The sequence below is a fragment of the Chlorocebus sabaeus genome, chromosome 11 (assembly GCF_047675955.1).
Source record: "Chlorocebus sabaeus isolate Y175 chromosome 11, mChlSab1.0.hap1, whole genome shotgun sequence".
NCBI classification, from domain to species: domain Eukaryota; kingdom Metazoa; phylum Chordata; class Mammalia; order Primates; family Cercopithecidae; genus Chlorocebus; species Chlorocebus sabaeus.
In genome coordinates this window covers 31,949,798-32,238,155 of record NC_132914.1, presented here as the reverse complement: position 1 = coordinate 32,238,155, position 288,358 = coordinate 31,949,798, and the positions used below count along the sequence as shown (strand labels likewise).

At 41.8% G+C, this 288,358-nt stretch overlaps 1 protein-coding gene, 1 long non-coding RNA gene, 3 other non-coding genes and 2 pseudogenes across 14 annotated transcripts; 3 read left to right on the top strand and 4 right to left on the bottom strand.

Moving 5' to 3' along the window:
* Positions 1 to 65,784: 65,784 nt before the first annotated feature.
* On the top strand, positions 65,785 to 65,894 carry LOC119621332 (U5 spliceosomal RNA; annotated as a pseudogene).
* A 2,773-nt stretch (positions 65,895 to 68,667) lies between these two features.
* Positions 68,668 to 270,127, top strand: DENND5B (DENN domain containing 5B). 10 transcript variants are annotated; one of them, XM_037990157.2, is made up of 22 exons: positions 68,687 to 69,115; positions 155,878 to 155,943; positions 159,687 to 159,796; positions 176,132 to 176,798; positions 193,395 to 193,582; positions 200,686 to 201,222; positions 204,767 to 204,998; positions 209,311 to 209,461; positions 220,322 to 220,415; positions 226,963 to 227,094; positions 228,694 to 228,846; positions 229,701 to 229,779; positions 237,700 to 237,781; positions 239,590 to 239,718; positions 243,782 to 243,903; positions 250,057 to 250,202; positions 253,266 to 253,384; positions 254,679 to 254,866; positions 259,660 to 259,742; positions 259,963 to 260,089; positions 263,145 to 263,319; positions 264,851 to 270,127. In XM_037990157.2, the coding sequence occupies exons 1-22, from the start codon at positions 68,989 to 68,991 to the stop codon at positions 265,032 to 265,034; spliced, it is 3,891 nt and encodes a 1,296-aa protein (XP_037846085.1). In that variant the 5' UTR covers positions 68,687 to 68,988; the 3' UTR covers positions 265,035 to 270,127. The 10 variants fall into 10 exon arrangements, with proteins under 10 accessions (XP_037846091.1, XP_037846085.1, XP_072876705.1 ...); XM_037990162.2 differs by having other exon boundaries at positions 68,745 to 69,115; positions 176,132 to 176,267; XM_073020602.1 differs by lacking the exon at positions 68,687 to 69,115 and adding an exon at positions 135,110 to 135,425.
* LOC140712846 (large ribosomal subunit protein uL30m pseudogene) lies at positions 177,775 to 179,923 on the bottom strand (annotated as a pseudogene).
* LOC119621328 (small nucleolar RNA U13) lies at positions 202,894 to 202,997 on the bottom strand. Its single transcript, XR_005237878.1, has one exon. It is a non-coding gene; the product is annotated as a small nucleolar RNA U13 (small nucleolar RNA).
* On the bottom strand, positions 256,539 to 256,646 carry LOC119621314 (U6 spliceosomal RNA). The gene has a single exon (XR_005237865.1). It is a non-coding gene; the product is annotated as a U6 spliceosomal RNA (small nuclear RNA).
* Positions 270,128 to 280,373: 10,246 nt separating the features above from the next.
* LOC140712845 (uncharacterized) lies at positions 280,374 to 286,829 on the top strand. Its single transcript, XR_012094651.1, has 2 exons — positions 280,374 to 281,239; positions 286,519 to 286,829. It is a non-coding gene; the product is annotated as an uncharacterized lncRNA (long non-coding RNA).
* Positions 283,953 to 284,054, bottom strand: LOC119621323 (U6 spliceosomal RNA). Its single transcript, XR_005237874.1, has one exon. It is a non-coding gene; the product is annotated as a U6 spliceosomal RNA (small nuclear RNA).
* Positions 286,830 to 288,358: the final 1,529 nt, after the last annotated feature.

Genomic DNA, 288,358 nt, shown 5'->3' with positions numbered 1-288,358 from the left:
AATACAAAAATTAGCCAGGCATGGTGGCACGCGCCTGTAATCCCCGCTGTTCCAGAGGCTGAGGCTAAAGAATTGCTTGAACCTGGGTTGCCTCACTGCAACCCGGGAGGTGGAAGTTGCAGTGAGCCGAGATTGTGCGGTTGCACTCCAGCCTAGGGGACAGAGCAAGGCTCCATCTCAAAAAAGAGAAAAGGAAAAAAAAAAAGGAAGGCATCTTTCTCAAAGGAATTTTTATGGCTTCCTCAAGGTAGGAATGGACATGTCAGTGGGGAGGGCAAAGCAACTCCATCCTGGATGCTAATCCGTGTTAGTTTCTGATTAACCCCAGTTCCAGGAAGTCTTCTAAGACTTCCAGTTTATCTGTTGTTCTTTGTGTAAGAGCACATACTGACTGTAAATCCTGCCCTTAGGTCAAGCGGCCTTGATGTTATCCTACTTCAGTTGTTCTCCACGTCCCTCCTGAATCACTCCTCTCCTGGGGTATATGAGCCCCGGGTTTGAGGAGTAATGGTGCAGGGATCCACCATCTTGTCTCACTGCTTCCTGAGATACAGACATGGCTTCTGTTCTAAGTCCCTAGTAAACGTTTCTTCCTAGGAAACTGGATGTGTCAGCCTCTTTCTTCGGCCTCTCAGCTTCCTCGGCTGCAGGTTTGCATAGATCCTGCCCACTGTGAAACAGTCAGCTAGCTCTTCCTGCAATGACAGTCTCTCAAGTACCCTCACCTTGAAATAATCAGTATGCCAAACTGGCATATTTGGGGGTGGCGTGTCCTTAACTCTTTCGTTGCAAAGGTCTTTGAACTAACCTTCTTATCCCTCCTTGCTTCCTTTGGTCAATTCTCAACAGAAAAGCCAGATTCTTTAAAAAAAAAAAAAAAAAGTCAGATAATTTCAATCTTGCATTCAAAACCCTCTAGTAGTGTTACTGGAAAGGGATCACAATTCAGATCCCAAGAGAGGGTTCTTGGATTTCATGCAAGAAAGAAATCAGGGCAAGTCCGTAAAATGAAAGCAGGTTTAAGAAAGTAATGGCTACTCCAAAGACAAAGTAGCCCCAAGGACTGCTGGTTGCCCATTTTTTTATGGTTATTTATTGATGATACATGCTAAACAAGGTGTGGATTATTTATGCCTCCCCTTTGAGACTATATAGGGGAACTTCCTGATGTTGCCACGGCATTTGTAAACTGTCATGGCGCTGGTGGGAGTGTAGCAGTGAGGACAACTGGAGATCACTCTCGTTGCCATCTTGGTTTTGGTGGGTTTTGGTTGGCTTCCTTACTGCAACCTGTTTGATCAGCAAGGTCTTTATAGTGACCTCCTATCTCATTCTGTGACTAAGAATACCTTAATTTACTGGAAATGTAGCCTAGCAAGTTACAGCCTCAGGTTAACCAGCCCCTGTTCGAGATGGAGTTGCTGTGGTTCAAAGGCCTCTGACAGCAGGGCTGAGTGCAGTGGCTTACACCTGGAATCCCAGAACCTTGGGAGGCCAAGGTGGGTGGATTGCTTGAGCTCAGGAGTTCAAGACCAGCCTGTCCAACATGGAGAGTCCCCGTCTCTACTAAAAATACAAAAATTAGCTGAGCGTGGTGACACACACCTGTAATCCCAGCTACATGGGGTGCTGAGGTGGGAGGATTGTTTGAGCCCAGGAGTTTGAAGCTGCAGTGAGCTGAGATTTCACCACTGCATTCCAGCCTGGCAATAAAGCGAGATCCTGTCTCAAAAAAAAAAAAAAAAAAAAAAAAAAAGTCGGGGGATGGGGACCAGCGTGATGGATCATGCCTGTAATCCCAGCACTTTGGGAGGCGGGTGGATCTCTTGAAGCCAGGAGTTTGAGACCAAACTGGCCAACATGGCAGAACCCCACCTGTACTAAAAATACATAAATCAGCTGGGCGTGGTGGTATGTGCCTGTAATCCCAGCTACTCGGGGGGCTGAGGCAGCAGAATCGCTTGAACTTGGGAGGTGGAGGTTGCAGTAAGCCGAGATCATGCCATTGTACTTCGCTACGGAGAGAGATTCTGTCTCCAAAAAAAGAAAAGAAAAGAAAAGAAAAAGAACATACACATTTATCCATTAAGTTCTTCGTCTTTCATGGGTGCCCCAAAACAATTACAATAGAAACACCAAAGATCTCTGATCACAGATCACCAGAACATATGTAATATTAGGTTGGTGCAAAAGTAATTGTGGTTTTGACCATTACTTTTAATAATAATGAAAACATTTGAATACTGTGAGGATTACCAAAATGTGACACAGAAACACGAAGTAAGCACACTCTGTTTGAAAAAAAAAAAATGGCACCAATAGACTAGTCCAACACAGGGGTACCACAAACATTCAATTTGTAAAAGTCACAGTATCCGTGAGGCACAGTAAAGCCAAGCGCAGTGAAAGGAGGGGTGCCTGTGAGTGGAATCATACCATACGTAGTCCTTTGTGACTAACTCTTTCATGGAGTATAATGTTTTCTTCATTCATGTTGTAGAATGAATAAGTACAGTCAGGCCTCTGTATCCGTAGGTTCCACATCCATAGATTTCAACCAAACCGCACATTGAAAAAATTGGGAAGGCCGGGCGCGGTGGCTCACGCCTGTAATCCCAGCACTTTGGGAGGCCGAGGCGGGCGGATCACAAGGTCAGGAGATCGAGACCATGGTGAAACCCCGTCTCTACTAAAAATAGAAAAAATTAGCTGGGCGCAGTGGCGGGCGCCTGTAGTCCCAGCTACTCGGGAGGCTGAGGCAGGAGAATGGCGTGAACCCGGGAGGCGGAGCTTGCAGTGAGCCGAGATTGCGCCACTGCACTCCAGCCTGGGCGACAGAGCGAGACTCCGTCTCAAAAAAAAAAAAAAAAAAAAAGAAAAAGAAAAAATTGGGAAAAAACTTTTGTGTCTGTACTGAACAGCATGTATAGACTTTTTTTCTTGTCATTATTTCCTAAACAATATAATACAACAACTATCTCCAGCCTGGGCAACACAGTGAAACCCCGTCTCTACTAAAATACAAAAAATTAGCAGGGCGTGGTGGTGGGCACCTGTAATCCCCGCTACTTGGGAGGCTAAGGCAGAATAATTGCTTGAACCTGAGAGGCAGAGGTTGCAGTGAGCCAATTTCACGCCATTGCATTCCAGCCTGAGTGACAAAGCGAGACTCTGTCTCCAAAAAAGCCACAACTATTGGCCGGGCGTGGTGACTCACGCCTGTAATCCCAGCACTTTGGGAGGCTGAGACAGGTGGATCACGAGGTCAGGAGTTCAGGACCAGCCTGACCAACATGGTGAAACCCGTCTCTACAAAAAATACAAAAATTAGTTGAGCATGGTGGTGCATGCCTGTAATCCCAGTTACTCAGGAGGCTGAGGCAGGAAAATCACAATCTCTTGCAGTCAGCTGAGATCGTGCCACTACACTCCAGCCTGGGCAAAAGAGTGAGACTCCGTCTCAAAAAAAAAAAAAAAAGAGTGAGACTCCATCTCAAAACAAAACAAAACAATACACTATTTACATCATATTCAACATTATAGATAACCTAGAGATGATTTAAAGTAATATACAAATACTACATCATTTTATATAAGGAACCTAAGCATCCATGAATTTTGGTATCCTCAGGGGTCCTGAAACCAATCCCCTGTGGATACTGAGGGACAATTGTACAACATTCCTTTTGTGGCTAAATAACATTCCATTATGTGAATACTCAGTACTACATTGTGTTTCTCCATTCACCAGTTGATAAACATTAAGGTGGTTTACACTTTTTGGCTATTATGAGTAATGCCACTCTGAACACTAATGTACACATTTATGTGGCGACATATGCTTTCAATTCACTTGGATATATACCTAGGAATGGAAGTGCTGGGTCATATAGTAACTCTATGCTCAAATTATTTAGGAATTGCCAGACTTCTGCAAAGTGACTGCACAATTTTACATTCTCACCAGCAATTTATGAAACTTCCAATTTCTCCACATTCTTGTCAACACTTGTTTTTTTTTTTCTTTTCTTTTCTTTTGAGATGGAGTCTCGCTCTGTCACCAAGGCTGGAATGCAATGGCGCGATCTCGGCTGACTGCAACCTCTGCCTCCCAGGTTCAGGTGATTCTCCTGTCCCAGCCTCCCGAGTAGCTGGGATTACAGGCACCTGCCACCACACCTGGCTAATTTTTGTATTTTTAGTAGAGATGGGGTTTTGCCATGTTGACCAGGCTGGTCTCAAATTCCTGACCTCAGGTGATCCACCAGCCTCAGTCCCACAAAGTGCTGGGATTACAGGTATGAGCCACCGCGCCCGGCCCCTAAATTACCTCTTTAAGCTTCAATATAAGTCTAGAATGTAGGTATACTATTATGACCTCTGTTTTAGAGGTAAAGAAGTGAAGTCACAGGAAGGTTCAGTAACTCGCCTGAGGGCTCATAAATAGCTGGCAGTAGAGTTGGGATGACACACTCAGGTTGTCTGGTTCCAGAGCTTCACTTAAACACAGGACGTAGTCTCGGTAATGAGAAAGAGGAAGCTATTTCAAGCACAGACCCAAAGGCAGGGATTTGCAAGTTCATTGCATAAAAAATAAACTGCCCAGTCTGACTAGGGAAGAGCACTCACCAGAGCCAGGTTGCAGGAGACAAAATGAGGATAGGGCGAGGCAGGCTGGTGGAGGGCCTGGGCTGTCAGGCCTAGAGACTTGGATTCCATTAGGAATGTTAATTGGGAGTCATGGTTGGAGTGTGGTCAAGGGAACAACAAAACAAAAACAGCAGCTCAGTGGCTGTCAACATGTTAATGGCCTTTGAAAATAAAGTACACAAACAAGGAGTGGCAGAAAGGCGAAAGGAAAGCTTTCACATCACCAAGCTCAAACTACTCTGTATTATAATTACACAATATAAAAAGATGAAGGGGCCGGGCGTGGAGGATCATGCCTATAATCTCAGCACAAGATCCTTTGGGAGGCCAAGGTGGGAGGACTGCTTGAGGTCAGGAGTTTGAAACCAGCCTGGGCAACATAACGAGGCTTTGTGACAAAAAATACGAAAATTCCAGCCTGGGCAACATAATGAAACCTGGTCTCCACAAAAATGATAAGAACTAGCTGAGGATGGTGGTGCACACCTGTCATCCCAGCTACTCAGGAGGCTGAGGCAGGAGGATCACTTTCATCCAGGAGGTTGAGGCTACAGTTAGCCATGTTCAAGCCACTGCACTTTAGCTTAAAGAACAGAGCAAGATGCTGTCTCTAAAAAAACAAAACAAAACAAAAAAAGGCTGGGCGAGGTGGCTCACACCTGTAATCCCAGCACTTTGGGAGGACAGGGTGGGCGGACCACATGATGTCAGGAGTTCGAGACTAGCCTGGCCAACATGGTGAAACCCCGTCTCTACTAAAAATACAAAAATGAGCTGGGCGCGGTGTCACATGCCTGTAATCCCAGCTACTTGGGAGGTTGAGATTTGAGAATTATTTGAACCCGGGAGGTGGAGGCTGCAGTGAGCCAAGATCGTGCCACTGCACTCCAGGCTGGGTGACATTGCGAGACCCTCGCTAAAACAAAACAAAACAAAAGATGAAAAGATTGTAAGTTATCCTCACCAAACTTCTCTGTCCCCTTCAGACACATTTAGATGTTCACATCTATAATTAGCCATTGTCAATGGTAATGAGATTCTAACAACTTCATATCGCCTGTGTACAGTGTGCTGTGTACAAAGTTTTTAATCTCCACAGCAACCTGTTCAGAAGAGGAAACTGATGCTTGGGCGGGAAGGGGGCATGTTATGTCTCTTTCCTTTTCTCTGGAAAAAAACAACAACAACTTTCATGTCATCCAGGCTAACTCTCTTCAAACATGAATCTTCTCTACAGCATCAGAAGGCCTCTAGGATTCTTCCTATTAAGTCACATCTGCCTCTGAGCAGGGGGACAAGGCAGCATTGCGCAAAGCCTATCTCCACCTCTCTTAGCCCAGTGACCCCAGGAGCTAAAAGAACATCAGAGAAAAATGTCACTAATATCTCAAAGACACTGAGTGCTGCTTAGAGTTGCAGTGGCAAAAATTTTTATCCATGTAAAAATGTAGTCCAAGAAAGTTTAGCTTGTTTTCCCCTGCTGTTCTCCAGCCTATTTCTACCTAATTATTTTTTCAGGTGCCAAAAGTACAGGCAGGGAATTTGGGGGAAAGTAAAATAGTATTTATTGAGTGCAACTCTATGGCAGGCTCTTTATTCGCATGATCTCATTTAATTCCCTTAACAATCTTGTAAGGTAAAAAGTTATCTAAGCCATGTTATCCCAGTGTTAATGCAATATATGGACACTGAGGCCAAACAGCTTAAGTAACTGGCCTAAATGCACAAAGGCCTGGAAGTGGCAGAACTTGAACTCCCATCCAAGTTCTAAAGACTTCCTTCTATGTCCCCTGCACTCTCTGATAGCCCACATTCTCTTTCCCAGCAGTCTCTAGTTACCAAAATTGCTCTCCAAAAACAAAAACAAAAACAAAAAGCCAGCCACAGTGGCTCACGCCTATAATCCCAGCACTTTGGGAGGCCAAGATGGATGGATCACCTGAGGTCAGCAGTTCAAGACCAGCCTGGCCAAAATGGTGAAACTCTGTCTCTACTAAAAACACAAAAATTAGCTGGGCATGGTGGCATGCCCCTGTAATCCCAGCTACACAGGAGGTTGAGGCAGGAGAATCGCTTGAACCCAGGAGGTGGAGGTTGCAGTGAGCTGAGATCGTGCCACAGCACTCCAGCCTGGGTGACAGAGCAAGACTCCGTTTCAAACAAACAAAAATAAAAAACGAAAATTAGCCCTGCGTGGTGGTGTGCACCTGTAGTCCCAGCTACTCGGGAGGCTGAGGCAGGAGAATTGCTTGAATCCAGGAGGTGGAGGTTGCGGTGAGCTGAGATCATGCCACTGCACTCCAGCCTGGGCAACAGAGTGAGACTCCATCTCAAAAAAAAAAAAAAATTTGTGGGAGAAACAGGAATGAATAAGACTTGGTTCCTACCTTCATGGAGTTTTAATATTAATCTGAGTAGTTTCAAAATATGCCTAATGAGACTCCAAATAAGCCTTATGTTACAGAATGAATTCTGCTAAAGGGCAGAGCATAGTGGCTCTAAAGTCAATCTGTTCCACCACTTACTAGCTCTGTGAGCTTGATTAAGTGCCTTAACCTCTCTGTGCTTTGGTGAATTTGTCTATAAGATGAGATAACAAGGCTGGGCATGGTGGCTCACACCTGTAATGCCAGCACTTTGGGAGGCCAAGGTGGGTGTATTGCTTGAGCTCAAGAGTTCGAGACCAGCCTGGGCAACATGACGAAACCCCATCTCTACTAAAAATACAAAACAAAATAAAATTGAAAAATGAGAGGACAAGAAGTACCTACTTCATAGGCTGTGGTGAGAATTAAATGAGTCAATGCCTATAAACTTCTTAAAGCAAGGCCTGGAACATAGAAAACATTCTATTAATGTTAATAATAATTATTATTTAAACTATCAACAAATATTGTGTCTCTGCATGAGACATAACAACCAAGAGTTTTATAAACTTGGCACAAAGAGACCTCATCTCTTGCTTATTTCGGGAGTTGGAATATATCCTTACACAGAAACATTGTAATGGATGACACTTAGTTTCCAGGCTCTCAAAGGAAAGTTATCTAAGCCATGTTATCACTTGAGACTTGCATGTTTCACAGTTTAAGGATGAATTTAAGACCATTCTATTGTGAAAATAAAATGGCACACTGATAAAAAGAGAACCAGCAGCATTTTATTTATCTTGAAAGTTGATAATTTAAGAAAAACAGGGTAGATTTTAACAGGATGAAGAGGAATATACAAATTTGTGACAAGATGAAAAGAAACATCTGGGCACTTGAAAGGTAGAGGTTGAGACTCAAGTAGTTTCTTAGAAAGTCTTATTTCACCCTGGGACTTCCATGGCTTTTTTCCCCAGCCATTACTAGAAGTGGTTTTGCACCTCCACGCGGTATTAAAAGTGACAGAAGAGGACAAAAGGAAGATATGTATACAGGAGGGAGAAATAAATTATCTGCAGTGGTATTAACCCAGCTTTAAGAAATAAGGGCAGGATGGAGAGTCTTCAGAAGGAAATATAAAATATTCCCAGCAGTGCGGGACCTCTATACCTTCAATGATTGTGTTACCGGAAAAGGGGTCTCTATCCAGACCCCAAGAGAGGGTTCTTGGATCTCAAGCAGGAGGGACTTCAAAATGAGTCACAGAGTGCAGTGAAAGAAGCAACATTATTAGAAACTACACTATTAGAGTAGGGCATCCTCAGAAAGCAAGAGCAGGAACACCTCGACTTTGTTTTTTGTTTTTCTTCTCTAGAGATCTTGTCTATATAAAGGCTAAGCTAAGCTGTGTCCATGTGTGGGTGAGCAGACAGCATGACAGAATGTATGGCTCTACTGATTTAAAGAAAACTGGCCTTGACATTCTAGTGTGTGGATATATCAAAGCATAACTATTATTATCTTGAAAACAGAGATTGTTATGGGTATTGGACATCTGGACTCTCAGCTGTCATAGGAGTGTGTCCTTGTAGGTATCTTTAGGCTGCTTCCTCCACTGTAAACAGCCCTTGAGTGTGGGTCGTGACCAACAGAGAATGGGCTTTGCTATTTCTCAAGATGGAGCTGAACTTAAAATGGTGCTACTCTGGCCCTCCTAGGCTCCTGCTTCCCTAACATTACCCCCACTATTTATGAGGAAACCCTTAATCTTTTTGTTTTGTTTTGTTTTGTTTTTTTGAGACAGGGTCTTGCTCTGCCACCCAGGCTAGAGTGTGGTGGTGGTGCGATCTCAGCTCACTGCAGCCTCCACCTCCCAGGCTCAAGTGATTCTCGTGCCTCAGCCTCCCTAGTATCTGAGTTTACAGGTGTGCGCCACCCAGCTAAGAGAACCCTTAATTTTAAGAGGAGAGGAGGGCAAAGGTCATTCTTCTGTAACTTCTTCCTGCTGATAGTGGACATCGATTGCTGGGACAGGGTCCTTTCATGCACTGAGCCTCTTCAGGGAGCCAGGCGGTTGGTTCCTTGCTTGACCAATGTCCCATTAGTTCCTATAAAGTTAAAATATGAAAGTAGTAAATAGATGGGTAAAGAAGTTGCTGAGCTATTTTCTCTTGCAACCCCACACAAGTACAACAGAAGTAAAAAGCACAGCAACTTACAATAACCAATATTGATATTACAATACCAAGCATGCTGAAAAGAAACGCTTTCCAAGTGCTGGATAGCTAACAAAACCGGCTATTATGGGGCCTTGAGACAGAGAATCAGTGCTGTCATGTGAGTTTCCAAGGAGCTCATAGCCTGGGATACATTATGGGAATACTCAGGAATATAAATACAACATTCAGCTTTGATCAGGGCAGAAGTTCCTCCTTAGGCTGCCGTTAAAATGTTTAAAGCCATACAGTTTGTAGAGCCATTTGTCCTCTTTGGTAAGTCTCTTCAGTCAGAAGGGTGATAGCCTGATGAGTATTATTAAAAGCTACATAGTAGGCTGGGCCTGGTGGCTCACACCTATAATCCCAGCATTTTGGGAGATTGAGGCAGGTGGATCACTTGAGTTCAGGAGTTAGAGACCAGCCTGGCCAACACGGTGAAAACCTGTCTCTACTAAAAAAACAAAAATTGGCTGGGAGTGGTGGCACACGCCTGTTGTCCCAGTGACTTGGGAGGCTAAGGCTAACCTGGGAGGTGAAGTTTGCAGTGAGCCGAGATGGCACCACTGCTCTTCAACCTGGGTGACAGAGCAAGACTCCCTCTCAAAAATAAATAAATAAAAGCTGCAGCTGTGTGTTTTGCCAGGGCTTCTACTTGTAATTCAACATCTATAGACACTGCTTGAGGAGAGAAGACAGCCATAGAATAAAATCACCAAGAAGCTCACTTTTTCTGTCTATGACAAGCCGTCACTCTTTCCCAATTGGTGGGGAGGGAATCTAGATGTGTAAGGACATCTGGGAGATAAGTACAGCCCCAAGTGTATCGTCCAGTCTGACTGTAAGGTGGATACGGTCAATCTTGAGACTCACATGCCCATAACCATCCCCAAGGGGAGGAATGGGCACCCAATCTTAGAGATGTATTTTGCTATCCTATCCACATCTGATCAGTTAAGGGGAGGGTTTGATTGCGTTGTTTGGGTGGCAGCCATCCCATGTTATGTATTTCAGCCTGGAGGCTGCTGTTTTCATACCTCTCAAGGCAAAAAGGTACTTTGCTTGCTACTTGAATTTGGGTAGCCGTTAACCAACTGAACTCATTAAATATGGTGTAGCCTAAAGTGGGGATGTTACTGGAAGGCCGAGGCCGGCGGATTACCTGAGGTCGGGAGTTTGAGACCAGCCAGACCAACATGGAGAAATCCCGTCTCTACTAAAAATACAAAATTAGCCAGGTGTGGTGGCGCATGTCTGTGATCCCAGCTACTCGGGAGGCTGAGGCAGGAGAATCGCTTGAACTGGGGAGGCAGAGGTTGCGGTGAGCCAAGATCACGCCATCGTACCCCAACCTGGGCAACAAGAGCGAAGCTCCGTCTCAAAAAAAAAAAAAAAGTAGGGATGTTAATCATTTGTTTGTGAATTAACTGAAAAAGGCATTTCTTAGTTTCAGTGTAGAAAGAAAAGGAATAATGACTGGTGTCCCTTTGGTACATTGGAAAAGGAAGGTACTCATTTGTAAATTTTTTTTTTTTTTTTTTTTGAGACGGAGTCTGGCTGTGTCCCCCAGACTGCAGTGGTGCGCGATCTCGACTCACTGCAAATTCCACCTCCTGGGTTCCAGGGATTCTCCTGCCTCAGCCTCCAGAGTAGCTGGAATTACAGGCACGTGCCATCATGCCTGGCTAATTTTTGTATTTTTAGTAGAGACGGGGTTTCACCATGTTGGTAAGGCTGGTCTCAAATGCCTGACCTCGTGATCCGCCCACCTCAGCCTCGAAAGTGCTGGGATTACAGGCGTGAGTCACCGCACCTGTCCTAAGGTGCTTATTTCTTACAGACTACTTATAGAAGTGGCTCCAAAGGCTTAAAACAGCCTGTTGAATATGCCAAAGTAAGCCTGAGGTTGATGAAAGAGGTAACTCACGGCTTACCCAACAATGTGTCTGGTTTTGCAGGGGGAGAGAGTTTGTGCCCAATCTGCAAACAAATTAGTTTCTACTCTATAGTAAAAGAGAAGTTTTTGTTTGTTTTTTTTTTTTTAAGATGGAGTCTCGCTCCTGCTTCCCAGGCTGGAGTGCCGTGGCGCAATCTCAGCTCACTGCAACCTCCGCCTCCCAGGTTCAAGCCATTCTCCTGCCTCATCCTCCTGAATAGCTGGGATTACAGGTGTCTGCCACCACACCTGGCTAATTTTTGTATTTTTAGTAGAGACAGGGTTTTACTATGTTGGCCAGGCTGGTCTCTAACTCCTAACCTCAGGTGATCCGCCCCCTTCGGCCTCCCAAAGTACTGGGATTACAGGTGTCTGCCACCACACCTGGCTAATTTTTGTATTTTTAGTAGAGACAGGGTTTTACTATGTTGGCCAGGCTGGTCTCTAACTCCTAACCTCAGGTGATCCGCCCCCTTCGGCCTCCCAAAGTACTGGGATTACAGGGGTGAGCCACCGCACATGGCCTGAGAAGCTGTTGATCCTTTATTGGCCCACAGGAGTATTCCAGAACAGCGGTCCCTGTGTGGGATACCTGTGGCATATAGGTCCAGGAGACACACGTTTAATTCTGGATAAGTGTACCCAACTGCATATTCATATTCACAAAGTGCCTTTTGTACCTGTCTAAAATTAATATATTTTTGCCATTGGTGGCTGTTTTCCTCTGTTAGAAAATCTGCAGTCAAGAAAAGCCTACTGCCTGGCACAGCGGCTCACACCTGTAATCCTAGCACTCTGGGAGGCTGAGGTGGGTGACCTGAGGTCGGAAGTTCAACACCAGCCTGACCAACATAGTGAAACTCCGTCTCTACTAAAAATACAAAAGTTAGCTGGGCCTGGTGGCACAGGCCTGTAGTCCCAGGTACTCGGGAGGCTGAGGCAGGAGAATCACTTGAACCTGGGAGGCAGAGGTTGCAGTGAGCCGAGACTGCACCACTACGCTCCAGCCTGGGTGACGGAGTGAGACTCTGTCTAAAAAAAAGAAAAGAAAAGAAAAGAAGGCAGGAAGAAAGAAAGGGCCTACCATACATTAATTCGAAAGGACTTAGCTGTCAATCTGTCTTTGGGATGGCTCGAACCAGCAATAAGGCTACAGGTAGCAGGGAAAGCCATGACTGTGCCTATGACATTTCCTGACATAGTTTAGCTAAAGTCCTTTTTACAGTTTGATTGGCTCTCTCTGCTTTGCCAGAGGATTGGGGTCTCCATGCAGAATGAAGACAATATTGAATTCTCAGGGCTAAAGATGTGTAATAGGTTATGGCTTGCAGTAAAGGAGGGGCTGTTATCACTTTGGAGACTCTCAGGCAACCAGAACCTAGGGATGACTTCTTTTCTTTTTTTCTTTTTTCTTTTTTTTTTCTGAGATGGAGCCTCACTGCAACACCCAGGCTGGAGTGCAATGGTGCAGTCTCAGCTCACTGCAACCTCTGCTTCCCAGGTTCAAACGATTCTCCTGCCTCAGCCTCCCAAGTAGCTGGGACTACAGGCACATGCCACGAAGCCTGGCTGATTTTTGTATTTTTAGTAGAGACAGGATTTCACCATATTAGCTAAGTTGGTCTCAAACTCCTGACCTCAAGTGATCCACCCCCCTCAGCCTCCCAAAGTGCCGGGATTACAGGCGTGGGCCACCACACCCGGCCAGGATTATTTCTTTAGCAGGCATTTGGAGACATCTAGGGCCTTTTCAGACCCACCTGGAAAAGCCTCAATCCCAACCAGTAAAAGTACCACCAAATACTAACAAATATTTGAATCCCCGACAAGAAGGCATTTGAGAAAAATCTAGTTACCAGTCTTCACCAGGATAAGTTCCTCTATATCGGACAGGTTTGACCAGAAGTGAGGGCAAGGATTGATTACTCGGATTATTTCAGGTACAAATCTCATAAGCCCGAGTCACTTGTTGTATTGTCTTAATAAGACTTTTACCTATAAATAGGCAAGACATCAATGGACACAAAGAGTCTCTCCCCAAGTGAGTAGAATCGTGCAAGTGTTTGACTATTTTCCATTGATTTGCACCTGGTATGAACAACCTATAATTATCATTAACTCACCGGCTGGAAGGATCTTGATCCAAACCGTGGCTTTCAGCCCATTCTTGTTCTTCTTTAGTATGTTCTGGTTCTGCTATTACTGGGGCAGTAGGCACCAACATGCCTATAGGTTCTGCTGGTTCCTTTAATGCAGCAGCCTTGGCTGCCGCACCTGCAAAAGAATTTCCTTTTGTTGTATTAGAGTCCCTCTTTTGATGCCCCCTGCAATGAATTACAGCTACTTCTCTTGGTAGAAGAAAAGTGTCTTAACAGGCTTAGGTTTGACTAAATGATGCTTTATGGGAGAGCCCTTGGTAGTCCGAAGCCCTTGTTCCTTCCAGATAGCAGGGCATGGAGCACTAAAAATGCAAATTTTGAGTCAATGCACATTTTCAGCTTTAAATCCTTCCCTAATTACAGGGTCCTGGTGAGGGTCACTAGTTCTGCCTTTTGAGACAGTAGAAGTTAATAAGGCTCGTGCCTCGATTATCTCACTTTGACTGACTGTAGCATATCCAGCCTTTCTGTTTCCTTGATGCATAAGGCTTCTCCCATCAGCAAACCATTCTGCTTGGGGTTGTGTAAAGGCTCATCTTTTAAATCTGGTCTGCGAGAATAAGCTTGTTCTATAACTTATACACAGGAGAGGATTTAAAGGGTCTGTGGATTCTGGCAAATAAGTTGCAGGGGGTTTTTTGGTTTTGGCTTTTTAAAAAAATTTATTTTTATTTTTATTTTATTTCAACTCCAATATTCAAGCAATATTGGAATTGTAGGGTTTAAAGTCTGGCATATTTTAAGGGTTATGTTTGGAGTGTCCAACAGTAACATTTCATATTTTAATAAGCAGACTCCTGTCATCCTCTGATGTCCTTTAGCCCCCGAATGTGATGCAGGGTCAACACTTCCAGGTGGTGGCTCAGTGTGAGTTTAGTGGTTTCATCTACTGAGAAGGGAGTAGCTGCAATGGCCGTGAGACATCCTGGCCATCCCATGGCCACAGGACCCCATTGCTTAGAAAAATAAGCCACCTGGCCGGATGCAGGGGCTCACGCCTGTAATCCCAGCATTTTGGGAGGCCAAGGCGGGGAGATCACGTGAGGTTGGGAGTTCAAGACCAGCCTGACCAACGTGGAGAAACCCCGTCTCTACTAAAAATACAAAATTAGCCGGGCGTGGTAGCGAGTGCCTCTAGTCTCAGCTACTTGGGAGGCTGAGGCAGGAGAATCTCTTGAACCTGGGAGGCAGAGGTTGCAGTGAGCTGAGATTGTGCCACTGCACTCCAGCCTGGGCAACAGAGCGAGAATCAGTTTCAAAAAAAAGAAAAGGAATGACTTATTAAACTAAATGAGGGGACCCTAAGGCCACAGCAGTGCTTATAGGTAGGGCATTCAGACATTAGTAAAAAGACATGAATAAAGATTAGAGTCCCAGTTGTACAGCTCAAAAGATAGGTAAAATGGCAAGTCTGGGCTCAGCCATCAGCTCCCCTCACAATGCAGTAAGGGCCCGCTATAATGAGTCAAACCAGAGTAAGCAGTTCCCATATCCAATAAGAATCAATCATCTTACCCACCCTATCTAGAGTCACCTAAGATTCCTCCAGCAATACGGTTAATTGTCCGACTGGAGCTGAGGCAGGGGGTCTCAGGCCCTGTCACACCTGGGTCTGCTGGACCATGATAGGTTCAGGGGCCAAAGTCTCCCTCTGGAACCTGGGCCACTTCCTCTTCCAACGGCCCAGCTTCTGACAAGTTAGCACACTCATCTATGTCCAGGGTGCGGTAGTTCGGAAAGTGCTCCTGGGGTTCTTCGCCTGGTGGTACCCTTTGCCAAGCCCACTGATGAGGCAGGTGAACCTGAGTAGGTGGTGCACTCAGTGTGACGGCCAAGAGCTCTGCTTTTTGGGAAGAGCATTTCAACTTATCTGCTTCCTCTGCCTTGTCTCTGTTGTTAAATATTGCAAAGGCCATATCGAAGAACTGACTCACAGGAATCTCAGGCTCCAAAGCAGCTTTCTGCAGTTTCCTACGAATATCAGGAACAGCCTGTGTTATGAAATGAACTCCCAATAGAGTGTCCCTCTCTTGAACCTGGCTCAGTATTAGCACGAAATTTTTTTTTTCTTCTTTTTTTTTTTTTGAGACATGGTCTTGCTCTGTCACCCAGGCTGGAGTGCGTGGCGTGTTCATGACTCACTGCAGCCTCAAGCACTTGGGGAAAAGCGATCCTTCCACCTCAGCCTCCTGAGTAACTAGGACTACAGGCATGCTCCACCACGCCCAGCTAATTTTTGTCTTTTTTACAGAGACAAGAGTTTTGCCCTGTTGTTCAGGCTAGTCTCAAACTCCTGGCCTCAAGTGATCCACCCCCATCAACCTTCCAAAGTGCTGGGATTACTGGTGTGAGCCACTGCACCGAGCCAGTATTAGTATACTTTCTTTTTTTTTTTTTTTTTGAGGTGGAGTTTCACTCTTGTTGCCCAGGCTGGAGTGCAATGGCGCAATCTCGGCTCACTACAACCTCTGCCTCCTGGATTCAAGTGATTCTCCTGCCTCAGTCTCACAAGTAGCTGGGATTACAGGCATGCGCCACCACGCCCTGCTAATTTTTTGTATTTTCAGTAGAGACGAGGTTTCTCCATGTTGGTCCGGCTGGTCTCAAACTCCCGACCTCAGGTGATCCACTCACCTCAGCCTCCCAAAGTGCTGGGATTTACAGGCATGAGCCACCGCCCCCAGCCTAGTATACTTCTTCTAGCCTCTGCCAGCCATCCTTAAAATAGGGCTGGATTTTTGTCTTTACCTTGTGTGATCTCTCTAACTAATTGACAGACTTCTTTACACATTTTCTCACACCTCTATCAAGTAAGTAATGAGTCCTTTTTTGCTAAGTCTTCACATCCCCTCTGATAATTCCTTCCTGCATCCTGCTCGGGTACTGCTGTTTTCTTAGCCCGATATACTTCATGATCTGGGCTATGGTCCATGTGGATCATGGACCCTAGCCATTCCTCAAATTTGTTGTTTTTCTTCTATTGTACAGCAAGTGGACAAAAGAACGCGAAGATCCTGCCATGTTAAAGCATAAGTTTGAACCAATTTCTCAAATTCATCAAGAAATTTACTAGGATCTTCAGAAAATGGACCAAACTTTTCCTTGCATAAAGCCCAATCAGACATAGAGAAGGGCACATGCACCCTGATAGTCCTTCCATCCCCATCAGCCACTTCCCACAGAGGGCAAAGATTAGACTTTCCCAGTGGATATGAGGTGCTACGGTGAGTAGTGCAGGCAGGGCTGGGTTCTTCTGGTAGAGAAGGGCATAAAACAGGGCGGGAAGCATATGGGGGAGGATGACTGGTGTGGACACTGGAAGGACTGGAAGTCTGACTTGGAGTCTCCAATGCACTAGGACTAGGGACATGGATGGCCCCCGCCTCACTGAATAGGGAAAGCCTGTAAAAGGAAACTATCCGAAATGTCTGTCTTTACCTTATCTCATCCGTTCATCAAACATCACAAGACCTACTCTACTAAAAAAAAAAAAAAAAAAAAAAAAAAAAAGGAAAGAAAATAAAGTTGGTTGGATGTGGTGGCACATACCTGTAGCCCCAGATACTTAGGAGGCTGAGGTGGGAGGATCACTTGAGCCCTGGAGGTCAAGGCTGCAGTGAGCATGATTGCACCACTGTACTCCAAGCCTCGGCAACAAAGAGAGATGCTGTCTCAATTAAAAAAAAAAAAGAAAGAAAAGAAAAGAAAGAAAGAAATATGCCTGGGCATAGTGGCTCACACCTATAATCCCAGCACTCTGGGAGGCCAAGGAGGGTGGATTACTTGAGGCCAGGAGTTCACAACCAGCCTGCCCAACACAGTGAAACCCTGTCTCTACTAAAAATACAAAAATTACCCAGGTGTAGTGGTGCACATCTATGATTCCAGCTACTCAGGGGGCTGAGGCAGGAGAATCACTTGAACCTGGGAGGTGGAGGTTGCAGTGAGCCAAGATCACACCACTGCACTCCAGCCTGGGTGACAACGCAAGACTCCATCTGAAAGAAAGAAAGAGAAAGAAAGAAAGAAAGAAAGAAAGAAAGAAAGAAAGAAAGAAAGAAAGAAAGAAAGAAAGAAAGAAAGAAAGAAAGAAAGAAAGAAAGGAAAGAGAGAGAGAGAGAGAGAGAGAGAGGGAGGGAGGGAGGGAGGAGATTGATCTGAAAATTGTGAAATAAAATTAAGAATTATCCATTTTAATTCTCTGGAAATGGAAATCTCTATAACATGTAAACTCACATAGAGTATATAAATCCAACTTTTTCACTTGATTTTCAGAAATACTGTGCATATGTGCAAAAGTAAAGGCATGGTCTAGCTGGGCGCAGTGGCCCATGTCTGTAATCCCAGCACTTTGGGAGGCTGAGGCGGGAGGATCACTTGAAGTCTGGAGTTCAAGACCAGCCTGGCCAATATGGTGAAACCCCGTCTCCATCAAAAATACAAAAATTAGCCGAGCATGGCCGTGGGCGCCTGTAGTCCCACCTACTCTGGAGGCTGAGGCAGGAGAATTGCTTGAACCTGGGAGACGGAGGCTGCAGTGAGCCAAAATGGCCACTGCACTCCAGCCTGGGCGACAGAGCAAGACTCTGTCTCAATCAACCAACCAACCAACCAATCAACCAACCGACCAACCCACCAAAGAGCAAAGGCACGGCTGGGACAAAGCCAGGAAGCACGCCTGGCCAGGTGGCTCCCCACATTGGCCACCAGGGGGCATCATCAGCTCATAACTGTCTGGCTCCGGGCCCCACATATATGTGAGAGAGGAATTTTTATAGTGCGGGTTGAGAAGGAAAAAGCAACCTGCTGTTTAATGTGTTCATTCAATGGGTCTTTTACAAATTACTATTTGTAACCTAGAGCGTGCCAGAGATATAGGACATAATTAGGCTTTTGGTGTTTCACTAACATACTTCGTATAAATGCCTTTTTTTTTTTTTTTTTTTTTGACACACCGCTATACTAAAGAAGAAAATGCTTTTAAATGTAGTCTTGAGGTTGACTCTCACTTCTCCTTTCTCTGAGGGGCCTACAGAACTCTTTCAGTTCTGACGTGGCCCCAGTAGTTTTTTGGTTTTATTTTTCTGAGGTAGGAACTGTCACCCAGGCTGGGGTACAGTGGCACGATCATAGCTCACTGCAGCCTCTGCCTCCCAGGCTCAAGTGATCCTCCCACCACAGCCTCTTGAGTAGCTGGGACTAAAGACATGCGCCATCACACCCAGCTAAGTTTTTTTTTTTTTTAGAGACAGGGTTTCGCTATGTTGTCCAGGCTGGTCTTGAACTTCTGAGCTCAAGCAATGGGCCCACCTGGGCCTCCCAAAGTGCTGGGATTACAGGCGTAAGCCAACTAGTAGGTTTTTGTTTGTTTGTTTGTTTGTTTGTTTGTTTTAAGATAGTGTCTCACCCTGTCACCCAGGCTGGGGTGCAAATGGTTCGATCTTGTCTCACTACAATCTCCACCTCCTGGGTTCAAATGATTCTCCTGCCTCAGCCTCCCTAGTAGCTGGGATTACAGGCGCCTGCCACCACGCCCAGCTATTTTTTTGTACTTTTAGTAGAGACGGGGTTTCACCATATTGGCCAGGCTGGTCTTGAACTCATGACCTCATGATCCACCCACCTCAATCTCCCAAAGTGCTGGGATTACAGGCGTGAGCCACCACGCCTGGCTGCCACCCAGTAGTTTTTATCTGGTGACATCATCTTATCTCTTTGAAGTCTGAAACACCAAATCTAAGTAAGAATCTGAGTTTAGATTTTGCTGTCTTTAAATTAGATAACCTAGCTGGACATGGTGGTTCAAGCCTATGATTCCAGCACTCTGGGACGCCAAAGTGAGAGGATTGCTTGAGTCCAGGAGTTCAAGACCAGCATGGCAACACGAAACCCCTCTCAATAAACAAAATAAAAATAAATAAATAAATACAAATAAATAACTAAATTAGATAAACTGTTGCACTTAATATTTATCTGAGCCAGTGGTATTTATGTCAAGATGGGGTCAGATTCTAGACTAAATCAAACTCTCAGTCAAGAAAATGGCCTCTTGCCCCGTGATGTCCTCTGTCATGTTATGCTGAGGTAAGAAGGCCCTTACCAGATGCAGCCCAACAACTGTGGACTTTCAAACCTCCAGAACTATAAGAAATATGTTTATTTTTAAAATAAATTTAAAAGGCTGTGCATGGTGGCTCATGCCTGTAATCCCAGCATTTCAGGAGGCCGAGGCGGGCGGATCACCTGAGGTTAGGAGTTTGAGACCAGCCTCGTCAACATGGCGAAACCCTGTCTCTCCTAAAAATACAAAAATTAGCCGGGTGTGTTGGCAAGTGCCTGTAATCCCAGCCACTCCGGAGGTTGAGGCAGGAGAATCGCTTGAACCCAGGAGGCGGAGGTTGCAGTGGGCCGGCATGGCTCCACTGTACTCCAGTCTGGGCAGCAAGAGGGAGACTCTGTCTCAAATAAATAAATTAAATTAAAAAATAAGATGGTTGCCATTCAGTCCCACTCGATTCCTGTGACTCCGCTCCCGTGAGGACACAGTGTCTCTACATCGTGGCTGCAGGGCCCTCTTCTCTTACACTAATGCTGTCAAGCAGCTGGCTTTTCCCTTTCAGCATATTTCCTCTTGCTGACAATCTGGATTTTGTTTTTAGCTTTTCACTTTTGTTTTCTTTTTTCTCTCTTCTTCGGTACTGTGCACGGTGATGGAGTCTTACGCTGCCACACTGCCGCAGATTGTTGTACAATGGACAATACATTGCCATTTATTCAGTCATAATGAGCAGATACGGCACAGGGATGTGACGGAGGCATATGGTTTCATGAAAAGAGCTCTTAGGTCATTGAGGTCATTTTAACAGATGGCAGTGGAATCTACCGAACATGGGCTTTCTTTGCTGATGTCTCAGCGAGTCCATTTCCAAGTGTGGAGACACCCTTCTGGTAGTGCCTCATACGCACCACAGTATGAATGGCTGCCTCGTTTGGCAGTCACTCACATGCCTCTCTGTATATCTCACATGGCGTTCCTCCGCAGGTGGATGTGGTTCTCCATGCCAGTGAAGAGTAAAGAAGACACAGCGTGGTACAGGGATAGGATAAACTAGGCTGGGGTAGGAACCCAACCCTGAATGCTCAGTGGCTTAATGCTGTGAAGGTTTGGTTCTCATTTATGCTGATGTTCCTGGTCAGAGGGTTCACCAGAGCAACTCTTCTCTTAAGTAGCAAATTCAGGGATCAGGGCTTCTCCCATCCTGTGCATCTGCCATCTTGAAACCTTTATTTCCAGTCATGCCAATGAAGAGAGGGCCAGCCTGGGAGACTATGAGAGGTCCTTTTTGCAAGGGAGTATAGGGGAATGTAGTTTTCTTCTGCAGGAAAAAATGAAATAGTTTGGCCAATACATAGAATTATCACGTAGAATCTGCCACAATCATTAGTCATCATTTAGTCAACCAAGAAAGTCAAAATAACTTTCTTGGCTGTGTACGATGGCTCACGCCTGTAATCCCAGCACTTTGGGAGGCCAAGGTGAGAGGATTGCTTGAGCCCAGGAGTTTGAGGCCAGCCTGGGCAACATAATGAGACCTCCTCACTACTTAAAAATAAATAAATAAATAAATAACTTCTGTAAATATCAATTTTATTTTTCCATTTCAACTCCAACTTGTTGGATTCTATGAAATTCCTAATAACAGGAAGAAATGAAATAAATGAAATAAAACTTTCATACTCTTTTTTTTTTTTGAGACAGAATCTTGCTCTGTCACACAGGCTGGAGTGCAGTGGCGTAATCTCAGCACACTGCAACCTCCGCCTCCCGGGTTCAAGCAATTCTCCTGCCTCAGACTCCAAGTAGCTGGGATTACAGGCACCTGCCCCAACGTCTGGCTAATTTTTTTGTATTTGTAGTAGAGACGGGGTTTCACCATCTTGGCCAGTCTAGTCTATAACTCCTGACCTCGTGATCCACCTGCCTCGGCTTCCCAAAGTGCTAGAATCACAGGCGTGACCCACAGCTCCCAGCCTATAACTTTCATATTCTGATGACATTAAAAGCATTTTAACCTACATAAGCATTTTAATCTATATAAGATTTCTTGGAATACTTTTTTTCTTTCATCTTTTTTTTTTTTTAGAGACAGGGGTCTCACTATGTTACCAAAGCTGGTCTCAAACTTCCCATGCTCCAGTGATCCTCTAGCTTCAGCCTCCCAAAGTGCTAGGGTTATAAGCATGAGCCACTGTGCTTGGCTAATTTCCAGGAATATTTCTTAACCTTAAGAATATTCTAATTATAGACCATCCTCCATAGATGAAAAACTACTGACCCTACCACCCCCTACCCCACCACTCCCACCTTTAGATTTGAGCCCATGTTATAATTACAACCTGCAGCTGCTTGTAGAGCTGTGCTTCTCCATGGCCGCAAAACCTTAATCCTCCCATACACAACAGAGGGCATTAAACTAGGGCAGTGTTTCCAAACTTTCAGCAGATATTAATCTTTGGGATTCAGAAACAAGAGATCACACCTGCAATCCCAGCACTTTGGGAGGCCAATGTGGGTGGATCACTTGAGGCCAGGAGTTCGAGACAACATAGTGAAACCCCGTCTCTATTAAAAGTACAAAAAACTTAGCTGGGTGTGGTGGCGTGTGCCTGTGGTCCCAGCTACTCAGGAGGCTGCGGTGGAAGAATCACTTGAACCCAGGAGGCAGAGGCTGCAGTGAGCCGAGATCGTGCCATTGTACTCCAGCCTAGGCAACAAAGCAAGACTCCGTCTCAAAACAAACAAACAAACAAACTATATATATATATATATATATAAAAATCATAAATGTATACATTGAGATAAGATACTTTGGATATTATCTCAATCTCATGACTTCTCTAAGATGCTAAGAAGATAGCAGATATTATTTTCTCTCTCTTTTTTTTTGAGATGGAATTTCACTCTTGTTGCCCAAGTTGGAGTGCAATGGCGTGATCTCAGCTCACTGCAACCTCTGCACCGCCCCACCGCCAGGTTCAAGCAATTCTCTTGCCTCAGCCTTCCAAGTAGCTGGGATTACAGGTGCGTGCCACCATGCCTGGCCAATTTTGTATTTTTAGTAGAGATGGGGTTTCTTCATGTTGGTCAGGCTGGTCTCGAATTCCCGACCTTAGGTGACCCGCCTGCCTCAGCCTCCCAAAGTGTTGGGATCACAGGTGTGAGCCACTGTGCCTGGACTTATGTTCTCTATCATTAAATCAGAAAAATTGATACATATAGAAAGTTCAATAAATTTAAGTCTCAACACTTAATAAAGCTGCGCTGGGTGTTTCCTTTTATTCTTTAAACAGATATTTGAGTCCTTAAAATAAAAATTAAAAAAACGTATAGAGACGAGGTCTCACTATGTTGCTCAGGCTGGTCTCAAATTCCTGGAGTCAAGCAATCCTCCCCCTTCAGCCTCCTAAAGTGCTGGAATTATAGGCATAAGCCTGGGCGACAGAGTCAGACTCAGTCTCAAAATCTAATTTTACTGATACACTAAGACAGTTAAATGAAACTTTCAATTTTATTGAAAAACCCACCCCAGTTTGTTGTTGTTGTTTGTTTTGTTTTGTTTTTTGAGATGGAGTTTTGCTTAAAACCAGGCTGGAGTGCAATGGCGCCATCTTGGCTCACTGCAACCTCCGCCTCCCAGGTTCAAGCGATTCTCCTGCCTCAGCCTCCCGAGTAGCTAGGATTACAGGTGCCCACCTCCACACCCGGATGATTTTTTTTTGTAGTTTTAGTAGAGACGGGGTTTCACCATGTTGGCCAGGCTCTTCTCGAACTCCTGACCTCAAGTGATCCACCTGCCTCAGCCTCCAAAGTGCTGGGATTACAGGTGTGAGCCACCGTGCCTGGCCAACCCACTCCAGTTTTTGACAACATGTAAAGGCATAGACTAGATGCAATTGTAACTTCAAGTCTAGCAGCATTTTTTCCTGTTGTGGTTATTACCACAGTGAAGCTTTGCAACAGCCCATGTTCAGCTGCACAAAGTTGCCCAGTGACCATTGTTTCAGCCACGTGGGCCACCACTGAATACCTACATGGCATATGCATGTATTCCAGCCAACTCCTGTGGTAAGCAAACCCAAAAGCAGCGGGGGTGACAGTGAAATTGTCATGGGGAAGCAGTACAGTGTAGCGGTTGAGAGTTTGGGACATTAAACACAGAATTCAAAGTCTGGCTTTGCTTTTTATGAGTACCACAATTTGCACAATTTAGTTACCTTTAATATATAAATGAATTATTTGTGTTATTTAAAAAGTAATGGCAGGTGTGGTGTTGTGTGCTTGTAGTCCCAGCTTCTTGGGAAGGTGAGATGGGAGAATTGCTTAAGCTCAGGAGTTCAAGGACAGCCTGGGCAACACAGCAAGACCTCACCTCTAAAAAAGTTTTTGGGCCCGGCGTGGTGGCTCACGCCTGTAATCCCAACATTTTAGGAGGCTGAGGCAGGTGGATCACCTGAGGTCGGGAGTTCGAGACCAGCCTGGTCAACATGGCAAAACCCTGTCTTTCCTAAAAATACAAAAATTAGTCAAGTATGGTGACAGGTGCCTTAATCCCAGATATTCAGGAGGCTGAGGCAGAAGAATCACTTGCACCCGGGAGGCAGAGCTTGCAGAGAGCCAAGATCGTGTCACTGCACTCCAGTCTGGGTGACAAAGCAAGACTCTCTCACAAAAAAAAAAAAAGGAAAGAAAAAGAAAATCTTAAATAAAAATAAATAAATGTTAAAAAGTAATGTATAGACATAAGTGGCCATTACAGTGCTGTTGGAAAACATCATATCATATACTAAAAATACCTGTCATTTTATTGAATAATACAGGTGTGTTTTCTAAAATAGCCCTCAAATATCTAGAAAGAAACTCAGATCTCATAAAAATCACCTTAATTTTATTATAGGAGATTATTGCTCTAGCAAACTAACTAGAGCAGTGCCATAGAATCCTGCATTAATGGGCTCTAACTGCATTGTCTTAGAAATCTCCAGCACGAGTCCGGGAACGGTGGCTCATGCCTGTAATCCCAACACTTCGGGAGGCCAAGGCAGGCAGATCACCTTAGATCAGGAGTTCAAGACCAGCCTGGCCAACATGGTGAAACCCCATCTCTACTAAAAATACAAAAATCAGCTGGGCATGGTGGCAGGAAGCCTGTAATCCCAGCTACGCAGGAGGCTGAGGCAGGAGAATCACTTGAACCTGAGAGGCAGAGGTTGAAGTGAGCCAAGATTGCACCATTGCACTCCAGCCTAGGCGACAGCAAGACTTTTATTTTTCATTTTTTTCAAAGAAAGAAAGAAAAAAAAAAAAGAAATCTCTAGCATGGAAAATTTGATGAAACCCTGTCTACAAAAACTACAGAAAAAAAAAAAAAATCACTGAACATGGTAGTGGGCACCTGGAATCCCAGCTACTCAGGAGGCTGAGGCAAGAGGATCATTGGAGCCGGGGAGGCAGAGGTTGCAGTGAGCTAAGATTGCGCCATTGCACTCCAGCGTGGGCAACAGAGTGAGACCCTGTCTCCAAAAAAAGAAAGGGAAAGGAAAAGGAGAAAGAAAAAAAAAAGGAAAGCAAAGGAAAGGAATCTCATGTCAAATAATCATGATAGAAGTTAAAGTACATAGTAATGGCATCTATTTTCGTTGCCATGTTGCTGTAGAGAGAAGTTTTTGGTGATCATTGCATTTTTTTTTTCTTTTTTCTTTTTTTTGAGACATGATCTCACTCTGTCACCAGGCTGGAGTGCAGCGGCACCATCTCTCCTCACTGTGGTCCCCACCTCCCTCCCACCTCAGCCTCCCAAGTAGCTGGCATTATAGGCGCACATCAACATGCTTAGCTAATTTTTGTAATTTTTGTAGAGATGTGGTTTTGCCATGTTGCCCAGGCTGGTCTGGAACTCCTGAGCTCAACCAATCTGCTGGTCTCAGTCTCCTAAAGTGCTGAAGTGCTGGGATTACAGGTGTGAGCCACCCGTCCTGGTTATTGTTGTTAGTCTGCTGTAGTCATACTACGTAGATTTGAGTTTCTACTTCATACATTTGTTATGCATTCATGTGACCAAAGAAGTTCTAGAAGTGTGCTGCTATCATTATTTCATCTGGTCCACAGTCTTGAATTGTTACATAGCACATGCCTCTAGAAATAACAAAAGAATGTTACAACAAAAATAAACTTTTGTTTTTTCTTTTTATTGAGACAGAGTCTCGCTCTGTCACCAAGGCTGGAGTGCAGTGGCGTGATCTCGGCTCACTGCCAACCTCTGCCGCCCGGGTTCAAGCGATTCTCATGCCTCAGTCTCCCGAGTAGCTGGGATTACAGGCACCTGCCGCCATGCCTGGCTAATTTTTTTGTGTTTTCAGTAGAGATGTGGTTTCACCATGTTGACCAGGCTGTTTTTGAACTCCTAACCTCAGATGATCCACCTACCTTGGCCTCCCAAAGTGCTGGGATTACAGGCACGAGCCACTGTGCCCGGCCAAAAATAAACTTTTAAAGTTACGATTAACAAGGAAGAATAAATTCTCACATCCCATTGCATAGTAGGGTGGCCGTAGCCAACAATAAGGTGTTGTATATCGCAAAATAGCTAGAGGAAAGGATTTTGTATGTTCCCACCACAAAAAAAATTAATCTTTGAGGTGGTGAATGTACTAGTTACTCTGATTTTGTCATTACACAATGTATACATGTATCACGACATCACATTGTACCCTATAAATATGTACAATTATTACATATGAATTCAAAATAAAAAAATTTTTAAACCATTGTACTACTTGCTATGGACTGAATTGTGTCCCTTCAGAATTTCTCTGTTGAAGCACTAACCACCAGTGTGATGGTATTTGTTTCTGATTTTGTTTTGAGACGGAATCTCGCTCTGTTGCCCAGGCTGGAGTACAGTGGCACGATCTTGGCTCACTGCAACCTCCGCCTCCCAGGTTCAAGCAATTCTCCTACCTCAGCCTCCCGAGTATCTGGGATTACAGGCACCTGCCACCACGCCTGGCTAATTTTTGTATTTTTAGTGGAGATGGGGTTTTACCATGTTGGCTAGGCTGGTCTCAAACTCCTGACCTCAAGTGATCCACCCGCCTCAGTCTCCCAAAGTGCTAGGATTATAGGTCTGAGCCACCACACCCGGCCTCTTTTTTTCTCTACTTTAAAGTTCTGGGGTACATGTGCAGGATGTGCAGGTTGGTTACGTAGGTAAATGTGTGCTATGGTGCTTTCCTGAACAGATCATCCCATCACCTAGGTGTGAAGCCCAGCATCCATGAGCTATTCTCCCTGATGCTCTCTCTCCTCCCACCCCGTGACAGGCCCCAGTTTGTTGTTCCCCCCATGTGTCCATGTGTTCTCATTGTACAGCTCTCACTTATAAGTGAGAATATAGGGTGTTTGGTTTTCTGTTCCTGTGTTAGTTTGCTAAGGATAACAGCTTCCAACTCCATCTATGTCCCTGCAAAGGACATAATCTTGTTCTTTTTTTTTTTTTTACCTCTTTTTTAGAGAAAGTCTTGCTCTGTCTCCCAGGCTGGAGTGTAGCAGTGCGATCATAGCTCATGGCAGCCTCGACTTCCTGGACTATAGCTATCCTCTCACCTCAGCCTCCTGAAGAATAATAATTTAACTGTCTGGACAATTTTATCCTTCACCTCCAGGGCCTAAACAATACAAAAGTAAACTTTGGGAAGAAGAGCTTTGGTGGAGATGCTTCTGTAGTTCTTTCTCCTATTCAGAACCTAAAGGTAGGAACAGGGTCTCTTCTGACCCAGCTGGGAAATTGAGGTGAAGAGAACTAACTTAGGTCTTTTCAGTATGATAAAACATTAGCCCAAAGGAGATAACGCCTTCTCCGTAGAATGGGAGTTGCAGCGGGGGAGTTGGGAGCGTAAAGAAGAAAGAAGGCTGAGTGCGGTGGCTCACGCCTATAATCCCAGCAGTTTGGGAGGCTGAGGCAGGTGGATCACCTGAGGTCAGGAGTTCAAGACCAGCCTGACCAACATGGTGAAACCCCATGTCTACTAAATACAAAAAATTAGCCGGGCATGGTGGCACATGCCTGTAGTCCCAGCTACTTGGGAGGCTGAAGCAGGAGAATATCGAACCTGGGAGGCAGAGATTATAGTGAGCCGAGATTGCACCATTGCACTGCAACCTGGGCAAGAATGAGGCTCCATCGCAAAAAAAAAAAAAAAAAAAAAAAAAAGAAGAAGAAGAAAAAGAAGAAGAAATGCTGGGCAGAAAAGAGGAAGCAATCCCAGGAGTGGCCTTCCCTGAACCAGCTGAAGTAAGAGCATCCTCCATTACAGGACATATCCACGGGGAGACGCACGGAAAAGCATTGAGTTCAGGCACGCAGATGGTGCCAAGCTTGTGTTGAAGCTCACCAGTCCCTTGGTTCACCTGCGCCAGAGTCAGCTTTATGATTTGGGTTTACACACCCTGCGGAACTGTGGTCTAGATAAGAGGCCTTTAGGAGGGGCTCATACTAGGATTTTAGTTTATGTTAGATGACTTGGGGAAGTGTTCAACAGGGTGAGGCCTGCTCTGGACTGGGTGCAGATAGTGGAGGCAATTTGGTGATTGAGTATCTTAATGATTTTTATTTAGGAAGTGGCGGGAACCAAGCCCCACTCAAAACCTCATTGATAAAGAAGCCTCAGCTGCTTACAGTAGCTAGGAAAGGGAGGTGTTTGTCATTTCTGTAGTTCACACGGTGCGTGCACTTGTCTCTGTCTGTGCTGAGGGCATGGGCATGATTCCACACTGGTCTCTTCTTTGTTTCACTCCATTGCATTAGACATTCCTTTTCTGTGAAATGGTCTGTGTTCGGCAGGTGGACATTGTGGGGGAGAAAAACATAATATTTTTTCCTTTTCTTTTTTAGGTTTTCAGTTGAGATACTCTCTTGAAAACAAAAATTAGATTAATGAAAGAAAAACAAGCAGAAATTTATTAATGCATGCAGTACCCATCACACTGGAGAGGCCTCAGTTCAAAAGTATTTCTCTCTCAAGGCAGTGGCTTAGGGGCTTTGCTTAAATCATAGTTTGACAAAGAGCCATAAATCCGACTTAGTGACAAGACAAAAGAGAGGGCAGTTCCAGTCTTTTCAAAGGTAGGAAAAATGTGGTATGATGGTTAATACTGAGTGTCAACTTGCTTGGATTGAATGATACAAACTATTGATCCTGGGTGTATCCGCATAGAGATTAATATTCGAGTCTGGGCTGGGGAAGGCAGATCCACCCTTAATCTGGTGGGCACAATCTAATCAGCTGCCAGTGAATATAAAACAGTCAGAAAAACATGAAGAAGTGAGACAGGCCTAGCATCCCAGCCTACATCTTTCTTCCGTGCTGGATGCCTCCTACCCTTGAACATTGGACTCCAAGTTCTTCATTTTGGGGACTGGAACCGGCTCTCCTTGCTCCTCAGCTTGCAGACAGCCTATTGTGGGACTTTGTGATTGTGTAACTTAATACGTAATAAACTTCCCTTTATCTCTATCTGTCTCTGTATCTATGTATCTATCTATGTATCTACGTATCTATCTATCTATCTATCTATCTATCTATCTATCTATCTATCTATCTATATCTTTCCTATTAGTTCTGTCCTTCTAAGAGAATCCTGACTAATACATGTGGGAAGAGAGTAAAATCTGTTCCCAGTTTCCGCTGGTGCCTGCTGGTGCCTTCTCTTGGCCAAAAAGCAAGTGCTGTCTCCAGTAAGGAAGGATTTACGCCCTGCCATCAGGCACACAGAGGCTGAGGCAGAGCGGTCCCCTGCAGTTCAGTGTCTTCAACTAACAATCCTCAATATTTTGGGGAGAAATATTTTGATTTCCTTCAGTATTCGGCAAGTGGACACCATGCTCTGGCTGTTGGTGCTTGGCTAATTCCCAACTGACAGTTTCTTTTTCACATGCTTCTATCCAGAATATCAGACACCGAAAGGAACATTTCCAAGAAGCCGCCTCTTAGGAAAGCCCATGGCATGGTGATTACAAGCCCAACCATGGCCTCAGACTGACCTGCATTTGCATCCCAGCTCTGTCACTCACTGACTGTGTGACCTTGAGTAATTTAACTGAGAGCCTCTGTTTCCTGTCTTGTAAGACAGGGCTGAGAATAATACTTTCCTCTTATGGAAATTGGGAAAATTAAATGTGATAACAAACATAAAACACATAAAATAGTACCTAGCACATGATAAGCATTTAACTTAGGCTCTCTACCCATATTACTGTTTGTCAGAGGTCACATTCTCTTGGCAAGCCCCAGTGCACTCTGGAAACCCATCCAGGGGGCCAAGGAATCAAACAATATGCAGTTTCTATGAAATTCCTGGCGCTAGGAGCTCAGAAGACGAGATGATGGGTTGTCTTCTATTTCTGGTTTGTCAAATAAAAAGAATTCTGGATGTGGTAAAAGAGAGACCTTTATTCACAGGTTATTGCCAGGGCGTTGTGGGGGTACTCTTGTAGTAGAGGGAGGGGAATGCTGGGACTGGAAGGTCTGTAAACATCTCAAAGGTTGCAAAGGGTTTCTCTATGGTAGGAGGAAACAAGGCTAGGATGAACCAGATGTGGGAAGCAGATGAAAGAGTAACAAATCGAGCAAATTGGAATGTTGGGCCCTCAGGGGCCTCAGGCCACTCTGTTCTCTGAAGGGGATCAGGCCAACGCTAAGCAAAGTTCTGAGGCCCTAAGGAAGGAGAGAAGCCTAACCAAAGTTTGGGTAACACTGAAGCTCTAGTTCTTCAGTGAGGTCAAGCAGTTCAGCCAATCATCTGGGAGGCAAAGAAAGGAAATTTTGAGGGTCTGTGCCTGGTCTTAACATAGATAAAGGAGAAGAGCATCTGTGAGTCTTACTGAAGTGACATCTGGAAGGGTTGGGGGGTGGTCTTTGCAGTAAGCATGAAGGGTGGGATATTTTCCTTCCCTCCCTCCCTCCCTCCCACCCTCCCTGCCTTCCTCCCTTCCTTCCTTCCCTCCCATCCTTTCTTTTTGAGACTGAGTCTTGCTCTGTGGCCAGGCTGGAGTGCAGCGGCATGATCTCGGCTCACTGCAACCTCCGCCTCCCGGGTTCCAGAGATTCTTCCGCCTCAGTCTCCCGAGTAGATGGGAATACAGGCGCCCACCACCACGCCTGGCTAAATTTTTTGTATTTTTGGTAGAGACGGGGTTTCACCATGTTAATCATGGCTGGTCTCGAACTCCTGACCTCAGGTGATCCTCTCACCTCGGCCTCCCAAAGTGCTGGGATTACAGGTGTGAGCCTCTGCGCCCAGCCCGGGTGGGGGATTTCTTAACTTTCACTGTTCACCAGGCCCACAAGGCTCAGGTAAAATTCACCTCTGTCAGGTTACAAATCATGCATTTCCTATTTCTCAAATTGTTGTATTTCAGAGAAAAGAGTGAAATGTAGGCTTTAACACGACCTGAGGCACTTCTGGGTCCTTACATAGAGAGGCAGGACTATGTGGAAGAGGAAACTGGGTAGAGGGGCATATTTGTGACACCCTTGCCAAGCTGCATCGTTTAGAATACAGATGCTTGGGACTGTAGCTTGCGTGGCTCTCTGACCTGCAAGTGATCAATAAGAAATGAAATGTAAAATGGGACAGGTGCGGTGGCTCACGCCTGTAACCCCAGCACTTTGGGAGGCCGAGGCAGCTGGATCACCTGAGGTCAGGAGATCGAGACCAGCCTGGCCAACATGGTGAAACCCCCTCTCTACTGAAAATACAAAATTAGCCGGGCATGGTGGTGCGTGTCTATAATACCAACTGCTAGGAAGACTGAGGCAGGAGAATTGCTTGAACCTGGCGGCGGGGTGGTGCAGAGGGTGCAGTGAGCTGAGATTGCACCATTGCACTCCAGCCTGGGCGACAAGAGCAAAACTCCGTCTCAAAACAAAAACAAAAAAAACATAAAATGAGGCAACATCAGCACAAATGCTGAAACTAGACTTCGTTTCAACCCATATTGGTTGAGCAGCTACTGACGGCCAGCAGCTCTCTTTCCTAGTGCTTTGGCCAATTCCCTGTCTTTGGCTCAGCTTTGAAATGCTGCTCACTGACAGACTTCCGCTTCAGGGTTCTCTCTGCCTCCATGGACGTCTAAGTGTTTTCCTGTGTTGCTTTCTCTGCCTCTCTTGAGAGAATTCAAACATCTTGCTTGCTTGCGTTGCAGGGCTTTCCATGCCAGTTTGCACCTATAACATCTCCTCCTCATTCTTTTCTCTCCTTTTGTAGCCTTTTGTAGTGCAGTGACTTCACTTGAGAGCGGCTCATTCATTCTGCAACAGAGCTGATAAATCTTGGCATTCCTAGCACTTGCAGTATTTCCTAGAAGCCAGCTTGGATCTGGAGTAGATCCTGAGAGACCACCGCAGAGTCCTTAAGCCTGCCCCCACCCTGGGATGAACATCTTTTTTTTTTTTTTTGAGACAGAGTCTCCCTCTTGTCACCCAGGTTGAAGTGCAGTGGCATGATCTAGGCTCACTGCAACGTCTGCCTCCCAGGTTCAAGCAATTCTCCTGCCTCAGCCTCCTGAGTAGCTGGGATTACAGGTGCCTGCTAACCACGCCTGGCTAATTTTTGTAGTTTTAGTAGAGACGGGGTTTCACCATGTTGGCCAGGCTGGTCTCAAACTTCTGACCTCAAGTGATCCACCGGCCTCAGCCTCCCAAAGTGCTGAGATTACAGGCATGAGCCACTGTGCCCAGCTGAACATCTTTATTAAATGCTGCTGCCAGATTCTGGGCAGACAAGCTTTGATTTCCTTTCCCTTTCAAGAGCCAAGGGAATAAAGCTACCAAGTACAAGTTGATGATTTGAACTAATTCTGAAGATTTGTGAAAATGCTCAAAATCCAAGTGGGGAGTGAAGAGCAGTTGCCTGACGACTAAAACTGGGAAATGGGTGATATTTGTCTCACAGTCCCCACTTGCCCCTCCCTGCCCTGCTTCATCTCTTCCCCTCGTTCCTGCCACTTAAGGAGCCCATGCCCTCTCACCTTATTGAAACCAAAACAAACACTGCTGTTCTAAAAGAAAGGATGTGAATCATAGAATCCTTCGATTACTAGGCGGGACTTTAGTGAGCTATCTAATCCAACTCCCTCATTTTGTAAAATACTTGTCACTCCACATTTGGAAATCTAAATCTGGCCCTTTTTCCTTACATCTTGGAAGATTCTAATTATGTATTTTCCTAGAAGTGGAAGAAAAGAAGTCACTTCTCATCTGTTGGTCTCCTTCCTTTTCCTAGAGCCTGCATCTCCAAGTAGAGAAGGGTATTTTGTGGCACCTCAAAAGAGAAGCAATAAAACATTACAAATATCCATGCACCCAGTACCCTGAAGGGTTCCAAAGCCATGTGATATGGTTTGGCCACGTGATACGGTGTGTCCCCACCTAGATCTCACCTGAAGTTGTAATAATCCCCATGTGTCAAGGGCAGGACCAGTTGAAGATAATTGAATCATGGGGATGATTTCCCCCATACTGTTCTCGTAGTAGTGAGTAAGTCTCACAAGATCTGATGGTTTTATAATGGGGAGTTCCCCTGCACAAGGTCTCTTGCCTGCTGCCATGTAAGACCTGACTTTGCTCCTCATTCACCTTCTGCCGTGATTGTGAGGCCTCCCTAGCCATGTAGAACTGTGAGTCAATTAAACTTCTTTCTTTTATAAATTACCAAGTCTCGGGTATGTCTTTATTAGCAGCATGAGAATAGACTAATATACCATGTGAACCATGAGGATAAAGATTCTTAGAGGGGACACACTGGTTAAATAGGGGAGTGGGTGTGGATACAGTATTAGTCAAAGAAGGCTGTGATCTACCTTTTTTTTTTTTTTTTTTTGAGACAGAGGGTTGCTCTGTCACCCGGGTGGGAGTGCAATGGCGTGATCTGGGCTCACTACAACCTCTGCCTCCCAGTTTCAAGCAGTTCTCTTGCCTCAGCCTCCCGAGTAGCTGGGATTACAAGCGCACGCCACCACGACTTTATCTGGAGTACAGGGACTGAAAGTGGGGAACGGAAGTCTCCGCAGAGCAAAATAGGAGTACTCTGAGATGTGGTTGCAAATCAACACACCCCAGCTATATCTGTTTGACTACTATTTATGAGTTTTCAGCAGACATAAACGTGTTAATAGTAGTAGATCAGCTGGGAGCAGTGGCTCACGCCTGTAATCCCAGCACTTCGGGAGGCCGAGGCAGGTGGATCACCTGAGGTCAGGAGTTCAAGACCAGCCTGACCAACATGGTGAAACCCCGTCTCTACTAAAACTACGAAAATTAGCAGGGCGTGGTGGCGGGTGCCTGTAATCCCAGCTGTTTGGGAGACTGAGGCAAGAAAATCACTTGAACCTGGGAGGCGGAGATTGCAGTGAGCCGAGATCTTGCCATTGAACTCCAGCCTGGGCAACAGAAGCGAAACTCTGTCTCAAAGGAAAAAAAAATAAGGTAGATAAATGGAAGGTTTTACTGTGATTATGATTATTTTATCGTCTCTGTGGCAGCTTTTATTTATTTATTTGACATGGGGTCTTATTCTGTTGCTCAGGCTGGAGTGCAGTGGCGCAATCATACCTCACTCGAACTCTTGGGCCCAAGTGATCCCCCTGCCTCTGCCTCCCAAAAAGCTGGATTACAGGCATGAATAACCATGTTCTACCGGTAGCTATTATTTTATTTATTTATTTATTTATTTTGAGACAGAGTCTCGCTCTGTCACCCAGGCAGAGTGCAACCTCAGCTCACTGCAACCTCCACCTCCCAGGTTCAAGCGATTCTCCTGCCTCAGCCTCCTGAACAGCTGGGATTACAGGCGCCCATCACCACGCCTGGCTAATTTTTTTGTATTTGTAGTAGAGGGGGCGTTTCACCATGTTGGGCAGGCTGGTCTCAAACTCCTGACCTCAAGTGATCTGCCTGCCTTGGCCTCCCAAAGTGCTGGGATTACAGACGTGAGCCACCGTGCCCGGCCGAGTAGCATTTACTTTTGTTTGAAGATGAACAGAGCAGAAGATGACAGAGAAGTAGGGAGAACAAGAAAGAAGAAAAACTAGAACTGGTGAAGGTAAGAAAATTAGTGGAGGACTTCCAAAGTAAGGAGTTACCTACCCAGAAAAGAGGCAAAAATGCCCTCTAAAAAGTGGGACAATACGGCACCTTAAATGAAGAAACTGAGAATCAGGGCAGAGAACAGCCTTCTAAGGCTTGCACCCTGAAAAGCACAGACTCTTTAAGGACACTGCAAATTGTATAAACAGAATCAATCCTATTAGAAACTCTTGCCAGTGTGTGGGAAAAGAAAATTTATCTTTTGACCTGTGTTTCAAATACCTTTATATTAGTAACTACTGACAAACTTGATGGCTTCATACAAGTTGAGTATCCCTAATGCAAAATGTTTGGGACCAGAACTGTTTCAGATTTTGGAACATTTGCATATACATAAGGAGATCTGTTGGGAATGGAGCCCAGGTCTAAACATGAAATTCATTTATGTTTCATATACACCTTATGCACATAGACCAAATGTGGTTTTACATAATATTTTATTTTTATCATTTATTTATTTATTTTGAGTCAGGTTCTTGCTCTGTCACTCCAGTTGGAGTGCAGGGGCATGATCTCAGCTCACTGCAACCTCGACTTCCCAGGTTTGAGTGATCCTCCCACCTCAGCCTCCCAAGTAGCCAGGACTAAAGATGTGTGCCATGCCGCCCAGCTAATTTTTTTTTTTTTTTTTTTTTTGAGACAGGGTGTCACTCTGTTGCCCAGGCTGGAGTGCAGTGGCACCATCTTGGCTCACTGAAACCTCCACCTCCCAGATTCAAGCCATTCTCGTGCCTCAGCCTCCCAAGTTGCTGGGATTAAGGTGCACAGCACTATGCCCAGCTCATTTTTGTTTTTCCAGTAGAGACAGGATTTTACCATGTTGGCCAGGCTGGTCTCGAACTCCTGGCCTCAGATGATTCACCCGCCTCAGCCTCCCAAAGTGCTGGGATTACAGGCATGAACCACTGTGCCCAGCCAAATTTTCGTATTATTATTATTATTATTATCTGGTAGAGACAGGGTTTTGCTATGTTGCCCATATTCTATTGGTCAAAGCAGTTACAGGGCCCAGGTTCAAAGGGGAGTGACAAGATCACATTGCAGAAGAGCACTGGGATCAGGAGGACATCATTGTGGCTGCTTTTGGAACGTACAATCTGCCACAAGCTAGAATTTATTTTTTTGTGTTTTTTTTGTTTTTTTTTTTTGAGACAGGATCTCGCTGTGTTGCCCAGGCTGGAGTGCAGTGGCACCACCTCACCTCACAGAAATCTCCGCCTCCCAGGTTCAAGCAATTCTCCTGCCTCAGCCTCCCAAGTAGCTGAGACTACAGGCATTCACCACCACTCCCAGATAATTTTTATATTTTTAGTAGAGACAAGGTTTTGCCATGTTGGCCAGGCTGGTCTCGAACTCCTGACCTCAGGTGATCCACCTGCCTCGGCCTCCCAAAGTGCTGGAATTACAGGTGTGAGCCACCGCGCCTGGCCACAACCTATAATCTTATCCTTATAAATGTATTACGTAGAAATAATCCAAGGAAGATACAAGAACAGAGAAGTTCATCTCAACTTTTATAGGGAAAAAATTTGGAAAAAACCTACATGTCTCCTGATAAATAGCTAAGTAAATTATCACGTACCAACTAACAGGAATATAAAGCTGTAGTAATTAAGACGATTATGAAACAATTTGAACGAAAGTTGCTATAAATGGAGAAAAAGTAAAATTAAGAAGCACATACACTATGATGATAATTATGTAAAGGCTTGTATGCATCTGGACAAAGTCTGGAAGGAAATAAGAAGAAATGGAGATAATTGCATTGAGGTGGTAAGATTATGTATGCCTTAGATTTTCTCCTTTATTGTTATAGCATCACAAAAAATAAAAATGAGAAGAAAAGAAGAGAATTACAATTTCAATAGTCAGTGCTCAATACTTGGTAGGTACATGTACTAAGGGCAGGGAAGGCAAAGAGGACACGCATTACTCTCTAATTCACTCATATTCAGAGAAACTTCCAGGTCAGATGAGCCACAGATATTCTTACTTATAATTAATAACCTGCTTTGACCCCTTATCTTTGGATGCTGATTAACATGGAAGCAATAATTACTATTACTATATTAGTCTTTCAATATTGCTGAGACTACTCATAAGACTAAAAACCCTTTAAAAAGTTCCCACAACACATAAACACAAGGTGATATTTTAATCTTTATCATAATGAATTTATCCAATCCAGAGTTTCTAAAATTGTCAGTGACAATTTGGCCTGGGAATTTATCCTAGAATACTCTGACGAGAACTAGATTAATTCTGGTCTCCCTCTTCACAGTGTTCTGTTTGCCTTGGGACTCATTGTAGGTAAAAAGGGTGTGCAGTCTGGAATAGTCTATGCTTATGAAACTGCAGCAAAATTCCTAGAGTGGCCCTGAATTCAACCCATCTTCCTGGGACTATGACACTCATAGCTGTGGGTGAAACCAACCTTTGAACAGTCATTGCTTTCCAATATTCCCTTAACTTGCTAGTCATTGCATTTTTTTCAAGGCCTCTTTTGAAGAGTTATTAAGGAAGGTAAAAGTGCATAAAGGGCAAAGTCTTAAGAAAGTCTGATTAAATAATTGCAAAAACAATTTTTTTTTTTTTGAAGGAAAGTCTTGCTTTGTTGCCCAGGCTGGAGTGAAGTGGCACGATCTCGGCTCACTACAACTTCCGCCTCCCAGGTTCAAGCGATTCTCCTGCCTCAGCCTCCCAAGTAGCTGGGATTACAGGCACCCGCCACATGCCTGGCTACAAAAACTTTTTTTAAAAAAAGAACATATCATGAGTTGGCATAACTACTAATTATGTTAATGTAGTTAATAACTGGGGAAAACCTGAATGAGGGAAGTGTTTAGATTATATCCTGGTAAATTATTTTGATTTGGTTCAATTGCCTTTTGGGACGTTAAAAAAAGGGAAAGGGCTATCTACTGGTTGCCGAAAAATTACTGATATTCTTAGACTTGTCAAAAGACAAAGTTACAACAAATTTAGTCTAAATATCTCAGTTGGGCCGGGCACGGTGGCTCACGCCTGTAATCCCAGCACTTTGGGAGGCTGAGGTGGGCAAATCACTTGAGGTTAGGAGTTCAATACCAGCCTGGCTAACATGGTAAAATCCCATCTCTACTAAAAATACAAAAATTAGCCAGGCATGGTGGTATACGCCTGTAGTTCTAGCTATTTGGCAGGCTGAGGTGGAAGAATCCCTTAAACCCAGGAGTTGGAGGTTGCAGTGAGCTGAGATTGCGCCGCTGCACTATAGCCTGGGCAACACAATGTGACTCTACCAAAAAAAAAAAAAAAAAAAAAAAAAAAACTCAATTGGCTTCATTTGCAATTCTAGAAACAGGTAACACTTTGTTCCACAAAACAGATGACCAGCTGAGCAGAAGGCATTGGCTTTACAGAGCAAGAAGGAATGAAGAAAGAAGCAGGCTGCGTACAGTGGCTCACACCTGTAATCCCAGCACGTTAGGAGGCCCAGAAGGGTGAATCACTTGAGGTCACAAGTTGAAGACCAGCCTGGGCAACATGCTGAAACCCCATCTCTACTAAAAAATACAAAAATTAGCTGGGTGTGGCGGCCCATGCCTGTAATCCCAGCTACTCGGGAGGCTGAGGTGGAAGGATCATGGTGGAGCCCATGAGGTGGAGGTTGCAGTGAACTGAGATGGCACCACTGTACTCCAGCCTGGACAACAGAGTAAGACTCTGTCTCAGGAAAAAAAAAAAAAAGCAAAGAGTATGTCCATTGTTTCAAATCGACTTTTCTTATAAGATGAGAGAAGGAGACAAAACAATAGAAAAATAACTGATTAGTTAACATCAGGTTTCTTGGGGCTACTTTTTCTGTGTGTGAAAGGATTAAAGCAGAGGGAACTTCATTATCATGACTCTTGAAGATTAACTGACCTGTTTGGGAATTTGGCTCTTGCTCTCTCTCTCGGTTTCCCTTAAGACAGGAATAATATACGGTGGTTGCAAGAGAATAGAAAATTCCAGGCAGCAGTTTCACATGGCTTCCAAAATGAAACTGTTGAAATAGCTCCATAAACTTGGGACTGATAAGACCATGAAAAACAGGGTGTGGGCCAAGCTGACTAAAACCAACCAGACCCAACACAGAGCAGGATTTGACCTAGGTTTCTCCTAGGACCTCATTATTCACTCATTAATAAACACATCACACACTCACCTACACTGTGACAAGAACACTGTATTTGGTGTAAAAATGGGCAGCACCACAGTTCTGAGAAATCTTCACCTTTTTCCAGGAATCTTCATGAATAGTCCACCCCTTGGGTAAAGAAACCCATATAAGAAACCCCAAGCCCCTTTGTGCAACTCTCTCATGAGTATGGCCATGCTCCCCTTTCTTGAGTGTGTATTTTTTACTTTGCAATAAATCTCTGTACTTTCACCATTTTCTGACTCATCCTTGAATGCCTTCTCATCACGGTATCAGGAGCCTGCACACTGGCCTGGGTCGAGTTTTCATCAGTGTTTGGGAACTTCTCCCAGCCCATCAGTCTCACTCTGAAGATCAGATAACAACTTATTTAAGTTTGGTGACAAAACTTTAGCATGGGTGACTCTATTTTGATTTTTGCTTTTGTCTGTTGGAGCCTAGCACAGAAACTTAATCCAAAAAAACAACCTCCTATACTTTTTATTCAATAGAATCAACATTTCAGGTTTTTTTTTTAAACCTGAAATTGGTGTTTCATTTAATAAATGCTTACCTAGTAGTAGTTACTCTTTGGCATTATCCTGTACTTTATAGACATTAACTAATTTAGTTATCAATAACCCACTGAGTAGAAAAAAGAGTTTTTCCTCTGCTCTCACATGGTAACAATCAACACAGAAGAGTTTTGTGAACAAATGTGTAGAAGTTTCTCTCCACCAGCAAGAAATAAAAAAATTAGGTGGAGGGGCAAGGGGGGTGTGCCTGTGGTCCCAGCTAGGATGCTGAAGTGGGATTACCTCTTGAGTCTGAGAGGTTGATAGGCTGTAGTAAGCCTTGATCATGCCACTGCACTCCAGCCTGGGTGACAGAGCAAGACCCTGTCTAAAAAAAAATCTGCAATGGACACTAGCTGGGTGGTGGTGGTGGAGTGGGGAGGGGGGCATATCCTCTAATCCAATCCAATTCTTACACTATCTACTTGGAGATAGTGTCAGATGCCATAGGCTTAGGACTCAGCCCCACTTCCAATGCAATTGCAAGCCCCAGGTTGTTTTGCCTGTGCTTCTGACCTACCAACTATAAATCGGGGTTCCATGGCCCCCTTCTTGGGGGATTTATTTGCTAGAGCTGTTCACAGAGCTCAGGGAAACACATCTACATTTATCAGTTTATTATAAAGAATATTACTGGCAGGTGCCTGTGATCCCAGTTACTCAGGAGGCTGAGGCAGAAGAATTGCTTGAACAGGGAGGCAGAGGTTGCAGTGAGCCAAGATTGCACCACTGCACTCCAGCTTGGGTGACAGAGCAAGGCTCTGTCTAAAAAATAAAAATAAAAAATAAAAAGGCCAGGCGCCATAGCTCATGCCTGTAATCCCAGAACTTTGGGAGGCCAAGGTGGGTGGATCATGAGGTCAAGAGATCAAGACCATTCTGGCCAATATGGTAAAACCCCATCTCTACCAAAAAAAAATACAAAAATTAGCTGGGCATGGTGGCACATGCCTGGTTCAACTCGCCTTGAGCCAGGGAGTTGGAGGTTGCAGTGAGCCAAGATTGTGCCACTGCACTCCAGCTTGGCGATAGAGCAAGACTCTGTCTCAAAAAAAAAAAAAAAAAAAAAATTATAAAGGGTAGTTGAAAGGATGCATAGGGCAAGGTATGGGAAGGGGCACAGAGCTTCCATGCCCTATGTGGGGTGAGGGGCACCCTCCAGGAACCTCCACATGTTCAGCTATCCAGAAGCTCCCCCAATCAGACCTTTGGGGTTTTTATGTCCTTTGGGATTTTTACGGAGGCTTCATTATGTAGGCATGATTGATTAAATCATTGTCCATTAGTGATCAACTTAACCTGCAGCCCCTTCCCCTTCCCAGAAGTTGGATAAGGCTGAAAATCATAACTCTCTAATTTTGTCTTGGTCTTTTATGTGCCCAACCTCCATCCTGAAGCCACCTGGGGGCTGCCAGCCATCAGTCGACTCATTGGGTTACAAAAAGACACTTATCACTTGGGAGATTCCAAAGATTTTATGCCAGGAGATGGGAGGAAGACCAAATAAATATTTCACAGTATCACATCCCTAATGTAGGTCCTATTATCACCATTCTCATTTTGCAGGTGAGGAGACTGAAGCATGAGGAGATTAAGAAACCAAGACCACTGGCTAATAGCAGCCCAGGTAGGACTCAAACCCAGATAGGCAGCCTCCAGAGTCCTGTACTTAACTACTACACTATGCTGTCTGCCTGGTTAAGAGAATAGATCTTTCTTTCTCTCTTTCTTTCTTTCTTTCTTTCTTTCTTTCTTTCTTTCTTTCTTTCTTTCTTTCTTTCTTTCTTTCTTTCTTTCTTTTTTTCTTTCTTTCTTTCTTTCTTCTTTCTTTCCCTCTTTCTTTCTCTCTCTCTCTCTCTTTCTTTCTTTTCTTTCTTTTGACAGTGTCTAATGCTGTCACCCTAGTTGGAGTGCATGGTGATCATAGCTCACTGTAGCCTTGAATTCCTGGGCTCCAGCAATCTTACTGCCTCAGCCTCCAAAGTAGCTGGGACTACAGGCATACGCCACCACACCCGACTAATTTGAAAAAAATTTTTTGTAGAGAAGTGGTCTCCTTTTTTTCTTTTTTGTAGAGATGGGTTTTCTTGTTTTGTTTTTTGTTTTTGTTTTTGTTTTTGTTTTGAGACAGAGTCTTGCTCTGTTGCCTAGGCTGGAGTGCAGTGGCGCAAACTCGGCTCACTGCCAGGTCTGCCTCCCATGTTCACGCCATTCTCTGCCTCAGCCTCCTGAGTAGCTGGGACTACAGGCACACTCCACCACGCCCGGCTAATTTTTTGTAGTTTTAGTAGGGATGGGGTTTCACTGTGTTAGCCAGGATGGTTTTGATCTCCTGACCTCATGATCCACCCGCCTCGGCCTCCCAAAGTGCTGGGATTACAGGCGTGAGCCACCACACCCAGCTAGAGATGGGGTCTTGCCATGTTGCCCAGGCTGGTCTTGAACTCCTGAACTCAAGCAATCTGGCCGCCTCGGCCTCCTAAAGTGCTGGGATTACAGTTGTGAGCCACTGTACCCAACTTGGAAATTTCATTATAATGAGTATATCTACAAAGAGTTTGTGTAACAAAATATTTCCATATCTAAGTGTGTGCTTTTTGATCAAGTTGCTGCAAAGACTCCTACACTCAAAGTAGTTCATGAGCCCTTTCTACTCTAGTTAGTACAGCTCTACATTAGGAAAGATGCTATAATTTGCAATACAGCTGAGCCATTTAGAGTATTTCTTTTCTTCTCAGCTGCCAGATAGTCATACAATAGGTAAAATATACTGAGCCTTGGTATGGTGTGCTTGCCAGTTTCATTGATTACCTCCACCTCCCTTGACCCCATGAAACACTCCTGGTACGCAGGCCCCAGTGTAGCTCTTGAATCTGGGCTGGCCTTGTGACTCTATTAACCAATAAAATATGGCAGAAGTGATGCTGTGCTAGGTCCAAGCTTAAGTATTGGAAAGACTGGTATCTTCCACATTTTGCTCTTGGGAATCCTGACCTGCACTTAAGAAGTCCAACTACCTTGCCGTACAGACCACATGCAGATGCCATGTGAAGAGGGATGTGGAGCGGAGAGCCCAGGCCTGCTCTCCCCAGGGCCAGAGAAGTCAGGGTTTGGGGAGTGGGGGAAGAGAATCTGGTAGGTTGGGGTTGGGAGTACAGTGTAGTAGCTGGTTACCAACCTTTTCAGAAGAATTTTAATATTTTAACATTAAGTGCAACAATAGCAGTACAAACCGGTTGAAAAGTCGTCATGACTTTAGCAAGTAGGCTGTTGAGATATTACTCCTTTTCTGAATTCAGAGAGGTTATTTTCAAAAGCAGAGAAGTTGGATTTCAGTTTCGCTGTTTCTTGTCCTGTAATCAACTTGCTACATTCCTAGTACTTGGATAAAATTAGCCAACCTATCTGTTAAACATGGGAAAGTGGTTTACATGTTCATTTTAGTGTAATTTTAATACAACAAAACGGTTCAAGTATTACATGGAAATAATCTAAAAAATTTAGATTCCTATATAGATCAATCTGAAAACATTTTATATTACTACTAAATATTATCTAAGCTATGTGACTAGAAGTAAGACTTTTTTTTTAATTTTTATTTTAATTTTTTTTTTTGTAGAGATAGGGTCACCCAGGCTGGTCTCGAACTCCAGGGCTCAAGTGATCCTCCCACCTAGGACTCCTAAAGTGCTGGGATTACATGCATGACCCACTGTGTCTGACCAGTAAGACTTTCAATATTACCAACTGTATGTTATGTGATATTAAGGGGTTGGTTTTTTGTAGATGTGACACTGGAATTCTGATTGTGCCTTGAAGAAACAAAAAGAGTTTTATCTCCTAGATATACATACCACAGTATTTTCTGATGGAATGACCTGATGTGGTATCTGACAGTTGATTTTTTTTTTCTTTTTTTTGAGACAGAGTCTTGCTCTGTTGCCCAGGTTGGAGTGCAGTGGGTCCATCTTGGCTCACTGCAACCTCTTCCTCCCAGGTTCAAGTGATTCTTCTGCCTCAGCCTTCTGAGTAGCTGGGATTACAGGCGCCTGCCACCACGCCTGGCTAATTTTTGTATTTTTAGTAGAAACAGGGTTTCACCATATTGGCCAGGCTGGTCTGGAACTCCTGACCTCAAGTGATCTGCCTGCCTTGGGCTCCCAAAACGCTGGGATTACAGGCATGAACCATCGTGCCTGGCCTGACAGTTGATTTTTTAATTTATTTTTCTAATTAAATTTTTTGATTTTTAATTCATTATTTATTTATTTATTTTTGAGACAGAGTCTTGCTCTGTCACCCAGGTTGGAGTGCAGTGGCACGATCTCGGCTCACCGCAAGCTCCTCCTCCCGGGTTCACGCCATTCTCCTGCCTCAGCCTCCCGAGTAGCTGGGACTACAGGCGCCTGCCACCACGCCCGGCTAATTTTTTGTATTTTTAGTAGAGACGGGGTTTCACCGTGTTAGCCAGGATGGTCTCGATCTCCTGACCTCATGATCAGCCCGCTTTGGCCTCCCAAAGTGCTGGGATTACAGGATTGAGCCACCGTGCCCTGCCTATTTTTTATTTATTTATTTATTTATTTATTTATTTATTTATTTATTTATTTATTTATTTTTGGAAACAGAGTTTGTTCTATAGTCCAGGTTGGAATGTAGTGGCACAATCTCGGCTCACTGCAACCTCTGCCTCCTGGGTTCAAGCAATTCTCCTGCCTCAGCCTCCTGAGTAGCTGGGATTACAGGCACACACCACCATGCCTGCTGAATTTTTGTATTTTAGTAGAGACAGGGTTTCACCATGTTGGCCAGACTGGTCTCCAACTCTTGACTTCAAGTGATCCGCCCGCCTCGACCTTCCAAAGTGCTGGGATTACAGATATGAGCCACCGTGCCCTGACCAACAGTTGATTTTAAATAATCTAGTGTGCAGGGGGTGAGAGCAGTGGGGTTGTAAATGAAATAGATTGGCCATATGTTGATAAATGTTGCCATATGTTCATAAATGTTGAATCTGGGTAATAGATACATGGGGGCTCATTATTCTATTCTATTTTGTGTGTGTTTGGAAATTTCTATAACAAAAAGTTTAAGAAAAAAAGCTCAATAGTTATTTGAGGTTTGTTCAAAACAGACATGAGATTGCAATTGTTTTCTACCTTTCACTTGCTTTAGGGTTGCTTTTCTTGAAAGGATTTTGTGAAATTGTATGTTTCAATATGAATATAAAAAGTAGTGTGTATTTAACCATAACCTCTTTTATGGTAGCTTCTGGGTGCCTCCTATACACTTCCAATCTTAGCAACAAGAATAAATAATTCCCTCTAATTTGGCCTCAACACTCAACTGCTGTTACATTAATTGCTACGTTTGTGTAGCTAATGCCTGCCTGTAGCCACTGATAACATTTTAAAATACATTACAAAACAGACAATATTTTAGTGGCTAAATTCAGATATTAACCTTATAAGCTTTCCATTTTTTGGTAACTTTTTAAAAGTTAAACATTTTAAATTCTATTATTGTCTTATTTCTTTATTATAATCTGGCCATATTTTGTCGTAGAGGCATCTCCAGAACTCACTTTTTACCCAACAATGTTGAAAAGGTGGCTCTACCATATTTTAAAATTTCTAGCTATACCTTATATAGTACATATCCCTAAGTAAGATATTCTTCACTCTTTTCACTGGTAATTATAATGGATTCAGTTTATAGATAACTATAATAGATTTGTAGAAAGGGAATTTATAAAAAGGTTTAAGTGGGTATTCTAAGCTTGAATTTTATGTTCTTTTTTTAAATTTTATGTTCTTAATAACTTAAAATTTCAAAACTCATGTCTGAGCGTTGCCTATTATTTTCTCTATTCATTTCTATTTTTCATTTTTATGTATTTTCATTTATTTTTTATTTTTTTGAGATAAAGTCTCACTGTGACACCCAGGCTGGAGTACAGTGGAACAATCATGGCTCACTGCAGCTTTGATCTTCCAGGCTCAAGCAATCCTCCTGTTAGAAGTAAAATGTTTGTTTGTTTGTTTATTTATTTATTTATTTATTTTTGAGATCGAGTCTCGCTCTGTCGCCAGGCTTCTGCCTCCCAGGTTCATGCCATTCTCCTGCCTCAGCCTCCCGAGCAGCTGGGACTACAGGTGTCCACCACCACGCCCGGCTAATTTTTTGTATTTTAGTAGAGATGGGGTTTCACTGTGTTAGCCAGGATGGTCTCGATCTCCTGACCTCGTGATCGACCCACCTCAGCCTCCCAAAGTGCTGGGATTACAGGCGTGAGCCACCGTGCCCGGCCTAGAAGTAAAATGTTTATTTAGAAATAGAATGCTTGTTCCTCGGTACCACAAGGAAAAATCAGCATTTAGACAAAAAGTTCCCTCAGCAAATCAATTTTACTTTCTGCGGAAAGGGTGTTCCTCGCAGACGGAAGAATGGCAAGAGCACACCCGAACAAAGGAGGGAAGCAATTTTTATTCCTTACACAGCTTGTCCCTGCTAATGTGTCCTGTCTTCATTGACTGGTGCTGGACCTCACAATCTAAATTAAACCTGACTGGCTAATAACTTAAAACTTTCCTAAATAGGTAAAAGCAAGGGAGAACAAAGAAAAAGAGGAAGTTGCTTATGAAAGGAAACAAATATCTTGGTCAAAGTACAAAGATATAGAATGTACTCATTCCCTTATATCTAGCAGCTACATAGGATAGGGCTTAACAAAGAGTTATTAGCATAAAGCAAGGAGGCTTGAAGGAAGTTAGTCTTTAAAAGAAACTATTATTTCTAATACTTATGATTTATTCTTTAACAAGATGGGAAACTTTGAAGAGGAACTTTTTACTTTCTACATCTCCCATCTCAGCCTCCGAAGTAGCTGGGACTACAGGCATGTGCCAACAAACCTGGCTAGATTTTGTATTTTTTGTTGAGAAGGGTTCTCACTATGTTGCCCAGGCTGGTCTCAAACTCGCAGCCTCAAGTGATCCTCCCATATCAGCCTCCCAAAGTGCTGGGATTGCAGGCATGAGACCCTGCACCCAATCTCTACTAATTTTTTTTAAATTATACTTTAAGTTCTAGAGTACATATGCACAACATGCAGGTTTGTTACATATGTATACATGTGCCATGTTGGTGTGCCGCACCCATCAACTCATCAGCACCCATCAACTCGTCATTTACATCAGTTATAACTCCCAATGCCAGTCCTCCACCATCCCCCCCTCCATAACAGGCCCTGGTGTGTGATGTTCCCCTTCCCATGTCCAAGTGATCTCATTGTTCAATTCCCACCTATGAGTGAGAACATGCGGTGTTTGGTTTTCTGTTCTTGCAAAAGTTTGCTGAGAATGATGGTTTCCAGCTGCACCCATGTCCCTGCAAAGGACATGAACTCGTCCTTTTTTATGGCTGCATAGTATTCCATGGTGTATATGTGCCACATTTTCTTAATCCAGTCTGTCACTGATGGACATTTGGGTTGATTCTAAGTCCTTGCTATTGTGAATAGTGCCGCAATAAACATATGTGTACATGTGTCTTTATAGCAGCATGATTTATAATCCTTGGGGTATATACCCAGTAATGGCATGGCTGGGTCATATGGTATTTCTAGTTCTAGATCCCTGAGGAATCGCCATACTGTTTTCCACAATGGTTGAACTAGTTTACAATCCCACCAACAGTGTAAAAGTGTTCCTATTTCTCCACATCCTCTCCAGCACCTGTTGTTTCCTGATTTTTTAATGACTCGCCATTCTAACTGGTGTGAGATGGTATCTCATTGTGGTTTTGATTTGCACTTCTCTGATGGCGAGTGATGACGAGCATTTTTCATGTGTCTGTTGGCTGTATGAATGTCTTCTTTTGAGAAATGTCTGTTCATATCCTGTGCCCACTTTTTAATGGGGTTGTTTGTTTTTTTCTTGTAAATTTGTTTGAGTTCTTTGTAGATTCTGGATATTAGCCCTTTGTCAGATGAGTAGATTGCAAAAATTTTCTCCCATTCTGTAGGTTGCCTGTTCACTCTGGTGGTGGTTTCTTCCACTGTGCAGAAGCTCTTTAGTTTAATGAGATCCCATTTGTCAATTTTGGCTTTTGTTGCCATTGCTTTTGGTATTTTAGACATGAAGTCCTTACCCATGCCTATGTCCTGAATGGTATTACCTAGGTTTTCTTCTAGGGTTTTTATGGTATTAGGTCTAACATTTAAGTCTCTAATCCATCTTGAATTAATTTTCATATAAGGAGTAAGGAAAGGATCCAGTTTCAGCTTTCTGCTTATGGCTAGTCAATTTTCCCACATCATTTATTAAATAGGGAATCCTTTCCCCATTTCTTGTTTTTCTCAGGTTTGTCAAAGATCAGATGGCTGTAGATGTGTGGTATTATTTCTGAGGGCTCTGGTCTATATCTCTGTTTTGGTACCAGTACCATGCTGTTCTGGTTACTGTAGCCTTGTAGTATAGTTTGAAGTCAGGTAGCGTGATGCCTCCAGCTTTGTTCTTTTGACTTAGGATTGTCTTGGCAATGCGGGCTCTTTTTTGGTTCCATATGAACTTTAAAGCAGTTTTTTCCAATTCTGTGAAGAAACTCATTGGTAGCTTGATGGGGATGGCATTGAATCTATAAATTACCTTGGGCAGTATGGCCATTTTCACAATATTAATTCTTCCTATCCATGAGCATGGTATGTTCTTCCATTTGTTTGTGTCCTCTTTTATTTCACTGAGTAGTGGTTTGTAGTTCTCCTTGAAGAGTTCCTTTACATCCCTTGTAAGTTGGATTCTAGGTATTTTATTCTCTTTGAAGCAATTGTGAATGGAAGTTCATTCATGATTTGGCTCTCTGTCTGTTACTGGTGTATAAGAATGCTTGTGATTTTTGCACATTAATTTTGTATCCTGAGACTTTGCTGAAGTTGCTTATCAGCTTAAGGAGATTTTGGGCCGAGATGATGGGGTTTTCTAAATATACAATCATGTCATCTGCAAACAGGGACAATTTGACTTCTTTTCCTAACTGAATACGCTTTATTTCTTTCTCTTGCCTGATTGCCCTAGCCAGAACTTCCAAAAATATGTTGAAAAGGAGTGGTGAGAGAGGGCATCCCTGTTTTGTGCCAGTTTTCAAAGGGAATGCTTCCAGTTTTTGCCCATTCAGTATGATATTGGCTGTGGATTTGTCATAAATAGCTCTTATTATTTTGAGATACATTCCATCAATACCGAATTTATTGAGAGTTTTTAGCATGAAGAGCTGTTGAATTTTGTCAAAGGCCTTTTCTGCATCTATTGAGATAATCATGTGGTTTTTGTCTTTGGTTCTGTTTATATGCTGGATTATGTTTATTGATTTGCAAATGTTGAACCAGCCTTGCATCCCAGGGATGAAGCCCACTTGATCATGGTGGATAAGCTTTTTGATGTGCTGCTGGATTCAGTTTGCCAGTATTTTACTGAGGATTTTTGCACCAATGTTCATCAGGGATATTGGTCTAAAATTCTCTTTTTTTGTTGTGTCTCTGCCAGGTTTTGGTATCAGGATGATGTTGGCCTCATAAAATGAGTTAGGGAGGATTCCCTCTTTTTCTATTGATTGGAATAGTTTCAGAAGGAACGGTACCAGCTCCTCCTTGCACCTCTGGTAGAATTCGGCTGTGAATCCGTCTGGTCTTGGACTTTTTTTGGTTGGTAGGCTATTAATTATTGCCTCAATTTCAGAGCCTGCTATTGGTCTATTCGGGGATTCAACTTCTTCCTGGTTTAGTCTTGGGAGAGTGTAAGTGTCCAGGAAATTATCCATTTCTTCTAGGTTTTCTAGTTTATTTGCGTAGAGGTGTTTATAGTATTCTCTGATGGTAGTTTGTATTTCTGTGGGGTCGGTGGTGATATCCCCTTTATCATTTTTTATTGTGTCTATTTGATTCTTCTCTCTTTTCTTCTTTATTAGTCTTTCTAGCGGTCTATCAATTTTGTTGATCTTTTCAAAAAACCAGCTCCTGGATTCATTGATTTTTTTGGAGTGTTTTTTGTGTCTCTATCTCCTTCAGTTCTGCTCTGAGTTATTTCTTGCCTTCTGCTAGCTTTTGAATGTGTTTGCTCTTGCTTCTCTAGTTCTTTTAATTGTGATGTTAGGGTGTCAATTTTAGATCCTTCCAGCTTTTTCTTGTGGGCATTTAGTGCTATAAATTTCCCTCTACACACTGCTTTAAATGTGTCCCAGAGATTCTGGTATGTTGTATCTTTCTTCTCATTGGTTTCAAAGAACATCTTCACTTCTGCCTTCATTTCGTTATGTACCCAGTAGTCATTTAGGAGCAGTTTGTTCAGTTTCCATGTAGTTGAGTGGTTTTGATTGAGTTTCTTAGTCCTGAGTTCTAGTCTGATTGCACTGTGGTCTGAGAGATAGTTTGTTATAATTTCTGTTCTTTTACATTTGCTGAGGAGTGCTTTACTTCCAACTATGTGGTCAATTTTGGAATAAGTGTGATGTGGTGCTGAGAATAACGAATATTCTGTTGATTTGGGGTGGAGAGTTCTGTAGATATCTATTAGGTCCGCTTGGTGCAGAGGTGAGTTTGATTCCTGGATATCCTTGTTAACTTTCTGTCTCATTGATCTGTCTAATGTTGACAGTGGGGTGTTGAAGTCTCCTATTATTATTGTATGGGAGTCTAAGTCTCTTTGTAAGTCTCTAAGGACTTGCTTTATGAATCTGGGTGCTCCTGTATTGGGTGCATATATATTTAGGATAGTTAGCTCTTCCTGTTGAAATGATCCCTTTACCATTATGTAATGGCCTTCTTTGTCTCTTTTGATCTTTGATGGTTTAAAGTCTGTTTTATCAGAGACTAGGATTGCAACCCCTGTGTTTTTTTGTTCTCCATTTGCTTGGTAGATCTTCCTCCATCCTTTTATTTTGAGCCTATGTGTGTGTCTGCATGTGAGATGGGGCTCCTGAACACAGCAAACTGATGGGTCTTGACTCTTTATCCAATTTGCCAGTCTGTGTCTTTTAATTGGACCATTTAGTCCATTTACATTTAAGGTTAATATTGCTATGTGTAAACTTGATCCTGTCATTGTGATATTAGCTGGTTATTTTGCTCGTTAGTTGATGCAGTTTTTTCCTAGCATCGATGGTCTTTACATTTTGGCATGTTTTTGCAATGGATGGTACCGATTGTTCCTTTCCATGTTTAGTGCTTCCTTCAGGGTCTCTTGTAGGGCAGGCCTGGTGGTGACAAAATCTCTAAGCATTTGCTTGTCTGTAAAGGATTTTATTTCTCCTTCACTTATGAAACTTAGTTTGGCTGGATATGAAATTCTGGGTTTAAAATTCTTTTCTTTAAGAATGTTGAATATTGGCCCCCACTCTCTTCTGGCTTGGAGAGTTTCTGCCAAGGGATCTGCTATTAGTCTGATGGGCTTCCCTTTGTGGGTAACCCAACCTTTCTCTCTGGCTGCCCTTAACATTTTTTCCTTCATTTCAACTTTGGTGAATCTTCTCGAGGAGTATCTTTGTGACGTTCTCTGTATTTCCTGAATTTGAATGTTGGCCTGCCTTACTAGGTTGGGGAAGTTCTCCTGGATGATATCCTGAAGAGTGTTTTCCAACTTGGTTCCATTCTCCCCCTCACTTTCAGGCACCCCAATCAGACGTAGATTTGGTCTTTTCACATAATCCCAAAGTTCTTGGAGGCTTTGTTCATTTCTTTTTCCTCTTTTTTCTCTAGACTTCTCTTCTCACTTCATTTCATTCATTTGATCTTCAATCATTGATACTCTTTCTTCCAGTTGATCGAGTTGGTTACTGAAGCTTGTGCATTTGTCACATATTTCTTGTGTCATGGTTTTTATCTCTGTCGGTTCGTTTATGGCCTTCTCTGCATTGATTATGCTAGTTATCCATTCTTCCATTCTTTTTTCAAGATTTTTAGTTTCTTTGCGCTGGTTATGTAGTTCCTCCTTTAGCTCTGAGAAGTTTGATTGACGGAAGCCTTCTTCTCTCAACTCGTCAAAGTCATTCTCCATCCAGCTTTGATCCATTGCTGGCGATGAGCTGTGTTCCTTTGGAGGGGGAGATGACTCTGATTTTTTGAATTTCCAGCTTTTCTGCCCTGCTTTTTTCCCATCTTTGTAGTTTTATCTGCCTTTGGTCTTTGATGATGGTGACAAACTGATGGGGTTTTGGTGTGGGTGTCCTATCTGTTTGTTAGTTTTCCTTCTAACAGTCAGGACCCTCAGCTGTAGGTCTGTTGGAGATTGCTTGAGGTCCACTCCAGACCCTGTTTGCCTGGGTATCAGCAGCGGAGGCTGCAGAAGATAGAATATTGCTGAACAGCGAGTGTTGCCGTCTGATTCTTGCTCTGGAAGCTTCGTCTCAGGGGTGTACCCTGCCGTGTGAGGTGTGAGGTGTTGGTCTGCATCTAGTGGGGGATATCTCCCAGTTATGCTACTCAGGGGTCAGGGACCCACTTGAGCAGGCAGTCTATCTGTTCTCAGATCTCAATTTCTGTGCTGGAAGATCCACTGCTCTCTTCAAAGCTGTCAGACAGGGTCATTTACCTCTGCCGAAGTTTCTGCTGCTTTTTGTTTAGCTATGCCCTGTCCCCAGAGATGGAGTCTACAGAGACAGGCAGGCCCCCTTGAGCTGTGGTGGGCTCCACCCAGTTCGAGCTTCCTGGAGGCTTTGCTTACCTACTTAAGCCTCAGCAATGGCAGGTGCCCCTCTCCCAGTCTCGCTGCTGCCTTGCAGTTAGATCTCAGACTGCTGTGCTAGCAACGAGGCAGGCTCCATGGGCGTGGGACCCTCCCGTCCAGGTGTGGGATATAATCTCCTGGTGTGCCGTTTGCTAAGACCCTTGGTAAGGCACAGTATTAGGGTGGGAGTTACCCGATTTTCCAGGTGTTGTGTGTCTCAGTTTCCCTTGGCTAGGAAAAGGGATTCCCTTCCCCCTTGCGCTTCCCAGGTGAGGCGATGGTTCACCCTGCTTCAGCTCTCGCTGGTCGGGCCGTACCAGCTGACCAGCACTGATTGTCTGGCACTCCCAGTGAGATGAACCCGGTACCTCAGTTGAAAATGCAGAAATCACCCGTCCTCTGTGTCGCTCGTGCTGGGAGCTGGAGGCTGGAGCTGCTCCTATTTGGCCATCTTGCTCCAGGAATCCCAATCTCTACTAATTTTTAAAGGCTAAAATATGCTATTATTTTTGTGATTTTTTTAGTAGTCATTTAAAATTCTTTCTTATTGAATTAATTAAATAATTTTTAGAGATGGAGTATTGCTATGTTGCCCAAGCTGCTCTGAAACTCCTGGCCCCAAGTGATCCTCTGGCCTCAGCCTCCTGAGTTGCTGGGATTACAGGCATGAGCCACCATGCCCAGCTCAGAAATCTATTTCATATCACATGTATAATAATAATTTAATCACAAAGGACTGTACATTTAATAAGGTTTATAAAAGCTAAGGAGATCAAGCAAAGATGTGTGATATGTGTCAAACCTTCAATCCTCTCAGTCTGGTATTTACTAGTGTAAGAAAAACATTAAAATGTATAACTTGAATTATAGTTGACTCTTGAATATTCAACATAGGGGTTGGGGCACCGACCATTCCTCAAGTAGAAAATTTGCATTTAACTTTTGACTCCCCCAGAATTTAGCTACTAATAACCTACTGTAGAGCACAAGCCCTATGGATAATGTAAACAGTCAATTAACATATATTTTGTATGTTATATGTGTTACATATTGTATTCTTACAATAAAGTAAGCTAAGTAAAAGAAAATGTGAAGAAAATCATAAGGAAGAGAAAGTATGTTTACTGTTTATTAAGTGGAAGTGGCTCCTCATGAAGGTCTCCATCCTCATCATCTTCACATTGAGTAGGCTGAGGAGGAGGAACAGGCTGTCTCAGGGGCAGCAAAGGCAGAAGAAAATTGGTATATAAGCAGACCCACACGGTTCAAACCAGTGTTGTTTAGGATCAGCTGTATAATCTACCTTAGAGAAAAGGTTTCATTTTTTTTTTTTTTTTTTGAGACGAAGTTTCCCTCCTGTCACCTAGGCTGGAGTGCAGTGGCATGATCTCAGCTCACTGCAATCTCTGCCTCCTGGGTTGAAGCAATTCTCCTGCCTCAGCCTCCCAAGCAGCTGGGATTACAGGCGCCCACCACCACGCCCGGATAATTTTTGTATTTTTGGTAGAGACAGGGTTTCACCACGTTGGCCAGGCTGGTCTTGAACTCCTGACCTCAGGTGATCTGCCTGCCTCAGCCTCCCAAAGTGCTGGGATTACAGGCATGAACCACTGTGCCCAGCCTTTTTTTTTTCTTTTTGAGATGGGGTTTTGCTGTGTTATGAGGCTGAATTTGAACTCCTGGCCTCAAGGGATCCTCCCACGTCAGCCTTCTGAGTAGCTGGGACTACAGGTGCCTGCAAAATTTCACTTTTGAAAAATATGGGGCAAGTTCAGTGGCTCACATCTGCCGTCTGTAATTCCAGGACTTTGGTAGGTAGAGGTAGAAGGATTGTCTGAGCCCAGGAGTTGGAGACCAGCCTGGACAATATGGTGAGGCCCTGTCTCTACTTAATACATTCTTTAAAATTGAAAATAGAAAAAGAAAAATACGGCCGGACAAGGTGACTCATGCCTGTAATTCCAGCACTTTGGAAGGCCGAAGCTGGCAGAGCACCTGAGGTCTAGAGTTTGAGACCAGTCTGGCTAACACGGTGAAACCTCGTCTCTACTAAAAATACAAAAAATATTAGCTGGGCATGGTGGCGCACGCCTGTAGTCCCAGTGCACTCCAGACTGGGCAACAGAGGGAGACTCCATCTCAAAAAAAAGAAAAAAAAGTAAAAGAAAAATATGATTGCCCCAATTTAAATTGAGATTAGAGGTAATGCATATGTCAGCTAGATTTAGTCATTATACCATGTATATATACTTCAAAGTATTATGTTATACACAGTAAATACATACAATTTTATGTTAATTTAAAAAATAAAAAAAAAATTTAAACTGAGATTACCCTTTTTGTGTTGGGCCATTTATTTACTAATCAACCTGTTTGAGGAGCTTGATGATTTTTTCAGCTTATATAGACAACAATTTTGCTGAGTGATAGAGAGTTTCCTTATATTTTAAGGACAGAGAAGCTAAACACAGGGACATAAAGTTTTTTTATCCATCGTAAACTCTAAAGGGGAGTATAAATCTAAAGTGGTTGATTCATGCTCCTGGCTTTTCGCTACTAGATAACTCTCTCTCCTACTCTTAGGTAATAACATGCATAGCCAAAATTAAGCCTCTTATGTTGCCTTGGATTCTGTTACTTTAAATAGGCACTCACCAGATTATAATTTTGGCTTGTTTGGAGATTGCTGGAGTCTGATACTAATTTTTTTCCTTCCCCTCCACAAAATTACAATGGGCAAGCTAGAAGTCAGGAACAATTATTCCAACAGTACAATTAAATGGGCTTTTCTCCTGGCATTTTTCTTGCCATCTTTAATCATTGTTTAAGTCTGAAGTTAAAGGAAATAGTCATAGGAGAAGAATTCTTTAGAGAGAGAGAGGAGAGTCAGTCCATAGTTTTCCTCAAACAGAATAGATACTTTACAAAACATTTTCCAAAAACTATTATGTAAGCTAACATTGCTCGTTAGAAATGATGCCTGTGGAAAGGATATAGACTTAGAGGATGATGTTTGCTTAGAAGGGAGCTAAGGCAAATAAACATCTTGAAGTTTCTAAGATTTCAAGCCTAATTCAATAATGGGATTATGGCTAAATTGCTAAACTTAAAATAATTGCCTTATGAACAGTCATATTGATTATGACTAAAAAGCATGGAGGATTTGTGTTCTATTTTTAGAGTAGATATACGATCTTTGTTGGGGAGGCTGAGGGATGCATTTAATCAATCAATTTTCTGAAAGTATAAACTGTGTGATGTATGGATGTGAGGTGAGGGAAAACAGTTCCCTATCTCCGGAAGCTCTTAGCTGCACAAGTAGGGAAGAAAACAATGCTATTGTCTGAATGTTTGTGTCTTCCCAAATTCACATGTTGAAATCCTAACCCCCAATGTGAGGCGTTAGGAGGTAGGGCCTTTGGGAGATGATTAGGTCATGAAGGCAGGCACCGTATCAGTGGGATTAGTGCCTTTATAAAAGAGACCCCAAGAGAACTAGTTCTTTTCTTTTACTACCTGAGGACACAGTGAGAAGGTGCCATCTATCATCCAGGAAACTAGCCTTCACCAGACAGTGAATTTGCTGGCACCTTGGACTACCCAGCCTCCAGACTGCAGTAAATAAATTTCTATCGCTTATAAGCCACTCAGTTTATGGCATTTTGTCATAGCACGCCAAACAGACTAAAGCAATTACAATACTAAAAGAATAACATTGCAGTACTAAAAGGTGTGGGACTAGTTACAAGTGCCTCTGAATTCAAAGTGGGAAAGAATAGACAAGTGAGATTTCTGTGATTTAAAAGAGGTGTTAGAAATTGTATGTAAAGGCCAGGCTCCATAGCTCATGCCTGTAATCCCAACACTTTACAAGGCTGAGGTGGGCAGATCACTTAAGTCCAGGAGTTCCAGACCAATGTGAGCAACAGAGCGAAACTCAGTCTCTATCAAAAAAAAAAGAAGAAGAAGAAAATTAGCCCGGTGTGTTTGTGTTGGCACATGCCTGTGATCCAGCTACTTGGGAGGCTGAGTGGGAGGACCACTTGAACCTGCAGTGAGCCATGATTGCGCCACTGGACTCTAGCCTAGATGACGGAGCGAGACCTAATCTCAAAATAATAATAATAATAATAAAAGAACAAGATAAATTGTATGTAGCAGGGCGTGGTGGCAGGCATCCGTAATCCTAGCTATGTGGGAGGCTGGAGGCAGGAGAATCACTTGAACTCGGGAGGTGGAAGTTGCAGTGAGCGGAGATCGCACCACTACACTCCAGCCTGGGTGACAGAGCGAGACTTCGTCTCAAAAAAAAAAAAGGAAAAAGAAAAAGAGAGTGAGAGAGAAAAAAAGAGACTGAGAGAGAAAAAAAAGAGTGAGAGAGAAAAATCACATGTGAAGTCTGGAACAGAGAACTCAGGTTCAAAATCTGGCATGTGGCCAGGGTTTAAAGATGCTGAATCCAGGCTGGGTGTGGTGGTTCACGCCTGTAATTCCAGCACTTTGGTAGGCCGAGGCGGGTGGATCACCTGAGGTCAGGAATTTGAGACCAGCCTCAACATAGAGAAACCCTGTCTCTACTAAAAATACAAAATTAGCCGGGCATGGAGGTGCATGCCTGTAATCCCAGCTACTCGTGAGGCTGAGGCAGGAGAATTGCTTGAACCTGGGGGCAGAGATTGCGGTGAGCCGAGATGGTGCCATTGCACTGTAGCTTGGGCAACAAGAGCCAAACTCTGTCTCAAAAAAAAAAGATGCTGGATCCAAAATATACTCAGATCAAGACGGATAGTTTTATTCTGTTGGCTACCAAATGGAGTGTTTTCAACCTTAAGGTTTTTAGATGGACTTGAGAAAGATTACAAATTTGTAACATAAAATCAAGTTCATCACTGAGTAGCCAAATTTTTTTGATGATTGAAAATTATGCATACTTTGTTTCATTTCTCTTTTTTTATTTTTATTTTTTAGAGACAAAGTCTCTGCTCTGTCACTCAGGCTGGAGTGCAGTGGTGCGATCATAGCTCACTTCCACCTGCAACTCCAGGGCTCAAGCAACCCTCCCACCTCAGCCTCCCAAGTAGCTAGGGTTATAAGCACATGCCATCACACCTGGCTAATCCTTTCAATTTCACAGTTATTTATACTCTTAGACTTTTGAATGTATATATGTGCAGCATTATATATCTCTAGGATTTTATTCATTGATATATCCTTGGAACATTACCTGGCATATAGTAGGCATTATAAGAATTGTTGAGTAATTAATGAATGTTCATGCATCCATGTATGTATATGCATATATGTGTAGTTATTCAACTTAGTCTCACTAGTCATTATAATAGTTACAAATTTGAGTGATTTATATAAGAATAGCCATGATTCGCAATGCTGATCATCTTTTCTCACAGAAACATACATGGACTTAACAAAGAAAGGTTTTGAATTACAAAAAGCAATAGATGCCTGTTGTCAATTTTTTAACAATATAGAAATATGAAAAATAAAAAATGGAAGCTGTTCACATGTTTTCATGCACAAACATGTATACAGATGTATATACTTTATTTTTAACACAAAAATAGGAACTGTGTATTTTTCTTTTCTTGCTTTTTTTTTTTTTTTTGAGATGGAGTCTCACTGTCTTGCCCAGGCTGGAGTACAGTCTCATGATCTTGGCTCACTGCAACCTCCACCTCACAGATTCGAGTGATTCTCCTGACTCAGCCTCCCGAGTAGCTGGGACTATAGGCGCGTACCACCAAGCCTGGCTAATTTTTTGTATTTTTAGTGGAGATGGTGTTTCACCATGTTGGCCAGGCTGATCTTGAACTCCTGACTCAAGTGATCCACCCACCTCGGCCTCCCAAATTGCTGGGATTACAAGTGTGAGCTACCACTATTCTTGCCTTTTATATTCAGCCATATATTAGATATTTTTTCCATCACTATAACCTCATTCTTAGCATGCATTGTATTAGATATGCCAGAATCTATTTAACCACTTCCTTTTTTGTCTTCTTTATTTTTATTTAAAAAATTGTTTATACTTTTTACTTTTTAATAGAGGCAGGTTTTCATCATGTTGCCCAGACTGGTCTTGAACTCCTGGGCTCAAAGGAACCTCCTGCCTCCCAAAGTGCTGGGATTACAGATGTGAGCCACCACACCCAGCTACTTCCTATTTCCTATTAGTAGAAATAAGATCGTTTCCACTTTTTAAATATAATGAGCAATGTTTCAGAGGACGTTGTTGTACACATATCCTTTACTTGCATATTTCTGTAGGAGAAATTTTGAGATGCAGAATTGATGAATCAGAGGGTATGAGTATTCTAAATTTTGATAGAGAATCTGCATTTTAATTGCTATTCATATACTCTTGATTTCGGTTTGATGAGAAGGAACCCAGCCAACCCAGGAAAATACCTTCTGCAGAAGGCCGCTAAGATTTCTTCCTCATCTTGGGCCGGCTGTGGTGGCTTATGCCTGTAATCCTAGCACTTTGGGAGGCTGAGGTGGGTGGATCATGAGGTCAGGAGTTTAAGACCAACCTGGCCAATATGGTGAAACCTCGTCTCTACTAAAAATATGAAAATTAGCTCTGTGTGGTGGCGGACGCCTGTAATCCCAGCTACTCGGGAGGCTGAGGCGGAGAATTGCTTTAACCCGGGAGGCGGAGGTTGCAGTGAGCTGAGATTGCACCACTGCACTCCAGTCTGGGTGACATAGTGAGACTCTCCTTCTCAAAAATAAATAAATAAATAAATAAGATTTCTTCCTCATCTTATGGACTGATTTCCAGGAGACCCTACCTTAGCTGCCTGAAGCTCTAGTGCAGATCACTGTCACATCCTTAAGAAGAGCTAGTTCTGGGACTTTTTCTAGAATATGGAATTATATATTTCTTTCCTTTTAGATTTGTAAGATTTTTTTTAACTGGACAGGATCTTAGAGACCATTCCCCTTATTTTGAGAGTAAACTTTCGGTTGAAAGTTAAAGAAAATAACTCAAACTGGCTGAAACAATAAAAGGAATGCATTGGCTCACATTAACTGACAAATTCCGGATATTGAGTAGGCTTCCTGTATGATTTGAGCCAGATTTATAATATAATCGCTTTTCAGTGATATTCTTGGCTCTGCTCCATTCCATATATTGGCTTCATCCTTTGCCTGGCTTTCCTTGTAAGGCTACTGATAATTTTGGGACTGTGTATATCCTACCCAAGGTGAGAAGATGTTCCTTTCTCCAACTATCAAACAAAAGTTCTGAACCTCATCCTAATTAGAACAGCTTAGGATAATTGTTCATCCCTGAGTCAGTAACTCTTACAAGGAGCATAGGTTCACAAAGACTCACCCTAGAGCTAGGTGTAAGCCCAATCCTATCTGAACGCTACACAATGAAGGAGGAGGAGATGGATTCTGATTAAACAGTCACTTACTAGGGAGGAACTTTCTTTCCTCTTGCGTCACATTTCCATGTAGAGGGACTTCTGCTACAGTAACACTGTTGGCCCCCACTTCACCCCTCCCCTGCCTGCTAGGTTAGCAAAGTAGTCATGGTCTTCATTTCTCCATTGGATGGCGCTAATCTTATTAAAGGTAGCGAGCATTGGAGAGTCTTCCATTTTCTTTCCACTGGGGCCTTACATGGGACAGCGATACTGAACTAAATGTAGATGCTCTACAGAGTCAAATATCCCCTTCGGTGGCCTGAGCCAGGGTTTGGTTAGCAGGAAGAAAAGATGGGAAGGATGGAAAGTAATGTAGTAAACCTTCTTGGCCACAGACCTGCTCTTTCTTTGGATCAGTTTTAGCTTTTTTTTTTTTTTCCGGACAGAGTCCTCTCTGTCACGCCAGGCTGGAGTGCAGTGGTGCTATCTCCACTCACCACAATCTCCGCCTCCCAGATTCAAGCGATTCTCCTGCCTCAGCCTCCCGAGTAGCTGGGATTACAGGCGTTCACCATTGCGCCCAGCTAATTTTTGTATTTTCAGTAGAGACGGGGTTTCACCATGTTGGCCAGGGTGGTCTTGAACTCCTGACCTCAGGTGATCTGCCCACCTTAGCCTCCCAAAGTGCTGGGATTACAGGTGTGAGCCACCGCACCCCAGCCAGCTTTAGCATTAACAGAGGCTACATTTAATAATAGAACCTGTTCTCCACCTGTTGGCATCCTATATCTTATTTTGCAATTGGTTCCAATCTTAGGGAAGAAAGATGAAGATGTTGATTGACCTTTTAAAACCCAAACCCTGCTGGGTGTGGTGGCTCAAGCCTATAATCCCAGCACTTTGGGAGGCTGAAGTGGTAGCACTGCTTGAGCCCAAGAGTTTGAGACTAGCCTGGGCAATATAGCGAGACTTCGTCTCTGTTTTAAAAACAAAAACAAAAACAAAAACAAACCCAATACTACCCTATTTCAGCTTCTGGTCTCTTTAGAGCTTTTCCTTCCCATAGATGAAGACACTGATGTTGATTTTCAGGCCTATCCCTGCCCCGTTTTCGGCTTCAAATGTGTTCTGCTTGGACCTTCTACCAAGTCCCGTCCCTGTCTTTTGTATTTAGACTTCGTCATTGTACTTAGGTCATTAGAATTGAGTTTCTACCTTATATGCAAGTATCTCTCTCCAGGAGCCCTCAGTCATAGCATCTTGGGTTCTGCTCTGGTAGCCTACCTAGGTCTCCAGTTCCTTTTTCAGGCTGGGCCCTTGCAGGTTCCCCTCTATATTAATTTCCCAGGGCTGCTGCAACCAATTACCACAAACTTGGTGGTTTTAATAACAGAAATTAATTTTCTCACAGTTTTAGATGCCACAGGCTAAAACCAAGGTGTCAGGAGGGCTGATGCCTTCTGGGGGCCCCCAGGGAGAATCCATTCCAACCCTCTCTTCTAGCTGGTGGTGTCTGCTGGCAACACGTGGCACTCCTTAGCTCGTGACAACAACACTCCAAGGTCTGTCTCTGTCTTCACATGATCTTTGCATCTGTGTGTCTCAATATCTCAAATCTCCCTTTTCTTATAAGGACGCCAGTCATTGGGTTTAGGGCCCACTCAGCTATACTTGCACTGCATTAAGGATCTCAGGATGAGATCCTCAATTACATCTGCAAATATTTTATTTCTGAATAAGATCACATTCACAGGTATAGGGATTAGGACTTGGACACACTTTTTTGGGGCCACAATTCAATCCACTATATCCCCTTCACTTCTTATTCCAACTGGACAGAACCCATGATTCCTTGATAGACTTCCTGAAGCTGCTTGCCTGGAATTTTATATTATTTTATTTTGTTTTTTGGAGGCAGAGTCTCACTCTGTCTCCCAGGCTGGAGCACACTGGTGCAATCTCGGCTCACTGCAACCTCCACCTCCTGGGTTCAAGCGATTCTCCTACCTCAGTCTTCCAAGTAGCTGGGATCATAGGTGTGCACCACCACACCTGGATACTTTTTGTATTTTTTGTATTTTGTATTTTTAGTTTCCCCATGTTGGCCAGGCTGGCCTTGAACTCCTGGCCTCAGCTGATCCACCTGCCTTGGCCTCCCAAAGTGCTGGGATTACAGGTGTAAGCTGCTGTGCCCCGCCTTGCTTGCCTGGATTTCTGAATGCCAGACGCCTTGGATGCTCCTTTCTGTCACCATTTGCAACAACTAAATCTTAGGGCCCCTTTTGCTGACTGTGTAGATGCCGTCTAGAGATTGTGGCCCACTTTGGATGCTAAGTTTGACTGCCACATTGAACTTCTCTTGTCAACACAGCACCGGCTCAGTGCCCCCAACCCCTCTATACCCCTCTCAGAATTTATCATATCTCATTGAGCGGGCCTGGAACTAGGTCTGCATATCTCCATTGGCTCTATCTGATTAAAGTGATCACGACCTGTTGTATTCTGAAATGCGTAAGAAGTGCTAGACCTCTTGGACTGATTTTCATGACTGGGCGTGGTGGCTCATGCCTGTAATCCCAGCACTTTGGGAGGCCAAGGCAGGAGGATCATTTGAGTTTAGGAGTTCGAGACTAGCCTGGGCAATGTATGGAGACCCCATCTCTATTAAAAATAAAAATAAAAAATTGGCCAGGCGGGATGGCTCACGCCTGTAATCCCAGCACTTTGGGAGGCTGAGGCGGGCATAGCACTTGAGCCTAGGAGACCAGCCTGGCCAACATGGTAAAACCCCAGCTTTATAAAAAATACAAACATTAGCGGAGTGTGATAGCTTGTGCCTGTGGTTCCTGTACTCAGGGGGCTGAGAGGTGGGAGGATCATTTGTGCCCAGGAGGTGGAGACTGCAGTGAGCTGTGATCGTGCCACTGAACTCCAGACTAGGTGGCAGAGTGAGATCTTGCCTCAAAAAATAAAATAAAAGAAAGAAAGAATTAGCTGGGCATGGTGGCATGTGCCTGCAGCTGCAGCTCCTAGGGAGGCTGAGATGAGAGGATCACTTAAGCCTGGAAGATGGAGGCTGCAGTGAGCTATAATCACACCACTGCACTTTGCCCACAATCTCTCACACTCCTCCTTTCCAACCTGGGCCCCTCAGAATGCGTCCTGCAAAGAAGGGTGGCGAGAAGAATTACAGTTCTGCCATCAATGAGCTGGTGACCAGAGAATATACCATCAACATTCACAAGTGCATTCATGGAGCTGTCTTCAAGAAGTGTGCCCCTCAGGCACTCAACGAGATCTGGAAATTTGCCATCAAGGACATGGGAACTGCAGATGTGCACACTGATACCAGGCTTAACAAAGCTGTCTTGACCAAAGGATTAAGGAATGTCCCATACGGCATCCCTATGCAGTTGTCCAGAAAACGTAATGAGAATGAAGATTCACCAAACAAGCTTTCAAAAATCTACAGTCAATGTGGATGAGAACTAACTGCTGATCATCAAATATATCAAATAAAATTATAAAACTTCCTTCTAAAACAAAAAAATCATACCACTGCACTCCAGCCTGGGCAACAGAGAGAGACCCTGTCTCAAAAAAAAAAAAAATGAAAATAATGAGACAGAGTACGTTAAAATGTCTAGCTCAGTGCCTGGCACACAGAAGCAATGACTTACATATATTGAATACTTTCTACATGCTAGGGACCGTGATAAGCACTCTACATGTATTATCTCCTTCAAACTTCACAATCACTTAATATTGATCCACACTGGACAAATAAGGAAATTAAAGCTAGAGTAACATTAAGCAGATTGTCTTATAGATACTAAAAGAAGTGAGATTGGAACCTAGGTAGTGAGAGTCTGGAGGTTGTCCCCTTCATCGGCACACCAAACCACTGCAAAACATACTGGTTGAAAAAAAGCAAAATCGAATAAAATTTTTGTAAGAATTTGGATCAGTCCTTGTCAATCAACTAAAATGAGTAGAATTTTAGGAAATGTAAAGTTTTGAAACTTTACAAAATTTTTTGAAAATGAGTAGGATGCAATAAAAACTGGACATAAATCTTTCGGCTCTTTTTTGTTTGTAAATAGGTTTGTGAGTACAATTTATTTATTTATTTGTTTGTTTGTTTGTTTATTTGACAGGGTCTTGCTCTGTTGCCCAGGCTGGAGGGCAGTGGTGCAAACTCAGCTCATCAAAACCTTCATCTCCTGGGTTCAAGCGATCTTCCCACCTCAGTCTCCTAAGTAGCTGGGACCAGAAGCATGCATCACCGTGCCCAGCTAAGAGGTACAATTTCTATATATCAAAATGTATTTGCTGTAAGAGCACATTGGGTTTTGACAAATACATCCATCTGTGAAAGCACTACCACAATCAAGATATAACATTTTCCCATTGCTCCAGAAAGTTCCCTCCTGCCCTTTTGCAGTCAATTTCCCACCACATCCCACCTCTGGCCCTAGGCAACCACTGATCTGCTTCCTGTCCAGTCTAGAATTTCCTATGGGTAGAGTGATACACTATGGACTCCTCCGTGCCTGGCATCTTTTGCTTAGCATATTTTTGACAGCCATGCACCCTGTTGCATGTATCAGCGGTTCATTCCTCTTTACTACTAAGTGCTGTTCCCTTGTATGAGGATACCAATTTAATTCTGCATTCATCTGGTGATGGACATTTGGCTTATGGATCAGTCAGGAGATAGAAACCAGTAATTTGAACAGGAAAATGTATTATAATTGTTAGCTAGTAAAAAGTGGTTAACAACAACAAGGGGTAAAAGAGGGTTCTAAGGTGGCTCAAACCTGTAATCCCAGCACTTTGGGAGACTGAGGCAGGTGGATCGCTTGAGCCTAAGGGTTGGAGACCAGCCTTGGCAACAGGGTGAAACCCTGTCTCTACCAAAAATACAAAACACTAGCTGGGTGTGGTGGCACATGCCTGTGGGTGGTCCCAGCTATTCAGGAGGCTGAGGTGGGAGGATCGCTTGAGCCAGGGAGGTGGAGGAAGCAGTGAGCCGAGATTGTGCCACTGCCCTCCAGCCTGGGTGAGTGACCCGCCCACCTCCCAGAAACAGAGGGCTGTAAGGGATCGAGAAGCAGCAAGTACAGTGAGGGAGAGTGGACTCTCCAAAATATTTACATTGTGTTAAGGAGAGGAGAGGTTATTTTTCTCTTTTGATGCTATGACAATCCTTGTCAACACCATTCTTCACCACCACACTCCAGCCACATACAAACAAACTAAGAAAGAAGGCATTGATTGCTAATGTAACTATTTAGAGCCCAAAACATTCGTTGGACCACATTGTACTAGTAGTCAGTCACCATGTGCCACTAGCTTAGCAGTGCTATCAATCTCTAATTCCTCCACTTTCACAGACCATGGCAGGACTCAGCTATCCCAAGCATGCCATGCAGTCCATTTGAGGCTTTACCAGTAAGTCCTTTGGAGACAGCAGATCATTGCTCAGATTTTTGTTCACTGAGCTAATTTACTTCTCTGTCATTATTTTAGAGGACAATCTGCATACAATGATACATAGCTAATTCTTGAGTATCCTTTAAACTTCATTTCATTGTAGCTTAATGCAGAATATACTCACACAGTGTCATCCTGAAGTGACAATTAGAAAAGTATACGGATATTTTCAAATTAGTGTTTAGTTTTGTAATGTGTGACTATTCTCTTAAAAGGTTTAGGAAAGATTTTAGGAATTCTATTTTTATGAGATTAGTATATTTTAATTGCCCACATTGTTTGTTGGTGATTCAATTTTTTTCACCTTAAAAATATTAATGTGGGGCTTACAAGCTCATAAATCAGTTACTGTTCAAATTTTTTAAAAAGCCGGCCAGGCGCGGTGGCTCACGCCTGTAATCCCAGCACTTTGGGAGGCCGAGGCGGGCGGATCACAAGGTCAGGAGATCGAGACCACGGTGAAACCCCATCTCTACTAAAAATACAAAAAATTAGCCAGGCGCTGTGGCGGGTGCCTGTAGTCCCAGCTGGTCGGGAGGCTGAGGCAGGAGAATGGCGTGAACCCGGGAGGGGGAGCTTGCAGTGAGCCGAGATTGCACCACTGCACTCCAGCCTGGGAGACAGAGCGAGACTCCATCTCAAAAAAAAACAAAACAAAACAAACAAACAAACAAAAAACTGACGTGCCTTGGCTAGTGCAAACAGTAAAACAGTTTTTTAACTGTGTTTGTTTGATTAGCTTGGAATCTAACAAACATTCTGTAAGAAGTCACTACCAAGGATAGGAGAAACAGATAGCCTGGCACTTCCTTCCTTACTAATGAAATGTTACGCATTTCAGTACTTTCTACGCAAGGAAAACCAATATTGTATAAGAGTAATTAAAGTGTTCACAATTAGGTTCATACTCTGGTTTCTCTTCAGATCGTATACATCTTTTGTCTTTTACTAAAGATTTCCGTGGAAAGGAACAATTCTGAGTTTCTGACTAAGTTTTGTTTTGTTTTGAGACGGAGTCTTGCTCTGTTGCCCAGGCTGGAGTGCAGTGGTGTGATCTTGGCTCACTGCAACCTCCGCCTCTCGGGTTCAAGCCATTCTTCTGCCTCAGCCTCCCAAGTAGCTGGGACTACAGGCACTCACCACCATGCCAGGCTAATTTTTGTATTTTTAGTAGAAACAGGGTTTCACCATGTTGGCCAGTCTGGTCTTGAACTCCTGACCTCAGGTGATCTGCCCCCCTCGGCCTCCCAAAGCGTTGGGATTACAGGCGTGAGCCACTGTGCCCGGCCTGACCAAGTTTTTGAGGCCTTGCATATGTGGCACTTATTTTTATTTATTTATTTTTAATTTTTATTTATTTATTTTTTATTTTTTTATTAATATTTTTTGAGACAGAGTCTTACTCTGTCACCCAGGCTGGAGTGCAGTGGCATGATCTCAGCTCACTGCAACCTCTGCCTCCAGGGTTCAAGTGATTCTCGTGCCTCAGCCTCCCAAGTAGCTGGGATTACAGGCATGCACCACCACACCTGGCTAATTTTTGTATTTTTAGTAGAGACAGGGTTTCACCATGTTGGCCAGTCTGGTCTTGAACTCCCGACCTCATGTGATCCACCCGCCTCGGCCTCCCAAAGTGCTGGGATTACAGGTGTGAGCCACCATGCCTGGCCCAGGGCTTATTTTTTAAAAAATGTTACAGATATTAAAGTTTGTATATTTTCCTAGTAGCATCAACAACCTGTTATTACCTAGATAACCACCCTTCTTTCATCACTCAAATATAAATTGAGGGGCTATATAGGACCAGAGTTCTGCTACATACCAGAAAAGCGAAGAACTACAGAGTCCAACTCTTGCTCTGTGGAGTTTATAGCACAGCTAAGAAGACACAGAAAAGTCATTACAAGTGTTTTTGAGGAAGTACAGGGTGCAATAGGACCTAAAGGTCAATTACCTAGACTGTGGCTCACCCTGATTTCTTGATTCTTCTTGTATTTTCTTTTCTTTTTTTGGGTGGGGGGAGGTGCGGGGGACAGAGTCTTGCTCTGTCGCCCAGGCTGGAGTGTGGTGGTGTGATCTCTGCTCACTGCAACCTCCGCCTACCAGGTTCAAGTGACTCTCCTGCTTCAGCCTCCCGAGTAGCTGGGACTACAGGCGCCCGCCACCACACCTGGCTAATTTTTTGTATTTTTAGTAGACACGGGGCTTCACCATCTTGGCCAGGCTCCTCTCGAGTTCCTGATCTCAAGTGAGCCTCTCGCCTTGGCCTCCGAAAGAGCTGGGATTACAGGTTTGAGCCACTGCACCCGGCCTCATTTTATTTTTATAGAGACAGGGTCTCACTATGTTGCCCAGGCTGGTCTTGAATTCCCGAACTCAAGTGCTCCTCCTGCCTCGGTCTCTCAAAGTGCTGGGATTACAGGCCTGAGCCAACGTGGCCAGCCTCTTCCATTTCAAAATTGAAAAAAGAAAGTGAAGATATAAGCTACATTAAACGATGGTATGCATGCACATTTATCTTCCAGGAAGAATATTATTCAGTCAAATAATCGAGGTTCTCTCAGGCAACCTCTCTGGAAGGTTTGCTTGTGTGTCTGGTGGTAGATACCCCAAATTCTCAAAGAAGAAAGCAGGGAGTGGTGTGGAAGGGGGTGCCATGTGGAGATGAATTGGATTCAGTTTTCTATCTTTTAAGTTTTATTTTTACTTCCATGGCTGGGCACAGTGGCTCATGCCTGTAATCCTAGCACTTTGGGAGGCCAAGGCGGGAGAATCGCTTGAGCCCAGGAGTTTGAGAGCAGCCTGGGTAATATAGTGAGACTCCATCTCTTAAAAACATTATTTTTTTAAATAAATAAATTTTATCTTCACTTAGGTGGAGACAGAGTCTCCCTATATTGCCCAGGCTGGTCTTGAACTCCTGGTCTCATGGGATCTTCCCACCTGGGCTTCCCAAACTGTTGGGACTACAGGCGTGAGCCACTGAGCTCAGTGAGTTTCCTTTCAAAGGAAAAAGAAGTGGTTGTTGAGCTCCTTCCGAAGGGGCAAAAGACAGAGCTGAGCAGGGCAAGAAAGCCGTGCCCTTGGGGGGAGCAGAATTCAGGGTCTAATTCCTGTTGCTTTAGCCTCCGATTGCTACCTGCCGGGAGAGCCGATAACATCGCATAGGTACAGGGCTGCGGAACTGGAGCGCCTTGGCTATTTACACTGACCTGGAAAATGTCAGGATAAATGACAGAAGGCGGGGGTTGGTGACTGCACTCCTTCTAGAAGTCTCAACGCTTTGTGGGTATTGAGTTGTGTTTTTCCCCCTTACCGTTGACTTATCACTAAGTCACTGAGGAAGGATGGCCTGTAAATCGGAAGGGAGGGACTTAAAGTGAGACAGGCACCCCCCACACAGGTCACAGTTTAAAAGAAGATGGTTCAGACCGTTATGCGAAATGATCTCAGAGTGGCTGTTCACCTTCCCCAAAGCTGCATTAAAAAAAATTAGGATGGGTGACATCCCCCTTAGAAGACAGACCCCCCACACTGAGACTAGCCCTCTTATCGGCTGGCCAGGGCGAGGAGGGGTGTGTGCAGGCTCGCCCTCGATGCCGCAGCCGGGGCAGGTGGGCATGAATGCGGCCCCACGCCAGGATCGGCCTTCGAGCCCGCTGGGCGCGCGCGCACGGTAGAAGCGCGCGCCTCCGCCCCTCGCGAGCGCGCCCCCCACCCCTCACCGTTGCACGCGCCGAGCCCCTGTGCCCCCGCCTGCCCCGCGCTCCCACAGCCCGAGCGCCGCTCAGCTGACCCGCGGGCGCCAGACGCGGCGGCTCTCAGCTCGCGAGCGCAGCTGCGGCGGCGCGGACCTCTCAGGCCGACACTCCCCCCGCGCCCCTCCCCCACCTGGCCGGGCTCCGGACCCGCCGCGCGCGAGCCCGCGGCCGCTTCCCCCGCGCCGAGCGAGGAGGCAGGCTGCGGCGGCGAGAGGCGGCTGCGCGGCCATGGGCGCGCCAGTGTCGCCCTAGGGCGGGCGCAGATACCACAGCCGGAGCGGTGGAGGCAGCCTCCACAGAAAGCCTTCCCGGGCGGCGGCGGCGGCCACTAGAGCAGCGCGGCCGGGATGAGCGGGAGCGGCGCGGCGCCCGGCCCGGGCTCGGGCTCCTCCCCGGCCGCCTGCCGCTTCGCGCACTACTTCGTGCTGTGCGGGATCGACGCGGACAGCGGGCTGGAGCCTGACGAGCTGGCGGGTAAGGCTAGGGCTTGGGTTCCCTCGGGCGGCGCTGGGTTCCCTCTGGGGCGCGGGGGACGCTGCGGGGACGCGCGGGAGGCGGGGTGCGGGCTCCAGACAAAGTCAGCTCCCAGCGGCGTCCCCCCGCCTCTCTCTGGCCGAACGGGCGCTCGGGCGCGATTTAATGACATTGTTATTTATTCCGCGTGCGGGCTGTGCGGCTGCGCCCAGCCGGGCTTTCGCCTCTGGGCGCTGGGTTATTAATAACGGGCGCGGGGGTGGCCCCAAGGGCACGGTCCCCGCCTGGTGCGTCGGCCCCTTCGCCCGCAGCCGCACGCAGAGGCGGCCAGTGACTCACTGGGCGCGCGGGTTGCCCCCCGGCCGCCGTGCCTGCCTCCCACCCGCCGGCCTCCTAGCCCCGGCCGCGAAGTTTCGGCCCCGCACGTGACGCCGCTCTCGGGCCTCTTGGGGGAGGGGGAGTCGGACTCAGCTCGGCTGCCGCGGGGGTAGAGTCCGCGGAGGCGCCGGTGGCCGTGCGGTGCGGGCGCAGGGCGGGGGCAGGTCGGACTTCATCCTGGACTCTGCCCTCTGCGCCGCCTCCCGCTCTGCGGTGCCGGCCAAGTCACCTTTTGGAATCCTGTGGATTTGGCCGCGTCTGGGAGCTGACGGGGACCTTTGGACGCTCGGGATCCAGCACCGCGCTTTGTTGACACTGCCTACAGTGTTCCCGAGTTTAAACTCACTTGGGTGCACCGTGTGTTAGTGCCTGGTTTTCCCGGAGGGGTACCGGTCCCTCTGCTTGATTCATTTGATGGCGCAGTGCGGGGCTGTGTTGGGGAAAAGATGCAGGGAAAAGGGGCCGTTAAAGGGCAATGGGGGGGCGGCGGAGTGCGCAGTGTCGAGAGGAGGCCGGGGATAAACGACTGATTTCATTTTTCACCCCTGTTCCTTTCCGCTTGCCTCCGCGGGATCTGAATCTTGATATGTTGTTGTCGTTAAATGGGTGAGAGAAGTGACATCTACCGCCTGAACTTTGTGTCAGTGTTAAAGACTTAGGTCATAGCCTTTCAGAACAACTTCCTTAGGACAGATAATTATTGATTGCACCAACGTAAATTTTTCGCTTTTCCTTTGATGGGGATAGATACTGGGAAGAATATATTAAATAATAAACAATAGTAAACAAAACTGTTAAGCCTTAAAATACAGTCCCCATCAACCCACGTCTTGGCTATCTTTTTCTTAACTCAGCTTCACCCAAAACATTTTCTTTTTTTCATATTCTTTGGAGGTAGAAACACAAAACATTTTCAACAAAAACTATAAGTCTAGTTTTAAATTTTGGAGAACTAATAGAATACCAGGTTTTTCTGTATGTGTAATTATGTAATCACATTGTTTCTTCAACTAAGATTTCATGTACATCTTAAGAATGGCTTTGTCAAAGGATATGAAGAAAAAATGTCTGCAGAGAGATTAGGGGAGATTCTTCTCAAACTTGGTGAAGGAATATTCTTATTTTTCTAGACTCCTTTCTTCCCTAAAGATCCTAAACATTTGTGGCACCAGGGTCACTTGGAGGCCTTCTGTCAGTGATGACTGATGAAAGGAAAAAAGCCTGTATTTTTTCTTCTGCATTTGCTTCCTGAAGCTAAAACAGTACCTTTTAGGTGTGACCTAGGACTCTTTAGGCACAGTGAGAATGACGTTAACAATACCATCAGACTTTAATGCATTTTTAAGAAACAAACTCTGATGTCTCTTTTTGCAAAACTGTGAGTGTGGGTGATTGGGATTTCTGCTTCTCATAATATTTAATGTATTCAGGTAATAATGTATTTTGCCTGGTAATATTTCGGTATCATTCATCCAACAGTTTTGAAAGCGTCTATCTGTAGTCGGTTTTTTAGGCACTGGGGACAGCTGTGAGGAAAGCAGTCAGAAATCCCTGCCATCATGGAGCATACGTTCTAGTGTAAAGAGATAATGAAAATACAATAATCTCTCCGTAACCATGGGTGATGGATTCTAGAGTGTCCCCCACACCAAAATCATCAGATGCTCAACTCTCTTATAATAAAATGGTGTAGCATTTGTATATAACCTATGAATATTTTCCTGTACACTTTGTCATCTCTAGATTACTTATAATACCTATTAACGTTGTAATGTTATGTAAATAGTTGTTATACTGTGTTGTTTAGGAAATGATGACAAGAAAAAAAGTCTGTGCATGTTCACTACAGATGCAGCTATTGTAGGCCTAACTACATTTTCAGTCTGTGCTTGGTTGAATCTGTGGATGCGGAGTCCACATGAAGTGCTGACTGTATATAGTTCTCCAGATGTTAATAAGTGCTATGAGGAAAAATAAAGCAGGGGAGTAGATTTAGGGACATGCCAGCAGAGTGGTGGGATGGTGGGGTTGTGATTTTAAATAAGATGGTTTAGGGAAGTCCTCACAGGGAGGGTGACATTTGAACAGAGCCTTGAAGGAGGTGAGGAAGCAGGCCAGATGGATCACCTGGGGGCACAGCATTGCAGGCAGAAGAAACAGCAAGTGCGAAGACCCTGAGTGGGACAGTCCCTAGTTTGTGCTGGTAACAGCAAGGAGTCCAGTATCCCGGTTACTCCGGAGACTGAGGCAGGAGGATCACTTGAACCCAGGAGGTGGAGGTTGCAGTGAACTGAGATTGTGCCAGTGCACTCCAGCCTGGGCAACAGAGGGAGACTCTGTCTCAAAAAAAAAAAAGGTGTTTGTGGTGAGAGATGTTGTTGGCTTGGTGAAGTGGCAGGAAGGACTCAGATTCTAGATAGATGTTGAAGGTTGACCCAATGAGATTTGCTGATGATTTGTATGAATATGTATGAATTCTATGAATATGGTAGTCATATTCAAAGAAAGTGATCAAAGATGACTCCAAGATTTTTGGACTGAACAGTTGTAAGCTTCTCTCCTGAAATAGGAAGACTGGTGGAGAATCAGCCTGGAAATCAGTTCAGTTTTGGATGTGTTAAGTTTGAGGTGTCCATTAGGTGTTCAAATGGAGATGTCACATAGACAAGACATCTCTTGGGGGAAGATCTGGACTGTAGGTATCAATGTAACGCCATGAAATTAGATGAAATTACTTGAGGGTTGAGTATAGATAGAAAAGAGAGGAGGACGCTCAAATGGTTGAGCACTGGGGCCATTCTAGCATGCATAGGTGGGGAGAATGAGGAGGAGACAACTGAGGAGATTGAGGAGTATGGATAGTGACATGGCAGGAAAACAGAAGAATGTCGTATCATGTTCTCAACTAAGAATTTTCTTGACTATTTCTGTAGAGCAACATTTGGGGATCATGAAACTGTGTTAGGCAAATGAGCCAGAAGGTGGTTTCTGTTTTGCTGCATTAATTTCAAAGTTAGTGATAGTTAAGTTTCTATTTTGCCTTGCTGGAGCTGATCTGTCTTTATCACACTTTCTTAGCAAGTTGTCACCCTGCCTCTAGAAGGTCTTAATTGACTTCTATTAAACATAAATTCTACCAGTTTGCTTCATAGACTTTCTTAACATATGCATGTTCCTAGAATTCACACTGCAGGTGGTGGGACATTGAAATCAAATTAAAGACAGTAACAGTTAAATAGACTAAGACCTTATAATAAAACTTATCAAGGCTTCAAATAGTTTTTAGACACTCCTAGTAAAACCCAGCTTAAACAGCAATGGAAAAGACTTCTTTCATCTCAAATACATAGATCTCTTAATAGCTGAAAATAATTTAGCTATATACATAAAAATATATTTTAAAATGGAGGACTTAGAAACTTTATGGTGATGTCCACATGTATATACTGATATACTCATATTACCTGTTGTCCTTTCTGTACCACATCTGAGTTGTGCTTCTCCTACTCATTGTATATTTTCAAGAGGCACTTTGTCCATAAACAAAATATCCTTTGGGAGAAATGTTTAAATTTCCTTTAAATATTAAAGATAAGGAAAAAGTTTCAAAGCAGAATTCTTTATTGCATATAGAAGAAAGGAGGTATAAATGGAGGTAAATCATGCAGTTAGTTGATGTCAGAGAAGGCAGACATCATTTTGAAATCTTATTTTATAGCTCTTATTTCCTTTAAAACCTGGCTATAGGAATACACATGGCTTAATTTACAGCTATCTTTTGAGCAATGGGAAAATGAAGGACATGATAAGGCCTTTATTAAGTAACATAAATATACAGGCCCTCTAAGAGAGCAGGGACTTTGTCTCTTTCATAGTGTCTTATATACAGTACACAGTGTTTAATAAGGGAATGAATATAAGTTTACATATGAGTCTATAAATTATGTGATGACCAGAATATTCTTAAAGTGTTCCCTTGGTAGTCTGGATTCAGCCCTCCTAGTAGTTGTTGAAGTCTGATAGATGAGCTCTCTGCCATAGAGCTTTGTTTAGATCTTTTCCTTGGTGTTTCTCTGCAGCTATTTTTAGCTTTGGTTGTGTTGGGTGTGGTTTTCAAAAGAGCGTAGAGACAGTGGAGACCATGATCTGAATTCAAATAAGTATAAAATTTAGTCGAGACTGACAGAATATCATGTCACATTAGTTCTTGAAGGGACCGTAAACATATTTACGGTAAAGAAACTGAGGCTCAGAGATTAAGGGCCCTCTCAGATTACATTTGATCAGCAGTAGACACCTGACTAGTGCCTGGTGGTTCCAGTGCACTATGCTCCATAGTTATTCTATTTAAGCTCAGAAAAAAGATGAGCTTGACTCATTCAACAAGCATTTCAGGATTGCCCTTATTCCAGACTGAATGTCATAGTCAAGACTGTGCTGAAGTGTGTCTTTTAAAAACAGCGGCCGGGTGTATAGGCTTAGGTGGAATAGAAGCTACCCTGATCCAAATACCATTGGTACTGTGTCAGTTGTTAGCTTTGTTGACTTCCTAGGCTCACAGTAGATTCCTGGGAGTTTGGAAGGTCTGCCCTGGGTAGCTCGGGGGCTGGGGAGGGAGTAGTACAGGGATCAGCCTTCATTTTAATGAGGCCAAAGAAGATTCAAGATCTGGTTGCTGTGTGCTAGTTTTGACTCTTTGTCCCCAAACCTCATGTTGAAATTTGATTCCTAAAGTTGGAAGTGGGGCTTATTGGGAGATCTTTGGGTTATAGGGGCAGATGCCTCGTTGATGGCTTGGTGCCCTCCTGGAAGTAATGAGTGAGTTCTCCCTCTATGAGTTCCCAGAAGAGCTAGTTGTTAAAAAGAGTCTGGCACCCCTCCCTTACCCTCTGTTTTCCTCTCTCTTGCTATGTGATCGCTAATCGCTTAGCCTTCTGCCATGAGAGGAAGCAGCCTGAAGCCATCACCAGAAGCAGATGCTGGTGCCATGCCTTTGGCGTAGTAGAACCGCAAACTATTTCTTTTTTCTCTCTTTCTCTCTCTCTCTCTCTTTCTTTCTTTCTTTTTTTTTTTTTTTTTTTTCTGGGAGAGGGGAGGGGCGGGAGTGGGGGACAGAGCCTCTGCTGTTACCCAGGCTGGAGTGCAGTGGTGCAATCTTGGCTCATTGCAGTCTCAATCTCCTTGGGCTCAAGCAGTCCTTCACCTCAGTATCCCTAGTAGCTGGGAACACAGGCGTGTGCCACCATACCTGGCTAATTTTTGTATTTTTTGTAGAGGTGGGGTTTTGCCATCTGTACAAAGATGTTGCCCAGGCTAATCTCAAACTCCTGAGCTCAAGCAGTCCGCCCCTCCTTGGCCTCCCAAAGTGCTGGGATTATAGGCAGTGAGCCACCATGCCTGGCTGAGCTATTTCTTTATAGACTACCCAGCCTCAGGTATTTCTTTAAATAGCAACACGAAAACACACTAAGACACTGTGGTATAATGATCACTCAGTTTTGGAAATCTACTGGAAATGAAACTCTTTATAGTGAAATTGGCCCAAAAGTGAGTGACGCTAAATTCTTTATGATAACCCCAAGGCTCAGGCTTGTGGCACATTTTGTTAATGCAGGACACACCAGCATAGACAACTGGGAAGACAAGAGAGGGGAAGAGGGTGAGACAAATAGTGTCTTTGTGGGAGGAGAGAAAGGGAAAGAAAAGAGGACAGGGAGAGAGAAAGGAACCTGAAGGAGTACAAGTTCTGTTTGCTGCTAAGGTGTTAAGACAGACTGTCCTGAAATTCCTGTGCACATCCTTTTCCTTGTATTTCCACTGTTGGTCACAGATACTTTCAGAGTAATAAAAGTAAATATCTAGAATACAATGCTTTGTTAGTCATGATTTCCGTAAAGCTTCATGTGGAGAAAACATTTTCCTCTTCTATAATTTACTGAATGGTGGAGATGGTTCTATACAGGACGCTTTAGGAAACGTGTACCATAAGCCTGATCCTTAGCATTTTTGTTTAATAATGACCTAAATTTTGTTTTTGGTAAAACCATAACTAACTATTATATTTTGGATTATTTAATGTTAAATGCTTACAGTGTGTTAGATTCTGGACTACATACATAAGTGATGGCCTCTGTTCTGTAAGAATCTATGATGAAATAGTAATAGTAAAATAGCTAACGTATTTATAGTGCTTTCCACATGCCAGACACTGTGCTAAACTCTTGTTGTTGTTTGTTTGTTTGTTTGTTTGTTTTTGAGACACAGTCTTGCTCTGTTGCTCAGGCTGGAGTGCAGTGGTGTGATCTCAGTTCACTGCAACCTCCGCCTCCCAGGTTTAAGCAATTCTTGTGCCTCAACCTCCCGAGTAGCTGGGACTACAAGTGCATGACACCATGCCTGGCTAATTTTTGTATTTTTTGGTAGAGACGGGGTTTCATCATGTTGGCCAGATTGGTCTTGAACTCCTGACCTCAGGTGATCTGCTTGCCTTGGCCTCCCAAAGTGCTAGGATTACAGACGTGGGCTACCGCACCCAGCCAGTGTGCTAAATTCTTCGTAGTCATTACCTTATTCAGTCCAGACAACAACAGGAAATAGGCATTGTTTTTTCTTTTTTTTTTTTTTTTTTGAGACAGAGTCTCACTCTGTCAACCAGGCTGGAGTACAGTGACGCGATCTCGGCTCACTGCAAGCTCTGCTGCCGGGGTTCACGCCACTCTCCTGCCTCAGTGTCCTGCGTAGCTGGGACTACAGGCACCCACCACCACGCCTGGCTAATTTTTTTGTGTGTTTTAGTAGAGACGGAGTTTCACCATGTTAGCCAGGATGGTCTCGATCTCCTGACCTCGTGATCCGCCCACCTCGGCCTCCCAAAGTGCTGGGATTACAGGCGTGAGCCGCCGTGCCCGGCCCATCTCTCTTTTTTTTTTTTTTTTTTTTTTTTTTTTTTTTTTTTTTAAAAAGGCTGAGTCTCACTCTGTTGCCCAGGCTGGAGTGCAGTGGTGTGATCTCTGTTCACTGCAACCTCTGCCTCCCAGGTTCAAACGATTCTCCTGCCTTAGCCTCCTGAGTAGCTGGGATTACAGGCACGCACCACCACGCCTGGCTACTTTTTGTACTTTTAGTAGAGATGGGGTTTCACCATGTTGGTCAGGCTGGTCTAAAACTCCTGACCTTGTGGTCCGCCCACCTTGGCCTCCCAAAGTGCTGGGATTACAGGTGTGAGCCACTGCACCCGGCCTGTTTTCTCTTTTGTACACAGGAGGAAACTGAGTCTAGAGAATTTAAGTACTTTACTCCAGTTCATATAATAAGAAAGAAGCCTAGATTGAAGGTCTGCCTGATGTAATTCATCCATACCCATAACCACTGTATTTGTTGTCTTCCTAGTAACATATGCTGTATCATACAGATTGTAAAATCTACCAGTATACAGATCCCAAATGGGTAACCTTATCATCAGATGAAATTATTTTTTTATTCCTCTATATGGTAAAGATACTAAAGGCGACACTACTGGGCCTTTATGACGTTTATGACCTGACCTAGCTTGTTTCTTCTTTGGTTAGCACTAGTAATTCTCTTGCATGCATTTCTTCATTCATTCATGAGGGAGTTAGAAGAGTATATATTTAATGATATTTTTGCTTTTGTCAATGAATATTTTTAAAGATAAGGTGTTACTATATAAAGGCTTTTACCATGAAATTTTAACTTTTTAAAAAAACTCTTGCTCTTTTTACTGGGTTTTATTATTTCTTAGCATAAATAATTTGTTATTAGGTGAGTTTATAGTTTTTTAAAGGAATGTATGAATGCTTGTGAAACCATAGCTGGCAGGGCAGTGAGTACAGCAATTAGAGCTGGATGCACAGTCAGAAGCTGAGATTCCAGTCCTGGCCTGTCACTTATGACAGCTGCAGGCATCAGTGTTCTTGTCTGTCTTGAAAAGGGTTAAATGAGATGAATGATTTCTAACTACCACCCTTGGGGCCTGAAATTGTTTTTGAGTAAAAAAACTTAGTTTATCCGTAAAAAAAAAAAAAAAAATCCTAAATGTCATAGAACAAGAGGACCAGTACATACCACATGTATAGTCAGTCCTCCGTGTGTGGGTCCCACATCTGTGGGTTTGACCGTCATCAGATTGAAAATACAGTGTTCCAAAAAAATAAAAACCAAAAATGGTGGTTGCATTTGTACTGAACATGTACAAGTTTTTTGTACTTGCTATTGTTCCTTAAACAATACAGCATAACAACCATTTACATGGAATTTGCATCGTATTAAGTATTGTAACTAACCTGGAGATTATTTGAAGTGTACGGGAGAATGTGCGTGTGTTATCTGTATATACTACACCATTTTATGTAAGGGGCTCAAGCATCTTGGGAGTCTTGAAAACAATCCCGCACAGATACTGAAGGATAACTGTACCACATGAGGAGCAATTAAGGAATTACAAAATCAGCCATCAGGAAAGGGAGAAAATCAGTTAGTTTATACTGTTCTCTTTCCAGGAAAGCTACTTTTTTTTTTTTTTTTTTTTTTTTTTTTTTTTTTTTTGAGACAGTTTCGCTCTTATTGCCCAGGCTGGAGTGCAATGATGCAATCTCGGCTCACCGCAGCCTCCGCCTCCCAGGTTCAAGTGATTCTCCTGCCTCAGCTTCCCGAGTAGCTGGGATTACAGGCATGTGCCACCACGCCCCACTAATTTTTGTATTTTTAGTAGAGATGGAGGTTTCACCATGTTGTTCAGGCTGGTCTCGATCTCCCGACCTCAGGTGATCTGCCTGCCTCTGCCTCCCAAAGTGCTGGGATTACAGGTGTGAGCCATTGTGCCTGGCCGAAAGCTACAATTTTTAAGAAGAATTTTGAAATCTTAATGTCAATTAATGGACTCCCAATTATTATCTTCATGGACTTTTAAGGACCCAGGGTTCCTGTTTGAAATTACCATGCTAATCTCTAGATTATTACTGTAGTATGGATGACACTGCCAGTTCCCAAATAATAGTCAGTGAGATCTTAGAATAATATTTTTCTACTTAAAATTCTCTAATAACTTCCTTTGTATTTAGAATAAGGTTCAAACTTGTAGATATTTGTTTATAACAAAAAATATTACATTTATTTGTTTATTTATAACAAGAGTGAGAGAGGATCTTGCTCTGTTGCCCAGGCTGCAGTGCAGTACTGCGATCACAGCTCACTGCAGCCTCAACCTCCTAGGCTCAAGTGATCCTCCTACCTCAGCCTCCCAAGTAGCTGGGACTATAGGTGTACACCACCATGCCTGACTAATTAAAACAATCTTTTTTTGTAGAGATGGGATCTGTGTTGCCCAGGGTGGTCTTGAACTCCTGGGATCAAGGGATCTGCCCATCTTGGCCTCTCAAAGTGCTGGGATTACCACTATGCCTGGCCTATGTGTGGGTTTTAAAAATCGCTAAAATGGGCCAGGTGCAGTGGCTTACCCCTGTAATCCCAGCACTTTGGGTGGCCAAGATGGGTGGATCACTTGAGGTCAGGAGTTTGTGAGCATGCTCACCAAGGTGGCGGAACTCCATCTCTGCTAGAAATACAAAAATTAGCTGGACGTGGTGGTGTTTGCCAGTAATCCCAACTACTCGGGAGGCTGAGGCACGAGAATCGCTTGAATCCAAGATGTCAAGGTTGCAGTGAGCTGAGATTGCGCTACCACACTCCAGCCTGGGTAACAGAATGAGACCCTGTCTTAAAAATTAAAAATAAAATAAAATAAATAAAAACCCTAAAATGGAAGCTAGAGTTTCCTTAAAAATGAGAAAATTGAGATTGATGAAAAAGCAAGAGAATGGGTAAATGACTTTTTAAAAAAGGTATCTAACGACTTTGTGAAGAGCTAACTACAAAATATATTAGCCCCTTCCTTCCCTCTTTAAATAAAATACGGTAAATAAAATTAACCTTTTTTTTTTTTTTTTTTTTTTTAACCAGTTATATGCAAGCAAGCATGCAGGTACCAACAAGGCTTTGATTTTTTTTAAGCAAACATGTCTTATTTATTTATAAACCAGTGTCAAGTGTTGAGCACATAAACGATGGATAGTGTTTATGAAATTTCAGAAAGTGGTTGTACTAAAGAGCACTTGTAGCTTCAGTTGTGGTTTTAAAGGAATATCTTAGGAAACTGCATATACAGATTTGTTCTTCATGGCACCTACATCAGCTTTGGGCACAGTCAGCCAGTACAGTTCTCTTTGTTTCTATAAAGTTTAATCCTATGTATGGGATTAAATGGGACTGTCTTTCCCCATTACTTTCTCTCTCTCTCTCTTTCTCTTTTTCCTTCCTTCCTTCCTTCCTTCCTTCCTTCCTTCCTTCCTTCCTTCCTATCTTCCTCTCTGTCCCTTCCCTTCCCTTTCCCCTTCCCCTTCCCCTTCCCCCTTCCCCTTCCCCTTCCCCTTCCCCCTTCCCCTTCCCCTTCCCCCTTCCCCTTCCCCTTCCCCCTTCCCCTTCCCCTTCCCCCTTCCCCTTCCCCCTTCCCCTTCCCCTTCCCCCTTCCCCTTCCCCCTTCCCCTTCCCCTTCCCCCTTCCCCTTCCCCTTCCCCCTTCCCCTTCCCCCTTCCCCTTCCCCTTCCCCCTTCCCCTTCCCCTTCCCCCTTCCCCTTCCCTTTCCCCCTTCCCCTTCCCCCTTCCCCTTCCCCTTCCTCTTCCCCTTCCCTTCCCCTTCCCTCTTTCTCCTTTTTTCTTTCGCAGAATCTCGCTCTGTCTCAAAACAACAACAATAGCAACCCAGGCTGGAGTGCTGTGGCGCGATCTCGCCTCACTGCAGTATCTGCCTCCTGAATTCAGGTGATTCTCCTGCCTCAGCCTCCCAAGTAGCTGGGACTACAGGCACTCACCACCACGCCTGGCTAATTTTTGTATTTTTAGTAGAGAAGGGGTTTCACCTTGTTGGCCAGGCTGGCTTCAGACTTCTGACCTCAGGTGATTCATACCCCTCAGCTACCCAAAGTGCTGGGATTACAGGCGTGAGCCACTGCTCCTGGCCTCCATTACTTTTCAAACAAAATGCGGGGATGGCTGGTTGAGTGTGACGAGGTAAGAACTGAGAATTCTAGGAATGAAAGTGTTAGTATTTTATCTGCTGCTGAGACAGCACATCCTGAGGATAGAAGAGGCTGGAGGATTGGCTTTCTCAGATGTTCTGCACCTTTTCCGAGAATCTATGACTTTACTAACTTTATTTGAAATTAAATATTGTAACTGTTTTTACTAACATGGGTTTCTTGGGTTACTTTTTATTTTTCTGATAAAAACTGGTGTATATCACTGCAGAAAGCTAATTTTGAAATAATACTTTTTTTAAATGACTTTCAAAGATATGTGCTAGCATTATTAAGTCAGAAATAATCCCAGGAAGTCACCCTTATACTATGAAGCTATGAAAATAGCTAACATTTATGAAGCATGAACTGTGGTTGGTGATTTGTAAACACTAATTCTCACAATGACTTGAAAGTACTACTTTTCTCATTTGGTAGATGAGAAGGGTGACATTCAGTGAGTTGCCCAAAGACAGGAAAGGCCGTAGCTCGGATTCCATCCCAGGCTGTCTGGCTGCAAACTAGCCCTTTTTCCTATGCCCTGCTGCCCCTTCAGACCAGCTGTCCTCAACTGCTGGTTGGTGACACATTAATGGGCCTACCATTCATGAGCTAGGTCACAAGTAATTACTAACAATAGCAGACATACTGAGGTTACGATATATATTTTAAAATAAGTGGAATGGATTCAAGTTCTTCCCTCTAATGGTATCATTTTTATTCAGTTCCATTCCTATGTGCTTTTATTGGATGGGAGAGAAAGGTGGCATTGTATGCATCAAACCAGTAATTGTACATAGCCCCATACATAATGGGAAATCTATTTTATGCTACTGGTAAGCTACTGTTACTGATGAGTTATGAATAGTTTCCACATATTAATAAAGCCTTTAGGAATATCACTGCAGAAGTAGTCAGTTTGTTTGCTTTACTTTCCTCTAGAAAACTATTTTGTGCATTATCTGAGGATACCCTTGGGAATGTGTTTCTCAACACTTTTGCTGAGCTGGATTGTTTCTACAGTGTGACAGTATTTTGGAAAGAGCATTTATAGATTACAATAAAAAAAGATCCAAAAGGTGATGTGTGCTAAAAACAAACAAACAAAAACGTGATGGAATTAATAATGTTAGGGTTGGAGTTTTTTGTTTTTTTTTTTTTGAGACAAGCAATCCTCCCACTTCAGCCTCTTGAGTAGCTGGGACTACAGGCACATGTCACCATGCCTGGTTAACTTTTTTCTTTTTTTCTTTTTTTTGAGACAGTCTTGCTCTGTCACCCAGGCTGGAGTGCAGTGGCATGATCTTGACTCACTGCAACCTCCGCCTCTTGTGTTCAAGTAATTCTCGTGCCTCAGCCTCCCAAGTAGCTGAGATTACAGGCATGTACCACCATGCCCTGCTATGTGCCTGGTTAATTTTTAAGTTTTTTGTAGACATGGGGTCACACTGTGTTGCAAAGGCTGTCTTGAACTCCTGGACTCAAGCAATCCTGCCTGGACCTCCCAAAGTGCTGGAATTACAGGTGTGAGCCACCACATCCAGCCTGAAACTGGGAAATTTCTTATATCTCACACCTTTTCAGGTTTAGTACCTTTTATTTCCAGTATCCCTTCAGTTTTCTTCCTCTTCCTTCTCTTGTGGTCCTTTGAGAAAACAAGGACAATCTGCTAGTCTAACGGTATTCTTTCTAGATAGTAAATTTATATCAATTTTTTATTGCTGTAGATCAGGACTAAAATAGCAAAAAGGAATTGCTTCCTTTGGGCAGAGATGTGAATTGTTTTTGAAGGGGTAGTGGGTAGTCACAGTCTACTCTTACGTAATTCCCTGATGTAGAAGTCCTCCTTTGTCACAAGAATCAGCACCAACATATCAACTGGAATTCCATGAGAATGAGATACTAACTTTAATAAGAATACATTGAGCAGTAGGAATTTATGGCTGGTTATAGGTTTAAAGCTTGTAGATGATTTACTTTTAGAACCACAGTGTTTTTTATTTTTAGTTAAGTTATCCTCAACTTCAACTCTAACTTTTAAGGAAATGTAAATGGCCGGGGTAATAAGATAACAGATTGTTTAAAACTATTTCCTATCTCCTGTCTCAAGTGTATGCTTTTTCTTAATAAATAAACTTTTGTCAGGATTTCAAAATATTCTGGCTCAGCTCCAGGAAAATGAACTTTCACACTAGACTTCACTTGTTTTGTGCCATTGTTCACTAGAACAATGACTGTGATTTCAGTTAATTAAAACACAGGCATTGGTACTTGAGGTGGCTATGCGAAAATAGGTTATTTTGTTTGGTTATTCTCACTCCTGTCTGGCAGTGCTTCATTTTTTTATTGGCAGCTCTAGCTACAATCTGATTTTAATTAAATACATGAAAGCTGTGTGTACTAGAATGTAAAATCTTGTATATTCTTCAGAGCGAAGAACTGACAGGACTCGTTTACAGTGAACCACTTGTAAATCATCTTGTTTTTAGTGGATGGGGCCAATAGGGAAATAATTAAAGTATTGAGTGTATGGAGAAGATAGAAGTTGGTAGAAAACAAAAACGTAAGAACCATACTGTTGATTCCAAAATTCCGAAATCTGTCCACCTCCCTTTTATTTTTTTATTTTTTATTTTGCGACAGAGTTTTGCTCTGTCGCCCAGATTGGAGTGCAGTGGCGCAGTCTTGGCTTACTGCATCTTACACCTCCCAAGTTCAAACGCTTCTTCTGCCTCAGCCTCCCGAGTAGCTGGGACTACGGGCACACACCAGCATGCCCGGCTAACTTTTGTATTTTTAGTAGACAGGGTTTTGCCGTATTGCCCAGGTTGGTCTCGAACTCCTGACTTAAAGAGCTCCAGCCGCCTTGGCCTCTCAAAGTGCTGGGATTACAGGTATGAGCCACCGTGCCTGGCCACCCCCCTTTTAATTTTTTTTTTATTATTGCTTTTTAGAGACAGGGTCTCACTCTGTCACCCATGCTGGAGTGCGGTGGTGCGATCACGGCTCACTGCAGCCTCTATCTCCAGGGCTCAAGTGGTTCTCCTGCCTCAGTCTTCCGAGTAGCTGGGACCACAGGCACATGCCACCACACCTGGCTAATTTTTTAAAATTTTTTTGTAGAGATAAGATCTCACTGTGTTGTCCAGGCTGGTCTCAAATGGTCCTTGCCTCAAATGGTTCTTCCACCTTGGCCTCCCAGTGTTGGGATTTCAGGCATGAGCCACTGTGCCTTTTTTTTTTTTTTTTTTAAGAGGTGGAGTCTCCCTGTGTTGCCCAGACCGGAGCTCAGTGGCTATTAACAGGCCATCATAGCTCACTTCAGCCTCCTGGGATAGCTGGGACTAATGGCGTGCACCACAGTGCCTGGCCAAAATTCTCTTTAAGTTATCTCATTGATACCTCTATCACCCTCTCTGCCACTTAGAACACAAAATTTGTGGTTAGAGTAGGAGAAGTAGTAGAAGGATAACCAGCAAATGCCCTAGACCCCAGAGCTTCTGTAGATTTAATTGCCCATTGAAGAGTCATGGAGTCATTATAAGAGTCTCCTGCACAAGTGTTGAGCCTGCTTAATGAACGTTGAGCAAAATTACATTCACTTTTCCCTGGAATGAAATCTCTAAGCAAGAGTAAAAATTTAGCTTTTTCTGAATGTGAACTTAAGGCCGTGAAGTAGACATACCTTGTTGAATCATTATGCGGCAGAGGCCCAGATATGAAATGTCTGTTGACATGTATGCACATTCAGTATTTATTTCAGTGCCTTATTGAACTCTGTTGAATAGATCAGGTGACAGCTTTTATCTGAACATCAGTTTTTGAGGGACAGTTGAAGCACTGGCATATGTGTGTGAGCAAGAGATTGGTGTTTTGTTTCAAATGTAGAAGAGGTAACTTAAATTTTTTGCTCTTAAAAGTACATTATTTCATAATCAAATTTGCCTTGGGACTTAACGTATAAATTGTCGTATTATTTTAGTAACACAATTGAATATTTTTTTAATGTCTCTGAACAAATGAGATATAGTTTTCTTTCAAGTGTGGGAACTATCTTGTACCCTGTTCCCTGACCTCTGCCTTTTGACCCTGTCGCTTTGTGATGGGATTATAGATAGGCCTTGGAGCTTTTCTCCAGTCAGCTCAGGTTCCCTTACACAGCAACATATAAAGCTTTAAGCTTCTTTAAAAGATGCTCTTAGAATTAAAGAGAACACTCAGATTTAATTGGCATGAGTTTCGTAAATATTTTTTCTTTAAAAAGTCTTTTTCTTCCTTAATGTTTTCCTGTCCCCCAAATCTATTTAATTATGTTTTCTAAAATGGTTTATTTCGGGAGAGGCTAACCATTAGAGCTTTCTAGGATAAGAAAATCCAAGAGAGATTCAACTCTTTATTCCCTATTTGTTGTCTCTGGGTATGTGAAGTTAAAATCTGGATTCAGAGGGTGTCAAACAAGAGCGGGAGATTATTTTCAGAGAGAATCAGTGCTTTAACCTTCTTATAATAGACACTTTTTAGATACTTTTTCAGATGCCTAAAATAGAGTAGGAAGAGAAACAAGGGCAGAGAAAAGGAGACTGATTTCACTGGCTTTGTGTTAATAACTCATGTGAGTTTTTTTTGAGAAAGAGTAAAATTAGTGACAAAAATAAGGGCTTGGGGATTTTATATTTATTTTGTTATCGTTTTACATCCTATCTTCAAGATTATCCCGAAAATTAAGCATTTGCTCTGTTTCAGACATTTTTAATAGGAATTTCTGAGGAATGTCTGTTTTACACACCATCAGAAAGATTTATAACAATGAAGCTGTAGGACTGTGGTTTATGTGGCGCGTTCTTGCTACTCAACAATAAATAAGGATAAATAAAATGATTGGTTTGAAATAACAAAAGGCAGTATGTGCTTTTTTTTTTTTTTTGAAACAGAGTTTCTCTCTTGCTGCCCAGGCTGTAGTGCAATGGCGTGATCTCGGCTCACCACAACCTCCGCCTCCCGGGTTCAAGTGATTCTCCTGCCTCAGCCTCCCAAGTAGCTGGGATTACAGGCATGCGCCAACCACACCTGGCTAATGTTGTATTTTTAGTCGAGATGGGGTTTTTCCATGTTGGTCAGGCTGGTCTCGAATTCCCGACCTCATGTGATCCATCCACATTAGCCTCCCAAAGTGCTGGGATTACAGGCGTGAGCCACTGCATCCAGCCTGGCAATATGTGCTTTTAAAAAATTACAGCTTTTGGCTTGGCATGGTGGCTCTTGCATGTAATCCCAGCACTTTAGGAGGCCAAGGCAGGCAGATCACCTGAGGTCAGGAGTTCGAGACCAGCCTAGCCCACATGGTGAAACCTTGTCTCTACTAAAAATACAAAAAAACTTAGCCGGGCATGGTGGCTTGCCAGCTACTCGGGAGGCTGAGGCAGGAGAATTGCTTGAACCCGAGAGGTGGAGGTTGCGGTGAGCCGAGAATATGCTATTGCACTCCAGCCTGGGTAACAAGAGTGAAACTCCATCTCAAAAAACAAAACAAAACAAAAAAAGATTGTGGCTTTTAAATTATTTTTCTAAAAAAGAGTGAATGGATAAAATGGAGTTTTCTAATTCAGGTGTTTACTTTGAGAGCTAGAAATTAAATCATAGTTCTTGCAACTTTTTTTTTTTTTTTAAAAAAACCCAAATCCTTTCTACAATCAGTAAAGTGAAATGTGAAAAGAAAGAGTAGCTTTGAATCTCAGTTTAATGCTAAAATAATCTATTAAAATTCTTTTTTTCTATTATGGAAAGGGGAAAACACTAGTGATAAATAAGATGGGAAGACAGGAAGAAGCTAGTTAGCAGAAGAGGCAACTCAGTGACAAGATAAACTCTTGATCTCTATCTTACTGATCCGATTTGTGTGTTGTCACGTAGAATGGAAATATGTTTATATGGTATAAGAATCCTCTTATGGAAAAATCTGGTTGTCTCCCTGCAGGTTGCTAAGAAAGAGTGATATTTCAGGGAGGCTGAGTCTTGAAGCAGTGACGGATCTGACCCTTGTCCTTCACAACTCCCCTTCCTGTCTCCCATAGTAAGGGCTAGGTAAACATTTCATGATCAGTGCTGGCACTTGCAGCTGAGAACGCAGAGATTGCCTGCAGTTTCACCTTTCATGCAGCAGAATAATAACAGGGACAATCTTTTGATTGTCTTATTATATTTTGGCTGTTGGTGCTTTTAAAATTCCCAGTTTGTGTTGCTCTAAGGTAGGCAACATTTCTCACCCTTTCTGTAAATGACTTTCCTGCCAAAACCTACCTGTGAGTTTCAAATGTTTAAACCAATCAACCAAATAACAAAGACCTTAAGATAACCTAAGAAGGGAGTTACAGTAATTGGAAAACCTTCTGCAAGGACAAATGTGCATTTCTCATTTTCTTTAAACCTATCAATTTACTGAAAATGAATATGATTTTTGTTAGTAATGACAGTGTCAAAAAAATTACCAAAATCTTTTTGAGTAAATGAAACCAAACTCCTAAAAAAGAAAACTTTTTTTTTTTTTTAAATAGAGAGAATTTTGGTTGGGCGCAGTGGCTCACACCTGTAATCCCAGCATTTTGGGAGGCCAAGGCGGGCGGATCTTGAGGTCAGGAGATCGAGATCATCCTGGCTAACACAGTGAAACCCTGTCTTTACTAAAAATACAAAAATTAGCCGGGTGTGGTGGCGGGCGCCTGTAGTCCCAGCTACTCTGGAGGCTGAGGCAGGAGAATGGTGTGAACCTGGGAGGTGGAGCTTGCAGTGAGCTGAGATCCCGCCACTGCACTCCAGCCTGGGAGACAGAGCGAGACTCCGTCTCAAAAAAAAAAAAAAAAGAATTTTGATTAGTTCTTATCCAGAGAGATATTGCTTATAATTTTTTCTCTTGGTTTTATTTTTTTATTTTTTTTGAGACGGAGTATTGCTCTGTCGCCTAGGCTGGAGTGCAGTATCGTGATCTCAGCTCACTGCAACCTCCACCTCCCGGGTTCCAGCGATTCTTCTGCCTCAGCCTCCTGAGTAGCTGGGATTACAGGTGCCCACCACCATGCCCAGCTAATTTTTTGTATTTTTAGTAGAGATGAGGTTTCATTGTGTTAACCAGGATGGTTTCGATCTCCTGACCTCGTGATCTGCCCGCCTCGGCCTCCCAAAGTGTTGGGATTACAGGCCTGAGCCACCACGCCCAGCCATTTTTTGGTTATCTTTTAGAATGAGTTGAATTGAGATGAATTTTAGTTGTTCCTAAGTACTGTGTACTGTGACTGGTGTTGGCTATTATTATTTTTTTGAGACAGAGTCTCACTCTGTTGCCCAGGCTGGAATGCAGTGACACAGTCATGGCTCACTGCAACCTCTGCCTCCTGGGCTCAAGCGATCCTACTGCCTCAGCCTCCTGAGTAGCTGGGATCACAGGCATGTACCACCACACTCAGCTAATTTTTTTGTGTATTTTTAATAGAGATGGAGTTCACCACATTGGCCAGGGTAGTCTCAAACTCCTGGCCTCAAGTGATCTGCCTGCCTCCGGCTCCCAAAGTGCTGGGATTATAGGCATGAGCCACGGCTCCCAGCTGGCACTGGCTCTTTAAAATTTTGGGGGGATAATATAACACAGTCACAAAATAATGTAAGAGAGCAAATTGTGGAGAAGAAGGTCTATTTATGCCCAGCTCATTGCTCCTACTTTTTGTTTCCAGAGCCAGATGTATATGTTACACACATAAAAGAGGTATGTGGGCCAGGTGCAGTGGCTCATACCTTTAATCCCAGCACTTTGGGAGGCAGGTGAATTGCTTGAGCTCAGGAGTTCGAGACCAGCCTGAGCAGTGTGGTGAAACTCTGTCTCTACCAAAAATACAGAAAATTAGCTGGGTGTGGCAGTATGCACCTGTGGTCCCAGCTACTTGGTAGGCTGAGGTGGAAGATGGCCTGAGCCCAGAAGGCGGAGATTTCAGTGAGCCAAGATTTCACCACTGTACTCCAGCCTGGGTGACACAGTAAGACACTCGTCTCAAAAAAAAAAAAAAAAAAATGTTGCTGGGTGTGGTGGCATGTATGTACCTGTAACCCCAGCTACCTGGGAGGCTAAGGTGGGAGGATTGCTTGAGCCCAGGAGTTTAAGACCAGTCTGAGCAACATACCAGACCCTTGTCTCAAAAAAAAAAGAGGTATATAGATTAGCCCACTTCAACATTTTATGAAGTGGTGGGAGATGACTTGGGTAAAGAGATTGAATCAGCCTTTGGAGTTCTCTATCAGTTAGAATGCTTGTGGTTTATAGGTCAAAGAGGAAATAAAGGAATTTGGCTGGTTCACAAAATTTAAAAGGAGTTTTTGGGGTCCATGTGTTCAGAGTGTAATTTGAATGTGGCTCCAGCTCCATTTCACTGCAGCTGTTTAGGCGCAACCTTTACACAGTGTTGACTTCTCTTCAGGTGGCTTCTCTCGGAGTGGTTAAGTGGCAGCAGAAGTTAAGTTTGTATTTGCACATCACACCTTCCTTAGAAGAGAATTTAACTTTCCTCCTCTAGCCTTCACTCCTGTCAGGAAACAAAAATATGGGTGTTTACTGTGGCCTGTCCTTTAACAAATCAGTGTGGCAAGTAAAATGGGATTAAACTGATTGCTGAGACTAATTTGGGATGAAAACTACATAGCTAGTTCACAGTAGAAGAGGGAGGGAGGTGGCTGCTGGGAAGCATTCCCAATACAAGTTGAGCGTCCCTTATCCAAAATATTTGAGACCAAAAGTATTTAGGATTTTGTATTTTTTCAGATTTTGGAATATTTGCATATACATAATGAGATTTCTTAAGGATGGTACCTAAGTCTAAACATGAAATTCACTTACATTTCATATGTACCTTTTTCATGTAGCCTGAAGGTAATTTTGTACAGTATTTTAAATGATTTTGTGTACCCATCACTTTAGTTCAGGTGTAGAATTTTCCACTTGTGGTGTCATATTGGCAGTCAAGAAATTTCAGATTTTGGAGCACTTCATATTTCTGGATTAGGGATGCTCAACCTGTTCTCTACTTGTTGAATGCTAGATGAGCACCCTGTGAAAGACAGAAAAGAGGCCAGTTGTGGTGGCTCACACCTGTAATCCCAGTACTTCGGAAGGCGGAGGCGGGAGGATGGCTTGGCTTGAGCCCAGGAGTTCATGACTGGCCTGGTCAACAAAGCAAGACCTTGTCCCTACAAAACAACAGCAAACAACCCCCCCAAAACAGAAAAGAGCCACTGAGAGGTGACTTCTTGTTGTTGTTGTTGTTTAAAGAGGTGGAATCTTGCTTTGTTGCCTAGGCTGGAATGCCGTGGTGAGGCCATAGCTCACTGCAGCCTTTATCTCCTGGGCTCAAGCAGTTCTCGCACCTCAGCCTCCCAAGTAGCTGGGACTGCAGGTATGTATCACCCAAAAGGTTTTGAACAAAGGAATGGCTTGCTCAAAACTATAGCCTTAGGAATATCACTCTGGGTGGAGGATATAGAATGGAATTAAACTGGGATGAGATTTGAAGTGGGGAAACCAATTAGGAGGTTTTTTTTTTTTTTTTTTTAGACACAGTCTCACTCAGTTGCCCAGGCTGGAGTGCAGTGGCGCGATCTTGGCTCACTGCAACCTCTCAGGAGGCTATTACTATAAGACAAATTAGAAGGAAAGGGTCTAAATCAGAATAGTAGTGGTGGGAGTAAAGAAGATGGGGAATGGATGGGAAAGATAGGATGCACAAGTAAATTGAATTTGGCAACTACTTTTTTTTTTTTTTTGAGACAAGGTGTTGCTCTGGCACACAAGCTAGAGTGCAGTGGTGCTATCACAGCTCACTGCAGCCTCCATTTCCTGGGCTCAAGTGATCCTCCCACCTCAGCTTTCCAAATAGCTGGGACTACAGGCATGTACCACCACACCCAGCTAATGAATTTGGCAACTTTATTGTATGTTGGGTTTGTCAACCTAAATAACAAATAGAGACAGGCTGTCTAAAAGAAAATTATTTTTATTTGGAAATAAGGTGTTGCAATAGGAATATGCATATGCCCACCTCAGCCTCCCAAAGTGCTGGGATTACAGGCGTAAGCCACCATGCCTGGCCGAGTTTTGTTTTTAAGAGAGGTTCTCACTATGTTTCCCTGCCTGGAATGCAGTAGTTGTTCACAGACATGATTACAGCACACTATAGCCTCGAACTCCTGGGCTCAGGCAATCCTCCTGCATCAGTCTCTTGAGTAGCTGGAACTACAGGTGTGCACCACCATGACTGGCTTCAAATTATATTTTTTTATTTTTTTGAGACAAGAGTTTCACTTCTGTCACCTAGGCTGGAGTGTAGTGGTGTGATCTCAGCTCACTGCCATCTCCACCTTCTGGGTTCAAGCGATCCTTCCACCCTAGTCTGCAAGTCCCAGTAGTTGGGACTACAGGTGCATGCCACCATGCCCAGCTAATTTTTATATTTTTTTTTTCTAGAGATGGGGCTTTACCATGTTGCCCAGGCTGGTCTTGAACTCCTGGGTTCAAGCAATCTACCTGCTTTAGGCTCCCAAAGTGCTGGGATTACAGGCATGAACCTCTGTGCCCAGCCACTATTTTTTAGTTTTTAGAGCCAATCAAATACAGTCCCTAGTTTGCAGTTGGCAATCATGTTTAGAGACGTTAAATGACTTACTTAAGTTTGCATTGCTAGTGGCAGAATTAGAACCACAGCACAGATTCTTCTGGGTCCAAATCTAGGCCCCTTTAACTAAAGAGAACAGTCTCAGAAACTTAAATCATTCTCATGTGTAAAAGAGCCCACCTTTTTAATCTGATAGAGAACAGGGCATTTATATACTTAAAGGGAACATTAATAAACCTATTATGTGTTAACCTAAATCACATTCTAAATGAAAACAGGACTAACTTTGAGCCTTTTATGCATGAAAATTACAGATTTTATTGGTTGCGCATCTGTTTTAGGAGTATACTATCTACATGTAAGTGACCAGAGGTATCCACATAAGCAAGATGTATAAATTGCTTAACAGGACTCAACAACGTAAGTGTAAAAGGATTCAATAGATATACTCCTTTCTTTTCTTTCTTTCTTTCTTTTTTTTTGTGAGACGGTCTCAGCTCACTGCAACGTCCGCCTCCTGGGCTCAAGCATCTTTCTATCCTAGTCTCCCAAGTTGTTGAGACTACAGGTGTGTGCCTGCACACCTAGCTGGCTTTTTAATTTTTTTTGTGGAGACAGAGTTTTGCCATGTTGCCCAGACTGGTCTCTAGTGAGCCACCTGCCTTAGCCTCTGAAAGTGCTGGGATTACCGGCAATAGATGCAGTAGTTGAATTGGCAAGGTTGTGAATATCAGGAACCAAGAATCATTGATAGTCATCATGAGGCTGATTGCCACATTGGTTAATCTGTTAGGATCTATAATCTTCAGCAATGGTTTTAAGTACAGCATACTAAAGCAATAGTAGTGTGCAGGATTTTGATGCCATCTCCGCTGAAGGAAATAATACAATCTGCTATCTTTAGAATTGCAGTGTGGCATGGGCTGGTTGTGGTGGCTCACACCTGTAATCTAGCAATTAGGGAGGCAGAGGTGGGAGGATCGCTTAAGGCTAGGAGTGTGAGATCAGCCTGGGCAACATGGCAAAACCCTGTCTCTAAAAAAATGCAAAAATTAGCCAAGGGAGGTGATGCCTACCTGTAGTCCCAGCTACTCTGGAGACTGAGGTGGGAGGGTCACTTGAGCCTGGAGGTTGCAGTGAGCAGAGATCTCGCCACAGCACTCCAGACTGGGTGACAGAGCCAGACCCTGTCTCAAAATAATAATAATAATCACAATGAAAAGAGAAGGGTGGTAGTGGAAGGGAACTGAAAAGTGCTTGGTAAATTATGTAAGGAAGCATTAGGCTTTGGTCAGAAATTTTGTCGTTAGCCAGCTAGCTGCAAGTGCACCCATCTGGCACACTTTTTCATTCTTCTGAAATATTCATGGGCTCTAACAGTTCTTACCTTGTTTGCACTAGATCCTCACATACTCTTACCTTCTGGCCACCAATCTGTAGTTGCAGTGGGTTGCCCTTGTTTTGTTTCTTGTTGCTGAGGATGTAATCAATAAAGAGTAGATACTCAAGGTAAAGTTTGTGGATACTCAAATTCACTTACAAATAATGGCCAAAGTAATCACTACATTTTATTATGCTTTAATTTGTATATATAATATTTTATCTCTGAATTATGAATCTATTCTAGTCATTAAACAGTAACATTCATTTTCTTTTCTTTTTTGAGCTGGAGACTTGCTCTGTTGCCCAGGCTGGAGTGCAGTGGTGTGATCCTGGCTCATTGCAACCTCTGCCCCCGCAGGCTCAAGCAGTTCTCCTGCCTCAGTCTCCCTAGTAGCTGGGATTACAGGCATGTGCTACCACACTTAGGTGATTTTTATATTTTTAGTAGAGATGGCGTTTCGCCACATTGGCTAGGCTCGTCTTGAACTCCTGACTTCAAGTGATCCACTCACCTCAGCCTCCCAAAGTGCTGGGATTACAGGCATGAGCCACCACAACCGGCCCATTTTCATTAAAGAAACTTTTTTTATTTACAGCATATGATTAAAAGTCAACTTAAATTTTTTTATTTGCAAAAGGCATTTATTTGCATGTTTCTTATTAGTTTCCAAGAGATCTCTTGAAATCATTTAGGATGTAGATCAAGAGAGATAGTAAATAATCCTTTTATTTTTAAACTGATACTAGGTTTATCTAGGATTCAAAAATGTTTCTAAAAATTGGTCTTACAAACTCCTCTTAAAGTTCCTAAGACTGCTTTTTGTACTGAATAGTAACTTGAGTTCACTTAGGTATTCCTGCTTCCATTTTAGGAAGAAACTTTGGTGCTTTGTCTTCACAGTTAAAGTATGATCTTCTTACATTAACTCTGTGCTTTACACAGGAATGGAATCCTCAGTTTTTATTTTTGTTTTTACCCCCAAAGGAGGTTAGCAGTTGGAGTTCATAAAAAAATGCTGAGATTTTACCTAGTTGAGTGATAGATTTAGAATTTGGAAAGAGTAGGATCAGTCTTTCCATTTTTATAAATTAACACTGTGATGGTAGTGTTGAAAAAGATGGGCTGTTTGTGTTATAAATTTGTATGGTACGGATTTTCATGTTTAAGTCCAATCTTCCTTTGGCTTCTCTTCTTTTAGCTTTGACTCCATTGTCTGCTTTGGCCTTGCAAGGTGAAAAAACATGGCCCCAGGGTCAGTGCTTCCGAGAAACCTAGCTTTGGTGGTCAGTAGAACTCGTTTGCCACCTTTTAACAAAGAGTTTGTAGACCTTGCAGGTCTCCATCTGTCTCACCAAGCTAGGTGCAGTTAATGTACAGAAAGTTTACTTAGGGGCAGAGGAAGCCTTATCTACATAAGATTTTAGAATTTGTATAAAAAAAAAAAAAAAAGGAAAACAGTTTATAGATAAATACTTAAAATAGTGTTTTGTTTTGTACAAGTCACCTGATTTTGTTCCCATGTGTTAGGATGAAATGTGTTAGGAAAAAATGAGTTGGACAGAATTAGAAGTCTTGTCACTGAAGTAATTAAAGTTATTACAGAGCAGCTTTTTTAGAGTAGAAAGGAAGAAGCTAGAAATCAGTTATCAGTTGCTTTCATTGTCTATTATTTCCTTTCATTTTATTTTTCTTACAAAACTGCTATCATTACACAGATCATATACAACTACAAGCCTTTTATTTCATTTTATTTATTATTATTAGTTTTTAAGACAGAGTTTCGCTTTTGTTGCCCAGGCTGGAGCGCAATGATATGATCTTGGCTTACCACAACCTCCACCTACTGGGTTCAACTGATTCTCCTGCCTTAGCCTCCCTAGTAGCTGGGATTACAGGTGCCTGCCACTACCCCTGGCTAATTTTGTATTTTTATTAGAGATGTGGTTTCTCCATGTTGGTCAGGCTGGTCTCGAACTCCTGACCTCAGGTGATCCGCCTGCCTCAGCGTCCCAAAGTGGTGGGATTACAGGTGTGAGCCACTGTGCCTGGCCCTTTTATTTATTGTAATTTAAATTTGTCCTTTAGAAAGCAATTCTGTAGTATAGAATGTGTGTACTCTTTACCTGTGGGTACATAAATTGCCATTTTTATTTATTAGACTTTTGGGTGGTAATGAGGTAGAGCTGGCCAGATAGTATTAATATTATTTCTAAGCATATCTTTCTGACTTCTAGACTTGAAGCTACTTGAGAGAAACAGTTTAGCATAATAGTTTATCATCTCTAAAACAGGGAAGTATTTAATTTATAAAGTTGCTGAGTTGATGAATGAGATAATATACAGAATCTGGGGTACCTGGGAAGTACCCAATTAATGTAACCTGTTATTTATATTTGTAATCCCTCAGCATCTACTACAGTGCTTGCACTTAATAGATACTGCAACTTTGTTGAATGAACGATATGGCTTAAACTTAAAGGGAAAGTTCCAGAATATGTAGCCATTGTCAACATGATTGATAAATCTATTACAAAGAGAAAAAATTCTCATGTGTTTGATATTTATACCTCATTTTGACTGTAGTTACTACACTCTTAATGCCATACTGGCTCCTGTCACAGGCCTGACAAATAGTAGACGCTCAATACATGTTTGAATAAATTATTGATTTTTTATTCTCCCTGGAAATGGCAAGGTTTTCTGTTTGTCATTTTATGTTATGCTAAACAGGTTTGAGTTTTTGGAATCCTTTTTACTATAAATTGAGGTGGTTAGATGTTGGCTAATCAGGTTTCAAAATGCGTATACATATTTTTAATGTAAGCATCAAGTCTCAAGTAAGCCCCTTTTCCTAGAGATGAACTGTTGCAGGCATGTGGAGAATAAATTGTTGTTGTTATTATTGTTATTATTATTTGAGACAGAGTCTCACTGTGTTGCCCAGGCTGTTCTTGAACTTTCGGGCTCAGGTGATCCTTCCTCCTCAGCCTCTCAAGTAGCTGGAATTATAGGTGTGTGCAACCATGCTTGGCTTAAGAAATTATTGTTAAATTTATTTGCGTATGCTATGCTTAAGCTGGGATATATTTTCTTGCTGTTTCTCTTTTGTGATGTATGGATAAGGAAATACTTTGCTGTGCTTTAAAGTGTGGGCTTTTCCCCCTTGAGACGCATATATGAGTATGTTGCAGCTGTGTATCTGTGACTCAGACAGATCCTGAGTATAGATCCTTTTTGGTAACTGATCTCCTCATTTCTTCATCCCTTACATACAGAATTCTCTTTTTAAATCCCTGAACGTAATTGGGATCTTGACAAAGGTTCCAGCTAATCTCCTATTCTATTTCCTCATGAGAATACTCCCTCTGATCTTAGTACTTTCTTCTACAGTCTGTGCTAGGTGAGATGAATTCACTAAGCATAGTTTACTCTCTCTTTTTGGTAGTAAAGGAGCTGATTGCAATATTAAACAAGGTGTTCGGGGTAGCCCTCACTGAGAGGTGATCTTTGAACAAAGACTCCCAGCACTTTGGGAGGCCGAGACGGGCGGATCACGAGGTCAGGAGATCGAGACTATCCTGGCTAACACGGTGCAACCCCGTCTCTACTAAAAATTACAAAAAACTAGCTGGGCGAGGTGGCGGGTGCCTGTAGTCCCAGCTACTCGGGAGGCTGAGGCAGGAGAATGGCGTGAACCTGGGAGGCGGAGCTTGCAGTGAGCTGAGATCCGGCCACTGCACTCCAGCCCGGGCGACAGCGCGAGACTCCGTCTCAAAAAAAAAAAAAAAAAAGAAAGTAAGGGAGTTGGCCAAGTAGATATTTGGGAAAAGTATCCCAAAGAAAACATCAAGCGGTCACCTGGTGAGTTCAAGTAACCCTAAAGAGTCTGGAGGAGTGAACAAGAGGAACAAATAATAGAAGGGGAGGCCTTCTATGATGGGGCCTTATGTTGTTGGAAGGACTTTGGTTTTTACTCTAAGAGAGCTGGGCAGCCATTGCCCGATTTGAACAGGGTAGAGAGACCTCTGACTTAGTTTTAAAAGGATCATCCTGGCAGCTAGCTGTATTAAGACTAAATTGTATGTGTGTATCGGGGAGGTTCAAGGGTAGAAGCTGGAAGATCTGTTGGGAAGCCTGCGGTAATTTAAGTAAGAGATGATGGTGGTGGCTCAGGCCACGTAGTGGCAGTGGAGGTAGTGAGATGTAGTCAATTTCTGCACATATTTGGAAGATTGAAACAGTAGGATTTTGTTATCAAAAGGTGGGGTGTGAGAGAAAGGGGATGAATCAAAGATGACTCTAAACGTTTTAAACTTCAGTAAGTTGAAGAAAAAAGGAATTACCATCAACTTAACTGAGAATACCATAGTATGGGTTGCTTAGGTTGGAGGAGGGTTGGCACAGCTCAGGAATTCATTTTTGGACATTCTGAATTTGAGACGCCTATAAGATATTCTGATCAAGTAGGCAGTTAGATGTATGAGTCTGGAGTTAAGAGAGAAGACTGAGCTGGAATTATACATTATGGAGGCAAAGTATTTAAATCCTTGAGTTTAAGTTTAGATAAGATCACCAAGGGAGAGAATGTGGGTAGAGAAGAGGAAGCGGGCCAAGGATTGTTCATGGATACTCTTAACAGTAAGATTGGATCAGTAAGCACATTTACAACATTTTAGGGGAAAAATTACTAAGTATTTTTTGAAGATATGGAGACTAGAACAGTAAAGAAGGAAGGCAGCAGCAGCACTAAGAGTAACTCTTTTTTCTTCCCTTTTTTCCTTCCCTTGTAAAATGCCTAAAAAATTTCCATGTGGTGATAGACTCAAGGTCAGAGTGAACACACAGCGAACCCTTTTCTTGGTGGATTAATGCCTTGATTCTATTTCTTTCACTGTTTTCTTTTTTAAAATTTCTTCTTTCACTAGTTTATTGAAGTTCTTAAATCCATGATTAAACTTCAAGTGTATAATTGCTAAACAGATATTAATAAGTGCTGTCAGATTCTTGCATTTCCATTACACTTTCATTAAGCTGAACAGTGTAGGCAAATCATTCCTAATGTTAATAAAAATTAATGATGTAAATTCTGAAAATCATCAGCTGTTGAACATAATAGGATTTTAACATTTTTCTTGTGTTTTTACTCTTTGTCTGGAGATAACTCCAAATTATTTGTGTTTCACCTACTTTACATGGTTAAGCAGTACATGGTAATGAATGATAAACACCTGGTCTAGTTGATGGAAAATCTTTGTCAATACTTTGAATTAGATTAATTCTGGACTGTAATATGGCATAGGAGATGGTGTCTTCCTCTATTCTTTTATTCTGTGTTTCTAGTTTGTAAGATTGTCTTTGAGCTTGATTTGTTGAGGAAAAATAACTTAGGGAGGGTAACTTAATTTGCCTTGAGTTCATTGTTTCCTCTACTAATGTAAAGATTCAACTAAAATAGACCAAAGACTGACTGTTTTCCGTTACTCTACAGTGAGGATTTTCTATCAATACTAGGATGGTAGAGAGCTTTTCATTTTTCATCTGGAGTTAGAACTTACATTACAAGTGACGTATTTACCAGTGAATTAAGGTGTATTTGATTGTATGATCTATATTTGAAGGAACAAGTATATTTTCTTTTCTTTCAGCTAATTTTCTTTTCTTACTACAAAAAGATAATACTTCCAGGTGCTGAATAGATGACAGTCAGGAGTCTTCAGTCATTCCTAGAGAGGAGATGAAATGGTGTTAGTTGCATTTGTTAGTAAAAATCCATTATCTGGCTATATTCCTGAGGAACCACAGAATTTCAAATGCTAAAATAAACTTTCATTTGCTAAATGGATGCATAGTTAATTCTTAGTCATGAGATTGATTCATGTTTGGGTTCTACTACTGTAATTAAGCCAGTCCTTTAGAAGGAGGCAAGCAAAGGGGAGTTGATTCAGTGTTGTGTAAAGTGTTTATCCATCAGTATGAGTATTTTTCATCTTTTATTCATGGAGTAATAGATTCAAAGAAGTTTTAATGAAGTGCCCAATTTTATTTGCATTGGTCAGAATAAACTTTGTAAATAAGTTTGTGATACCTTGGTACAAACTAAAAGGCTAGGAATGAAGTTATTTGGGTCTTATGCCTGAAGTTTAGGAGTTCCAGGAAAATTTTTCTATTGAGCCTTGGAGGTCTATATGTTTCTGTAGATCAAATAGGTGAGAACCATTTCTCTTATTGTGCTGTTCTTTTACTTGCACTGTGATAATCTTTGATGGAACAACTGAGAACTCATGACATTGTGGAGAGTCACCAGTGCTATTGCCTCTTGCTTCAAGCCCAGGAAAAAGAAAACAAGGGAGTTGGGGGGTGGGTTCTGATTCATATATGTATAGGGAAATTAAGACCACCATCTTTGAGGAATCGCTGAAAAGAACAATAAAACTCTCTGGTCTTTGATACACCTCTACATTATTTTAGAAAGGGCTCAGTGTCTTAGTATCTCTACTAGTGCTATTATCAAGATAGTGAACTTCTAAGACTAGTCTATGCAATTACTTTCGTTTGGGGTTGGTAGACTTTTTTTCTAAGAGGCAGGATCTCTGTTGCCCAGGCTTTAGTGCAGTGGTGAGATCATAGCTCACTGTAGCTACATCCTTATTTACAGATTCTCTTACTATAGATTCTGAGGTTGTTTTGAATTTTTTTTATTTTAAGCAGCATTGAGGAGAACATCCTAGTGGGAAAATCTTTGCACACATTTTTAATGAGTCCTTTAGGTCACATTTCTAAGGAAACTGCTGGGTCAAGAGGCATGTATTTTTTTTTTTAATCATATTGCCAGTTTACTCATCTGCTAGTATTCTTGAAGGAATATCATCAGTTGGGCAGTATTTTTACACTTCAATGTGTATTTTGTTAGGCAAACCTCACTGAAAGACCTAAAATCACTCTATTCTATATACACTAGGTTTCTTTTCTTGTTTTCTATTTTTATTTTTTATTTAAAATAGAATAGAGATGGGGTCTTGCTATGTTGCTAAGGCTGGTCTTGAACAACCGACCTCAAGCCTACTAAACTGTAGATTTCTTAATATTGTTCTGCAAAGCCTCTGAAATTCCCACATGTCATAAAGTTCTCTTTTGAAAATTAAGAATGGCGTTTTAGCCGGGCACGGTGGCTCACACTTGTAATCCCAGCACTTTGGGAGGCCAAGGCAAGTAGATCAGCTGAGGTTGAGAGTTCAAGACCAGCCTGACCAACAATGTGAAACCTTATATCTACTAAAAATACAAAAATTAGCTGGGCATGGTGGCAGGCGCCTTTAGTCCCAGCTACTTGGGAGGCTGAGACAGGAAAATTATTTGAACCCAGGAGGCAGAGGTTGCAGTGAGCCAAGATCGTGCTGCTGCACTCCAGCCTGGGTGACAGAGCGAGACTCTGTCTTAAAAAAAGAAAAAAGAAAAAATGGCCTTTTGTGATTCCTCAGAGATCTAGAACCAGAAATACCATTTGACCCAGCAATCCCATTACTGGGTATATATCCAAAGGAATATAAATCATCCTGTTACAAAGATGCATGCTTGCGTATGTTCATGGAAGCACTATCTGCAGTAGCAAAGACATAGAATCAATCCAAATGCCCATCAACGATAGACTGGTTAAAGGAAGTGTGGTACACATATACTACGGAATACTATGCAGCCATAAAAAAGGAATGAGATCATGTCCTTTGCAGGGACATGGATGGAGCTGGAAGCCATTATCCTCAGCAAACTAATGCAGGAACAGAAAACCAAACACTGCATATTCTCACTTCCAAATGGGAGCTGAACAGTGAAAACACATGGACACATGGAGGGGAACAACACACATTGGGATCTGTTGGGGTTGGGATGGTGGAGAGAGCATTAAGAAAAATATAGCTCGTGCGTACTGGGCTTAATACCTAGGTGATGGGTTGATAGGTGCAGCAAACCACCATGGCACACATTTACCTATGTAATAAACCTGCACATCCTGCACCTGTACTCCGGAACTTAAAAATAAAAATTAAAAAAAAAAGAAATAGTCACATAAAAAAAAAAAGAATGACCTTTTATGGAAACTCATAGGACCCAAGAAAGTAATAATTTTCTAAAGAATAGAAAATTAGAGCCATATAGATATCATAATTAAAATAATATTTGTTTCAGAATAATTTTAAAAATTGTAACCTTAAGTTTTATGCACATTTTTTTTAAAATCAGGATTCCTTTTCTTAGAATTAAGGAAAAAGTCAGTGCCTTTTTACGATAACAAGAAGATGTGGTTATCATTGCTGATAGGGGCAGATGCTACATTTTATCTCTCATTTCTAAACTTTCTTACTAAAGTCAGAATTTAAAAATGAACTTGGCCAGGCATGGTGGCTCATGCCTGTAATCCCAGCACTTTGGGAGGTCCCCTAGGAAGGATCACCTGAAGCCAGGAGTTCAAGAACAGTGTGTACAACAAAGTGAGACTTCGTGTCTGTAAAAAAAATTTTAAAGAATTAGCCAGGCATAGTGGCAGGTACCTGTAGTCCCAGCTACCCAGGAGGCTAAGGCAAGAGGATCACTTGAGCTCAGGAGTTCAAGACTGCTGTGAGCTATGATCGTGCCACTGCTTTCCAGCTCGGGTTGACAAAGTAAGACCCAGTCTCTAAAGGAAAAAAACCCTTGGCTTTCGGTACTGTTTATTGATGCTATGCTCAAAGGACCCCCTTTTCAGCTGTACCCAATAATGTATTCTCTGCATATGGGGACTGTAGTTCTGACCTTAGAGAAATACATAGCCATTAATTAATTAAATTGGTCTTCTTGAAAGGACACTTGCTGAAAGGTCTGTCCTTTTACCCAAAGGAGGAAGAGGTTTGATTAATTTACAGATTATGTTCTGGTGTATAACACAACATTTGAGAAAATGTTAGGTTCTCATGAGTTAAAAGTTATTTTTTTATTGTTGTTTGACAAAATGGAGTATGATCTAACGTTTATTTGTTTATTGATCTAGAGTCATAAATCCAAGAGGTCTTGTGATGTAGTCAAGTTTTTAAAGTGGCAGTATGTCTTGTGAGGAAAACAGCCTGGTCTTAGAATCAGATACTCCGGGTTCTGCTTCTGGTGAGAGAGTCGCTTAACTCTTAAATTATTATTCTTCTTCTTTTTTTTTTCCTTTTTTTTTTTTTTTGAGACAGATGTTGCCCAAGCTGCTGTGCAGTAGAGCGATCACAGCTCACTGCAGCCTTGACCTCCTCGGCTCAGGTGATCCTCTACTTCGGCCTTCTGAATAGCTGGGTCTACAGGTATATGCTGCCATGTCTGGCTGATTTTTAAAACTTTGTTTGTAGAGGTAGGGTTTCACTTTGTTGCCCAGGCTGGTCTTGAACTTCTGGCCTCAAGTGATCTTCTTGCCTCAGCCTCCCAAAGCACTGGGATTACAAGTGTGTGCCATTGTGTCTGGCTGGATTTTAATTTGAACTATATTAGATGTTAAGTTTAGTGTCTTAATATTTTTAACATCTTAAGTTTTAAGCAAGAGAAGACAAGTACCTTTAAAACTTTTTAGAGGCTGGGTGGGGTGGCTCACGCCTTTAATCCCAGCACTTTGGGAAGTCGAGGTGGATGGATCATCTGAGGTCAGGAGTTTGAGACCAGCCTGGCCAACATGGTGAAACCCCGCCTCTACTAAAAATACAAAAAATTAGCCAGGCTTGGTGGCAGGCACCTGTAATCCCAGCTACTTGGGAGGCTGAGGCAGGAGAATTGCTTGAACCCGGAGGTGGAGGTTGCTGTGAGCCAAGATCGTGCCTTTGCATTCCAGCCTAGGCAACAAGAGCAAAACTCCATCTCAAAAAACAGAACAAAACAAAACAAACTTTTTAGTTTGAGGCCGGGCACGGTGGCTCACGCCTGTAATCCCAGCATTTTGGGAGGCTGAGGCGAGTGGATCACTAGGTAAGAAGTTCAAGACCAGCCTGACCAATAACCAGTATGGTGAAACCCCATCTCTACTAAAAATACAGAAATTAGCTGGGCCTGGTGACATGCGCCTGTAGTCCCAGCTACTAGGGAGGCTGAGGCAGGAGAATCGCTTGAACCCAGGAGGCAGAGGTTGCAATGAGCCAAGATTGTGCCACTGTACTCCAGCCTGGGTGACTGAGACTCTGTCTCAAAAACAAAACAAAACAAAATAAAAACCTTTTTAGTTTGCTAGCCAAAAATTTTCATCTAATCATGTCTAAGATTTGTTTTAAAATACTTCCAACTCCTGCTCCCTGTCTTAAAAAGTTGGGAGGAGAGTAGATAAGAATAGTAAACTGTTGATAATTGTTGAAGCTGGGTAGTGAGTACATGGGAGTTCATTATACTTTTCCCTTATTCTCTGGCCTTGGGTATATGTTTAAAAATGTGTATGTAAAAAAAAAGTAACACAACAATAAGTGCAAATCTGCTGAGATTGCACACAGGCACAGGTTCCTCAGCGTTAACTTGTCTGATAGGAAGCAATGTGGCAGTGACCTCAGAGAAACTCTAGAGGAAAAAAGCATAATGGCTAATGAAGCATATTTGCTGGAAAGAGAGAAAAACTCAGAACTGTCATTCCCCACACGTGTGAGTCTTTGTTTCTGTTAAACATAACAGATATGTCTGTGCCACTTAAACTTAACTGTTAGTTTGATATTTTTAGAAATTCACGTTGCAGACTGTAAACTCAAAATAAATTTTGGTTGCTGTCATCGAATGTATCAAACAAATATTACCATATTTTTATAGAACAAAGAAACTTAAAAGAGTATACAGAAAGTACACTTTCAACAAATGTTTTTCACTCCTCCATGGGTCTTTTAGATGTGGGGTTATAATGTTGATTTTAAATGCAGAATAATTTTGTACTCTGAAATAAAAATTTTTTTTTCTTTTTTTTGAGATGGAGTCTCGCTCTGTTGGCCAGGCTGGAGTGCACTGGTGTGATCTCGGCTCACTACAATGTCTGCCTCCCGGTTCAAGCGATTCTCCTGCCTCAGCCTCCTGAGGAGCTGGCATTACAGGCACATACCACCACGCCTGGCTAATTTTTGTATTTTTAGTAGAGATGGGGTTTCACCATGTTGGTCAGGCTGATCTCGAATTCCTGACCTCAAATTATCCACCTGCCTCAGCCTCCCAAAGTGCTGGGATTACAGGCGTGAGCCACCGCACCTGGCCAAAATAAAAACTTTATTCCCACTAAATACGAGTTACTCAGGGAGGAGTTGAAAAGAAATACAATGGAGAAAGAATTTAAGAGAGCTTTGTTTTGGTAAAGATTTGGGGAAATGTTCAGAAAATGGTTATAGAATGATACCGTGCTTAATAAATAACATTTTGAAATGGGAAAAACAAATACGCTGTAACATAAAGCTAGCTTATCTAGATTTGTTATTATATGGGTCACATATATATAGCATATATATAGTTTCTAATTTGAGAAAGGATTTTTTAAATCACAGAAAATGCCTGGCTGTTAAAACTAGAAAGCGAAGAAAAAATAACTTGAAAGTGCAAACACTAGCCATACAGTGTTAATATTTACTTTATTTCCTTTCCATTTTTAATATGCTTTTGTGTATGTTTTCTTGTTACCTTATATATCCCCCCACCACTTTTTTTTTTTTTTTTTTTTTTTTGAGACAGCATCTTACTCTGTCGCCCATACTGGAGTGCAGTGTCGCGATCTTGACTCACTGCAACCTCTGCCTCAAGTGATCCTGCCATCTCAGCCTCTTGAGTAGCTGGAAATACAGGCATGCGCTACCATACCTGGCTAATGTTTATTTTGTTTTGCTTTGTAGACATGGGTTTCACCATGTTGTCCAGGCTGGTGTCAAACTCTTGGGCTCAAGCCATCCACCTGGCTCAGCCTCCCAAAGTGTTGGGATTATAAGTGTGAGCCATGGCGCCTGGCCCATATATATCCTTTTATCCTGATTTTTCACTAAACATTTAAAATATGCACTTTTCATTATTATATGTCCTTTTTATTACTATAAACATTTTAGAGGCTGTATAATATTATATTCTGGATATCCCTTAATTTGCTTAACGTTCTTTTGTCATTTATAATTTTTCACTGTTAAAACCATGCTGTCAAATACCACATGTTCACACTTGTAAGTGGAAACTAAACATTGGGTACTCGTAGACATAAAGATGGCAACAACAGAAACTCGGGACTATTAGATGGGGGAGAAAGGAAGGAGGGGAATGGTTGAAAACCTATTGGGTATTTTATTCAATACTTGGGTGATATGGGATCATTTGTACCCCAAATCTCAGCATTATACAATATACCCAAGTAGCAAACCTGCACATGTACTCCCTGTATCTAAAATAAAAGTTGGAAAAAGAAACAAAAATAGGTAAATAGGAAAGGAAATGAAAAAAACATGCTGAACATCATCTTTATCTACGTGAATTTTTTAGTTTTTTGGATTCTTTTTCACAGGATAAAATCCCAAGGACGTAGGCTCTGGCTCTGATAAGGACTTTTTAGTTTTTTATGAATGGACTGAGAAGCTTTTGTGTGCCTGTGGTGGGGGAGATTGTCTAAAAACTGATTCCCCTTCCCTTTGTTTTTATGCATTTGATTTTTTTCAAGAAACTGGGTTATTTTCCCTGTAGAATGTCCCATATTTTGGATTCTTTGTTTATTGTCTATTTCTTGGTGGTTAACTTGTTTCTCTATCTCCTGGGTTTGTTAACACCTTTCCTCTAAAGTCTTTTGTGTGTGTGTGGCGGGGGGAGGGGCGCGGAGTTTCACTCTTATTGCCCAGGTTGGAGTGCAGTGGCTTGATCTCAGCTCACTGCAACCTCCGCCTCCTGGGTTCAAGTGATTCTCCTGCCTCAGCCTCCGAGTAGCTGGGATTACAGGTATGCGCCACCATGCCCAGCTAATTTTTGTATTTTTAGTAGAGATGGGGTTTCTTCTTGTTGGTCAGGCTGGTCTCGAACTCCCAACCTCAGGTGATCCACCCACCTCGGCCTCCCAAAGTGCTGGCATTACAGGCGTGCGCCACCACGCCCAGCCTCCTCTAAAGTCTTAATTAGATTCAGGTTCAACATTTTTTGGGGGAAAGAATGAATATTTTATTAGTGGTTTTATATAATTCATAGTGCATCCTATCAGGAGGGCATAATGTCTGATTGTCTCAAGCTGTAGATATTTTCATTAGTTTATTCTTGGCCTTTCCACTTTTGGTAGTTTTCCTTTTCATGCATAGGAGATTTAAATTTTTTTGTAGTTGAATTAATATTTTTGTTTTTCTTTCATTGTAATTTCAGTTTCATTCTATTAATATTCATAGATTTGATAGTTATTGGCTCGGCATGGTGGTTCGCACTTCTAATCCCAACACTTTGGGAGGCTGAGGTGCGAGGATCACTTGAGCCCAGGACCTCGGGACCAGCCTGGGCAATGTAGGGAGACCCCGTCTCTACATATAAAATAATAAAAATTAGCTGGATGTGGAGGCACATGCCAGCAGTTCCATCTACTTAAAAGGCTGAGGCAGGAGGATTGCTTGAGCCTTGGAGGTTGAGGCTACAGTGAGCTGTGCTTGCGCCACTGTACTGCAGCGTGGGTGACAGAGTGAAACCCTGTTTCAAAAATTAAAAAATAAAAATAAAAAATGTGATATAATATCTTCTAAAATATTTTTATGTATCGACTTTTAAAATATATTTTAATGTGTATTAAAGTTACTTATTTAGTAATTCATTAATTTAGTTAATTCATTAATTTATTTATTTTGAGATGGAGTCTGACTCTGTTGCCCAGGCTAGAGTGCAGTGGTGCAGTCTCGGCTCATTGCAACTTCTGCCTCCCAGGTTCAAGCGATTCTTGTGTCTCAGCCTCCTGAATAGCTGGGAATACAGGCTTGTGCCACCATGCCTGACTAGTTTTTGTATTTTTAGTAGAGACAGGTTTTCACCATGTTGGCCAGGCTGGTCTCAAACTCCTGACCTCAAGTGATCTGGCTGGCCTCCCCAAGTGCTGGGATTACAGGCGTGAGCCATTGTGCCAGCCATATTTAGTAAATTTAAATCACTTTTTATATATTGTTTGTATCTTATGGATAGAGAGTAGATAGAGATGTGATATACTTGGAATTTATTTTGCTGTAGAGTAAGGATCTGAGTAGATTGTTTTTCAAAAACCAGGCACATGTTCCAGTCCCTGTTTATTGAATAAACATTCCCTTTCTGTTTTCTGATTTTCCTTTTATTACACGCTAAATAATTACATATACTAGTGTCTGTGGGTTTTCTCTTTTTTTCCTAGCAACTTGTTTATTCCTGTGCTGTTGTTATACTTTTGATGATTGTCATAACATTGTAAGAGAACTTGTAAATGGACTAACCTTTTTCTAATTTCTCACCTGTTTCAAAAGGGTAGCATAGTATCTTTGATCTTAAACCTCCATGATAGCCTAGTGAGGTTTTTTTCAGATAAAATTTTATAAGCTGCTTACCTTATACAAACTTTGACAAGGTATCTATGCTAACAAGCAAGGAACATAAATTACTTTTATAAAAAGTCAGATCTTAGTAGTAGGTACTGTGAAAGAAGCAAGCTAATGACTTGGAGTGTAAAGAGTGATACCACACACATCATCTTACTCCTAACATTTTCTGTTACAAAACATATGGAAACTTCACATAGCAGTTTTGCATCTTTATGAACCATTTGGTATTAAATCTCTCTTGTTTTTTGAGACAAAGTCTTACTTTGTCACCCAGGCTGGAGTGCAGTGGCCCGATCAACGCTCACTGTAGCCTCAACCTCCTGGAGTCAAGGGATCATCCTTGTCTCACTACAAAAGTTTTTTCAATACTATTTACTTATTTGAGACAGGGTCTGGCTCTGTCACCGAGGCTGGATTATGGTGGCACAGTCTTGGTTCCCTGCAACTTCCGCCTCCCAGGCTCAAGCCACCCTCCCACCTCAGCTTCCTGAGTTGCTGGGACTACAGTTGCACACCCCCACACCCAGGTAATTTTTATATTTTTTCGTAGAGATGGGATTTTGCTTTGTTGCCCTTGCTGATCTCAAAATCCTGGGCTCAAAGAATCTGCCTACCTTGGCCTCCCAAAGTGTTGGGATTACAGGTATGAGCCACTGTGCCCAACTCATTTTTTAAAAATTTTTAATTTTTGTGGATACGTAGCAGAAGTATTTATGGGTTACATGAGATATTTTGATACAAGCATTCAGTGCATCATAATCCCATCATGGAAGATGAGGTATCCATCCCCTCAAGCATTTACCATTAGTGTTACAAACAATCCAGTTATACTCTTAATTATTTTAAAATGTACAATTACATTATTTTTTGTTATAGGCACCCTGTTCTGCTAGTAAATACTAGGTCTTATTCATTCTGTTTTTTTGTACCCATTAACCATCCCCACTTCCTCCCATCCTACCTCCTACCCTTCTCAGCCTCTGGTAACTATGCTTCTACTTTCTATGTTCATGAGGTCAATAGTTTTATTTTATTTTATTTTATTTTATTTTTTTTTGAGACGGAGTCTCACTCTGTTGCCCGGGCTGGAGTGCAGTGGCATGATCTTGGCTCACTGCAACCTTTGCCTCCCTGATTCAAGGGATTCTCCTGCCTTAGCCTTCTGAGTAGCTGGGACTACAGGCACCCACCACCATGTCTGGCTAATTTTTTGTATTTTTAGTAGAGACAGGGTTTCACCATATTGACCAGGCTGGTCTTGAATTCCTGACCTTGTGATTCGCTTGTCTCGGCCTCCCAAAGCACTGGGGTTACAGGTGTGAGGCACCGTGCCTGGCCAATTGCTTTAATTTTTAGCTCCCACAGATAAGCGAAGACATGTGAAGTTTGTCTTTCTGTGTCTGGCTTATTTCACTTAACATAATGACTTCCAGTTCCATCCATGGTGTTGCAAACAACAGGATCTCATTCTTCTTCTGGCCGAATAGTGCTCCATTATGTATAAGTAGCACATTTTCTTATCCATTCATCTGTTGATGGACACTTAGGTTGCTTCCAAATCTTGGCTATTGTGAATAGTGCTGTAATAAACATGGAAGTGCAGACATCTCTTTGATATACTGATTTCCTTTATTTTGGGTATATTTCTAGGAGTGGGATCACTGGATCATATAGTAGCTCTATTTTTAGTTTTTTGAGGAAACTCCAAACTGTTCTCCATAGTAGTTGTATTAATTTACATTTCCACCAGCCGTCTACAAGAGTTCTCCTTCCTCCACATCCTCGCCTGCATTTGTTATTGCCTGACTTTGTATAAAAGCCATTTTAACTGTGATGAGATTATATCTCATTGTAGTTTTGATTTGCATTCCTCTGATAGTCAGTGATGTTGAGCAGCTTTTCATATACCTGTTTGCCATTTGTATGTCTTTTGAGAAATGTCTATTCAGATCTTTTGCCCAGTTTTGATTGGATTATTAGATTTTTTTTTTTTCCTGTAGAGTTGTATGAGCTCCTTTTGTATTTGGGGTATTAATCCCTTGCCAGATGGGTAGTTTGAAAATATTTTCTCCCATTCTGTGGGTTGTCTTTTGTTGATTGTTTGCTATGCAGAAGGTTTTTCACTTGATGTGATGTGATCCCATTTGTCCATTTTTGCTTTGGTTGCCTGTGCTTGTGGGGTATTACTCAAGAAATCCTTGCCCACTCCAATGTTCTGGAGAGGTTCCCCAATGTTTTCTTTTAGTAGTTTCATAGTTTAGGTCTTAAATTTAAGTTTTTAATCTATTTTCATTTGATTTTTTTATCAAATGAAAAAAGAGATAGGGGGTCAAGCTTCATTCTTCTGCATAAAGATATCTAGTTTTCCCAGCACCATTGATTGAAGAGACTGTCCTTTCTCCATTGTATGTTCTCGGCACCTTTGTCTAAAGTGAGTTCACTGTAGATGTATGGATTCATTTCTGCATTCTTTATTAGACTGTTCCACTGGTCTAAAGTGTCTATTTTTATGCCAGTGTCATGCCATTTTGGTTACTCTAACTGTAGTATAATTTGAAGTCAGGTAATGAAATACCTCGTTTTGTTCTTTTTCCTTAGGATAGCTTTGGCTATTCTGGGTCTTCTGTGGTTCTGTGTAAATTTTAGGATCTTTTCTCTTTTTTTTTCTTTAGTTTTCTTTTCTTTTCTTTTTCTTTTCTTTTCTTTTCTTTTTGAGGGAGGTTGGGGGGCGGGACAGAGTCTCACTGTGTCACCCAGGCTAGAGTGCAGTGGCATAGTCTCCGCTCACTGCAACCTCTGCCTCCCAGGTTCAAGCGATTCTCGTACCTCAGCCTTCTGAATAGCTGGGATTACAGGTACCCGCCACCTTGCCTGGCTAATTTTTGTGTTTTTAGTAGAGACGATGTCTTGCCATGTTGGCCAGGCTGGTCTTGAACTCCTTGCCTCAGGTGATCCGCCCACCTCGGCCTCCTGAAGTACTGGGATTGCAGGCTTGAGTCATCACACCCGGCCTAAGATTGTTTTTCCTACTTTTGTGAAGAACATTATTGGTATTTTTACAGGGATTGCATGAAATCTGTAGATTGCTTTGGGGAGAATGGGCATTTTAACAATATTGAGTCTTCCAACCCATGAATATGGACTATCTTTCCAGTTTTTTGTGTCCTCTTCAATTTCTTGCTCCAGTGTTTTAGTTTTCATTGTAGAGACTTTTCATTTATTTGGTTACTAGGTATTTAATTTTATTTGTAGTTATTGCAACTGGGATTACTTTCTTGATTTCTTTTTTAGATTGTTTGCTGTTGGCATATAGAAATGCTAGATTTTTGTAGGTTGATTTTGTATCTTGCAACTTTACTGATTTTGTATCAGTTCTAAGAGTTTTTTGGTGGAGTCTTTAGGTTTTTCCAAATATGAGATCATATCGTCTGCAAACAAGGATAACTTGACTCCTTCCTTTCCAATTTGGATGCGCGTTATATCTTTCTCTTGTCTGATTGCTGTGGCTAGGACTTCTAGTACTGTGTTGAATAACAGTGGTGAAAGTGGATATTCTTGTTGTGTTCCAGATCTTAGAGGAAAGGTGCCTCATCAGTATGATACTAGCTGAGAGTCTGCCATATATAGTTTAATTATGTTAAGGTACATTTCTTCTATACCCAGTTTTGTTAAGGTTTTTATTATGAAGGGATGTCGAATGTTATCAAGTGGTTTTTCAGCATCCATTGAAATGATCATATGGTTTTCGTCCTTCGTTTTGTTGATATGATGATATATCAGATGGATTGATTTGCATATGTTGAACCATCCTTGCATCCTTGGGATAAATCCTGTTTAGTCATGATGATTGATCTTTTTAATGTGTTGTTGAATTTGGTTTGTTAGTATTTTGTTGAGGATTTTTGCATTCATTTTCATCAGTGATATTGGTCTGTAGCTTTTTTTCTTTTAATATATTATATGTCTTTGATTTTGGTATACAGGCCTCTTAGAGTGAATTTGGAATTATTCCCTTCTCCTCTAGTTTTCAGAATCGTTTGAATAGGATTGATATTTGTTCTTTAAATGTCTGGTTTTCTTCTGTAGTGAAGCCATCAGGTCCCAGGCTTTTCTTTTCTGGGAGATTTTTTTTTATGGCATTGATGTTGTTGCTTGTTATTGGTTTGTTCAGGTTTTGGATTTCTTCATGGCTCAATCTTGGTAGGTTGTATGTATCTAGGAATTTATCCATTTTCTCTAGATTTTCTCATTTAGGGGCATATAGTTGGTCATAGCAGCCACTGATCAACCTTTGAATTTCTGTGGTATCAGTTGAATGTTTCCTTCTTAATCTCTGATTTTACTTAGTTGTGTCTTCTCTTTTTCTTAGTCTGTCTAGCAGTTTGTCAATTTTTTTTCCAAAAAAAAAAAGCGTTTTGTTTCTTTGAAGTTTTGTAAATTTTTTTTTGTTTCAGTTTCACTTATTTCTGCTCTGATCTTTATTTTTTGTTTTGTTTTGTTTTGTATTTTGAGATGAAATCTCGCTCTGTTACCCACCCTGGAGTGCAGTGGCATGATCTTGGCTCACTGCAACCTCCACTTCACAGGTTCAAGCTATCCTCCTGCCTCAGCCTCCCGAGTAACTGAGATTACAGGCGCACACCACCATGCTCGGCTAATTTTTTGAATTTTTAGTAGAGATGGGGTTTCACCAAGTTATCCAGGCTTGTCTTGAACTCCTGACATCAAGTGATCCACCTGCCTCAGCCTCCCAAAGTGCTGGGATTACAGGCGTGAGCCACCGTGCCTGGCCTGATCTTTATTATTTCTTCTACTAATTTGGGGTTTGGTTTCCTCTTGCTTTTCTAGTTCTTTAATATGCATTGTTAAATGGTGGTTTATTTGAGGTTTTTTTTCTTTTTTGATGTAGGCACTTATAGTTGTAAACTTGCCTCTTAGTACTGCTTTTGTTGTATCCCATCGATTTTTGTATGTTGTGTTTCCTTTATCATTTATTTCAATAAAATTTTCAATAATTCCACTTGTTACTGATTTCTAGTTTTATTCCATTGTGGTCAGAGAAGATGCTTGGTGTTATTTCATTTTTTTAAATGTTTTAAGACTTGTTTTGTGACATAACATATGGTCCGTCCTTGAGAATGAGCCATGTGCTGAGGAAAGGAATGTGTACTCTACAGCTTTGGAATGAAATATTATGTGTATATCTATTAGGTCCATTTGGTCTGTAGTGCAGATTAAGTCAGATGTTTGTTGATTTTCTCTCTGGAAGATCTGTCAAATGCTGAAAATGGGATGTTGAAGTTTCCAGCTATTATTATATTGGGGTCTGTCTCTCTTTTTAGCTGTAACAATATTTGCTTTATGTATCTGGATGCTCCAGTGTTGCCTCCATATACAATTACAATTGTTACATCTTCTTGCTGAATTGCCCCCTTTATCATTATATAGTGACCTTCTTTGTCTCTTCTTAGTTTTTGTCATGAAATCTATTTCGTCTGATATGTGTGTGGCTGCTAGTCTTTTTTGATTTCCATTGTCATGGAATATGTTTTTCCATCCCTTTATTTTCAGTCTATGTGTGTCTTTGTAGGTGAAGTGTGCTTCTTGTTGGCAACAGACAACAGATCGCTGACTCTTGTGTTTTGTTTTGTTTTGTTTTGTTTTTTAATCCCTTTAGCCACTCTGTTTTTTTTACTGGGGAGCTTAGTCCATTTACATTCAGTGTTATTATTGATGAGCAAGTGCTTACTCCTTCCATTTTTTTTTTTGCTTGTTTTCTGGTTGTTTTGTGGGTCTTGTCTTCCATCCTTCCTTTCTGTCTTCCTTTTAGTGAAGGTGATCTTCTCTGGTGGTATGATTTTAATTTCCTATTTTTTATTTTCATTATATCTGTTGTATGCTTTTTGATTTGAGGTTACCATGAGGCTTGCAAATACTATCTTATAACCTATTATTTTACACTAATAGCCTAACACTGTTTGCATAAACAAACAAGCAAAAAGAAAACTAATAAACACTTTACACCTAGACTTCATCCCCCTGCTTTTTAACTTTTTGTTTTTATTTATATCTTATTGTACTGTGTGTCTTGAAAAGTTGTTGTATTTTTTATTTATCTTTTAGTCTACTTAAAATAAGAGTAATTTACACACCACAGTTACAGTGTTATTCTGTGTTTCTCTGTATAATTACTGTTACCAGTGAATTTTGTACCTTGAGATAATTTCTTAATGCTCATTAATGTCCTTTTCTTTCTGATTGAACTATACCTGTTAGCATTTCTTCTAGGCTAGGTCTGGTGTTGATGAAATCCCTCAGTGTTTGTTTGTCTGGGAAAGTCTTTAGTTCTCTATGTTTGAAGTATATTTTAGTCAGATACGTTATCCTGGGGTAAAAGTTTTTTTCCTTCAGCACTTAGGATTCTTTCTTTATCCTTGACCTTTGGGAATTTGATTATTAAATGCCTTGAGATAGTCTTTTTTGGGTTAAATCTGCTTGGTGTTCCATAATCATCTTATATTTGGATATTGATGACCTTTTCTAGGTTTGGAAAGTTCTCTGCTATTATTTCTTTGAATAAACCTTTTTTTAAAAAATAAACCTTCTATTCCTATCTCTTTCTCTGCCTCCTGCTTAAGACCAATAACTCTTAGGTTTGTCCTTTTGAGGCTATTTTCTAGATCCTGTAGGCGCGCTTCATTCTTACTCTTTTTTCTTGTGTCCCATCTGACTGTATTTTCAAATAGTCTCAGGCTCACTAAATCTTTCTTCTGCTTGATCCTTCTGCTATTAAAAAACTCTGATGCATTCTTCAATGTCAGTTGCATATTTCAACTCTAGAATTTCTGCGTGGTTCTTTTTAATTATTTAAATCTCCTTGTTAAATTTATCTGATAGAATTCTGAACTCCTTCTCCGTGTTACCTTGAATTTTGTTGAGTTTTCTCAAAACAGCTATTTGAATTCTCTGTCTGAAAGGTCACTGTATTAGTCCATTCTCGAATTGCTATGAATACCTGAGACTGGGAAATTTATAAATAAAAGCGGTTAAATTGGCCCATGTTTCCACAGGCTGTACAGGAAACATGATTCTGACATCTGCTTGACTTCTGAGGGTGCCTCAGGAAACTTACAATCATGGTGGAAGTCAAAGGGAGCAGGGCGTCTCACATGGTCAGAAGCAGGAGGAAGAGGGGCAGAGAGCTGCTACACACTTTTAAACAACCAGATCTTACGATAACTCACTATCAGGAGAACAGTACCGAGGGGATGGTGTTAAACCATTCATTAAGGACCACCCCCATGATCCAGTCACCTCCCACCAGGCCCCACCTCCAACACTGGAGATTGTAATTTGACATGATATTTGGTGAGGATACAGATTCAAACCAGATCAGTCACATATCTCTGTTTCTCCAAGATTGGTCCTTGCTGCCTTATTTAGTTCATTTGGTGAGGTCATGTTTTCCTGGATGGTCTTGATACTTGCAGATGTTTGTTGGTGTCTGGGCATTGAAGAGTCAGGTATTTATTGTAGCCTTTGCAGTCTAGACTTTTTTTTTTTTTTACCTGTTCTTCTTAGGAAGCCTTTCCAGGTATTTGAACTTGGGTATTGTGATCTAAGTCGTATCTGCATTAGGGGGCACCCCAAACCTAGTAACCTGCGGTTCTTACGGATTTGTAGAGTTACCGCCTTGGTAGTTTTGGATAAGACCTGAATGAATTCTCTGGATTACCAGGCAGAGACTCTGGTTCTCTTCACTTACTTTCTCCCAAACAAACTGAGTCTGTGTGTGTGTGTGTGTGTGTGTGCGTGCGCGTGTGTGTGTGTCTATCTGTGCTAATCCACCTGGAGCTGGGGTGGGGTGACGGAGTCACTCCTGTGGCTACCACCACTGGGACTATGCTGGGTCAGACCTGAAGCCATGAGTATGTCTTTATCCCTAGTGTTCATTGAGCAGCCTACAGTGGACACTTAGGTCCCTGAGCTTATAGCATAAGGGGCAGATGTTCATGCAGTGATGGTGGATGGCTGGACACCCCTGCACAGTACTTGCAAGTGGTACCAGAGTGGCTTCTTTCTTACTTCAGCATGATGCAGATATCAATGCCCAAACAAAAGCCTTTTTTGTTTTTTTTTGATACAGGGTCTTGCTCTGTCACCCAGGCTGGGGTGCAATGGTACAATCTGCGCTCACTGCAACCTCCACCTCCCAGATTCAAGTGATCTTCCTGCCTCAGCCTCCCAAGTAGCTAGGACTACAGGCACACGCCACCACACCCAGTTAATCAAACCAAAGCCTCTTGACCGCCTTGCATCTTGTGGCTGGGAAAGGAGATAGCACAGATAACCTAGAGCTCCTCCTGATGAATCATTACATCAAACCGGGCTGAAAAACAACTTCGAAGACACAGCATTTGATATTGCCAGGAGGACAAGTATATGTAGAAGGCTATACAAATTCTTCACCTCAGTCTTAATGGTTCTAGTAATTTTAAGTGTCTAAGTGCCAGTGGCTCCTTTGTGTAAGATGTAAAATATGCCCGTAAGACAAAGTTGACTTAAAACATCTTACTACAAAAATTCAGTGGTAAGGTAGTTATTATTATGTTTTTTCAAGTGAAATGCCTGACCTGATATCGGAATGTATTTGAAAGGTGTTTGGATATATTTTTAATGATTTTTGTGGAGCTTGTGATTTTTATCAGAAATAATTTTAACTCGCCTGAACTTAAACACTTGACATAACTTTGGGAGGCCAAGGCAGGCAGATCACTTGAGGTCAGGAGTTCGAGACCAGCCTGGCCAACATGGTGAAACCCTGTCTCTACTAAAAATACAAAATAAAAATAAAAAGCTGGGTATCGTGGCACATGCCTGTAATCTCAGCTACTTGGGAGGCTGAGGCGTGAGAATCACTTGAACCTGGAAGCCAGAGGTTGCAGTAAGCCAAGATCGCACCACTACACTCCAGCCTGGGCCACAAAGTGAGACACTCTGCCCCAGAAAACAAACAACAAAACAAACGACGCAGATTGAACAGAAACATTATTCTTGGTGCTGATCCAAGAGAAATGTATTTTTAAATATTGTACATCCTGGATCTTTGTTGAGTATTTAGTATATTGATATATATTTTTATAAGGTGAGGTAACTCAAAATTTAAGTCTTAAATATTCTGATGCAGTCATCTGCCTTCTCTACATTACCATAGCCAGTTACTTTCATTTTAAACCAGAAGAACTAACATATTAGTGACTTGAATCTTCGTAAGCTAAAGAAAAAAAAAAACATAAAAAAACCTAGATGTTTGTCTTTTAGACAATAGATAATTTTTAGGAAAGCAGTTAGCTAGGTGTTTCATCCATGAATGTTGTATACTGCCTACCCTACCACAGTTCACACAATTCTATGGATAGTCCTCCCTGGTCAACCTACATGTAATCTTTATTTTAATGGTGAATCAGTATGACCTTTTAGACATGCATACAACTACATTGTGGTCAAAGAGATCATAGTGTATCTACTATCCAACTGGTTTTACCTGCGTAATCCTGCTGATTTGAGCACTGCCTATATAATCTCTTGAGTTCACAGAAAATGTTGATTTTCCAAGGTCTTCATTTTATAGAAACCATACAAAGGCAAAGTGATAAGGGAAAAGGAATTCTAAAAGTAGGGGATTATTATTATATTGAGGCTAAAACCACAAAGTGGCTCAGGCTTTAAAAAAAAAACAATATAGATAGTGACAAAAAGCATAATATAAACATTCAAGAAAATAAAGTATAAGTTTTAACAAAAACCATTTCTAGATTACTTATAATATCTAATACAATGTAAATGCCATTTAAACAGTTGTACTGTATTTTTTATTTGTTGTACTGTATTTTTTGTTGTTGTATTGGCTTTTTAAATTGTTTTTTTTTCTTCAAATATTTTCAATCCACAGTTGGTCATGTCTTCAGATGCAGAACTGTAGATTTGGAAAGCCTACTGTCATAGGGCAAATTTAAGCATTCGTATTTTAACAATATTTAATAGCTCACAATATTTAATGTGAGCTTATTTACATGTAGTTTCTTTAATCAGATCAAAAGGATGATTATCCAATGACTTGTGCAAGCTCTTAGTCTCCAAAGCTTAGGAAAGAACTGCAGGTGATGTAGTCCAAGTCAATGAAATAAGCCTTAGAAAACCGATGCCTACAAATTGTGACTTGTTAAAATCAGAGTCCTATTTGTAATGTCTGAACCCAGAACTTGATCCTAGGTCTTCTGGTCCCACGGTAAACTTTTCTCTCATTGTACAAAATATTCAGCCAGTGAAATAATCATCAACATATCTAAGATGGAACATGCTGTCTTTCATTGCAAACCAGATTCTCTTCCAGTCTTCCCTTTTGGAACAAGTTAGTACCACAATCTAACTAGTTGCTAAAGCCAGATACTTATAAGTTATCTGAATACCTCATTCTTCCCCATCCCCCATATCTGATTTTATCTTCAATAACTTATCACGTGCCATCAGTTTTATCTCCTATATAGGTCTCAAATCTACCCGTTTCTCTATCATTCTCACACCTCCATATTTCACTACAATATAACTCACTAATTTTCTCACAAGTCTATCCTGACCATTCTCCCATCTGTGTTCTCCATAGTGAAGCAAGAGTGATCTTTTTAAAGTGAGAATTTTTCCCCCTCCCTGCCTGGTCTCTTCTACACCACTTAAAACCACCTCAATGATTTTTCCATTGCTGTTATATTGAGATCTATGAGCCTAAACTTCTTAGCAAACCCTGCCCACCGTCTTGTCTTAAACCTCCCCTCTCTCCCTGTGTCTTTGCCCTCCAGATACATTGGGTTTATTTTGAGTTTGGAATGCTTCCTACCTATTCCCCCCATCCCCCAGTCTTTGCCTAATTAATGACTGTTCTTTAAGTCCTAGGTCAGGCATCTGTCACTCAGGGAAGTCTCTGACATCCCAGAGTGCTCCATGCCACCCCTTTATTTTAATCAACATTAAGTAAACTGTGCTTCTTTCTTTCAGAGAATTATCTCACTTTAGAGCCATACAGTCATAATTGCAATCCTTTGATTAATGTCAGTCTTCTCCCCAAACTGGAAATTCCACAAGAGCAGGCATATGTTATTTTTTGTCCCCTGGTGTATTTTTTTATCCTGTATTGTATTTCCAGTACACAGCACAGTGAAATGGCTCCATAAACATTACCTGAGTAAGTGAAGTAATTATCTGTAAGGTCTGGCTGAAGACCTTCATGTCTCCAAATAAGTAGCCTACAAGTATCTCTCTATTCTGATTTTACTTTTAGGCCAGTTCCAGCTTTTCTGATATAGTGAGTAGAATGGAGTTATAAGTTCAATTTCGCCCTGAGAGATCAAGGCAGTTGCAGGGTCCATCAGTATTTAAGTGAATTTTGAACTTAATGAGATTCTTAAATTCATTCTGGAAGAAATGTAATTCTAGGTTGACTATAGCCACAATAGCATGATGCCAGGAATCAGGACTTAAAAGGCTTTTCTTGTGGAAGTAACTTCTGAATCAAACCCCAAAGTAAACCTATAGTACTTATTGTCAGTCCAAGGAATTCATCTCAGAAAAAAAAAAAAAATCAGTTTACCATAGTATATGTGAATTAAATGAGTTAATACAAGTTAGTGCTGGCCGGCACGGTGGCTCACTCCTGTAATCCCAGCACTTTGGGAGGCTGAGGCAGATCCCTTGAGGTCAAGAGTTCGAGACCAGCCTGGCCAACATGGTGAAACATTGTCTGTACTAAAAATACAAAACTTAGCGGGGCTTAGTGGCACGCACCTGTAATCCCAGCTACTCAGGAGGCTGAGGCAGGAGAATCGCTTGAACCCAGGAGGCGGAGATTGCAGTGAGCCCAGACTGCGCCATTGCACGCCAGCCTGGGCGACAGAGCGAGACTCCATCTCAAAGTAAAAAGGACAAAAAAAAAAGGTTAGTTCTAAGCACAGTTATTAACTTATAGTAAGATATAAAAGTGTTAGGTAATGTGTGTAGAGCCAAAGAGACTTTGAGTCAACATTATGCCTAATGTTAAATGTATTAAGAACTTTTTAATTCAGGAAAGCATGCATTTCTTTGAACACTGCATAAACTGAACTGTGTTGAAAATAATTACTTAGCCAGTTTCTGCTTCCCTTTTGTGTTTAGGACCTTTCTCAGTTTTACCCATTCTTATCATTTAAAAGCCCTTTTTAGATCCCTAGAGTAAAATAGGAGATGAATCTTGGCTGAATTACTAGAAATAGGAAGATTTTAGCTGATTACCTCACTGGCAACTTTGATAGCAGCAACTTACACTTGAGATCCCAGGCTTGGGTTCCTCTAAGGCTTAAAGCTTTCAGAAGTAAATGTACTTATTTTGTTAAGGAAATTCTTTAGAGACTCTTTTCCTTCAATAATTTTCATTATGTCTGAACATGGCTTTTACTTGCCAAATTTCCCTTCTTTGTTTAGTATAATTATTTTTAAAGAGTGGGAAAATGTGTGTTCTATTTTTAATATTTAATTTTTTTCAATTCTGACATATTCAACTATGGTTTATTTTCATTTTCAGGTATTTAGCAATGTTAATTCAAACCTGAGAGTTTTAAACTATGTTGGAATAATGGATCCTATTGAGAATATAATAAAATGTTTTGAACCTTCTTTCTAGAAAAATGTTTGTATATTCAAAATATCGTACACAGTGTTTCACTTTTCACAAATAATCCTGAAACTGATTCATATATTGTTTTTATTTTTATTTTTTTTGAGATGGAGTCTCGCTCTGTCACCCAGGCTGGAGTGCAATGGCACAATCTTGGCTCACTGCAACCTCCCCCTCCTGGGTTCAAGCGATTCTCCTGCCTCAGCCTCTCAAGTAGCTGGGACTGCAGTCGTGTGCCACCATGGCCAGCTAATTTTTGTATTTTTAGTAGTGACAGGGTTCACCATGTTGGCCAGGCGGGTCTCGAACTCCTGACCTCAAGTGATCCTCCTGCTTTAGCCTCCCAAAGTGCTGGGATTACAGGCATGAGCCACCGCGCCCGGCCGCATATATTGTTTTTGAAAAATGTTGCTCCTCTTTAGATATGTGACTAGTATATCGTCGTTTAGTTAACATGTCCAGTTGTATTCAGTTTCATTAAAATTGATTTATAGTGCTATAGTGTTTAATTTGTATAACACAAAGTTTCTAGATCCTTCTAGAAGCCAGTAATAAAATAAAAAAATACAGTTGTGCTAAGTGGGTTTTTGGGAGAATGCAGAATTTTAAGCAATGGCTGTTTGTATGGCATTTATAGCAGTTTTTATCTATGTTTTAAAAATGTAAGAGATTCTTAATAAAATGATTTTGTGTTGGGCATTTTTTAAAGGATGTTTTCTTTTTTAAAAAAAATTATTTTTAAATTTTTATTTATTTATTTTGAGACCGGGCTATGAGACTGGCCAATTTTTGTATTTTTGGTAGAGATGGGGTTTCACCATGTTGCCTAGGCTGGTTTCGAACTCCTGGGCTCAAGCCATCCACCCACCTTGGTCTTGCAAAGTGAGGTGTGAGCCACTGCGCCCAGCCTAAAGGATGTTGTCTTGAGTGATGGCTGTTGAATTATTTTGGTAGGACTTGGAATGCTTTTGTGGAATGTTTAAGTGGAATATTGGTTCTAAGTTTCCTATCTCAGGGATCCTGGACCTGCCATTTGATTAGCTGCATACATTTTTAAATTGAGGGGAACCAGAAAATCTTCCAAGATCTTTGAGTGCTGTGGACTCCTTTGGATGCAGTTTGCTTAAAGAACTGCTGGATCCATTCAGTCTTAGGATGACAGGTTATAAGATTTTCTCTAGTTTTTTTCTGCCCTGTCAGGCATCTTGTGATTTCATAGATTGCTGTCATTATCTCCCTTGGTGATCTCATCCAATACCTCATGACCTTTTTTTTTTTTTTTTTTTTTTTTTTTTGAGACAGAGTCTTGCTCTGTCACCCAGGCTGGAGTATAGTGGCGCGATCTCAGCTCACTGCAACCTCTGCCTCCTGGGTTCAAGCAATTCACCCTACCTTAGCTTCTTGAGTAGCTGGGATCACAGGCACCCGCCACCATGCCAGGCTAATTTTTGTATTTTTTAGTAGAGACAGGGTTTCGCCATGTTGGCCAGGGTGGTCTTGAGCTCCTGACCTCAGGTGGTCGCCTGCCTCAGCCTCCTAAAGTGCTGGGATTACAGGTATGAGCTACCGTGCCCAACCCTCGTGACTTTTTTTTTTTTTTTTGAGATGGAGTCTTGCTCTGTCGCCCAGGCTGGAGTGCAGTGGCACAATCTCAGCTCACTGGCAACCTCCGCCTCCCGAGTTCTCGCCATTCTCCTGCCTCAGCCTCCCAAGTAGCAGGGACTACAGGCGCCCGCCACCACACCCGGCTAGTTTTTTGTATTTTTAGTAGAGACAGGGTTTCACTGTGTCAGCCAGGATGGTATCGATCTCCTGACCTCATGATCCACCCGCCTCAGCCTCCCAAAGTGCTGGGATGACAGGCGTGAGCCACCGCGCCCAACCCCCTCATGACTTTAATATGATCCAATATCATCTCTTTACACATGAGTCCTAAATCTACCTCTCCAGCCCAGACTTCTCTCCTGAAATCCAGACTTAAATATATCTGACTGCTGTCTTAACATCTCCAGTTTGAATTGGCGTCCCAAAATCAGTATGTTCAAAACTGGTTTCCTGTTGTTTCCTCAGAAATGTAATCTTCCCCTTGTCAGTTGACAGTGCAGTCTCTCAAAAGCCTTGCACCCTTTCTTTATTCCTCTCTTTCTCTCTTACTTCATGTTTAGTCTGTTAGTATTGTTGCCTCACCCTTCCAAATATATCCAGAATTCAAATACATTCTCACTATCTCCACTGCTACCACCTTGGTCAGAGATACTTTTACCTAATAGGTAGATTAAATGTTAGGTCCTAATACCTGGAACCTGAATGTTAATGTTATTTGGAAAACAATATCTTTACAGATGTGATTCAGGATGTTGAGATGCGGAGATTATCCTGGTTGGCTCTAAATGCTATCATATGTACTATTCTAGAGAGAGGCAAAGAGAGATTTGACGCACACAGGAGGAGGTGACGTGAAGACAGAGGCAGAGTTTAGAGAGAGACATCTGAAAGCCAGGGAATGCCCATAGCAACCAGAACTTGGAAGAAACAAGAAATGAATTTTCCCCTAGACCCTCTGGAGGGAGTTCGGCCTCTCTGACACCTTGATTTCAGACCAGTAATACTGATTTCTGACTTCTGACCTCCAGAACCTTGAAAGAATAAATTTCAAGCCATATCGTTTGAGGTCATTTGTTACAGCAGCCACTGGAAATTAATACATTCCCCTGTTTAGGATTTCAATCAAGGTTGTTCATTGTGTTTGGGTTTTATGACCTTGTTAATCTAAAGTAATCCCCCTCACCTTTTTTGTTTTTCATGACACTGACTGTTTTTAATTTAAAGAGTCTGGGAATATTGTCTTGCAGACTATCCCATGTTGTGGAATTATCTGATTGTTTCCTCATAATTAGATTCACGTTAAACATTTTTTCCAAGAATACCATGTAGGTGATGTTGCATAAAGCATATTATTAATACAACTGCCAAAGTGATTTTTTTTTTTCTTTTTCCCAGATGGAGTCTTGCTCTGTCACCCAGGCTAGAGTGCAGTGGCACGATCTCAGCTCACTGCAACTTCTGCCTCCCGGGTTCAAGCAATTCTCCTGCCTCAGCCTCCCGAGTAGCTGGGATTACAGGCGCGGGCCACCATGCCCAGCTAATTTTTGTATTTTTAGGCCCGCCTCGGCCTCCCAGAGTGCTGGGCTTATAGGCTTGAGCCACTGCGCCCGGCCTGGAGTGATTCTTTTAAAGCATTAAGTCGAAGCACGGCATTCCTCTGTTCAGAAGTCTCCAGTGGCCTCCCATTTGTTCAGAGGAAAAGCCAGATCCCTCATATGATCTGACCACCCGTAACCTCTGGAGCTTTCTCTCCCCTTCACTAATTGTATTGCTTTTGTCTTGCCATTTCCCAGTCTGAGCATGCTCCTGTCTTATGACCTTTGCCTTAGCTGTTCTGGTTGTCTGGAAAGCTCTTCCCCCCATGTATCTTTTGGCTCACTGTCTCACCTCCTTCATGTCTGCTTAAATGCCTTGTGTCAGTGAGTCCTTTCCAGATGACTATTTTTAAAATTGTGATTCTCCACCGGCTTCCCACTGCCGATCCCTCAATGCTGCTTTACTGTTGTGTTTTTCCATATTATCCTCTCTCATACCGTGTAACTTATTATGTTTATTGTTTATTGCCTGCTTTCTCTACTGAACTATAAGCACCATGGTGGCAGGAATCTTTGTTTTGTTCCCAGAGTCATCCCATGATGTTATGTTCATAGCAGGCACAAAATAATTTGTTGAATGGATGAATATGCAAATACTTCAGGATGAATATATCCTTCTTTGCCTTAATTCACAGTAGAGTCACAACTGTGTTTCAAAATAACTTTGGATGTGCAGAAGAGTTCCAAAGACGGTGTAGAATTCCTGTTTGTCCTTCACCCAGTTTGTCCCAGTGTTAACATTTCACATAACCAATGTACATTTATCAAAACTAAGAAATTAACATTAGAATAATACTACTAACTAAACTTCAGGCTTCACTTGGATTTCACAAATTTTTCCACTAATACCCTTTTTCTGTTCCACTGTCCAATCCAGGATCCCACATTGCATTTTTTTTGGGGATGGAGTTTTGCTGTTGTTGCCCAGGCTAGAGTGCAATGGCACGATCTCGGCTCACCACAACCTCCACCTCCCAGGTTCAAGTGAATCTCCTGCCTCAGCCTCCCTAGTAGCTGGGATTACAGGCATGTGCCACCACACCCAGCTAATTTTGTATTTTTAGTAGAGACATGGTTTCTCCATGTTGGTCAGGCTGGCCTCCCAAAGTGCTGGGATTACAGGCATAAGCCACCATGCCCGGCCCACATTGCATTTAGTTACGTCTCTTTAGTCTCCCCTAATCTGTGCAGAGACTACTTCTTGAAAGATTCTTGTGGATTATTTGCTTAAGTGAATATTTCTTTTGTTTATTTATGCCTCAGCATTCACATCATATGAATATTTCTAAAGGAAAGAAAGGTAAAACTTAGGAGCACTAGAATATATAGCCACAGGGCGTTGTTGAACTTTATTTGACATATTTTCTGGGTCAAATGCAGAGTTTATCTAGTCTCGTCTCTTCTGCCATCAGAGCTTCCCAATCCTGTTCATGTTGTCATTTGAAGAAGTGAATCCTAGCATAACCATTAACTGTTTGTGACATTTTAATGGGTAAATGTAATTATTTCTGTAGCAAAATCAAGATGTGTTAGGTACCTACCCTGTGTAATGAACTGTATGGAACTCCTCCTTGTGAAGGGGGATGTAAAGAAAGTTGAATAAGTTTTTTACTAGCCTAGGTTCTAATATAGGTAATATATAACTAACAGATTATAATAACAACTGGTTTGATAGCACAGATGAAATTATTAATGTTAACTGGGTGAGGTGAGAAATAGGGAGAAGATCACATTTAAACTTGCCCTTCAAGTATTAATAGAATTTTTTAAAAATTTTATTTGAAATCTCCTCAAGCTGATAAGCAACTTCAGCAAAGTCTCAGGATGCAAAATCAATGTGCAAAAATCACAAGCATTCTTATACACCAGTAACAGACAGAGAGCCAAATCATGAATGAACTCCCATTCACAATTGCTTCAAAGAGAATAAAATACCTAGGAATCCAACTTACAAGGGATGTGAAGGACCTCTTCAAGGAGAACTACAAACCACTGCTCAGTGAAATAAAAGAAGACACAAACACATGGAAGAACATTCATGCTCATGGATAGGAAGAGTCAATATCGTGAAAATGGCCATACTGCCCAAGGTAATTTATAGATGCAGTGCCATCCCCATTAAGCTACCAATGACTTTCTTCACAGAATTAGAAAAAACTACTTTAAAGTTCATATGGAACCAAAAAAGAGCCCGCATTGCCAAGACAATCCTAAGTCAAAAGAACAAAGCTGGAGGCATCACGCTACCTGACTTCAAACTATACTACAAGGCTACAGTAACCAAAACAGCATGATACTGGTACCAAAACAGGGATATAGACCAGTGGAACAGAACAGAGCCCTCAGAAATAATACCACACATCTACAGCCATCTGATCTTTGACAAACCTGACAAAAACAGGAAATGGTAAAAGGATTCCCTATTTAATAAATGGTGCTGGGAAAATTGGCTAGCCATAAGTAGAAAGCTGAAACTGGATCCCTTCCTTACTCCTTATGTGAAAATTAATTCAAGATGGATTAGAGACTTAAATGTTAGACCTAAAACCATAAAAACCCTAGAAGAAAACCTAGGCAATACCATTCAGGACATAGGCATGGGCGAGGACTTCATGTCTAAAACACCAAAAGCAATGGCAACAAAAGCCAAAATTGACAAATGGGATCTAATTAAACTAAAGAGCTTCTGCACAACAAAAGAAACTACCATCAGAGTGAACAGGCAACCTACAGAATGGGAGAAAAATTTTGCAATCTACTAATCTGACAAAGGGCTAATATCCAGAACCTACAAAGAACTCAAACAAATTTACAAGAAAAAAACAACCCCATCAAAAAGTGGGCAAAGGATATGAACAGATGCTTCTCAAAAGAAGACATTTATGCAGCCAACAGACACATGAAAAATGCTCATCATCACTAGCCATCAGAGAAATGCAAATCAAAACCACAATGAGATACCATCTCACACCAGTTAGAATGGCGATCATTCAAAAATCAGGAAACAACAGGTGCTGGAGAGGATGTGGAGAAATAGGAACACTTTTACACTGTTGGTGGGACTGTAAACTAGTTCAACCATTGTGGAAGACAGTGTGATGATTCCTCAAGGATCTAGAACTAGAAATACTATTTGACCCAGCCATCCCATTACTGGGTATATACCCAAAGGATTATAAATCATGCTGCTATAAAGACACATGCACACATATGTTTATTGAGGCACTGTTCACAATAGCAAAGACTTGGAACCAACCCAAATGTCCATCAGTGACAGACTGGATTAAGAAAATGTGGCACATATTCACTATGGAATACTATGCAGCCATAAAAAAGGATGAGTTCGTGTCCTTTGTAGGGACATGGATGCAGCTGGAAACTATCATTCTCAGCAAACTTTCGCAAGAACAGAAAAGCAAATACCACATGTTCTCACTCATAGGTGGGAATTGAGCAATGAGATCACTTGTACACAGGAAGGGGGAACATCACACACCGGGGCCTGTTGTGGGGTGGGGGGAGGGGGGAAGGATAGCATTAGGAGATATACCTGATGTAAATGACAAGTTAATGGGTGCTGCACACCAACATGGCACATATATACATATGTAACAAACCTGCACATTGTGCACGTGTACCCTAGAACATAAAGTATAATTTTAAAAAAAAAGAAAAGAAAAAGAAATTTATTTGAGACAGGGTTTCACTTCCACTGCCCAGAATGGAGTGCAATGGTGCAATCTCAGCTCACTGCAACCTCTGCCTCCTGGGCTTAAGTGATTCTCCCACCTCAGCCTCCAGAGTAGCTGGGACCACAGGCACTTACCACACCTGGCTATTTTTTTTTTTTTTTTTCCTGTGGAGAAGGGGTTTCTCCAAGCTGCCCAGGCTGGTGTTGAGCTCCTGAGCTCAAGCCAATCCACCCATCTCGGCCTCCGAAAGTTCTGGGATTATAGTGTGAGCCACTATGCCTGACCTCATATACTTTTTAAAAATGGCTTTATTGAGATATTATTAACGTATACATATCAAGTGCACCATTTAAAGCAAACAATTCAATTGCCTATGCGTATATTCACAGAGTTGTGCAACCATCCCACAATAAATTTTAGAACATCTTCATCAGCCACAAAAGAAACACCATACCTGTGTTCACTCACCATTCTCCCCTTCACTCAGCTCCTGGCAACAAATATTCTTTATATCTCTGTAAACTTGCCTATTCTTGTATTTCATATAATTAGAATTGTACAGTATGTGTCTGACATCTTTCACTTTGCATAACATTTTCAAGATTCATCCACATTGTAGCACCTATCAGTACTTCATTCCTATTTATTGCCAGATATTCTATTTTATAGAATTATGTTTTGGTTTTTCATTCATCAGTTGATGGAGATTTAGGTTGTTTCTGCTTTTGGGCTATTATGAATAATGCTGCTATGAACATTCAGATTTCTGCATGGACAGACATATGTTTTCATTAATGTTGGGTATATACTATGTTTAACCACTTGAAGAATTAGCAGATTATTTTTCAAAGCAGTTATTCTTTTACATTTCCACCAGCAATGGATGAGGTTTCCAATTTCTTTACATCCAAGCCAACATGTGTTAATGTCTGTCTTTTCTATTTTAATCATGCAAGTGGGTGTGAAGTGGAATTGTGGTTTCAGTTTGTATTTCCCTAATGACTAATGATGTTGCATCTTTTCATGTGCCTATTGATCATTTGTAGATGTTATCTTGAGCATATAATTTTAGTAGAGGAAGAATGGGGAATGGAAGAGAGCAAGAGAACAGGGACAAAGGCCTGAGAAATGGTGAGAGAATCAGTAAAAGAGAGAGTAGGGTTCTCAGATAATGGGAATTAAGAGAGTGCTATAGAAAACTGGGTCTCTAAGTTGATGTGTCAAGTCACACTGTCCTCTGCTTATCCTAAGCTTACCTTGCTCAAATTTCTTTCTTTCTTTCTTTCTTTTTTTTTTTTTTTTGTTGTTGTTGTTTTTGTTTTTCTTTGCTTTTGGATTTTCTTTTGTTTTTGTTTTTTCTTAATTTTCAAGGATATTCCTTCCTTTGTAAATGTCAGAGAGTATCGTGGCTAGGTCATTCAATTGATTCTTTCAACTTTTAAATAATTATTTAGGGTCTTTATTTATTCCAGGCCTTCTAGGCCCTGTTAGTGAGAGGAACAGATCAGTGAGCAAAAGTAGACAAAGTCCTTGCTTTTCATAGAGCTTATTTTCTAGTAAGGATGATTTTGTACCAGTAAAAACCTGTCTTATGGCGCAGCATGGTGACTCATTCCTGTAATACCAGCACTTTGGGAGGCCAAAGCAGGTGTATTACTTGAGGTCAGGGGGTTTGAAACCAGCCTGGCCAACATGGTGAAACCCCGTCTCTACTAAAAATACAAAAAAACTAGCCAGGTGTGGTGGTGCACGCCTGTAGTCCCAGCTGTGGATGTGGAGGGTTTGGGGAGATTGGTGGGGGATAGGCTGAGGCAGGAGAATCGCTTGAACTGGGAAGTTGCAGTGAGCCAAGATTGTGCCACTGCATTCCAGCTTGGGCAACAGAGCAAGACTCTGTTTCAAAAAACAAAACAAAGCAAAAAAAACCCTGCCTCGTTAAAGGCTGCCTTTATTCAGCCTTTTAGCATTTGATAAACAAATCCGGGTCTACTTTGTTTATGCTATTGATGATTTTACTGGATTGGGTCATAGTCCTTTTCAGCTTCCATCTTTTTAGATACGTTTTATTTATTTATTTTCAGTTTTACTTATTTTTTTGAGACAGAGTCTCACTCTGTCCCCCAGGCTGGAGTGCAGTGGCACAGTCTCGGGTCACTGCAACCTCTGCCTCCCAGGTTCAAGCGATTCTCCTTCCTCAGCCCCCCAAGTAGCTGGGACTACCAGCGTGTGCACCACACACAGCTAATTTTTGTATTTTTAGTAGAGACTGGGTTTAACCATGTTGCCCAGGCTGGTCTCCAGCTCCTGGCCTCAAGTGATCCTTCCTCCTCATCCTTCCAAAGTGCTGAGATTACAGGCATGAGCCACCACACAGGCCAAGACTTATGTTTTGATCATTGGTCATCCCTCATACAACAGCAGCCTGAATTTCCCCCCTGGCATTCTTGTTTCTCTCTTCTGAGACTGTTGCAGTTGAAGTGTATTTTTCCACTGTAGTCCATACCAACTAATGAAAAGCCTGATAAACTATAAAGAAAAGGTCGCATGCATATTTAAACATACTCTCTTACCATGTATGTGTGTTTTCATCAACCTTTTGTTTTAGGACCAAGGCTTTTTCTTTTGGAGTAGGAGGTGGGACTTGTGAACCCTGCATCACATTGAGTAAGAATTTACTGACTAGTATTTTGTGGTCTTTCTTACAAAAACCCCACCTTGGCCTCCCAAAGTGCTGGGATTATAGTCAGGAGCCACCACATCCAGCCTCATAGGTTTACTTAAAATTAATTAAGTTATTAATTCAGTATCATGTACAACTGCTTAAACAGGTTAGGAGTGGCTCTTAGTAAGCAAATCCAAGTAGAGGAAGCAGAAGTTCACTGCCATGAGCATTTGGTCCACTGTGGACACCACCTATTATGTATTATAAGGGAAACAAAGCAGTTGTTGAGTCCATGTTGCTGTGGGGGATTGGTTAGGAAAGCTTCTATATATTCCAGGTTAAGTACTCTTCTGCTATGTTGTGTCATCACACTGTAGATGCCTCTTTCAGAAAACTTATTTCACTATTCTAGTTGTTTATTTGTTTGTCTTCCTCATGGAATTTCATAGTCTTTGAGGGCAGCAGTATACTCATTGTATTTCTAGTTCCTAGTATATACTTGGCATATAGTTATATGTTGGCTTTAAAATGAATTAATTGACTCCAAGCTCAGTATAATTCAATAATATGACTAGGCTGACAAAAATGAAAAAGTTTGGCTGGGCGCGGTGGCTCGGGCCTGTAGTCCTAGCATTTTGGGAGGCTGAGGCGTGCAGAATGCCTGAGCTCAGGAGTTTGAGACCAGCCTGGGCAGCAACATGATGAAACCCCATCTCTACTAAAATACAAAATAAATTAGCCAGATGCGGCAGCATGCGCCTGTAATCCCAGCTACTCAGGAGGCTGAGACAGAAGAATTGTGACAGGAGAATCGCTTGAACCCAGGAGGCGGAGGTTGCAGTGAGCTGAGATTGTGCCACTGCACTCTAGTCTGGGGGACAGCGCAAGACTCCGTTTCAGGAAAAAAAAAAAAAAGGATTCTTTGGGATCAGAGTGATCGTCAGTTTAACTAGCAGAGATACAATTCTAATTCTAAATCTATGGTTCTACGTGAAAATTGGTTAAGAAATATGTGGGATATATCAGTTATCTGTTGAGGTTTCACTGATTACTCCAAACAGTGGCTTAAATCACTAGTGAGATACTATTTCTTAAAATTCTGATTTATCAAATGCAAATTCTCATGATGTTCTGCTTCACATGGTGTCAGCTGGGGTAACTAATGTGGCTGGATTTTCACAATATCTTCTGTCGTTTGACTTGGGTGACTGTAATGTCTGGGGCCCAGGCAGGCCTCTCCCCACTTCTGCATGTCATTCTTATTATTCTAGGTTAGCCCAGGCTTCTGTAATTTTTTTTTTCTTCTTTTTTTTTTTTTCTTGAGACGGAGTCTCGCCCTGTCACCCAGGCTGGAGTGCAGTGACATGATCTTGGCTCACTACAACTTCTGCCTCCTGGGTTCAAGCGATTCTCCTGCCTCGGTCTCCTGAGTAGTTGGGATTACAGGTGTGTGCCACCACACCCAGCTAATTATTTGTATGTTTAGTAGAGATGGGGTTTCACCATGTTGGCCAGGCTGGTCTTGAACTCCTGACCTGTGATCTGCCCACCTGCACCTCCCAAGGTGCTGGGATTACAGGTGTGAACCACCATGCCCGTCCCAACCAGGCTTCTTAAATGAATTATAAGATAGAAACAATAGGAGCTGCCAGGACTTTCTTAAGGGCTGGACCTAGGACTGTCACAGTGACATTTCTGCCATATTCTGCTGGTCACAAGGCAAGCCCAATTTCAAAAGGAGAGAAATAGACCTCTTAGAGTTTCCTAATAAAAGGTAATTTCATTAAAAATACGATAATTCATAAATTAGCCCTATGTTTACTACTAAGTGTCTTTTCAGCTCCTTTTTTATTCCATGCGTTAATTGATTCCTCACCACTTGAATTGTACCACCAATGTTTCTATGATATGATGCAAAAACAAAGGGGCTCAGTAGTTTTCACTTAAAAGACAAAGAGGCCCACTGAGCTATTACAGATGTTAATTAGGATTCATTTCCTTTACTATGGTAGAAAGAATGCTGTGATACCACTTTAGTGATGAACCAAATAAACTTAATCACATCCTAGGAGCTAAGTATTCTGACATTATAATCTCTTCTCTCAGAGCCCCATCGTAGCAGTCTTAGGATTCAAGATCTATTCTTGGGCAACATTATAGAACCAATGTGTCATGTACATACAAATGAGGGAAATTGTAATGGCTTTGGTAATCCTATAGTAACCCTTCTTGTCATATACTCTTTTTTTCATTTTTAAAAATTGAGGCAAAATTTGTATAACATAAAATTAACCATTCTGAAGTGTACAATTTAATGGCATTTAATACATTCACAGTGTTGTACAACTTTTTTTTTTTTTGAGGAAAACTTATTTTTAGGATAATGTCAAAACAGATTAATAAGATGCTACTAAGATGGCCAGACATTCACTCAGAAATGTTTTTTGCGTTTTGTTTTGTTTTGGTGAAATGGTTGAGAGATATGTTGCCTTACACTTAGGCCACTGCATTCCCATTTAAGTGCCGGGGTTGTGTCAGCAACAGCATGGCCTAAACAATCTCAGTCTTATCTCCTGCCAGCCCCCTAAATCTTCCAAAATTGCAAGAATAGGCCAGGTGTGGTGGCTCACACCTGTAATCCCAACACTTTGGAAGGCCAAGGCAGGCAGATCACTTGAGGCCAGGAGTTTGAGACCAGCCTGGCCAACATGGCAAAACCCCATCTCTACTAAAAATACAAAAATTAACCAGGTGTGGTGGTGCATGCCTGTAATCTCAGTTTCTTGGGAAGTTCAGGCGGGATGATCGCTTCAAACTGGGAGGCGAAGGGCGCAGTGAGCTGAGATCACGCCGCTGCACTTCAGCCTGGGTGAGAGTGAGGCTTTCTCTTAAAAAAAAAAAAAAAAAAAAAAAAAAAAGGCACATTTATCTCACCTTCCCTCCTATTCTGGGGTTGCTAACATCCTCAGGGAATGTCCCAAATTGGTCCCCTATAACCCAGTGCTTGGGAGTTTCACAGCACCACTCTAGGTCTGAGAACAACAACAAAGTTGTTCTAAGGGATGAAGCCACCCTCAATAAAACTGGAAGTCAAAGCCTGCATATAAGCCCCCCTCCCTCCTGCCTAAAAAAGGAAAGGTATTTAGATGTTTTTGTCATGGATACTTTACTGGGATCAGGTAAGAAGTGAACAAATGCAGTAAGCTATTGGAGAGTTAAAAAGTAAAAAAGGCCGTATGCAGTGGCTCACCTGTAATCCCAGGATGAGGCCAGGGCAGGTGTGTCGCTTGAGCTCACGAGTAATGAGACCAGCCAGGGTAGAATGGTGAAACCTCATCTCGACAAAAAATACGAAGTTAGCCAGGCATGGTGGTGTGTGCCCGTAGTCCCAACTGCTTGGGAGCCTGAACTGGGGAGGATGGCTTGAGCCCAGGAGGCAGAGGTTGCAGTGAGCTAAATCGTGCCACTGTTCTTCAGCCAGGGTGATAGAGCCAGACCTTGTCTCAAAACAATAATAATAATAGCAATTTTAGTAGTTTTTAAATTTTGAACTAGTTAGAACCTCTTTGGTATTTGCCTGACCTATGAAATTGGAATCAGTCCAGCTTTCAAAGGGAGGTACATGAATTTAGGAAGGACTGCAGAGTACAGCAAATTTTAGTTCCTGATTTTTAGTTCCATGCTTTCCTAAGAAATTTTCAAAGGTAATTGACTCTCAGTTTAGCCTTTTCTACTGCACAATGTGATAGATGCTGTAAATCGGAGTTTAGAGGTGTTTATCTAACTTTTCCTAGTGGGAGATGGGGAAAGTTTCACTGAGAATGTAACTGCACCAGAAGCAGATGTTTGCTAAGTGGGCAAGGATTGAGGGGGAATGTCTTAAACTGAGGGAAAACATTTGTGAAAGCAGAAAGGGGTGAGTATATGACAGCAAATAATTTACTACAGCTAACATGAGAGAGAAGAGGAAGGGTAATAAATAGAATTGAAGAGGTAGCCAAGGGCCAAATATAAATTTATATTACAAGCTAAGGAAATTTTATCCAATCATAAAGAGCCACTGAAAGATTTTATGCAGGGGATTGTAATGATCAGATTAGCGTATTAAGAAGATGATTTTGGCAATAGTATGGAGTCTGGTCGATAGGGAGACCAGGTAGGAGTCTCCTGAAATAGTCTGGACAAGAGATGATGCGTACCTAAACTAAGGCATGGGGATGGAGAAGAACTTAGCATCACAGGCAATTACTTAAATGGGCTAGGGGAAGCAGGAGGAAGCAAGAATCATTCCTTGGTTTAATGGTTTGAATGGATGGTAGTGGTCTTTACTGACACTAGATATACAGGAGTAGAAAAGCCACTAAAAAAAACCCACACACGTTTCTGTTTTATGTAGGCATCTTATATAGGACAGACTAACAAAAATGAAACTGTTTCTTAAATTTAATTGAAATACAATCACCGACTTTCTAATTATAATTTTACTTAACCCTGTACAGTTCAGTCTACAAAAATAAGTATTGATAGAATAGCCAGGTGCAGTGGTGTATGCCTGTATTTCCAAGCTACTCTGGAGGCTGAGGCAAGTGGATCACTTGAACCCGGGAGTTCGAGTGCAGCCAGAGCAGCACAGTGAGACCCTGTCTCTAAGTATTAAAAAACAGAAAGAATTTTTTTGTACTAAAGTGAATGTCTGATATCTGCACACCCCACAGAATGTACAGTGGAATTCTAATGCCTTATCTCTCAACTTACTATACATAACAGTGATATAACCTTTTCTATTGTTTTTGACACCTATTTTATTCAATTAGCGTTATTTTCCTTGGCATCCTTATAGCCAGGCAATCCCTTATGAGTAATTGGGAAAAAAAAAAAAAAACCTGTAATGATCTAAGGCTGTGCTGCTATTTGATATGAGAGCCACTTAGCCACATGTGACTTGAGTATTTGAAATTTGACTAGTTCAAAATGAGATGAGTGGAGATGTAATATACTCACTAGATTTCAAAGACTTAATCTCACTAAAATTTTTGTATATTACATGTTGGAGCATTATTTTGGCTACAAGAAGTAAAATTTATTGTCATCATGAAATTTTCCTATTTTGTTTTTGTTTCTGTTTTTAACTATTTTTTAAATGTAGCTACACCTGTAATCCCAGCACTTTGGGAGGCCGAGGCGGGCGGATCACGAGGTCAGGAGATCGAGACCATCCTGGCTAACACAGTGAAACCCCATCTCTATTAAAAATACCAAAAATTAGCCAGGCGTAGTGGCACACGGCTGTAGTGCCAGCCACTCAGGAGGCTGAGGCAGGAGAATCACTTGAACCCAGGAGGCGGAGGTTGCAGTAAGCCGAGATCGCACCACTGTACTCCAGCCTGGATGACAAAGCGAGACTCTGTCTCAAAAAAAAAAAAAAAAAAAAAAAAGTAGCTACTAGAAAAATTGAAGTTATTTAAATGGCTCACATTATCTTTCTATTGCTTTCTTTGCTAAGTTTATTTCAGTTCCATTATCTGCCTAGTTTCTATGCTAGCTGCCTAACTTCTATGCTAGCTAGTGATTTGCTGCATATGATTAACAGCTGTTTTCATTTTAATTCATTATAAGTGCCTGGAAACTGCAATAATGCTAAATTGTCTTCCCATATTTTGGAAACAAAGTTTAAAAGTTCTGTAGCACCCTATAGTTAATTTTATTAGTAAGAACTTCAGTGCAGACTATCTACAGGAAACTGATTTTTGTAGATGTTATCACAATTCATTTTGAAATCTGTAAGTTGGATAGTGTTTATTAACCCTTCTGCAGATAAATTATTTCTACAATGAAAATCTCCAAGCTGGTACATGAATAAGATTGGACTAGAGAAAAAGCTTATTTGAAAAACATTTTATGAGGGTTTTCATTTATTGTCTAAACACTAAAATTTTTTTGCAGTGTTCCAATTGACACAGGCCAAGAAATACCTGTACCGGTAACAAACACACCTAGGAAACAGGGCTGGCTGCCATATCAAAAAGTCTCTCTGCTAAGGTGAGGTGCAGGGTTTCTTTTTGGGGTGATGAAAATGTTCTAAAATTAGATAGTAGTGATGCTTGTACAACTCTGTAAATATACTAAAACCACTGAATTGTATACTTTAAAAGGGTGAGTGTGGCCGGGCGCAGTGGCTCACGCCTGTAACCCCGGCACTTTGGGAGGCCAAGGCGGGTGGATCATGAGGTCAGGAGATTGATACCATCCTGGCTAACACGGTGAAACCCCGTCTCTACTAAAAATACAAAAAATTAGCTGGGCATGGTGGCGGGTGCCCATATTCCCAGCTACTCGGGAGACTGAGGCAGGAGAATGGCATGAACCTGGGAGGCAGAGCTTGCAGTGAGCCGAGACTGAGCCACTGCATTCCAGCCTGGGTGACAGAGTGAGACTCCATCTCAAAAAAAAAAAAAAAGGGTGGGTGTTAGGGTATGTGCAATATAGCTCAATAAAGCTGTTATTAAAAAAACAATCTGAACATGCTTAACTGTTGGAGTTACTGACTTACTAGTCATTTAATGAGAGTTAAGTGAGCAGACAGAAAGCAACCATATGTTCAAGAACTACGGTGATCAGACAAAAATGGACTGTCCTTTTTTGACTTCTGTGTGAGCCCCACAGATCTGGTGGCATTTAGGGAAGCCTAGTGGCCTTCTTTTGTGAGTGCTTGTGAAAGTCACTAACAGTGTATTAGATTGCTAAGAGGTTTGAGAGATTCACTAGGTACAATTTATTCTCATTCATATTCTAATGTAAAATGAATGCGATACACTGAAAGGTGTAGACTGAGTCCATCAGATGAGTAGAAAGAAAGCCACTCCAGTATTTAATCATTTGTTTTTGAGAAATTTATCCATTAACAGAGTTTTTAGACAGAGTTGTTTATATCTACTCAAGGTGTTATGCACATCTGTTTCTTGTACCTCAGGTTTATCTTACAGAAAATCATGCTAACTCACAAGAATATCCAAAGACGAGTCATGCAGTATTTTCAACTTCAGAGAGTAGCAGAGGATGCACATTTAATTTCTTTACCATTTGCTACCATCTGAAGTTAGTAACATTTTCTGGCTAATCACCAAGCACTCAGAAAGAAAGAAATAGAGCAAATTTGGTGCATCGTTTTCTTCCATATCTCCTTTCGAAGTCATTTCCACAGGATAAGTGCTAAAGCACAGAAAAGAAGCTAGGCTCCACTTTTACTCTCATGAACAAAAGTCTTCCCATAGATTTCTACACAGCTGCTGCATTTGTCTTCATCCCTTTCCTGAAGAGTCTTGTTGCTGTGGTCTTGCTCTAGGGCTGCTTTCAGCAACCTTTCTGACGCAGGTTTAATGCTGATTAGCCCTAAAACAATTCTAGGGCAGGGCCCCCTGCCAGGATAAAGAATGAACAAAATTGGTTTGCATATAGGCCAGCTGCAGTTGCTGCAGCTAGAGTCTGTCAAACAAGGACCATTTTCTTGTTTACCAAAATGAGGTTAAATTAGCACAGCATGAGGCAAAAGAAAGATTTAAAAAAAAAAAAAAAAGAAAATTAGCAATGCTTTTGAGTATGATGCAGTGAGTGTGGAATTAAAGTGAGTTTAAGTTAGTTTGAGAAGGGAAGGTAATATACAGTACTAAAAGCTTGATTAAAAGCTGCTTGAAGATATTTGCTTGCTAACGATCTTAGTTAAAAAAAAAAAAAGGTATATTTGAATAGGGCTTCAAAGCCCACAGATTACATTTAGACAAGTCAGTTGACCCATTTATATTGAGTATGTGTCTCATGCTTAGCCCTGGTCCGGCACAAGGGTATAGAGGTGGACATTTAATAGAGGAGGACACTGTCTTTGAGACTGGGTTTCTGGAGACTCTTAATTCAAGCCTCAGCTCTGTCTTTAATTCTCACCTTAGGCAAACGATGTTAACTGAGCATCTCCTAATGTAAACAGTGAGAGAGTGAGAGGGACTGCTCGGGCTTTTAAAGATAATTCAAGTCTAATATCTTTTGAATTATTTGTGTAGTGTTATTTCCTAAAATATTTCAATCAAGTTTTGTGTGTTCATAGTCTCTGACAGTGGGACATCCAGTCTAGATGAGGAGGAAAGATGAGCTATGTAATCAGAGAAGCTGAATATGAGAGGTTTCTGACTTCCAGAGCTTCAGTTTACAAAGCTCTTTTTCCCTACCTCTCCACTTTGCACTGCTCCCATTGCAGAGACTGCCCATGGATCCACCTTTGGGAACTCAGGCTTTTTATTCCAGCAATGCAAGGCTGGGTTGAGGGAAGGAGCCCCCACTTTATCATCCACCTGCAAAGGCAGAGTACATAGCTGCAGGTAACAAGTTATAGGAAGGGACAGTGTGAGGCAGAAAGGCACAGTAAAGGATCAACTTCATAGTGATTGATGATCCCCAAAGTGTCATTTGACTTCTTAGACTCCCAGAACCCCTGTACTTCACCTCCCCGCCTTTCATCAACTCTGGATTCAAGGACTTCTGAACTTGATCTCTGTCACTTTCTCCTCGCCAACTTTCCCACATCCCAGTCTTCAATCATTAAAAGCATCTCTACTAGTTTAGGGCTGGGAAATGAGGAGACTTAATCATCTTATAACATTGTTCCTATGGGAGGTGAATTATTTTATGGACTAATGTCCAAATACAATCATTAGTAAAACTAAGGCTACAACTGTTAATTTAACTGAAGCTTGTATAGTTATGGAGAGATCCTTCCTTTTATCAATTCATATTTCTATGCACTTCTCATTCAGTACTGTGCTATACTTTTCACTGCCCTTCACCTCAGCTAAGATCGTTTTCACCTTAAGTCTCTAGACAAAGGCAGCAAACAACCAATACAGAGTTAGGGCATAGGGCAGTGTGTGATCAGGGTGCTGACTACTCATAGTCCGCTTTAAGCTCAGGATAGAGGAAATTCTCACAGAAAAAAAACAAACATTACCTATATTAGATAATCAAGTAGGTAGGGCTTAGAGAAAAAAGGAATCACCATGGGTTGTAGTGGGGTAGTTTATACATGTAGGAAACAGTCCTGAAAGATATGGATGTGCAGAATGGAGGCTGATGTTCTGAGCTCCAGCTGAGGGAATTTTCATTCATCTAAAGTTTTATTTCTGTTTTTTTTTTTCCCAGCTGAATTTAAGATTCATATTTCTGTTTTAAAAAGTTGTGAAATGAATATAGCAAAGTGTTAACATTTGTTGAATTTAGGAGGAAGGTATCTACACACAGTGTTCATTATTTCTGTTTTACTTCTCTATATGCTTGAATTTCTTCTTTTTAATTTTTTTGAGATAGAATCTCTCTCCGTTGCCCAGTCTGGAGTGCAGTGGCACGATCAGGACTCACTGCAGCCTCAACCTCCTGGGCTCAAGCAGCTCTCCTGCCTCAGCCTCCCAAAGTGTTGGGATTAGAAGATGTGAGCCACAGGACCCAGCCTGAAATATTTTAAAATTACAGGCAGGGAAATAAATTGCATTAAAGTCGAGCAACTCAGGAGACAGAGGAGAGAGCTTGAATAATATATAGATCAGATGGTCAGCTCTTGAAAAGGTAGGGTTAATGGCAGTCAGTTATTCTATCAGTATTGAAGGAGCACATAAATAGTATATTGTTCTGCAACCAAAGAATGGAAAAATGACTACGATCATCAATGATGAAAGCTCAAATGTCATGAAGAAGTGGAAAAAATAAATAATGGGCCAAGGTTTCTTCATGGCTTGGAGTTAACTTTTTTTTTTTTTTTTGAAACGGGTTCTCACTCTTGTTGTCCAGGCAGGAGAGCAGTGGTGTGATCACAGCTCACTGCAGCCTCACCATCCCTAGACTCAGGTGATCCTTCCAGCTCAGCCTCCCAAGTAGCTGTCTGGAACTGTAGGCATACACCACCACACCTGGCTAATTTTTATATTTTTTTTTGTGGAGACAAGGTTTTGCCCTGTTCCCCAGGCTCTCTCAAACTCGTGGGCTCGGGTGATCTGCCCACCTTAGCCTCTCAAAGTGCTGGGATAACAGATGAGAGCCACCGTGCCCACCCATGCTTAATTTGTTTGGGTGTGAGATATACTAACATAGAGAATATGCTGTACATCATTAGATAAAATGAATATAAATAAATGACATACTTTAGTAATTATCAAAAGGAGCAAGTTCAGCCAATACATCTACATGAAAAATAAGTGTAATCACATTTTTCTGAAAGAGTAGCTTTTAATGCATATATTTAAATTATTTTAAAATATGCTCTAAAGTCTATTGTGCTGTAATTGTCTCTTAACAGTTGAATTTTTGCCTTTTCAAGAATTTCTTCTGTAAGCACTGAGGGAAGAACCATTACTGGTAAATTTTCTATATTCCCCATATGCTTGGCTAAGCTTATAGCAAGACTTAATATATTTGTTGGTTGGCAGTACAGAATTTTGAGTAGTCTGTTTATACCAGTAATATTGTGTTGCTAGTGAATAGATGAGTTTAATCTTAGTGCAAAAAGCATATCTATGTAACAGTTTTTCTACTGATTAATTGTATATAATTGAACAAATCTCAAGTTCATTGCTTTTTTTGTTCATTCATTCATACAAAATGGGAGGTTGTTTAGAACTTATCCTGAAAGGAATTAACATACTGTAGTCTCTCACAGAAGTACAACTTAATAAACATTTATGGCAATAAAATTTACCCAGTATGTAAGTATATCTGCAAAACTGTAAGTATGTGGAATGGTCTTACAGAAGCGCAAAATTAATAATGTAGTTTCCCAGGTTATTTCTCATCTATTTCTCTGTCATACTGTAAAAGAATCAAATACCGTTACAGTAATCATAATGATAATTTAAACTTATAATTTCAGTATAATTATAATCACAATTTTTTAAAATGTATGTGTATATATTTAGAGATGGGGTCTCACTCTGTCACCCAAGCTGAAGTCCAGTGGCACAATCATAGCTCCCTGCAGCCTTGAACTTGGGTTCATGTGATCCTTCCACTTCAGCATCCCAAATAGCTCAGACTGCAGGCACGCACCACCACACTCGGCTTATAATCGCAAATCTTATGTTCTGTTTTCTTTTTAGAGACAGGGTCTCACTCTGTTACCCAGGCTGGAGTACAGTGGCACTATCATAGCTGACTGCAGCCTTTAACTCCTAGGCTCAAGTAATCCTATCACCGCAGTCTCTTGAGTAGCTAGGACTGCAGCTACTCAATTAAAACTCTTTAAAACTTTTTTTGATAGAGAAAAAGGTCTTGATATGTTGCCCAGGCTGGTCCAAAGTGATTCTCCTGCTTCAACCTCCCAAAGTGTTGGGATTACAGGCGTGAGCCATTGCACCCAGTGTCACAAATCTTAAATTTTTTTTTTTTTTTTTTGAGACAGAGTCTCTCTGTGTCACCCAGACAGAGTGCAGTGGTATACAGTCTCAGCTCACTGCAACCTCTGCTTTCCTGAATCAGATTCAAGTGATTCTCCTGCCTCAGCCTCCCGAGTAGCTAGAATTACAGGCACACGCCACCATGCCCGGCTAATTTTTTTGTATTTTTAGTAGAGACGGATTTTTACCATGTTGGCCAGGCTGGTCTCGACCTCCTGATGTCAAGTGATCCACCCACCTTGGCCTCCCACAGTGTTGTGATTACAGGCGTGAGCCACTGCGTCCAGCCTTAAATTTTTATTAAATAACCTTCATAGTCCTATAAAACCATTATTCTAGAATTTGTACAAACAAGGTAAAAATATTTACACAAAGTCGGTAGTATTCCTGTGTTCTTTCAACTAGCCCATGTGCATAATTATTCATTTATTCTCATATGCCTAATGATGAGGATACATTCTGAGAAAAGCACTATTAAGAGATATTGTTATTGTGCAGACATCATAGAGTGTACTTACATAAAACTAGGTAGCATAGCCTACTACAAACCTTGACTATATGATACAACCTATTGCTCTTATTGTTATAAAAGATTTAAACATTTTATTTATAAACTGGTATTTCCAACCTTCCCCTATTTCTGCATATTTAGGTAAGAAGTAAAAATAAGTTATCCTGGCTTTGTGTAGTGGCTCATACCTGTAATCACAGCACTTTGGGAGGCTGAGGTGGGAGGATTGCTTGAGCTCAGGAGTTTGAGACCAGCTTGGGCAACACAGTGACACTCTGTCTCGCTCTACAAAAATTTTTTTAAAAGATTAGCCAGGTGTGGTGGTACATTCCTATAATCCTAGCTACTTGGGATGCAGAGACAGGAGGATTGATTAAGCCCAGGAGTTCAAGGTTACCATGGACAATGATTGTGCTACTGCATTCCAGCCTGGATGACAGAGTGAGACGCTGTCTCTTAAAAAAAAAAAAAAAAAAAAAAAAAAAAGTTATCCAAGGGGCTTACAAGCAATGACACCCCAGAGATCTTAATTTCTAATACTATTTTGCAATTAAAGGAGCAGGGGGTCCTTGGAGAAATGACTGATTTCTAGAAATGGGCCAAGAAATATGAACCTTATACTGCTGGCAATTAAGGAAGTGCTCAAAAACCCAAAAAAGAACAAAGAAGCCACACAACTCATAGATGGGGGTGCATCAAACGGGCATAGGAGCCAAATAAAAGAGTTGTTAATGGCCAAAACTGGAACATACTGAGCAGAAAAATAGAAGTCTGTCGTGACTCAAAATATAAAATAAATATGCATGAGTCCATACTGATGTAAATAAATGATCAGATAAGTTAGAAAATGGGGGAGAAGAGACAAGTCTCCCTTACAGAAGAATTCCAAATGATTGAAGTAGATACATACTTTACCCTCAAGAGGTGAAGTATAACTCTCTATTCCTAAAATGTGGGTTGGGTAGAGTGACTTCCATCTGAAGACTGTAATATAGAAAAGGAGAGAAAAAAACTTTACTGTGGAGAAGCCTGAAAAACACTGTCTTAGCCAAGTGATGAAGGTTAACATCAACCGTGATGTCACATTGACAGTATGAACCATTGATATTAAGTGATGAAAATGGCACTTTACCTGTGTGGTCTTCCCCAAACCTATAAACCCAGTGTAATCGTGAGAAAAACATCAGACAAATTCCAGTTGAGGGACCTTCTACAAAATACCTGACCAATACTACTCAAAACTATCAAGGTCATCTAAAACAAGGAATATCTGAGAAACTGTCATAGCCAAGAGGAACTTAGGGAGGCTTAACTGCTAAATGTAATGTGGTAGTTTGGATGAGATTCTTGAATACAAAAAGGATCTTAGGTAAAAACTCAGAAAATCTAGATAAAGTTTCGACTTTCGCTAATAATGTACCAAATACTAGTCATTAATTTTAATAAATGTATTATACTTATGTAAGATGTTACTATTAGGAGAAACTGGTTTAGGGTATATGGGAACTCCACTATTTTCCCTATTTTTCTGTAAATCTAAAACCATTCTAAAAATTAAATTTACTTTTTAAAAAGTTTCTTAAAACAATGAAATGAGTTTGACCAATACAAAGTTGAAGAAAAAAGATAACCATGAAATCTAGGATTCAAAGCAAAGGTTAATGAAATTTTGATTATGTGACACCATGATGGATATACAGTACAATAATAATATCTCTATGTTTGAAATAAGGTAGGTATCAAATTTTAATTTACAGATCAACACATTATTAAAGGACAAAAATGTTCTAAAGAAAATGGGCTGTGTGCAGTGGCTCATGCCTCTAATCCCAGCACTTTAAGAGGCCAAGGCAGGAGGATCCCTTGAGCCCAGGAGTTTGAGACCAGCCTGGGCAACATAGCAAGACCTTATCTCTACTAAAAATTTAAAAAAATAATAATAATAACCAGGGAGTGTGTTGGTGTGTGCCTGTAATCCCAGCTACTCTGGAGGCTGAGGTGCAAGGGTCACTTAACAAGCCCATGAAGTCCAAGCTACAGTGAACCATGGTTGTACCACCACACGCCAGCCTGGGTCACAGATCAAGACCTATGTCAAAGAAAAGGGCAGTGGAGGCTAGTGCGGTGGCTCACGCCTGTAATCCCAACACTTTGGGAGGCCAAGGCGGGCAGATCATGAGATTAGGAATTCGAGACCAACCTGATTAACATGGTGAAACCCCGTCTCCACTAAAAATACAAAAATTGGCCGGGCATGGTGGCACGTGCCTGTAATCCCAGCTACTCAGGAGGCTGAGGCAGGAGAATCGCTTGAACCCAGGAGGCAGAGGTTGCAGTGAGCCAAGCACTGTACTCCAACCTGGGCAACAGAGCAAGTCTCTGTCTCAAAACAAACAAACAAACAAACAAAAAGATAGTGGAGGGGATGTTTTTATTTCTTAAATTATATTTTAGTTTATGTAGTCCAGGCTTTGAAATGAATCATTTTTAAAGCTACCAATATTTTAAATAAGTGTCTTAAAAATTTTGGAGTATATAATTCAGACCTAAGAGTCCAATTTTTATTCATCTATCTATTTACTCAACAAACATTTTTACTGCCAGGCACAATATTAAGTAGGTGTTGAGGATGTAAGGGTGAGTAATATGTTGAAGAGCTTAATTTCTAAAGGGGAAGATAGAATTTAACAGTGTTAATGTAATATGGTAAGCAGACAGCAATATGCCATAGCAATTATGAGAACAAAGTTCCAAGAACTTCACAGTGCTGTCTCCCAAAAAACAAACAAACAAACAAAAAAAAAGGAGACATCATATTCACGTATTATAAGATAACCAAGAAAGGAAGACAAACGCTTTATCTCGAACCTTACTGTTGAGAAAAATTATTATTTTAACACATCAATTAATATTTGTTTAGTACAGTGTTTGTACGATAGTGGTTCATTTAAAAATTAAGATACGGAATTTTAAAAATATTGGACCATAAAAATCTGTTCTAATTTGTAGATTTTGTAGTGTTATGGAAGAAACTCCTTTCTTCTGGACAGGTCAAGAAAGGTTTCCCCAGGAGGGCTCTTCTGAATAGAATCTTTTTTTTTTTTTGAGACAGGGTCTGCCTGCAGGCTGGAGTACAGTGGTGCAGTCACAGCTCACTGCAGCCTCGAACTCCAGGGCTCAAGAGATCCTCCTACCTCAGCCTCCTGAGTAGCTGGTACTACAGGTGCTTGCCACCATGCTCAGCTAATTTTTTTTTTTTTAAATTTGCACAGATGGGGTCTCACTGTGTTGACCAGGCTGGTCTCATACTCCTGGGCTCAAGTGATTACCCCTGTCTTGACCTCCCAAAGTGTTAGGATTACAGGCATGAGCCACCGCGCCTGGCCAAAACATCACGGAAGCCCTGAGTAGAATTCTTAAAGATGTGTAGGAGCCTAATAGGCAGACATGGAAGGAGGGGTGTGGTAGGCAGAATTTTAAAAGTATTCCCAAACATTGTCTTCTGGGTATTCAGTTAAAGAGCAGTCTAGGTTCTGCTGTAAAGGAATTTTACAGATTTAATTAAGGTTACTATTAGCCGACCCTAAAATAGGGAGAGTTGCTTGAATTATCCACATGTGTCCAGTATAATCACGAGTCCTTAAAAGCAGAAAACTCAGCTAGCGGCTGCAGAAGAGAGAAAAAATTAGATTTCAAGTACAAGATGGTTCGATTTGAGATGTTGAGTGTCACATGCAAGGATCAAAGAGAGATCTTATGTGCTAAGGGCACCTGGCTAACAGCTTGCAAGGAAATGGGGACCTTAGCTCTACAACCACAAGGAACTGAATTCCGCCCATAACCTCAGTGTGTTTGAAAATGGATTCTTTAGCTGGGTGTGGTGGCGGGCGCCTGTAGTCCCAGCTCCCGGGGAGGCTGAGGCAGGAGAATTGCTTGAACCCGGGAGGCAGAGGTTGCAGTGAGCTGAGATTGTGCCATTGTACTCCAGCCTGGGTGACAGAGCGAGACTCCATCTCAAAAAAATAAATAAATAAATACAGAATAAAGAAAGTGGATTCTTCTTCAGAGCCTCCAGAAAGGAATGCAGCCCTATCAACAGGATGGTGTCAGTATTGTCAGACTTAGATTAAAGGAATCAGCTGAGCCACGCTGTGCCAGACTTCTGGCTCATGGAAAATGTGAAATAATAAATGTGGGTGTGTTAAGCTGCTAAATTTGGCATAATAACTTGAGGCAACAGAATATTATTACAGGAGAGAAGATGTTTCAGACACATGAATTCTAGCAAGGACCCATAGGGTATCGTACTTAAAAGGGAACCCTGCGTCATTTGGCATAGCTCAAGTGCAGGAGCCTCAGAAACTAAAGCTGGAAAAGTAGGTTCGGCTAGGTCATGGTGGTCCTCAAATGCTGTCTAAGGAATCTGGACCTTAGCTGGCAGGGACTGAATTTGTGAGACTGGTATCTTAGCTCACGTTGATTTTCCCAAGGAGGTAAGATTAATTCTCTGTCTCCAAGTTTGCTCAAACATCATCTTCTCAATGAGGGCCAACTTGATCGTCCTACTTGATACTGCAACTTGTACTGTGTACTGCCAGCTTTCCTCACTTTATTCTTTTTTTTTTTTTTTTTTTTTTTTTTTGAGACGGAGTCTTGCTCTGTATCCCGGGCTGGACTGCAGTGGCCGGATCTCAGCTCACTGCAAGCTCCGCCTCCCGGGTTTACGCCATTCTCCTGCCTCAGCCTCCTGAGTAGCTGGGACTACAGGCGCCCGCCACCTCGCCCGGCTAGTTTTTTTTGTATTTTTAGTAGAGACGGGGTTTCACCGTGTTAGCCAGGATGGTCTCGATCTCCTGACCTCGTGATCCGCCCGTCTCGGCCTCCCAAAGTGCTGGGATTACAGGCTTGAGCCACCGCGCCCGGCCCACTTTATTCTTTTTTAACTTTCTACTGCACTTTTCTTCTTCCAGCATACTATATAATTTATTATACTTATTGTCTCCCTTCTCAGAATGTAAACTGTGAGAGCAAGGATTTTTTGGATATTTTGTTCACTATTTTTTCCAGTTATTTATTGTTACATAATAAACCATCTCAAAATTTAGCCACTTAAAACAATAGTTTTAAAAAATTATTTTTATTTATTTATTTATTTATTTTGAGAAAGGGTCTTGGCTGTGTCACCTAGGCTGCAATTCAGTGGCACAGTCATAACTCACTGTAACCTCTTAACTCCTGGGCTCAAGCGGTCCTCCTGCCTCAGCCTCCCAAGTAGCTAGGCCTATAGGCATGCAAAACTATGGGTCTCTCCCCTTAGAATGCCTCAGCCTGCCAAAGTGTTGGGATTATAGGTGTGAGCCTCCACACTTGGCCAAATCAACTCCTCTTTAGGGATGAATAAGTGGATAATAATGCTTAGATGACTACATGAATTGTGACACTGTCAACAGAGGAAAAGCTTTGAGGGGAAAAATGAGCTCAGTTGTGGAAACATTGATGTTGAGACTGCTGAGTATGAGACAGCAAGTGGAGATTCTTGCTGTATAGTAAAAGTCATGAATTGAAACTCAGGTCTGCGGATCATCTTGAGGATTTTCTTTTTATGTTTTTCTGATGGAGGGAGGAAGGAAGACTTTGTTTTTCCCACAGAGAAGAGGAAAATTCTGCTCCCTTCACCTCACTTTTTTTCTTTTTGGTTGCTTTGTTTTATGTTAATTTTGTGAACTTCAAAAAGTGGTTAAAATGGCTCACACCTCGCCCCCCGCCCCAAAGGTAACTTGACTTTTTTCTTTCTATTTCAAAAAAGTACATTGGGTAGTAGCTTTGAGAATCACAGTCTCTCATAGAACTGGGAGGGTCTTTGTCATCTTGTAGGTCATTGTTCTCCTCCTGATATATGTGACGCATGATTTTCAGTCTGTGCAGAACCTCAATACTATTTTAAAATCTGGATCTTCTAACACCAAACATAGTAGGGGAGGGCCTTGAAGGCCTTTAGATAAAAGGCCACACACTAATGCAGAGACTCAGATAACTGTTTCTGTTTAGCAAAAATCACATCAACTGAACCATTTTAAGCTACTAACAACTTCAGTTAATTGTTAGAATAATGAGACTTCTGTTTGATTCTTGCAGGAAGATTATCTTTTCCAGTGAGTCTTGTTTCTAACATATTTAGCTCAGTTTGCTCATGTTAGGATAATTTCATAGACCATGAAACAGGATAGTCTATTTACTAAAAGACTGCCTTGACTAATGTGATGTTTTACATTAGTAGAACAAATGTACCCCCTTCTCTACCTTGTAATTTATATCTTTCTTTTAGAGAACTGTTGATTTCTAATGTAGGAGGAATAAAGTGGTATTTTTGTGTAAATCACTGGTATCCCTATGTAAGCTTAACTGAGTTCCTTGTGTTTTTGACTTCTTATAGAAATTTTTTTGGTGATAGCATGTATTGGCAACAAAATAGTTAATGGATATGGAGGGAAAGGTCTGCTTTACCTCTGACCAGATGACTGCTTCTTTGAGACATACCTCAGGAAAGTTTGTTTGAATCACCTTAGCCGTGTTGCTCCATAGTGTTACTTGTCAGCCATAAGTTTTTTAATGTTTAGTTACTTTGTTTTGTTCCAGAAGGCAAAGTGTGGCTGTGTTGGTGTCTCTTTAGCAAAGAATATGTTCTTTAGTAATGGGGAAAGATTTGTTTTATACTGTATAATAAAATGTGACATGGATAATAATATGCTTTCCCAGAAATACATTGGATAAAAAATTTCCGTAGAAGGTAGATACTTAAGAATAATTAATAATGTGTTTTTAATTTAGTAATAAAATAATGTTTTATATAAGAGAAAACCCTTGCTAAAAGACATTGTGATTTGCACTAGGCTACTAGACCAGCATATTCAGCCAGAACTAGAACCTTGTTTTCTTGGCTGTATGTATTATTTGCAAATCACTTAGATGTTCTTCAGAATAATAATAATTATTTACTAAGCACTGGCAAGCCCATGACATTTATTAATCTAAAAATTACGGACTCTTTCCTCTTGGAGTTTCATGATAGCAGTTACAATACTTAAATTACTTTTTAAAATTGTTTTCTCACTTCACATTTTATTATTAGTATGACAGATATGGGCTAGGATCAAAAACTTTGTTTATTCCTTATCAGAGAACTCTAGATCTTGAATTTATTGCTAAGGTTATTTTTGCAAGTATATAATCTACTGTCGTGTTCTTTGATTGGTGGTAAGCTGCGCAGTGCCTAAAACTGTTGTATAATAATTTGGCCAGGTGCAGTGGCAAATTATTTTAATGCCAGTGCTTTGGGAGGCCCAAGCAGGATCACTTGACGCCAAGAGTGAGGCCAAGAAACACTTTTATTTTTCTGTCTCCATGAAAAATAAAAAGAACTCGTCTGGGTATGGTGGCGTGCACCTGTAGTCCTAGCTACAAAGAAGTCTGAGGCAGGAGTTTGAGGCTGCTAAACTGCGATCACACTACTGCTCTGCAGCCTGTCTTTAAAAAAAAAAGATAATTTGTCTGATCTTTGTCCATGTTTCCTGAACTTCTCAAACCCTTGGAATTTCCTGAGTGACCACGGGATTGTTATGCTAATCAGGTAACTAATGATGGGCCTCTGGATAGCTTCAGGATAGGAGCTGTCTCTGGAAGGAACAACTGTGTGATTGGGACTCTGAACCAACCTGGCCTCTGGAGAGGGAAAAGAGTTGGAGATTCAGCTTAGTCATGTAGCCAATGATTTAATCAGTCGTGCATATGTAGTAAAGCCAGCAAAAACTCTGGACATTGAGATTTGGTGGAGCTTCCTGGTTGGTGAACACATTGATGTATGCGCAGGGGAAAGCAGGTGACATGCCCTTTTTCCACAAGAAGGAGGCATGGAAACTCTGCATTCTCTTCTTGATCTCACCCTATATATCTCTTTATTTGATTGGTCCTTCTGATTTGTGTCCTTTGTAAGAAAACTGTAATTGTAAATGTAGCACTGTCCTGAGTTCTGCAAGCTCTAGTGAATTTAGCATACGTGAGGGGCTTGTGGAAACTCAGATTTATAGCCAGCCTGTTAGAAGTGCAGGTAGCCTGGGACTTCCAAAGTGTGACTGGTGTCTGAAATAAGGGCACTCTTATTTGGGAGCATACCCTTTTACTTGTGGGGTCTGTGCTAACTTTGGGTGGCTAATGAGAGAATCGGATTGCAGTATACTCAGTTGAGATTGAAACAGAATAACTGTGTTGTGAACTTTTGGTTTTCAGTGAATAAATTTTAGTAATTGCAAGTGTATTTAGGCTGGTCCTAGTGCAGAGGTGTTGATAACTAATTCATCACAATCAGTTACAGATTTCTTTGTTCCTTCTCCACTCACACTGCTTCACTTGACTAGCCTTTAAAAAATAATAATAATAATAAATTAAAACGAGAAAGTATATTTAGTGTTAGCTAAATATAACATGGCTCTTTAATTTTGATGTAATCAAGAGGAAAGATATTGTGAATGTCTTAAAAACTCAAAGCTTACTGGATTGATGTTGATGTACTTTTACTGAAATCTTAACTAAGGCTAGGCAAGGTGGCTCATGCCTATAATTCCAGCACTTTGGGAGGCTGAGGTGGGCAGATCACTTGAGCCCAGGGGTTCAAGACCAGCATGGGCAATGTGGCGAAACCCTGCCTCTACAAAAATGTTTTAAAAATTAATCAGGCATGAGGGTGTATGCCTGTAGTCTCAGCCATGCGGGAGGCTGAGGTGGGAGAATCACTTGAGCCTGGGAGGTCCAAGCCACAGTAAGCCATGATCATGCCACTGAACTCCAGCCTGGACAACAACAGAGTGAGACCGTGTCTCAAAAAAAAAAAAAAAAAAAAAATTAATTAATTAAAATAAACTTTAATATTACCAGGATTTAAGTTTCTGTATTGTTGAATTCCTCAGTCGGGTCAATGAATTTGCAGAGACCCCTCCAAGATTCTTTTGTTTGATTCCTTACGTGACTATCACCCTAGACCTTCAAGTTTGCTGACTAGATTTGGGGGTTATGTGTTTAGAAAGGATAACAAGCTTGTCATGGGCTAGAACCTGTGGTCTTCATAAGTAGCTTAGTAGGATATATGGCTTTTTCTATGAAAAGTAGAGAACATGCATTAAAAATGGGCAAATTCTGGGCTGGGCATGGTGGCTCATGCCTGTAATCCCAGCACTTTGGGGGGCTGAGGTGGGCAGATCACCTGAGGTCAGGAGTTTGAGACCAGCCTGGTCTCAAAAATTAGCTGGGCATGGTAGCGTGCCTGTAGTCCCAACTGCTTGGGAGACTGAGGCAGGAGAATCGCTTGAACCCAGGAGGCAGAGGTTGCAATGAGCCAAGATCTCAACCTTACACTCTAGCCTGGGTGACAGAGTAAGACTCTGTCTTAAAAAAAAAAAAAAAAAAAAAAAAAAGGCAAATTCTGTCCTTATACTTGGAGAACTGTACTCATGTATTTAAACATGTAACAAGCAATGTAGAGAAGTTACCAATAGAAGGTATGATATAGTCAGGGGTTAGTATTATAGACAGAAGGTCAAAACTAACACAAATAAAAACTCAGGCTAATAAACACATAAATAGCTAACTGCTGTAATAACAACCCCATAATGCTTCAGTGGCATGAGGCAATACAAGTTTTTCTCATTCACGTTTAGTGTAATGTAGGCCAAGGTGGGAGGCCCTCTACTTCACAGAGACATTTAGTGACTCAACTTTCTTCCACTTTGGGAACTTTCCATCTTTTAAGGCCTCCTTTGCGTTTAGCTGATAGATGGGTGGGGAAATATAGATTGTGTGCCTTGACCTGGAAATGATGTCATTGCTGCCCACATTTCACTGGCAAGAACTAGTCATTTGACTCCCACCCAGAAGCAGATTTTCTTTAAGACTTCTAGGCTCCTGGGGTTACCTGTCAGGGCAGGAAGAGAGGGAAATAGTGTGAGGCTTAGCTTTGTTTTTGGAGAAAGTCTCTGGTTACAAACAGGCTATGAAGGAAGTGAATAGTGCAGGAGGGAACTGGGGCGCTCCTAGTGAGAAGGTTTAGGGAGGAAAGTGAGTGAAGAAATATTTAACCGTGATGATCAGGCTGAAAAATAGCCCCCAAGGTTCATAAATCTCAAAATTTCCTCTTCACTTAAAACCCCACAAACATGCTACAGAACTCTCTGCCAGTAGCTTTGAGCTGGGGATGGGGTCCCTATTTCCACTGCCAACTGAGAGGAAGCGTGAAGCAACCGGAAGGCCAGATCTCATGTTTCTATAGTGAAGAGAGATGTGTTCTTGGCATTCTAACATCATCTACATTCATAGTAGCAGACCTTTTGTGCTATGATATATTTCATGTATTTTATGGAGAGTGAGAAATTTTGGGAGTTCAGTATTTCCACAGCTGCCCATGTACATTCTAGTATGTTAAGTTAAAAAATTAGTCACACTTCTTTTTAAATTATACATTATCTTTTAAAATATATGTCCTATAAAGTAGACTTTAAAGTCCAAACTTTATATAAATGGTGATTTACATTATAGCGTTCTTGAATCAAATGCACTTATTTCACTGGAAATTCTCTGAATTATTTAAACTGAAGTTAATTGGACTTTGGTAATCTAGAGGCAAGGGTGAAATATTTGAATATGTAAATCTATTAAAATGATTTTTGCTTATGTGTCGTTCTTTATATAACTGGTTAAAGTGACCTGGAATAGCTTTCATGTCTCATTTTATTAATGATTTTCTTTAAAACTAGGCTTCTGGGGTTACCTGTCAGGACAGGAAGAGAGGGAAATAGTGTGAGACTTAGCTTTGTTTTGTGGAGAGTCTCTGGTTAGAAACAGACTATGATTTTATCAATGAAACATGAAAGCAAACATGATAAACTTCTCTAGTAAAACCAGAAACGAGGGCTATATGAAGTAATTGGAACTATTGGTAAATATTCCTAGTGATAACCTGAACATAGCCAAGAGTTTCTACCTTAATCAGGGGAAAATCTAGGCTTAAGATAGGAGCTGGTCAAAATTGTTAGAGCAGTTAATGGATTTGTTTCCCTACTTTGCATCTCATTTTGTGGAAGTGATTTTCAGTGTCAATTGTTTGTTTTGACGCAGAGTTTGGCCCTGTTGCAGGCTGGAGTGGGTCACAGCTCACTACAGCCTCCACTTCCTGGGTTCAAGCCAGCCTGCTACCTCAGCCTTCTGAGTAGCCGGGACTACAGGTGATTGCCACCATGCCCAGCTAATTTTTATGGTTTTTGTAGAGACAGGGTTTTACCATGTTGCCTAGGCTGTTCTCAAACTCCTGAACTCAAGCGATCTGCCCACCTCCACCTCCCAAAGTGCTAGGATTACAGGCGTGAGCCACTGCACCCAGCCTTCACTGTCAGTTGTAAAGCTCATGCTTGCTTTTCCTAATGGGGAGATTTTTGTGTCATGGTATAATTCCCCTCTCTCCTCCTCTAATGAGTAGCTGTTATCCCTGTAAACTAAAGAGAAGAGAAATACCTGTAGTATATATTTAATTATTGAGGTCTACTTCTTGAATTCTTTCATGCTAGTCCCATTTGTAACAATTGTTTGCCTCCCAGAAGTGTGTCTCTGGAGGAGGGTGCTGACTTCTGTGCCCTCTGGGGCACCCTTAACCAAGGACTTGGATGTTTGTCTGCTCAGAGGTCTTTCAGCTATCTATCTATGACCATGGACGTCAGTTCACAGCCCTGGCTGTTCCTCAGAGATCTAAGTAACCACTTTGAGGATTTCAGGATTCTCTTAGATATTTGTAATAAATCGGTTCCTTTTTTATTCCAGTTCAGGAGCTCTGTAGGCAGCTTTCTCAGCCCTTTGTTGTTGTTTTTGTTGAGGGGAGAGCATGAAAAGTTTCTGTAAACCTTGTTTGGGATATTCAATTCTCACAGTATCTGTGGGTAAGTAGCCCCCCAGCATAGAAGCTTAGTATTTGTTGCTGTCCTTGGATCATCAAACGTTGGGGGTGTGGATAGCAAGCTCTCTTGGCCATTGGTACCCTACATTATCATTACTGACTATTTAAAAGAAAGACTCTGACATCTCTTTAAAGATGTCTGAAAGTTGTAGACATCTGAGTACAATAAAAGACATTCAGAAGTTTTAACACCCTTCAAAGCTGCTAAGTTGCAGCGTGTGTCATTACAGTAATAAACTTTCCTCCAAGAGTTGACATTTCATAATTATGCTTAGGAATATTATTGATTAAATGGGATATCAGTATAAAGCAAATTTCAGCTTATGTTTGCATTGATAAACATGATTTATAAAAGGTAGATTACTTATAAGATTGGATATAATGTTGCTGGTGTTTTTACTTTATTGGAATGTAATTTCTAAAATAAAGTTGTTTTTATATTTACAGAAAAATTAAGAATAGAGTTCCTATATACTTGCCTCACTCCACACACACAATTTCACCTATCATTAACCTCTTGTAATAGTATGGTACATTAGTTATAATTAGTGAATAAGTATTGATTAAATATTGATACATTATTGCTGACTAAAGTCTACACTCTATTTAGATTTCTTTTTTTCTTTTTTTCTTTTCTTTTCTTTTTCTTTTTTTTTTTTTTGAGATGGAGTTTCGCTCTTGTCGCCCAAGCTGGAGTGCAATGGCGCGATCTCGGCTCACTGCAACCTCCGCCTCCTGGGTTCAGGCGATTCTCCTGCCTCAGCCTCCCAAGTAGCTGGGACTACAGGCATGCACCACCATGCCTGGCTAATTTTGTATTTTTAGTGGAGATAGGGTTTTGCCATGTTGGCCAGGCTGGTCTTGAACTCCTGACCTCAGGTGATCCATCAGCCTCGGCCTCCCAAAGTGTTGGGATTACAGACGTGAGCCATTGCACCTGGCCTCTATTTAGATTTCTTTAGTTTTTACTTAATGTTCTTGTATTAGTCTGTTCTTATGCTGCTGATAAAGATATACTTACTTGAGACTGGGCAATTTATAAAAGAAAGAGGTTGAATTGACTCACAGTTCCATAGGGCTGGGGAGACCTCAGGAAACTTACAATTGTGGTGGAAGGGGAAGGAAACACATCCTTCTTCATATGGCAGCAGCAAGGAGAAGTGCAGAGTGAAGTGGCGGAAAGCCCCTTATAAAACCATCAGATTTTTTGAGAACTCACTGTCCCAAGAACAACCACCCCCATGATGCAATTACTTCTCACTGGGTCCCTCCCACGATGTGTGGGGATTATGGGAACTACAATTCAAGATGAGATTTGGATGAGGACACAGCCAAACCATATCAGTCTTTTTTCTGTTGAAGTATCCGATCCACATAAATTGTCATGTCTACTTAGGCTCCTTTTGGCTATGACAGAATCTCAGACTTTCATTGCTTTTGTTGTCCTTGATAGTTTTGATGAGTACTTAACAGATATACTATAGGTTACTGCTCTTGGAATTTGATGTTTTTCTCATGATTAGACTGGAGTTGTGGGATTATGTGATAAGACTGTTTAACTTTGTAAGGAATTGCCAAGCCGTACAATTTTACATTCTCATCAGCAGTGAATGAGAATTACTGACACTTTATATCCTTGTCAATATTTGGTAGAGTCAGCTTTTGGGACTTAAGCCATTCTAGTCAATATGCAGTGGTTGGGATGTAATTTTTTTTTTTTTTTTTTTGAGACAGTCTCACCGTCACCCAGGCTGGAGTGCAAGTGGCATGATCTCAGCTCACTACAACTTCTGCCTCTTGGGTTCAAGTAATCCTCCTGCCTGGCCTTCCTGAGTAGCAGGGATTATGGGCACCCACTACCATGCCCAGCTAATTTTTGTATTTTTAGTAGAGATGAGGTTTCACCATGTTGATCAGGCTGGTCTCGAACTCCTGACCTCAAGCAATCCACCTGCCTCAGCTTCCCAAAGTACTGAGATTACAGTTGTGAGCCAACATGCCCAACCAGGATGTAATTTTTAAAGTTGGTCATTTAGTCTTACTGTCATACTTTTTATGTTGAGCATTCCTAATCCAAAAATCTGAGATCTAAAATGCTCAAAAATTTGATCTTTTTGAGTGCCATTATTCCGATTTTCTAATCAAGGATGCTCAACCTATAAATATAATGCAAATGTTTCAAAATCTGATACAATCAGAAATCCAAAACCCTTCTTGGTCCTAAGCATTTTGGATAAGGGATATTCAGCTTGTGTGATAACTGACTATAGAAGCATTAGCTTTCTCCTAATATTCCTCTTTAAATAAGCATTAAGAAGAGAATGTGTTAACAGATATTTAATAGCATTTCACTTATTTTGTTAAAATTACCTGTTCTCTTTGCTTTCATTACTAACCCCTTATCAGCTACATTCCATTGGTGTTAAGCTACACTCTGATGTTAATGTCTCCTGTTTAACTGCTTTTGGTTAATTATTTATTCTCATTTTCCATTCTTCAAAGTCATTTTTGCTTTTTGTTTGTTTTTATTTGTTCATAAAGCTTTTTTGTTTCTGTTACATTATGTAGTTTTGTACCAATGGCTAGAAGCAGATCGTCATGGCAAGAGCCAAGATGCTGCAAATACGACTTCAGGTAAAAATAAAATTAAAAACAAGGATGGGCTGTTATAAATCATTGTTTTAAGTGACCCCAAGCCCATTGTAAATGTTTCTTTATTCAGTTTTTGCTTGGTCAGACTTACAGATGTGATTTTATGTTTCTCTTCTCTCATCTGCATCTTAATTTTCATAAAGACCTCATTTGCTTCAAGCCTTGAAAACATGTATTCAGTAGCCTTTAAGCTCTCTTGGCAGATATTTCCTACTTTCTTAGGAGGAAAAGCTTCAATTTAGTAGGAGGTTATTTGGCAGTATTACTTGGAGTTAAGTTGATATGTAGCTGTGGTAGTTGTACAAATTTATAGTCCTTGTTTGTTTTAAAATAATATTTAAAAGGTAAATTTTAAGTACAGGATGCTTATGTAATTTTCATTTCCTGGGAATCCAAATTCTTAGACTTAGTTATTCTCCTGTGTGTGTGTGTTTTTTTGTTTTTTTGTTTTTTTCCCCAGCAGCAAATTCTAAGTTAGAACTTTATGAAACATGTGTTTAAAATGAGAAGTATAGGTTGTTCCCCCATCTCTCATCCCCAAAAGTCATCACCAAGATTCTCTTATTTTGGCTGGTGCTGGTAGGAATAGCTACATCCAGTCATTTCTAAATTCTTTTTTTTTGTGGGGATGGAGTCTCACTGTGTCACCCAGGCTGGAATGCAGTGGTGTGATCTTGGCTCACTGCAACCCCCACCTCCCGGATTCAACTGATAATCCTGCCTCAGCCTCCTGAGTAGCTGGGGTTACAGTTGCATGCCACTATGCTTGGCTAATTTTTGTATTTTTAGTAGAGACAGGATTTCGGCGCATTGGCTAGGCTGGTCTCGAACTCCTGACCTCAAGTGATTCACCCGCCTCAGCCTCCCAAAGTGCTAGGATTACAGGCATGAGCCCCTGTGCCCGGACCATTTCTAAATTCTTAACAGTGATACCAGAATTTTGAAATAATTGGTTCTTCCTCTAATATCCTTCCAAATCATATTTGCCAAGACAGCTGTGTATATATAGCAATGATCTTTCCTGTTATCCCTTTTTAAAGCAATCTAGTAAGTGGAGTGGTGGTGGTTTTGCTTTTCTTTTGTTACATTTGTTACTGTTTTGTGGCTTTTTTTGTTTTTGTAACATTATTTCTTTCTGGAAGTGGTTTCCTTCTCCTGGATTCTTTGTGCCTCAGAAGGTGCAATGTTCCTTAGTTAATAGAACAATTATATTGAGAATGGCACTTTCATGACTTTTCTGATATATCTCCTGTTCCATTACTAACTTGATACATGAATGAAGATAATGTTATTTTAACTATACACAGGCAGAACTGAATTAAAAGGTAAGTGTTACAAGGAGTTATATGATAGGTTATGTCATGTTTCTTCTGCTTCTGCAGTATTTCATATTTTATTTACATTTATGGATAATAAAAGCAAGTATTTCTGGTGTTAGAGGGTAGGTGAAGGAGAGGGTTTCTCGATGGCTGTATACCATGAAGATACGCTGTTGCTTTGTCAGTGCACAATCAGCAGCATAGACTTTATAACTAGGAAGAATTTTGTTTGTTTTTTTCTCTAAAGTAAATGAAAAGTAACTTTTAAAAATCTTTCTTTTCTTTTCCTTTGTTTACTCTCTCTCTTTCTCCTTTTTCCCTTCTCTTCCTCCCTCCCTCTGTCCTCCCTCCCTCCCTCCCTCTCTCTGTCCTCCCTCCCTCTGTCCTCCCTCCCTCTATCTGTCCTCCTTCCCTCCCTCCATCTGTCCTCCCTCCCTCCCTCCCTCCCTCCCTTCCTGCCTTCCTTCCTTCCTTTCTTCCTTCCTGCCTTCCTTCCTGCCTTCTCACCCTCCAGCCTCCACCCTCCCCCTTACTTTCCTTTCTTTCGAGGTGAGGTTTCACTGTGTTGCCCAGGCTGGTCTCAAATTCCTGGGCTCAAGTGATCTGCCCACCTCAGCCTCCCAAAGTGCTGGGATTACAGGCATGAGCCACCATGTTCTGGCCAAGTAACTTTTTTACTGAAGAAGTGAATAATTTAAAATTTCTTAGTGTTCACAGGAAAATGTAGCATCAGCTTAAAAACATCATGGACTCTTCCTGAAATCAGTTCTGAGCCCTGAATCTGTTCTTTGGCCACATTGACTCTCATGGACAGTTTCACATTCCTCTGCTGACTTTTTGATGTTTACATACTCTAGAAGCATGGTGCAAAAATTGATAAACTCTACTTAGGGATATCTTTGATAATTTCTCTTCTAGAAATGAGTGCTTTCAACTCTTAGAAGATGGAAGTATAGAGTAGAAAAATACAGAGATGAAATGTTTGCCTAAATAAGTCAGAGGAATCTAAATAAAATAATAATCATTAGCCAAGGACTTCAATTAGAAATAGTAGTTTAGTTGCCTCAGCAAATACTTAAATTATGTGTCCTCGTTCAAAAAAGTTCCTGTGTATTTTATATATTGTAGTCTCCAGCAAGATTTTTGAGTGCAACTTTTTCTTCCTTCTATGATCTGTTTTGCATTCCAAGGTGTTTTTTCTTTTTTCTTTTTTCTTTTTTTTTTTCATATTTTTACCCAAAATAGAAACTGAGTCTAACTGGAAGTCAAATACAACTCATAAATCAAATTGCTTTGTGATATTTTTAATAGTATAAATACTGGTAAGTGACATTTATCTTTTGCTGTAACAGCTAGTATTTTATACTTAATTAGAACTCTAAAAGTGGGAAAACACAGAACACAATAAAATTGCCGCAAGGTCTTCTAGTTCCTTGATCCCAGATTTTTGACATCGAGAATTTCAGATCCATCTATCTTAAAATATTTCATGAAACATTTAGGGATAATAGATCTTAAGGGAATTACTCTGGTTGAGGAGGTTAAAAAAACTAATCTGATAGCTATTATTGAATTTTCAATTTTTTACTTTTCAAAAATTTATTTTTTTTAAAAAAAAGAAAAGAAACAGTGTCTCACCATGTTGCCCAGGCTGGTTTCAAATTCCTGGGCTCAAGCAATCCTCCTACCTCAGCCTCCCAAAGTTCTGGGATTACAAACGTGAGCTACTGTGCCTGGCCTGAATTTTCTTATATGTAATTAAAATGTAGCCACTTTTATCTTTCCAGAATTTTGCCAGATAATGAATTTAACTTAGGATAGCTCATTTATTTTAAAAGGTTAGTATGTTTAATGTGTTCTGTCTACTAAACAGGATGACTCAGCAATGATGTTTGTAATTCTGTTAGTTTTGTTACTTAACATCCTGGATATGCAGTCACATTTCTCAGAGATTTTTGTGGAAACTCAAGCCAAATTGCCTCCTTTGAGCACTGTAGCATGGGGGTCTAAGTGTGTATAAAATTTTAGGATCATAAGACATATGATTCATTTAATACAAGACATTTATTTTCTGAAGTAAATGTTTTCATATAGTTTTTTTATTACCACACACTGAAATGTGGACCATAATTAGGTTACAGCAATGATTATACTACCATATTTTGATTTTTAGTATCAGTTGAGTGACCAGGATTTTAAAATTCAGATTCTGAAGTTTTAAATGCTGCTCTGTTGTTAAGTTTTTTAGTTGTCCACTGGGATTTTACAAGTCAGATGGTTAGAGGCAGAAATTGAATCAGATCTCAACATTATCAGTCAGTAGTAGGTCTATAAAATAAATATAAAACTATGACATGCTTTTGGAAAAGTTCTAAATATTAACTATGTATTAATTATTTGTTGTAGGTGAAAATTTTGACCAGAGTCCTTTGAGAAGAACATTCAAATCCAAAGTTCTCGCCCATTATCCTCAGAATATAGAGTGGAATCCTTTTGATCAAGATGCGGTTAACATGGTATGTGTTTTTTCCACCTCATTTTCTCTTTAGCCTTGTTTTTACTTTATTAAGATGAAGGTAGTGACTGTATTTTGAATGTGTACCTTATTTCATTTATTCTTTAAGTGATTTTATAAGAAATATGAGGCCGGGTGCAGTGGCTCACACCTGTAATCCCAGCACTTTGGGAGGCTGAGGCGGGTGGATCTCCTGAGGTCAGGAGTTTAAGACCAGCCTGACAAACATGGTGAAACCCCGTCTCTACTGAAAATACAAAATTAGCCGGGTGTGGTGGCGCATGCCTGTAATCCCAGCTACTTGGGAGGCTGAGGCAGGAGAATTGCTTGAATCCAGGAGGTGGAGGTTGTGTGATCACACCACTGCACTCCAGCCTGGGCGACAGAGTGAGACTCCGTCTCAAAAAAAAAAAAGAAAAGAAAAGAAAAGAAATGTGATATTGTCCTCATTTTAAAGATCTGGAAGCAGAAGCTCAGAGAAGCAAGTTACTTGCCCAGAGTTTCCATAGCTAATAAGTTTATACAGTAGATCCTAAAAGCCCATTTTAGTTTCCTACTATTAAACTGTGTTGTGCATTTGTATTAATACATAGAAGCTTTGATAAACAGTGATACTACTTTATTGGCCTAAGAGGAGCCTGATGGTAAGAGCCTGATTACAGTTTTCATATTTCAAGGAATGTTGTATGGTAGGCCTGTAATTTGTCATTCTTGCAGACAATGTAAAGATGAAAAGCAACTTAATTGTATTATTTAGATAGAGTAGAAATCTGAATTTGTATAATTGTTATCGGTGAATGGCATCCAGCTTCTTGGCGTCTTGAACAAAAAATTGGACAAAACGTACAAACCAAGGAAAGAATGAAGCAACAAAAGCAGGGATTTATTCAAAATGAAAGTACAATCCACAGGGTGGGAGCAGGCCCGAGCAAGCAGCTCAAGAGCCCATTACAGATTTTTCTGAGGTTTAAGTACCCTCTAGAGGTTTTCTACTGGTTACTTGGTATACACTCTGTGTAAATGAAGTAATGGCCCACGATCAATCTGTTTGGTTGTGGGAGGATACCAGTCAGAGGCTGAAGCAAAGCTACACCCTACATAAACACACAACCAATCAGAGACTGAAGTGAAGTTACAAAGTTATACTCCTGTGCAAATGAAGATTTGGCCCCCGACCATCCTGATTGGTTGTGGGAGGGGAACGATCAGAGGTACTTTCAATTTTTTTTTTTTTTTTTTTTTTTTGAGACGGCGTCTCGCTCTGTTGCCCAGGCTGGAGTGCAGTGGCGCGATCTCGGCTCACTGCAAGCTCCGCCTCCAGGGTTTACGCCATTCTCCCGCCTCAGCCTCCTGAGTAGCTGGGACTACAGGCACCTGCCACCATGCCCGGCTATTATTTTGTATTTTTAGTAGAGATGTGGTTTCACCATTCACAGGATGGTGTCGATCTCCTGACCTCGTGATCCACCTGCCTCAGCCCCCCAAAGTGCTGGGATTACAGCCATGAGCCACCGCGCCCAGTACTTTCAATTTTTAGTCTGCCATGCAGAAAAAGGGTGGGGGGAGAGTACAAAGGGAGTAGCCACTGGTCCTTTTGCTACTTGGGCATGGAAAGTCGGGGTTTTCCTTTTGATTTAGTTCTAGAAAGTCAGCATGAATCGGCCTTAGGTTCCCTGCCTCCAGACCTTGTTCTCCTGCCTCATAATGAGTTACCAGTGCTGATTAAATGTCTCTTTTATCCCTGCATGATGGTGTGCATCTATAATCCCAGCTACTCAGGAGGTTGAGGCAGTGTGATTTCTTGAGCCCAGGAGTTTGAGACCAGAATGGGCACCATAGCAAGACCCTGCCTCAAAATAGGTACGTATGTAGGTAGGTAGGTAGGTAGGCAGGTAGGTGGGTGGGTAGGTAGGTAGGTAGGTAGGTAGATAGATAGACAGACAGACAGACAGACAGACAGACAGACAGAAAGAAGATAGACAGTCAGTCTCCTTGAGAGGTTCTTAGAAATAAAGTAGGTCATAGTTTTCAGATTATTTAGAAAGGGCTCTTCTTAGAAGCCTGAATAATATTTTGGATGTCCATAAACTCTATGATTATATAATTCAGGGGGCCCCAAAGTAAGGAGATACCAGGCATGATAGATAGAGAAATGAATTGGGTATATACATAAGAATGGAAAAAAAAAAAAAAAAAAAAACCCAGAAATGGTTAAAGGTGAACTGAGACACAGTGATAGCCATTGCTCTTTTTGAGGTGTTTTGTTTTGTTTTGGTTTTGGTTTTGGTTTTGAGATAGTCTCACTCTTGCCCAGGCTGGAGTGCAGTGGCACAATCTTGGCTCACTGCAACCTCCACCTCCTGGGTTCAGGCAATTCTCCTGCCTCAGCCTCCTGAGTAGCTGGGATTACAGGCACATACCACTATGCCCAGCTATTCTTTTGTATTTTTACTAGAGACGGGGTTTTACCATGTTGGCCAGGCTAGTCTCGAACTCTTGGCCTCAAATTACATGCCCTCCTTCAGCCTCCCAGAATGCTGGTATTGTGAGCACATGCCACCACACGTGGCTCATTTTTGCATTTTTAGTAGAGACAGGGTTTTGCTATGTTGGCCAGGCTGGTCTTGTACTCCTGACCTCTAGTGATCCACCCGCTTCAGCCTCCCAAAGCGCTGGGATTACAGGCATGAGCCACTGCGCCCGGCGTCTTTTTGAGTATTTTAAAGATAGTGTTAAAAGATTCCATTATAACCTGATAATCTAACAGAAGGAAATTAATATTGACTAGATGTCTGCTAGGGTACATTATGTATGTTATTTTCACATACATGTTTACATGTACCCAGTGAGAATTCTGATATTTTCAAAGGTTAAGTAATTTGCCCAAAGTTAGGCAGAACTCAGAAGTTAAATCCAGATCATTTTTACTCTCTAGCTCACTTTTTTTCTCATCTGCCTTGCCGCCTTCCCAAAAGAAAAACTATATAACTTAGTTTTGATCTGCACTAGAAATGTTATGGGTCACACTGGACCCTTTGTGATATTTTCGTATCACAGTAAACTCTTTCTAGCCTGGGCTCGCTCTAGGGAGGGGATAGCACGGTGCTTTTTGTAAGGACAAATGCCTAAAGCACTTGGCACTTTGACTTTGATTCCTTACAGAGTACAATGTGGTTATTTTCCTAAACAAACTGTTACCCAATACTAAAATAATCAGAGATGCCATTTTGCTGGAAGTTAATATTGTAGATGCTTAGCATCATCTTTGGTGAAGACTCTACTGTAGATATTAAGTAGAACACAACTGTTAGTTATCTTTATAAGACTTGGAAGAGTCCAGACAAGATCTGACTAAAATAGTCGAACAGCAGTGACAAAAAAATAACTTATGAGCTGCTTATGTAGCAAATTAATAGAAAGGCATTTAGGAAAAGAATGTTTAAATCAAGCAGTAGAAAACTGGGTAAGAATGTGAAGAGATCACAATACTTAATCTTCTTAAATTAGTAAGATATTTCAAAATATAACTTACTCTGTGAGAAATCAGAATGGTATTCAAAATGAGTTTCTAGCCTAAGCAACGTAGGGAGACTCACTCTCTACAAAGAAAAAAAGAAATAGCTGAATGTGGTGGAAACATGCCTGTGGTCCTAGCTACTCTGGAGGCTGAGGTGGGAAGATCACTGGGGCCTGGGTACAAGTACTTTCGTACTATATGAATCCACAGTCATTTGGAGCAAAATGCCACCCTTGATGTGTTTTCTTTCTTTTAATCATTTGAGTGAATTAATAGTGAGATATCCATGGTAGCTTTTGCCTCTATCTGCAAAACAATAATCTTTAAAGTAATTATCAGCTTCCTTGATCTGTCTTTGATATTTTCTTTACTCCTTGCCCCTGAGGTTATTCTATGTAAGCAGCAAAAGTTTTCCCCTGAAGAATAATTGCAAAGACTGTGTTCGATTGTTAAGCACCACATAGCGTTTTTTTTATTGCTGCAAATCTAAAAGGATTTGCTTGTACTCCTGGAAAATCTCTGAAAAGCATCCCATTAGTTTGCATTCGGGTCATAGATTTACTGCCTTTAATTTCCTCTTTGATTTACTAGTAAGTGCGTTTGTATGAAGCTGTAATTTATCCCCACCTAAAGGTATAAAGCTTTGTCTTGCCTTTAGCAAAATTCCACTGCAATGAGTCATCACCTTCTGTAATATTAGTCCTTCCTCTAACAAACAACAGTAGTGCTTTGAATAAAAGGTCATTAATTTCATACATAAATTAAGTACCCAAAGCAATGAACTTTGTTAAGTAAAATGTTTAATGTGTATGAGTGCAGTGCAAATAAAATAAAAAATAAATACAAGTGACAGGTGAAATAATCCTGAATTAGTTTTTTTCCCTCAGTTGCTGATTCAGAGATTTTTATGAAAAGAATGTAAATATCACAGAACAGAAAGAACAATGCAATAAACAGTCATGTATGTAAATCACCTAGAACTAACGTATGCCAACATTGACATGTTTGCTTCAGATCTCTTCCTTTCCTGTCCTGTCCTGTCCTATCCTGTCCTGTCTTCCTGTCTTTCCCTCCCTCCCTCCCTTCCTTTCTTTCCTTTCTTTCCCTTGTTTCCACAGTCTCGCTCTGTCTCCCAGGCTGGAGTGCAGTACATTTAATTAAATTAATTTATTTATTTGAGACAGTCTCACTCTGTCACCCAGGCAGTTCGGTGGTGCAATCTCGGCTTGCTTACAACCTCTGCCTCCCGGGTTCAAGTGATTCTCATGCTGCAGCCTCTCGAGTAACTGGTATTATAGTCGCTCACCATCATGCCTGGCTAATTTTTGTATTTTTAGTAGAGACGGGGTCTCCCTATGTTGGCCAGGCTGGTCTCAAACTCCTGGCCTCAAGTGATCTGCCCACCTCAACCTCTGTGAGCCACCGTTGCCGGGTCGGCATTTCATTTTAAATGAAATAAAGCATTGCAAACAGAGCTGAAGGTCCCCTACCCCACTTTAACATCTCTTTGAGGTAATTTGCTTTGGCATCCATGGCTATGTAATATTCTAGTTGATAGATCTTATCTTTAAGCCTGCTTTGTACCTAAGAATTCATAGGAAGAAAACAGAGTTAATAACTTTTAAGCAAACTGCATAGAAATATAAAGATTCTATTTTATATGTCTGTCCTAAATGAAACATCATAAATATGATATTTTAGGTAACTAAAGAGTAATAACTATTATAAAAGTCTTGCTTTACAATTTGCTGTTTACTTTGATCATAAAGAAGGATATAGTGGAAAGAAGTGCAAAGAATAAATGGTGAAAGGTTAGCTGAAGAAACCTATTCAGATGCTTATCTTGTAAGATTAAAAGGAAAAAGGGCTGCACATACTTTTTGTAGACTTAGCAATTACTTGAATTTGAAATGGATAACCCCAAATTACATTCATAGGTTTGACATTAGAATGAAGGTAAACCCTCATTTTGAGCCAAGTTTAGGTTCATAGCTCACAATAAAAAAATTTTTTTTTTCTTGAGACAGGCTCTGGCTCTGTCGTCCAGACTGGAGTGCACTGGTGCAATCTTGGCTCGCTGCAGCCTTGACCTCCCGTGCTCTAGCGATCCTTCCACCTCAGCCCCCCAAGTAGCTGAGACTACAGGTGTGCACCACCACGCCTGGCTAATTTTTGTACTTTTTGTGGAGACGGGGTTTGGCTATGTTGCCTAGGCTACTCTCGAACTCCTGGACTCAAGCGATCCGCCCACCTCGGCCTCCCAGAGTGCTAGGATTACAGGTGTGATCCACCACGCCTAGCCATATCTCACAGTAAAATTATAGGAATGGGGCTTTCATTGCTGGAGGACCATTGCCGGAGGTCCCTTCTGCCCCCGCCAGCCCCATCCTCTCCCCTGTTTCCTTAACATTGCAGCTACAGTATTTCACTGGCATCTCAAACACAACATATCCGAAACTGAATTCATTATTCTTCCCACCAATCTTTGTCAGTGAATGGTACAACCATCCACTGTTTGCCAAGTCTAACAATGTACACATCACCCTGAAAGTTCTCACTTACTCACCCTCTCCCATATAGAATCAGTTACCTGTCTACTTCTCTCTGTTTCCATATACTCACTTTGGTCCAAACCATCAAAATCTCTCACCTGGACTCCTGCAGTAACCTGTCCATTTCATTCCTCATACTATAGCTTCTTCTGCTGTTCTTTCTCTCTGGAAGGCTCTTCCACCTCTCCTTCACCTAGTGAATTCTTACTGTTCCTTCAGACTTCACTGTAACCATTTATGTAGAGAAGCCGCTCCTGACCACCACCTTCCACCATCTTCCCAGCACTCAGGTCACCTTAGGTTCTCTTAGTACCTTGTACCTTTTTGTAGCACCTATCTCAGTTGCAATTAACCAATTACATAGCTAGTAGTCAACTGTGTATCTCCTGCTGTAATGTAAGCACCATGAGAACAGGAACAGTTTCTCTTTTTCATTGCTGTATCCCTAGCTTTCCTCATAGTAGATGTTCAAATTGTTGAATAAATGAAGTGATACTTACTTGCTTACAATACTTCTCTTCCCTGTCCTTGACTAGGTGTGACCTCCACTATAAAACCATCTCTTAAGCAGGAGCAGTTACTCTGTCTTTTCTTATGATATCTTGAACAGAGTCCATAGCAACACTGATCACATTTTTTTGGTAACTGGTTTCCGTGTCTGTCTTTCCTACTAGACTGTGAACTCCCTAAAGGAAAGGATTATTTTCATCTTTGTCTTTTGAGTTACCAAGATCTAATGCAAAACATGGGGCAAAATAAGTATTTGTAGAAGGAGAGGAGGGAGAGAGGAGAGGAGGGAGAGAAGAGGGGAGGGAGGTAGGGAGGGAGGCATTCTGAGAAATGTGTTGTTAGGTGATTTTATTGTTGTGCGAACATCAGAGTGTATATACATACACAGACCTAGGTGGTATAGCCTACTATACTTCTAAGCTATATGGTATAACATATTGCTCCAGCCATCGTCCTATATGCAGTCCATTGTTGACTAGAACATGGTTATACAGTCTATGACTGTATTTGCATAATGAGGGAGAGGCCATGTAAGTCATAGAACTACAAAATGTGGAAAAAGGATTTTTAAAACCCTAGCCAAACTGCCTGAAACCAGTCTAGAAAAATATAAGAACATTTGCTGACTCAAACTGGGAAAGTTACACACTTGTCATTATAAGCCTGCTTTGACTAAAGTAACCTAGTTACTAGTAGTAATCTGATCATCAGTGACACCTCTAATTTTTAGTTGTTTTATTGTGGGATGGTGAAGGGGTATTGTTAGTAGATAGCAGTGTTATGGGTTAATTAGAGATATTTAATACCATGATAAACAAATCTTGATTTATATTTCAGGTTTTCTGAGATTTCTTGCAGTTCCTGACAATTTAACAATTCTGACGAAACTCAGATTTTCTGAGAAAGTATCTTGTAGTTCCTGATATAAAACAATACTGTATATCTTTTAAAAATGGAAAAATAATAGCATTTTGCAGTTAATGTTTCCCGATTAGAAATATAATTCTTACTCTTTTTGATTTGTTGGAAGAGCATTTAGGAAAATTTCTTACATCTGTTGTCTGTAGCACAGAAAGCCATTCTTCACTTTGAGTACAACTTTTGGCAAGCTTTTTCTGTAAATGTTTGAATGTGTGCTCAAGAAAGCTACAAACCCATAAGGGAATATTTGGCAGCTGTTCAACAGCAGTTGAGTTATGATTTTGTGATTGAGGATGACAGGAACGCCTATCAATTAAGTTAAATCTTTATGTTGACTTTGGAGGTCACTATGTTTCTGTATTGCCTACTTGAGGGAAAAACAATTACAAACTGAAGGCCATGGGCTGTGTCTCATGCCTGTAATCCCAGCACTTTGGGAGGCAAGGCGAGTGGATCACTTGAGACCAGGAGTTCGAGACCAGCCTGGCCAACATGGTGAAACCTCGTCTCTATTAAAAGTACAAAAAAAAAAAAAAAAAAATTAGCCGGGTATGCATGCCTATAATCGCGCATACTTGTAATCCCAGCTACTTGGGAGGCTGAGGCAGGAGAATCCATTGAACTCAAGAGGTGGAGGTTGCAATAAGCCGACATCACACCACTACATACCAGAGTGGGCGACAGAGCGAGACTCCATCTCAAAAAAAAAAAAAAAGTGAATTACAGACCAGATCAAGAGGTGAACTAAGCCTGGTGCTTTCCCCCTAGATGTTGTTTTTGTTTGTTTTCTTGTTCATCCATTTATTCATTCAGCCAATTGTTATATGCCATGCACTGTGCTAAACAAGTTTGAGTTTAGCCTGGAGCAAGAATAATTCAAATCATCCCTTCTACAATCTTTATTGACTACAGTAAATGTATCGAATGAGGATTTTGGGTTTTTGGGGTTTTTTGTTGTTATTTGTTTGTTTGTTTGTTTGTTTGAGACAGTCTCACTCTGTCATCTAGGCTGGAGTGCAGCGGCGCAATCTTGGCTCACTGCAACCTCTGCCTCCTGGATTCATGTGATTCTCCTGCCTCAGCCTTCCAGGGAGCTGGGGCTACAGGTGTGCACCACTACACCCGGCTAATTTTTTGTATTTTTGGTAGAGGCAGGGTTTCATCATGTTACTTAGGCTGGTGGTCTTGAACTCCTGAACTCAGGCAATCCACCCGCCTCAGCCTCCCGAAGTACTGGGATTATGGTTGTGAGCCACTGCACCCGGCCACATGAGTTTTTATTCATGCTGTCAGCAGAACAACTCATTAACTTGCTGTGATGAAATCAGCCTTAATTTGAAGGTAGAATTATTAAAAGATTCTGCCATAGCCTTTCCTTATACAGTTATTCCTAAGACTAGGAATAAGTGGTCTTTACCCCTTACCAAATCCAGGTATTCATAGCTTTTACCTAAGTCTGTATCTCATTCTATCCAAATATACATAATAATTTAATATGTAAAAGAATTGAGTAAATCTGCCTTAGTCCTTTCCACATCTCGTATTCGTTGTTATGAAATATGAAGACATTTCACTGGTGCACTAATGCTGAGCTTCACAATTTTTTCTTTTTACCCTTGTTATCAGTCACCACCTGTTATGGCCCCAAATAGTATATTATTCCATTGCAATTCCCTTGAATGTTTAAAGTTATTGAAATATAGTACTAGCCCTTGAGTAGCTGGCAATCTAGAGATCAAACAGAATTATGCAATACTAGTAATGTGTATGTTTATGTAATGTACATATGTTTACAGTGGTGCAAGACTTTAATTGCTTCTCCGCAATAAATACTTTCTAGAGGAGTAACATTTTATGGCATGCAAAAGATGAAGAGAACACCATTTTTTATGGAAAGGTAAAGGAAGACCTCTCTAAGGTAGTATTTATGCAGAGACTTAAGGGAAATAAGGAAGTGTTTTGATTATCTGTCGCTGCATGACAATCCATCCCCCTACCAGTTAATGGCTTAAAATAGGGCAGTTTTTTTCATGACGTTTTTTTCATGAAGAACCAAATAGTAAGTAGTTGAGGTATTGTGGGCATATAGTTTCTGCCACAGTCACTCAGCTCTGCTGTTGTAGTGTGAAGGCATCCATAGACAGTACATAAATGGATGGATGTGACTGAGTCCTGGTGAAACTTTATTTACGAATCAGGTGGCAGATTGTATTTGACCTAAGGGTTTTTCTTAGTCCATTCCTACTGCTAAAACAAAATACTTCAGACTGAGTAACTTACAAGGAATAGGAATTTATTTCTCATAGTTCTAGAGGTTGAAAGTACAAGATCAAGGTGTCTGTAGGTTTAGGATCTGATGATGGCCTAGTCTCTGCTTCTAAGATGGTACTTTGTTATTGTGTACTCAAGAGAGGACAAATGCTGTGTCCTCACATGGCAGAAAGGATGGAAGCAGAGAAAAGGCCCTAGGGTGCTGCTCCCTTCAACCTTTTATAAGAGGGACTAATCCTTTCATGAGGGCAGAGCCTGCATGACTTAATCACTTCCCAAAAGTCCCCACCTTTTAATACCATCACCCTGAAGTGATGTTCCAACGTATGAATTTTGGAGGCACACATACCTTTAAACCCATAGCAGAGCTGTTGTTTGTTGACCCTTAATTTAAAGCAACAAAATCATTACTTAGCCTACATATCTGCAACGTAGGTAGCTTTTGGTTGGCCGCGCCTGTGTTCTAATCCATGTGAGTTTGGGAGGTTTGAAGGCTGAGGACTGAAATCTCTGAAAGCTCACCCATTCACAGACCTGTCTCCTCGACCAGGCATATAGCTGGGGTTCCTTCTGTCTCTGTGTGATATTTCATTTGGTCTCACCAGTCAGGCAGCTTCAGGCTAGTTAAACTCTTTATATGTTGTCTCAGGGCTCCCAGAGTGTGTTACCAGGTTACCAGAGAGAGAGAGAGAGAGAGAGAGTGAGAGGAGGTGGAAGCTGTATTGCCTTTTTTAGCCTCTGCTCAAAAGTCACTCTGTCACTTGTCACTGCTGTTGCATTTTACTTGACTAGGCCAGGGGTGGGCATACATGACCCCCAGGCCAAATCTGTCCAGCTGACTGTTTTTACAAATAAAAATTGTGTTGGAACAAAGCCATACCTATGTGTTTAAAGGTTGGTGCAAAAGTAATTGTGGTTTTGGACTGAATTTTAAATCATAACTAGGCTCAAACACATCTTTATTAATCAAAATAAGAACCATTACAGTCAACACATTTTTGCTGATGAGAAATAAGTTTGTTTATTCCTGTAACATAAAAAATCTGTGCTTTGGGATTTGGTGAACTCTTGGAAAGCATTTTCTGCATCCTGCTGGTTGTGGAAGCATTTTCCCTGCAAAAAGTTGTCGAGATGCTTGAAGAAGTGGTAGTCGGTTGGCAAGAGGTCAGGTAAACATGGTGGATGAGGCATAACTTTGTAGCCCAATTCATTGAACTTTTGAAGCGTTTGTTGTGCGATGTGGTGGTTGGGCATTGTCGTGGAAAAGAATCGGGCCCTTTCTGTTGACGAGTGCCTGCTGCATGCTTTGCAGTTTTTGGTGCATCTCATCGATTTCCTGAGCATACTTCTCAGATGTAATGATTTCGCCAGGATTCAGAAAGCTGTAGTGCATCAGACCAGCAGCAGACCACCAAACAGTGACCATGACCTCTTTTTTGGAGCAAGTTTGGCTTTGGAAAGTACTTTAGAGCTTCTTCGTGGTTCAGCCACTAAGCTGGTCATTGCCGGTTCTCTAATGAAATCCACTTTTTGTCGCACATGACAAGTCGATTGAGAAATGTTTCGTTGTTGCTGTGTAGGATAAGAGAAGATGACACTTGAAAATGATGATTTTATTTTGTTTTGTTTTGTTTTGTTTGAGATGGAGTCTCGCTGTGTTGCCCAGGCTGGAGTGCAGTGGCACAATCTCGGCTCACTGCAACCTCCACCTCCCTGGTTCAAGCAATTCTCCTGCCTCAGCCTCCTGAGTAGCTGGGTCTACAGGCACATGGCACCATGCCTGGCTAATTTTTTGTGTTTTAGTAGAGACAGGATTTCACCATGTCGCCCAGGCTGGTTTCGAACTGAGCTCAGGCAGTCCGCCTGCTTCAGCCTTCCAAAGTGCTAGGATTACAGGCATGAGCCACCGCACCTGGCTGAAAATGATGATTTTTTAAAATCTCCACTCAGCTCATGAGGCACCCACTTACCAAGTTTTTCTACCTTTCCAGTTTGCTTCAAATGCCAAACGTCCATAGAATGGTCGACATTGAGTTCTTCAGCACCTTTTCATGTAGTTCTAAGAGGATCAGCTTTGATGATTGCTCTCAATTGATCATTGTCAACTTCCGATGGCCGGCCACTATGCTCCTTATCTCCAAGGCTGTCATCTCCTTTGCAAAACTTCTTGAACCACCACTGCACTGTGCATTAGTTAGCAGTTCCTGGGCCAAATGCATTGTCAATGTTGTGGGTTGTCTCCACTGCTTTACTACCCATTTTGAACTTGAATAAGAAAATTGCTTGGGGCTGGATGGGGTGGCTCACACCTGTAATCTCAGCACTTTGGAAGGCCAAGGTGGGCAGATCACTTGAGGTCAGGAGTTTGAGACCAGCCTGGCCAACATGGTAAAACCCCGTCTCTGCTAAAAATACAAAATTAGCTGGGCATGGTGATGCAGGCCTGTAGTCCCAGCTACACAGGAGGCTGAGGCACGAGAATCGCTTGAACCTGGGAGGTGGAGGTTGCAGTGAGCTGAGATTGCGCCACTACACTCCAGCCTGAGTGACAGTGAGACTCCATCTCAAAAAAAAAAAAAAAAAAAGAAAAGAAAGAAAGAAAACTGCTATAATTGCTTTTTAACATTTTTATAGTCTAAAAATAAACCTAAAATAAACAGCAAGTAATGAGTCATTAGCAGAAAAACATAAAGCAAGAAATGCCTGTTAAAATGATGGACCAGGCTCAGTGGCTTATGCCTGTAATCCCAGCACTTTGGGAGGATGAGGCAGGCAGATCACGAGGTCAGGAATTTGAGACCAGCCTGGCCAACATAGTGAAACCCCATCTCTACTAAAAATACAAAAATTAGCCAGGTGTGGTGGCAGGCGCCTGTAGTCCCAGCTACTTGGGAGGCTGAGGCAGGAGAATTGCTTGAACCTGCAAGGTGGAGGTTGCAGTGAGCTGAGATTACGCCACTGTACTCCAGCCTGGGTGACAGAGCAAGACTCCGTCTCAGAAAAAGAAAAAAAAAAAAAGATGTATAACATAACCACATTTATTTAAACATGTATTCCAGTATCAGATGGCAAATTCCAACAATGCAAAAACCACAATTGCTTTTGCACTCACCTAATACAGTGTGGAATAGAGTAGTTGTGGCAAAGACTGTACGGCCTCCAGAGCCTGAAATACTTATCCGTCTATTTATAGAAAAAGTTTCCCAGATCCTGGTATAGGCATTCTCAGCAGCCCACCTAGGTTCAAGGAGAGTGAGTTCCACTTCCTAATGTGGAAGTGTCAAGGTTTGGAAGAGTGTGTGAAAGTAGAAATATTATTGGAGCTATATCTGCCACAAGGAATGAGTCATGTGGATACCGAGGGGAAGAGAGTTGCTGGGAAAGGGAAGAGCAGATTTTGATGGGAGCACGTGGGGTGTGTTTGTAGAATAGTAACATGGCATTGTTGCTAGAGCAGAGTGGGTGAGTTAGAGAGTACAAGATGAGGGCAGAGAGGTTGCTGGGGGCTGAGTCATGCAGGGCTTCCTTGTAGGCCATTATAAGGACATGAGCTTTTAGTGAGATGAGAGTCCATTGGAGAATTTTGGGAAGAGTGACAAGATCTAACATTTTCTAAGGATTGCTTTGGCTCTTTTTTTTTTTTTTTTTTTTGAGATGGAGTCTCACTCTGTCGCCCAGGCTGGAGTGCAGTGGCCGAATCTCAGCTCACTGCAAGCTCCGCCTCCCGGGTTCACGCCATTCTTCTGGCTCAGCCTCCCGAGTAGCTGGGACTACAGGCGCCCGCCACCTCGCCCGGCTAGTTTTTCTGTATTTTTTAGTAGAGACGGGGTTTCACCGTGTTAGCCAGGATGGTCTCGATCTCCTGACCTCGTGATCCACCCGCCTCGGCCTCCCAAAGTGCTGGGATTACAGGCTTGAGCCACCACGCCTGGCCATGCTTTGGCTCTTATAAGGGAAGTAGATTATGGGAAACAAGGGCAGAAGCAGGGAGATTGGTAAGCAGGCTGTTACATCCAGACAAGAGAAGAGGGTGGCTTAGATTAGAGTGGTAAGAGTAAAGATCAAAACAATTACTTTCTGACTCAGGAGGCTGAGGCGGGAGGATTGCTTTTACCCAGGAGTTTGAGGCTGCAGTAAATTGTGATTATATCACTGCACTTCATCCTGAGTGATAGAGCAAGACCCCATCTCTAAAAAGGGAAAACAAAAAAGAAGCAACAGCAATTAGTTTCTGCATATATTTTTGAAGGTAGAATTGATAGTATTTGCTGATGGATTGGATAATGGGGTAAGTGAGAAAGAGAGGAAGAAGTTAAAGATGACTCCAAAGTTTTTATCCTGGGCAAATTAGATGGATGGAATTACAGAAAAGACTGATATAAGGAGAAACAGATTTGGAGGAAGAAATCAGAACTTCAGTTTGGAACACAGTGAGTTTGAATTGCCTATTACACGTCTCGATGGGATTGTCAAGTAGTTACTCAGTTAAGAGTCAGGTTCACGAGATTGTAGATTTGGGAGTTGACGGAGTATATTTAAAATCATGGAAGAAGTTGCTCCGGAAATGAACTTGGATAGAAAAGAAACACAAAATGTGGTGGCACAATCATGACATGAGCTTCAATGCCAAGAGTTTTTAGGGTGAAAGGAAGGACCACGATCTGAAATGGCTGTGAGGAGCAGTTTGGACACCCACCCACCTTCATGCTTAATGACAATTGTGTTGCATTAATCCTATCCCACCATCAAGATTTTGTTTTTAAGCAGTGGGAACCTGGAAATCTTAACACCGAAAGAATTCTACTCTACAAAATAAATGAAAGTGGAATGTTCATAGGGGAAGGAGGGACACTGGCCCTCTCAACTTCTTCCTCTAGCCTCTCACTCCCTTCCAAGGCCCTGAGACATTCCTGCTGCCTCCTTGGAACCCCTTTGAAAACCACTCCCCTTAGTGTTCCAAGATGCATGTGCTAAGAGACACATCTAATTCTGTCCCTCTCCTAAAAACCCTTCAGAGGTTTCCCATTGTCCTCCCCACAGTTTTAACATGGCCTACCAAGGCCCTTCATGGGCTAGCCCTTAATTATTTCTCTTACTTTCTCTCACGTCCTCCCACCTTGCATTCTGTGCCCCACCCACACTGACCTGTTTCAGTTCCTCAAACTCTTCCGGGCTTTTGCATATGTCCTCTCTGACTAGAATCTTCTTTATCCACTAAGACCTATACTTGTCCTGAGGTTTCAGTTGGGCTTCATTTTTTCCTGGTAGCTCCTTCTTTTCTAATGTATGTCTTCCTACTATTACATATTTTTCCCCTAGCATACCCTACCATAGCGTTTCCCTTACTTTATAGTTTATGATTTTTAAAACTCATCTGTTATCCTTACTGGACTGGAAATACCATAGGAGCATGGGCCATGACTGTCCTTCCCACCGTTGTATCACAGGGCCCCTCTCATAAAACACACTTAATAAATGCTTTTTGATAGTTTAAATGAAGGAATAAAGGAACTGTGTTTTCTTGGTAATGTGGGGATGTGGGAGATAGTCTAACTTTTGTACCATATCAGTTATTAAATGTAGAAAAAACTAGAAAGTAATAATATATGGTTAAATTATTTCTATGTGAAAAGCATATTGCAATACAAAAATAGAAATATCTAAATATGAATAATGATTATTAGGGTGGTTGAATTACAAGTTCTGTTTTCCTTAGTGTATTTCAATTTTTCTGTAATTTCATTTCTTTTATTTAAAATGTTTTAAAGAATCAATTCTAATTTTCTGTGCATTTTAAGTATCTTAAATATAGCATCTTTAGCTCCTCTGGGTAATTTTGTTCTCAAGTTTGACTCAATCCTGGGTAGTTCCCAAGAACTAGAGCATAATGTCTACTAGAAGTAGTCTGAAATGCCTTGTTTCTGTGCTTCTGCTTTAGTGGATCAAAAAGCTTTCAATTTCCAAAGTGTCTTTTTCTTGCATAAAATACCATACTATTCAAAATAGCAAAGATGATACTGTTGTTTTTATTATTCTTTAATTTTTTTCCACTTCCTAAATGAGCCTTTTCCTATTTCCCTGCTCCCCTGAAACATTTTCATCATTAATACAAAAATAGTACTTAAGTAAGTACTTAAGTACTATTTTTGTAAAGTGCTTTTTAATATTTGTGAAGTGCTTTTGCTCTGTCTTCAAGTCATTGATATAGCAGCTATTGTAGATAAAGGAACTGAGGCTCATAGAAGTTATATGGCTTGCTAAAGGCCACAAGCTTGGTTAGAGGTTTACTCTGGGTCTAAATCAGTGATAGTCTTGTTCTTAGTAAAGCCCTCTGCATGTAACATCGCACAATAAAAGTTTTTCCCTTGTATATATTCCTTTTAAGAATAATTTTATATGTATATATATGAGGAACTTATAATGTATTTCTAATTTAAGGCTATTGCCAGTGTTAAATCTGGATAAAACCTGTCCTTTTGAATCCTGTTATGTTAAAAAACAACATTTGTTGGCTTGAAGTTATTTGTGTACTGCATTCTGATGCTTTTTTTTCTTTCTTTCACAGTTGTGCATGCCTAAAGGGCTATCTTTCAGGACACAAACTGACAATAAAGACCCCCAGTTTCACTCATTTATAATTACCAGGGAAGATGGTTCTCGCACCTATGGTTTTGTTCTCACTTTTTATGAAGAAGTTACAAGTAAGCAAATCTGCACAGCCATGCAGACACTCTACCAGATGCACAACGCTGAGCATTATAGCAGTGTGTATGCTTCATCTTCCTGCAGTATGGACTCATTGGCAAGTAGTCTTGATGAAGGAGATACAACTTCCCTTTTGAAACTCCAGCGGTACAACTCCTATGATATTAGCAGAGACACCCTGTATGTTTCAAAAAGTATATGCTTGATCACACCATTACCATTCATGCAGGCCTGCAAGAAATTCCTTATCCAGCTTTACAAGGCCGTTACCTCACAGCAGCCACCACCCTTGCCACTTGAAAGCTATATCCACAATATTCTTTATGAAGTACCCCTTCCACCTCCAGGGAGGTCACTGAAATTTTATGGTGTTTATGAACCTGTCATCTGCCAGAGGCCTGGGCCCAGTGAACTCCCCCTCTCTGATTATCCCCTTCGGGAGGCATTTGAGCTCCTGGGATTAGAGAACCTGGTGCAGGTGTTTACCTGTGTTCTTTTAGAGATGCAAATCCTTCTCTACTCACAAGGTAGGTTTTCCTTGGATTTTACATTTTCCAAAAACAAGTACTTATGCTCCCAACTACTGTGTTTCCATGGGGTGTATTATTAGAACCAAATAAATAATGATCACAGTCTTTTCCGTTTTGTATAAAGGGAGCAGGTATGGTGGGGCCAAAGGCTGAGATGTGACTGTGCTGTTTCTCTTTGAGGCGGCAGTCAGTGACTGCAGAGAGAAGTAGGAAGGAACACATGTGTTAACTTCGCTGATTTGGGCATATTTAGTTCTTAATGGAAATAGCTCTTTTTTCCTGATAATATATAATCGTCATTAAGAAAACATTTTTTCTTCTTCATAATGAGAGTGAGAGAATTCTGTTACTACTAGAAACGTGTAGACTTCCCATTCTTTGTAGATTGGTAAAGGTTCACATCAAAATTCAGCAAACATTGAAAAAGGATAAATGAAATCATTGACTCTGCAGCTTCCTGAGGCAATCAACTTTGGATCTTTGCCTGGGGGAGCATTTCATCTGAGTGAGAGAAAAGGTGAGCAGGCATGAGACAGATGACTTTCCCAGGTCTAACAATTCTGCCAGAGTTGTGTGTGTGTGGTTTTTTTGTTTTTTTGTTTTTGTTTTTTACTCTCAGAAGGAAGTTATCTTTGTGGTATCTTTCATTCAGAGTTCTTCCAACACATATTAAGAAACTTACAAACTATGGATTTTATTTTACCAGTACATTTGTGATGACTAATGTTGAGCCTAGACTAGGATACTAGTTCTCATCTGAATATGAATATGTAGAGAAAATAGAGATGCTATGTCATAATGGGTAGTGAATTGAAGGAAATTATAAAATAGTACCTGTGCACTGATAGATTCTTCAAAAAAATGTTGCACAAATGTTTGGATTCTTTTTTTTTTTTTTTTTTTTTTTTTTTTTTAAGACAAGTTCTCACTCTGTCACCCAGGCTGGAGTGCAGTAGTGCAATTATGGGTCACTGCAACCTCAGCCTCCCGTGCTCAAGCTGTCTTCCCACCTCACCCTCCTGAGTAGCTGGTACTATAGAAATGTGCCACCACATCAGCTAATTTTTTATTTTTTGTAGAGATGAACTCTCACTGTGTTGCCCCGGCTGGTCTCAAAATCCTGGGCTCAAATGATCCTCCCACCTTGGCCTCCCAAAGTGCTGGAATTACAGGCATGAAGCATTGCACCCGCCTGGGGTTAGCATTTTGCTAACTTGTATTTAAGCTGGCAGAATTGTAGTGCAGTCGTGACTGGTGCCGTCAAGTTTATTTTACCACTTTCCTTTTTTTATTTTTCTATTTTAAATTATAAGTGGGGCTGAGCCAAGTAGACTATATTTGTACTTCCCCATCTTGTGTGTATGTTGACACTATTTGTGTGTTGACAGCCCTTCACAAGGTTGTATTTTCTTCAGTTTATCCAACATAATGTTCTTTGATAATGTGTTCCATGTCTCAATTTTTCTTGTCAGGAAGTTATTCTCTAATGACCAATCTAAATTTCTTCCTTTCTTCTTTCGCCCACTTTCTTTTTTTATATATATTTAACATATGTTTTAATGAAACACTTTCTCATCATCTTTAAATAAAAAAAATTTTCCATTTTTTAATCTGAATCTCCTCGGGCATTAGGACTTAATTGCTTTCTGCTCCACAGATTTCAGATGCCACTGCACTAATTCCCCAGTGCTCTTGAGGCAGAGCTTAGACATGTCCTCCTCAGTTGGAAGTCCTTGTGGCAACTTCAGGGGCTTGATTCTTACTGTTTAACCACTTTCAGTTTTGCATTCACTTAAGAGATATGCTTGTGAACTTGAGGGGTATGTGTGTTTTCTAATCTGAGCATCTTTATTATATATTTTTCCCAATATATGGACACCTTTTTGTACTTTTTATTCTGGTAACAACATGCAGTTTCTGAAGATTCTGTGGATCTCCATCATATTTTTCATGATCTGCAAGTGAAGGTTGAAACACTTGATATGGAAATCTTGACCTGGTAAATTTGTGATGAATCAAATCTATGTAAATGAGAGACTTCACACCTTTTGTCCCAGTCTGTAGTTCATTTTGCCTCTTGAGCTACTGAGAGCAAAATCCCTGCCATAAGTGTAGTGACTGTTCTCTTTAGAGGCAGCATCTGCTAAATATTCAGCACGAAGAAGCTGAGGACTTCCCAGCAGCAGAAACTGAGGACTCACTCTTTCCATCATTACTTACAGATCACCTTTTTGCATCTGAAAATTTTACTTTAAGTAATTCTCTCTTCCTTTCTTCCTTTTTTTCCCCTTGAATAGGGTAGGGATTAGAGAATAACTAGAAGGGGCAGAGGCTTGGAGCTTAATACCTTCTGATGTTTTAGCCCATTAGAAAAAAATAACTTCCTTTTTTTTTTTTAAAGACAGAGTCTCGCCCTGTCACCCAGACTGGAGTGCAGTGGCACGATCTTGGCTCACTGCAACCTACACCTCCCAGGTTCAAACGATTCTCCTGCCTCAGCTTCCCAAGTAGCTGGGACTACAGGTGTGTACCACCACACCCAGCTAATTTTTGTGTTTTTAATAGAGACAGGGTTTTCACCATGTTGGTCAGGCTGGTCTTGAACTCCTGACCCTCATGATCCACTCACCTCAGTCTCCCAAAGTGCTGGGATTACAGGTGTGAGCCACTGTGCCAGGCCGAAAAAAAAACTTTAGACTTAGAAGAAATCTTAAAGGCCATTTTCTTAATCTTAAAGTTCGATTTATTTATGTTCTGCCTACAGAAGCAATTTGGGTTAGAAAGAATATTGGGGGTGGGTGGGTTCTTTGGTTTTGCCTTTAATTTTTAGAGATGGGGTCTCACTGTGTTGCCCAGAATGGAGTACAGCGTATTCACAGGCACAGTCATAGCACACTGCAGCCTCAAACTCCTCAGCTCACAGCATCCTCCCACCTCAGCCTCCCGAGTAGTTGAGACTGCAGGCACATACCACCATGCCTGGTTTAGAGTATTGGTTTGTGAAGTCATAACAATCCTGGGTTCAAATATCTACTCTATCATTCATTAACTATACCCATGAGTGAGTTAGGTAATCCTCCTGTGTGACAGTTGCCTCATCTCTATAGGGATAATAGTTTGGATTTTTTTTTTCTCCTTTCTCACTGATTTATTATGACAATTAAATAAGAAAACCTGTATAAAATACTTAGGGTATAATTGACACTGACTAAATTATAGCTGATGCTATTATAATAATTACTAGTTTTATTAGTCCCATATAATCTTCTATAAATTATACTTATCTCTGAGTTATGAAGGTTCAACATATTACTACATTTAACATAAAACCTTTTTAAATGATATAGTCAAGAGTTTATTCCAAAGAACCTAACATATGTTCTTTTATATTGTGTACCATGCTTTTTTTAGAAGGCAAAAAACAAACCAAAAAAAACCCAAAACCTTCCATTATCACACTTCCTCTTTTATTTTTTATTTTTATTTTACTTTTTATTGAGATGGAGTCTCGCTCTGTTGCCCAGGCTGGAGTGCAGTGGCGTTATCTCAGCTCATTGCAACTTCTACCTCCTGGGTTCAAGCGATTCTCGTGCCTCAGCCTCCCAAGTACCTGGGAGTACAGGCACGCACCACCATGCCTGGCTAATTTTGTATTTTTAGTAGAGATGAGGTTTTGCCATGTTGGCTAGGCTGGTCTCAAACTCCTGACCCTAGGTAATCTGCCTGCCTCAGTCTCCCAAAGTTCTGGGATTATAGGCATAAGCCACCGCGCCCGGCCCACACTTCCTCTTTTAAGTAGCACTTTATGTCTCACCGTTTGTGATCTGTCCTGAGCTCTCCTATTTCTGCTCTTTTTTTGTTTGTTTGTTTTGAGACAGGGTCTCACTCTGGTGCCCAGGCTGGAATGCAGCAACATGATCGTAGCTCACTGCAACCTCAAACTCCAGGGCTCAAGCAACCTTCACCCCTCAGCCTCCTGAGTAGCTGGGACTGCAGGCATGCATTACCACACCTGACTAATTTTTTTTATTTTTAGTAGAGATGAAGTCTCACTACACTGCCCAGGCTTGTTTGAAACTCCTGGGCTCAGGTGATCCTTCTGCCTCAGCTTCCCAAAGTTCAGGGTTTACAGGTGTGAGCCACTGCTTAGCTTGTCCCGTTTGGTTTATCGAGTCTATTCAGGGGTTTTAGTTCATTAATATCTACTAATTTATTTCAGTTTCAAATGAAGAAGAATAAGCATTTATGGATATGGTTTTATACTCTGAGTATATTTTTGTAATCTGTATGCTGAGAACAACAGAGTGAATCCCTAGATTATAGAACTGGGTTTTTTAAAAATTTAAAGTGTCATACCCCAAAAAATTTCCATAAAGTAAATTTATAACCATTCACTAAAATCACTCTATGTTAGGAATTGTGCTACAAAAAGGCATTGTATATTTTGGATCTTTTCCCTACATTTAATCCTCTCAACAGTGAGTTAGTACTGTTCTGCATTTTTTGTTGAGGAAGAGATTGAGGCTTGGGGAAACTAAGTAATCTGCCCAAGATGATACAGCTAGTAAGTAGTATGGTACTACTAAGAATTGGGTTTCATCAGTCTTTTTTCAGATGCTTAACCACTGTGTTAACTGTATTGGGCACTACACTTAACCTCTCCTTATCCATCTCAGTATTTATTTTTAAATGATTAACTCATTCTGTGAGTCTATTGTAAAGGTGTCATGTGAAATAATTGTAGAGTATAAAATGAAAGCTCTGTGTAAATCTAGATTTTAATAGACAATGTCTCTTTTATTAGAGAGAAATATTTAAATGAATGAAATAAGAGTGCTTATGTTGATTTGTACTTGGGTGCCCTCCTTTACTCTTCTTAACTGTGTTAAGGGAGTTCTAATAACATGTGATACTTCATTTCTTACTCACTGATAAAGCTATGCCATAAATTTGAAAACATTGCATGTGCTGAAGAATTACCATGAAAACCCAAAGTGAATCAAAGTACATGGATTTCAGTGATGAAAATGTCCTTCTAGACTGATTTGAAATTCCGATCCACAGCCCATTTAAACCAATTCAATCTGTTATTTAGGAAGTGTGTATATCACTGTCACTTTGCAGTGATAACTAGCTAGAAATTACGTACCCAGGATGTGAAGGCTCTTTTCTAGGACCCCAGATCAGAAATGGGCACTTTGTTCTGCAATTGGGAAATACCTGGAGCAGCTCAGTATGAAAATCAGAGTATGATACTTTTTTCAAATAACTAGTGGAAGAATAAAAGGGGAATTTAAGCACCAATGTCTAGCTTTTGATACCAGTACAAAAGTCTAAAGAACATTTTTGGGCCTTGCTTACCTCCTTTGGTTCTTCATAGTTGAAATAAACCACTACCCACCGCCCACACCACACTGCATGCCTGTGTGCCTTTGCAGTGCTCCTCTGCCATCCCTCTGTTCTTTCATCCCTCTGAGTCATATGTGAATTAACCTTGTCAGAAAGTGGAAGCTACTTGAAGTTTTCTTGAAAAAGTTGGGAGCTTTCTCATCACAAATTGCTAGGCATGCTGAAGCGAACATCATCATTCTCCTTGGAACTGCCATCCATAAACCAAGCAGTACTTTGTTGGTCAACTGAGAGGTGTTTATAGTGCATTGTCCAAGTGACAATTAAATGCAGAAGCTTCTCTTACAGTTCCAAAGTCAGTCCTAGGGAAAAAGAGGCTCCCTATATGTGAGACTCTCTTCCTTGCATTCCTCTGGTAACAAGATCCAGTATAAACCATTTCTTTTTCATTAGGGAACTCTTTTGGGCAGTGTCCTCTCCCATTTGAGTGTTTTTCCAAAATCCCCCTAGATACCATGGATATTTCAAGTTTCAGCATTATTTTATGTCCTTCAGCCATAGGGGCACTTTAAATCAATATCCAATAGCATACTTAGTAATTGCCCCTCAAATGGAAATTCTGTAGTCCAGCACCCTGATAGTTGTCACTGGGAGGCACTCACAGGCTTTTGACATAGCCCTAGCCCACACTCCACATACAGAGAATTTGTACCAGTGCTCCAGCTTCTCTGTTCTACCCTGTGTGAGCTCAGGCAATCTAATTCATTCCCATTTAGCATGCCCAATTAATATTGCTTGAAGGGTAGATTGACACTGTGTCCTCTGTTTTACTGTACTAGGTAGGAGAAATGGGGTGAAACAGTCAAACGTAAGATCCACTCCCATGAAACATTTAGGTAAAGTCTGTTTAAATGTTCCAATTTCATTCAGACTTCCTCCTTAATTCTGTCAACTTTAACACTTTAATATATTATCATTCTAATTGTAGTCTGCACTAAGGCTGCAAGCCACTGTATTGAGGCAGTGGCTCGTGCCTGTAATCCCAACACTTTGGGAGTTTGAGGCGGGAAGATCACTTGAGCCCAGGAGTTTGAGACCAGTCTGGGCAACATGGCAAAACCCCATCTCTACTAAAATACAAAAATTAGCCAGGCATAGTGGTGTGCACCTGTAGTCTCAGCTACTACAGGGGCTGAGGTGGGAGGATCGCTTGAGCCTGAGAGGTGGAGGTTGCAGTAACCTGAGATTGTGCTACTGCACTCCAGCCTGGGTGACAGAGTAAGACCCTATCTTTTTTTTTTTTTTTTTTTTTAAAAAGACTTCACCAAAAGATTTTGGTGTAACAGCGTATAAGGCTCTCAAATGAGTCCCCAGAAACTTCTCCAACCCTTGATTATTTGACCCACTCCTGTGCATTAGATTTTGGGAGTTCAGCAAGGTATCCTGGCCCTTTTGTCAGTCTTTATTTTGATTAATTTGCCTTACTATATCCCCAAGCAATTCCAGATCATGTTTCTAACTGTAATCCTTGCCTTCTTACATTTAAAATTTCTCTATGCTGGGGCAAATAGAGCAGATTTGTTTTGGCCCTTTAATGTTGGGAAACCATCTGAGGGTCCTTATAGTCCATGCAACGTTTGTTAATGCTATATTAAGACTTTCGTTTCAGGCTGGGTGCCGTGGCTCATGTCTGTAAATCCCAACACTTTGGGAGGCCGAGGTGGGTGGATCACCTGACGTTGTGAGTTCAAGACCAGCCTGACCAACATGGAGAAACCCCATCTCTACTGAAAATACAAAGTTAGCCAGGCATGGTGGTGCATGCCTGTAATCCCAGCTACTCGGGAGGCTGAGGCAGGAGAATCGCTTGAACCCTGGAGGCAGAGATTGCATTGTGAGCCAAGATCGTGCCAATGCACTCCAGCCTGGGCAACAAGAGTAAAACTCCATCTCAAAAATAATAATATAATAATAAATTAGCCAGGCATGGTAGTGTTTGCCTGTAGTCCCAGCTACTTGGGAGGCTGAGGTGGAGGATCACCTGAGCCCAGGAGTTAGAGGCTGCAGTGAGCCATGATTATGTCACTGTACTACAGCCTCATGACAGAGCGAGACCCTGTCTCAAAGAAAAAAGAAAAGAGGTTTATTTGGCTCATAGTTCTGTGCATGTGCTAGAATCTGCTTCTGATGAGGGCTTTGGGAAGCATCTACTCATGGCAGGAGGTGAAGGGGAGCCAGAATCACATGGCAAGAGGAAGGAAGCAAGAGAGAGGTGGGAGATGCCAGACTCTTTTCAATAACCAATTTTCATAGAAAGTAAGAGTGAAAACTACTCGCTCACAACCATGAGAATGGCACAAAGCCATTCATGAGAGATCCACCCCCAGGACCCAAATACCTCACCTCCAGCATTGGGGCCAAACTACCATGTCCAAACCATAGCACCAGGACACATACATTTTTTCTTGGGTGACTGCAACATCAGGGGTTCTCCACCACCATCCCCCAACCCCTCAAGTTCTATAAATTCCCAGAATGATTCACAGAACTCAAGAAAGCAGTTTACTTACTGTAACTGATTTATTGTAAAGGATACAACTCAGGAACAGCCAAATGGAAGAGAGGTATAAAAGTACATGTAGGGGTGGGTGCAGAGCTGCTCTGCTTTCCTTGGACTTATCCAGCACCTTAATGTGTTTGCCAGTCCAGAAGCTCCTCTGTATTTCTTCTTCTTTCTTTTTTTTTTTTTTTTTTTTTTTTTGCGATGGAGTCTGGCTCTGCACCCAGGCTAGAGTGCAGTGGCATGATCTCAGCTCACTGCAACCTCTGCCTCCGGGTTCAGGTGATTGTCCTGCCTCAGCCTCCTGAGTAGCTGGGATTATGGGCACATGCCACCACAGCTAGCTAATTTTTGTATTTTTAGTAGAGACAGGTTTCATCACGTTGGCCAGGCTGGTCTTGAACTCCTGACCTCCAGTGATCCACCTGCCTCGGCCTCCCAAAGTGCTGGGATTACAGGCCTGAGGCAGTGCGCCTGGCCACCTCTATTTTTTTCTTGAATAAATTTTTGTCCTTACTATTTTCTCTAAGAAAATTTTTATTAAGCTTTCAATTTATTAGTAAAATGTCTTAATATTTCCTTATTTTCTTGACCCCTGTTATATCTGTAGTTTTGTCCTCCTTTTCATTCCTAATACTGTTCGTGCAGTCTCTTTTCCGCAGTTATTTTTACCTGAAGTTTGTCAATTATATTACTTCTTTTTGTTTGTTTGGTTTCTTGAGACAGGGCCTCACACTGTTGCCCATCCTGGAGTGCAATAGCATGATCAAGGCTCACTGCAGTCTTGACCTCCCTGGGCTCAGGCAATCCTCCTGCCTTAGCCTCCCAAGTAGCTGGAACTACAGGTGCATGCCACCATGCCTGGCTCATTTTTTTTATTTTTTGAAATGACAAGGTCTCACTGTGTTGGCCAGACTAGTCCCAAACTCCTGGGCTCAAGCGATCCTCCTGTGTTGGCCTCCCAAAGTGCTGGGATCACAGGCATGAGCCATTGTGCCCAGCCCTGTTACTCTTTTTAAAGAACCAGCTTTTACTTTCATTGGTATCCTCTACTGTACCTTTGTTTTATGTTTTATTAATTTATGGTTTTATTTTTATTATTCACTTCTTTCTGCTACTTTCTTTGGGCTTACTAAACCTTTCTTTCTCCCCACCTGCCCACCAAAATCAGCATCTTAAGCAGTTGAGTCCTGTGTTAGGTGCATCCCACAAGTCTTAGTATCTGATATTTTCATTATCATTGAATTCTAAAAATATATATATATTTTTTTGAGACAGAGTCTTTCTTTGTCACCCAGACTGGAATGCAGTGGTGTGATCACAGCTCACTGTAGCTTCAACTTCTCAGGCTCAAGCCATCCTCCTACCTCAACCTCCCTTGTAGCTGGGACTACAGGTGCACGCCACCATACCTGGCCAATTTTTAATTTTTTTTAAAGGTGGGGATCTCCGTATGTTGCCCAGGCTGTTCTGGAACTCCTAGGCTCAAGCAATCCTTTCACCTCGGCCTCTCAAAGTTCTGGAATTAGAAGTGTGAGCCACCATACCTGGCTCGTTCTAAGAATTTTTAAATTTTCATTTATTTTGGCCATTTGTCTTGCTTTTCTCTCTCTCTCTCTCTGTTTTTGATGTTTTGAATTGATTTAAACTTTTTTCTCATTGTAGTTTTTTCTGTTTAGATGTTATATGCTCTTAATGGTAAATTTTGAGATTTTAACATGAACAGTTACTCTTATGTTATAGAAACTTTACAGATACTATAAAATGCTTTAACTCCATGCTGGCTTACTTGTTATGATTGTTCAGTTTTAGTAATCCCTCAAATTAGACATTTTTATTCTATACACTTGGTTTTGTTTAAATTTACTCATAGTGACCTTATTTTGTTTTTCTTTGAAACAAGGTCTCACTCTGTTACCTAGGCTGGAGTGCAGTGATGCAACCATAACTCATTGCATCCTTGAACTCCTGGACTCAAGCGATCCTACTGCCTCAGCCTCCTGATAGCTGGGACTACAGGCACACGCCACCAAACTGGGCTAATTTTTTTTTTTTTTTTTTTGGTAGAGATGGGGGTCTCACTATCTTGTCCAGGCTGCTCATGAAGTCCTAGGCTCAAGCAGTCCTCTGCCTCAGCCTCCCAAAGTGCTTGGATTATAGGTGTGAGCCACTGTACCCAGCCTCAGTTATTATTTTTTGAAAATTCACAATTTTATTTCAATCTTAGAGATTTCTTCTGAGATCAGTCTTCTTCCTAACATGTATTCTTAGAAGTTCCTTTCCTGAGGTAGCTTTCTCTGTTAGATTTTGTTTTCTCCTTGTTTTTGAAAAATAGTTCGTCGGATATTAAATTCTATATTAAAAGTTTTTCTTTTTCGGCTCTTAATACACTGAGGATAATATTCTGTCATCTTAAATAGTTCATTGGATGTTAAATTCTATGTTAAAAGGTTTTTTTTTTTCTCTTAGTACTCTGAGGATAATATTCTATCATCTTCTGGTTTCCTGTGTTGCTGTTGAGAAGTCAGCTATCACTTCTAATGTCGTTCTAATGAATGACTGTCATTGTTATTCATTAGCCAGAAATCTGTTGTTTCAACTCTGGTTATATTTAAGATTTTCTGTCTTTGGTGTCCAATATTGTGACTGATTTATCTGAATGAGGCTTGCTTTATTTGTTCTGCTTGTGATTCATTATGTTTCCTGAAATTTAAGAATTAATGTCGTTTACCCATTTTGGAAAATTCTCGACTATCTTGGTAAATATTGCTTTGATGTATCTTTTTTTAATCCTCCTGAAACTCTAATTAAACGTCTTTGTTGTTGTTGTTGTTGTTGTTGTTGTTTTGAGACAGAGTCTCACTCTGTCACCCAGGATGGAGTGCAGTGATGTGAACTCTGCTCACTGTAACCTCTTCCTCCCGGGTTCAAGCAGTTGTCCTGTCTCAGCCTCCTGAGTAGCTGGGACTACAGGCACATGCCACCACGCCCAGCTAATTTTTGTATTTTTAGTAGAGATGGGGTTTCACCATTTTGACCAGGATGGTCTCGATCTCTTGACTTTGTGATCCACCCGCCTTGGCTTCCCAAAGTGCTGAGATTACAGGCATGAGCCACCACACCCGGCCTCATTCCCATTTTCTGTGTGTCTCTGTGCTGCATTCTGGGTAATTTCTCCACATCTGTCTCCTACTTTATGAATTCTCTCTTTGCCTGTGTTTAATCTATAATTAGCCCTTTCTTTGACATTTTTGGTCACAGTGAAGCTTGTTACAGACAAACATGTTTAGGTTGGGTGGCTTAGGTGGTGTGGTGGCCCCACATTGATGTCATACTGAGGACAGGGGTCAAGTACTCCATGATTAGTCTTTGCTCTTACTTCAGGAGCTGCCAGAGGCTGTGCCTTTCATTTTCCAGTGCTGTAAGTCATTGTTGGCAATGCCTGAGATAAATTTCTGTGAAACTGGGGAGATAAACCAAGTTATGCATGTGTCTGAGACCTCAAAGCCAACGTAATTCAGATAATAGTCACATTGGGCCGGGTGCATGGCTCACGCCTGTAATCCCTGCACTTTGGAAGGCTGAGACAGGCGGATTACTTGAGGTCAGGAGTTTGAGACTAACCTGGCCAACATGGTGAAACCCCATCTCTACAAAAATACAAAAATTAGCCAGGCCTGGTGGCATGCGCCTGTAATCCCAGCTGCTGGGGAGGCTGAGGCAGGAGAACCACTTGAACCTGGGAGGCAGAGGTCGCTGTGAGCCAAGTTCATGCCACTGCACTCCAGTCTGGGCAACAGAGTGAGATTCTGTCTCAAAAATAAAAATAAAAAGTAGTCAGTCACAGCATCCAGGATCATAAGTGTATAATCTTCCAGCTACATCAGGAAGTCTACCAGAGGCATGCTGAATACCACCAGCAGCTTCACATCTCCATTGGCAGTGCTTGGCAAGGCATAAAGCTTGCTAGACACAGCTCCTGATCTGCACCACCATGGTTCCTGTGCCGCCAGCTGCAGCTCCAGACCCATCCCCGTCTGTTGCCCTCGAGGGGCTGATCTTATTCTCCACAGTAATGCTAGTGGACAGCATGGCAGGGACTGCGGCAGCAGAGGCCATTGCCACCTTGGGATCTGTGCCAGAGCCACCACTAGGCAAATTCTTGACAGTATGTTTTTATTGTGTAATATAGTCAAGCATAATTTTTTAATGTCTACTTTTATTTCATTTTACATGCCTTGGATGTTAACATATTAATTTCCCAAAGCATATTTACTGGCTACTGACCATGTAGTAGGTCACGTGTTGAATATTAACAATTCTAAGATTAAAAATACAGATACGTCCAGGCGCAGTGGCTCATGCCTGTAATCTCAGCACTTTGGGAGGCGGAGGCAGGCAGATCACTTGAGGTCAGGAGTTCAAGACCAGCCTGGCCAACATGGCGAAACTCCATTCTACAAAAAACACAAAAAACTGGGTGTGGTGGTGTACAGCTGTAATACAAGCTACTTGGGAGGGTGAGGTATGAGAATCGCTTGAACATGGGAGGCAGAGGCTGCAGTGAGCCAAGACTGCACCACTGCACTCCGGCCTAGATGAAAGAGTGAGACCCTGTCTCCAAAAATAAATAAAAAGAAGAATACAGATATTGCTCTGTAGGAGATGATGGTGTATTGGGGAAGAGAAACCATAAAGACAGAATTATGACAGAATTGTAATGTTTTAGTGAGATGAATAATTCCTGTGATGGAAATACAGATAGGGTACTGTTGAAGCATGTAGATAGTAGCCTGGTGGTGATAAGAAGTGTTAGGAAAGGCTTTCCAAAGAAACAATTGCCTGAGGAAAAAGTGGAACCTAGTCAGGCAGTGCGAGAGGAAGGGATATTCTGGGCAGAGGAAAACAATATACAAGAGGCACAGGGCCTGTGAAAACATGGACTGCAAGCTGAGTGAGGCAGGAGAATCGCTTGAACTCAGGAGGTGGAGGTTGCAGTGAGCTGAGATCCAGCCTGGGCAGCAAGAGTGAAAACTCCATCTCAGAAAAGAAAAAATGTGTGTGGTACTTCAACTAGTCTTGAAGAGAATGCAGAACTGGAAAGAAGAATAGACATAGAACACCCACAACACAGGGATGGAATAAAATCTAAGCATGTCTTTTTAAGTTATAGCTATCTAGCAAAATTATATATATTCTTTTCCCACTCATCATCTATTCGTTCAAAAATACTGTTTTGGCCTCTATTATATGTCAGATACTGTGGTAAATACTGAGGTTACAAGAATATAAAAGGCCCCAATCCTTGGTTGAAATGATGACCACAGAGTAGAATCTAAGGAGATTTCTCTGGATTTCGTCTTCATGGTCTGTAACTGTACATAATTGTCTCTTCCTACTCCTGGTGGGTTTTTGTTGTTGAGTATTTTTTGTTTGTGTGTTTTTTTGGTTTTTTGAGACAGAATCTTACTCTGTCACCCAGGCCTGGAGTGCAGTGGTGTGATCTCAGCTCACTGCAACCTCTGCCTCCTGGATTCAGGCGATTCTCGTGCCTCAGCTTCCTAAGTAGCTGAGATTACAGGCATGTGCCACTATGCCTAATTTTTGTATTTTTACTAGAGATGGGGTTTTGCCATGATGGGCAGGCTTGTCTTGAACTCCTGGCCTCAGGTGATTCACCTGCCTTGGCCTCTCAAAGTGCTGGGATTACAGATGTTGTGCTTGGCTTTTCTTTTCTTTTTTTTCATCTGAAATGGAGTCTTGCTGTTGCCCAGGCTGGAGTGCAGTGGCACAATCCAGGCTCACTGCAACCTCTGTCTCCTGGGTTCAAGCAATTCTCCTGCCTCAGCCCCCCAGGTAACTGGGATTACAGGTGCCTGCCACCATGCCCTGCTAGTTTTTGTATTTTTAGTAGAGACAGGGTTTCACCATGTTGACCAGACTGGCCTCTAACTCCTGACCTCAGGTGATCCTCCCACCTCAGTCTCCCAAAGTACTGGGATCGCAGGCATGAGCCACTGCGCCTGGCCAGCCTTTTTTGGTATTTTGTTAGGATTTTGTTGAAATTAAGAGGAAAAAAAACATAACATTTAGTAGTGTCAGTAAGTGTTAGTCCACACTGGGTGTGAAGTAGGCCCTGTGCTTTATGGGTAGAACCAGAGAAAATGGGTGCCACTCTGTCCTTAGGAAACTCACAAAGAGGAGAGACAGTACAGGGGCCAGGGGCCATAATCGAGTCCTGTGACGGTGCAGAACTTCAGTTAGTTCTAATTAGGGCACAGTTTCTACACCTAGGGGGCATCCAGCTGACTTCAGGGGTTTCAGGTCAACTTTTCATCCTCACCCCATCTCCGCCCCTGGGATAAAAGACCCTTATTGCCTACAGTTCAAACATCTACCTGATTGTTCCTAGCAGAGTGGTAGGAACTGATTGTCTGGTCTCCTCTACTACCCGCCTCACCTGCACAGAGAGTGCCAGCTGTCTCAGCCTAGCTTCTTCAGTGGGCCTCAGCTGATAAAATGTGTGTGTCCACCCTAGGTAATTAGGTTATTAGCTCTTTGTGCTTGTATGGCTGACCCCTACCTTTCAGGCCACCTGGTGTTTGTTTTAGAAGTTATTCCTGTAAACAGGTTTTCACCTAAAATTTGAATCTTTATGAATCAAATAAGGAAAATTTTAAGTAAACTTGGGCTGTGGATAACTGATGATTCATTACCAAAAAGGTAGTCATTTAAAATTATAAAATGACACAAGAAAAAATTTAAATGTAAAACATCCTGTTTATGCTTGGTCAGGTCTTTGAGTTGATGTGACTCAACATCTGATCATTTCCTTAACCTTTTTTAAAAGACTCCCCTAAATTCTTCCTCCCAAAGATTTTACTGTATTTGTTCACAATGGATTCTGTGAAAGGATTATTACAAGCTCACAATCCATTGTCTTCAATTCTTAAATCCAAAAAGTTCTAAAAACCAAACATTCTTTTTGTAACTCAATTCATCAGCAAAACCAGACCTGAACCAGAGTGACCCTATTCATATTCTTTGATTATCTGTCCTACTGGGACATATATGGTTTGCTACAGAAATTCTAATGTATTTGATTATAGGATACTGCCCTAGATAGTTCATGTATGTGGTATATGCACCATATTGCTTTTCTAAATTAAAAAATCTGAATTCTAAAACATCTACCTCTTTTTTTTTTTTTGAGACAGAGTCTCGCTCTGTAGCCCAGGCTGGAGTGCAGTGGCACGATCTTGGCTCACTGCAAGTTCCGCCTCCTGGGTTCACGCCATTCTCCTGCCTCAGCCTCCCGAGTAGCTGGGACTACAGGCGCCCGCCACCACGCCTGGCTAATTTTTTGTATTTTTAGTAGAGATGGGGTTTCATCATGTTAGCCAGGATAGTCTCGAATTTCTGACCTTGCGATCCGCCCACCTTGGCGGATCACCTTGTGATCCCCAAAGTGCTGGGATTACAGGCGTGAGCCACCGCGCCTGGCCAACGTATCTACTTCTAAACATTTAAATAGGAATTGTGGACATACGTAAGTATAAAGCAGCCGTTGCAGAGTGGTTTAAAAGGCTACATTACTATTGTGGGGAACTTTTAAATTTGATAAACTAATAAGTTCATGTAAATAAAACATAACAAAAACACTAATCCTTAATTTTCTGTTAACTCAGGAATACCCAGCTGTGATAGTTTTGTGGTTGGGGTAGACATAGGAAGTGTGACTATGAATGTATGTATCTGTTTGACTTCTTGTACTCCCAAAGTAAAGGCTAAAATAAGTATAATCAGCTAACCAAAAGCTATAGCCACGCCATATATACCGTATAAGAGTAAAGCCTCTGACAGAGGTTGCCATAAGCTGAGATCATGCCACTGCACTCCAGCCTGGTTAACAGGGCAAGACTGTCTCAAAAAAAAAAAAAAAAAAAAAAAAAAAAGAGAGAAAGAAAAATGCCTCTGAATTGGGAATTGTGTGAGCATGCATGTATAAAGAAGTGACCAAAAATGTTATACTGGCCGGGCGCAGTAGCTCACGCCTGTAATCCCAGCACTTTGGGAGGCTGAGATGGGCAGATTGCTTGAGGTCAAGAGTTCAAGACCACCCTGGCCAACATGGAGAATCCCCATCTCTACGAAAAATACAAAAATTAGCCTGGTGTGGTGGTGGGTGCCTATAATCTCAGCTACTTGGGAGGCTGAGGCAGGAGAATCGCTTGAATCCAAGATGTGGAGGTTGCAGTGAGCTGAGATCGCACCATTGCACTGCAGCCCGGGCAACAAAGTGAGACTTCATCTCAAAAATCATCATCATAATAATGTTACACTGTATCTTGTACATTTTTAGTGGGATAAATGCCAAGAGCAGTTTTATTAGTTTTGATTTCGCCACACTTTTAGAGAATATAAGTTCGCCTACCCATGATTTTAAGAAGCAAAGAGTGTGATGATGTTTCCCACCTACCCACACTCCCTTAAAACTATTCAAATGAAATCATTTAATTATTTAATTATAGTGGAATAGAACTGAGCTATTTTCTGCATGATCATAAAGAAATATTTACTTTTAACGCAGAAATTTTTTTCTTAAAATCCACATTTTCCAGCCTAATGAAGTGATTATGTTTTTCCTTGCACTCTTCCCCTCCGTTTTTCCTTGTTCTGTGCAGATTATCAACGCCTGATGACTGTGGCGGAAGGCATCACCACACTTTTGTTCCCGTTTCAATGGCAACATGTTTATGTGCCCATCCTACCTGCTTCTCTGCTACATTTTCTTGATGCTCCTGTCCCTTATCTGATGGGCCTTCAGTCAAAAGAAGGAACTGACCGTTCTAAACTAGAACTTCCTCAAGAGGTAAAACTACAATGAATGGTGAAGCATTTGCTGTTTGCTGATTTAGGTCAAGGCGACTTTTGCTAGATCACATTGTCTTTGTCCAAATTTTATCTGTCTTTTTGACTCTCCTAAATCTCCAAGTATGGCTAGGGGAGAGCCTCAGCTATAGAATGCAGACTCCTGATGATAACTACCACACAGTCATTAACTAAACCTGGTTCAAAACAAGACAGTGGCTGATTTTCACAACTATAAATTTGTGAAGATGGAGCAGTGGTAGCATGATCTCATTGCTTTATTCTGGTAACATTTTTTTTCTTCACTCATGTTATAAATTTTGTTTTTAAACAATACAACCCAGGTTTTAACATCCTTTAAAATCATTATCATTTGAGGTGAATTTGATTTTTGACCACTGTCAACTGAAAAGTAACATGTTGCAGCAAACTAGGGATAATGGAAATATCAAATACTTCAGTATTCTCTGTTTTCAGATACAGGGCCCATTATCTGTTCTAAATGTCAGCTTGGCTTGGTGGTTGAGATAAAAATTCTAACACCTAACTTTTATGCCACCTTAAAGTTATTATACTTTCTGTGTGTTGTACTTTCAAATGTTTAAAAAAATAGACCAGGCGCAGTGGCTTATGCTTGTAATCTCAGCACTTTGGGAGGCTGAGGCGGGTGGATCACAAGGTCAAGAGATCCATCCTAGCTAACATGATGAAATCCGTCTCTACTAAAAATACCAAAAATTAGCCAGGTGTGGTGGCACGCACCTGTAGTCCCAGCTACTTGGAAGGCTGAGGCAGGAGAATCGCTTGAACCCTGGAGGTGTAGGTTGCAGTAAGCCAAGATCACACCACTGCACTCCAGGCTGGGCGACACAGTGAGACTCCATCTCAAAATAAATAAATAAATAAATAAACAATTATTGAAAGCATATTTCTGATCTATAAAATAAGAATAATAACACCTCCCATGTGTTGTTTTTACTTTTTCTTTTCTTTTCTTTTCTTTTGAGACGGAGTTTTGCTTTTGTTGCCCAGGCTGGAGTGCAATGGCGGGGTCTTGGCTCACTGCCTCCTGGGTTTAAGTGATTCTCCTGCCTCATCCTGCCAAGTAGCTGACAGGCACCACCACGCCCAGCTAATTTTGTATTTTTAGTAGAGACGGGTTTTCTTCATGTTGATCAGGCTGGTCTCAAACTCCCGACCTCAGGTGATCCACCCACCCCGGCCTCCCAAAATGCTGGGATTACAGGTGTGAGCCACCACACCTGGCCTAATTTTTACCTATTGTTAATGGTACTGAGGATTACCATGTAAAGTCTTTGAAATGAAATATGGATGAGAACATGCCACAACTTTTTTAAAAAGCTGATTAAGTACATTATATCACTAGCTATTTAATTCACATCTTTCTTAATAGAATATCATGCTGAGATTCACCTTTATTTGTTCTTATTTCCCAGAGATTCTCATTTTAATAAGTGAATTTAACACTAAGCCACAGCCATTGTATTCTGTAGTGATTCTCATAATCTTCCACTGCTTACTTTTATTCTAATGAATATTTCCCCACAAAAATTAACATTTTTACTCAAAGGAAAATAACTTGATTCAGATCACATAAGATACATATACAGACTGTTGTTCTTTTTGGGCTTGTGCATGTTTTTCTTCTCTGTTTTACCTCTTTTCTCTATTCCTTAAATGTTCTTGTTTTCACTTGCATGAAATTAGTCTAGTATGTTATTTGCTCAAAGAAGTTAATCCTTTAAATTTTCAAGGAAAAAGAAATAGACTAGCCAAATGCATTTTGTTTTGAAGACTTAATGATATTTTAGTTTCTTGTTGAGTGTCTGATCTATTGTGTATGTTAATCATGTAACATTTTATAAGATAACTTTATGTATATTGTCTTTCCATTTTTTGTAACAATTGTTGAGAGATTTTTTCAGTGCTACCTTGACATATTGGTAGTTGGGAAACTTTTCCATCTCTGTGCCTGTGTGTATCCACTAAAGATAAACAAATGTAAGGATTCTGAAAGCTCTTAAAGTAATGTCTGTGATTTTCTAATTTTTCATTCATGAGATCTACACTGCTTAATAAATACATATACCCTTCTGTTCATAGAGTAGAATAATATGAAATAACCTGAATTCGCTGTGAAAATAGCAGTGCTTCTGTGTAGAAACTATAAATTAGGGCATCATTGTTTCATAAGAAAAGGCTAACAGCCTATCACTTTGTTCTGGTATCATTTTACAATGAGATGAAATAATCTGCTTCACATAATTTTGGGAAGGAAGTAGATATAAAAATAGTCATTTAAAAAAATGACTTAAATGCACTCACTAGTAATACTTCCCTCCACCTTTCCCTGAAAACTCTAAAATAAAATAATGGCTAAAAATAGTGACAAGGCTTCTAAACATAGTTTTAAAAAATGACAAGTTTGCAAAATAATTATTTTAAGAAGGTATGATTTAGTTGCTAGCTAATGTAACTACATAGATTTGTAAATTAATCATCGACTAGCTATCCTCATAATTTAAAAGTGATAGCCACAAGTAACCATTTGTAATACCGTTTTTTAGGGAGTAGGATAGAGAGAGTGAGGGTGGAAGGAAGGCACTGAAGATTAATTGCATGGAATGTACCTCACTTTCTACTGTTCTTACTCATCTTCACAGTAACTGGTAAACAAAAAGTTAAGAGAAAAACCGAAACAGTTGCTTTTGCAACTTTGTTTTTGTCATATCTTGCCCAGAGATTCTGAGGGAATTATTTATTTTATTTTTCAGACAGGGTCTCACTCTGTCACCCAGGCAGGAATGTGGTCACACAGCTCACTGCAGCCTTGACCTCCTGAGCTCAGGAGATCCTCCCACCTCAGCTTTGTGAGTAGCTAGGACAAGAGGCATATGCCACCACACCCAGCTGATTTTTTAAAGTTATTATTTGTAGAGATGAACTCTCGCTACATTGCCCAGACTGGTCTTGAACTCTTGGGCTCAAGTGATCCTCCGGCTTTGGGCTCCCAAAGATTACCAGCATGATCCACAGCATCTGGTCCAGAGGGAATATTTTAAATGCTCTCCTCTCTCCGGCTTACCCTCAAGCTGGCTTAATTTCAGACACTGAGAAATGAGATCACTTACTCAACATGAAGAGAGCTGCATTAGTCTCGATACTTCCTGCTCCAGCCTGCAGTTTTAGGGTTCCCAGAAACGACCATCTCCTCAGAGTTTATTCTTTCATTTGCCGAACAGTTGTCTCATACACTATTTGTGTAGAATACAGTGGGAGATATCAAGTCAAGTAAGAGGTGATTTCTGCTTTTCAAAAAAGTCGTTTACAAATACCAATAACACAAGTTTAAAAGTAAGTTAGTAAGAGGAATAAATGAACAGAGAAGATACAGATGAGATCAGAATGACTTTAGGGTGAGAGTATAGGAAGGTTTCATGGCAGAAGATATGATTAAGCTTTAAGCCTTTGTTTTCTTACTTTTGAGGGAATTTTTTTTTTTTTTTTTTTTTTTTTTTTTTTTTGAGACGGAGTCTCACTCTGTTGCCCAGGCTGGAGTGCAGTGGCACCATCTCAGCTCACTGCAACTTCCACCTCCCAGATTCAGCTATTCTCTTGCCTCAACTTCCTGAATAGCTGGGATTACAGGTGCACGCCACCACACCTAGCTAATTTTTGTATTTGCAGTAGAGATGGGGTTTCACCATGTTGGCCAGGCTGGTCTTGAACTTCTGACCTCAAGTGATCCACCCACTTCGGGCTCCCAAAGTGCTGGGATTACAGGCGTGAGCCACTGTGCCCTGCCACTTTTGTTGTTGTTTTGTTTTTGAGACGGAGTCTTACTCTGTTGCCTGGGCTGGAGTGCAGTGGCGTGATCTCAGCTCACTGCACCTCTGCCTCCTGGGTTCAAGTGATTCTCCTGCCTCAGCCTCCCCAGTAGCTGGGATTACAGGCGCCTGCCACTATGCCCAGCTTATTTTTTGTATTTTTAGTAGAGACCGGGTTTCACCATGTTGGTCAGACTGATCTCAAACTCCTGACCTCGTGATTTGCCCATGTTGGCCTCCCAAAGTGCTGGGATTACAGGTGTGAGCCACCAAGCCCAGCCCACTTTTGTTGTTTTTAATAGGAAGTAAGTAGTTACATATCGTGAAGGCTTGTGAGTAGTGTTGATAAGTGGAAATATTTAGTCCTAAAGCAATGTCAGATTGAGGTGTTGAGTAAATTTTTATCATGCAATACTCTTCTGATTTTTTTTTTTTATTTAATGGTGTTAAAAGTGAGAAGCAACTTATCAGAATGCCCTATTATAGAGTTCTTGTTTATTTTGGAGAAAGGGCTTCTTTTTAGTTTTCTTCAATACATTTTCATAACACAGTTTGTATTTCCTGTTCTACTTTGTGATAATCAAAGCCCCAGCTTGGGCCCTTCCTAAGCAGACATAGGAGACTTTTGTGGGATCATGAAGACAGACCAGTAGCTGTGGTGTTGGAACTCCTACCTTGTAGTACACTTTCAGCTCAGCAGTGATTTCATGACCGTAATAAGCTTTAAAATTTCAGAAAGTATATCATTTTCCCTTTTCATAGGAGGAGGAGAGGGATAGAAAAAGGTAGTAGGAAGGCATTAATGAAGGGAATAGTACCAAATCTAAGTGATGGGAGGTTGTTGGTTAACATTTAGATTAGCAAATTAGTAAATTTTTTCTTCTGTTTTAAAGATACTGAATCATCCATTCGAATTATGTGACCTTCCATTTAAACCTTTCAGTGTAAAGAATGGTGTAGGCCGGCCGGGCGCAGTAGCTCACGCCTGTAATCCCAGCACTTTGGGAGGCTGAGGAAGGTGGATTACAAGGTCAGGAGTTCAAGACCAGCCTGGCCAAGATGGGGAAACCCCATCTCTACTAAAAGTATTTAAAAATTAGCCAGGCATGGTGGCGGACACCTGTAATCCCAGCTACTCGGGAGGCTGAGGCAGAGAATTGCTTGAGCCCGGGAGGCAGAGGTTGCGGTGAGCTGAGATCACACCACTATACTCCAGCCTGAGCGACAGAGCAAGACTCCATCTTAAAAAAAGAAAAGAAAAGAATGGTGTAGGCAGTGCTACTGTCTCAGCAAGATGCATCATTTCAGCTCTTAATTTATTTAGAGAAAACTACTGACATTGGAGGTGAGGAAAAATATCAGGGAAAGGCCATAAACCACCAGTCTCTTTGAGGGTGCACATTTGGAACAGGTGCCAGAAAGTCACCTAACTTCTTTGACCTCGGTTTTTTCATCTGCAAAATTAAAAGGCTGGATTCAAAGATTACATCAGGCTTTAGGAATCATTGTTGATCATCTGGCTTTGAATGGAGGAAAATCTATTTATTTTATTTTACTTTATTTTTTTATTTTATTTTATTTTATTTTATTTTTGCCAGAGTCTCTCTGTGTTTTGTCCAGGCTGGAGTGCAGTGACACGATCTTGGCTCACTGCAGCCTCTGCCTCCTGAGGTCAAGTGATTCTCCTGCCTCAGCCTCCCGAGTAGCTGGGATTATAGGTGCATGCCACCATGCCCAGCTAATTTTTGTATTTTTAGTGGAGACAGAGTTTCACCATGTTGGCCAGACTGGTCTCAAACTCCTGACCTCAAGTCATCCTTCCACCTCAGTCTCTCAAAGTGCTGGAATTACAGATATGAGGCACCATGCCAGGCCTCATTTTGAGTTTTTATTGAACTTAATTTAGAATTTCTGTATGCTGCTTGCTAATTGGTATCTAACATGAAGAGCAAAGATCAAAAGAGAAAAACAAAGACCTAACTGGTTGCTTTCCCCTTTTCCCTTACTTTGCCATCGAGATCAAAGAACAGTATGAATTTTCCCCTTGGTGACCTAGGGGTGGGGGAACCGGGGAGAAAAACACAGTGAAGCTTCCTATTTTGTTTATTGACTTCCACCCCATGTCTTGTGTTCCACCATTAATGTAATCAATATTATTTTCATGTGATGGGCTACAATTTTGGCACCCCACCCCCCAATCTAGAAGCACAACCTTCTTTTTTAACTAACAACCTTGTCCTGATTAAGAGAGTGTGTACAGTAAAGGTAAAATACTGTTTGGAGTCTACTACAGATACCTGAAGGATAATCAGAACTTTATACATATGCTTTGGCCTCTTGAATTTTCTGTATCTACTTGAAAAATATTTAAAATATTTATTCAAAATAAATTCCAAATGTGAAGTATAAACAAACTCAAAAAAACATTTCTTCTGATTTCTGTCACCTCTTTTTCTCAACTCAAAAATATCTTGTGTGAACTCTTAATTATTCAGAGGTTAATCAAGTGCATAGTTATACATGCACTTGCCTCTACCACCTCTCTCTGCCTCCTGCATTAGGTATAATGACTTCTGAAATAGTTTTGCTCTGGGGGGTTCAGTGAATTTTGAGTAAAGTTAAAATTTGTGGATTATCTGTGAATTGGATTGATTTTGCCAGTTTCATCCTATTGGGAGATACTACAGCTGCTGGTTTTTAGTGATTATTGTCAATTCTAAATTACAGATATTAGAGCAGTGGAGTGGCAAAGAAAGTTCAAGTGCATTCAGTGAACATTTTACCTAATACCATGTATGTGTAAGGTCTTATGAGTCTGGGCACCCTTACCCACATAGGAATGCCTAATGGATGCCAAATGTTCGAAAATCATATTCAGATTATAATATATTGCTGAGACCCAGAGAAAATTTTCATATATATTAAGTATGGTATAAAAATACTCATATAGGGGAAAATGATGGAAAAAGAGGTTATTTTTAAAGAATAAGAAATTCTAAACCGTGCAAAGATTAACAAAAGGCGCCATAATCTATGCTTTTGTTTGTAATAGTTGGCAAGACTTTCTTTTCTGTTTGTAGAAACAGGGTCTTCCTGTGTTTCCCAGTCTTGTCTCGAACTCCTGGGCTCAAGCAGTCTTTTTGCTTTGGCCTCCCAAAGTGCTGGGATTATGTGTGAGCCACTGTGGCTGGCAAGAATATTTTAGAACATACAGTTTCTTTATTTTAAACCTTTCTATTTCATTGTTCTCTTTCAGGCTAATTTGTGTTTTGTGGACATTGACAACCATTTTATTGAGTTGCCTGAAGAATTTCCACAGTTCCCCAATAAAGTGGATTTTATCCAAGAACTCTCTGAGGTTCTTGTTCAATTTGGGATCCCTCCTGAGGGCAGCCTACATTGCAGTGAGAGTACCAGCAAACTGAAGAATATGGTTCTGAAAGACTTGGTCAATGACAAAAAGAACGGCAATGTCTCCACTAATAACATCAGCATGTATGAGTTACTGAAGGGCAATGAAACCATAGCCCGCTTGCAGGCTCTGGCCAAGCGGACTGGTGTGGCTGTGGAAAAAATGGACCTTTCTGCTTCTCTGGGTGAAAAAGACAAGGATTTAAAACTGCAGTGTGAAGAGGCAGAACTAAGGGACTACCAGCTCAATGTACAGCTCCGAGAGGTCTTTGCTAACCGCTTTACACAGATGTTTGCAGATTACGAAGCGTTTGTCATTCAGACTGCTCAGGATATGGAATCCTGGCTGACCAACCGGGAACAGATGCAGAACTTTGACAAAGTAAAAAGAACCATAGTTTTCCTTTTGTGGTTATTGGTGGCTTTATTATTGATTTTTTAAATTTTTAAGTTTTTTCTTCTTCTGTGCCTATGCTTATCCATATATTATTGATTTTGTTAACCTTTTTTAAATGCAGACTTCATCTTCCAGCCCATTAGGAACTTTGCTTTACCAAGTATTTTTACATTAGGTAAAATAATTTTACAAGAAAGCAAATCAACCAGCTCATTGAGCTGGTCATTAAATTGTGTGTTAAATTGCCTGTAATCGTATTTAAAATTTTTCTTTACCTTAAAGATGCTTAAATTATAGAAACAGGCTGGGTATGGTGGCTCATGCCTTTAATCCCAGCACACTGGGAGACCGAGGCGGGCAGATCATGAGGGTCAGGAGTTTGAGACTAGCCTAGCCAATATGGCAAAACCCCATCTCTACTAAAAATACAAAAAATTAGCAGAGCATGGTGGCACACACCTGTAATCCCAGCTACTCAGGAGGCTGAGGCAGGAGAATCACTCGAACCCAGGCAGGGAGGTGGAGGTTGCAATGAGCCGAGATCATGCCACTGTACTCTGGCCTGGGCAACAGATAGAGACTCCATCTCAAAAAAAAAAAAAAAAAAAAAGAAAGAAGTTATAGAAACTTAAATTTTGCAAGTTTTCCAAATCTGTTGATACTGTTTGACCTTATAACAGTTTTATTTACTCTTATTTTATGATCAAGTATAGTTAAATAAGCCTACTCCTTTTCTATGAAATCTATTTATTTAGTCTAGAAATCATTTATTTAGTCTTTATCCTATCAGAAATCACAACTTGTCCATGTAAAGTTAACAGTTTGGTTTCAGAAGCCAAATTTCTCTATCATTCTAAGATCAAAGGAGAAAAAGAGTGACTAAATTAGGTTTTATGACTGTAAGTGTAAAACGGTTCCAAAGATTTTGGAAAGGGAAGTCAGAAAATAATACCAGCTTTCCTTGTCCTGTGATTTCTAAGGGGTACTGGATTCTTCTGCCAGTTTTTTTTTCACCTATCTCCCAGATTTTATTTTTCAGACAGGTGCACTTAGGGTTGTATATTAACTCTTTTAGGTCACCAGGGTATAGTTTAGTTCTCTGCCTCTGTGATTGCTGAGGTATAATACTTGTATTGGAATGTATCATGGATTTCGCTAAGTGGCCTCTCTATGTCATGAAAGGCCTTCTAAAGGGGCTGATGCATTCCAAGAGGCTAATTTACAATATTGGAGAATTGTTGGAAATAATTAAAAATTTTCATAAAGGTACATAGTGGCTGGGCATGGTGGCTCACACTTGTAATCCCAACACTAGGAGGTTGAGGCTGGAGGATCATTTGAGGCCAGGAGTATGAGACCAGCCTAGGCAACATAGTGAGAACTCATCTCTACAAAAAATTTTAAAATTAGCCAGGCACAGTGGTGTGCACCTGTGGTCCCAGTGACTCTGGAGGCTGAGGTGGGATCACTTGAGCCTGGGAAGTTGAGGCTGCAGTGAGCCAAGATGATGCCACTGCACTCCAGCTTGGGCTAGAGAGTGAGACCCTGTCTCAAAAAAATAAAAGATAATTTTTTTACTTCATCAGATATTTTTTCTGTTGGAGGATAATATTGTATGTTGAACAGTTATGTTCTGGTGTGCTTTGTTTTTCCCCACATCAGACAGGTAATGTGCCAACATGGTAACAAAGTTTGAGGAAGGTGTATCTCACACATGAGCATGAAAAGCCAGTTATTACATTTATGAACTACAAAAGCATCCTGGTGCACTTATGTTTGAGAAAACTTCTTTAATATTAACAAGACTTCTTTAAGTGTATGCCCTTAGGTTCCTTTCTCATTAGACTCAACAATTTTCCATACTTTTTCCTATCTATCTTAGAACTAATCTGTGTATATCCATGGTTTATCCTTGGGGCAATTCAAATTCTTACCTAAATGAAGCCCTGATCCTTCCTTCCTTCCTAATCTTTATGTAGCCTCAAACTATATAAATGTAATTCTTTTTATATAACCCCTAAAGAAATGAAAATTTTCTGTTGGATTCCAGAAGGCTTGTAATTACCTTCCCTAGGAAAATTTGTAGGATATACTAGTCCTACAAGCCAAATCTTTGATGACCTAAAATTTTATAGTCTGTGAGGGTCTGAATATCAAAAGCCAGATCTTTGGCCCACTTTTTTTAAAAAAGGCTCTTTGATGTATGAAAAGTGAGATGTTTATTGGTGGAGGTGAACTGATTTCTAGAGACTACTGTGAATCTCTGTGGTTATTTGGATTTATGTATATACACCTGAACTATGGAACTACTTAAAGTGAATAAGTGGATTTCTCTAAGGAAATTTTAAAAAGACCTCCTAAATTTCAGAATGAAAATAAATATGCTAGCAACAAGCTGATGAGTACTCATTTTTAAAAGTCACCTTATGTCAGAACTTACTCCCTCTTTCCCCTTTCGCCTTCTAGCTTCTGCCATACAAAAATAAAAACCAACCCAGCAACCAAAATAGGAATTTACTTCTAAATTCACTTCCAGATTTTAGTACTGCATTGAGTCTAGAATTCCTGTACACACATGAACATGGAAGAACAACAGAAAAAAAAAATGACACTTTGAATTAGGAACTGATTACGATGTACTGAACCATCCCATGCATCAGACAGGCTAGTAACAGGAAAGGTGTACAGCTTATTGTACATGTTCTCCAAAGGCTTGCTTCTGATGGTTTTTCAGGCAGTGCTTTGGTTTTTTTGTTTGTGTTTTGGAAACGGGGTCTCACTATGTTTCTTCAGGCTGGCCTCAAACTCCTGGGCTCACAGGATTCTCTGGCTTCAGCCTCCCTAGTGGCTAGGACTATAGGTGGCCACCACCATGCCCAGCTTCCAGGCAGTGCCTTTTTTAGTTGTTAAGGCTGCGACTGTTGTGTCAGCACAGGTGTGGAAGGAATTTGACCTTGGCTTAACACTCATCTATTGATTTCTCACAGTTAGAGTCTAGAAAAGCATTCACTTGAAGAACAAAAGAATTTCACCCATAAGCATAAATTCCATGTTTTTTTTTTAAGATTAATGCTGATATGTTTATCTTTATTGTATCAGTTAATCATCTCACTACCTATGGCTTGAAAGTATATTTCATAGGCTAGGAATAGAGAACAGAAGAAATTACAACCCATTGGGGAAAGGGATAAAAATTTTTAACTGCAAGTGAAGTGGATGATTGACAATTGTATAGCAACGTCTCTGCCATCTTTTCATTACTGATGCCCTCTCTTCTACATAATGGTCATAAGGATCAGAATGTAAATCAATTTTGTAAAATAAGATCAGTGCTAAAGACCTAAGTGACCTACATTTTCTGAATTTAGGAAAATGGAAAGAAAAGTGGATTTTTAAGGATTTTTGAATTTCAAGTGTCAGTTTTATAAGATTTAAAAAGAATGTCCTGAGTTAACATAATTTTCAGGCTTATCGTATAGTGTTGAGATGATCTCTTTGCACTAATAATTTCCTAATTATCTCATTACAGGCTTCCTTTCTGTCTGACCAGCCTGAGCCTTACCTGCCATTTCTTTCACGCTTCATTGAAACACAGATGTTTGCCACCTTTATTGATAATAAAATTATGTCTCAGTGGGAAGAGAAAGATCCTTTGCTTCGGGTCTTTGACTCTCGGATTGATAAGATAAGGCTGTATAATGTAAGGGCACCCACCTTGCGGACATCTATATATCAGAAATGCAGCACTTTAAAAGAAGCAGGTACATTTGCCATGCCTTTTAAATTAAATTAAAATCCATGATCGCTTTTTTCCCACGAATTGTTGGCCTTATGTACAACAAAATTAATTTTCAGTTTTAGACCTCATGGCTAATCCTGGTCCGATTATCACAAAATGCTTTGTCAATTTTTCTTTCTGTTTCTGAGTCCCACTCCTACTTGACTTTCCTTATCTCTTAGTCAGAAGAGGAAAAACAATAATAAATTGAATCAAGTATGACTGGAAGGTTGCTACGGTTTTTGTTTTTTTTGTTTTTGTTTTTGAGATGGATCTTGCTCTGTCACCCTGGCTAATACAGTGGTGCAATCTTGGCTCACTGCAACCTCCGCCTCCGGGATTCAAACATTTCTCCTGCCTCTGCCTCCCAAGTAGCTGGGATTACAGGCATGCGCCACCATGCCTGACTAATTTTTGTATTTTTTATAGAGACGGGGTTTCACCATGTTGGCCAGGCTGGTCTCGAACTCCTGACCTCAGGTGATCTGCCCTCCTCAGCCTTCCAAAGTGCTGGGATTACAGGTGTGAGCCACTGTGTCCAGCCTGACTTTTGTTTTATTCTCTTTATTGTCTAATGGGAAAATTTTTAATTTCTGTCTTGCTACTTATGTTTCGTTTTTACTTCTCACCTCTTCTCTGTATCCAAGAAAGGGTAAGTATTTATTTAAAACAGTGAATCTTAGATTCTGCTTAATTTACATACTAAAACAGTATCTTTGCTTTGGTAGTGCCATTAATTATAATAGCTTCATTTATTGAAATTAAATCTGAGTCTGGCCGGACGTGATGGCTCACACCTTTAATCCTAGCACTTTGGGAGGCCGAGGCCAGCGGATCAGTTGAGGTCAGGAATTCAAAACCAGCCTGTCCAACATGGCAAAACCCCATCTCTACTAAAAATACAAAAATTAGCCACGTGTGGTGTCATGCGCCTGTAATCCCAGCTACTAGGGAGGCTGAGATAGGCGCATCACTTGAACCTGGGAGGCGGAGGTTGTAGTGAGCCAATATGGCACCACTGCACTCCCGCCTGGGCAACAGAGTGAGACTCCGTCTCAAAAAAAAGAAAGAAAGAAATTAAGTCTTAGCCAGTCTCGTCTAGGAGTGTAATATAGTCCATTAAATAAATAATCATATTAATAGCCAACATGAGTATTTGCTATGTCAGTCATCATGCCAGATGTTGTTCATGATTTTTTTTTTTTTTTTTCTTTTGAGACAGGGTCTCACTTGTTGCCTAGGCTGGAGTGCAGTGGCGCCATCATGGCTCACAGCAGCCTCAACCTCCTGGGCTCAGGTGATCTTCCTACTGCAGCCTCCTGGGGAATGGGTACTACAGGCATGTGCCGCCACCCTCGGGTGATTTTTTTTGTAGAGACAGGGTTTCACCATGTTACTAAGGTAATTATCTTATCTTGGTTGGTCTTGAATTCCTGGGCTCAAGCGATCCATCTGCTTCAGTTTCCCAAAGTGCTGGGATTACAGGTGTGAGCCACTGTGACTGGCCCAGCTCCCGTTTTTTTTTTTTTGAAACAGAATCTCACTGTCACTCAGGCTGGAGTGCAGTGGTACCATCTCGGCTCACTGCAACCTCTGCTCCCTGGGTTCAAGTGATCCTCCCACCACAGCCTCCCAAGTAGCTGGAACCACAGATGCACACCACCATGCTCAGCTAATTGTATTTTTGGTAGAGACAGGGTTTCACCATGTTGCTCAGGCTGGTCTCGAACTCCTGAGCTCAAACAAAACACCTGCCTTGGCCTCTCAAAGTGCTAGGATTACAGGCATGAGCCATCATGTCCAGCCTGGAATACTTATTTTTATTTCATTTTATTACTGCCCTCATTTTACAGTTGAGAAAACTGAGAGGTTGAGTAACTTGCCTGTGGTTGCATAGCTGGTGATTGGTCGAGCCATGGTTTGAATCCAGGTCTGACTGATTTCTGGCACAGGAAGCCTTAACATCATGTTAGCTGTTCATTCAAGAAAGAACTATGTAAAATGTACTAGTCCACACTTATTTTATACAATTATGCCTGGTCCCTAACCTGTTCTTTGCCACATAAGCAGATACCTGTCACCTGATGGCCCTCCCTTTTGTTTCTTTCCCTTCAAATGTTGGAGTTATTTGACAGCAACTTTTCCTCTGGAGAAAAAGGAGAGGCAGCAAATGTGGAACTTCCTTGATCTGCCTGTCTTGCTTGCTTGCCTTTCCCACTTCACTTAAATAGATCAAAGTCAGGAATGATGATGCTGAAGCGTTAGTGTATGTAAGGGAGAAGTATGTAAATGATGTCTTTTATGTAACCATAGAAACATCACCCTGTTGTATTCCCACGAATCAGGGTAGATCCTTGGAGCCCCTTCAGGAAGTGGCAATTACCTATGTGGTTTTGGAAATTTAGGAAGTAGAGTTAATGAAATTGTCTATCCTTGTTCAGAGAATAAAATGAATTCCAGTGCCTTAATAGCCATATGAATAGCATAATGCCTTGTTGTACAAATTTCATTTCTCCCTTCCTGATGGAATTTTTTAGATGGAACTAAGCACCAATACCTTAATTGTGTGCTTCCAGAAAGTCTTTCCAATTAAAATAGATTTTCTTTCAGCCTCTCAGACAGTTTGGTACTCCCACTGTCATCACAGAAATTATATAATACTCTTGAAAATATACCACTGTGGCCAGGCACAGTGGCTCACGCCTGTAATCCTAGCACTTTGGGAGGCCGAGGGGAGCAGATCATCTGGGGTCAGGGGTTCGAGACCAGCCTGGCCAACGTGGTGAAACCCTGTCTCTACTAAAAATACAAAAATTAGCTGGGCATGGTGGTGGGTGCCTGTAATCCCTGCTGCTCGAGAGGCTGAGGCAGGAGAATCGCTTGAAGCCAGGAGTTGGAGGTTGCAGTGAGCTGATATTGTGCCTTTGCACTCCAGCCTAGACTCCATCTAAAAAAAAAAAGGAAAAGGGGCAACATAAACTGATTATATGAAATATTTATGAAGGCACCTTGTTCTTCTCTTAAGTCACAAAATTAGCAGCTCCCACAGTGTGTTCTGTTTATCACACAACTACCATTACTGCTTGTTCTCCCCTTTTAAGTAATCTCCAGGCAGAGGATCGGAGACCTAGTCTTGCTTCTAAAATATTATATTTTCTCTTGACAATTCAGTTGATTAAAATGTTTAAGATCAGGTTTTATTTGTTTGTTTACCTGAGAAATAGGTCACTGTTTCTGGAGTCTTTGAGACATCTTCCAACATCCCTGACTTTTAGTGGCTTTAAAATAGAAATGTTTAATAATCACATCTTAACACTGACCTATTTTTTCTTCCAAAGGCCAGTTTCTTATCCTCTGAACATTCTAAATGCCTGGTTATTTAACTTTTGCTGTATTACCCTCTTGATCTAATAAACACTCGTAAATGACTCCTACTAATGAGAATGTGACTGCTGCTAAAAGTGAGGTAATAAACTTCACGCCGTTGCTTGTTTTTACAGATGGAGAACTATGAATATTTAATAGGTCTTTGTACAAAGAAGTAAAGTTAATAAGGCCATTGTGCTTGTGTCTTCTCTTTAACTTGTATTTCAGCTCAAGAAAAATATTTTATTTGCTATCATTTTCTTTAATGTTGTACTTAGAACCGTATTTTTGTGTAAGAATATTGAATTTCTCAATTAAGGGAAACTGTTTTAATACAAAATTGTAGGTTTTTCAGCCCCGCTGCCCTGATTTTGACAAAGGCAGAAAATACCATGAAAATCAATCATCCAATATTGACTTAAAGTTAACATTTTTATACTTACATTATACTGATTTCTGAAGAGCCTTTGTTAAAATCTATTTCAAGACCGGGCGCGGTGGCTCACGCTTATAATCCCAGCACTTTGGGAGGCCAAGGAGGGTGGATCGCCTGAGGTCAGGAGTTCAAGACCAGCCTGACCAACGTGAGGCAACGCCATCTCTACTAAAAATACAAAATTAGCTGGAACTGGTGGCACATGCCTGCAATCTCAGCTACTTGGGAGGCTGAGGCAGGAGGATCATTTGAACCCGGGAGGCAGAGATTGCAGTGAGCCAAGATTGTGCCATTGCACTCTAGCCTGGCCAATAAGAGCGAAACTTTGTCTCGAAACATACACACATGCGCGTGCACGTGAACACACACACACACAGTCTGTTTCAGAGTGTCGGAGTGATTGGGTTCTCTGTAGGTGCATGAGTGGAGGAAGCATTATTTTTGAAGGGCTAGCAATGAAATGTCTCTAATTTATTATAAATTTAATTTATAGCCCAATCAATTGAACAGAGACTGATGAAAATGGATCACACTGCAATCCATCCACATCTACTTGATATGAAAATTGGTCAAGGCAAATATGAGCAGGGGTTCTTTCCAAAGTTACAGTCCGATGTCTTGGCAACAGGACCAACCAATAACAAGTAAGCATGTTCTTCACTTGAGTAGTTGGTTGAAGGAATGAATGAAGGGTGGGGTGCTCTGCAACTCAAATGGACAATGCTTAACTATTAAACATCTATCTGATTACTTTTTTCAAGACCACATTAATGCATTTAAAGTATGGATTGACACTTCTGTGAGTGCTTGACCTTTAAATCCATCATTAAAAAAAAAACCAAAGTCTAGAGATTTTTTTTTCTTTTTCAAGCAAAGTACACTTGGAAAAGCCACACTTTAAATGGCGATTTAAATATAATGATAATACTATCTAATGGAATTTAGAAAGGTTAGACCTTTATCATCTGTATTAGTTTCCTAGGACTGCTATAACAAAGAACCACAAACTCAGTGGCTTAAAACAACAGAAATTATTCTTCCACAGTTTTGGGAGGTAGAAATTTGAAATCAAGGAATTGTCAGGGTCGTGCTCCCTTCAAGGCTTCTAGGGAATGATCCTTCCTTGCCTTTTCCAGCTTTTAGGAGAACATAAGAGAGTTTAACAACAGCCTGTCACACCAGTCTAATGAGATCCTTCCAGATTAAAGAGCCTTCAGATGTCTCACCTCTGCCTTAAACTGGGTTTTGTTAAGAGGAGTGGTTCCAGAGAAGACAGGGTAGTACTTTGGGTAGCAAGATATATTCTTAGGCTCCATCTTCCCTCTGGAAGAGCTAAAGAGAAAATTTTTTGAAAAGAAAATTTTTAGTATTAGTATCCTTTTAAATACTTAGAAAAGGAACACCAAACAGTAAAGTGAAAGAGTTGTGGCCAGGCGTGGTGGCTCACGCCTGTAACCTGAGCACTTTGGGAGGCCAAGGCAGGCAGATAGCTTGAGCCCAGGACTTGAGGACCAGCCTAGCCACTGTGGCGAAAGCCTGTCTCTACAAAAAAGATACAGAAGTTATCTGGGCATTGTGGTGTGCACCTATAGTCCCAGCTACTCAGGAGACTGAGGTGGGAGGATCACTTGAGCTCCGGGAGGTTGAGGCTATGGTGAGCCGTGATTGTACTACGACACTTCAGCCTGGGCAACAGAGAGAGGCCCTGTCTCAAAAAATAAAAATAGTATTAAAAAGAATTGTAGATTGGAAACAACAACAACAACAACTTCATTTGGAACTGGGTGTGGTGGCACATGCCTGTATCCCTAGCTACTTGGGAGGCTGAGGTGGGAGGATCACTTGAACCCAGGAGTTGAAGGTTTCAGTGACCTATGAGCACCACTATTATCCAGCCTGGGCAACACAGCGAGGCCCTGTCTCAAAAAAAACCTTGGGCCAGGCACGGTGGCTCACGCCTGTAATCCTGGCACTTTAGGAGTACGAGGCAGAAAGATCACTTTGAGCCCAGGTGTTTGAGACCAGCGTGGGCAACATAGGAGGACCATGTCTTTACAAAAAAAATACATGGTTTTTTTTTTTTTTTTTTTGAGACAAGGTCTCACTCTGTTGCCCAAGCTGGAGTGCTATGGCCTGATCCTGGTTCACTGTAGCCTTGACCTCCCCAGGCTCATGTGATCCTCCTGCCTCAGCCTCCCAAGTAGCTGGAACTAAAGGCACATGCCAACACACCTAGCCAATTTTTGTATTTTTTGTAGAGACAGGATTTTGTCCTATTGCCCAAGCTGGTCTTGAACTTCTGGGCTCAAGCAACCTGACCTCCTTGGCCTCCCAAAGTGCTGGGATTGTAGGTGTGAGCCACCGGGCCAAGCTCCTACAAAATTTATTTTTTTAATTAAGCCGGGTGTGGTGGCTCATGCCTGTAATCCCAGCACTTTAGGAGGCCTAAGCGAGTGTATCACTTGAAGCCAGGAGTTAAAGACCAGCCTGGTCAACATAGCAAAACCCCATCTCTACTAAAAATACAAAAATTAGCTGGGTGTGGTGGTGTATACCCAGCTACTTGGGAGGCTGTAATGCCAGCTACTTGGGAGGCTGAGGCATGAGAATCGCTTGAGCCTGGGAGGCAATCAGGCATGCTGGCATGCGACTATAGTCCGAGCTACTGGTGAGGCTCAGGTGGGAGGATCACTTGAACCTGAGAGGTCTAGGCTGCAGTGAGCCATGATGTGATGGCATCACTGCACTCCAGCCTGGTCGACCTTGCAAAGACCCTCTTTCAAAAAAACAAAAACAAAAAACCGTTCATTTGATTGACCTTTCATTTAAAAGGCTGTCTCAACTTTAATGAAGACAGTATTAGAGGACGGTTCACTAGAAATATGGAAAAGTTATATATTCAGAATGAAATTTTTTCCTGTTGTAGAAAATGCAGATGTTTAAAGTCTTGGGGAGGAAAATTGTTCAAGAGGATTTAACATGCTACTTACAAGACAGAAGCAAATAACTAATGACTGAAATTTTTATTGTACTTACCTTAGTTTGCAGGGTTTCACCCTCCAGTGAAGGGCTGGCCCTGCTTTTATACACACTGAACTTAGAAACTGTGCTAAGAAGTGAGGCATGGTGGCACTCCCCGGTACTACCTACTAGGAGGCTGAGGAGGAAGTATTCCTTGAGGCCAGGAGCTAGAAGCCACAATGTGCAATGATTGTGTCTGTGAATAACCTCCAGCCTAGGCAACATAGTGAGGTTTCATCTTTATTTTAAAAAAAAAATAAAAGAAAAGAAAAAAAATGCGCTAATAGATATTGATGGTTGTTAGGGTTCAAACTTTACAGATAATGATATTAGATGCAATGTTCTATTTTTTCAGAAGTGGATGATAATTAGGAGAATTTTCCATAAGACAGATTAGCCATCAGTTTATTTATTTTTTCTTTTATTTGTGAAGTATTTTAATTGTTCAAATCACTTTGATCTGGATAGACTATTAGTTTAACAGTTTTTGTTTTCTTTTTGTTTTGTACGGAGTCTTGCTCTGTTGCCCAGGCTAGAGTGCAATAGCATGATCTCGGCTTACTGCAACCTCCACCTCCCAGGTTCAAGTGATTCTCCTGCCTCAGCCTCCCCAAGTAGCTGGGATTACAGGCATGTGCCACTACGCCAGGATATATATATATTTTTTTTTAGTAGAGATAGGGTTTTACCATGTTGGTTAGACTGGTTTTGAAATCTTGACCTCAGGTGATCCTCCCGCCTCAGCCTCCCAAAGTGCTGGGATTACAGGCGTGAGCCACTGCGCCCGGCTCTTTTGATGGCATTAGATTGTTCATTTATTCATTTGGCAAATATTTATGGAACTCCTACTATATGTGAGGGCTGTCCTAGTTACTAGGAGTTTATTAATGAACAAAACAACAAAAATCTCTGCTTTCAAGTGCAAATAAACAGAAAAAGGAACTTAATATGTCAAATAACGTGTCAGATGGTAAGAGGTATGAAGAAAAACAAAGTGGGAAAGAAAAATAGGGAGTGCTTAGGAAGGAGGAGTTTAATTTTGAAATCTTGTAGCCTTGTTTTCTTGCTTTTGCCTTATATATAATCTTACGGTTTCCCATTTTCACACTAAGCCTCAGTCATTACATTTCAGGTAGATATAGTCCAGAGAAAAGATCCTCCTGCCCCAGCCTCCCAAGTAGCTGGGACCACAGGCACATGCCACCATGCCCAGCTAACTTTTTGTGTTTTATAGAGACAGGATCTCCCTATGTTACCCAGGCTAGTTTTGAACTCCTGGGCTCAGTGATCCTCCTGCCACAGTGTCCCAATTGTGGGGTAAATGGATTTATAACCATGCCTGTATATATGGTGGATCAACTGTTAGAGAGAACTTCATATGCTGTTTACAAGACAGAACCAAATAAGCAGTCTTTAGTATTTCAGCAGTTGTGATTATCATTGGTAAAATTATGCTCAGTAAATAAATAAAAGCAAAGAATAAATTACTTACTTAACAAGACCAGGAATGTGTGGACTTCATAGCAATTTTCTTAAGCAGTGCTCATTTCCCTGTTTTGAAAATAAAATTAAGTAGGCCATTTTGTCCCACAGAGCATATAGTAAGAGCTGGTTATATTTAAGTTAATCTTTATCCTTTTCTGCCTGCCAAGGGCACAGTTTTATGCCATTTATATTTTTGCGCTTTACTTTTCTTTGTTATATAAGTCCATTAGTTAGTATTTATATTCTGTTTCATGTTTTTACTATTTATTAGGACTATCTTGCCCATTAACCCTAATTTTTAAAATTCCTGAGCAAACTTTGTGTTATACTGACTTTTTTTGCTACAGGGCTATTTTCAAGGCCTCCATATCAAATATCTACACCCAGGTGTTTGTACATTTTGTTATTTATATTCTATTCTTTCCCCTTAAAGATCTTCAGATTGTATTTGTATTCTGTTTCAGAATCTTAATGTGTTTTTTTATGGATCATAATTTTCATTCACCCCCGATTCTTTTTGTATCCTTTTTACAGTCTTACATTGATCTTTTGCTTTGGAGACATTTCCAAATATTCCACTTCAAAGATCTGTAACTAGATCTTTGCATATTTTTCCCTGATATAAACCATAAACCTATTCCTCTTCTTAAGAAACTATTTTGAGAGGGGCTACCTTCCTTGATACCATTGTAATAATGATTATCCAGTGTTCCCCTAAATAACTGACTGAAATAAGATTATTCACAAGCTTGATACCAAAGGCATATGTAATTTTTTTTTTTCTTTTTTTAGAGACAGGGTCTCGTTATGTTGCCCAGGCTGGAGTGCAGTGGCATGATCATGGCTCACTGCAGCCTCAACCTCTTGGGTACAAGTGATCCTCCTGCCCTAGCCTCCCAAGTAGCTGGGACCTTAGTACCACCATGCCCAGCCAACTTTTTGTGTTTTATAGAGACAGGGTCTCCCTATGTTACCCAGGCTAGTCTTGAACTCCTGGGCTTAGTGATCCTCCTGCCACAGCGTCCCAAAGTGCTCGGATTAGATGAGCCACCATGCCCAGCTGTAAATTATTTTTAAAGCAACAAAAGTAGCATTATTCTCATTTAAGCTTTTCCCACACTGGATTCTTTATAATAAAAATAATTGTTTTCAGTAATGTAACATGACTTTTTCTGAGTGGCAAAAGTGATAATTTTTTAAATTATATCTAGCTCTGTGCTGTCTAAGATGCACTCCAGAATAAGTATTCAACTAGACATGGTGGCTCACACCATAACCCCAGCACTTTGGGAGGCTGAGGATGGTGGATCATTTTAGGCCAGGAGTTCAAGATCAGCCTGGCCAACATGGTGAAACCCCGCCTCTACTAAAGACACAAAAATTAATTTGGCATGGTGGTGCATACCTGTAATCCCAGCTACTTGGGAGCCTGAGTCATAAGAATCGCTTGAACTCAGGAGGTGGAGGTTACAGTGAGCCAAAATCGTGCCACTGCACTCCAGCCTGGGCGACAGAGTGATACTTTGCCTAAAAAAAAAAAAAAAAGTAAGTATTCTTAGGATAGTGTAATGAGTACAGGTCATGGGGATGATAGGTAAGAGCTGAGAAAATTTTTAAAAATAGATTGATATAATGTTTGCTCTTTAAAAATCTGGAGTATTGGCCAGGCGTGGTGGCTCACGCCTGTAATCCCAGCAGTTTTGGAGGCCAAGGCGGGTGGATAATGAGGTCAGGAGCTCAAGGCCAGCCTGGCCAAGATGGTGGATCCCCACCTCTACTAAAAATACAAAAATTAGCGGGCACGGTGGCTGAAGCTTGTAATTCCAGCTACTTGGGAGGCTGAGGCAGGAGAATCACTTGAACTCGGGCGGCAGAAGTTACAGTGAGCTGATACCAAGCCACTGCACTCCAGCCTGGGTGACAGAGTGAGACTCCGTGTCAAAAAAAAAAAAAAAAAAAAATCTGGATTAGAAAGTGATAGGGTTAATTTTTAACCACTCAGAATCCCATCACCGTGGAATGTTAAAATGTGATATTATGCTCTTACATAGCAAGGATGGGGGAGCAGGAGAACAGGAGTGGACACATCTTGTGTTTGGGGGTTTGGGGTTTTTTTTTTTTTTTTTGAGACAGAGTCTCGCTCTGTCACCCAGGCTGGAGTACAGTGGCACGATCTCGGCTCACTGCAAGCTCCGCCGCCCAGGTTCACGCCATTCTCCTGCCTCAGCCTCCTGAGTAGCTGGGACTACAGGTGCCCGCCACCACGCCTGGCTAGTTTTTTGTATTTTTAGTAGAGATGGAGTTTCACCCTTGTTAGCCAGGATGTCTCGATCTCCTAACCTCGTGATTGTCCTGTCTTGGCCTCGGCCTCCCAAAGTGATGGGATTACAGGTGTGAGCCACTGCACCCGGCCCACATCTTGTTTTTGAAATTAAATTAAAATGTTTATAGAATGTTATACTTTTTTTATTACTGTATCATGAGGATTCTCATATTTATTAGAATTTGAATTTTTTAATGACTGCATGAGATTTCATTGTATACTACCCTCTACTGTTGAACATTTCAGTTGTTTTGAGTATATTGATTCTACTCTTGTAAGAGCTGCAATTAACTCAAAGGCTTTTAGGAAAAATTATATATTAAACGTGCATATGGACTGAAAGATGCATCCTAATTTCAGGAACATTTAAAAGCCCAAATGTGAGTCTTGGAATAAAGGAAATACAGTTTGTTATTACATATATACATGCTGTGATGAACATCTGTAAACCTACATGTTAGATTGCATCTCTGTTTACTTAATTGTATTTATAGAAGAGGCAGGTGATGGTCAGGCATGGTGGTTCACGCCTGTAATCCCAGCACTTTGGGAGGCCGAGGCGAGTGGATCATGAGGTCAGGAGATCAAGACCATCCTGGCTAACAAGGTGAAACCCCGTCTCTACTAAAAAATACAAAAAATTAGCCAGGCATGGTGGCGGGCACCTGTAGTCCCAGCTACTCGGGAGGCTGAGGCAGGAGAATGGCGTGAATCCGGGAGGCGGACCTTGCAACTTGCAGTGAGCTGAGATCATGCCACTGCACTCCAGCCTGGAAGGCAGAGCAAGACTGAGTCTCAAAAAAAAAAAAAAAGAGAGAAGGGGCAGGTGATATAGTAGACTTTGCTAGTAAGGTAGCTGAGAGACAAGATACTGGCCCTTCTAGAGGAGATTTTATAGAGAATGGAGATAAGTAACTATAATACTCTGTGATAGATACTATAATTGAGGCGTACAGGATGGGTAGCTAACTTAGGTTTGGAAGAGTCATAGAACATTTTCTGGAAGCAGTGGCCTCTAATCTATCTGAAAGATGAATGAAAGTTGGGAGAAAACTTCATGGACAAAGTCTCAGAGGTGAGAGAGCTTATTTCATTGGAAACACTGAGGTTGAAAATTGCAGGAGGTGGGCCAAGTGCGGTGGCTCACGCCTGTAATCCCAGCACTTTGGGAGGCCGAGGCAGGCAGATCACCTGAGCTCAGGAGTTCCAGACCAGCCTAGCCAACATGGTGAAACCCCGTCTCCACTAAAAATACAAAAATTAGGTGGGCATGTTGGCACATGCCTATAATCCCAGCTACTTGGAAGGCTGAGGCAGGAGAATTGCTTGAACCCAGGAGGCGGAGGTTGCCGTGAGCCAAGATTGCGGCATTGCACTCCAGCCTGAGTGACAAGAGCAAAACTCTGTCTCCAAAAAAAAAAAGAAAGAAAGAAAATTGCAGGAGCTTTAAAGTAGAAAGAGTGATCAGCAGTACTAAATGTAGAAGAGGGTTTGAGTAAGCTAAGGATCAAATAATAGCCACTGGACTTGGCAGTTAGGGATTTCAGTGGCTTCATCAAGAGGATTTTTAGGACTGGGCACGGTGGCTCATGCCTGTAATCCCAGCGCTTTGGGAGGCTGAGGCGGGCAGATCACCTGAGGTCAGGTGTTCAAGACCAGACTGGCCAACATAATGAAACCCTGTCTCTACTAAAAAATGCTAAAATTAGCCGGGTGTGGTGGCACACACCTGTAGCCAGCTACTTGGGAGGCTGAGACAGGAGAATCACTTGAACCCGGGAGGCGGAGGTTTTAGTGAGCTGAGATCATGCCACTGCCCTCCAGCTTGGGTGACAGCCTGAGACTCCATCCCAAAAAAATAAAAGGCGGTGGAGGGTGGGGTTAAGCAACTGGGAACAGACACGCCTGTAATCCCAGCACTTTGGGAGGCTGAGACAGGCAGATCGCCTTGAGCTCAGGAGTTCAAGACTGATCTAGGCAACATGGTAAAACCCTGTCTCTACAAAAAATACAAAAATTAGCTGAGCATTAGTGGCTTGCACATGTAATCCCAGCTACTTGGGAGGCCGAGGTGGGCGGATCACATGAAGGTCAGGAGTTCGAGATCAGCCTGGCCAACATGGTGTGAAACCCCATCTCTACTAAAAATACAAAAATTAGCTGGGTGTGGTGGCGTGCCCCCTTGATCCCAGCTATTCGGGAGGCTGAGGCAGGAGAATCACTTGAACCCAGGACGCAGAGGTTGCAGTGAGCCAAGGTCGCACCACTGCACTCCAGCCTGGGTGACAGAACAAGACTCTATCTCAAACAAACAAAAAAACTTTAAAAAGTGTTTTCAAGGGAAGGAGCTAGTTTGAAATGAACTGAAGATCCAAACGTAAATAAGTAGAAGTCTTACGTATAAATATTTTAAGAATTTTTACATGAGAGGTGTGAAGAAACAGATGTTAACATGACTACAGAGGGCCATGAGGAAGACCAACATGTTTGTCAGCTGAAGAGATTCCACTGAGAGAAAGATTGGTGATACAGCAGAGGAGGTGACTAATGGAGCCGGTTGAAAAGACGAGAATTGGTCAAGGATGCAGGTGGAAGACACAGTTTTGAGCCGTGGCTAATGTATTTTATACTTTGAGATCAGAAGAATGATGAGGATGTTTATGTGCATGCATTGTCTTACATGGAAGGCAGGAAGAAAGAAGCGAGGATACCTGAGGGTAAAGAGTTTGCAGTAGTCTTTGAGGAGAATGGGGAAGAGTTGATAAAAGACAGGTGAAATGATTCATAGGTAGTTGTGAGGGAAATTGGGAACTAGTCTGTGTGGGTACAGGAATAGGGAAATGAGGGGATAGTCTTCATCCAGGGTTTGGGGCTCTAGTGGGCAGGTAAGGAGGGAAGTAGAGAAGTATTACAGAGGAGAGAGTGCTAGAATGGGAGTAGTTTAGGTGGCTTTCCACAGAATTTAGGCTCATAACAGAAAGAAGAGAAAACACAAGGGGTCTTAAGTGAGAGTCAAGGCATGGAAGAGCTAATGTAATGGGAGATGGGGGTCAGTGGCTAAGATGGTGAAGTTCAGGATTTCTCAGGTAGAGGAGTTCTGGATGACCATTTGATTTAGTGTGATGTCCTGGTTGCATCTAAAGCGCAGTGGAGGTAAAGTTGCATATTAGACAACCCCAGAATTTTAAGAAAAAGTTATCTATATAGTCTTTGTTCTTCCCATAGCAGGGAAGAAAACTGAGCCAGGTTCTAAATTCTTGGCTGAATGAAGATGGTAGAGAGAGAGGAGTGATTAGGGATAATCGCTGGGTGGTTGAGTCATATACACTAAGCTGGAGTCTGTAGGTAGCTAGGCTGACCACAAAAGGACCTTTGAATAAGGAAAGCATATATTTTTAAGCCCCTCATATCATCTAGGGCAGGTCTGGGTCTAAGGCACGTGAGTTGAATCATTATTAACTAAAAACAAAGGTATTTGAGCTGGAAGGCAACTCTTACATCTTTGGCCATACCACCTTGAACGCACCTGATCTCATCTGAAAGGTAGTTTCGATACCAGCAGTTCAGTAGCGGAGAAAATTATTATAGAACTAGCAATGATTTTATTAATCATTTAGAAACAGAATGGAGGTTACTATACTAGAACATAGTAATTAGGGGAGAAGTGATATAAGATCAGAGGGAATGAAGCAGAGGTCTGTTTATATTTAGAGTTTTATAGACCATGGAAAAGAGCTCAGGTTTTATTTTAAACTCATTTGTCCTGCGTATTTTGATACTGAGTTTATATTATAAATATTTTCTAAAACAACTGATAAACACAAGCTATCACTTCAGAAACACAATCATGAAATTTTAGAGCAAAAAGGAATCACAGTGGTCTTTGAGCGCAACCCTTAAGACTATACAGATGAGTACTCACTCTTCTGAGTTTGAATCTTTTTATTTTTCTTGAGACGGGATATCACTGTCATCTAGGCTGGTATGCAGGAGTGCAGTCATGGCTCACTGCATCCCCAAACTCCTGGGCCCAAATTATCCTCCCACTTCAGCCTTTTTAAATGTTTTGTAGAGACAGAGTCTCACTATGTTGCCTAGGCTGGTCTCGAACTCCTGGCCTCAAGTAATCAGGCCAAAGTGCTAGGATTACAGGTGTAAGCCTTTGCACCCAGCCAAGTTTGATAGAAATCTTTCCTTAAAAAGTTGGAAGCTTCATACATTTCTATTGTTCTTTTAGGACACTAGAATTAAGTAATTCTAAATTATGGGTTTTGAGAATATTCTCCTTTGTATTAAAAAATATTCATAATACTTTGAACAAGTCAAGGCATTACTATTATATGTCTTAAAATAATCAAGGACTAACTCAGTTAATGTTTGACTTATTGTTATGTATGTAAGTATCTAAAGTGTATTGATTCTGTGCCTTTTTGACCTCAGTTTTTAAAAGTTCTGATTGTGATGATGACAGCATGTATCTGGAAAGATACTAAAAACTGTTTGGTTGTGTGTTTTAAATGGGTGCATAGTATGGTATTTTAATTATATTTTAACAAAGCTGCTATATATTTTTTAAATAATTGATGTAAAAATGTGTGTGTCAGTCTTTTGTGTTGAATGGTTGATTCTATTTTAAATATAAGGAACACATTTTTAAATAATTTGGTTGTTTCAGTCGCTGGGTAAGTCGGAGTGCCACTGCACAGCGCAGGAAAGAACGCCTTCGCCAGCATTCTGATCATGTTGGGCTGGACAACGACTTGAGGGAGGTATGTGATCTACTTTCCTGGGGTGCCTCACAGCAAGTGTCATGAACTAGGCTTATTCCTTCTAGCAGATGTCATTGTGTAGATTCTTAATGTTCTTTAAAAAAAAGAACTGTTTAGTTATAGTTTAAAATATTAATCCTTTTGTATGGGCATATAGCAGAAAACATCCTTTTTTCCATTTTTGTAATTTTAAGACATCTATAATAAGGCTCTAAAACAAGTCTTTCTGTGTATTACATCAAGTAAAGATCAAGTTTAGGATAAATTTTCAGTTACTATGTCTCATATTGGGAGAAAAATTGTCTACATGAGAAGCCTAGACATTTCTAAATTTCAAGCGTAATTGTAATAAGTAGTGTGATGTACTTGCCTATGCTTTGTTCTTGGCTTGCTGGCACCATTTTTTTTTTTCTTGAATCTTTAAATCTACTTTATATTTTTGAAAGTGTTTGAAAACTATTTTTAAATTAAGATCCTTACACTTTATTTGTACTGTTTGAAAATAAGACCATAATTACCCATTTGAATAATTACAAGTAAGTTTTGATTTTTTTCTGTGTGAAATCTGCCACTATATGTATATGCCAGTATACATATATATAGTACCTTGCTGTGTTGCCCAGGCTCAAGCAGTGCTCCTGCCTCAGCCTTCCAAAGTATTGGGATTACGGGTGTGAGCTACCATGCCCAGCCTGATTGTTTTGTTTCTTATGATCAAAAGAGAAATCCAGTCAGAAGACCTGTTAACTGTTTTCTAGAATCAAATTTGTAAAAATAAAGCAGAAAACATAACCCCAAACATCTTTTGTTTTTGTGTTCGTACATGTATGATTTTAAACATTTTATTAAGAACTGAAACATCACCTGTGTAGTGCTTTTTTTTTTTTTTTTTTTTTTTTTTGGCTACTGTATTTTCTTCCCTTCCCTCTCTTTTGCTGTGATTTTATCATATGCATGCTTGTTCTGCTTGTTTCTTTCTCCCTATCCTTTTCTTTTTTGCTTTTCTGTCATTGGCACTTCTCCATCCTCTTAGCCTTCCGGGGAACTTTTGGTCTGTCAGAACTCCATGGCATTCTGGGAGTGGGATCAGGGTCCACCTCCTCCTGCACGACTTCCTAAAAAATCCTTCTCTGAGTGCTGCCTGGTATGTTCTTTGCTTAAAAGTGCTTTACCAGATGTTCCCCCAATCTTGTCTTTGGTGTTACTTGAATGTTACACATGTGTGAGTGCACATAGCTCTAGAATGCCTCACATGACCTTGCGATGTGAATTCACACTCCCCATTTTGCTCTCTGTTTCTTGATATGTTTACTCCGTCTTTGTTTTTGTGTGTGCTGATATGAGTAATTCTATGCTGCTGACATGTAAAACTAATCATTCGGGTCTCTAATCAGTGGGATTTTTTTTGTGCTAGATAGCAAATCGCCTTACTTCAAAGGGGGAAATGTATTAAATATACAAACTCCCCTTTATTTAAGCGTTTTCCAGAAGTACAGATGTGATTCAATTTCAAATAGCCTTTCTTTTGCCAGGTTTTATCTCCACAGAATTTTAATTTCACCTTCCTAGTCTGTATTTTATGTGGTCAGAAATTTCAGTCATCAACATAGAATCTCAGTGCCAAGAGCAATCTTTAAGGTCATCTTGTCCAATTTGACATGATTAAATTGAAGTCCAAGAGATTTGCCCAGAGTTAAAAGCACACAAAGACAGAGCTGGGCCTATAGCCCAGGACTCCTGACTTCTAGGCCAATATTCTTTCCATTTACCCTGCATGCCAGCTTTCACTAACTGCTGTTCACTTGAGGCAACAAGTCACTTAGAAATCTTGCTTATATTTTCTGCCCATTATGTCATACTAGCCTAAATCTATTGTACAATGGTCTTCTCTTCACAAGTTGAACACCAGGTAAAGGGCTAGGGTGTTTATTAGAAAATTCTGGGAGAGCCTGTATTAAAGAGCAGTTCGTGCAGTGTTTATTAAATAACAGGATATATTTTCATAGGTAATTCCTAGTGGTTTGTTTCATTTGTTCTTAAGCAGAAATAAAGAAGAACACAGTAGTAATCTCAGAAGAAATCTGGGGTTACTTCTAGACTGTATTATAAAAGCATTTCTTGTGAAAAGTGTCTTTCTGTTCTGTATTTTTCATCTTGAAATATGTTTTTTCCTTCAGATGATATTTTTATCATCACTTGTTTATTTTAAAGGCAGTTGCTCTGTTTTTGCAACTTGCAGAGGCAGCCTCCCTTCTTGCTGTGAAGAGAGGCCTTTTGCCGCCCCCTGTATCCTTTCTGTGCATGTCCATGGAATGTTGCTAGTTCTGTGACTCCAGCAGAGATGCCCAGAAGGAGACTTTGCACATGGCCCTATGGAATCCACTGTTGGCTAATAACTGTACCTGCCCCATATGTACTGGGGGCTCAGTAAGTTGGTCACTCATAGGACAGGCACAATCTAGCTTGTTTTCATTTATGTAAAACAGGACATAAACTTTAAACCATGCTTAATTTTTTGTTTGTTTTTGAGACAGAGTCTCCCTCTGTCACCAGGCTGGAGTGCAGTGGCATGATCTCGGCTCACTGCAACCTCCACCTCCCCATCCTCCTGCCTAGGCCTCTCAAGTAGCTAGGACTACAGGCACGCACCACTACGCCCAGCTAATTTTTTTTTTTTTTTTTTTTTTTTTTTTTTTTTGTATTTTTAGTAGAGACGGGGTTTCACCATGTTGGCCAGAGTTGTCTCGATCTCTTGGCCTCGTGATCCTCCCACCTTGGCCTCCCAAAGTGCTGGGATTATAGGCATGAGCAACCTCAACCAGCTGACAGTGGTTAATTTTTAATCCAATAATTGACTTTAAAAAGTATTCAGGGGACAGGCGCAGTGACTTACACTTTTAATCCCAGCACTTTGGGAGGATGAGGTGGGCGGATCACTTGAGGACAGGAGTTCGAGACCAGCTTGGCCAACATGGTGAAACCCTGTCTCTACTAAAAATACAAAAATTAGCCGGGCGTGGTGGCATGTGCCTGTAGTCCCAGCTACTCAGGAGGCTGAGGCAGGAAAATTGCTTGCACCTTGGAGGCGGAGGCTGCAGCGAGCTGAGATCACGCCACTGCACTCCAGCCTGGGCAACAGACCAAGACTCTGTCTCAAAAAAGCAAAAACCAAACAAAAAAAATATTCGGGCTGGGTGGTGGCTCACACCTATAATCCCAACAGTTTGGGAGGCCGAGGCAGGGAGATCATTTGAGATCGGAAGTTCAAGACCAGCCTGGCCAACATGGTGAAACCCCATCTCTACTAAAAATATAAAAATTAGCCAGGTATTGTAGCGCGTGCCTATAATGCCAGCTACTTGAGAGGCTGAGGCAGGAGAATCGCTTGAACCCAGGAGGCAGAGGTTACAGTGAGCCAAGATTGTACCACTGTACTCCAGCGTGGGCGACAGAGCAAGACTCTGTCTTTAAAAAACAAACAAAAAACAGGCAGGGCATGGTGGCTCATGCCTGTAATCCCAGCACTTTGGGAAGCCGAGGTGAGTGGATCACTTGAGGTCAGGAATTCGAGACCATCCTGGCCAACATGGTGAAACCCCATCTCTACTAAAAACACAAAAATTAGCTGGGTGTGGTGGCCAGCACCTGTAATCCCAGCTACTTGAGAGGCTGAGGCAAGAGAATTGCTTGAACCCAGGAGGCGGAGTTTGCAGTGAGCCAAGACCGAGCCATTGCCCTCCAGCCTGGGCAACAGAGCGAGACTTCATCTCAAGAAAAAAATAAATAAATAAAACTAACCTTCAGACCATTTCTATAGACCTTGTTACATTTGACTTCTCTGCTGGTAATGGTTGATAGATTTTAAAAATCAAACTCCGGGCACGGTGGCTCACGCCTGTAATCCCAGCACTTCGGGAGGCCAAGGCAGGCAGATCACGAGATCAGGAGTTCAAGACCAGCCTGACCAACATAGTGAAACCCTGTCTTTACTAAAAAATACAAAATTATGGCCGGGCCTGGTGGCTCACGCCTGTAATCCCAGCACTTTGGGAGGCCGAGGTGGGTGGATCACAAGGTCAGGAGTTTGAGATCAGCCTGACCAACATGGTGAAACCCTGTCTCTACTGAAAATATAAAAATTAGCCAGGCATGGTGATGTGCATCTATAGTCCCAGCTACTCAGGAGACTAAGGCAGGAGAATCACTTGAACCTGGGAGGTGGAGGTTGCAGTAAGCCGAGATCACGCCATTGCACTCCAGCCTGGGTGACAGAGCAAGACTCCGTCTCAAAAAAAAAAAAAAAAAATTAGCCGAGCATGGTGGAACGTGCCTGTAATCCCAGATACTCAAGAGGCTGAGGCAGGAGAATTACTTGTACCTGGGAGGCAGAGGTAGTAGTTAGCTGAGATCACGCCACTGCACTTCAGCCTGGGCGACAGAGCGAGGTTCCATCCCAAAAAATAAAATTAAAATAAACTCTGCAGTTCCCATAACATTTATTTATACTTCTTTCTGCTGCAAACATTTTTTTCTGAGATGGAGTCTTACTCTTGTCACCTAGGCTGGAGTGCGATGGCACGATCTTGGCTCACTGCAACCTCTGCCTCCCAGGATCAAGCAGTTCTCCTGCCTTAGCCTCCCAAGTAGCTGGGATTACAGGCGCCTGTCACGTTTTTGTATTTTTAGTAGAGACGGGGTTTCACCATGTTGGCCAGGCTGGTCTCGAACTCCTGACCTTGTGATCCGCCCATCTCGGCCTCCCAAAGTGCTGGGATTACAGGTGTGAGCCACCACGCCTGGCGTCTGCTTCAAACATTTTTAAGAGGGTCAAAGAAATAAGGGAAAATTGAGAATTAGAGACAACTGTAAAAGTGATTGGACTGGAAAAAAAACATTATTTTGTTAATTTTGCCTTTCATCACAAGGATTGGGAGGTAGCAGGTAAACTGATTAGTTGAATCCCTAATCAGTGGGATTTTTTTTATTTGTACCAGACTTAGCAGATTAGTTTTCTTCCAAATGAGAAATATATTCAATGTACAAACTCTCTTTTTTAAAGAATGCAAAGGATTTTACGCATCTTCTTTTATCATACCAAGCTCTCCTCTGAAGATAGTAAGGACAGATTTCACATATGTGCCTGTGGGAGGATGTGCTGGCTTGCCGTCTCAGTCTCCCTGCTGCCCCCCAACTACCAGCCAATAAACTGCTGCTTTTACTATATATTGTAGAGCAGTTATTTTCTAAATATGGTCCTAAGACACTTGGACTTTTTGGAAAATTCTGCCCTGTGATCCTGATGTAAACACAAGGTATCCAGATGGGTTTTTTGTTTATTTGTTCGTTTGTTTTGGTTTTTTGGTTTTTTGTTTTGTTTTGTTTTTTTGAAATGGAGTCTCGCTCAGTTGCCCAGGCTGGAGTGCAGTGACGCCATCTGCACTCACTGCAGTCTCCACCTCCTGGGTTTCAGTGATTCTTCTTCCTCAGCCTCCCGAGTAGGTGGATTACAGGCATCCACCACCACACCTGGCTAATTTTTGTATTTTTAGTAGAGACGGGGTTTCACCATGTTGACCAGGCTGGTCTCGCACTCCTGACCTCTGGTGATCCACCCATCTCGGCCTCCCAAAGTGCTAGGATTACAGACGGGAGCCACCGCCCAGCCCCTGGATGAACCTTTATAGACAGCATAGAAAGGAGAGAGAGAGCACATGTCTTGCACTAATCATATGTAGTGATTTTCTTTTTAATAGAAATTCACTAACCAAAGCTCAAGAGCATTTGGTTAAGTTTCTGTGATACCTTAGAGTTACCAAAAACCCCAAAAGTAACACTGTAATTCACTTTCTCTTGATTATAGAACAAGGCAAGGTAGGGCTTTAGCAAAAACATCACAGAAAGAGGCCACCATCGTGCTTTTCAGAGTGATCCTATAGCCTTTTGGGAAGGTAGGGGGGCATGTTTTATGCCCATTTAACAAGCTGAGGTGCACAAACATTAGTTGATATGCCTGAGTCATAAAATTAGTTACAACCAGATTCTGAAGTTCCTGATTTTACTGTTGTGACTTGATTATAGAGCAAAGGGTTAGATTGGAGAGCACTGCCCAAGAGGCTAGAGGTATGTTAAGTCTTGCTGTATGGGGAAAGGAGTGGAGGAAATCGGTGATCTGAGAACCACTGGGCTCCTGCAAAACCTTGGATTTGTAATCTAAACACCTAAATTTTTTTGTCCCAACCACAATCCTGACTAATCACAACCTTTTGTATTCCCAGTGAAAAGACTAAACAAAATGAAATGTCATCTCACTTTGAATAAGTTTCAATGTGATGGGGTTTCTGTCACTTCTCACAGGAGTTAACAGTTGTTGTGGGGTGGCATATGAGTGTCCTCTGTCTTTTGGTGCACTAAAACATTAATTGTTGTTATGCGCATACACTTACAGACTTTTTTGCATTTCATTTGTCTCTGCACTTGTTTGTATAAGGTTAAGAAGATTAGAAGGATAGCTAATGTTTATGCATTAAAAATACTCCTTAATTTTTAGAAATATATGCAAGAGGCACGAAGTTTAGGAAAAAACCTGAGGCAACCCAAACTGTCAGACCTCTCTCCTGCAGTGATTGCACAGACCAACTGTAAATTCGTAGAAGGCTTATTAAAAGAATGTAGAATGAAGGTATGTATTATTCACTGATGCCAGACAGTGTGCATTCATGTTTACACCATGTGTGAGGCTAAGATGAACTGAGTTAACCCCCATTTAAGCATGTAATTTTGCTAGAAGAAAACTCTTATTGTGGCATTGACCTCATGTACTCTTTACTGGGGTATTGAACCTCCATGGGTTCTTCATTGCCCACAGAATCAATGACATGAGAGCCTTGTATCATTTTTCTCACTTTTTCAGACATTGCTGTCCTCCTCACCAACATGAACGGATGTCTTAAGCCACTCATAATTTGCGTCAGGAATGTTGTCATCTTATGTGAAAGGCAGCACTTGTGTCTGTGTATGCACCTGTGTACAGCCTTATTTGTGCCTATACATGGTTTTTGTCCCCATAAGGAAAAATACCTTGGCTGTGTTGTAGGTTTGTGTATATTGCACAACATTCTTCTCTCAGAAACTTGTGTTTTTTGGAGGTAGCAGTACAAATTGACAAAACTTAAAACATCATTTTAGCTAATAATTTTATTTATTTATTTGACAGTCATTTCTTGAGTACCTTCTCTGCATATTCAATAAATGCATTATTTTCAGCATCAGAATATAGTGGTGAATTAAAGTTCTTGCCTAAAAGAGCTAGATTCTCTCTCATTTTACATTTTATAAAAGCTACTAAGACTGATGCAAATTAACTTACATGAAACTGATTTCCATTTTCTTTGCATTTTTTGGTGTATGCTTGATGAACAAAGAAAAGATAAAAAAGGAAAAGAGAAGGAAAGTCCTGGTTCATTCACAAATTAGAGTTCTCAAAAAATTTAGAGCTGCCCATTTGTATTCTGGTTTTTACTTAAGTGCAATCAAACTAAGTGCAAGAATCTTTAGTATGCTAAGATGCTGGGGCAGTGATAGGGCAAGTTGTGGTGGCAGGATGGGGTTCCATATTCTGACGGTACATTTTCTTTTTTTATTGTATTTTGTTTTTTGAGACAGAGTCTCACTCTATCACCCAGCAGGCTGGCACAGTAGCGCAATCTCAGCTCACTGCAACCTCTACCTCTTGGGTTCAAGCGATTCTTCTGCCTCAGTCTCCCAAATAACTGGGATTACAGGAGTGTGGCACTACTACCCGGCTAATTTTTGTATTTTTAGTAGAGACAGGGTTTCACCATGTTGGCCAGGCTGGTCTCGAACTCCTGACCTCAGGTGATCCACTTGCCTCGACCTCCCAAAGTGCTGGGATTACAGGTGTGAGCGCCATACCCAACCCTGACAGTACATTTTCTAGGTCTGCTGTAATTCCCCAATATCACAGAAGTTAATAATTTGACAATTGTTGTACATAAGCATCTTTTCAACATGGGGATGCTTACAAATATTATCTTATTTTCTCTTTAGTTACACTACATTTTTCTGACAAAATAGTAACATATAAATTATATTACTCCAATTAGTTGACCACCAAGATTAAGAGATTTTTTCCCAAGGTGATTACAAATCTGCAAACAGAGTATAATGAAGGGAAACCAAGTCTCCTACTTCAGTAATTGACTTGTTGGTTTTTGGTTTCACTACTGGGGTGCCTTATGACTACACATGATATTCTTAGACAAAGCGCATGTTGGTGGAGAAGATGGGACACGAAGCAGTGGAACTTGGCCATGGAGAAGCAAACATCACCGGCCTGGAGGAGAACACCTTGATCGCCAGCCTCTGTGACCTGCTGGAGAGGATATGGAGCCATGGCTTGCAGGTCAAGCAGGTAACAGTTTTAGGAGGTCCTGGTGACATGGCCAGTTAAGAGCCCTGTGAAGAAATGTAACAAGGAGAAAAATACGTCATTAAAAAACAAATAGGCTCTTTTGTCACAAGGGGACTAGAAAAATGCCACAGACATTTTAATTTCAGAACAAGAAAATATAACCCATGAGCAGGAGGTGGTTTGGGGATCTTTCCTGCTAAGCAGGAAAGGATGAAATAGCACATCATTGCAGAGGCTGTATCCCTAGTAAGTTCCATTAAATGTTTGCCTTTGTCACTGTCCAGAATTAATAGTTCCTTGCCATTTTAAGTTAGATCTAATAATTCAGGGTGAAAAAATTCAAATGGTCTCTTTGCTTTCGTCTCTCTAGTCTCCCTTTCTGATTTTTTTCTGATGTGTGCGTGTTTCTTTCTTCTTCCCTTTTTCTCTTTCTCCTCTCACCTCTATTTTTTTGTTTTATTGCCACTCCATATATCCAAACATATTTTACATATAGATGTACACAAGTACATTCTGTGCTGCTAGAGCATTTTAATCCCATGGTTACTAATGTACCCAGTGTAGACAGCCCTAATTATATACAACTAAGTAACAACCTAGCAGACATCAGAAATCTTCTGCCTGCCATGCTGGCCCTTTGCTTAGCTGCTTCCTTTCCCCAGGCTCTTGCCAGTCTTCTCAGTGAGGCAAAGGATGACCTTTATGATACATGCAGAAGATGCTCAGAATGTCATACAGCTAGGAATGAATAAGCTTGGGTCACCAAACTTCTAAATGGCTATTGGAATATGGATGAGAAATTATTTTATGATGAATTACTTCTTATGAAATTTTTACACACCTTGTACTTTCAGGGGAAGTCGGCTTTGTGGTCACATTTAATTCAATTTCAGGACAGAGAAGAGAAACAAGAGCACCTTGCAGAATCACCAGGTATGACATCATTGGTAAAGAACTAGCAGCATCGGACTCTGAGAAGACTCAATACTATATGGCCTTGTCTTGATCTCTTTCTCTCTCAAGCTAAAATTTACTCATTTTGCCAATAATGGGATAAAGTAGAAGGAGCAGTATTACTGACTAACTGTGAGACCTGGAAAAAGTTATTTGCCCTTTCTGAAGTCCTGCTTCATCATCTATAAAATAGGGAAAATGAGATTACCTAGGCTGGAATGGTCATGCTGATCAAGCAAGGTATCATGTGAAAACCCCCAATGAATTGTAAATGGCCATGCAAGGATACATTACTCTCAGTAGCATCAGAATATTTTTTTTCTTAAAAGTTTTATGCCAGGCACGGTGGCTCACACCTGTAATCCCACCACTTTGAGAGGCCAAGATGGGCAGATCACCTGAGGTTGGGTGTTCGAGACCAGCCTGGCCAACATGGTGAAACCCCATCTCTATTAAAATACAAAAATTAGCTGGGCGTGGTGGTGGGTGCCTGTAGTCCCAGCTACTCGGAAGGCTGAGGCAGGAGGATCGCTTGAACCCAGGAGGCAAAGGTTGCAGTGAGCCGAGAAGGTGCCACTGCACTGCAGCCTGGGCAACAGAGCAAGACTCCATCTCAAAAAAAAAAAGTTTTATAACCATCATTAGTGATCTTTCAGGGAAAAAATATGTACATATGTCTCAAAAAATTTCAGGAGTTGAATCTCTTCTTCAATTTATAGAAAATATGTTAGAAGTGTCATAATTTTTTAGCTAATTAGAATTATGTAGGGTTTCTAAAGCTAAGTGTTCTTACTTACTGTGTATTTTTCACAACAACACATGCTTTTCTTTATATAAAATAACCATCTATTTCACAAAAAAGTAGAAGTAACTGTGGTAAGCTAATGGAGATAAAATGCTTTATACTGAATCGGCCATTTTGGAACCTTTTCATAAAGTATGGATTACTTTGGATTTTCAGAAGTTTTAGATGGAGTCTCCTCTTGTCACCCAGGTTGGAGTACAGTGGTGTGATCTCAGCGCACTGAAACCTCTGCCTCCCAAGTTCAAGCAATTCTCCTGCCTCAGTCTACCAAGTACCTGGGATTATAGGTGCCCACCACCACACCTGGCTAATTTTTGTATTTTTAGTAAGGACGGGGTTTCGCCATGTTGGCCAGGCTGGTCTCAAACTTCTGATCTCAAGTGATCAGCCCTACTCAGCTTCCCAAAGTGCTGGGATTACACGCATGAGCCACCTCGCCCAGGTGGTGGCGGATGCCTATAGTCCCAGCTTCTCGGGAGGTTGAGGCAGGAGAATCGCTTGAACCCGGGAGGGCGGAGGTTGCAGTGAGCTGAGATCATGCCACTGCACTCCAGCCTAGGTGACAGAGCTAGACTCTATCTCAAGACAACAACAACAACAAAAAGTCATAAGCCTAACACAGTTTAAGAAAGAGTGCAGGGGCCGAGCATGGTGGTTTATGCCTGTAATCCCAGTACTTGGGAGGCCGAGGTTGGCAGATCATGAGGTCAGGAGTTCGAGACCAGCCTGACCAACATGGTGAAACCCCATCTCTACTAAAAATACAAAAATTAGCTGGGCGTGGTGGTGTGTGCCTGTAATTCCAGCTACTCGGGAGGCTGAGGCAGGAGAATCACTTGAACCTGGGAGGCGGAGGTTGCAGTGAGCCAAGATCGTGCCACTGCACTCCAGCCTGGGTGACAAAGCGAGACTCCATCTCAAAAAAAAAAAAAAAAAAGGGTGCATTGACCAAGTGCAGTGGCTCACACCTACCATCCCAGCACTTTAGGATGTCAAGGCGGGCAGATCACAAGATCAGGAGTTCAAGACCAGCCTGGCTAACGTGGTGACACCCCATCTCTACTAAAAATACAAAAGTTAGCCAGGCGTGGTGGCGGGCGCCTGTAATCCCAGCCACTCGGGTGGCTGAGGCAGGAGAATCGCTTAAACCTGGGAGGCGGAGGTTGCAGTGAGCTGAGATTGTGCTGTTGCACTCCAGCCTGGGCAACAAGAGCAAGACTCCATCTCAGGAAAAAAAAAAAAAAAAAAAAAGAGTGCTTTACAAATATGATTTAAACCAAACCTTTTTTTTTTTTTTGAAATGGAATTTTGCTCCTGTCACCCAGGCTGGAGTACAGTGGCACAATCTCGGCTCACTGCAACCTCTGCCTCCTGGGCTCAAGCCATTCTCCTGCCTCAGCCTCCTGAGTAGCTGGGATTACAGACGTGCACCACTGTGCCCAGCTAATTTTGTATTTTTAGTAGAGACAGGGTTTCTCCATGTTGGTCAGGCTGGTCTCGAACTTCTGACCTCAAGTGATCCATCTGCCTTGGCATCCCAACGTGCTGGGATAACAGGTGTGAGCCACCATGCCTGGTCTTAAAGACCCGTTTTGTTTGTTTGGTTGGTTGGTTGGTTGGTTGGTTGGTTGGTTTTTTGAGACGGAATCTCTCTCTGTCGCCCAGGCTGGAGTGCAGTGGCGCAATCTCAGCTCTCTGCAAACTCTGCCTGCTAGGTTTACACCCGTCTCCTGCCTCAGCCTTCTGAGTAGCTGGGACTACAGGCCCCTGCCACCTCACCCAGCTAATTTTTTATATTTTTAGTAGAGACGGGGTTTCACCGTGTTAGCCAGGATGGTCTCGATCTCCTGCCCTCGTGATCCACCTGCCTCGGCCTCCCACAGTGTTGGGATTACAGGCGTGAGCCACTGCGCCCAGCCTGAAGACCCTTTTGTTCACCCTAATTTCTTTTCCCTCACTGCCCCTAGAGGGCAACACTACCCTAAATGTAGTATTTATTGTTAGAAACCTAGTGTTTAAATGTATTTAATCAGACAGCTAGGAATATGAGTTGACTACATTGCCCTGGAGCTCCTGCAATCAGAATGCCAAGGTTCTGCTGTCTCTGACTGTAACTATATTTATAAAGATTCAGATCAAATTTAAAAGCATTCTCTAGTGTCCATCTCCTCTGCCACTTTTTCTGTTAAAAAACAAAAATGAGGTCAGGCGTGGTGACTCAATGCCTGTAATCCCAGCACTTGAACCTGGGAGGCAGAGGTTGCAGTGAGCCAAGATCACGCCACTGCATTCCAGCCTGGGCAACAGAGTGAGACTCCGTCTCAAAATATATATACATATATATATATGAATATAAAATATGTATTAAAACATCAGTTTAAATTGAAATCTCTCATTCTTAAGGAATAAGTTGCAGTTATGCAAAAATTAACGGTTTTTAAAATCTGAATTTTTTTCTACCAAGTACTTTTTTTTGCCAATTATTAAGCTTCCTAATTAATGGCAATAAACAGTCTGCATTGTCATATTTAGGAAAGATCCTTGAAGATTTATGATGGGCCGGGCACGGTGGTTCATGCCTGTGATCCCAGCACTTTGGGAGGCCGAGGTGGATGGGTCACTGGAGATGAAGAGTTGGAGACCAGCCGGGCCAACGTGGTGAAACCCCCTCTCTACTAAAAATACAAAAATTAGCCAGGCATGGTGGCAGGTATCTGTAATCCCAGCTACTCAGGAGGGTGAGGCAGGTGAATCGCTTGAACCTGGAAGATGGAGGTTGCAGTGAGCCAAGACTGCTCCCCTGTACTCCAGCCTGGGCGATGGAGTGAGACTCCATGTCAAAAAAAAAAAAGATTTATGATGGGTTTGAAGATTATTCTTACTAGCATTGAATCATGATGAGACTAGATGCTGGATTATTATCGTGAGTCTTCAGAAGCAGCACTAAACAGGAGTCAGAGACATTTTAAGGGTTGTAGAGGAATGGAAAGATAGCAAGAGGACCATAGTGGGTAGGCAGTATTAATTTTGACCTAGTGATCACTGCACCTAGTAGTTTGACATCCTATTTTAGAGAAAGAATTTCAGAATACAATTGGTCCTAGAACAAAGAGTGTTCTTAACACATCACTCAGAAGTTTTAACCTTTAAATTTGTTGAGAGGACTGGGTGTGGTGGCTCACGCCTGTAATTCCAGCACTGTGGGAGCTTAAGGAGGGCAAATTACTTGAGGCCGGGAGTTCGACAACAGCTTGGCCAACATGATGAAACCCTGTCTCTACTAAAAATATAAAAGTAAGCAGGGTATGGTGGTACACACCTGTAATCCCAACTACTCGGGAGACTGAGGCATGAGTATCTCTTGAACCCAGGAGGCAGAGGTTGCAGTGAGCCAAGATCATGCCATTGCACTCCAACTTGGGCAACAGAGCAAGATGCTGTCTCAAAAAAAGAAAAAGTGTTGAGGCTGGGTATGGTGACCCAGTCCTGTAATCCCAGCACTTTGGGAGGCCGAAGTGGAAGGATCACTTGAGCCCAAGAGTTTGAGACCAGCCGAGGTAACATAGTGAGACCCTGTCTGCAAAAAAAAAAAAAAAAATGTTTTTTGTCTTAATTAGCCAGGTATAGTGACACACGTGTGGTCCCAGATGCTTGGGAGGCTGAGGTGGGAGGATCGCTTGAGCCCACGGGGTTGAGGCTACAGTGAGTACTGTGATCCCACCACTGCACTCCAGCTTGGGTGACAGAGCAAGACCCTGTCTCCAAAAAATAGTAACAATAAAGAAAAATGTTGAGCCAGTTCTTAAACTTTGCACCTTCAGACAAGGTTCTACTAGTAACTGGAAATGGATTTTGACAGGGCGTAGGTGTAGAACCCTTCCACTGAAGAGAATGGAAATGCTGCCTTTTTTCCTTTTTTTTTTTTTTTTTTTTTTTTTTGAGATGGAGTTTTGCTCTTGTTGCCTGGGCTGGAGTGCAATGGCGTAGTCTTGGCTCAGTGCAACCTCCACTTCCTGGGTTCAAGCGATTCTCCTGCCTCAGCCTCCTGAATAGCTGGGATTACAGGCGTGTGCCACTACACCTGGCGAATTTTTGTATTTTTAGTAGAAATGGGGTTCACCATGTTGGCCAGGCTGGTCTTGAACTCCTGACCTCAGGTGATCCACCCACCTCAGCCTCCCAAAGTGCTGGGATTACAGGTGTAAGCCACCGCACCTGGCCAGAAATGCTGCTTTTAAGTGTTTTTTCTGGATCTAACCCAGGAATTTTGAGTCACTCTTCATCTTACCTTCATCGGAAATTTTCTATTAATTACTTACCTACCTATAGACTGTACATGGTTCTGTAGAAATATACAATCTCTGCCCTCAAAAACTGCTGTCTGTGCTACATTTATAAAATTTACCACTCCAAATAGAAAGTAAACAAAATGTTTAACTTGTGTTCATTCTTTTTTTTTTTTTTTTTTTTTTTTTTTTTGAGACGGAGTTTCGCTCACTCTTGTTGCCCAGACTGGATGCAATGGCATGATCTCGGCTCACTGCAACCTACACCTCCCACGTTCAAGCGATTCTGCTGCCTCAGCCTCTCAAGTAGCTGGGATTACAGGCATGCGCCACCACATCTGGCTAATTTTGTAGTTTGATTCAGGCAGATGAGCAAATTCTTGTAGCCAAGAATTAAATCCATGAATCTTTATTTTGAAGGAGAAAGTGGCCTATTGTTTGAGTATTTTCAATTAAGAAATAGTAATGGAAGTATACATTTAAATAGTTTATAAAATTCTCTTCTAGCTGGAGTAGGCTTCATGGAAATCTTAGATTTTAGGTCTCTAGATAAAAGAAGTGGTTCCATTTCCAAACCCCTAATCTGCCCTTTGCTCACAGGCTTTTAAACTCTTCTCTCCAGAGTCACTAATAAATTACCACATTCATTTCCTAGGGTCACCATAATACAGTACCACAAACTGAGTAGTTTAAACAACAGGGATTGCCAAGCACACTGGCTCACACATGTAATTCCAGCACTTTAGGGGGCCAATATTGGAGGATTCCTTGAGCCAGGTGTTTGAGACCGGCCTGAGCAACACAGTGAGACCCCCATCTCTTATTATTTAAAACGAAGTTTCTCACTTGCTGTCTAGTTTGAGAGGCATGATTGCTTCTGGTTGTCATGTTTCCTTCTAGCCGACTTGTTAATTATGGTTTCAAATCCCCTTTTTTCCTCTGTCAATCTATTTCTTACCGCCTGTGTGGCCATCTTTCATTTTGTCTAATCATCTGGAGTACAGAGGCATTCTCTGAGCCATCTCACTTTGTCCTCAAAAAGAAAGATGTGGCCGGGTGTGATGGCTCATGCCTGTAATCCCAGCACTTTGGGAGGCCGAGGCAGGCAGATTGCTTGAGTCCAAGAGTTTGAGTCCAGCCTGGGCAACATAAACATAGAAACAAAACCCTGTCTCTACAAAAAATACAAAAATTAGCCAGGTGTGGTGGCACGCACCTGTAATCCCAGCCATCAAGAGGCTGAGGTTGGAGGATCACTGAGCCCGGAGATGGAGGCTGCAGTGAGGCAAGATCATGCTGCTGCACTCCAACCTGGGCTACAGAGTGAGACTCTATCTGGAAAAAAAAAAAAAAAAAAAAAAGCTAATTGAAAAAAAGACATATATATATATTTAGCTTCCCATTGTCCAAACCCATATAATTATTTGCAAAACCGGGGTCTTTCTATGTAGTCCAGGCTGGTCTCCCTATGTTTCCCAGGCTGGTCTTGAAGTCGTGGGCTCAAGTAATCCTCCTGCCTTGGCCTCTCAAAGTGTTGGGATTCCAGGACTGAACACACAGGATTTTTTTTCACTCTTCAAGAGTTTAATTGTGTGACTTCAATTCATGAGCCCAGAGATGTTTCACATTTTTAGTAGCTTAGTTTATATACATTGCTTTCATGTAATTATCTAGAGCTATTAGAATGAGTAACTAGAAAGTAACTGGCCAGGCATGGTGGCTAACACCTGTATCCCCAGCACTTTGGGAGACCAAGGCAGGCGGATCACTTGAGTTCAGGAGTTCAAGACCAGCTGGTCAACATGGTGAAACCCGGTCTCTACTAAAAAATACAAAAATTAGCTGGGCGTGGTGGCGCACGCCTGTAGTCCCAGCTGCTGGGGAGGCTGAGGCATGAGAATTGCTTGAACCAAGGAGGCAGAGGTTGCAGTGAGCAAAGATCACACCACCGCACTTCAGCCTGGGCAACAGCAAGACTATGTTAAAAAAAAAAAAAAAAAAGTGCCTGGTCCTTATGGCCAGAATTTGTATGCATTGGCATCGTTTGCTAGGTGGTCTTTTGTGATTCGTTTAAAATTTCCAAAAGCAGTTCCAGATTACATAGAAAGAAAATAGCTGGGTCTGGGCACAGTGGCTCACGTCTGTAATTCCAGCACTTTGGGAGGCTGAGACAGGCGGATCACCTCAGATTGGGAGTTTGAGACCAGCCTGACCAACATGGAGAAACCCTGTCTGTCCTAAAAATACAAAAAATTAGCCAGGTATGGTAGTGCATGCCTATAATCCCAGCTACTCGAGAGACTGAGACGGGAGAATCACTTGGACACAGGAGGTGGAGGTTGCGGTGAGCTGAGATCGCACCATTGCAGTCCAGCCTAGGCAACAAGAGCAAAACTCCATCTCAAAAAAAAAAAAAGAAAAGAAAAGAAAGTAGCTGATTTACTGTGTTAATAAAATAGCCCAGACATAGGAAGACCCCGTCTCTACAAAAAATTTTTAAAATGAGCCATGTGTGGTGGTGCACACCTGTAATCCCAGGTACTCTGGACAAGGCTACGTTGGGAGGATTGCTGGAGCCCAGGAGGTCAAGGCTGCAGTGAGCCACAATCACACCACTGCACACTGCACTCCAAGCTCAGTGACAGAGCAAGACCCTATTTTCTTTAAAATTTGTTCTTTGACATTTTGGGCTAGATGATATAAATTGTTAAAATTTTTTCTTATCAAAGTAGTTTCAAAGTATTTAATATGAACCATGTATATTTTTTTATTACTTTTCTAATATTTTGCTGGTATTTTTCTACATAGTTGCCCTCGGACCAGAAAGAAGAAAATCTGAGTCAGGAGTTATGTTGCCAACACTCAGGGTCTCTCTTATCCAGGACATGAGGTATTTGTTATTAATACATGTGTTAGCATGTGGTGATAACTTTTTGAAGTATTTTGTGGCTTTTAACTAAATTGCTCAAATAATTATGGCTATGTGTATTTTTGGCTTATGTAATTCTGAATAAAGTATTTTTATGGTTTCATTTACTTTGTTTTTATACCATTGTATTGTTTCCTGACATTAAATTCAAATGGAAGATGCAGCTGAGAAGAGTTTTAAAGCATCTCTAAACTTTTTTATTTTATTTTACTTTAGCGACAGGGTCTTGCTTTGTCACCCAGGCTGGAGTTCGGTGGTGAAATCGCCACTCTCTGCAGCCTCAACTTCCCAGGCTCAAGCAATCCTTCTGCCTCAGCCTCCCAAGTCGCTGGAATTACAGGCACCTGCCACCACGCCTAGCTAATTTTTTTGATTTTCACTAGAGACAGGGGTTTTTTTGTTTGTTTGTTTGTTTTTTGTTTTTTGTTTTTTGAGATGGAGTCTCACTCTGTTGCCCAGGCTGGAGTGCAGTGTCACGATCTCACTGCAACCTCCGCCTCCCAGGTTCAAGTAATTCTCCTCCCTCAGTCTCCTGAGTAGCTGAGACTACAGGCATGTGCCACCATTCCTGGCAAATTTTTTGTGTTTTTAGTAGAGACAGGGTTTTACCATGTTAACCAGGATGATCTCGATCTGACCTCGTGATCCACCCGCCTGGGGCCTCCTCAAGTGCTGGGATTACAGGCGTGAGCCACCGGACCCGGCCAAGATGGGATCTAATATTGCCCAGGCTGGCCTTGAACTCCTGGGCTCAAGTGATTCTCCCGCCTCGGCCTCCCAAAGGGCTGGGATTACAGACATGAGCCATTGTGCCCATCCTAAACTATTTTATAGCTTCTTTTGTTCAGTTTTTAAAACTCCCTTAAATACCTGCTGCCCACCGATACAGAAGAAAAAATCTGCAAATAATGGCAGGATATGTGGCAGAACAATTGCAATCAGGTAGACTTAGTTTGAAGCAAATACAGATCTGAGAATCATCACTTGCAATTACTGTTAAGAAATCGTTAGAAGACATCAAGATACCTAACACAGATTTATTGAATGAGGAAGGCAGAGGCTTTTATCTTTTAAATATTTTAGGTACAATACTTAGTCAACCTTTACAATGTGTGGGTTTAAAGCAGTATCATAAGATCTGAGTGCAGTGGGTCATGCACTTTGGGAGGCTGAGGGAAGAGGATCACTTGAGACTGAGAGATTGAGACCATCCTGGGCAACACAGCGAGACCCTATATTTTTAAATAATTAGCCAATTAAAGATTATCAATGCAGTCTGGCTTATTTTCTCTAATGCCATAGAACATAAGATTTCATATTTTCCATATGTTGTCCAGTGCAACTTGAAAAGTAATTCAGTGGATTAAAGTTGTGGCTGATATTTAATTATGGTATAGAACAGTTACTTTGAAAAGCAACTTAAGTATTCACCCTGTTTCATTACTTTTTTTTGAGAATCAGAAATATTTATTTACAGGTATCTATGACTCTTCAGCAAGGACATAATGAAGCCTGAAAGAGTGAATGAGTGTTAAATGCTTTATCTTATGACATTGTCTGTGTGCTTGTGTTGTAATGGCAATTATGATGTGAGACTAACTTCATGATTCAGATGGAACCTTCAAAGATTTAATCAACATCAATTGTATATTATCGACTGCTCCCTTTAAGTATAAAATAACCTTTCTGTGCCCAGTACTGTTCACTCTTCTTTTCTAGTCAGCGTTATCCTTAAGATCTACATCTTTGCTGTTGCCACTATTCTTTAGGCATATTCAAAACATGAGTGAGATCAAGACTGATGTTGGACGAGCTCGGGCATGGATAAGACTGTCTCTAGAAAAGAAGCTCTTGTCCCAGCATCTTAAGCAGTTGCTTTCTAACCAACCACTCACCAAGTAAGATACCATCTTTGATACATTTCTGTTTCTATACCCTTGTGCATACAAAGCATGTTGCGTAAACTGACAGACTGCCTTCTTCAGTATGAAGTGCTGTTTCCTGTGCATGTGCATTCTTCTTTATCTAACAGGCATGTGCTTTGAGAACTCTGTCTTGATGTAATACTTGATCGTTTCAGGGAGGACACACCAAACATAACAACCAAAGGCCAGATTGCAGTTGGGTGTGGTGGCTGTTGCCTGTAATCCTAACATTTTGGGAGGCCAAGGTGGGCGGATCACTTGAGTCCAGGAATTCAAGACCAGCTTGGGTAACATGGTGAAACCCCATCTCTACAAAAAATACAAAAATTTGCAGGGCATGGTGGCGCACACTTGTAGTCATGGCTATTCAGGAGGCTGAGGCAGGAGAATCACTTGAACTTGGGAGGTGGAGGTTGCAGTGAGCCGAGATCGCGTCACTGTGCTCCAGTCTGGGCGACAGTGCGTGACTGTCTCAAAAAAAGAAAAAGAAAAAGCCCTGCCAGAATCAGGCAGAAAGCTAGCTAGTTCATACAAGCTGACAGTAACATCCAAAAGATAGGTTAAATTTATATAAACCTTATGTTATATTGTAAAATACACAGATAAAACCTGGAGTAATAAAAGAAAAAAATAATACAGTTCTGTGATGAGGTCCCAGTAAAGGGCTTCTTCTGAGAGCCTTGAATTCAGCAGTTTAGAGCAAGGGTTCCCAGCCCTTGGGCCATGGACCAGTACTGGTCCATGGCCTGTTAGGAACCAGGGCTGCACAGCAGGAGATGAGCCTAGGGCAAGCAAGCATTACCGCCTAAGCTCCACCTCCTGTCAGATCAGCAGCATTAGATTCTCAGAGGAGCACAAACCCTATTGCGAACTGCGCATGTGAGGGATCTAGGTTGCCTGCTCCTTATGAGACTCTAATGACTGATGATCTGAGGTGCAACAATTTTATTCTGAATCCACCTCCCCCTCCCCGGCCCCTGCGACAGCCATGGGAAAATTATCTTCCGCGAAACCGGTCCCTGGTGCCAAAAAGGTTGGGGACCACTGGTTTAGAGCCAGGAAACCAGTCAAGTACATGTCAATTAATTGTTAACCGTTTTAATTTCTTCTGTTTACTCTATCAAGAAACCCTCTTCGAGGTCAAGTGCAGTGGCTCACACCTGTAATCCCAACACTTTGGGAGGCCAAGGTGGGCAGATCACTTGAGATCAGGAGTTTGAGACCAGCCTAGCCAACATGGCAGAACCCTGTCTCTACAAAAAATACAAAAATTAGTCGGGCATGGTGGCATGCACCTGTATTCTCAGCTACTTAGAGGCTCAGGAGAAGCCTCTTAGATACTTAGATACTCGCTACTTAGATACTCAGGGGAATCACTTGAGCCAAGGTTGTGCCACTGCACTCTAACCTGGGCAACAGAGCGAGACCCTGTCTCCAAAAAAAAAAAAAAAAAAAAGCTATCTTGGATGAAATATATTGTCCTTGTATTTAGTGCTAATTTGAAGGCTAAGAACTTTGACTTCTCAGGAGCAAAGTTAGGCAGAGAATTACACAAAGACCTCAAACATGACAGTCTATTAGAGTCCCATCATAGTAACCCAGTGCTTTTTGTAGTTTTGTATTTGTACATATCACACTTGGATTACATACCCCCTGGAGCATTTTCAGATGATTCTTAATGTCCAAAGAGTAGGTTTGATAAAGAATGAAATGTCACATACAGCCTGTGAAGCTGACCTTGTTTGCTTAAAACTGGCATGGTTTTGTTTTGTTTTTTTTTTTTTCCAATTATAAAAAGTTACTGGCCAGGCACAGTGGCTCACACCTGTAATCCCAGCACTTTGGGAGGCCAAGGTGGGCGGATCATGAGGTCAGGAGATCGAGACCATCCTGGCCAACATGGTGAAACCCCGTCTCTACTAAAAATACAAAAATTAGCTGGGTGTGGTGGCACATGCTTGTAATCCCAGCTACTCGGGAGGGGAGGCAGGAGAATCACTTGAACCCGAAGGCGGAGGTTGCAGTGAGCCGAGATCGCGCCAGTGCACTCCATGCAGCCTGGCAACAGAGCAAGACTCCGTCTCAAAAAAAAAAAAAAAAAAAAAGGCTGGCTGTGGTGGCTCACAGCTGTAATCCTAGCACTTTGGGAAGCTGAGGCGGGCGGATCACCGGAGATCAGGAGTTCAAGACTAGCCTGACCAACATAGAGAAACCCCATCTCTACTACAAATACAAAATTAGCCGGGCGTGGTGGCATATGCCTGTAATCCTAGCTACTTGGGAGGCTGAGGCAGGAGAATCACTTGAACCTGGGAGACGAGAGGTTACAGTGAGCCGAGATTATGCCATTGCGCTCCAGCCTGGGCAATAAGAGTGAAACTCTGTCCCCCCCCCCAAAAAAAAGTGATTTATGCTCATAGTGGCCAAAGTACAAAGAGGAAAATGATAACCACTTACAATCCTGCTTATAAAGAACACTAAATATTTCACATTTTCTTCTGTACTTTTCTTCTATGCATGTTCTCTTACTAAGATATATTTGCAATTCAATATCATCCTTTTTATTAGCTTAACAGTGTACCATAAACATTTCACCATATCACAAGAGTTTAAACTCTGAGGTCTGAATGCTTGTGTTCAAATATTGCCTTCCCTATTTAGTGTTTAAATGACCTTGGACAAGATATTTAACTTTCCTGTATCTCTCTTTTCCCCATCTGTAAAATGACACTAGGCTGGGTCTGGTGGCTCACTCCTGTAATCCCAGCACTTTGAGAGGCCAAGGTGGGAAGATTGCTTGAGCCTAGGAGTTCAAGACCAGCCTGGGCAATATAGTGAGACGCCATCTCTACTAAAAATAAAAAATTAGCTGGGCATGGTAGCATGCACTTGTGGTCCCAGCAACTTGGGAGGCTGAGGTGGGAGGCACACTCAAGCCCAGGAGGTTGAGGCTGCAGTGAGCTGTTACTAAGTCGGTGCTGCACTACCGTGACCTTGGTGACAGAACAAGACCTCATCTCAAAAAAACAAAAATAAAAAAGGCACTGATAGACTTACCTCATAGAGTGAGAATGAAATGTATTAATACCTATAAAACACTTGGAAAAGTGCTTAAATGTAGCTGTTTAATGAAATCTTTGCCCCATTTCATCTGTATCTTTAGGACTGAGTCCTAAAAGTGAAATTGATGAGTCAAGGGGTATGATTAGTTTAAAATAATTGTTACCTGAATTGCTTTCCTGAAATTTTCAGTCCCACCAACTGTGAGAATGGCATTCATTTCTTCCTTCTCAATACTGGTCATCACTTTTAAGTCTTTATTAGTTTGATAAAATAAATGCATTTTTTTTCTTAATTACTCTTTAGGTTAAAAGTGTTTTATTAACTGTTTATATATCCATTTTATGAATTGAAATAGGTATGAATCTATTTTTTCAAGATTAAAGGTGTTTGTCTAAGAGGAGCTATTTATTTTTAGTCAAGGCTTAATGAGGGCCAGGCCCAGTGGCTCATGCCTGTAATCCCAACACTTTGGGAGACTGAGACAGGAGGATCACTTGAGTCCAGGAGTTCAAGACCAGCCTGGACAATATAGCGAGACCCCATCTTGGAAAAAAGAAGACATAATGGGAAAGAAACAAAAGGAAAAAAAAATGGCCAGGTCCAGTGGCTCACACCGGTAATCCCAGCACTTTGGGAGGCAGAGGCAGATGGATCACCAGAGGTCAGGAGTTTGAGACCAGCCTGGCCAACATGTTGAAACCCCATCCCTACTAAAAATACAAAAATTAGCCTGGCATAGTGGCACATGTCTGTAATCCCAGCTACTCGTGAGGCTGAGGCAGGAGAATCACCTGAACCCAGGAGGCGGAGGTTGCAGTGAGCTGAGATTGCACCATTGCACTCCAGCCTGGGCAAAAAGAGAAAAACTCTGTCTTAAAAAAAAAAAAAAGACATAATGAAAAATACATGATACTACTGTCTTGTTTTTTTTTCTTTGATACTACTGTCTTGTGCTTGTCTTACCCTTTCCTAGGAAGCTTTATAAGCGATATGCTTTTCTACGTTGTGAAGAAGAAAGAGAGCAGTTTCTTTACCACCTTCTTTCTCTCAATGCTGTGGACTATTTCTGCTTCACCAGTGTGTTCACTACTATCAGTAAGTTTAGAGAATTGACTGTTAAGGGTTACTGAGGTGGCTAATGGAATAAAAGCATTTATGTTTTTTAAAGCAAGATATGCCATAGTGTATGTGACATTGTGACATACCCCCAGATCTCTGTTTAGGATTAAAGGATATTCCCCAGATGCTAGGAGTGCTACAGGAAACCCTTGACTGTCAGGCTGTGGAGAATGCCTTACTGAAGAAAAGTACCTCACAAGATGATCCCTTCTGCCAATGCCAGCCAGCATCCCATGACTGAACAAAGGGCTGTCCGGGAGCTCACCATGGGGGTTAGATGGATGAGAACTTCATTGAGACTGCGTTGAAGCTTAACATCTTGCTTAACCAATCCTGCTTTCCTTCTCACATGTTGGTCCCAGGAGCAGCATTGTGCATGCTAATTTCTGACTCAGAGATTGCTTCCCAAGAAACCCAGTCTTTGATAGGAAATGTTACCTGCAACAGATGTGAAAAGGAATGTTTTATTAAGTAAATATTCCAATATCTTAACACATAAGTTGAAAGTAACTGTGTGATAATAATAAACTTATATAATTGGACATCATTCAACTTTGGAAGGAAATGCTGATTGGAGATTTTTTTTTTTTTTTTGAGACAGAGTCGCACTCCGTCACCCAGGCTGGAATTCAGTGGCATGATCTCAGCTCACCACAGCCTCCACCTCCTGGGTTCTAGGGATTCTTGTGCCTCAGCCTCCTAAGTAGCTGGAACTACAGGCACGCCCCACCACACCTGGCTAATTTTTGTATTTTTAGTAGAGATGGGGTTTCACCATGTTGGCCAGGCTGGTCTTGAACTCCTGACCTCAAGTGACCCACCTGCCTTAGCCTCCCAAAGTGCTGGGATTACAGGCATGAGCCACCACGCTTGACCTGGAGATTTTGTTGTTGTTGTTTTTGGTTTTTTTGAGATGGTGTCTGGCTCTGTCACCCAGGCTGGAGTGCAACCTCCGCCTCCTGGGTTCAAGCGATTATCCTGCCTTAGCCTCCCAAATCACAAGCCTATATGTAGGCATGTGTCACCATGCCCGGCTAATTTTTGTGTTTTTAGTGAAGACAGGGTTTCACCATGTTGGCCAGGCTGGTCTCAAACTTCTGACCTCAGGTGATCCACCCGTCTCAGCCTCCCAAAGTGCTAGGATTACAGGCGTGAACCACCGAGCCTGGCCAAGAGATGTATTTTTTATAGAAAGCTGAATGATAGCGTTTATTCTTTCCTTCATTGCTAATTCTTATTTGCAGTGGGTCCTCTTCCTTACTTTGGAGAATTTTTACTTGTATCAATTAGGAATTGCATTTAGCTGCAAGTATCAGAAACTTGAAAACCAGTGGTTTACAGCTTAATGATTTCACTTGCATAATAAAGGTCTCAAAGTAGGCAGTGGGCAGTGCTGTCACGGACCCAGGCTCATTGTCTTTTTCCCCTTAGACATGCTCTGTGTGTGCTAGTTACCTCATGGTTTCAACATGGCTGTTCTCAGTATACCTTCCAACCGGAAGGAGAGAGTGCCAAGGAGGGGCAGGATCTGTGCTAGAAAGACATAATTTTCCAAAAAATCTCAATAAATATCACTAACATTTCACTGACCAGAATTATGTAGGTTTTGGCTTTCCAGTCTCTGGTAATGGCAGACAAAGGAAAAGGGAATTGGAATGGGGATTAGGCCAGCCTGTAATGCCTGTCAAGGCGTTGATTAGGTTACTGCAGGTATAAGAAACTAAAACGTTACATACAGTTTTAAAATCAAAGAGGCCAGGCACAATGGCTCACACCTGTAATCCCAGCACTTTGGGAGGCCAAGGCGGTGGATAACGTGAGAGGTCAGGATTTCGAGACTGACCTGGTCAACATGGTGAAACCTCATCTCTACCAAAAAATATAAAAATTAGCCGGACATGGTGGCACATGCTTGTAGTCCCAGCTACTCGGGAGGCTGATGTGGGAGAACCACTTGAACCCGAGAGGCAGAGGTGGCAGTGAGCCAAGATCACGCCTGGGTAACAGGGTGAGAATCTGTCTCTAAATAAATAAGAAGAAATAGCAGTAGAGGAGTCCTAAGATCCTCCTTATATCTGTAGATGTCTCTTCATCTGAGTAACTCTTTCAATTTGAGGAATTCTTCATGAAAGAAATTTTTAAATTTAATCATGTTGCTTTTTCATACTTAAACTATGAAATCACCGTTGTGCATCTGTGGGCCTTTTGCAGCCACAGAACTGCTGACCCTAAACATGCCTTTTTTCTGCAGATTTTCTTATCCTATCAATGCAAGAAATGAGAGAAGCCTCTGGCACCTAAAATAAAGTCTTACGCTAACCTCTTCTGCTTTCAGTTTCAAAACCCATTTGATTCTGATGATTACTAAACCATGAAAGTATGGCCTTTTCTCTGACATTTTCCTATCCTAAAGCAAAATAAAAGGACACAAAGGGAGACTATTCATGTAACATAAAGTATTTTATGTAAAATTAGGGAAATGAACCATTTATTTCATTTGTTTTCCTCATCTAAGAGTGCACTGAACCATGAGCTCATACTGTGAGGCTGTATCTAGGCATCTTCTTCAGTAAATGTTTTTCATCCTAGTTGTAAATCTTTCAAGGAGGACTTCTAACACCCCCGCTTATGATCAAATGGGCAGAAATCCCAAGGATAACAAAAAATATTGATTCTACCCTACTTTAAACAAACAAACAAATAAAATGGCTGGGCATGGTGGCTCACACCTGTAATCCTAGCACTTTGGGAGGCCGAGGCGGTGGATCACCTGAGGTCAGGAGGTCGAGATCAGCCTGGCCAACATGGGGAAACCTTGTCTCTACTAAAAGTACAAAAATTAGCTGGGCGTTTTGGGCGCACACCTGTAATCCCAGCTACTCCAGAGACTGAGGTAGGAGAATCACTTGAACCCGGGAGGCAGAGGTTGCAGTAAGCTGAAATCGCCCCACTGCACTCAAGCCTGGGCATGACAGCAAGACTCCTTCTCAAAAAATAAATAAATAGTGACCGGGTGCGGTGGCTCACACCTGTAATCCCAGCACTTTGGGAGGCATTGGTCGGTAGATCACGTGGTCAGGAGTTCAAGACCAGCCTGGCCAAGATTATAAAACCCCGCCTCTACTAAAAGTACAAAAATTAGTCAGGCATGGTGGCAGGTCCCTGTATTCCCATCTTCTTTGGAGACTGAGGCAGGAGAATTGCTTGAACCCGGGTGGCAGAGGTTGCAGTGAGCCGAGATTGCACCACTGCACTCCAGCCTGGGAGACAGAGTGAAACTCTGTCTCAAAAATAAATACATGCACACATACATACATACATACATGGCAGGTGGCTCATGCCTGTAATCTTAACACTTTGGGAGGCCAAGGTGGGCAGATCTCTTGAGCTTAGGAGTTTGAGACCAGCCTGGGCAACATGACAAAACCCTGTCTCTACTAAAACTACAAAAAAAATAGCTGGGCGTAGTGGTGCACACCTCTGGTCCCAGCTACTTGGGAGGCTAAGGTGGGAGGATCACTTGAGCCTAGGAGATGGAGATTGCAGTAAGCTGAGATCGTGCCACTATACTCTACCCTGAGTGACAGAGCAAGACCCTGTCTCAAAAAAAATTTCAAAATTTCAAAACAGGCCAGGTTCAGTGGCTCATGCCTGGAGTCCCAGCGCTTTGAGAGGCCAAGGCAAGAGGATCACTTGAGTCCCGTTCAAGACCAGCTTAGGCAAAATAATGAGACCCTATCTCAACAAAAAGAACAATTAAAAAGTTAGCTAGGGGCCGGCTATGCAAAACCCCTTCTCTACTAAAAATACAAAAATTAGCCGGGCAAGGTGGCAGACACCTGTAATCCCAGCTACTTGGGAGGCTGAGGCTGGAGAATCACTTGAATCCAGGAGGCAGAGGTTGCAGTGAGCCAAGAACATGCCACTACCCTCCAGCCTGGGCGACAAGAGTGAAACTCTATCTCTAAATAAATAAAGTTAGCCAGGTGTGGTAGCATGCATCTATAGTCCCAGCTACTGGGGAGGCTGAGGTGGATGAGCCCCAGAGGTCAGTGCTGCATTAAACGCTGATTGGGCTGCTGCACTTCAGACCGGGCGACAGAGCTAAATCCTGTCTCCAGAAAACCAACAAACAACCAGAAGTGTATGGCTGTGATGGACAAAAATGCTTATGTGCTTAAGCCATCTCCCCCTCTTTTTGTTTTGAGACAGGGTCTCACTCTGTTGCCCAGACTGGAGTGCAGTAGTGGGATCAGAGTTCACTGCATCCTTGACCTCCCTGGCTCAAGGGATTGCCCCCTCCTCATCCTCTTGAGTAGTTGGGACTACAAGTGTGTACCACCAGGCCTGGCTAATTATTATTTTTTATTTTTAATAGAGACAAGGTCTCACTTTGTTGCCCAAGCTGATCTTGAACTCCTGGGCACAAGTGATCTGCCCACCTCAGCCTCCCAAGTTGCTAGGTAGGATAACAGACATGAGCTCCCGTCCCCCTTTTTTTTTTTTTTTTTTTTTTTTTTTTTTTGAGACGGAGTTTCACTCCTGTTGCCTAGGCTGGAGTGCAATGGCGTGATCTCGGCTCACTGCAACCTCTGCCTCCTGGGTTCAAGCGATTCTCCTGCCTCAGCCTCCTGAGTAGTTGGGATTACAGGTGTGTGCCACCACACCTGGCTAATTTTTGTATTTTTAGTAGAGACGGGGTTTCACCATGTTGATCAGGCTGGTCTCGAACTCCTGACCTTGTGATCTACCCACCTCGGCCTCCCAAAGTGCTGGGATTACAGGCGTGAACCACCACACCCAGCGATTTTCTTTTTTTTTTTTTTTTTTTTTGAGACAGAGTCTCACTCTGTTGCCCAGGCTGGAGTGCAGTAGTGCAGTCTCGGCTCACCACAACCTCTGCCTCCCAGGTTCAAGCGATTCTCCTGCCTCTGCCTCCCAAGTAGCTGGGATTACAGGTGCACACCATGACACCCAGCTAATTTTTTTTTCATATTTTTAGTAGAGATAGGGTTTCACCATGATGGCCAGGCTAGTCTCGAACTCCTGACATCAAGTGATTCACCTGCCTTTACCGTCCAAAGTGCTGTGATTACAGTCCTGAGCCACCATGCCCGGCCCTGTTCCCATTTTTTAAAAAGAGAAGGGAGGGATGGGCGCAGTGGCTCACCTGAAGTTAGGAGTTGGAGACCATCCTGGCCAACATGATGAAACCCCATCTCTCTACTAACAGTACAAAATTTAGCTGGGTGTGGTGGCAGGCGCCTGTAATCCCAGCTAACTCAAGAGGCTGAGTCAGGAGAATCACTTGAACCTGGGAGGCAGAGGTTGCAGTGAACCCAGATCGCACCATTGCACTCCAGCCTGGGCAACATGAGCGAAACTGTCTGAAAAAAAAAAAAAAAAAGAAGGGAGGACATGCGTAACGTCTGACCTCTCGTGCTTCCACATTTGAGCTAAGGACGGTAATAGGGCAGTGACATCTAGTGGTGTGTCTGTGGAAGAGCCTCCCCGGGCTCCTCTTGCACCTGAGTCACCTTAATAGCTTTCCAAGTTGTGGTTTATAGACTTCACAGTATATCCAGAGTGGAGGTGCCATTGTTTATTATTTGTGGTTTTTGCATATTGTTCTGTAAACTTGGGACGGGAAAGTTCTGAAATGCAGCGCTTTAAAGCATTGCCCAAGAAACAGTACTGTCCATCCACCCCTCTTTTTATATAAAACCATGTCAGTAATCATGTTCATTTCTACTCAATTTTGGTATAAAATTAATTTTTAAGAAAATTTAAGCAATGAAAACACAATATACACAGTCAATGTTCATATCTTTAGGTATTCTGGTACTAATGCTTGAGATTGTTCATACATTTAATGGTGATATATGCATCATACATACATGATGATATACATGCTGTGAAAACCATTGCTGCAAGTATTGAAACTTCTGGTTTGCAAACTAGATCTCATCTTTCTAGACTGAAAGGTTTTGATATCAACTTTTCATGTAAGTACATCTTGATAGATCATAAAAAGCAAATTATCAATGAAAACCAATAGAGTTCTTAATATATTGTTATAAGGAGAATTTTATTCCCACTTTTTTATTAATTTCTGCATTTTTCTTTCAGTGATTCCATATAGGTCAGTGATCATCCCAATCAAAAAGCTGAGCAATGCAATAATCACATCAAACCCTTGGATCTGTGTATCAGGAGAGCTAGGAGACACAGGAGTAATGCAGATTCCCAAAAACCTCCTCGAAATGACCTTTGAGGTAGGTTCAGCTAACACCTTTCCTAGCAGAATGTATCACGTGTAGTTTTACAGATGGATTCTGTCTGGCTTTTTCATTTTTCCTTGAATCAAACAAAACAGAGGAACATTCAAAGCATGCAGGATCATTTTTGTGATTATATGTCAAAAGTTATCTTAAGCAGCTTATACTAATTTGTTTTTGTTTTACATTTTCATTGTTAAGCTCTATTTTTCGCTTGTAGTGGTATGCTTTGAGGCTTTCCAGGTCTTCTCCCATTGTTTTCAGGGCCTAGCACAGATCCTAGCAAGCAGGAAATATTCAAATAAATGTTTTCCCCACAGTGGTTCTCTTCCCTACTGTAAAATGCTTTCTGCCCAAACCTGGTCATCCTTTGGCAAAAGGACAGGAGAGCTGATATTCACGCTTATGGATTTTATTTTATTATTTTTTATTTTTTATTTATTTTTATTTTTTTGAGACAGAGTCTTGCTCTTTCGCCCAGGCTGGAGTGCAGTGGTGTGATCTCCACTCATTGCAACCCCTACCTCTTGGGTTCAAGCGTCTGCTTACAGATTTTAGACCACATGGTGACATTTATAGAGTGATTCTATAAAAATGCCTTTTGGCCAGGCACAGTGAGTCTGCCTGTAATCTCAACACTTTGGGAGACCAAGGCAAGCAGATTGCTTGAGCCCAGGAGTTTGAGACAACCAGCCTGGGCAACATAGTGAGACCCCATCTCTACAGAAAACACAAAAATTAGCTGGGCATGGTGGCATGCACCTGTAGTCCAGGTACTTGCAAGGCTGAGGTCACTTGAGCCCAGGAGACAGAGGTTGTAGTGAGCCAAGATTGTGTCACTGCACTCCAGCCTGGATGACAGAGTGAGACTCTGTCTCAAAAAGCAAAATAAACAACCTTTTAATATTGTAGTCAATTTTCAGGTCTTACTTGGTGAGATAGTTCCATGTGGTTAAGCCTGTACACAGGTTGATCTTGGTGGAGGAAGAGGACAAATAACTGTTGTGTTTGAGGAAGGAAATGGTACTAACTGAATGTCCCATTCTCATGTTCCTTGGGGTCTCGAAATAGCAGTTTCCACTTAGAGTCATGATACCACCCCCCTGCCCCAGGAGCCCAGTTTGGCCTTATCCATGCAGTAGACTCAAAGCCACCTGTATATAAAATATTAAAACCCTTGGCTTTTCTTCATCTACCAATAATGGAACTACGTTAAAAACCCCATCATTGCCATTTCTAAGCTGTCTCTCTCATGTCTACCTACTTCTTTCCATCTCTGCAGTACAACTAATTCAAGATGCCATCATCCCTAGAGTGTGGTGATACCTTCTCACTGAGCTACAAAGAATAAAGTGCTTTAAGAACTCGTAGCTCTGGCCGGGCACAGTGACTCACGCCTGTAATCCCAGCACTTTGGGAGGCCAAGGAGGGCAGATCACCTGAGGTCGGGTGTTCGAGGCCAGCCTGACCAACATGGAGAAACCCCATCTCTACTAAAAACACAAAAATTAGCCGGGCATGGTGGCATATGCCTGCAATCCCAGCTACTGAGGAGGCTGAGGCAGGAGAATCGCTTGAACCCGGGAGGCAAAGGTTGCGGTTAGCTGAGATTGCACCATTGCACTCCAGCCTGGGCAATGAGAGTGAAACTCCATCTCAAAAAAAAAAAAAAAAAAAACCTCGTAGCTCTAATGGATACAAAAAAATAGAGTGAATAAGACCTAGTATTCACTAGCACAACAGGGTGACTATAGTCAAAAATAATTTAACTGTACATTTTAAAATAACTAAAAGAGTATAATTGGATTGTCACACAAATGATAAATGTTTGAGGTGACAGATACCCCATTTATCCTGATACAGTTATTAGGCATTGCATGCCTATATCAAAATATCTCAATTAATCCATAAATACACACATCTACTAGGTACCCATAAAAATTAAAAATTAAAATTAACCAAAAAAAGAACTTATAATTCTGATGTTCTCATCCAGCACGTAGTTGGGGTCAGTGATCTTTTCATTATCAGATTTTAGAAGTCAGAATTTAATTAGTATTCATTTTTACTATTCCTATTATCATTGCTTTATTTTGTACTTGTCCACAAAGGGCCAGTGAAGATAACTTACTGATAGCTGTGCCTTTTAAAAAATAGCTTCGAAGACTTCTAGTATATGAGGTCTGAGGTCAGTTCTGCCTGAGTATCTTATTGGAACAGAAAAATGTCAACATCTCATGTACCCTATAAATATATATACCTACTGTGTACCCACAAAAAAAAAAAAAAATTTTTTAAAGAAAGAATATTGGCTGGGCACGGTGGCTCAAGCCTGTAATCCCAGCACTTTGGGAGTCCGAGACAGGCGGATCACAAGGTCAGGAGATTGAGACCGTCCTGGCTAACACGGTGAAACCCGTCTCTACTAAAAAATACAAAAAAAAACTAGCCGGGCGAGGTGGCGGGCACCTGTAGTCCCAGCTACTCGGGAGGCTGAGGCAGGAGAATGGCGTAAACCCGGGAGTCGGAGCTTGCAGTGAGCTGAGATCTGGCCACTGCACTCCAGCCTGGGCAATAGAGCGAGACTCTGTCTCAAAAAAAAAAAAAAGAAGAATATCAGTGTCAGTGATTTTTAAAATCTATAATTGTTTTCTTGGCCTCTCTGTAACTAAATCTAAATAGCATCTTTTTCCTGTTTTTTGAAATTCTTCTCATCCTTCAAGGCACAAGTCACTGTGTCAATGTTGTTTGTGGGTTCCCCAAGTAGAAGTAACTGTTCCTTCCCCAGCGTTCTTCTAGCACTTTTTATATCTCTAATCTAGCACTGTGTGCAGTCCCCCTCGTTTGGTAGTTAATGTCCATATGTCTCCTATCTCATTATGTGGGAGCTCTCTGAGAGCAAGGAATACATGTGAATATATTTCTCTAGTGCATAGCTGAATATATTATTCAGGGTTTGTCTATGCAGTTGTTAAATTAGACGGAACCAAAGTACCTGTAAAGCTGAGATGTAACAGGATGGGATTGAGTACTAAATAACCTAAAGTCCTGTCCCTACAGTGCCAGAACTTGGGGAAGCTGACCACTGTTCAGATTGGTCACGATAACTCAGGACTGTTAGCCAAATGGCTAGTGGATTGTGTCATGGTCAGAAATGAAATCACAGGACATACATACAGGTAAGTAAATGGCCTTGGGAACTCAGAATTCTTTGTTTTAAGACTCTTCAGATAAGAAAAGGTTTAAGAATTGTAGGCTGGGCACAGTGGCTCACACCTGTAATCCCAGCACTTTGAGAGGCCAAGACGGGTGCATCACCTGAGGTCAGGAGTTTGAGACCAGCCTGACGAACATGGTGAAACCTCATCTCTACTAAATAAAAAAAATTAGCGGGGCATGGTGGCGTATGCCTGTAATCCCAGCTACTTGGGAGGTTGAGGCAGGAGAATCGCTCAAACCCAGGAGGCGGAGATTTGCAGTGAACCGAGATTGCTCCATTGCACTCCAGCCTGGGCAACAAGGTGAAACTCCATCTCAAAAAAAAAAAAAAAAAAGATTGTTTGAGTTCTTCTACTGCCTTCTGAATTTTAGGGTTTTTTTTTCTCCAGGGGAGGGGGACAATTTTTTTTTGTTTATGTCATACAAAATTGCCCCCCAAAAAACTTTTTTTTCTTTTTCTTTTCTTTTTTTTTCTTTTTTTTTTGAGACAGAGTTTCACTCTTGTTGCCCAGGCTAGAGTGCAGTGGCACTATCTCGGCTCACTGCAACCTCTGCCTCCCAGGTTCAAGCAATTCTTGTGCTTCAGCCTCCCAAGTAGCTGGGATTACAGGTACCCGCCACCATACCTGGCTAATTTCTGTATTTTTAGTAGTGATGGGAGTTTCGCTGTATTGGCCAGGCTGCTCTCAAACTCCTAACCTCAAGTGATCCACCCACCTTGGCCTCCCAAAGTGCTGGGATTACAGGCATGAGCCACCATGCCCAGCCCCAAAAAACTTTAAAACAACAGATGTTTGCTGCTATTGCTTAGTCCACAAATGTTGGAAAGATTAATATAACTCTCAGAAAAAAAGAAAATCAAAAAGAGCCTAAAATAATTTCAGTAGGAGGAAAAGATCTCTTGGATTCCACTAGTCACAGCCAATACTACTCTGTGGAAGCATTGTCCTCTTTTCTTCTGTGCCTTAACTCCCAAATTACTTTCTAGTTTGAAAATACTCTGACCGGGTGCAATGGCTCACACCTGTGTAATCCTCCTCCCCACACTTTGGGAAACTGAGATGGGAGGATCACTTGAGGCCAGGAGTTCAAGACCAGCCTAGGCAATGTAATGAGACCTTCTCTCTATGAAAAACACAAAAATTAGCCAGGTGTGTTGGTGCACACCTGTAGTCCCAGCTACTCAGGGAGCTGAACAAGAACCCTGTCTCAAAAAAAAAATAAAAATAAAAAATTTGTTTTCTGTTCTACCAGATTCCCATGTGGACGGTGGCTGGGGAAAGGCATTGATGATGGGAGCCTGGAGAGAATTCTTATTGGAGAATTGATGACATCAGCATCAGATGATGATCTAGTAAAGCAGTGTCGGACTCCACCCCAGCAGAAGTCACCCACCACGGCTAGGAGATTGAGCATCACTTCACTGACAGGAAAAAACAACAGTAAGTATATTTAAATTTTTCCTATGTGCTCATATGATGTAGGCTTCATGTGACCATTTGATAGAAAACAGTTATGTTAATGAATGTAGTGAGGAGATTTAAAAAAGAAGAAAGTTGAGGAAAATTCATAAACATTCAAAAGCTGGAAGAGTTTAGAGTTAAAATCTATCTTTTTAGAAAACCTGCATGCTCTGTTTTTATTAAGCTGTGGAAATATAAGTAAATATTTTACCTGAAACTTTTATTTTTTGAGACAAGGTTTCACTCTGTCACCCAGGCTAGAATGCAGTGGCACAGTCTCAGCTCACTGCAGCCTCTGCCTCTGCCCCCTGGGTTCAAATGATCCTCCCACCTCAGCTTTCCAAGTAGCTGGGACTATAGGCACACATCATCACACCCGGCTAATTTTTGTATTTTTTTTATGGACTGCCTTTCGCCATGTTGCCCAGGCTGGTCTTGAACTACTGAACTCAAGCAATCTGCCTGCCTCAGCCTCCCAAAGTGCTGGCATTGCAGGCATGTGCCACCACATCTGGCCTTGCCTGAAACTTAAAGGAGAAATAATAATAGTTGTATGTTACAGTACTCCCAGATAGCCATATCTAGCCTTTTTTTTTTTTTTTTTTTTTTTTTAAGGAGTCTTGCTCTGTCACCCAGGCTGCAGTGCAATGGTGCGATCTCAGCTCTCTGCAACCCCTGCCTCCCAGGTTCAAACAATTCTCCTGCCTCAGCCTCCCAAGTAGCTGGGATCACAGGTGCCCGCCACCACACCTGGCTAATTTTTTATATTTTTGATAGAGACGGGGTTTCCCCATGGTGGCCAGGCTGATCTCAATCTCTTGACCTTGAGATCCGCCCGCCTTGGCCTCTGAAAGTTCTGGGATTAGAGGCGTGAGCCACTGCGCCTGCCCCAGTGTCTCTTATTCTAAGAGATTAAAATTTCCTTCTACCCCTTCTGTTCCAATTTTCTTCCTATAGTAGGGATGAAACAAAATACTATAAAGGAGTTAATTTGATGAATATTATACTATGTTCACATGCCATTTTTAGTATATCGTAAACTTCCTAATTTATACTAATGTAGGCTTTAATAGACTAAATTACTAATGTAGGCTTTAATAGACTAAATAATGTCTCCCAAAAATGTAAAATTCTAACCTCTAGAATCTGTAAATGTTGCCTTATTTGGAAAAAGGATTTTTGCAGATGTGATAGGGATCTTGAAATAAGGAGATTGTCCTGGATCACCTACATGGACCCTAAATGCAATCATATGTATTCTTTCCCAACACTTTGGGAGGCCAAAGTGGGCAGATCACTTGAGGTCAGGAGTTTGAGGCCAACATAGCAAAACCCCGTCTCTACTAAAAAAAAAAAAAAAAAAAAAAATTAACCAGGCATGTGGTGCATGCCTGTAATCCCAGCTACTCAGGAGACTGAGGCATGAGGATTGCTTTAACCCAGGAGGTAGAGGTTGCAGTGAGCCGAGCTCATGCCACTGCATTCCAGCTTGAGTGACAGAGTGACACTCTGTCTTTTTTTGGGTTTTTTTTTGGTGCCAATTTTAAATAGTTTTATTTAAGACATTGCATTTTCCACTTACAATACAGTGTTTATAAAGTGCAATGTTATTTCCTTCTTCTGTGCATATGTTCCATATTCAAGTATTGAGGAAAATATGGAATGCTTCACAAATTTGCTTGTCATCCTTGTGCAGGGGCCATGCTAATAATCTTCTCTGTATTGTTCCAATTTTTTAGTATATGTGCTGCAAGTATATGTGAAGCAAGCACGACTGTGTCTTTAAAAAAAAAAAAAAAAAAAAAAAAAGGAATGCCCGCCGGGCGCTATGGCTCATGCCTGTAATCTCAGCCAGCACTTTGGGAGGCTGAGTTGGATCACCTGAGGTCAGGAGTTTGAGGCCAGCCTGACTCGTCTCTACTGAAAATACAAAAATTAGCCGGGCATAGTAGCGTGCACCTGTAATCCTAGCTACTCGAGAGGCTGAGACAGGAGAATTGCTTAAATCTGGGAGGTGGAGGTTGCAGTGAGCTGAGATCTGGCCACTGCACTACATGCGCTACAGCCTAGGCAACAGAGCAAGACTCCGTCTCAAAAAAAAAAAAAAAAAAAAAAAGGAATGCCAACAGCCACCAGAAGCTAAAAGAGGCAAGGAAGGGATTTTCCCCTAGAATTTCAAGGGAATGCAGCCCTGCTGACACCTTGTTTTTTTTTTTCTTTTGCCCAGTGATAACTAAATTTTGACTTCTGGCCCCAAGAACTGCAATAAAATGTATTTCTGTCACTTAAGCCAGCAAATTTTTGAGTCTATTACAGCAGCCACAGAAGGCAGCCACAGAACATGAATATAGAGGCAGTATTTAGGGAAAAGTTACAGAAGTTTATCAGTGAAGGGGCTTTTTAGCTATAGATTATAACCACAAGTAGAATAACAAAGGTACCTAATAGGTCCTTAGTTTATTAACAAAGTAGTTTCCCTAGGTTCTATTAGTCTCTATCCATTTGCTAACACATGATTGTGTATTAACCATGTGTGCAGTTTTTTTTGTTTTTGTTTTTGTTTGTTTGTTTTTTGACTGAGTTTCGCTCTTGTTGGCGGGGCTGGAGTGCAGTGGTGCAGTCTCATCTCACTGCAACCTCCGCTTCCCAGGTTCAAGCGATTCTCCTGCCTCAGCTTCCCAAGTAGCTGGGATTACGGGCATGCACTGCCACACGAGGCTAATTTTGTATTTTGGGTAGGGATGGAGTTTCACCGTATTGGCCAGGCTGGTCTTGAACTCCTGACCTCAGATGATCCTCCCGCCTCAGCCTGCCAGAGTGCTGTGATTGCAGGTGTGAGCCACTGCGCCCAACCAATTTAAAGCACTTACAGCAACAAATATTGGTAAGGATGTGGAGTAACAGAAAGCTCATGCATTGCTAGTGGGAATACAAAATAAAAAACATCTTGGCATTTATAAAGATACATGTACACTTACCATACCCTTGGCCCAGCAATCTCACTCCTAGATATGTACACAAGAGAAATGAATACATATATCTGCACAGACTTGTATGCAGATGTTCTTAGAGCTTTATTCATAATAACCAAAGATGGAAACAACCCCAATATCCATCAACTGGTGAAAGGATAAACAGATAGTGATATGTATCTGTTTATATATCAGATCTGTATAAAAGCAATATAATAATAGAAAGCAGATCAGTGGTTGCCAGGAGTTAGGAGCTAAGGAAGGTAACTGAAAAGAGCACAGGGTAACTTTCAGGAATGATGGAAATGTTCCATATCATGATTGTGGTGGTGGTTACATGACTGTCCATTTGTCAAAGCTCATCAAAATTGGTGACTTTTAGTATATGGTGAATTTTAATTATGCTGATTTAAAATTTGAAAGTAGGTTTCAGCTCAATCCATCCAAATTATTATGACAGCTGAGTCAGTCCAATTTCATGGGGGTATTATTTGAAAGGCTTTTATCCCCCATTTTTTTTTATCATACTTTCTTTTCTCACTCTATAAGCAGAAAAGTCTGAATGACCCAAGACTCAGAAATGGATAACGGTATTTTCTCACAGTATGTTATATGTAAGATGGTATTCAGAGAACTGAAAATTTTTAAAATCAGTTTTAAAATAATCTTGATCAAGGCTCTTTTGGAATGGGTGACAGGTTTCAAAATAGACTTGATGTCTAAAAGAAGAAATAGAGAAAGATAAAGGTAAAAAACCAAAAAGCTACTGGGTAGAGAAACTACTAGGAACAAGAGGTCGTGGTATCAGTACTTCAATTATAGGAGGTTTTCATTTTAACAATTTTTATGCATTAGTGTAGAAAAAACCTTGAATTTCACTGAAAGAAATGTTTATGCAAGAAATCCTTGAGCAGTATGAATTCAGAGAATCTTAAACATGAGGATGTATGGGTTTTCCTTTATAGTGTGATAAGTAAATTAGAACTACAAGAAAATCCAAACTATATACCTTTTCTCTTGTTACCTACTTCTGAAATGTTTACCACCTTTTTTAAAAAACAAACCATTCCTAAGATTTGGTGGACAAAAGTGATTTAGGTCCCATTCAAGCAGCCCACCAACCTATCCCTCAGGAAAGTAGCCTAGAAGATAAGTGCTGGCTGGCAGAAGGAAGCGGTGCTGAGACAGATTGACTAGCCAGGAAGGGAGGGAGTTCTGGGCTTCAGGCCTGGATGCCACAGGGTACCTGGCATTTTCCCCTTATTTTAAACACAATAGCAAATCTTCAAACTCCAGGTTAGCTATCCAGAGCGCCTCAAGCCTTAGTCTATGCTCACTAACAGGCTCATAGGTACGTAGCATAAGGGAACATTTGAGGAGTGATGCTGGGACGTCCCAGCCTTGCTTCTCATATTTGGGGGCTTGCTTGCATTTTGTGACAGGCACCATGCTAAGTTGTTTACTCCTATAACTTACCAGTTTTCCCAATGAGGTGTGTATTTTCCCTATTTTCAGCTGAGGAAACTGAAAACTCAGAGGAAGTTAGACACTAGGCTAGAGTTATAGATTGCAGATGGTAATGCTGGGATTTGAATCTAGGGATCTCTTGGATTATTTTCCATTTTGCCAGGATGCCTCCCACTTGGCCAAACTGGCCAGAGGCAAGTTCTATAGAGCCCCTGGCAAAGCCAGCCTGCTCTGGTGACGTACTTCCTGCCTAGGTGGACACAGTCGATGTCCCATAGTACTTTGGTTTATTTATCTCCCATGAGAATGCAGCCACTGTTTATTATTTTACAGAACCCAATGCTGGGCAGATCCAAGAAGGAATTGGAGAAGCTGTGAATAATATTGTGAAACATTTTCATAAACCTGAAAAAGAGGTATTTATGGGCTATAAAACTTAGTATAGTGGGACTTTTAAAGATGCTTTTATATGTGATACACGAGGCAATATGGGGTGCTTGAATTTTCATTTGTAAGCTTTCTGGTAGCTGTAAAAATATGCTTCATATAGCTACATTCAGCACTTGCTTCTCTAGTGTTTTTCTTAGACATAGTTGCAGGAGATTTTTCTTTGACACTGTGTGTTATGCCCCACAGAGAGGAAGCCTCACCGTGTTGCTGTGTGGAGAAAATGGCCTGGTTGCAGCCCTTGAGCAGGTTTTCCACCATGGGTTCAAATCTGCCCGCATCTTTCACAAGAATGTCTTCATCTGGGACTTCATAGGTAAATAAAGCAGATGTATGTACTTTAAGGTCACTGAAGTGTTTCTTAGGAACTCACAGACCCAGGAATCTGAGTGAATAAGGGTTAGTGATAAGGGTATATATATATATTTTTTTTTTCTTTTTTTGAGACGGAGTCTTACTCTGTTGCCCAAGCTGGAGTGCAGTGGCACAATCTTTGCTCACTGCAACCCTCCTTCTCCTGGGTTCAAATGATTCTCCTGCCTCAGCCTCCCAAGCAGCTGGGACTACAGGTGTGCACCACCATGCCCAACTAATTTTCGTATTTTTACTAGAGAAGGGGTTTTACCATATTGGCCAGGCTGGTCTTGAACTCCTGACCTCGTGATCCTCCCGCCTCAGCCTCCCAAAGTGCTGGGATTACAGGAATGAGCCACCGTGCCCGGCAAAGGTATATATATTTTTTTAAATAAATATTAAATTAGCTGAGTGTGCTAGCAAACACCTGTGGTTCCAGCTACCTGAGAAGCTGGGGCAGCAGCATCACTTGAGCCCAGGAGCCCAGGAGGTGAAGTCAGCCATGATCAAGCCACTGCACTCCAGCCTGGGCAACAGAGTGAGACCCTGTCTCAAAAAGTATATATAATAATAATAAATATCAAGTACTGTCCTTGTTTTTCATTCACTCAACAAATTATAATATGTACAATATTCCAAATATTATTCAAGTTGCTCAAGATATACATTAATAAACAAAACAGAAATCCCTGTGGTTGACAAACTTAGGTTAGTGTGGGAAACAAACAATACACCAAAACAACAAATAATGTAATTCATATGGTATGTCAGAAATGTGACCATTGATCTGGAAAGAAATAGAGCAGTATAAAAGGAAATAAAGTGGGGATTTAAATGGGTGGTCTTTTTAACGGGTGGTTTTAGGCTGTGCTGAATGTCAAGGTACATTGGAGCATAGACTTCATGCAGGTGAGGAAGGAAGCCATGTAGATATCTGGGAAGAGGGACTCCAGGTTGACAGCACTACGAGTGCTAAGCCCCAAGGCGGAAGTGTTTCCATGGAACTCCAAGACCAGTGTGACTGGAGCACAGCGAGAGAGAGAGAGTAGGAGACTCGGGGAGGTGGTGTTTAGTGCCAGTGCCAGGTTGTGTAGGGCCTTCTAGGTGATTGGAATGACCTCAGCCTTTATCCTGAATGAAATGGGAAGCTGTTGGAAGGCTTTGAGCTAAGGAGTGACATGATAGAACTTTTTTGTTTGTTTGAGATGGAGTTTCACTCTGCTGCCCAGGCTGGAGTGCAGTGGCCCCATCTCAGCTCACTGCAACCTCTGCCTCCTGGGTTCAAGCGATTCTCCTGCCTTAGTCACTGAGTAGCTGGGATTACAGTTGCCTGCTACCACACCCCTAATTTTTGTATTTTTAGTAGAGACGGGGTTTTGCCATGTTGGCCACGCTGGTCCCAAATTCTGTTCTCAAGTGATCCACTCAGGTCGGCCTCCCAAGGTGCTGGGATTACAGGTGTGAGCCACTGCACCTGACCAGTTTTTGTAAAAGGATTCCTCTAGCTCTGTGTTGTCCAGTATAGTAACCATTAGCCACACATAGTCGTTTAAATTTTAAATCTATTTAATTTTTTTGTTTGTTTTAGAGTCTCACTCTGTTGCCCAGGCTGGAGTGCAATGGTGTGATCTTGGCTCACCGCAACCTCTGCCTCCTGGGTTCAAGCAATTCTCCTGCCTCAGCCCAAGTAGCTGGGATTACAGGTGCCTGCCACCACGCCCAGCTAATTGTTGTATTTTTAGTAGAGACGGGGTTTCACCATGCTGGCTAGGCTGGTCTCGAACTCCTGACCTCAGGTAATCTGCCCGCCTTGGCTTCCCAAAGTGCTGGGATTACAGGCGTGAGCCACCACGCCTGGCCAAATGTATTTAATTTAAATCAAATGTAAATTTCATTTTCTTAATAACACTGGCCACATTTCAAGTGCTCAGTAGCCACACGTGGCTACCAAATTGGACCTTGTAGATGGAGAACATTTTCATAATCACAGAAAGCTCTTTTGGAGTGTTTCCGCTCTAGCTTGCTAAACTTTGTAATCTTTCTTTTGATATGCAGCTCTTCCAGAATTCATAGTTTCTTTAAATGGGCAATTAATCATTTTGTGTTTTCTAAATAAGGCCTAGATGAAGTAGTTTATTTCCTCTAACTTAGAATAGACCAAAAAAAAAGGAAAGTTGATAGAAATAGGCCCACAGGTTTTTTTTCTTCTGGAATGCCTAGAATCTTACTGCGTCTGCTTCTCGTGTATATACATATGTCTGTCTTTGTCAGATACTTATTCAGGTACATTTCAAGGGTCTTGTTGCAAAGTGTTAGCAAGTTATTCTATAAGTAGAACACAGGGGGTATTATTTCAGTGGCTACCACGTCATTGCTGGTTACTCCTAGAAGGTTCCAGTCTTAACAGAAGATACTATTTTTCTTTTCTTTTTTGCCAGTTTCTGTTTCATGAAGGTATTTTAAAGGGAGTAAACTTTATAGTCTTCTGGAATGCAGTCTAGATTAGAAAATAAATTCCTGGCTGGGCGCGGTGGCTCAAGCCTGTAATCCCAGCACTTAGGGAGGCCGAGATGGGCGGATCATGAGGTCATGAGATCGAGACCATCCTGGCTAACGTGGTGAAACCCCGTCTCTACTAAAAAATACAAAAAACTAGCCGGGCAAGGTGGCGGGCGCCTGTAGTCCCAGCTACTCAGGAGGCTGAGGCAGGAGAATGGCATAAACCCTGGAGGCGGAGCTTGCAGTGAGCTGAGATCAGGCCACTGCACTCCAGCTTTGGCGACAGAGCGAGACTCCGTCTCAAAAAAAAAAAAAAAGAAAAGAAATTCCTGGGAACGTATTTATTGTTCTACCATGAAACATGGACCCCTGAAATCAATGATAAAGTAATGATATTGGCTTCAGCACTGACTATATGCAAAGCATCATTAGTGTTTCCATAATAAATTAAGTGATGAATCTTTCTATATATGAAGTGTTGACATATATTGTGATACAATTCTGACTTTTTTCCTCAGAGAAAGTGGTTGCTTATTTTGAAACAACTGACCAGATTCTAGATAGTGAAGATGATGTCCTTATTCAGAAATCATCCTGTAAAACTTTCTGCCACTATGTAAATGCTATTAATACTGCACCCAGGAACATTGGGAAGGACGGCAAATTCCAGATTTTAGTTTGCCTTGGAACAAGGTACAAAACCAGTGTTTTATTTTTCCTATCTTTGTTACACGTTGAACTGTTACATGTTGAACTAGAGTCCAGAAAAGGTTATACCAGATCATACCCCTTCCAGAGCTCTCCTTTGGGTTACTTTCTTTCCTTTTACTTTTTCTTTTGAGACAGAGTCTCACTCCATCGCCCAGGCTGGAGTGCCATGGCGTAATCTTGGCTCACTGCAACCTCTGCCTCCTCCCTCGAGTTTAATTCACCACTAACCACTACATGAAGTAGCAAAGGATTTTCTCATTTTAAAGATAAGAAAGTAGAAAATAGATGAGGCACACATAAGTTAGCAGACTTTCCCAAGGACACACAGAAAAATGGGACAGAGCCGAGTTGACACCCTGTCCCACTGCAGAGCCCAAGGTCTCCACCATGACTCTATACTGGCTCCACAGATAGATGGGTAATAGAGAGGTTGCTAGATAATAAGACACATACATCGTACATATTCGCTATGTAAACCTTATATAGTATATATATACCACTCTATTTACATTTAATAACATTATGGGATTCTTGCTATATATCATCATCTCTCTAAGACTATTTCCTACCCCTTTATTTTTTGAAAGTAGCACATAGGAGCGATACAATCCATTACTTTTAAAACAGCTCTCAGAATTGTAAGAAATGAAACATAGAGACCTTTAGTTTTCTTTTTTTAAGTTACCCGCGTAGTATTTGTTTTTTCCTGAACCTTAAGAGCCCCAACCTGAGACTGAAGATGGCCTGGTTGGGGATGCTCAATAAGGATGTCTTAGGAACTTAGCAATGGGTTACTAATGTCAGGTTTGATCAGGAAAAATTGAAGATGTGAGGTTTTATCCTCCTGAAACAGCTGGTTTACAGAACTAAGTTCTGTATTTCTTCTTCATAAAAGGAGCCCAGTTTTAGCTGTGCTTTTAAAATTTCTTTTGAGCATGATCTTTATCTCCTTTTATCTCTATACTCTCCTGATTTATTAGACGAATGCAAACTCTCATCTGGTTTATAAAATCTACTTAATGTTTTTCTGCTTTGATTTTGTTCCTCACCCTGTTATGTTGTATAAGTTAAAAAAAATAAAAAGCAAATCCCTACAGTTTAGTGTAGTCTTTCTTCCAAAAGGTCAGTATACTGTGGCATGCCTTGCCACAGAGTAACACTCCTATTAAAAAAAAAAAAAAAAAAAAAGACATAGAAAATGACATTCTGCCTCTTTCTAAAGGTGGTAAAATCAGAATAGAGAATGTCTTTAATGTGCATAGACTCTCTAATGTAATTAAATTGGGTTTAAAATAATGGATTTTCCCTTTAGCTTTACACTATCTCATCACTGTTTTTTTTACCAGAAAATATTCAACTTCTTGGCTTTGATTTCCTCTCTCCTGACCTCTTAGCTTAGATAGATTTTGTACCATCAGGCCCCACACTTACCCATTCACACAGGCTCCACTGTGTGCCTTGTTCTGCAGTGAGGCCAGCAGTGCTTAGGAATTGTTTCTGTTTGGATCTGTAGGGATCGCCTGCTCCCACAGTGGATTCCATTGTTAGCTGAGTGTCCAGCCATCACTCGAATGTATGAAGAGAGCGCTCTCCTGCGAGACCGCATGACTGTCAACTCCCTTATCCGAATTCTGCAGACCATTCAGGACTTCACCATAGTCCTAGAAGGATCACTCATCAAAGGAGTGGACGTGTAACCCAACTGTCTAGAAACTCTCAGTCCAAACCTTGCTCCTTCCCCAACTAGGGGACCGATTTGGACTTGTCTGACAGTAGTGAGTCACTGCAGGGGCAGCCCAACATATGCCCCATTTGGAACAATCCTCACTCTACAGACAAGGCAAAATGTTGTATTGTAGTTCATTTGAACCTGGAATTTAGTATAAAATAGAGTATTTTCATGTGTTAGATGTGTGTAAATATGCTATCTTCTTTAAGAAATTATATTACTCGAATAAGATGCTTTTCTTAGATTGAATATTCCTGTGACTTAAAATAAGTAGCTTAAAAATGTTGGGGGTTGGGGGGGAAGAGTGGTGCTAGCCAGGAAGAAGCCAGTAAAGATGTAAATACAGTGCAACCCAGTCGGGCTTTTTTTTTTTCTCCAGGTATCACAAAGAAACCCAGAATGCATTGTTACGTAGTAGCCATCCATCTTGGAGTCTGATCCTTTGTATTGTGAATGCACACAGCTTTACCTACTGTACTGGTAGTCTGCACTTGTATCTTTTAAGTTACAAACTGTTTTATATATTCGAATCGTTAGTCACTTCTCCAGTCTTTTGGAAAAAATTTCAGTCCGCACAAGATGATATAATTGGAGTATTTTTAACACTAGACCCCAGGAGCTTGGCTGAACTGGAAAGAGAACATACAAAGCCCTGAGAAGTGTGTTCAATTGTGGGATTATAACTTCTTTACACTTTGGAAAGATTAGCCTAGACTAACTTCATTCTTGGCATTTTTATTCTTGTTATTTGAGGTATGTTGGGGAGATGTGAATTTCAGTGTTAGATTCATAGTCATAAGAATTGCAAACAGCAGTTTGTTGATTCTGCACTTTTAATGTGGCCATCTAAACTCTGCAGTGGTCTCCCTCTTAAGGATAACCACGAGCTCTGTCCTTTGTTAGGGCCTAATCACCCACCTCTCCAGGGCCCATCCCCCCTCGGGAAATGGAAGGAATGTCTAAGGAGGAGGAGGGTTCTGTGTGGCTTGGAATGTTTTTGTGAAAGCATTTGTTGACCATGATAATGCAAATAACAGAAGGAGAGAGAGAATGAACCCTTTCTGGGTGTTTCAGGGCAAGCTTTATGTTCCTTTGTAGGAAGGGGAGTAATAATGTAAAACAACTGACCCAGAGAAGCTAAAAGCCACTGGCGGCACAGGCTGATAAAACGGAAGCAAAATGAGGTGGCAACAATTTTGAAGGACCAAAAGTTGTAACTTTCCAGTTTGATAGTTTATAAAGAAGTTAAGTAAATGTAGTATTGGCTAGTTACTCTTAAGTCCTCATCTTCTGGTAGGTCCTGTAACACTAATTAGGCATTTGTACATTTTTAGCAGCAAAATTGCCTCAGCACAGCTCCTAGTTTTATTCCCAGTTGTGGCTGAAAAGCAAAGCCATGGCGTCAGTATCTTTGTGCAATCTGAGGGTGCTGCGCTTTGACCAACTGTATTTTTACCTTATTTCCTGGAGGAAGAAACTAGTGAAACAAGTGCCTAACTCCCTTTATCAAACACTGTATTCAGCCAAGGACAGCCTCTTTTAACATTGACTTCATGCTTGAGGAAAAGGAGAGTTGACAGCTGTATTTAAAAACCCATGGAAATGGTTTAAGAAGATGGTTCTGGGTAGACCAGAAATTTGTTTGCCTGAGGCTAAAGTGTGTCTACAATGGTACAGCTCTTCCAGGGACCTGGGAAGTCTATCGTGGGAGATATCCAGAACCTGTTTTACACTGGGCTCCTACTGTGTTTAGTGATCAGAAACTATAGAGGGGTCCAACCCAGGATTTCATGCTTGTATCTTCATAAGGCCATGCTCCTGACAGGTCTGGGCAACCAGGGGGATGACTTAGGTTAGTGTGCTAGGATTGACGCACCTCGTCCAGCCTTCTTACTTTGTAGGAGGGAATACTTAAGGAATAGAGAGATTAAATCTTACACTTACCCCACAGCTGGTCACTAACAACACAAGCTCTAGAATTCATGTTTGTTTGTTTGTGTGTTTGTTTGTTTGTTTGTTTGATTTCACCAGGCGGCATGAGACTGACCTTCTGGCATTCTTACCAGTAGTCTTTCTATTAAACTATTGGATCTTTATTCATCCACCTATACAAGGAGGAAATAAGGATGAATATTCATTTAGTAGAATTAATATTCATATTAACACATTGCTCTCAGATTGTTGGGAATTAACATCTTGTAAAAACTGGGAGCAGGCCAGGTGCAGTGGCTAACGCCTGTAATCCCAACACTTTGGGAGGCTGAGGCAGGTGGATCATCTGAGGTCAGTCAGGAGTTCGAGACCAGACTGGCCAACATGGTGAAACCGTGTCTCTACTAAAAAAAAAAAAAAAAAAAAAAAGACAAAAATTATCCGGGGGGTGGTGGCAGGGCCTGTAATTCCAGCAACTCAGGAGGCTGAAGCAGGAGAATTGCTTAAATGCAGGAGGTGTAGAGATTGCAGTGAGCCGAGATTGTGCCACTGCACTCCAGCCCGGGTGACAAGAGTGAGACTCTGTCTCAAAAAAAAAAAACTGAGAGCAAAGTTGGATTTGGGGCCCATGAATAAAACCATTACTTTAAAAAGTAATACCCCCAAAAAAGTTACACCTAAAATTTCATCTTCATGCCTTTGTGTAATATGACTGTAATAGTGAAATGATTTTAATAAAATACATCAGAACTGACACATCCTCTTGGATGATGGGTCCTTTAGTCACCTTGTGAGCCCATGTACTTATTCCGTTGATACAGCCCATGCTATAAACGTGTGGGGCCCTCCTTGTGTGAGCTGCTTGAATGGCCGGTACCCCCATTCTTTTGAATATTCCCAATGGTGGTCAATCCTGGCCTTTAAGAATAAATTTAAATATTTGGAAATAGTCCTTAGGATCCAAGTTTGATCAATAAAAAGGATGCTTAGGCTGAGTTTGGGGTCACATAAGAAGTGCAGCTATAAAGAAATAAGACATGTTGGGCATGGCAGTACACACCTGTAGTCCCAGCTGCTTGGGAAGCCAAGGCAGGAGGATCACTTAAACCTAGGAGTTTGAGTCCAGCCTGGGCAACATATGGAAATCCCATCTCAAAATAACAGAACAAAGGACTTAGTTTTTATGTGGCTTATAACTGTCTCTAAGTTATACCAAAAGTTTGAGTACAACTGTAGTAGAAGAATGCTTAGAATAAATGCTTGACTTTTAAGCTGACTTTTGGAAGGACCATACCCACATAGAGGCATGTTTTCTGCTGTGGTAATTTTTCAAATTAATATATTGCTTTAGGATCATGTCTCAAAAGTTAAAAAAATCAACATTTAGTTTGTTTTGTTTTTTCCTGCAAATAAATTAAATGCCTGGGACCATAATTATTATTTTTGCATAGTAATAGCTGGTGAAGAAGTTGTTTTAAAATTAAATTGCCAAAAGTATTACCTCTTGAAATATTTATTTTCCCAATGTTTTTCATATGTCCTGAAACCCCTAATCTCGACCTTTATGATACAGTGGCATTACACTGATGTTGGAAGTATGTGTGAGATCTGTGCCCTGGTCGGGAGTCATATGCCTTAAAAATGACTGCGTGTCAGTGTGAAGTAGTATAAAGTGGAGTCCTAAGTGGGAAAAAGCAGGCTACTGAGGACAAAAGCCTCCCAACCCTCCCTGCCCTGTTTTCCACTGGGAATGAGAATTTGATATGAGAAACTTAAACCTTGCAGAAGTGTGGATTTCCCTCTGAAATTTAAATGTTTCACACATTTTTGTACCTTTTGTAACCCTGTGGTATTTACTTTCACATGGCTTTTTAAAAAATTATTTTAATGAACTTCTATCACACTGTATGAATGATATGGGGGAAATACTGAATTGCTCATATTTCCTTTTTTGGCAATAAAGCACTGTTATATGTTCATGTAAGTGAAAAAGAGAGGTTCAAGACTATACGACAGCTATACGTTGACATCCCTAAGGTATTTTGAAACATGAGGTGACAGACAAGGACCTCAAATTTCCAGGGGAATATTTATTTCACAACATTAGGAGTGTGGATCTTCATAATGAAATACCTTCTTTCTGCTAAAAATTATGATTTTTTCATTTAGGGAACTGTGAATATTTTCTGTGAGGTTTACAGAAACTAGTCTATCCTTTTCACTATGTTGAAAAGACAATCTGAACTTTAGCTATTTATATTTCAGTATTAACACACCTTCACTGATTGAGAGTCTTGAGCCCTTCTCTACTTTTATAGTGAATCCTATTTCCAAGTCATCCATGTCTTTTGAAGTCTGTTTCTTATATAAGTATTTATTACTTTAATGTTTAGCATAAATAGGAGACAGAAAAGGATAATAAACTACTAGGTCCTTTATTCCTATTAAAATAAACTTACAAATCCCTTGAATCAGCTGAATTCTAAGCTTTTTGAAGCGGTTGCTGATGTAGTGTGATCAAAAGAATCTAAGAAGAACCTCATCTCCAAAATCTGATTAGAGTTGTTCACCCTCTCAAGGACAAGATAAAGATTGGCTTCAGAGATATATCACATCAAGATAAAGGGAAGAAAAAAACCTCAAATAAAATTTTTCCTCATTCAAAGGGATCCAGGGTATCCTTGGATTATGTAGGAGGGAATCATGCGTGTTCTAATTTACCTGAATGTACTTGTGTGTGAATCCAACCTTGATTCTAAACACCAAGTCTTGTCAACAATAGAGAAGTATAGTAAGGAGTTCCTGTTGTCAATCAAATGAGGGTGTGAAACATTTAGAATGCTCTGTGTTACACTTGAACCATATATAAATGTACCCTGTGTATCTTTCTTTTTAAATTAGCATTTCTCAATTTAAATTATATTGTTTTTCTTTGTATTGTTAACAAAATGCATCAGAACTGGATTTTTTTCTCATCTGAACATAATATAAAATTTAAGAGAGTATTGTGATATTAAGCACTTTAACATACATATCAGACAAACTGACGTGGGTTTTTCAGGTTTGGGAGTACATTTAAATATGACTTTTCATGCTTTGTCCTTTACAAATAAAACTGTGGGATTGATACTTTGTTTTGCTTCATTGTTGTAGAATCTTGATAGTGTTTCATAGGATAAGAGATTCCAGAAAGCAGGGAGATCAAACCAAAACTATTATGTAGAAAAATAGAGCCTTCTGAGTAAGGGGTGAAAATTTGAACCCTACCTCACACCATACAGAAAAATCAATTATTGGTGGCTTAACAACCTAAATGTGAAAGATGGAACGTAATTTTTAGGAGAAAATATGAAATGTACTTATTAACTTGGGAAAGGGAAGTTTTCTTAAGTAAGACATTTAAATTATAAAGGATAAGTGTGATAAATTTGACTATGCTCACAGGTGCTTTGCTGTAAAAAACAACTGACTATAAAAATTAAGAATTTCTGATCATCAAAATATATCATTAAAAGGAGAAGGCCTGTAATCCCAGCATTTTGGGAGGCCAAGGTGGGTGGATCACCTGAGGTCAGGAGTTCAAGACTAGCCTGGCCAACATGGTGAAACCCTGTCTATACTAAAAATACAAAAATTAGCCAGGCATGGTGGCAGTCGCCTGTAATCGCAGCTACTTGGGAGGCTGAGGCAGGAGAATCACTTGAACCTGCGAGGCAGAGTTTGCAGTGAGCTGAGATCACGCCATGGCACTCCGGTCTGGGGGAACAGGAGTGAGACTTAATCTCAAAACAAACAAACAAAAACCCATGAAATTTTTTTTTTTTTTTTTTTTTTTTTTTTTTTTTTTTTTTTTGAGATGGAGTCTCGCTCTTTCACCAGGCTGGAGTGCAGTGGCACAATCTTGGCTCACTGCAACTCAAAAGAAAAAAAAAGAAGTTTGTAGGAGGAGCATCAAGAGCTACTTTTGGGGATAAGAAGTTTGCGATGCTTTTGAGATACCTATTAGACATCCAGATAGAGATGCTAGGTAAGCATCTGCACATATGGATTGGGAGTTGAGGAGAGAATAATAATGTATTCATCACAGTCCAATCAGGAGACAGAAACCACACAGCAATTTGAACTGGGGTAGTTGAATGTAAAGAATAATGTAGTCCAGGCACGGTGGGTCACGCCTGTAATCCCAGCACTTTGGGATGCCAAAGGGGGGGGGGGGTGGATCACCAGGTCAGGAGTTCGAGACCAGCCTGACCAACATAGTGAAATCCTGTCTGTACTAAAAGTACAAGAAGCCGGGTGTGGTGACACATGCCTGTAACCACAGCTACTCTGGAGGCTGAGGGCAGAGAATCGCTTGAACCCGGGAGGCAGAGGTTCAGTGAGCCGAGATCATGCCACTGCACTCCAGTTTGGGCAACAGAGACTGTCTCAAAAAAATAAAAATAAAAGAATAATGTGTTAGGGTTCTCCAGAGAAACAGAACTAATAGGACATGTATAGATAGAGAAACATTTTAAGGATTTGGCTCACACAGTTGTGGAGGCCTGGGGAGTCTAAATCTTCACTGTGGGCCATCAGGGAAGAGACAGTTCAAGCCAAAAGGCAGTCTGCTGGCAGAATTTCTTCTTGCTCAGGAGGAAGTCAGTCTTTTTTATATTAAGGCCTTAAACTGATTGCATAAGGCCCACCCATATTACAGATAGTAATTTGCTTTACTCGAAGTCCACCAATTAAAATGTTAATCTCACCAAGCGCTGTAATCCCAGCACTTTGGGAGGCTGAGGTGGGCAGATCACAAGGTCAGGCGTTCAAGACCAGCCTGGCCAACATGGTGAAACCTCACCTCTACTAAAAATACAAAAATCAGATGGGCATGGTGGCATAGGCCTGTAATCCCAGCTACTCAGGAGGCTGAGGCAGGAGAATTGCTTGAAGCCAGGAGGCGAAAGTTGCAGTGAGCTGAGACTACGCCATAGCACTCCAGCCTGGGTGGCAGAGCAAGACTCCATCTCAAAAAAAAATATGTATAATCTCATCCAAAAACACCTTCATAGTAGTATCCAGAATAATGTTTGACCAAGTTTCTGGGCACCCTGGTCCAGCTAAGTTGACCTAAGATTACCTATCACAAACAATAACAAGAAATTGGAATAATGGAGGATCTGATGCCAGGTGATGAAAACAAAACTCTTAAAGAATATAAGAAAAGCATTTATGGGGAGCAGCTATTAACTATAGGGCTGAGTCAGCTGAGCACGGTGGCTCACACCTGTAATCCCAGCACTTTGGGAGGCCGAGGCGGGCGGATCACAAGGTCAGGAGATCGAGACCATCATGGCTAACACGGTGAAACCCCATCTCTACTAAAAATACAAAAAATTAGCCGGGCATGATGGCGCGAGCGTGTAGTCCCAGCTACTCTGGAGGCTGAGGCAGGGGAATCGCTTGAACCTGGGAGGCAGAGGTTGCAGTGAGCCAAGATCACGCCACTGCACTCCAGCCTGGGTGACAGAGTGAGACTTCATCCCCCCACCAAAAAAAAAACCATAGGGCTGAATCAAGGCAAATCTAAATGAGCCCCCCTGCCTGAGGTTGAACCAGACCCTGAGAGAGGGTACAACTCTCTCTCTGGGTGGCAAAGAAGTTTACTGAGGCTGAGCACAGCGGCTCACATCTGTCATCTCAGCACTGTGGGAGGCTGAGGCAGTCGGATTCCTTGAGCCTAGGAGTTCGAGACCAGCCTGGGCAATGTGGCAAAACCCTGTCTCTACTAAAATACAAAAAATTAGCCTGGCGTGGTGGCACGTGCCTGTGTTCCCAGCTACCTGCAGGGCTGAGGTGAGAGGATCACTTGAGCCCCAGAGGTAAAGTTTGCAGTGAGCCGAGATCATGCCACTGCATTCCAGTCTGGGCAACACAGTGAGACCCATTCTTTAAAAAAAAAAAAAAAGTTTACTGAGACATTTAAAAGAAGTGGACTTGTTTGGAATCTGCCCCCAGGTGCCAAGGACGCATCCATGAGGAGGTGACATACTCCAGAACTTGCCGGGACACTACAGAGGAAATTCAATGTCTTGGGCTGGATTTGGGGAGCTATAGTTGGACGTCTAGATATAAATTTGGAAGTTTCCAGCATGTATAAATGGAACTTAATGTCATGAAACCAATATTAAATCATGTGTTCATGAGAACACAAAGGGAGTGAGTTATGAAATCTAAAACATTGATTTTAATTTTGTGATATGGATGTGGCATGATTTATTTGTTTGACATTTAGATTACTTTCATTTTTTTCACTATTCTGAACAATGTTACGATGAAAAACATTACAGGCACGGTGACTCAAGCCTGTAATCCCAGCACTTTGGGAAGATGAGGCAGGAGGATCACTGGAGCCCAGGAATTCAAGTCCAGCCTGGGGAACATAGTAAGACCCTGTCTCTCTACTAAATAAATAAATTAAATAAATAAATAGAAAGAAAACAACATCTAAATAGCTCCCAATGTTTCTCTATTCCAAAAAAACTATAATGAACAAATATCCTTATTTTGTAAGAAATTACCTCTTTTAAAGGTCAAAGGCATTGTTAACAACTTCATAGGATTCAGCCTAATATTTTTGATAATTCTTTTGATTCTTTATCCTGACACGTACCTCGATTCAAATATATACAATTTTAGAACATGTGGAAAAAAGGAAAAAAAAAAAAAAAAGAGCAATTAATGTGGGTTGCAAAGCCTAAAAATAAGTCACTCTAATGAGAGCTGGCTTGTGGGCCAGATACTCTGTGTTCCCTAGAATAATATAATCCTGAGGTCTGTCATTTGCTTAACCCATAAACTGTTTTGTTGTTGTTTTTTTTTTTTTTTTTTTTGAGATGGAGTTTTGCCCTGTCACCTGGGCTGGAGTGCAGTGACATGATCTCGGCTCACTGCAACCTCTGCCTCCCGGGTTCAAGCAATTCTCCTGCCTCAGCCTCCCAAGTAGCTGGGATTACAGGCATGTGCCACCACACCTGGCTAGTTTTTTTTGTATTTTTAGTAGAGACACGGTTTCACCATGTTGGCCAGGCTGGTTTCAGACGCCTGACCTCAAGTGATCCACCTGTCTCAGCCTCCCAAAGTGCTAGGATTACAGGTGTGAGCCACCGCGCCTGGCCAACCTGTGTTCTTAAATGCCTCAAAATTTTCTTGAATTTCTCACTTATATCCTATTCAAAAATAACAAAAAAAGGCTGGGTGCGGTGGTTCACGCCTGTAATCCCAGCACTTTGGGAGGCCGAGGCAGGTGGATCACGAAGTCAGGAGATTGAGACCATCCTGGCTAACACGGTGAAACCCAGTCTCTACTAAAAATACAAAAAAATTAGCCGGGCATAGCGGCGTGTGCGTGTAGTCCCAGCTGCTGGGGAGGCTGAGGCAGGAGAATGGCGTGAACGCGAGAGGCGGAGCTTGCAGTGAGCGGAGATCGCGCCACTGCACTTCAGCCTGGGTGACAGAGTAAGACTCTGTCTCAAAAATAAAAAATAAAAAAAAAGCTTCAAAACATGAAGAAGGAGGAAAAAAAACTTGATGGAATCAATGAGAAATAGACAAATCTTCAATTATAGTCAGATCCTATTGTCAATAATTGATAGAATAGAAAATCAGGGCCGGGCACAGTGGCTCACACCTGTAAGCCCAGCACTTTGGGAGGCTGAGGCAGGTGGATCACGAGGTCAGGAGTTCAAGACCAGCCTGGCCAGCATGGTGAAACCCTGTCTCTACTAAAAATACGAAAATTAGCCAGGCATGGTGGCGTGCGCTTGTAGTCTCAGCTACTCAGGAGACTGAGGCAGGAGAACTGCTTGAACCCGGGAGGTGGAGGTTTCAGTGAGCCAAGATCGTGCCACTGCACTCCAGCCTGGGTGACAGAGTGAGACTCTGTCTCAAAAATATATATATTGTCCAACAAAACAACAGCAGAATACGCATTCTTTCCAAGTACACAAAAATCATTTATCAAGATTGGTCAGGCCGGGCGCAGTGGCTCATGCCTGTAATCCCAGCACTTTGGGAGCCTGAAGCAGGCAGATCACTTGAGGTCAGTACTTTGGAGAGCAGCCTAGTCAATGTGATAAAATCCTATCTCTACCAAAAAATACAAAAATTACGTGAAAAAAATCTGGGTGTGGTGGCAAGGGCCTGTAATCCCAAACCACTCAGGAGGCTGAGGCAGGAGAATCACTTGAACCCAGGAGTTGGAGGTTGCATTGAGCCGAGATCATACTACTGCACTCCAGCCTGGGTGACAGAGCGAGACACTGAAACAAATAAAATAAAACAGGGAAAATCTTTTTCACCAAATATTTCTTAGATACAACAAGGAAATACAGTACATAAAAACTTGATAAAGTGGACTTCACAAAACTTTTTTTTTTCTCCGAGACAAAGCGTGTCTCTCTGTCTGCCGGGCTAGAGTGCAGTGGCGCGATCTCAGCTCACTGCAACCTCTGCCTCCCAGTTTAAGCGATTCTCATGCCTCAGCCACCTGGGTAGCTGGGATTACAGGCACTAGCCACCACATCTGGCTAATTTTTGTTATTTTTAGTAGAGACGGGGTTTCACCATGTTGGCATGGCTGGTCTCGAACTCCTGACCTCAGTTGATGCACCTGCCTTGTCCTCCCAAAGTGCTGGGATTACAAGTGTGAGGACGTCATAAAATTTAAGAATGACCAGGCATGGGATTACATCCTGTAGGAGGCCAAGATGGGGAAATCACTTGAGGCCAGGAGTTTGAGATCAGCCTGAACAACACAGCAAAACTCTCTCTCTCTCCAAAAAAAAAAAAAAAAAAAAGATGGGCCAGGCGCAGTGGCTCACACCTGTAATCCAACACTTTGGGAGGCCAACACAGGTGGATCACCTGAGGTCAGGAGTTCGAGACCAGCCTGGCCAACATGGCGAAACCCCGTCTCTACTAAAAATACAGAAATTAGCCGGGTATGGTGGCACGTGCCTGTAATCCCAGCTACTCGGGTGGCAGAGGCAGGAGAATTACTTGAACCCAGGAGGTGGAGGTTGCAGTGAGCCGAGACTGCACCACTACACTCCAGCCTGGGTGATAGAGGAAGACTCTGTCTCAAAAAAAAAAAGAAAAAGAAAAAGATGGACACTGTCTTTGTCCATTCAGGCTTCTATAAGAAAATACCAGCCTGGGCAACATAGGGAGACCCCATTTCTACAAATAATCAAAAAATTAGCCAGGCATGGTGTCACACACCTGTTGTCCCAGATACTTGAAAAGCTGAGGTGGGAGCATTGTTTGAGCTCAGGAGGTTGAAGCTGCAGTGAACCGTGATCATGTCACTGTACTCTAGCCTGGGTGACAGAGCGAGACCCTGTCTCAAAAAAAAAAAAAAATACCATATGCGGGATGACTTATAAAGAATAAACAACAGGTTGGGTGCGGTGGCTCACGCCTGTAATCCCAGCACTTTGGGAGACCGAAGTGGGCAGATCACATGAGATCAGAGTTCAAGACCAACCTGACCAGTACGATGAAACCCCGTCTCTACTAAAAATACAGAAATTAGTTGGGCATGGTGGTGGGTGACTGTGATCCCAGCTACTCGGGAGGCTGAGACAGGAAAATTGCTTGAACCTGGGAGGTGGAGGTTGCAGTGTTGTGCCATTGCACTCTAGCCCGGGCAACAAGAGCAAAACCATGTCTCAAAAATAAATAAATAAATAAAATAAACAACAGACATTTATGTCTCATAATTGTGGAAGCTGGGAAGTCCAAGGACGAGGTGCTAGTATCTGGTGAGAGCCTATTCCTCACAGATGGTGTCTCACAGCTGTGCACTCACATGGTAGAAGGGGTAAACAATCTCCTTCGGCCCTCTTTTATAAGGGCGCGAAGCCCATTCATCACCTCTCAAACAGCCCCAACTCTTCACATTATCACATTGGAGATTAGGTTTCAACATACGAATTTTGAGGGGATACAAAAGTTGTGACCATAACAATAATCAAGGCCAGGCGCGGTGGCTCAAGCCTGTAATCCCAGCACTTTGGGAGGCCGAGACGGGCGGATCACGAGGTCAGGAGTTCCAGACCATCCTGGCTAACACGGTGAAACCCGTCTCTACTAAAAAAAATACAAAAAACTAGCCGGGCGAGGTGGCGGGCGCCTGTGGTCCCAGCTACTCGGGAGGCTGAGGCAGGAGAATGGCGTAAACCCGGGAGGCGGAGCTTGCAGTGAGCTGAGATCCGGCCACTGCACTTCAGCCTGGGCGACAGAGCAAGACTCCGTCTCAAAAAAAAAAAAAAAAAAAACCAATAATCAAGCTCATATGCTTCGTATTCTGACCAAAGATCTGGTGGTACATGTTTGCAGCAGAGGCCTTGGGTCCTGAAAGAAATAAATCTGCGGCCGGGCGCGGTGGCTCACGCCTGTAATCCCAGCACTTTGGGAGGCCGAGGCGGGCGGATCACAAGGTCAGGAGATCGAGACCATGGTGAAACCCCGTCTCTACTAAAAATAGAAAAAATTAGCCGGGCGCAGTGGCGGGCGCCTGTAGTCCCAGCTACTCGGGAGGCTGAGGCAGGAGAATGGCGTGAACCCGGGAGGCGGAGCTTGCAGTGAGCCGAGATTGCGCCATTGCACTCCAGCCTGGGCGACAGAGCGAGACTCCGTCTCAAAAAAAAAAAAAAAAAAAAAGAAATAAATCTGCCAGGCCCAGGACTAAGTACTCTTCTGCCAGAATGTATGCTCTCTGAAAGAAATGTAGGAGAATGCAAAGATAAGCCACAGACTGGTAGAGAATATTAGCAACACACATATCTGGCAAAGGGCTTGTATCCAGAGTATATAATGAACCCTCAAAATGCAGTAATAAGATAAACAGCCCAACAACAGAAAAAGGGCAAATGATTTGAAAAGGCACTTCACCAAAGAAAAACATAAAACAATGTCAAAAAGCCCACAAAAGGCTGGACACAGTGGGTCATGCCTTTAACCCCAGCACTTCAGGAGGCCAAGGCAGGAGGATTGCTTGAGCTCAGGAGTTTGAGAACATTCTGAGCAACATAGCAAGACCCTGTCTCTACAAAGAGTTTAAAATTTAGGCCGGGCGTGGTGGCTCACGCCTGTAATCCAAGCACTTTGGGAGGCCAAGGTGAGCAGATCACGAGGTCAAGAGATCGAGACCATCCTGGCTAACATGGTGAAACCCCATCTCTACTAAAATTACAAATTAGCTGTGCATGGTGGCATGCGCCAGTAGTCCCAGCTACTTGGGAGGTTGAGGCAGGAGAATCGCTTGAACCTGGAAGGTGGAGCTTGCAGTGAGCTGATACCACGCCACTGCACTCCAGCCTGGCAACAGAGCGAGACTCATCTCTAAAAAATAAATAAATAAATTAGGCTGGGCGTGGTGGCTCACTCCTGTAATCCCAGAACTTTGGGAGGCCAAGGCAGGTGGATCACCTGAGGTCAGGAGTTCAAGACCAGCCTGGCCAACATGGTGTAACCCCGTCTCTACTAAAAAAACACAAAAATTAGCCGGTCCTAGTGGTGTGCACCTGTAACTCCAGCTACTTGGGAGGCTGAGGCAGGAGAATCACTTGACCCCGAGAGGTGAAGGTTGCGGTAAGCCAAGATTGCACCACTGCACTCCAGTCTGGGCGATAAGAGCAAAACTATGTCAAAAATAAAAAAAAAGAGGCCGGGCACAGTGGCTCACGCCTGTAATCCCAGCACTTTGGGAGGCCGAGGCGAGTGGATCACAAGGTCAGGAGATCGAAACCATCCTGGCTAACACGGTGAAACCCTGTCTCTACTAAAAATATAAAAAAATTAGCCGGGCATAGTGGCGGGCGCCTGTAGTCCCAGCTACTCGGGAGGCTGAGGCAGGAGAATGGCATGAATCCGGGAGGCGGAGCTTGCAGTGAGCCAAGATAGGAGCACTGCACTCCAGCCTGGGCGACAGAGCGAGACTCTGTCTCAAAAAAAAAAAAGAAAGAAAGAGAGAGATACAGAATTACCTAATTCTCATAGATTTTAGTTTATTTGTTTATCTTTATTTTTTTTTTAGTTTTTATTTTTGAGACCGTCTTCTCAGTTGCCCAGGCTGGAGTGCAGTGGTGCAATCTCAGCTCACTGCAACATCCTCCTCCGGGGTTCAAGAGATTCTGCTGCCTCAGCCTCCCGAGCAGCTGAGACTACAGGCACGAGCCACCATGCCTGGCTAATTTTTCTATTTTTAGTAGAGCTGGGGTTTCACCATGTTGATGAGGCTGGTCTCGAACTCCTGCCCTCAAGTGACCCACCCACCTCGGCTTCTCAAAGTGTTGGAATTACAGGAGTTAGCCACTGCACCTGGCCTTGTATATTTAGTTTAGAACAATGCCTGGCACACGGAAGAAAACAAAAAATGTTACCTACAAAAAAGAAAAAAAGAATCCTACCTGTGGGTGGAGTCTCACCTGAATTATTTCCCTCTCACCCCCACGTCTGGGTTTGTTAAGTCATTCCCCCATTCCCCCCCCAACAGGATTTGCACCACTGTTCCTCCTTCATCACACTCACTTGTCACACAAGTTTTTAACCTTTGGGCAGCTCTAAATTCCTTTGACAATCTAAAGAAAACTACACCATCCCCAGGAAAACACACATTATGAACGCACACACACACTCTTAGGTACAGTTTTGGGGTGCCCATAGAACTCTAACACTAACCTGCCTTTTTAGATCCCTGAGTTAAATGGACATTAATGTCAAAGACTCCTTATTCCTTTGGAGCAGCAAACCTCAATAGGTCACAGGAGATTCCCAGAGCAGATCCTTACTGCAAGGATCAGAGTCCAAACGAGGCTTCACCAATCTGAGCTCATCTGAGATGCAAATTGCATTTCTCCCAGGAGGGGAGAGGACTCTCATTGTTCCTTCCTGACTGCATTTTTAGAGCTGACCCTTCACCCTAATGGGGGAAGGGCGCTATGGGGATGAGGGCAGGGAGGAGGTAGGTTACCAATGAAAGAATGGGGCTGCAGGAGATTCTAAGATCATTTATTTACAAACTTCTGCAGCCCTGCTAACCTACATGCTTGTGATTTACCTCATCTCTGTCTCCCAGTTGGTAATCAACAAACCCTTATTACCATAATGACCTATGCTTCTGTCTTCTGCAGGAGAGGGTGATAACACGGGAGGCTGCTCCCCCATCTCGCCCTTTGAGAAAAAAGAAGACTGGCCAGTATAGAGGTGGCAAATAGACCTGTCACTTCCCATTAGTTCTGTAACCGCTGTGAGCTTCCATTTTGCCTTTAGAATGGGAATAGTAAAACAGACCTCATACTTTTGTGTGAAAGTGAAGGAACCGCAAATCGCCTGCCCCTAGTAGCACCAATAATTGTTAGCTGATGCTTCTTAATATTATATCGCACCTGGAAGGATGACAGGCCTGCTTGCTAGAGTTTGGGGTTGGCTCGGGGAGAAGAGCAGAGTGCAGGGACCTTCCTGTAACAGGGCCTGTCTGACTTATACTTTCACTCTAGACAGCCCTTTGCCTTTTTGGTGTCCAGGAAAATGCCCCAGATCTTCAAGGGCTTCACTGTCCCCTTCCCTTTAACTGGGGTTCAGATGCTCTCATCTACAGACGGTTCCGTCATAAGGCCAAAAAGGCCATTGGATTCAAAGGATCTGAAAGATTGGTCCAGCCCTTTCTTTATTCTGATTAGAAACAGTCCCAGAGATGACGTGATTTGCCCAAAGTAGCGCAACTTCCTGGAACGAGAAACCAATCCGAAGATTTCCATGTCGGCGTTCTTTCCGCGGTGATCGGGTTACCTCCCAGACTTAGGATTTGCTTTTGAAAGAAAAGGAGAGGTCACATGGGAGAAGCATTGAAGGAAAAATTATTTGAATTTGGCAACTGCTTGCGGTGCGGGGGATGAGAGGTGGAGGGCGATGAAGTGCCCCTTCACACACACACACACACACACACACACACACCCAAATAATGTGAACAATTTTAAATTGCTTTACTTTAGGAGATCATGGATTTTGCGGCGGGGGAGGGGCTGAGAACTTACCTGTTTACCCAGCCAAGTTAACAATACTCTGCATTGTGTCCCTAACGCGGAGTAGGTACTGAATAACTACTTGTCGCACGGATGACTGCATGACTGGATGCACCCCATTCCACCATAGTCAGATGAGGATTTGCAGAGCCAAGCCCCACCTGGGAGGCATGTAAGTCCCTTCCAGTTCTTCTCAATGATGGCTCTGCAGTGAGTATCTTTTGTTCATCAGTTCTTGACTGCACATCTTGATTATTTCCTCAGGATATTTTCCTAGAAGTGGGATTACTGGGTTGAAGGGGATACACTTATTTAAGACTCTTGATTCCGAACCCCTCCAGCAGTATAAAAATGAGTCCGCTTCCCAGCAAGCTGGCCCAAACAGGCTATTCTCAGGCTTAATTTTTATTTTTTATTTTTGTGCCCTCTTGATAGAACAAAAATTGTATCTCGTTTGGTTTGCATCTCTTTGGGGACTAATTAGATCAAGATTGAACTAGTTTTGAAGAAACACTCTAAGGAGTCCAGAGAAATCCTGTGTGGGGCAGGAGATCATGAAACGAGGCACATCCCACCCACTGAGGTGAAACCAAAGAGCGTCTATTGTTTGGTGTGATTTAACCTTAAGATGGAAACATCTGAGCCTTGCTAGAGAGGCTTCCCCTGAGCAAGGGCTGGGGGGGTGGGGAGCTGTGACTTATCAACTTCCCTATGTTTATTTTCATTTCCTGATGGAGAGTAAATCCTATAAACAAATGAAAAACCTGTGGACTTCTATTTAAAGACTACAAGGAAAAGGGGAACTGGGCAAACTACTGCAACTCAAAAGTCGTGGAAAGGCGGGAGGGGGAGTGGGGAATTTAGAAAGATATTTCCAAGAGACGGCAGAGAGGTCCCTGGGGGTCTGTGGCCAGCCTGGAGAGGAAGAGACCGAGCTAGAGGCTGTGGAAAGCTCTAGAGACTTTGTACTAGAAAGGCTGCTTGATGGTTGCAGAGCTTACATGGCCAGGGATCCCCGAGGACCTGGAAAGGGTTTTTAATGGACTTTTGAGAATCAAAGTGAACTGCCAGGGACAAACAAGAGTGGTGAGGAAATGGAGGCAGTCGTGCAACTCAGGCTGGAAAATTGCTCTAGGAATGGCAAGAAGGTAGCTGTGGCGTTTTCCAAGAGAAGACGTTGGTGGTCAGCTGGGAGCTTTCCTTGACTATGAAACAAGGAAGACTTCTCCCCCATCCAGAGCCAGTAGCTGTCCCTACTCTTCACTTAAGCACAAACCGTACCCAGGAGGATGACTGATTTACAAATGTTTACAGACAATTTTATTTACTAATCTAGCTCTCACTCTCAACTAAATTTATAGTCCTAATTATAGTCATCAGCATTTTCTTGATAATAAACCTGCAAGATTTTATTTATTTATTTATTTATTTTTGGAGACAGAGTTTCACTCTTGTTGCCCAGGTTGGAGTGCTGTGGTGCAATCTCAGCTCACCGCAACCTCCACCTCCTGGGTAGCTGGAATTACAGCCTCCCGAGTAGCTGGGATTACAGGCATGCGCCACCACACCCGGCTAATTTTGTATTTTTAGTAGAGAAGAGGTTTCTTCATATTGGTCTCGAACTCCTGACCTCAGGTGATCCGCCTGCCTCCGTCTCCCGAAGTTTTGGGATTGAGCCACCGCACCTGGCCTACAGGATGTATTTTATAGTTATTTTTTAAAACTTTGTGGAGATTTTATTTTCTTGATTGCTTTAAGTTCCCTATTAAAGTCTTAAATGTAACAATTGGCTTCTAACAGTTTAGTAATCTATGAATATTTTGTATCGCTTTATTTATTCTAAAAGGGCTTAAAGTCAAAGAAAAAATGAGTATTAGAGGTTTAAATGAGTGATTCAAAACCCTTGGAGGTTATGGATATGTTAATTACCCTGATTAGATCATTACACATTGTGTGCCTATATCAAAATCTTACATGGCACCGCATAAATATATGCAATTATTATGTGTCAATTAAAAATAATAAAAGCAGAAAACTCCAAATAAAATGTTTGAAAAACTTGTCACACTTCAAAGTCACTTGGCACATTAAAAAATAGTTTTCTCCTGCTTCACCCTTGAGAGGTGAATTTTATGGAACTGGGGCAAACCCAGAATCTGCATTTTTTTTTTTTTCTTTTTTTGAGACGGAGTCTTACTCTGTTCCCAGGCTGGAGTGCAGTGGCGCGATCTCAGTTCACTGCAAGCTCCGCCTCCCGGGTTCATGCCATTCTCCTGCCTCAGTCTCCCAGAGTAGCTGGGATTACAGACGCCCACCACCATGCCCGGCTAATTTTTTTGTATTTTTCACCGTGTTAGCCAGGATGGTCTCGATCTCCTGACCTCATGATCCACCCGCCTCGGACTCCCAAAGTGCTGGGATTACAGGCATGAGCCACCATGCCCGGCAGAACATGTATTTTTAAAAACCACCTATGTGATTCCTAAATTGCTGCGACAAAGACCAGTTTGAGGAACTTGTGATCTAAATGCTTATCTATATTTTGTATGTTGTTTTTTTTTTCAAAATGAATATAAAAAATATGAGGCTGGGCACGGTGGCTCATACCTGTAATCCCAGCACTTTAGGAGACTGAGGCGGGTGGATCGCTTGAGCTCAGGAGTTCGAAACCAGCCTGGGTAACATAGTGAAACCCCGCCTCTACCAAAAATACAAAAATTAGCTGAGCACAGTGGTGCATGCCTATAGTCCCAGCTACTCCAGAGGCTGAGGCAGAAGAATCCATTGAGCCCGGAAGGTGGAGGTTGCAGTGAGCTGAGATCATGCTACTGTACTCCAGCTGTGGTGATAGGAGTGAAACACTGTCTCAAAAATAATAATAATAATAATAATAGGAATGCTTGATGAATTTGCCTGTCATCTTTTGCAGGAGCCATGCTAATCTTCTCTGTTATGGTTCCAATGTTCCAATTTTAGTATATGTACTGCCGAAGCAGGTACTTTGTTTTTTAATGGTGTTCAGAAGTGACAGTTTTAATTTTAATCTTTTTTTTTTTTTTTTTTTTTTGAGGCAGAATTTCACTCAGTTGCCCAGGCTGGAGTGCAATGGCACGATCTCTGCTCATTGCAACCTCTGCCTCCTGGGTTCAAGGGATTCTCCAGCCTCAGCCTCCCAAGTCGCTGGGATTACAGGCACCCACCACTATGCCCAGCTAATTTTTGTATTTTTAGTAGAGACGGGGTTTCACCATGCTGGCCAGGCTGCTCTCAAACTCCTGACCGCAGGTGATCCTCCTGCCTCGGCCTCCCAAAGTGCTGCGATTATAGGTGTGAGCCACTGTGCCCAGCCTTTAATTTAAACAATTTTTAAGTAATGGAGGCCAGGTGTGGTGGCTTACATCTGTAATCCCAGCACTCTGGGAGGCTGGGGTGGGAGGATTGCTTGAGAATCAGAAGGTGGAGGCTGTAGTGAGCCATGATTGTACCACTGCACTTCGGCCTGAATAACAGAGCGAGAAATAAAATCAAATAAGTATAATATAAAATAGGCCGAGTATGGTGGCTCACGCCTGTAATCCCAGCACTTTGGGAGGTTGAGGCGGGCAGATCACAAGGTCAGGAGTTCGAGACCAGCCTGGCTAATATGGTGAAACCCTGTCTCTACTAAAAATACAAAAATTAGCTAGGCGTGTTGGTGGGCGCCTGTAATCCCAGATACTCTGGAGGCTGAGGCAGGAGAATCACTTGAACCTGGGAGGCAGAGGTTGCAGTGAGCAGAGATCGCGCCACCGCACTCCAGCCTGGACAACAGAGTGAGACTCCATCTCAAAAAACTAAAATAAAATAAATATTAAGTAATGCTTTGCGTTTCTGGAAAACATTCCTTTTCTCCTTCCTCCCCACCCACAGTGGGCTTCAACTCACTGGCCTCCTTTCAGTCCTTACCTAACCTACTGTGCTGTTCTCACAGTACCTGAAACTCTCTTCTGGCTTCCTGTGATTCCTGGCTTTCTCCTCTCCTCTCTGGCAACATATTTTCGACTTTCTTTTGTGAAAGACAATTGGCAAGACTTTCTTCCTTTACTATCTTTCAAAGCAAGCAACGTTGCTGCATAAGGTGTCCTAGAAACTCTGGGGAAGGGTCCTAGGGCCTTGTTAACTACTCCCATCATTGGTGTCTAGGTGCTTGGATTCTCAAGTCTCCATCTCTCACCATTTCTTTGAGAGGCTTTCCAGATCCCCGCACATCAACTGCCTACTAAGCATTTATTCTCAGATGGCCTACAAAGCACCTCAAACTCAGTATTTCTCAAATGTTAAGTTCCTATCCATGTTTGCCCTCTGTGCCTCACAGCTTAGAGAATAGCTCCGCCCAGTTACTCAAGCCAGAAACCTGGGGGTGTCCTAGTCATCCATCTAGCACCACTGTCCTAAACACTGGGGATACCAGAGACTACAAACAAGTATCCCTGTCCTCATTGAGCTTATGTTCCCGAGGAGGAAGACAGACATAGCAGTCAGTTCCTACACCCAGTGACGCCAGCCATTTGGCCTCTCCAGCTCCTCAGTGCAATCCCCGCATCCGCCTCAGCCCGCCAGTTGGCCTCCCTCTGCTCTTTTACTCCCTTCAATCCATTCTCCCACAGCAGTGGTAACTTTCCTTGTTTTCGTTTCTTTTTTTTTTTCCTTTCTTTTCCTTTCCTTTCATTTCTTTCAGATACAGTCTCGCTCTGTCACCCAGGCTGGAGTGCAGCGGCGCCATCTCGGCTTACTGCGACCTCCTCCACCTCCTGGGTTCCAGCGATTCTCCTGCCTCAGCCTCGCTCATAGCTGGGATTACAAGCACCCACCACCTTGCCCAGATAATTTTTTTGTATTTTTAGTAGAGCCAGGGTTTCAACATGTTGGCCAGGCTGGTCTCGAACTCCTGACCTCAGGTGACCCGCCTACCTCAGCCTCCCAAAGTGCTGGAATTACAGACATGAGCCACCGAGCTGGGCCAGGAGTGTAATCTTTTTAAAGCCAAATCTTAACTGTTAGCCTCCAGCTTTAGGCTCTTCACGCTTGCAGGATAAAGTCCACCCTTGCAAACTCGGGTTAAAAGATGGTACAAGTTCTGGGCCCCGCTGGGCTCTCCATGGCACCCCTCACCCTCAGGCAGCGCCCTCTGTGCAGCCATACTGAGCTACAGCCACGGTTCACTGCACCTGCCGTCCCTCAGCTCCCTCCTGCCTCGCTGCCTGATGAACTCCTGTCACTCTGTAGGGCTCAGCTTGGATGCTGTGACATGCAGCCTCTAGAATGGCCCACAGTGACCCCTACCTCCTAGGAATCCCTTTCCCTTGAGTCAGCTGGATTTACTGATGCAATTTTGAATAATAGAAACTTGCAGAAGGGATGAGACATCACTTCTGAGATTAGGTTACATAAAGACTGTCACTTCTTTCTAAGGGCTCTTTCTCACTTGGATGGTCTCCAGAAAGTCAGCTGCCATGTCACGAAGTGCCCTGTGAGAAGGACCTGTAAGGAGGGACAGAGGGAGGCTTCTAAATGACAGCCTTCGAAGAACTGAATCCTGCTGGTGACCATGTGAGGGAGCTTGGACTTCGGTCCCCCAGTGTTGAGCCTTCAGATGAGATGGCAGCCCCAGCTGGTGGCATGACTGTAACCTCATGAAACACCTTCAGCCACAAAGCACCCAGCTAAGCCATACCCGTGTTTATGACCCAAAGAAATTGTGAGATAATAAACATTTCTTCTCTCAAACTGCTATACCTTAAGCTACTTCATTACACAGAGATAGAGGACAAACACCACCTCTGGACCCCTGCCTGCCACCATACCAAATTCCATGCCCTGAGTTCTAGAGCCAATGGGGTTTCCACCTGTCATGCCCAGCCCTTCACTGCTAGTATTATAATGAGGGTTTGCCCATATCTCTGCCCCCAGATGGCAGACTCTGTAGAGGAAAGAAGGAAGGAAGAGGGGGAAGTCACCACTTTCTTTCTCAAGACCCTGAGTCTCTATGCTGCTGCTGGCCACACGTTTATACCCACAGTGTCAACAGTGCCTGGCCCCGAAGTGCAGCTGCAACTTCAGAAAGAGGATCGGGCCAGCCAGAGCCAAAGCTCTATGGCAGCCACCTTCCTCTACCTCCTTCTATTACACTTCCCTCCACCTCCCTCTATCTCCTCAGTCTTCTCGGCCAACTCCCCCGACCCTTGAGCACCTGGCAAGCACGCACACACACAGGCACACACACAGGCACACGCAGGCACACACACAGGCACACACACAGGCACACGCAGGCATGCGCGCACGACACCAGGCCCACAACCTCCCTCTACTCCAGAGGAGCTAGGTGGAGTCACTCCTCCCTCCTTTCACACACACCCTGGGGCCACGCTTTTGTGGCTTTTCTGAGTGAAAGGGGAGGTGGGGCGGGGGTGGGGGAAGCCGTCTCTGCCTTTGAACTGCCCAGTTCCTCCACCTTTATTTCCAGCTAACCACTGAGTGCCTGCAAAAAACAAAACAAAACAAACCAGAAAAACTAAAAATGGAGCCCAAGCGTCTCTCGCTGCTTTCAGTTTCTGGAGAGCCAGCACACAGGTCACCCACTATCCCTGCCCAAACCCTGGGGTCTGACGAAGACCTCTTCACACTGCCTCTGGGCGCTGCTTTTGGCTTCCGGGAGCCCCCCAGGCACCTCCCTGGAAACAGGTGGAGCTCTGTCCTGTGGCTCTGATTCAGTCTCCTGTCCCTTGGTACACCATTGCACCGTGTCCTCCTGCTGGCCCTTCTGTTACCCTGTACTTGCTGTACACTACCACTGTGGCCGGAGTCCTCACACCAGGAAAGCAACTTCCCGTGTGTCCTCCCCCACTCCTGAGTCCAATCCTTCAAGTCTATGGTGCCCAAGCAAGGGGAATGAATGTTTGAGAGACACGCCTGGGTCTGAACTCACCTCTATTGAAGGAAAACAAAGCTCACTAAGATTGCACCCTACGGTGTGTGCTTCTGTTCTCTCCACCTACTGTCAGCACTCTCAGCAGTTTTCCTCTTGGCTCTGCCTCCTGCAATTACTTTCTGCTCAGCTGCTTGCTGTTGCTAAGAAGGGTTCTGCCCATCTACTGTGCTGTAGACATGCAGTATTGTGATGATGGGAAGGACATGGCTTGGAAGGTGGCTTTAATTTGAATTCTGCCACTTATGATATTTGGCCCTGCGTGTGTTACCTGATTGTCCTATGCCTTATCCTCTGTGTCTGCTAATAGACTGTTTCCCAGGGTTG

Bases quoted from the DNA above. Each gene is read 5' to 3' on its own strand.
- DENND5B (XM_073020606.1), top strand. From the start codon at position 155,155: ATGGGCACCCACTACCATGCCCAGCTAATTTTTGTATTTTTAGTAGAG. The intron at 220,416-226,962 runs GTATGTGATCTA...CTTAATTTTTAG, and splicing joins TGGACAACGACTTGAGGGAG to AAATATATGCAAGAGGCACG. The intron at 228,847-229,700 runs GTAACAGTTTTA...TTGTACTTTCAG, and splicing joins ATGGCTTGCAGGTCAAGCAG to GGGAAGTCGGCTTTGTGGTC.